Genomic DNA, 288,358 nt, shown 5'->3' with positions numbered 1-288,358 from the left:
TGTTGAAATCCTTCAACAAATTAACAAAGTAATAAAGTCAGTAGGCAAGAATGAATTATTTTTCTCCATGAAGTATCTATTATAATACAAAATGCAACTTTTCTTCTTCCTGACACTTCCATTAAGAACCTTTATCAACGTACTTTTCAAAGAAACTCTCATTAAAAAAAAAAAAAAAAACTTACTCTTAATCTCATAGCTTCATAAAAATACTTTTCTATGAAAAGGCTTCTTCAACACACCATCAAATTATAACACCTAAATGATAAAATAATTTATTAAGATACTCATAATAAAAAAATTATAATATAAAGCTTCATTAATTTACCTAATCAATCTTTGAACATGTCAATCACCTAGTGCCTCAATTGCACTACTAAAACTACTACTCTCCAAAAACTAACTTACTATAAATATCACTTCAAACAACAAAGATCCTCAAATCAAATTGTCAACTCATGAGGGTCACAATTATGTACTAAGCAAGAACAACTACAAGAACTTCCTAAAATGGGGACATTACACAGGGTTTGAGAAAACTTTCAAGTATTTTCCTTGTAGTTATGACTTGCATCTACTCTAACTACTCTTATTTTGCTAAGTTGTGACCATCATATAAGAAACTGAGAATTTCATTTTTTTGATGCATCTAGTGGCTTTATTTACAAAAAGCATTGTTAAATACTATTTGGATATTGAACCTTGAAACCACTGAGAGGAGTTTACAGTTATGGATCTTCATATCCATTATTTGTATGTCCTCTCTATAGTTGTGGCTATAATGTTTATGTGAGAACCCTTGAATGACAATGCGAAAACTCTAATTCTTGAATTTTGAGCTCAACCATTTCTTTAAGAAGTATGTTATGTATTACTATTCTAAGACAAATGATGTGCTCATTAGTATAGACACCTAAATCTGATTACACAATTAATAAATCTATTTTTTCTCTTCTAAGGCATTATTGCTTAAATATTTAACATTTAATTATTGTTTTTTCAATCCCTCTAGTTAATTAATCTAATTAACAAACTATTGTCAAATTAATAAATCAACATGACAACCCATATTCTGATTAGAAATTAAATCACTCTTCCTCTATAAAATTAAATCACTCTTCCTCTATAAAATTAAATTATTACATAAAATATATTTAATTTTATTCTAAAAATCTCCTTGATTAAATAAATACCCTTTAATCAATCTTATCCCTATCCAAACCCCTAACCCAATCCTAACCTCTAAGTTCATACTCAACCCAACCCATTCACTCATACCAAACCTACTTAATCAATTAATCAAACATAGTTAATTAAATGAATCACTTTTATTCTCCTACAAATTTGACTTACACCCTAATCATCTCCTAATATAAGCATAATCAAACCTTAAATATTTTCACAACTTTGAGTATGAGGATTAATAAATCATAACCCAAACCCAAATCAACTCTTGTCACATTCTCTCACTCCCCAACCAAATTGTATTAAAGCCTTCCTTAAATTCTCTTACATCTTTCTTAAATAGTCCATCGATCTCTTACACATTTTCCCCCTTCACATCCCCCAAAATGGTCATATTCTCTCCAAAATCATAATCCCCACTCAAACTCTCTTTGTGTGACACTTGTCACAAGACTATGCATTTGAGAAAGAACAATCCATGTGCTTTCATTTCCTTACATATTATCCACTCTTAAATATTTTCAAGCTTGCATCTTGACCATCTACTTCCACTTCCCTTTGTCTATAAATTGAATCCTCCTCCCTTCACAAATCATCCACAATCAATTGCAAAGTTATAATACTAATTTGAGAGCTTTAAAACTACCAAATTACTATTATAATGCTAAATTTCCTCCATAGATATATAGCTTGAATCACTCATCCATTTTTTGTTGAATCAAATCCCTCATCCATTGAAACATAGAGAAACGCTATTGAGTACACATTCCTCCCTTTGGGTACATATTCATCTTGGAGCTACTTGAAGTAGTGAGATTTGCATTCCTTTATTCATTTTAGTTTCATTTTGAAGGTTTTTTTATAAGTGCAACGTTATCTTGTCTTGTTAAATATTTGGCTTGCTTAATATTCCATTACACCATTTTGTTTCTTATAATTAGAATTACCTTTCACCAATTTTATTTCCTATTGATTTTTCTTTTTTTTGAATAATTTAAATCATTTTGTCTTTGCATGGAAGACTACCATTGTAGTTATGACTATCCATTATTTTGATATTTCTCATTGTTTGTTTGTATCTTGGTACAAGGGCACCCATGGAAGGAAAAAAAAGCATGAAGTCACATTGAAGTTTTTTTCTTATTTGGTTTAGTTGTGTGAGCAATATGTCCTATTTGTAATTGGCATTTCCATTTTGACATGTTTTTAAGCCAACATGTACAAATGACCAAAGATGGACATTAGGTGTCATTTTGGGTTATTTTTGATGTTTTTGTGTCCTCTAGAGGGTATTAGTCATGTTGGAAATGAGTCCCATCTATTCATCTCAAAATATTGTCATTTTGACAACTTTTCTTGCAATGTTGCATTTTGCAACTTTGCAATATTTTTGTAAATTATTGCAACATGGAAGTCAAAGAGTCAAATCATTAGACAACCATGGAAAGTGAACGGTCATATTTTTTTAAGGTATTTGAGTTCAATTGGTTTCATTTGAGAGTCAATATGTGTAAGTGGTAATGTAAGTTTTGGATTGGATGAATGAAGAAGTACAATTTGTATGCAATTTTGTTGTTGTAATACCTTACACATGCATGCATGGATTGCTTGCAGTACAAAACTGATTGGGATAGGTAGATACATTTTTTATATTTCTTTTGAAATAAATTTGTAGTGTATATTTTCTTGGAGTTGTGAGAAAATTGAGATTTTGGTACCAAATGGTTTGGTTCTACATCGTTACCTAGGGTTTCATAAGAATTGGAGTAACTCAATATTCCACTATTGGTTTTTAACAACCTTTAGGAAAAATAATACTATGGAAATGTAATTTAATATTTAGGAAGTCATTTCTGTGTACCTACATGGAGGTAAGATAAAATTGATGCCCTAGAGGGTACTTGTAGTACAATTTCAATGTGCACATGGTAGGAAATAATTATAACTTGTAGAATATGTTGAGTGGGGAACTAAAATCATGGATTTAAGATGTTGATGGAATCCTCTAAATGTTCCAAGCGTTAGTTTTGATGATCTTTATTTACAACTAGGAGTTGTTTCATAAATTGGGGCTAATTAGGCCTATTAGGTCGTTAGCACTTATCAATTTTAGAATAGTTGCATTGTGAGTCAGGAATTGACATTTTGGGGTTGGGTATAAGTCTCAAAAGAGTATCTATAATGCTTATTTATTTTACATGTCCTTTGAAAAAGTTAGGAGTTAAGCGAGAAAATAGTGTTGATAGGGCTACTAGGAATTAGAAAACCTAAAGAAGTAAGTATGGTCTATTGAGTAGGGGAATAAAATATAATTATGGGAATATATTGAGTTAGAAGATTTAACACGACTTATATGCTTTCAAGGCCTCAAGCTTAGTTGAACATGTTTTGGAGGGTTGAACCCAAATAGCCTAGTTAAAGGCACTAAAGAAGCAAGGTGTAAAATGGCATTTTGAACTTGGTTTGGCCATTTGATTCAAATCTTTTGTGAGTATGGTTAAGGTTGATGGAAGAAGGAAGCAAGCCAGTTCAAAAGAAGAAGGAATCAAGCATGTTCAAAAGTACCTTATATTGATTTGTTGACCCTATGTTGTAATTCCTTGAGTTGAAGAATCCCTTAAGGAAGGTACCATGAGATAGTCTTTGCATCATATCACCTATCTTTTTTCCTTTTTAAAATGTTGTACATTTCAATCTATAACTAAAAACATGTTCTTGTTGAAAATCAAGACCCATGTTGTAAAAGCCTTGTTGTGGTACGATCCATGTTATTGATGAAATTTCTGCATATATGACATTTTTTCCTCATACCTATATTTTAAACTTTTTTTTAGTAATATAAATTTTATAAGTTGTTAGACTTTTCAAATTAAATTATCTAACCTTTTTAGCAACATTTCATTTGCAAGAATTTGTTGAATAAACTCCTATTGTTGTAAAATAAAAACCATTAATGTAGCAATTGAAACTCATTAGAAACCAAGAATGTTTTCTTCACTTCATTGGTAGCATTACTCATTTTGTTTCTTACATGCCATGAAAATTATTGTCACTTCTATTTAAAATGAGGCCTAATACTTTATTAATTCATGTTGAAGATCTATTGTTTCTCTACATACTTCATACTGCATATTTATTATGTTCTTTCTGCCCATTGTATCATATTTTTTGTTGTTATCTATTATGTTTCCTTTAAAAAATTAGAATGATCCATTTGCATCTTGATGCCATTGTACAACTTTAGCAATATTGCTATATCCAAGTCAATGGCTTTGTGATGAGTTCATAAACAAGAAACTCTCTTTAGCATTTCTCTATCATTATTATTGTATTTATGAGAAATCCTCTCTTTACGAGAGTGAGATACAAATATTTCTTTTATATAAGTAGTAGCTCATGTATAGCTATGCTATACACTAGTTTTTTTTCTCTTTTTAGCATCTTGTCCTCATTGTACATGATTCTTCTATTCTTATAGATCTACTAATTGGTGTTGATCATTGCACATTTTTTCTCTGATTCTCATTCAATTTGAAATATTGCATCATGAATGTTTGATATTTTATTATCTGTTGTTACCAAGTTCCATGTAATATTTACTCTAGCATTCATACTATTTACATTTTTGTTGAATGTATCTGAAACCTTGAGTCGTGATTAGAGTAGTAGTTTCTATTTTTCAATTTTGATTGTCTTCACTTGTGATTATATTTCTTATAATATTAATTTTGTTGAGTCACTATGAATGTTGATAATGTTCTCTCATTGAATGTTTTGATTTGGTATCTCAAATCATATTTCTTCAATACACATTATCCTTTTTGCTTGACATTCTTGATATAGTGTAAGTTGTCTTTAATCCTTAAATAGTGCATTCTCCATATATTTTGTTTCTTTATGCTAACAATCATATTCCTCCCTTGATTTTGTGCATTATATGCCTCAAATTGGTGTTATCAATGCCTTCATAACTCTAAGTATACACCTTAACAACATTGTCTCAGTATTGTTGCAACCTACATTGTTAGCTACTATTTCTACAAAAATAATACCCCTAATTTTGGTAGAAATATTACTATCCATGAAATCATTCCTGTAACATGTCATTTTGATATGATTCTATACATTTTCTTGTCTCAGATTGGTGTTATCGGTGCCTTCATAAGTCTAAGTGTACACCTTAACATCATTGTCTTAGTATTGTTGCAACCTACATTGTTAGCTTCTATTTCTACAAAAATAATACCCCTAATTTTTCTAGCAATATTACTATCCATGAAATTATTTTTGAGCATGTCATTTTGATGTGATTCTATAAATGATTCTATCCATGAAACTCCCTTTGTAACTCAAACTATCCTTGAACTTGGATCATTTATTATAAACTAGGAAAACTATTCCTGACAATAGTTACAAAAAACTTGAAACTAACCTACCCCATCCCAACCTACTCTAACCAACATAAAATTCAGTCAAACAAAACCATTTACAGTCTACAAAAAAAATTTTCCTCTTGCCCTCGAAGCACAATACCTTGCATGCTTGTGGGCATCTAAGGAGATACAAAATTAAAAAACACATTTGACAAGTTGATGCATCATTTGTTTATAGAGGTAGAAAAAATCACTTGCCTTATTAAATGGAACAATAACATTTTGATTCAAAAGAGGATAAGTGATTTTAATATACTCTTGTTTTTTTGTTGTTGCATACTTGATTTCATGCTTATCTATCTGAGCTTTCTTGGACTCCATCCGAGCTATATACCTAATAGGGAAGCCTCTTGTAAGGAAAAACCCAAGGCTTTCCCTTATGGAATCCTTATGATCTACCACATTATATTCTAGTTGGTTGGAAATGACCACCTCTTGTAGCTGACTTGGTGGGAAAATGGTAACCTCCTATAAGTTTTCATATTGTTCAAGATCATCCTTATTAAATAATTTTGGTGTGACATTCAAATTAAAATAGAAAGTCTATAGGTCTTCCATAAAATCATCCTCCTCAATTCCTTTCTCACTTCTTGGAATTAAAGGATTAATTTCAGGATTAATGTAACATTCTTCAAATTCTAATGATACATAGGGAACATTTTGCAACCATACAAGGAATAAGACCAATAAGATCAACACCCTTGCATTATTTTCTTTAACAAAATAGGGAAATTCATTAAACAAATCCAATGTAATTGCTTGCTCAACACTTTCTTTCCTATCCTTCTAAATAATTTCTTGTATTTCTTTGGTCTCCATATACCACATGGTTGTAGAAACCAAGAGAATTATTTTCACCTTATTCTCTTTTAATTATTTTTCATGAAACTAATAATTTGCTACTAACACTTTATGAAAATCCTCCTCCAACTTCAGCTTTTGTGCTTCCAACACTTTTCAAAAATTTTGCCTTTGAGATTCCATCTCATTTGTAGGGCTTGCCTCATGTCACCTATGTTGTTCAACCAAATACTTCTTATGATATTTCTCATGACGATCCAACACTTCTTCTTGATGAATATGGGATTGATAGACAAACTCCTCTTACTTCATGTCGCACTTTTATTTCCTATCAAAACACCTCATATGTTATTGGAAACTTGACCAAAAGTCATGCATGCTTATATTATTAGCATGTTGAAATGGTTTTGTAAACATGCATGCCGATTTAGAATGAACTAGATTTCTTGGGCCAACTAATGCATATTGGAAGGTTTCCATGAATTTTGAGTGTGGGTGGGTGTTGAGCATGAGATGGTTGTTGGATATTTGTTGTAATAAGGCTACTTGCTTGAACAAAAGTCATGTATGCTCATGTTATCAACATGTTGAAAAAAAAAATTTGAACATGCATACTGATTTAGAATGAAATGGGTTTCTTGGGACAATTGAGGTATATTTGAAGGCTTTCATGAATCTTGAGTAGGGTAGGTGGGTGTTGAGCTTGAGATGGTTGTTGGATATTTGTTGTAATAAGGCTACTTTGGATGAAATCAATAGTAAAGCTATTTGGGTATGGCTGGAAAAAAGATGCATAAGGAACACCTTCATGGACAGGAGGATGATAATCTATTTAAATTCCTTAATCTTCTAAAGACCAATAGAATTTTCTTAGAGTTGCCAAATATGCATAGATGAATCTCAAAGGTCTGAAATTTGTTGATAGCCTATTAGAACCAACAAGTAAACATGATTATTTTGACTTTTTTTGTATAAACCTATCCCATCAGGCATGCCAAAAATTGTTACCTCTCAAAAGTATACCCTATGCCAAATGAGAGAACTTATTCTTCTGGAGAAACATGGAAACACTCTAGGCTAGTGGGTTTCCAAAAAATGGAATGAATATTTATATTCTAGGACATTCTTATAAGATACTTCACCTAAAGTCTCAAAAATTTATGAGGGAAATGGAGAGAAAGATAATAGAATTGAAATTTAAAACCTATGGTGATGCACCAAAACAATCAAACTTATGATATTCAAGAAAACTATAACACTTAAACACCAAAATAACAATACTAAACCCACACAACTTGACATTATCATGCTTGCAAATCAATATTTCATAAAAAGGTTATAACTCCTATTTTATCTATAAAGGAAAAGGAATTTTCACAATAAAAGCCTATGACATCCACTTGACACATTCTATAACCTACACATTACAGTTATCACAAATAAGGTATGAAATAATGAGACAAAACTAAAGGAAAATATGACTTTTCACTAACAATTTGATCAATCACATTTGTAAATGACATGAACATGATGAATACTACCAAAAAATGATCTCCAAGGTCATCTTTGTATATATCATATAAAGTGAGCCACAAAATAATGTAAAAAAAGCAAAGTACATCACAATTCATAAAGGGAACTAATTCCAAAAATGATGTCTTTACAATACTTATGCTTTTTCAAAATGAGTTGCAACATCATAGGGGATCAATCTTATGGTTGAATTCAACTAAAATCCTTATTTTTAAGCTATAAAAAGCTCTAAAATTGGTATACAATTAGGAAAAATCATTCCACCTCCTCTCCAACCATAAAGGCTCTTAAATTTTAAAAAAGCCTTTCAAATTGGTGAAAAGTCTCCTAAATCTCCTCCATATGTTTGAAAAGTAAATCAAACCTCCCCCACAAACTTGATTAAGACATTAATTCTCTTCTTTACCAAGTTATTCCAATAATAATACATCAAGAGTATAGAGCGAGAAAAATTAAAACACGAAGATGTATAAGGAGTCAGAGAAGAATATGATGCCCATCTTTACCACACTTCTCAATTAACAAACATAGAATTAAATTACAAAGATCCCCATATGATGTAGAAGTTCTAGCTTTCCTAATATGTATCACATAGTATCATAACACTAAAAACATGGGGATCTAGAGATTAGGCATATGGGTTGGACATGGGGGATGGGAAATGAGCCTCATGCTTAATTATATAATCAATAGAGAACCTCAAGTAGATGAACAAAAGGTCCTCATAGAGATGGGTGAACTTCCAAATTTAACAATGGAAGATTGAGACATCCCAAAGAATTTTCTTTTTTTTATAACTTCTAGGTCATAAAGTGGAGCCCAAATTTCCTATATTGAGATATGAAGCAAGTGAAGATGGGAGTGAATCCACATCCCACCTTTATAATAATACACTAAAGAATTTCTTGAGTTCATCGAAGACCTGAATTCAAGCATGAGGGTTAGAAGTAGGGGAGAGGAAATGGGAAGTAGGGATCCCTCACACATAAATATCTATTGGACAAACCGCCAACATTCCCCTTTAGGATATGTGACATGGCTTAACCACCTCCTATGTTCTATAAGTCTAGTGGTTGTATCGAGCATTAATAGGTTGATCTTTTGCCACAATGGCAACTCTATCTTCTAACAAGTGGTATTAGAACTTGATCATAGGTTTGAATCTCCTCAGGTAATGCTAGGGGGGATTGTTGGACTAACTGCCAACATTCCCCTTCGAGATTCATGACATGGCTTAATTGCCTCCTATGTTCTATAAGTCTAGTGGTTGTATCAGGCATTAATAGGTCGATCTTTTGGTGCAATGAAAACTCTAGCTTGTAACAATACTTTGAGTAGAATACTCACAAAGAATCTGTAGAAGATCATAATCTTCACCAAAAAAATTAAACAATATAATAACAAGCCAACCCACATAAAAAATGCTACATTATTCCTAGCAATCTACTTAGTCGCACATGGCGCAACCAAGAAGAGAGTTCCCCTCTATATTGAAAAAATTTCTACCTATAAAAAAGGATTTTTATTAAGTTGGTAAAGATCATGGAATAGAGGGTCCAATTCTTAAACAGTTGGAACAAAGGGAGAACAAAATTGCTCCACTTGTATAGTACAGAGAAAAATCATAGCTAGATACATGTTAAGGGATTGTTGAAAAGAGTGTCCCCAAACAACTCCTTATTACCCTATCTAGATGAAATTAAAATTATCTAGGTATTTAGTATGCCAATGAATACAAATTTACAACATAGAACAATCTAGAAGTCCATAAAAATTGAGATGTTATTAAATCATGTCTAGATGGGATCAACCATATACAAAGCCAACTAAATCCAACAATTTAGACTTGGAAGGAAATTGAATGCCTTTGAAATAGTAGGTTGAGGTTAATGACTCATAGAGTCATAGGCCAATGAAGTTAACATTATTTCCCGACTCAAAAATTATTTAGGAATACATTGTGACCAAGGTAAGAAAATATGAGCCATGAACCATTTGCAACACAGAAGAAAAAATCTCAAGTAAAAAGGAGTCTCAAGCTCCATATATCAAGAATAAAAAATATAAATTACATCCACCAAGACCTTAAATCATATACACATTATCACATTTTATTAAATAAACTAAGGATAACCATCCCCATATGATAGTGTAGAGCCTGGTGGTGAGGTGTAACAAGGAAACACTAAACAAAGTGGGATAGAGCCCTCAAGAATGATGACTCTAAAAGATGGAGAAAGTGCTTTGACTAACATCTCGACTATCCTAAGGGGATGAGATAAAGGATCTGAAAACATCTTCAAAGAAAATTATAAAAAAAAGTTTAAAAAACTCAATAACCCTAACCATAGAAACCGAGAATAAGTGTAATCCATGTTAATCTAGATATCAATTTGACATAAATCACAAAAGAAACATATCCCAACTAGAAAGCATGATGAACCAAAATTAATGTAGTAGAAATTAAAAATGATTACTTCTGGAAACTACTTCCTCATTAACCACCAATATTAAAGAGAGAATATACACAATCAATCATTTATAAGATATTCATACTTAAATGAAGATGACCATTCACTACTCCATTTGGTCAAAAAAAATTAATACAAATGGGTGTTAATCACATCCATAAAAGATCTCTCACTATGAAGCCAAGCAAGAGCAAATAACTACAACTTCCCCATATAATGATAGAAAACCAAACTCAGCTTAGCATAAATGAATTATCACTAAAATCAAACTTGTAAACTGAGAAGAGAAAATGATACTGAAATATCAAATATTAACATATAAGATAGTATTAGAGATTCCATATAAAAGTTACTGAAAAAGTTTTTAAAGATGATAATAACATCTAAGAGATACAATTTTAACGAGAGTAAAATAGTAAAAAGCAAAAAACCAACAACTAATCTTCACTACTCTTCATTAGAAGATGATTTGACCTCCACTTCGCTATTGTCCACATGGTCAGGAAGGAGGAACCATGCAATCCCATGCCATTAAGGGGGGTTGCGGATATTCGCTAAAATTCAAAATGCATAGGTTAGTGTTGTTGTTATTCAAGATTAGACCTAGCTTGAACACCAAGAAAGCCTTAAAGAGGTTGTTGCATAGATCTAGAATTGACCTCTTATCCTCACCATCATGGAGAATGGTGAAATAAGACATTACTATCTTCACATTGGATTTGGGCCTTTCATCCAGCAGGGAGAATTCATTTCCCACAATTTTCCTTACTATCCTCACAATCAAACTATGAGCGAAGTAATCATACAACTTCACTCTCAATCTCCTTTCTAAAATCCTTCCCTAAAATTGCAATAAGTGCTTACTTGTCTTCTTTCTTATGTTAGTATCCATTTTCCAAAGTGAGCATATTAAGATTGAGAAGGGCTATAAAAATAAAAATAAACCAGAAAAGTGTTTGAGTTGTCCAAATTAACTCAAGAATGAGAGGGTACAACACCTTGTTGAGATAATCGATTAATGATGATAATACTGTCGAAGAGAAGGATTGCACAAATCTTCGTACCACATGGAAAGAGAGTAATAAATAATAATTCCCAAAAGAAAAGAAGACACCTCAAATTAATAATTATGAATCATTATAATAAAAGGACAATAAAGCACAATGTGAAGTGGTTCTAACTAGGGGGTTAAGAAAATGTTTAGGAATCAGAGGCTAATGTTAAGAGAATTTCAAGCAAAAGGGCACCATCAGCCCCTTGACTAGCTAGGGAGTCCACTTGAGTATTGCCTTCTCTATAAATGTGGATGTTTTTATGTGTTGAGAAGGTCTAAATAACATAGAGCTCTTGCTAATCAAGATTTAAGGGACCACGATTAGATGTAGATTTTTTCCATAGGGCATTTAAAATGATTTGAGAGTCCCCTTCTATATTCAAGTTTTCAATGTTTAGGAATCTATATGCTTTTAAACCTTCTATAAGAGCTTCTATTTCAGCAACATTATTAGTGGAGGGAATGATAGGTTTAGCACCACAACCACAAACTTTACCATTCCAATCATGTATGATGAAGTTGATCCCAATAGTCCTAGGATTACCCTTGGATGCTCCATGAAAGTTAAGTTTAAACCATGAAGGAGGGGGACGAGTCTAGATGCAATTTTGTCAATTTGATTTGGTGGAGGAACTACCTTTCCCCACACATAGAGTAATGAGCCCAAACCATTCTTTTTTTCATGAGAGCAACCCAATCTGAAAAATTACCTTCATAATTATTAATGGAGTGAAGTTTATTGTTAATATTTTCCACAATAGTAGTTGTACGTGGGGGAAACACATATTCATGAGACCTTGTTGTAGAGTGCAATCAAAATAACAACAAACTAAGGTAGACCCAAGAAATAACTACTAAATAATGCCTCTATGAACATTTCATGTTTCCCTAACTACAACTACTAAAATCACTCTTAGACCAACATCTTAGTGATAGTTCTAGAATGGGATTATGCTATTAGTGCAGATCTATGGAAGTATATATGAGATCTACATGAAATGCAAAATATATCAAGATAAGAATATGAAAATGCTAAAAAATGTATATGCATGAGACTAAACAATGCTAAATAATACTAAAAATGTAAAATGATACTAAAATCTCTAAAATAATGATGCTAAATAGATTATCAAAATGAGAGTTCTAATATTCCTATAGTAAGGATGTATAAAACTTGGGGTCCTTTTGCTCTTGATTTACCCTTCTATTTATAGGATTTCAGAAGGGGGTTGGGGCAAAGATTTGGGGTTTGTATCCCCCTCACCTATGCTTGTCTCAATTCTAGAGGGTTGCTTTTCCATTTCCTTCCCATGGGGAGTGGTGTAGATCTAGCAAACAAGGACCAAAAGGTGTAGGCATTAGCAAACAAGAAAGAACTATAAGCTTTGCCCTCATTATCACCAACACTAAGTGTTGGAGCAAGGCCCGATCAATAACTTTTGCTAAGGGGTGAGCCAATAGGAACCGAGATTCACATGGCTTGCTAGGCATACAAGTGAAACTGAAAATATTTCACAAAACCCCAAGAGGAATAGTCCAACAAAATTAGTTTGTGAGGATAAATAGGAATTTTTAATTCATTTAAATTCCCAAAAGGGTGGATTTTAGTTGATTTATTAAATGTTGCATTTCTTTTCAACCTATTGTCTTTATCTTTTGTCTTTTTAATTTTATATTTTATATTTTATGAATTAAATTTCCTCTTTGAAAGTGATTTTGGCCTTTTTGAATTTGACCAAGGGTTTAGGTAATTAATTAATTAAGCACTCAAATGGCTTGACATTGTAATTGATTTGAAAGTTTGTTATTTTCCTTATTTATTTGATTTTGTCTTTAATTTTTGTTATTTAGGTCTTTGCCAATTTTAGGGTGTCTACACTAGCCTCAATCTTGTTACAAAAAGATGAAATGCTCATTTCAGTGTCATGAAAGATTCTTCAATTGCGTTCTTTTTAAATTCCCCAAATTAAGATTGACAGTGTAGATCTCCATAGAGCACCATAAGTATTATTCTTGGACTTTTTAGGCCAAGTTTGAGATGACTAGAGAGGTTAAAAGGTAAGGTTAAATGAAAGTGCATCTTATTATAGAGCCATGTCTAGGATTGTTGAGCATAAGGACATTGAAGGCACAAGTAATCCACTGATTCCTCATCATTATTACATAAGACACATCAAGAGGGTTTTTCAAACCTAATTTTCTTGAACCAATATGTTGTTAGGAATCTATTTTGGGATGCAACCCAAAGGCACATTTTGACCTCAGGAAGATAGGATTTATCTAAACAAAGATCTAAAGGGAGCTCTAAGGGTGCTCACTGCATTTGAGAGGATATAGCCTTATACCCATCTTTGACACTATAAGCGCCAAATTTAGCAACTGTCTATATCAATGGATCATATAAGGATTTAGGAAATATTTTCCTATCCTTGGAAGTTGTGACTACGAGGGTTCTATCCTCAGGGGAGATGGGGACATTTTCCCATGATTTCTAGCTCCAATTAATTACATAGTCATTGTTAGATATGTTAATATAATAACTAGAATGTGGCTTCCATGTTGCTCACATGGAGTTGACAATGTTGATGGGTATAATTGACTTGAGGGGCAAAGAGGAGGGGGTAGCCTCTCCATGAATCCTGTGAAAATAGAGTTGAGTGGCCATTCCCAATTACCATGTTAGATGTTGGGTAGTGATATGTTTTTTGTCTAACATAAAATTTCAAACTCTATATCCTTTGAGTGGGGAATTTATTCTAAAGATAATGAGCGGATCTTGAGGGGAGAGTTATTCATGAAATATTATTTGAGCCCATCTTCTAAAAGACCCTTTGAACAACCTCCAAACTATTTCAGCACCGAAGACTTTTCTCTACCATAGTAACTTTTTAATTCCAAGACCCCCATTTGAGATAGGTTTACATACATTGTCCCACTTGATAAGGGCCAACTTTTTTTTGGTGGGAAACCCTTTACCAAAAAAATGTTTTGGCCTTCTTCTCCATCTCTATGTTGGCTTTGGAAGATACTAGAAGGCACGACATTTGATAGGAGGGAAGGGTCAAAAGGATAGATATGATCATGGTTAGATGACTTGCATTATATAGCCATCTAGTTTTCTAGTTGTCTATATTGTTGTCCAAGTTCAAGATAATATGAGGATAGACCTAACTTGACTTAGTACCTTTATCCAAGGGAATTCCAAGGCATTTGCATGGGAATGCCCCCTTTTAAAACCTAGGATGTTGCAAATCCTATCTTCAAGATGAGGGTCCAAGTTAATGAAAAAGACTTCAGATTTATCAACATTAATGATCTGACCTGAGGCTGTCATATAATTGTCAAGGGAATTCTTAAGAGAGGTTTCTTCATTTATATAATAATAAGCAGGCATAATGGTATCATTAGAAAACTATTGGTGGGTTATATTCAATACTCCATCACTAATTCTAATGCCATGTAAAGTGCCCTGATCTTGAGAGGCACTAATAAGTCTACCAAATGGCTCTGCCATAATTTTAAAAAAAGAATGGGAGGATATGGTCTCCTTGCCTAAGACTTCTAGACACATTAAAGAAACCTTTAGGGGTCTCATTAATGAGGATAGACATCTTAGGGGATGAGATATAACTAAATATTAGATGAATTTATTATCTAGAAAAACCAAAAGCCTCCACACATTTACATAAAAATCTCTAATCCACCTTGTCATATGCTTTTTAGATGTCTACCTTAACTAACATGCAAGGAGTTCTATTGGATTAAACCAAGTGAATGATGATAATCTCATCCATGATGGATCTACTAGGGATAAAACATGTTTTTTCCTTAGAGATAATGAGAGGGAGTATAGGTTTCAACCTATTAGATAGGGATTTAGTGATGATCTTATAGATTGTGTTTCACAAAGCTATAGGCCTAAAATCTCCAAAGTGTAATGCTTCATTATTTTTAGGGATGAGGGTAAGGGAAGTGTGATTGATTTCTCTTCGAACATTTCCCTAATTTTTTATGCCCTCAATGGCTTGCCAGAGCTCATCACCCAGGAAATGTCAACACTTTTGGAGGAACCCATCCTAGAAGCCATTGGGACTAGGGGCCTTATCTGGTTGCATCTGAAAAGAGCCATCTTTATTTCTTCTTTGGTGAATTTCTTGTTTAGAATATCATTGTGTTCATTAGTTACCAATCAAGAAATGTTGTTCAATAGGATTGATTGGGATGGTAGATCAAAGAAGTTCCAATTGTTAAGAACTTCCTTAAAGTAGTTAGGTCTTAGAGGCAATAGCTTCAGGTTCTTCCACCATAATGCCCTTGGAATTTATAATTTTAGGGATTCTATTTATAGATTGTCTCATCTTGGAGTCATTATGGAAGTACTTGGTGTTTCTACCCTCTAAGAGCCACAATTGTCTAGATTTTTGCTTCCATATTTTTTCTTTTCTTTCGAGAGTAGATCATTTTGCTTGCTTAGGAGTTCTTTTCCCCTAAAATAAAGATCATTTTCCATGGCTTTAATCAATATTTCTTCATTTAATTCCATAATATCTAGGTTCACTTTAATATGTTCTTCAAACATGTTGTTGAAAGAAAGTTTGTTCCACTCTTTGATTTTCAGTTTTAGGTGTTTTAATTTTGATACAAAACATAACATCTTAGAGCCCTGGAAAGAAGCCTCATTCCACCAATTCTTTGGGAGGGATGGCAAGTTCTTATCTTGAAACCTCATGTTCTCACACTTTAAAGAAGTTCTACTTGGTCTAGCTTCTTTAGAGATGTCAAGCTTGATGGGGAAGTGACCTAAGCTTTATAGAGGCTTAATCTTTTTAGAAAAATAATGATTCAAAAAGGTTATATCCCCATTGAACATGAATCTATCCAATCTTTCAGATATGAGGTCTAATTCAAACCTCTTGTTATTACATGTGTATGCCCCATTAGTGGTGTGGATATCTAAGGAGTTACACGACAAGATTCATTGATTGAAATCTTGAGATGTTTGATTTAGGATCTTAATGCCTCCTATCTTTTCATCCAAATTGGAGATGGGATTGAAATCTCCCCTAAAATAACATTAATGTCTTGGTGTGCCATAAGAAAATTGGATATCTTTCTCCATATGTCAAGCTTCCCAAAGGATGAGATGGGACCATAGATGCTGATAAGAACAAAGGAGAGAGAGGAGGAGAATCTTTTCACCCAACCACTCAACTAGCTTGGGTGACTTTCAATAGGGGTGAAGTGAACCAATTTTGGGTTTTGTAAAGAAATAAGACTTCTAGAGGAAGATTTAACTAGATGATGCCAAACCTTCCATATGCCCATTTTCTTCTCAAGTTTGGCTACTTCTCCTACTTAAAATTTTGATTCTTGGATAAGGATTATGTTTGAAGTTAGGGTTTTGAGGCAACCCTTCAGCAAATGTTTCTTGCAAGGGGCATTACATCCCCTAAACTTCTAGGATATAATCTTCATTGAGAGGGTGGAAATTCCTTCCACTTCTCATTCTTAAAAACATACAATGATTTTGGCTTGGTTCCTTGCCTCACCATCTTGTTTCATAAGATTTGATTTAGATTATCTACCTCTTTTCTTAATAATTTTGTCACAATTAGGAGATTTATCCCCTTGAAAATTGCCAGCTGACCCTAGAAATAGATAACGACATAGATAGATTGACTCAATGTACTCCATTCACATATCCAAATTTGAGGGTAGTTCCACATCTAGATAACAAGGGTTGAAGTTGGATTCTGACTGAGGAGAGCACAAAATGTCAAACTAATTGACCATTTGACTACTATTGAGTATATCATAGGTTGATTCTAGTTCCATTGGATATTTTTCAATGTCATTCTACATTTGATGGTTTTGTCAACTACGGGCTATGTAATAAGCATGCAAGATTCAAATTCCTACCATTGTAGAAGGTCCTATTGAACTTCTTTGTGAGTATATGTGAATCCCCCCATTAAATCATTAACTTGCATCAGTCTAGTTTGTAATGAATTAATGATGTCTCTAGCCTCCTCTTTGGTGGTAGTAGCTAAGTTTTTAATATTAGGGCTAGGAGGAGTCTGGGGGGGTTGATCAGTGTGTTGGTTTTTTGAAACGCTATAGGTTTCAAATTACCCCGATGAGAACAAGACACATCTAGGGGCAGCTAACTCCCATCTTCAACATGCTATTTCATACATCGGGCCAACTATAAGGCTAGACCCTTCTTCTACTTTAGGCTCTGCAAAACCTAGGTGGGTGAACCTCATATTCACTCATATAGTACTAGTGCAAATACATATTTTTGAACCTATTAAGCAGATTTAACCCTTATTTCTCCTAATGACTCCTACAATAACATAGATCTACATTAGCTAAATGCAAGATAATGAAATTCATAAGCTGAGTGGGGGCATTCTATTGTAGCTCTTCAACATGAAAGGGAAAAGCATTTGATTAATGACATTGTGTTTAGCAAAGCCCTAGGTATGAGCAATCGAACTAAATGATCTTGCAACTGATTAGTGCCTTATCTATTGGCAATTACATGAATTACAACCATACATATTTTGGAAATCTTTGACATAACTACTACATCAAGATCCCTGATCTATCTTTCACCTTGTGAATAGACATCTGCATCAAAATGAATCTCATACTCAAACTATCCCATCATGAAATCTGCAAACCCTATGACAAATATCAAGCAATTACATGGCTCTTTGTTCCATCAGCAAGATACTTCAATCACATACATTCTTACACAAAATGCAACCTAATTTATGCTCTTGGTTCATAAATTAGAAGAAATTATAGATCCATGAATAGGAGACAAGATTCAAAATGAATGTAAACCCTTTGTTGTGTTTTATTTATTTTCCTTGAAAACAAATAGCTGAAAGATGTATAGAAATGATTCACAAAATGCCTAACAAATGAGAACTATCTACATAAAACTTAGATGCTGCTCAATAAAAGAGAAATTGTTGAAGGAAATGGTATCACAATAGTGAGATATTTTCTTAGAAAATTGGAACCTCCAACAATGAGAAAAAAAAATGATATAGAGGAAAGAATTCCCAGATCTACTCTATGTTTGACATTTGCCCACTTGAAAAACTTCCTCAAGAAGTGAAAAGAATCTCTCTAATCTCTTTCTGCAACTACATTTCAAATCCTTAACCATTTTGCCTCCCAAAAGCATAAAATTATTTCAGATACTTGATGGAACAATAACTTCTTTTTGATGCCAGATTTGGAATCAAGGCAAAGGTAAAAAATCGGTTAAAGATGACCTCTTGAAGCCAAGAATTTTTTTTAGAAAGAATTTTCTCCACATTCAAGCTTCAACAAGCTTTTATATTTGCCTCCTAATCAATTTTGATGCTTAATGGTGAAATCTGCCCATTCTACTGAGAATGCCCCAAAAATCACAAATTCTCTTATAGATTGAATTGGTGAATAGCCATGCAAAATCTGACCTTATAATTGGAAAATTTATCTCCTCCCAGTTCCAATGATATATTGGAGTCCATATTTCGGTGAAAAACCTCCCCAGTTATGCCCCTTTGAGAAAAGTAGGCTTCCCTTTGCAGTTTTGCATTAAAATGCAAAAATATTTGAAAATTTTTAAAATTTCTATAGTAATAACTATAGAAAATCATTTTAATAGCTTTCATTTTTCTCTATGGATGAGGGTACATTTTGATATGAATAAAATATTAAAATATGATATTTCATTGAAAAAACCTCTATTCCTCATCGGGCCCACTGGGTGCCACCCAGGCTACCACATGGCAACCCTTGATAGGTTGGCCTGTGCCACATCACCTCCACCTTAGACCCACCAAACATATCACTTGACACATGGCACCTTCTCATTCACTCAACATCTGCCACCTATTCACCCACAATGCTCCACGTGTCACATCTGCAGTAGCTCTAACTTGCACAACTAGCAACACGTGTCAACCTTTGACTGCCCAAATTGGCTTTGTCACTATCTGGGCCCACTGCCAGCTCATTGCCACATGTTGGCTTTTGATTTAGTCGCCATGTCGCTATGTTAATGATCGAGCAACTTCATCTTGGTGACATGGTGACCATTGTCAGATCCGCCACATGTCACAATTTGGTGCCTCTATGAGATTTGCTCACCAAATTGCTGTCACTTTACACTTCGCTGAAATTCTACTTTTCTGGGAGGTCGCCATGTCACTTTACACTTCGCTGAAATTCTACTTTTCTGGGAGGTCGCCATGTCACTACTGGTGAGATCCTCCCATCTTTTGGTGGTGACATAGTGAGCACCAGAAACCTTAACTTTGTTGACAACTCCCTTGCTCTAATTTCCGTGCTTGCTAAAATTTATCATCGGTCATCTCCAATTGTCTTCAATGTCTTTGGTGAGGCCCACCACATAGGTATATCCAAATGTGGTTGCGCTCTAGACATATCAAATGGTGAGTGATTCTTTATAAAAACATCTTAAAATACCATCACAGGGCCGATGTGGGATAAACAAAACAATTAATCATTCCAAATGCAATTCACCTTTTCCTGTCACGCATGGAGAGAAGTGACTTTCATGTCATGGCTCTATTCTAGATCAATCAACATCTTCAAATGCATATAAATCTCTTAAAATTGTTGGCCTGTAATCCCTCTAAAGGCATCGCTTGGAGCTGAGGTTGCCGTGAAAGAGACAACCCTGAGTGGTGAAGGTAAATAGGATGTGCCATGCTCTGTTTTGATCAATCCTACTATGGCTTTGTCCTCTTGCATGAAGCTCCTTGCCTCCTGTGGCTTCAACATTAAATTGACTCCTTTGCTTCCAAATCCTCCTTCAATGTGCGGCTTTGTCTATCGTGACCTACTCTTTGTTTGCATGAGTATCTCCTTTTCAAACACCTCCTTCTCATTCACAAATCTTTGTCTTGCACTGTGGCTTTATATCATGTTGCCTTCTCCTGCACGGACATTCCTTGATGCCACAGTTTTGTGTCTTGCATGGGTTGCCTCCCCTGGTGAATCTATGAATTCCCATTCCAACACCTTCCAATCTTTCTTTTAGTGCCTGGCCTAAGGGAAAACATATTCTTCCCCTTTTCCCCTTCATGACAGGGATCTCTATTTATTGGTTGTTTTTGATGTGGGCAAAGTTTTGGATCAGAGGTTGCTGAGAGAATATGAGGGTAAAGCTTTTTGAGTGGTTTTTACACGACATAGAATATTGGTGCCAATGACATTTACATTCAAATCCTTGTTGCTGCTTGTGTAGGTTCTCCTTTGTTCTTCAATGTGAGGGCTCCTCCCCACTTACTTCCCCTTATTACTGAAAATGCTCCTTTTCAACATACAATGGCTTCTTCTTGTAGAATGGTGGCTTCTTCCTTTGAATTTATGATTATCTAAATGTTATATGATCTTTAGTATGAAGCAAACATGAGAGATATGTCTTGATATTTTGAAAACTGTATGGAGCCCTGCATGGACTTTACAATCTATCTGTTGTGCCATAATTGCTTTAATGGCTCATCCGGAAGTAGACAGTCCCTTAAATTGTGATTGTGGTGAGTGATATGCATTAAACCTAAAAATCAGATTTACTTACCTTGAAGTTGAAGGGCTTACTTAATGTTGTATTTTTTTACATCTATTTGAGGCAATCTTCTACGATCTAGTGACAATCAAGGGTATCAATCAATGGCTAGAATGTATACAAGGTTAGCAACCATGCCCAACAGGGGTAATCATTGAATTCTGATTTGTCAATAAAAATTCATGCATGGTTATATGATCTATGTTTTCGAACATAACCAAATCATGGGTGGTCAATAGAAGCTCGACTATTTAAAGTGTCTATGTATATTAAAAAATAAATCTTGACACTTGTATTTAATGCATCAACACCATTACAAAGAGCAACTATGTAGCTACAATTCACACCATAAAGAGCATGGGTGTTGCTACCCAACACTTGATTTCCTTGAAAGTATTCTACTCTCACTTTGTTAATCAGTAACTTTATAAGGTTCATAATGATTAAAATCATTAAAATCATTACTTCTAAAACCAATGCCTCATCAATATGTTGAGTCTACACCTTCATAATCTCATGACATTCAGAACATGGAGGTTTTATATTGTTTCTTTGATTATATGCACCTTTCTCTTATTCAATTGTGCATAACTTTTCACTTTTAGAACATTCTTTATTCACCTCAAAATCTGTCAATCCTGGTAGAATTAGTCGGGCCCCAAAGTGGGTCTAGCTATAAAAAAATTCATTTTCAAACAACTAAATTGCCAAACTAATCCATTGACCATGTGATACAGATAAAAATCAAAATCGATACAGATAACTATCAATTAAAACTCATTTTATCACTTTCTTGCAACTTGTCAACTTTGTGCTAGGAGGTCACTTGACTGGCTTTAAAAACTGACCCAAACACCTGACCAGGCTTTGAAATCTAACATACTAATTCTTTTTTTCGCATAATTACACCTTGTCAAATCTCGTCTCACAATGAATTCTCAGTCAAAAGATATTGACTCTCAAAGTTTCCCTCTCAGAACTAATTGCAAGAAAACAAGTTAGAAAACCATAAAATGCTTTCGGTTTTGGCTTCAAAAATTGGCTAAACTGACATTTGGGGAAACAAAAACCAGGGCATTGGATCACTGTCATGAGGAAAACATAAATCTCAGATTAGGGCTCATGAAAAATAAAAAGAAGCAATTGGCGAGTGGTCAAAGTGGGCTACTCAAATCTGCAGTCTGGAAACATTGACAAAAATTTTTTTTTTTGCAAATGGAATTGACCTAAGAAAGTGTGCAAATGGATTTGTCAAGATTTGAAAATTGGCAAACTCAAAGCATTTTCAGAGTAAAACATAGTGCTAAAATCCATTCAATCTCATCTATCATAGATTTTGAGATATGACATCACCAATAGGGGTTCTAACAAGTCTGCACTTCTTGACACTAGTAGAAAGTTACAAGTTGCATTTAGAATCGTGTTCAAAAACTGATCAAATAGATTCCTCATAAGATCAAAATTGAAACATAGCAAGTCTTTGACCTCTAAAATGCAATGCAAAAGGAATTTTTTCATTTCAATCAACTGGGTCAAAGTTATAACAAGTCAAACAGGGCTTCCCAGAATTTAGAATAATTCACATTAGCATGACATTAATAAGTGGCCAACTTTGAGGGATTCAAAAATTAGACAAACGGACTCAAAATTTGAAACATAGGCTCTTTGGTATGGACACTAAACACTCTCAAAGCGGCAAGTTATGAAACATTTTTGGGTGCTAGATATTCAATTACGAACACAAGCTCCTGTCGTTGTTTGAAACTTAGGCAAAAATGCAAATTTTGACAATTGTTGAAAACGAGACTTTGCAAAATGGCTTGGAATGGCAAAATAGCATTGTGGATCACATGCATATGTCAAATGAAAGGTGTCAACCCACTCAAACACCATCTAGGCCTCAAACTGACAATCAGGTACATATGCATAAAAAGCATCCATAGGGCACTGATTCTTCAAAATTTTCAATATGTGATTGAAAATTGACCATGCAATTTTCAATCCCAACACAGTGGAGGGGGAATTAATTGCTCTAGTCCAAAAGTGACAACTCATACTGAAGGGTCTAATGTTGGGTGTTAGAAGATATGGCTATATCACTACCATTAGCATTAATAAAGGGGGAGAAGAGGAAGTGTATTTCTCTAGGTTATTGTTGGAAATAATGACAGAGTGTAGCATTAGAGTAGGGGATTGGTGAGAGGTTGAATATGTTGCCTAATGTAGGAATAAAGAGGCCAAGAAATGCAGTTTGGGGAATGTAAGACCCCCTCTATTATTGAAGTTGATCATGGGGGCTTGGGGATGGTGAGGGGGAGCAGAAAGGTCTAAATTAAGAGTTTACACAATATCTTACAAAGAGGTGAATTCCTCCATAAAAGAAACACTGCTATCATCAATGTCACTATGATAGGGCTTCGAACAAATGGAGAAAGAAGTGTTCTCATTAAAAATTGTTAACTTTGATAATTTAAAGTAGGGATTAATTAGGATAAGAATCTTGTACTCCTCTTGTCGGAAGCTAGGGTTTTCAAGTAAAGCAATCTCCTAAACTCTGTAGGACATCTTTGCTAAGAAGGGACAAAGGAAGAGAGCCTAGATTAAACAAAACAACCTTCCTTTGTAGGACACAATAATGGGGACTAAAATTGGGGTCTAATTACAAGAAGAGGAAGGGAGAACCCTTGAAATAGATGTTGCCTTCTTCAATTATAAAACTCTTTAACTTGTTTGAATAACATTGGATGCAATTAAAGTCACAATCATTGTAGGAAACACTTACTTGACCAAAGGAAGTTGTGACACACCAATCCAATATTTTTGAGTGATCTCTCCCATTCCAATGTGCTAGAAGCTTGTAAGAACTAGATAAAGTTGGAGCATCAAAACCAATGTTTGGAGTAACATTCACTAATTCCTTATTGGGGATGATGGGGTTTTAGGAAGGCTCCAAATTACTTGCCTTCATAAATTACTATTTTTGTGCCCTATTCTTCCAAGAGGTACTTTCCTCCAGTTGCAAAGAAAAGGGTTAAGGATGAGATGTGAATGAACCAAATGTTGGAAGAATGAATGCTAATGATATTCCTATGGGGGAGTATTGTAGAAACATGATTAGATCATTATCATGTTGATATATTACATTCATTGATGTCAACATAGTAGTTTTCTATGGTATCTGATAGAAGAATAGTGGTAAAGATTAAGGTGGTATAGACAAATCGTTGAGTATTTTCACTAGCGAGGTTAATGGGAGATACTACTAAGTGTCTAGTATATGCAGCTAACCTTAGCCACAAAAAATATTAAGTTTAGAAGAAGTTATGCAAGCTTTGGTGAAGACTTTACATAGATAGAGTTTATAGAAGCATGTTCTAGTAAACTTGTTATATCTCTTAGTAGAGTTGTTATTTTGAGAAACAAAGTTAAAGGTGTGTAGAAGACATGCTGGAGATGACATGGCTAAGCTCACTTACCATAATATTGCACATATAAAAATTTATTCACGTTGCAAGGTGATAGATTAATGTTATTGCTAAGTAAAATGTGTTCTTAATGAGGTCCTTTAATAATTAATTGAGAAGTGTAATAGTTGACTCATGGTAATTATTTTATGGACTCGATATAAAGGAAGGACATTTTCCTTTGATATAGAAGAAAGTAAGAAGAGAAAAAAGAGGAGAAAATATATGAATGCTAAGTAATCAAGTTGATATGTGAAGATAAGCAGAGCAGAGTGAAGTTGGAGAAAACTTCATTGCTAAGGTTTTATTTGGATTCGAGGTTTGTGACCTAGTCCAAAAGGTTAGAAAATGATTGGTTTGGTTGACAGGACAGAGGAAAGAGGATAAAGCACAATAAAAAATAAAATCTACAAAGAATAATTGAGAGATCAGTTGAACAGTAAAGTTTAGTAGTTTTGCCCCAGAAGCTATCTGGACAGTGGGTCCTTCTGCCCTCTACAACTCCTATCAAGGTTGGCACAACTCTTAATAGGGTTGAAATCTTCTAACGAGGATTCAAAGTCTCCTAATATGTACTAAATGTGTTTATAGACTTCTAACAGGGTCTGTCCTCGAACAAGATATATATATATGTGTGTGTGTGTGTGTGTGTGTGTGTGTGTGTGTGTGTGTGTGTGTGTATGTATATATATGTATATATATGTATATATGTATGTATGTATATATATGTATATATGTATGTGTGTATATATATATATATATGTATGTGTGTGTGTATATATATATATATATATATATATATATATGGGCATCATTCCCATTAGGGTTTTCCCTTTGATTAAGGGTTTCCCTAGTTAACAAATCTAGTGTAATTGTGTATGTGAATTTTGTTATGGTTGTTGTTTAATTTGGTTGCATGGTTAAGACTAATTAAAGTTGATAAAAATTTTAGTTAGATAATTCCCCCCCACCCCGCTTAGTTATCATGGTCCTTGAAGATAAAGTTTAACAAATTTGGGAGATCCATGGCTAGCATATTCAGAAAGCATAGTCTAAAGTTTGATGGAACAAATTATGACTAGTGGAAGGAAAAGATGAAGACACATCTATTGTGTACAGGTCTAGGATATTGGATCTTGACAATATCATAAAAGACAATTGTTGCTGAAGATGAGCTGGAATCTTGTACTGAGGAATAGAGAGAACTTTTTATGTGCAACATGAAAGCTAGAGAAGCACTATTTTATGCACTTCTTGAAGCAGAATACAACCAGGTATAAACACTTGTACTTCTCATAAGATTTGGAAAGCTTTGGAAAATAGCTTTGAAGGTGATGTGCATTCTATGAAAATGAGGCTACAAAACTGGATTTGTGCATTTCAAGATGCTAAAAAGATGGAAGAGGAATCTATAAGAACATATGTATGCAAAATATTACAAATTGCTGCAAGTCTCAGATCTCAAGGAGGAACCAAGGAAGATGATGAAGTGATCTAGAAGATATTGAAGAGTTTAACACTACCATTTAAGCAAGTAGCTCAAATGATATAGTTGTTAATCCCTTGTGCCAAAGATTTCACCAAGCAAACATTACTTGGGGGACTAGAAGAAAAGGTATACATATAACATCATGAAAGTTTTCCTTTAATAGATGACAAGGACATGGTATGTAGACTAAAGAAAGAATTGTATGGCTTAAAACAAGCACCCAGAACCTAGTATGCAAGGTTGGACAAGCATTTGACAAAACTTGGATTTAGCAAAGGTATGGTAGATTGTAATCTATACTTGAAAGAAATAGGTGATGGATTGTTGATTTTTTTAATATTTGTTGATGATATCATATTTGGAGGAGATGATAGTGAAAGTGACAAGTTTGTAGAAGAAATGAAGAAGGAATTTGAAATGAGCATGATAGGGGAAATGAAATACTTCCTAAGATTGCAAATTGTGTAGGATAAAGAAGGAATCTTTATTTCTCAGAGTATGTATTTGAAATATCTATTGAAAAGGTTTTCTTTGGAAACATGTAAACTAGTTGGAACACCTATGATAACTAGACACAAGTTATCTACAAAGGCTGAGACACCTACTATTGAGTAGAAGAAGTACAAATCTATGATTGGAAGATTGCAATATCTGACTCAGACAAGGCTAGATATACCAAATGCAATTAGAATTGTTGTAAGATTTCAAGTTGACCCCAGAGAAGCACATTATGCAACAATTAAGAGGATATTTAGATATCTGAAGGGAACATTAGAGCTCAGATAATGGTATGATAGATATAATGATTTCACTTTATATGCTTATACTAATGCTGATTGGGTAGGCAGTATGGATGATAGAAAGAGTACCAATGGTGGAGCATTCTTTCTTGGAGAAAGATTGGTTTCTTGGTTAAGGAAGAAGTACGATTGTATCTCACAAAGTACAAAAGAGGTAGGATATGTTACAACAACAAACAACTATAACCAAGTTGTTTGGATGAAGCAAATGCTAAAGGATACAAGGATAGCATTCAGTAAACCTATTTTCATACATTATGATAACACAAGCATGGTGAATATGTTTAAGAATCTAGTGTTGCATTCTAAGAATAAACACATTTCTATCAAATATCACATGTTGAGACAGAAATTTGTAGAAAAGGAAATCAGATTGGAGTATATAAGCACCAAAGAGTAGATTGTAGATATTTTGACTAAGCCTCTTCTGAAAAAGACTTTTGAGTATTTGCAAGGTATGCTAGGGGTTATGCCCCTACCTATATCAAAATAGATGGTGCAAGAGTGCATCAATCCAATGGTACAGAACACTATTGTTTGTTTGGACTGAATGTTGATGCTTCCTATATGGGGGAGTATCTATGATGGACAGAGTCATCTAGGACTCTTGATGGATTTTTTTTTGTATAGTGTCTTGGACACTTGAGTAGTCAGAAATAGTTATTGCAAAGATTGACAAGATGCAATGATAGATGGTTGTTTAAACCTTTGTCATTGATGTGAATGGGGGAGAGATTATAACATGAAAAACAATTTTGTTACATGGGAGAAGTGTGTGACCAATTGATATCAATAATAAAGTTAAGAAAACATAGAAGCCAGTATGATTGATGAAGAGGATTTGAAAAGAAAGGATAACAATCTTTAACAGTTGGTATTTTTGGAACTACATGTTTTTTTATCTATGTTGCCATCAATGCCAAAGGGGAGATTGTTGGAAGCATGAATATTGATGATATTCCTATGGCAGAGTATTGTAGAAACATGATTAGATCATTATCATGGTGATATGTGACATTCATGATTGTGTTTGTCATTGATGTCAACATAGCAATTTTTTGTGGTATTTGATAGAAGAAGAACGATAAAGATTAAGTTTGTACAGATAGATCATTGAATATTTTCACTAGCGAAGTTAATGGAAGATACTACTAAGTGTCTAGTAGATGCAACTAACCTTGGGCACAAAAAATATTAAGTTTGGAACAAGTTATGCAAGCTTTGGTGAAGATTGTTCAGACATAGAGTTTACAAAAGCATGTTCTAGTAAACTTGTTATATCTCTTAGTAGAATTGTTATTTTGAGAAGCAAGATTAAAGGCATGTAGAACACATGCTGGAGGTAATGTAGCTAAGCTCGTTCATAATAATATTGCACATAAAGAAAATTATTCAAGTTACAAGGCGACAGATTAATGTTATCACTAAGTAAAATGCGTTCGTAATGAGGTCCTATAATAATTAATTGAGAAGGTATAATAGTTGACTTAAAGGAATTGTTTTATGGACTCAATATAAAGGAAGGACATTTTCCTTTGATATAGAAGCAAGTAAGAAGAGTGAAAAGAGGAGAAAAGATATGAACAATAGTAATCAGGTTGATATGTGAAGATAAGTAGAGCAAAGCGAAGTTGGAGATAACTTCATTGCCAAGGTTTCTGACCTAGTCTATAAGGTTTGGCAATGATTACTCTGGTTGATAGGACAGAGGAAAGAGGATAAGGCACTGTACAAACACTTATTTTGCAAGGAATAGTTGAGAGATCAGTTGGACAATGAAGTTTAATGGTCTTTCCCCAGAAGCTATTTGGACAATGGGTCTTTTTGTCTTCTACAACTTTTAATAGGGTTGGAATCTTCTAACAATGATTCAAATCTCCTAATAAAGACTCTTATGTACTAAATGTGTTTATAGACTCCTAATAGGGTCCATCCTCTAACAATATATATATATATATATATATATATATATATATATATATATATATATATATATATATCTTTGTGGGCATCATTCCTATCGTCTCTTGATTTAACAGATTTAAAGATAACCAAGAAACTAGACCAATACATCTAAGGCTAGAAAATTCCTATAATGGATGCACTTGACTGTTGATCTTGGGTCAACTATAAGGCATAATTCCTTCTTCTTCAGGCTCTACAAGACCTAGATGAGTGGACCTCAAATTCTTTATATGGTACCAGTGTAAAAGCGTACAATTGAATCTAGATAACAAATAAAATTCCTTAATCATCTATGTTTATGCAAGCATTCATGGGTGAAATAGCTAATGGTAGAGCACATGAACCTGATAAAACAAGTGAGGGAAACTCTTTAAACTCTTAAACATAAAGGGAAAGATATTAAATTGATAATTTGGATCTCATTATAACTCGGGTATGCAACAACAGAGAACATGCAATCTCTAAGCTGACCAATCCCTTATTGATTGGGCATCAACTAAACTTTAACATACACATGGACACCTGAAGTATACTTGTATATCCAGACATTTGATCTATCTATCTGACTTACAAATAGACATCAATCTTCATAATAACTCTCATACTTGTGGTAAAAATCCTCCTAGTGTAACCTACAACCTTGTCAATGTAAACACACATTTACATGGATAATTGTTCCACTAGCAAATTTATCCAGGCATACAACCTTAAAGGATTGAAAATGAGTTCAAGATCTTCGTTCTCAAACACAAAAGATTGTAGATAACAAAGGAAGGAGATGAGAATTCAGAATGAAACTAAAGAAAATGAAGTTCTTGTATTAATTTCATTGAAAACAATGCATTATCTGTATGTACAAATTCTAAAAATAACACCAAAGAATGACTTTATATCTTAAAATGCTTCAAAAGAAATACACTACTACAGTTCATAACAGAGGAATATTGAGGATGGTATCACAATATTCAAAAAATTCTCTAACTCTAGAACCATTTGGTCTCATAATCATGAGAAAAATGTCAAAAAATTGGAACCCTTACAATGAGCAGAGAAAAAGAATATATAGAAGAGAAGGTATTTCAAGAATTCCCTATCTAAAATTGACATGTGTCCCAATGAAAAACTCTTCACTATGATGTTGTTGAAACTAAACTTCTTCATCTGCCTACAATTAAAACCATAAATGATATAGAAATGTTTGATATTTTCCTCAAAACAATCAGCAAAATATCTTTTGAAAAAATATCAGAATACATATCACATCTGTGTTGGAGCTTTAAAATCTGATTTTGGCATGTCACTTTTGTTTTTGCCATGAAATTCAACTGTATAGCTAGCAAAAACATGATTACTTCCAATTGTATTTAAAACAATCAAATCATCCTGAAAGTTAACAATGAAATCAAATCTGATGAAATCATGGCTATATCTAATCTCACTTCAAACTGGAAACATAAATCTATAATTTTCACTGAGGATGCTCCGAAATTATAAAACCTTCTGCAACTGCTTCTAGTTAATACCTATACAAAATATGACTACATAAATGGATAGCTCATTTCTTCTTGGTTCCAACGGTATGCTACACTATATGTTTCAGATAGAAATCATGTCTTGGAGATCGATTCAAAATTTTGGCCCCAAGTCACGAACAAAGCAATAAATCTGAAAAAATTAAAATATCATATAGTCAAAACTATTTAACATCTTAAAAGCAATAAAATCTTTTCAATTTTGAAATTCATGCATTTAAAAACATTTTTGAATTTTGAATTTTATATTCATTTTCAAATCTCCTTGCCACTTGTCCACTTCTTATTTGCTATTTTACCCAGGTGGGCCCCACATCTCTCATCTACATTTGGAAATTTTGAATTTTATGCATTTTAGTAACATCCACGCCAAACTCCCCCTTCTACAATATTACGACAACAACTTCATTTGTCGTAGCATCGCAAAGCTCTTAAATTCGACATCCAATCTCATGAAACTGTCATAGGATCGTAACCCTTATTTTTAACCTCCCCAACCACATGATAAAATCCACCTTGTAAGATCATAGGCTTTAAATTTTTGATTGACAACCTCACGGCTTGGGTCCGTTGTAGTATTGTATCACTTTACATTGAGCCTCACGACCTTCCCATGAGCGCTCCACATGTGCCATGTGGTACTTCCCTTTTGACATTGAAGGTCAAAACTTTTCGATTAGTGGTAGGTAACTATCCCACTCTGCGGGTGCCTGGGCGCTCACACAAATTTCCACAGTGTCCATAAGGATGGAATCTTAAGTTATTCTTTTCCTTGTGTGTTTGGAGTTCTGTCTGCTTCCACCTTTCCAATGTGTGACAAATCAAACTCAAAAAATTGTGGATCTGCACACTCCTCCAAGTGATCTTCTTGTGTTACAACTTTGCCTTGCCTCCTTGCAAGTTACCCTCATCGTGTGGAGCTGTTTGTAGCCCTTGCAAATCACGTGGATTTTCACTGTTAAGCAGCCATGGATGATCTCTGCTTGTGGATCTGCACACTCCGGCCCATGCCATGGCCTTCCAATCTTCCTCATTCACATGGATTGTAGTCACCATATATAGAACTCCTCCCCTCTTTTTGATGTGGGGTGTTGTTCAATAGTGGGTGCTCTAGCACCTTTATTCTTCAAAGCTATAGGAGTCCGTTCTCACTATGGGTGTTTTTTAACATTCTTTGCGCTGCTTTATCATGAGCTGCGAACTCCTCATTGGACGTAGACCCTTTGAATAAATCTTTGCCTCCTTCCTCTCTGGATGTTGAAGCTCTTCTTTAGCGTGGGGGAAAACTCTGAAATTTCTCTTGTACCCTGTGTGGATCTGATCTCATGCCTAATGCCTTTGGATGCATAATGACGATGAAGAAAAATGGAAAGGAAATGTTTTACTTTCAAATGCCTGCAAATCTCCAACTCTATAATGTCCCAATCCAACTACAACACTTGAAGACTAAAATATTTTAAAAGCTACACCATCAAATACCACATGGATGGAGGCGTCATAGATATATTGTGTTGATTGTACTCACTCCTCTGAGCAAAACCACATGGACAAATAAAAATCGGACAGATTGGCAGGAGAGCCTAATTATAAAGGCCCCCAAACCCCTTTCTTATAATCATTAGGATAATCATATTTTTATAACTTCCCAAGTTCAGAAAAATGTCGTTGTATTTTGGGTGCTAGTCTAAAAATAAAAATCATTTAATCCATGTGCAATTTTATCAATATGATGTACTCCGTCAGACCCCAAAGTGGGTCTGACTAATTTTTTTTTTTGTTTCCAAACAACTGATATTGTAAACTGATCCATTGATCATCTGGCAATGATTAAAAATAAATTTGACCATTGATTGATCATTAAAAACTTGTTTACCCTATTTGTACAAATTGATATTAGCTGGCAGGAAGGCTTGTAGGCTGGCTTTAAAAACTGACCCGAACAGATAATGGGGCTCTGAAAGCTGATATGTTGATACTTTGTTTCGCATTCATGCATCCTATTAGATCTTGTCTCATGAAGATCATCTAGTCAAAAGATATTGATGTTCGAAGTTGCCCAGTCAAAATTGCCTACAAATAAATATGTCAGAAAACTATAAAGTGCATTTGGTTTTGGCTTGGAAAACTGAGCAAATGAATGCTTGAAAGTTTGAAATCTGGGGGAATAGTTAACTACCATGAGGAGAAAATAATCCTTTGATTTGGGCTCATGATGAATCACAGGATGCATTTGGTGAGTATGCAAAGTGAGCTACTCATAATTGTAGGACTGAAAAATTAGTAGAAAATTGTTTTTTGCAAATGAAATGGCCCTAGGAAAGTGTGCAGATGGATTCATCAAAGTTTATAAACTAGCACACTTGAAGTATTTTCAGAGTAGGATGTAGGGGTACAAACCAATTAATCTACACAATCACGGATTTAAAGTTATAACTTCTTGAATAGGGGTACCGACCAATCTGCATTTTATGACACCAGTAAAAAGTTATAACTTGCATTTGAAATCACATTTGAAAACTGATTAAATGGATTTTTCATAAGCTCAAATCAGGAACATAGCAAGTCTCTGACCCCTAGAATATGATGCAAAATAAATTTTCTTATTTGGGTCAACTAGTCAAAGGTTATAACTTGTCAAACAAGGCTATCTAGAAATATGAACAATATACAAATTTACAACAGAGAACTAACCAACTTTGAGACATTCAAAACCTAGTCAAAACATGTTGAAATGACTTGAAACTTGGAACATAGGTTCTTTCGTATGCATAATAAACATCCTCAAAGTGGCAAGTCATGAATCTTAACCAAATACCAGATATTCAAATGCAAACATGCCCTCATATCACTTTTTGACACTTGGGCAAAAAATGCAGAACTGAAGACTACTCAAAATAGAACTTTGCATAATGACTTAGAATGTCAGATTATCATCATAGAATACATGGATAGGCTGAATGAAGGGTGTTAGAAACATAAAACACCTTTTAGACCTTAATATGAAAGACAGGTACATATGCACAAGAATAGTAGGGCTAGTTGTTGGTAGCCGAGAACAATCTCATGAGAGTAGGCTTAGCCGAACCCCACGAGACGAGAAAAAGAAAGTATGCCCTAGCATGTAGGGGTGGATGTAGCTAATATAAATAGTTTAGTTTTTGTGCAATAAAATAATAAGCCCTTCCCTTCCCTTAAAATAAAAGCATTCATAGGGGCTCAAAGTGACTCAAAATTTGGAATGGTCACTCAAAACGAGAATGCAATTTTGAGTGCCATCAATTCCCACCAAAGTTTTTCCTCTGATCAAGGGTTTCCCTAGTTAACAAATCTCGTGTAATTGTGTATGTGCATCTTGTTATGGTTTCTGTTTACTTTGGTTGCATGGTTAAGATTAATCAAGGTTGATAAATGTTTTAATTAGATAGTTGATTTTGCCCCCACCCCCACCTCTCAGTTATCATGGTGGACTATTATTTCTAACACCAAACCCCTTCCACTTTACATGGAATAGCATGGTTGAGGGGGATAGAATAGGCTACGGGTTTCATTTGAATTTTTTTGGCATGATCTCACTGCTCTCTTCTAGACAATAACGAAGAGCTTTGCTTCCTATGGGCCATTGCCATTCTGTGAATCACACTTCTAGCATTCTTGAAGAGAAACTTCTTCCTGGTTTTTCCTATAACCTAGAACCAAGGGTTTTGATCTTGGAAAAAGAAGAATTGCAAGATGCGGAGAACATGAAAATCTTCATTCTCCATATAAGGAGAGGAGACACTATGAAGGGATGAAGGGAAGGGAATGCCAAATGACATAGTGAAAAGGTAGGAGAATTTACATACAAAGTTCGCTAAGGAAAGTTTACATTGCTAATATTGTTATCTTTAACTATCTTGACATCTTTGCAACATTTGATTTCTTAGAATTTTTTGAGAAACCCCTGCTATTGTAAAATTAAAAAAATGTTAATGTATAGATTGAAACTCATTAGAAACCATAGATATTTTCTTCACTTCCTTGGTAGTAGTACTACTTTTGTTTCTTACATGCCATGAAAATGATTATCACTTCTATTTGAAGCAAGATCTGCTACTCTATTACTTTATGTATTTGATTTATTGTGTTCTTACTACTCATTATGTCCTCTACATACTTCATGCCGAAGATTTATTATGTTTTTTCTGCCCATTGTGTCATATGTTTTGCTATTAGCAATTATGTTTCCTTCTAGAAATTAGAATGATCAATTTGGATCATGATGTCATTGTATATATTTTAGTAATAATAATATATCCTTGTCAATTGCTTTGTGATGAGTTCATAAACAAGTAACTCTTTATAGCATTTCTCCATTATTATTATTACAGTTATGAACAATCCTCTCTTTAAGATAGAGGAATACAAATATGTGCTTTATATAAGTAGTAGCTCATGTATATTTATGCAACAAGATTTTTTTCCCCTCTTTTCAACATGTTGTGTTCATTGTACATGATTCTTCTATTCTTATAGATACACTAATTTCTTTAATCATTGTACAAATTTTCTTTAATTGTCACTCAATTTGAATGATTGCATCATGAATGATTAGGCTTGTATTATCTCTTGTTATCAAGTTCTATGTAATCTGTACTTCAACATTCATACTAATTACATCTTTGTTGAATATATTTGAAATCTTGATTCATGCTTAGAATAGTAGATTCCATTTTTCAATGCTGATTGCATCTACTTGTGATTATATTTCTTATAATGTTGATTTTGTTGAGTCACATTAAATGTTGATAATGTTGTCTTTTTGATGCAAGAACATCTTGGGGTAGTTGGCAATCCTATATGTTGAAGCGACTTTTGATCTTGGACTTGGAGATGCTAGGTCACTTAGTGGTGGTTCTCGGTTAGAAGACGTGGCTTCATCGATGAACTCAATGACTTAATGGATTGGATGATCTTGATAGTTCTTGGGAAGGTGTTCTTCTCGCTGGAAGTTGTGCTTAGCAAACGTGCAACTTGGTGAATGAATTCACTTGGTATGCTTGGTGTATACTCAACATACTCGAGTGATGTTATTGTTGCTTGGTGTTCTAGTTCACCAACTAGGTGTTCTTGATTGTTTGACTAGCCAAATTGTGCATTTATTTTGTGTTGTATTTGATTGTGAAGTGGATCGATCATGGTATGTGCACGGACCTATTTTCAGACTTGACTCTTTCTCCTAGGTGTATTTAATCATGGTTGTAAGCCAACATAAGGCATATTGTTTTATTCTTGAGTTCTACAATTTTCTATTTGTAATAGATCGACTTGCAGGCAAGTTTTAAAGAAGGGTTTGGGGTAGTCTTGTATTAGGAAGGGAGTCAAGGTGGTAGGTAGTAAGTTAGCTAGAGAGGAATAGATGGGAGGAGAAAATTTTAGTAGAGCTAGTAGCTAAGTGTAGGCTTAGGAAACAAGAAGGTTTCTTAGTGGTTTTTGAGCACAAGTTTAGATTCTTCTTGAGGTTTCTACCAGATTTTTGTGGTATTATAGATTTGGGCTAGCTGGGTTTTTTTTTTGGATATTGTGAGATCTTACAGAACTATTGTATAATTTCCTTTTATACTAGTCATAACCAAGAATGCCCTATAGCCTGACACATTGCATGTAATTGGTTATTGAAGAATATAAAAGTTCAATTCATATCAAATCTTGTATTGTGTTGTGCTTCCATTGAGATTATTTAGCAGCTTGGTTGGATAGTCTATTTTCAAACCCTCCAATCTATTGGGTACTGCATTAGGCTGTATCATAGTGAAGGATTCATCTGGTTGGTGATTGTAAGAGTGTGGTTGTAGATATTTCATGCAATTCTTATTGCAGATCCATCTTCTTGGACTCTTAAAATTTTTCCTTGTTGTTTGTGCGATGTGGAAGGTTGCAATCTGACTTGCAAACAATTTAGGTTTGTTATAGGGTGCTTGAGTAGGATTTTTTGTAGAGGATTTTTTTAAGATCTTGGAAGATGCCTCCAAGAAGATTGGACCCTAGGGCAATCACAAATCTCCATGATGTATTGGAGACTAAGATTTCAAAAAAGGTTAGATCAAATTTCAAATCTGAGATGTAATTGATGAAGAATGATATGGCCACTGAGATCATGCGGGCTATAGCTGGTGGACCAAGGAACATGGGTAGAAAAGATGGTTATGAGGAAGCTACTGGAGACTTTGAGGCTATTGGATCTAGTGATGACAATAGAGATAATCTGTTGGATAGATCTGTGGAAGACAAAACTGGTCAATTAGATAGATCTGGAGCTTGGTTGAAATTGAAGCACAAGATGAAGGTTTCTAATTTCTTAGGTACATTGAACCCAAAGAACCTAATTGATTGGATTGATGAGTTGGAGTTGGAAGACTACTTTTAGTTAGAGGATATGTTGGATTCACTCAGAGTGAGGTTGTCATAGACTAAGTCAAAGGGACATGTTGCTTTATGGTGGATAGGATTGCAAAGGGATAGGGAAGAGGAAGGTGAAATGAAGATCACTCAGGGAGATTGATGGTGACAAAATTGAAGGCTAAATTCATTCCTGTTGATTATGAAAATGAGTTGTTTAAGAGGTTGTAGAATTTGAATGAGGACATGATCATGAAGGATTATACTAGGGAATTTTATAAGTTAACGATTTGATCTAGACATATAGAGCTTTCTAAGGAAAAGGTGGCTAGGTATATTAATGGTTTGAGATTAAATATTCAGAATGAGATTGGCATGTTGAAGATTGATTTGGTTGAGGATTCTTATTAGTAAGCTCTGAAGGTAGAAGATAAGTTAAAGAGAGGACATCTGATTCTTTGTTGAGGGAAGTAGAAGCAAGAACACTCGGTGAAGGATAAACCAATTACTAAGGATGAACTGAAAATTATTGAACTAACAAGAACATGTAGGGGTGGATCTAAGGGTACTTGTTATAATGGTGGTGAAGAAGGACATCAATATTTTGAATGTCTCTGTCCTTATAGAAGGTCAGTGATAGAAGAATTATTGTGGCAAATGAGAATAAGAACTCAGTGAATGAGTTTGAGGTAGAAGAGACCTTGTTGGTCAACAAGTATTGCTTGGTAAGAAGGTGTTGGAACCTTGTTAAAGGAGGAATTTGTTCAGGACTCAATACAAGTTTGGAGGGAACTATTGGAATGTGATTATGGATAGTGGAAGTACTGATAACCTAGTTGCTAAGGAGATGGTTTAGAAGCTTGGTTTGAAGAGGGTGAGACATCCTTGCTCTTGGATCAAATGGTTGCAAGATGAACATGCTTTAGAAGTGAGGGAGCAATGTCTTGTTAATTTTAAAAGTGGGTAGTATGTGTATCAAGTATTGTGTGATTTTGCAGACATGAGTTCTTGTCACATATTATTTTGAAGACCTTAGCAGTATGATTGTAAGGTTGTACATGATTGTTTCAAGAACATTATGGTAAAATAATGAATGTCTTATTAAATAGAGATGGTAAATGATACACATACACACACAAAAGGATGTTTCTATAACAAACAAAGAGAGAGAAACAAAAACATTCTGAAGAGAGAAAAAGAAAGCTTCCATAGTGAACAAAGAGAGAATATAGAGCATAGAAGAAAAGTGACCATTAGAAATAGAAGTAAATATACGGAAGAGAGAAACAAAATTAGAGAGATTAACTCTAATACCCTCCCTTAATGGTCAATCTAACATAAAAACAAAAATTTGCAGGAAAATCCACTTTGTAAGTTTTGTAATAGTGGTTTGTGGTAGCATAGACTGCAATAGGACAAGTATCAGTACCCATAACAAGCACCTCAAGGTGATTGTACTCGAAGATCATCATCATTCTTTGCTTCCAAGTGTAGTGGTTATTTCCATTGAATAGTTGATTGCCTTCTAAGAAAAGATTGGTGAGAGACGTCATGACACATTTTTAAAGCAAAAAATGTGAATATTTGAATAGGGACAAACTTTGAGGCATATTGATGAAAAACAAAAATCAATGAAAGGACACCCAAAAGAGAGCTCAAAAAACCCAAAAAGAGTATGAAATTATATTATGAATCTGTTGACTTGAAAACCAAGGCATGAAAAATGATGCGCAAAGAAAAAAAGGAGTCCAACCTAGTTGAGTTCTGTAAAAACCCATCAAGAATCTACAAAATATTTTTCAAAATGACATATAATTTGAGTATTGTAGGAAACTCTAACCATTTTTTCAAAACCCCCCAAAAATGGCAAATTTGACTATAAAAAGTGGTGGAAAATGAAACTATTGGACAAAAACCATAGATAGGGTTTAAAACACCCTAGATGCCACCCTTTGCAAAAGATGCATAGAAAGAAACATGTCAAAAATGCCTAAAATGAAGGCCATGGAATCACAAAAAAAACAGGTTCACAAAAAAATTTAAATTCACAAAAAAAATTAAATTCCTGCAAAAAAAATGAACACACCTAGGCAAAGATTTTGAAATCTATGAGTCTAAAAATTTCATGAAGAAATTATAGATAATCAAAACCTTTTTCAAAAAATAAATTAGAAAATTTTAATAATGAATTTATCTTTTGAAAAGAAATAGCTTTGATACCATATTATTGTAAAATAATGAATAAGTTGTTAAATATAGATAATAAATGATCTGTGTGTGTGTGTGTGTGCGAGCGCGTGCATGTGTGTGTGTGTGTGTGCGCGCGCGCGCGCACGTGCATGCATGTAAGGGGCCCACAATGTTCCCCACCACCAGCACTTGTCCTTGTGATCCGGTGCCCTACTATTCTAAGGTAACCAAGTTATACACACACACACACACACACACACACACACACACAAAAGAATGTTTCTATAACGAACAAAGAGAGATAAATGAAACATTCTAAATAGAGAAAGAGAAGGTTTCCATATTGAACAAAGAGAATATGAAAACATAGAAGAAAAGTACAAAAGAGAGAGAGAAACAAAATTATAGAGATTTAAATCTAATAAAGAATATATTTACCATTGAGAGGGGTTGCTGGAAGTTTTCCCTGACTCCTTTGTAGGATGCAAAACTTGATAGAAGGAGCTTGATTTTCGGTAGACGAGTTTAGTTGAAGGATTCTCAAATGGGTAGAGAATAGGGTGGAAAAAAAACTTGTGGTACATTAAGGAAAGATGTGAAGTTTTTAGTTGAAGCGGAATTGCATAAGTGGATTAGAGGCAAGTGTGTACAAGTTGAGTACTTAGAAGACATGTATGTGAAGAATTAGTTTAGGGTTTATGTGTTGAATACTAAAAGATGCAAGTCCAACTACTACAAACATCTTTTCACACTTAGGGTATCTAATGTAGCAGCATTCTAGGGTAGTTGGCAATCTTGTATGTTAAAGTGGATTTTGAGCTTGGAGTTGGTGAACTCAGTTGAAAGTTGGTGATGCTCGATCACTTAGTGGTGGTTCTTGGTTACAAGATGTTGCTTCACTAATTGAATGGACTCAGTGATCTTGATGGTGCTTGGTTGGTGTTTTGCTCAATGAAACTCGTGCTCGGTGAATGTGTAGCTTGGTGGATGCATTTACTTGATATGCTCAGTGTATACTCAATGTACCTAGTTGTTGTTGCTACTGCTTGGTGGTCTGGTTCACCGACTATGTGTTCTTGATTGTTTGACCAACCAACTTGTGCATTTAACTTGTTTTTAATTTGATTGTGATGTGGACCAATTGTGGGATGTGCGAGGACCTATTTTTGGACTTGGATCTTTCTCCTAGGTGTATTTAGTGATGGTTATAAGCTGGCTTGAGGCATATTGTATTTATCTTGAGTTCTAGAATTTTCTATTTGTAGTAGGATGACTTGTGGTCATGCAAGTATAAAAGAAGGGTTTGAGGTAGTGTTGTAGCAGGAAGGGAATCAAGGTGGTAGGTAGTGAGTCAAGTAGAGAGGAATAGATGGGGGAGTGAAGTTTAGAAGAGCTAGTATCTAAGTGTGGGCTTAGAAAACAAGAAAGTTGCTTGGTGTCTTGCAAGCACAAGTTTAGATTCTTCTTGGGGTTTCTACTAGATTATTATGGTGTTACAAATCTAGAATAGCTAGGGTTTGTTTGGATCTCATGAGATCTTGTAGGACTAGTGTAATTTCCTTTTGTATTGGCCATAATCAGAAATTCCTTATAGCCTAACACATTGCATGTAATTAGTTATTGATGAATAAGAAGTTGAATTCCTGTCAAATCTTGTGTTGTGTCGTGCTTTTGTTGAGATATTTAACATCTTGATTGGGTAGTCTATTTTCAAAACCTCCAACCTAGTGGATGCTATGTCACTTATTATATGCTTTGATTTGATGTTTCACATCATATTCCTCAATACACAATTCTGTTTCACTTGACATTCTTCATATAGTGTTAGTTGTCTTTAATTCTTAAATAATGCAGTCTCCATATGTTTTGTTTATTTATAACATTATGATGAAAAAATAATTTCTCCCTTGAATTATGTGTGTTATGGTGTAGAGGTTAGAGTAGTGGACCTTATTTACCAACTAAGTTTTCCAATTTGGCTTAGAAACCCATACCTTTCCCAAAGGTGCATAAATGGCTTTACAAGACTCCACCCAAACAAGACTCTTCACCAAACTAATGATAGATTTGAAGTGTTGCATGTATATAAGGATGGATTAAGGTGGTTTTGAGGTTTCTAGACTTATCTTCCACTCACAATAGCAAAAAGACTCAAAACTAGCTTAATGAGGCCTAAAAACAAGCATTTAACACTTTTTGTCTTCAAACACAAAACTTTTCCAAAGGATGGAACAAATAAATGGTATATTTGAATACCCTTTTTTCCCTAACACAACATACTACAAGATCTCCATAGACTCTTTTGGACCAAGTATGATTGGCATCACTATGTGACCCCAAAATGCACCAAAATAGGGTGATTGTACAAAGCAACACCTAGTTACTTGTCCCCAAAAGACTAAAAGCTTTCATTAGTGTCTTAATATGTTACCAAACTCCTAATTACAAGAGGAATTAGACCCAAACTCCCTGGAACATCAAAACTCCCAAAATGATGCCTTTAAACCCTTGATTTGAGGGTTTCTCCAATCGCCCTTCTCCACACACTTCCATACCCACTTGGTGGTTGATTCACCATTAGTAAACCAATATAAGATCATCCAAACCATAAAAATGCCATGCTATGAAGCCCGATCTCTCATTGCTGCTCCCTAGTCACCAAATTCCTTAAGGAACACACTATTCCAGCTAGTGATCACTTACCTCTTCAAAATCTCTATAAACATAACCATTAGTAATTATGATACATGGTTAGTCTCCCTTATCCCATGGGTCCTAGGCCTTTGGGTCCATGGAAAGGTTACTAAGTACAAAAAATTACAAAATGAAGAACAAAATCTAAATTACTTAGACTATGGCGTTGCCTAAGAGGGTATAGTCATGCCCAAATGACTCAAACCACTCCAACATGAAAATAGAATCTTCTAATAACTTGCTTCAACTTTCAAAACATTACTCCAATTGATTACATGAAGGATATATTGTAGATTCAAAGTATTGAATGGATCCCAGTCATAGTCACTAATTTTCACCAGTCCCTAACACATGAAATCAAACCTGAAAATAACACACAAGGCATTCAATAATAAAATGAATGATTGAAGATTTCTTGCTACTTTATCTCAGGTTTGAAAAAAAAAACCATAGGTATTGAACCTTTCAACAGTACAAAAACAATGGATTATAAAATTAAGACTTGTATTTCATTGAATGACTATTGTTGTCCATACACTCCAGACATCCAAATCTATTGTACATGACTTCAAAATGGTTACATATAACTTCATGTTAACTTCCCCAACCATCCTCAACTGGTTAGAGGGATTGGTTGGATGTTTAAACATTAAAATACTAGTTTCCCCCCTAAATGGTTAACTAGTTTTAGTATAAATATTTAAACTTTTAAACTTTAAAAATGCTTAAAACCTTATGAAATTGGAAACCTTATTACTTAATCACTTAATGCTTAGACTCCTTCCTACCCAAAAGAAACCTTGGACACTATTGGTCCATATTACATCCAAATGTTGACTTTTAAAACATATAAACAAAATCTATTTATTTGAATGTCATTGCATGGCATTAAAACATCAAAGGTGTCAATATACAATAATTTATTGGATTTACATTGTTTAAGATCCCTTTAACTTCTTTGATCCTTTGATCTTCATTAGGTGAATTGAATGTCTTCATAGTCTTCTTGTGTACTTTAAATGGCTTCATGATTTGGTTGTTGATCCTTGGTGCTCCTGCACCATAATCCTCACCTGCAAGAAAACTCTTGTCCCAAGAGTTGTGGAGCTTGAAGGATGTCTTCAAAGTAGTCTTGTTTATTCCATTTGCATTCATACACCAATTATCAAAAGAAAAAAATAAGTTGGCTTACTGTCCTTGGGAAGGATAGTGAGAAGGTTGTAAGGCCTCCATCTTCCTTGATTCCTTGCATGGATTAGACCTTTGGTCCAATATCTCTATCCCTTTGCCAATCTATGGCTACTTGATAGGACACTTGACTATTCCAACTTGTACAAAGGATAAGTCCCAAAGATCTCCACTTCTAGGACTATCATGGATACCTTTGGACTATACTTTTCCTTCACTATACCAGCCAATATCATATTGAACTTGCTTTGCTATCTCCTACCCAAAACACATAAGTATAGGTGCTTCTTGACCCCTCACTAAAGGCTGCAACTCAAACTTCTTGCCTTCATGGCGAACCAAATACTTATTAGTGAATGCATCATGGATTACCTTCCTTGACCATTGCCAAGACCTACCTAATATCAGATGTCCACAACTCATATCAAGAACATCACATAACATCTTATCTCTATACTTGCCAACTAAAAACTCAATCAAGACTTGAGTACTAACCAACAAACTCTAATTCATATTGACCCATGTAGCATAATATGGATTAGGATGCACAAATGTTTGCAAATTCAACTTTTTAACAACCTCATTAGACACTACATTGTGACTTGCACCTAAATCTATGATAAGTCTACGAACTTTACCTTGGATCAAACAATTAGACCAGACTATGCTTGGATGATATGGTGTTTGACTATTTCGTATGAATAGGTATTCTCCCTCCTTTGGTAATGCCAAGATAGCTTCTTGTTTGTCTTCTTTGATTGTTTCTTCTTCAACCAAATACACTTTTCTTTCCTTGCCTTTGTCTTCAATCCACTTGGGTCACCTAAAAGATTGATGACCTACTTCATTACAATGGAAGCACCTGCCTATGAACACTCCATTGCCTCTTTCTCCACTCCTTCCACCTCTATATCCACCTCTTGTATTAGATGAACAAGTCTTGTCCTTATGTTTATAATGCTAATTCAAAAAATCAGTATTTTCTCTTCCTCTCATGGAAGATCCACCTTTATTGCTGCCTTGTCTCTCTTGTCTCCTTTTGATCTTTTCCTCAGTTTTGATGGCTAGCTTATAGCATTCCTCAATATACCTAGGGGTATCAAGACTAATTTCATCTTGTATGTTGAACCTCAGTCCCCCCATGTACCTTGCAATTTTCTCATCCATATCCTCATCATGACTTACTCTTATGTCAAGTTTATGAAACTCCTCAATATATCTTTGCACCTTCATGTCTTTTCAGACTTTGCATCTTCTTATACAACTGAACTCTATAATCATTTGGTAAAAAAATTTCCTTCATCCTATCCATCATAGCAATGCATGTCCTTTCAACTTGGACTTTGCTATCTTCAACTTCTGATTCTCTTCCACATCTTTACATTCAAAGAAATTTTCCATTGCACTAAACCAATCTATCAATTCCTCATCATCCATCTTTCCTCCAAACATAGGCAAATCAGCTCGTGCCCTTATATTACCACTCTTGATGACTTTAGCAAACTTAACCATCTTTAGTTCATCAGAATCTAACTCTTCTTCCTCTTGGAGTTCCTCTTCTTCTTCTTCTTCTTCTTCATCAACTTCTTCATCCTGTCTAATGCTCTTTTCCCTTTTCTCTAAGGCCACTATTGTCTCCATCATGATCTTCATCTCCTTGTCCTTCTCAACTTTCTCCTTCTTCTCTTGCTCAAGGGTTGTCTTAAGCTTTTTGTTATCAACCAATTGTTCTTTCACAATCCTGGCCAACTCCATGTTGGTAATTCTAGTAGGCAATCTCCATCCTCTCCTTCAACCATGGTTCCAAATCGACTTGGTACAAGAATAAACTCAAGGCTACTCCTTAAAGGACGATTCAACTTCAAGGGCTTATCTAAGGATTCAAGAAACCAAACCTCTCAACACCAATAAAAAACCTTCACAAGACCTTTCCCTAAGCTTTGACACCACTTGGTGCAGAGGTTAGAGTAGTGGACCTTATTTACTAACTAAGTTTTCCAATTTGGCTTAGAAACCCACACTTTTCCCAAAGGTGCATAAATGACTTTATAAGACTCCACCTAACCAAGATTCTTCACAATGCAAACTAATGACAGATTTCAAGTTTTTCAAGTCTATAAGGATGCATTAAGGTGGTTTTGAGGTTTGTAGACTTATCTTCTGCCCACAATAGCAAAAAGACTCCAAACTGGCCTAATGAGGCCTAAAAATCAACATTTAGCCCTTTTTGTCTTCAAACAAAAACTTTTCCAAAGGATGGAACAAATAAATGGTACATTTGGATACCCTTTTTCCCTTAACACAACATACTACAAGATCTCCATAAACTCTTTTGGACCAAGTATGGTTGTCCTCACTATGTGACCCCAAATAGGGTGATTTAACAAAGCAACACCTAGTGACTTGTACCCCCAAGACTCCAAGCTTTCAAAAGTGTCTCAGTATGTTATCAAACCCCTAATTCCAAGAGGAATTAGACCCGAACCCCTTGGAACATTAAAAGCTCCAAAATGATGTCTTTAAAGCCTTGATTTGAGGGTTTCTCCAATCTCCCTTCTCCACACACTTCCAGACCTACTTGGTGGTTGATTCACCATTAGTAAACCAATATAAGATCATCCAAATCATAAAAATTCCATGATATGAAGTTTAATCTCTCATTGTTGCTCCCTAGCCACCAAATTCCTTAAGGAACACAATGTTCCAGCCAGTGATCACTTACCTCTTCAAAATCTCTGTAAATGGTTAGTCTCCATCATTCCATGGGTCCTAGGCCTTTGGGTCCATGGAAAGGTTATTAAATACAAAAAACTACAGAATGAAGAACAAAATCTGAACTACTTAGTCTATGGGACTACCTAAGAGGGTACAATCATGCCCAAATGACTATTGGTGAAACCTACAATTATTAGCTTCTCTTTCTATAAAAATAATACCTATGATTTTGGTAGCAAAATTACTATTTCTGAAATTGTTCCTATAGCAATTTATCTTGCTATTATTCTATTTATGTTCTTGTTTCTCAATGGAATGTTGCGCTCAAACCCTTATGAGAGTCACATTTACATCCATGTGACATTAATAGGTGTTGTCACTTCACATGAAAAAAACTAGTTAGAGATAAATCATTATCTGTTCATTTTGAGTTATGTATGCATGTATGGGGAAGATGTGTGAATTAGCTTCATTCATTGCTTAGATTGGTTGGGTCTAACTTTTGTTATTACACTTTTAGGACACACAGCAACAAACAAGTAGAGACACAAGGCAACGGGGATACAACATCCAAAACTTATATACACCTGCCAGTCATTCCAACCATGACTGGCCCCCTTTTCATATGCTCTTCTTTTCCTTTTACATGCGTATATACATATTTTGAATTCAAAAGACAGTGAATTTCTTATAGCTAGTTTCAAAACTTGTGTGGAGCATTTATACAATACTTTGATGAATAAAATTGCATTTTTTAGGAAAAAGCTTGTAAAAATTAATTTTACATTATGTTATTTCTTTATTAAATGTAATGATTATGATTTACATGAATTTCAAAGTATTTAATCTTGAAAGCACATAATGTAAAAATGCACATTTTGATTGGCATTTCTATGTCTCTACCTGAATTGAGGCAAGAATGAAATTTAGGTAAGACAAATAATGTTGTCAGCGTCAATATTGACTTCACCTGATCTTGCATCCATAAGCAAGTTTACTCTTTTCTTAGTTAATAACTTCTTTCAAGACTGCTCTAACAATCTTTTCATTTCATCACTAGTAATAAAAGAAAATATCTTGGAAATAAAAGCTTCCCCAATTCTCTTATCTTCTTCTACAAAAAATAACCCTTTTTCTTCCAAATTTGCACGAGATGTTTAGGGATCTCATCTTTCATTTCAAATACGGTTTTACTAAATTTAATCAAATGATTTATCACTCCTTGCTCTAATCATCTTATTTTTTCCTTACTGAAAACTTGCTAATGCTTTATAGATTCAACAATAATACCTTGATTAACTACTTTGTCAAGTATCTTTTCTACTTTGTCTTGATTTTCCTCAATACTCATGTAATGTTCCATTCCTAGTTGCATGTTTCTTAGTACCCAAACCCAAAAGTATGCTTCAAAAAACCATGAAACACAATCAAATAATGTATGTACAATATGAGATGTGTTGGTTGTACCGTGTTGTTTAGGTTAACCATATGGTGGGATCAAGGTGACTAATTGACTGTATTGTGAACGGTGTACTGCTTGACCATAGGGTGGAGCTATCGTGTATGATGAGGAGAGAATAAGTTTGACGTACAACTTGAGAAGTATGTATGTACGGTAGTCAAGGTTGAGATGTTGAGGGCAAGCATTGCTTAAGAGTATGGTGAAATTGGATTGTCATGTAGTGAGATCGTATGGTGGATGTCATACAACTACTCAAGGTGCCAGTTTGCCAATTTCTTCTATGCCAATGAATAGAAAAAAATCTTGTAAATCAACAATATTAAATATGTATATACCCCAAATCGCTAAAACAAGATGGATGCTAATAGAATTGATGAAGTTTCACCAAACAATATTTATAATTGCAAACAAAGATGGTGCACAGATTTGCCAGATCTGAGCAAGTAACAAAGAGATGGAATAGGATGAGGGTTGAATCCCACTGAAACTAGAATAGCCAAGAAGGGAGGATCTTTCACTTCCAAAATAGCGAATAATAGAGAATCCCAATTGGAATTCACATTACAAATGAAACATAATCCAAATCCCATCCAACTACTACCTACATATCATGCTTAAATACCCTTCGAAGGAACTCTCGATGGTTTACAAAGATAGCCAACGAAAACACCTAGAAAATAATTAAAAATAAAAATGGGTCAGAGATATACTAAATCAACTGGCTCATAAGTAATGCTTTGATTATTTATTTATTTTATGACAGTAACATTATGGTCTTCACGTCTAAAAATTTGCTTGCCCTTAAGAAAATGCAATGGTTGATGCTGAAGAATGTGTTCACCTTCCCAAGTCGGGTATTGTAACAACGAGTGTTTCCAACATACCGAGTATTCCTTCAACGTACAATGCGACAGTCTTCTCTCATACATCAATGATCTTGACCGGTTCCAACATGAGCTCTCCTCCTTCATTGAGTGGCGAAAGATCTATGGTTACTCTAATGTTCTATCCCACGACTTTCTTTAGGCAGAAGACATGAAAGATGTGAAAGACGTAATGGATGCAACTCTCTTATGGAAGTTTGAGCACGATTGGAGCTTGAGATAGACCAAGTCTCCCACTTTGAAACTTCTCTCGATTCGATATCTGTTGGCATAGATCGTTTATTGATTATGTTGCCTTTGTAATTTTTCCTTCAAGAATCTCAAAATGTCTCACCCTTCCTAAGGCCAGGCCCTTGCCCTAGTTGTGTGGCTATCACCCAAGACCATTGTTGTGAGGTTTTCACACCATCGCCCCAAAATTTAGGGGACCCTTTTTTTTCAATTGCCTTAGCAATTTTTCGGTCCAGAGGTTTCAAATTTGAGGATTTCATGCCTTGGACACCTTCAAGGCAAGTGGGGAGAGGGTTAGATTTATTTTCACCCAGTTTCAACTTGATTTTCTAGAGCCACCAATTTCATCCTTAGGACGAACAAATTTTAAAGAACAACTCTAGGCAGGATAAAATTGTAAATTTTGTACTTAGACATTTTCTTTTGAAAATTTAGATATAATTGTGTAAATTTGGATAATTTTTAAAAATGAAAATTTTGTTAAATTTGGTCTTTTGGAAAACCTTGATTATTTTTTGTGAAAAAGATTAATTTTTGTGATGGTGAAATAAAATTACAAAATCGATTTTTTGGCTCTAGAAGAAATTTTATTTTATTTTTGTCAAAAAAAAATTTAGTGGCATAGCAAAATTGATTTGGATAAAAATTGCAAAAAATTGGCTTTAATAGATTAAAATTGCCTTGAAAACTTTTTGCCTTTAATGAAATTGGTAATTTAATATTGAAAAATGGCTTTTGGTTAACCAAAATCTAATTTTAATGATGTATTAATTACTAAATCCTCATTAAATGAAAATATTTAACATCTCCAAGGGACCATTTATTTTCCTTTTGCAATTTTGGTCCAATTGGCAATTTAAATGTTAATTTTCATCATGGAAAAATTAATTTTAGCTAAGCATTTAATTATGGGTCATAATTTTGCATTAATTATTTTTTTTTCTTGCTCCCAAGGTCCAAGTCGGCTAGCTTGGAGAGAGTAAGAAAGTTGGGTATAAGAGGAAGCCTCTCTCCCATTTCTTCCTCACTTCTCACTTCTTCTCAAGGCATTGGTGATTTTGCAAGAGCAGATCTGCACTCTTCTTGTTTGGCGAATTTTGTGGAGGGAAAAATTTGTGGGAGCCAACATTTGTGGAAGATAAAATTCTAATTTTTTCAAGAGGCTGCAATTTTTTCCCTAGGTTGAGTAATTTTATTTGGAGGTGAATTGCATGATAAATTTCTGATTTGCAACGGATTTGAAGTTCTTAAGGTCAAGTCCTAATTCCAAAAAGTTGCTGTAAGATTATTGGTTAAGGTGAATTTTCATCATCTAGAGTTGCAAGGGGTCCTTAAGCTGACATCCTTCTTTCGTTCTAGTCTTAGGATTGCTTCCTTTGGTTCTACTTGCCTTCTGGTCCACCAGTCTACCATCCCATAATAGGGTGACGAGCATGGAGGATGTTAGTGCAAGTAAGAATCCCAAGTGGACTAGACTAAGAAAGACAAAGAGGATATGATGCCCAAAATGCCCTCCTTCTCGAAAATGAAGAGAATAACCAACACCAATATTGGTACAGTGGACATGATACGGATGAAGGGAAGACTAAAGGAAGGGCAATCCCCCTTGGTTATTGGTAAAGGTAATTTCAAATCATTTAGAGTTGAAAGGGGTCCTTAAGTAGATTTCCTTCTTTCGTTATACTCTAAGGATTGCTTCCCTTGGTTCTACTTGTCTTCCGGTCCACCACTCTACCATCCCGTAATAGGGGAACGAGCATGGAGGATGTTAGTACAAGTAAGAACCCCAAGCAGACAAACACTAAGAAAGACAAAGAGGATATGATGCCCAAAACACCCTTCTTCTTGAGAATGAGGTGAATAATCGATACCAATGGCGGTACAATAAAAAGGATATACAAAAGGCAATTGCACATCATGACCCAGGCATCGACACTTCCATTACGACCATGATGAGCGACAATGGAGTAGCCCTTGATTTTGAAGACATCAAAGAAGAGGATATCAATGAGATAAGACTTGGATCGAGATTGGATGAGCTAGAAAAGGTTGCTATCAAGAAAAAGCATTTGGGCACCCTTTCCTCTCTCAATGCTTTTATTGGATTTGAGAAAGAATATGAGAAGGATCATGAAAGGATACTAGAAGCAGCAAGTGGCATGGCGAAGTCAGCAGAACTCAGGGTGAAGCACACACCTTGTCCTCCTATGGAATAAGTTAACGAAAGGCTAGCTAAGTTCATTGCCTTAGCTAAGAAGATGAAAGAAAAGGGCATATTTATATTAAAAGATCATTTGATGTAAACCCAAGTGGCAATTTTCTTTTCTCCTAGAATAGGACAAGTGTCTATTTCTGATTGGCCACCATTTTGGTGCCTTCTCATTGGTTGCCACTTTTTTCATTGGTCCATTGATGAGGTGGCGACTTCTCATTGGCCAATGGGGTGGCAACCTTAATTAAGATTTTGAGGATCTAATCTGGATCGTTGATCTTGTTTTGATCTCCACCGTCCGTTGTATTTCTGGCCTCTATAAAAGGCCATTTTCTCTCATTTGTAAAGTGGTTGGAGAAATTGTTCCGAAGATAATACCAAAATTGCTCTCTTCTTCATTGTTGCGATTTGCATGTTGATTAAGAACATTGGGTATTATTGCATGTTTTCTACTTCCACATAGTTAGATTTCTTTTCAAATTGTTTAAATTGTTTAAGTGAGGTTGAAGTAGATGGATAGTTGTATGGTAGCATTGGTAAATGTTTGATAGGGATCAATACTAGACCACTAGCATCCTAGCGGTTGGTTGGGAAGCTTTGTGTGGCAAACTAGTTTATTATTCCTTTGAATCATTGCACCTGTGGAAGTGAGGCCGCTGGTCAGCTCTCATTAGGTTCTATCCTCATCCATTTGCTAACCTTCCATTCATAGGAGTAGGAGTAGAATAGTGAGTAGCTAGGTAGTCAAAGCTTAGAGAGGGAAGTTAGAAGGAGTGAGTTAAGTATTAGAATACATCCATTCACCTTCCATCACCTCTGCTTTCCCATCAACATTATCATTGGTAGACACATCCTCCATCATCGCCACCATCAACATTATCTGCCTCCGCACATTTCACAAACCGAGTCACCATCACCTTCATCCCACCAAAGTCCAAGTCATCCTCGAAAGAATAGCATAAGGCCGCCTTCGTGATTATCAGCAAATCACATCAATAAAACTGAGCGAGTATCCAACAGTGTAAGGAACATTGGAGCTATTGCTTATGTCTTCATAGGTAATAAATTTTCAAGAGAGGAGTTGCATGTTTGATATCCCATATTGAATATTCAAATCCTAATATGTTATGTAAGTGATACAAAACTTGCATCAACAACAATGTAGATAAATGAAAGAAGTTTACACCTGTACAGTGCTTTGAAGGGTGTCATCCTAATAAACATGTGATAAGTTTTATTGTAACAATATTCCCCTAGATGCATCCATTTGACCCATGCTCGTTGTTGTGCTGAAATGTAGTTCTAAAGGTAGCCTTCCAACCACTTGTTCACAATCTATATCTATTTGTCTGTCTAAGGGTGGTAGTTAGTACTTGGAAACAATTCTATTCATGCCAACCAAAACAATTATATCCAAAAAATATTGAAAAAATGATTATCCCTATCACTAACAATGTTTCAGGGTAACCGATGCAGATGGAAAACTTTTCTAAAAAATAAGTCGGCTACTTGTGCAGCTTGAAAATCTAAGGAGATGGCGAAGAAGTGTGCTTACTTCGTCAATCTCTCAACCACCACAAAGGTACACTCATTTCCATTTACCTTAGGAAGTCAAGTGATGAATTCCATAGAGCTACTTTCCCACTTTTTCTCTGGTATCGACAAGGGTTGCAATAGCTTAGTAGGTAAGGTGTGTTTGAATTTGTTTTGCTGCAAACTGCACATTCCAACATGTGCTACAAAACATCATCTTTAAGTTCTTTCAATGAGAACCTTTTCCTGAGCTGTCTATAGGTTCTGAGAAACCTTGGATGTCTAGCCAAGTGTGAGGCATGTATTTCCTTCAAGACTTTTTGCTTCAGTTTGGATTCAGGCACTAGGTAAATCTAATCTTTATAGTAAACGATGACATCCATCACCTTGTTTTAGTCATTCTAAATTTTGTTGTCTATTAGCTTACATGAAAATGTGTTTTTAGAATATTCCACCAATAAATGTGCTTTCTAGTCAGTTGAAATCTGAGACAGTAAGCAGATGGCAAGATTTCTTGACAAAGCATCTGCAACCACATTGTTCTTTCGCTTCACATATTCAATGTAGAAATCAAAATCTTGAACCTTACACATTTTTGTTTCCTCTTGTTCAGTTCTCATTGCTTCAGAAAATATCTCAAACTATTTTGATCAGTACGGATGACAAACTTGGCAACCACCACATATTGTTGGAACTTGGTTCAGGGCATGTACAATGGCCAACATCTCTTTATCATAAATGGAATATAGATGCTCAACTTGTGTAAGCTTTCAACTCTCATAGGCTATAGGGTGTCTTTCATGCATCAATATTGTGCCAATTCCCTCTCAGGGTGCGTAACACTCTAGAATGAATGGTTGAGTTAAGTCGAGTAAGGCAAGAATTGGGTAAATGCTCGTTGCTTCTTTTAACTTATCAAAAGTGTGTTGTTCCTTTTCATTCCATTGGAAGAAACCTTTCTTAGTGAGTTTTGTTAATAGTGCAATGAGTTGAGAGAATCATTTTACAAAACTTTGGTAATAACTGCATAGCCCAAAAAACCCTCGTAACTCAGAGAGCAGTTTTGGTGGGGGCCGATCAAGGATAGTTTGAATCTTTTCCTAGTGGACTTGTACTCCATACTTATTGACAACATGCCCTAGGTATAATATTTCTATCATTCCAAATTCACACTTGGATTGCTTGGCGAACAAGGACTGAGCCTCCATGATCCCTAGGACTTCATCTAAATGTCTTAGGTGTTCTTCCAAGGTTTTGTTGTAAATAAGGGTATCATCAAAGAACACCAAAAAGTACTTATGCAATTGTTTGTTGAAGATGTGATTCATTCAAGATTGAAAAGTAGCTAGTGCATTCTTTAATCCAAACGACATGACCAAGAACTTAGAATGTTCGTAGTGACAATGAAAAACCACCTTCTCCACATCTTCCCACATATGGATTTGATAGTATCCAGAATGGATATCTATTTTAGAAAAATAAACCACACCATGCAACTCATCTAACAATTTATCGATCCTAGGAATAGGGTATCTATTTTTTATTATCTTCTTATTCAACACACAGTAATCCACACATATGCACAATGTCCCATTCTTTTTTACCAATACCATTGATGATGCACAAGGGCTAGAGCTGGGACAAATCCATCCTTTCTCGAGAAACTCCTGAATCGTCTTCTCAATCTCATCTTTGAATTTTTGGGATGGTGGCATGGCATGGTGATAACTGGTTTGGTGCAAGCTTCCAACTTGATGGTATGCTCAAAACCATGATGGGGAGGTATGCTAGGAGAAATGTCTATAAAAAATTTATCATGGGTACTCAAGATACCCTAAATATCATCATCCTGATGGGGTGTCCGTTGTCCTTTTATTGGTTCTGCTGAAACAAAGCAATGTGTAGCCCATGCAATGTCATTCCAAAAAATGGCCTCCATCCGTTGTGCTAAAACTTCCTTCGGTTCTTCATTGACCATCCCATGGAGAACAACCTTCTTTCCATCGACAACAAAAGTGAGGTCCATCTGCTAGAAACTATGTGTATTCATCTACTGAATCCATCCACTGTATGCCCAAAATAACCTCCATATCATCTAGGTCTACTATAAAGAAATCCTGTCATGGTGTGATTAGCCATGGTGATACTCAGTTGGGGAACAAGGTAAGTGTAGGTTAAAAGTGTTCCTCGGGTGACCTTGACCTAGAACCCTGTGTGTGTCTCTATAGTTAGACCTCTTCTTTTCACCAAAGATGATTTTATGAAGTTTAGAGTGGCTCGGCTATCGAGCATCACAATGACCATCTTCCCTTGAAGTGTTCCCCATACTCAGAATACTATACATCTCGAGCTCCCAACCAGGGGGATGGTTCCTCCACACCGTACCAATTTGGCCATCTTCTCTGTATAGTTCAAATTAACCATTTTGGATTCCTCTTGGGGGTGACCATCCTTTGTGGGTAGATTCTCCTGATCGTCCTCATCATCATAAATGACCTCAATGTAGTGTATTTTCCTTTTACTAAGACATTTGTGCCCACGAATCCTTACAATTGAACAATAATTTCTTTATTTGGAGCTCTTGTCTGGTAGCTTTGTCCAATGAAGGCTTCTTTGGTAGAGGTTTGTTATCTTTGTCTCTTGGAAATACTGGCCGTTTGGAGTGGGAGTAACCTGGAGAAGATGATGTCAACGATGATGCCATGCTTCACACCTTATTTATAGCCTCTAAAAGGGTGACAAGATTAAAACCTTTTACCCAACCCCTCAATGGTTATGTCAGTTTGTCCATGAAAAGCACTATCTATCTCCTTTAAAAATTGTATGTAACCAAAACAAAGAATTTCTTAAATTTCATGATGTATTGGTCGATCAATACAATTTGCCTCAATTGTGTCGAAACTTTAAAATTAAGTTTTGGATCTTTACCATCAAACTAGTCTATCAATCTTTCAGTGAATTGTGTATTTACTTGTTCATGCCCCAACATAATGGTGTCATGATGCCACCATTCATGTGCCACTCCCTCCAAGTGGAGTGTTGCAAATTTCATTGCTTCTTCTTCTAGCATTGGATTAAGTTGTAAGTATCAACCTTCATTACCTAAGCTTGGGCAAATATGGATCTGAAATAGTCAAGTGGTGATAGATTTACTTTTTTTTAACTTTCTTCTGAGATCATTGTTAAAATATCCTTAGTTTTCAACTCTAGAATATCACATTCTGAATTCTGCGTAATCTTTATAGTATATATCCTCCTCCAAGTTTGCATTCTTCCAGTCTTCTTTCAACTATTTTTGAACTTCCTCAAAGGTTAGTTGCTTTCCTCGGTGTTGTAGCTTCCAAACATTTATTAACAACCTTAGTTTGCCCATCTAATTGAGGATGGTATGAAGACATATGAGCCAATTGAGTACCCAAACATGAGAATAAATCTTTCCAAAAGTGACTAGTAAAGATAGGATCATGATCACTAACAATAACCTTAGGTGTACGATGTAGCTTTTAGATATTCTCCAAGAAAACTTTTGCCACTATACTTGTTGTAAAAGGATATGATAATGCAATGAAATGTGCATATTTAGTGAGGTGATCAATTACTACCATGATGATATTATGACCTTTAGATTTGGGAAGCCCTGTGATGAAGTCCATGGATACCTCTTCCCAATGTTGGCTAGGAATAGATATAGGTTGCAAGAGACCTAGTATCTTAATTGTTTCCCCCTTATTTCTTTGACAAACCAAACATTTAGCCACAAATTTTTTAACATCACCTTTTAGCCCTTCCCAAAAAAATCTTGCTTGACTTGATGATATGTCTTAAAAAATCTTGAATGATCAACAATTGGGGACTCATGTAGTTCTTTGATAATCATGTGTTTAAGAGTGGAATTCTCGTAGAGATACCAGCACGCTTTATACCAAAGAATATCCCTCTTTAAAAAAAACTTATCTGAACTACTAGGGTCACTTCTTATCTACTAGATGAGATTACTTGTTGCAACATCATTTTGCCACTCTTCTTTGGCTTCTACCACCCAATTTCTTGTAATATTGAAAGGGCACACAATAAGGCTTCATCTTTTTCATTCTTCCTGGAAAGTGCATTGGCCACAATATTTTCCTTCCCTTTCTTGTATACAATTTCAAATTCATATCCCAACATCTTAGTGACCCATTTTTGTTGCTCTTCTAACAATAGTCTTTGTTCCAAAAAATATTTTAGGCTATCATGATCTATCTTAACCTTGAAGTGTCAACCCATTAAATAAGGCCTCCATTTTTTAACTGCATGAAGGATTGCTAGCATTTCCTTCTCATAAATAGGTTTGAGTTGATTTTTACCTTTTAATTGATGACTCTCAAAAGCAATTGGTCAACCTTCTTGCATGAGAACTGCTTCTATCCCATTTCTAGAAGCATCACAGTCTACAATGAATTCCTTGGTGAAGTATGGAGTGGCAAGCATTCAAGTTGTACACATAGCCTTCTTTAATTGCTCAACTGATACATTAGCGGATTCATTCCAATCAAAAGAATCCTTCTTGAATAGAGTGGTAAGGGGTGCTACTATACAACCATAATTCTTCACAAATCTTCTATAGTATCTTGTCAATCCCAAGAAACCTCTCAGCTTCTTAATAGATTTTGGAATAGGCCATTCCATGATAGCCTTAATTTTGTTAGGGTCCACCTTTACTCCATGTAAAACTATGTGTCCCGAATACTCCACCTCTTTAAGACCAAAAGCACACTTGGATGGCTTAGCATAGAGTTGATGATCTTTGAGTGATTGTAATGCTTGATCTACATGTTGCAAATGTTCTTCCCAAGTCTTGCTAATATATCATCAAAAAACACTAACACAAAATTTCTCAAGAACTTCCTAAAAATGGAATTCATCAAACTTTGGAATGTAGATGGTGCAATGGTAAGACCGAATGGTATCACCAAAAATTCATAATGACCCTCATGAGTTCAAAATGCTGTCTTACCAATATCTTCCTCCATTTGAATTTGGTGATAACCCGATCTAAGATCTAACTTGGTAAAATACATAGCTCCATTTAATTCATCTAGAAGATCATCGATGACTAGAATAGGAAACTTATCTTTAATGGTGTACTTGTTGAGCACTCTATAATCTGGACACATGCGCCAAGTTTCATCCTTCTTATGCACCATCACAACAGGTGAGGAGTAAGAACTTTGGCTATGCCTGATAATTCATGTCTCTAGCATTTCCTCAACAATTTTTTCTATATCACTTTTTTGTATGTGTGGGTAACTATAAGGCCTGATGTTTGGTGGCTGGCTACCTGGAACTAGTTGTATGGCATGGTCATGATCCCTCTTAGGAGGAAGTCCTTTAGGCATATCTCCAAGAATCACTGAGTGACGATCAATTATTGCTTGTAAATCTAGATGAGTAAGAGCATTAGATTGAGAGACTTCTAATGAACATAGTTGGGCCACAAATCCATCCGCACCTTTCTTAAGAAACTTTTGCATTTGATGAGAGCTTACCATCTATGGGGATTTTGCCTTCAATCCCCTTAGCTCCACTACCTTTCCTTTTGATTGAAATCACATGAATAGTTCTTGGAAGTTCATCTCAATTGTTCCCAATGTAGTAAGCCATTGTACTCCCAAAACAATATCCACTGCACCCATGGATATCACATACATTGGGGTATCAAGTTGATAATCTCCATGGATAATTTGGTGCTATGACACTTCCTTGAACAACTAACTATGCCCCCATCTGCAATCAAAACCTGAAACTCTAAGGCTAGATATATAAAACAATTTAGAAGAGTTATCAACTTTTTGTTGATGAAATTATGAGTACTACCTGAGTCAATCAACACTATTACTTTCTTCTTCTTTAAGAAATCCACTACCTTGAGAGTTTGTGGTCCAATGAAACTTGAAAGTGCATGACAAAAAATGAATAGTTGACAATCATGTAATTCCTCACCTCCCTCCCTATCCTCCTCTAATATGGGATCATCCTCTTCTTCCTCACTTAGACCTTCAATATATAAATTTCTTTTCACTACATTTAAGTCCTCGACTATATTTGCTATCATAATTGAAACACAACCCTTTTGCTCTTTTCTCCTCAATTTGTTGTGGAGTCAACTTCATAGGTTGAAGAAGAGAAGGTGTTGAATATCCTTTTTCTCTTGTCACATTAGCCCTTTGCTTTCTAGGAATAAAGAACTCCTCCTCTACCCTGCATGCCAATATAAAAGACTCATTTATTGAGCTAGGACAAAACATGCATACCTCATGTTGAATGTGATCCTTAAGACCACCCAAGAATAAATCATTCAAGTTCTCCTCTATAATTGTATCCACTCTTAAGGATAGATTTTAGAATTTTTGAATATAATCCTTAACTAATCCTATTTGTTGAAGCTTAGCAAGTTGGCTAAAGAAGTTTTTTGTCACACTATTGCTATATTGTGCTTGGAGTTCTTCTATAAAAATTGACCATGATACAGTGAGACCCTTTTTCCTCCTATGAGTACAAAGCCAACGGTACCAAATGAATTGATCTAGTTCTAGATATAAGGAAGCCATCATGACCTTTTGTCCATATGGGATTTGATGTACTACAAAAAAATTCTCTATTTGATTTATCCATGTTAGAGGATCCTTGCCATCAAATTTGCGCATATCCACCTTTGAAAAAAAATTCCTAGATCCCATAGGGTTAATAAAATTTGTGTCATTATTAGTCAACTTGAAGGTTTCACCTTGATTACTTAAGAGCTCCTTCTTTGTTTCATTCATATAGGTGCTTAACATCTTCGTATATCTGATATATCTCCTCGTAGGTCACACGTATCCCTCTTACCCTCTTCCTTGTACTTACTAATTTCTTCACTGGGATTACTATCCTTTGCTGCTTCCCAATCTTGATCAGAGGATTTCCCCAATGAGGTAGCATTCTTTTTGCCTCTTGTTGAAGGCCCCATTATGATGGAAAACAATATTTTTGAAATAAATCACACAAATGAAATATAAATTCCTTGATTTATTTATTTATTTTTTATTGTAAATAAGGCCAAGATACCCTTACTTAGAAAAAATTCCAAAAAAATTAGCAAATTTGCAACCTTGAGAGAATTTTCCTAATTTTGCAATATCTTGCTTTAAAAAAAAAAATTTCTCCAAGCTTTGAAATTTAGGCTCCTCTACTTTGTATTCAAAAACCCAATACAACTTATACTCCAATTCGGCAGGATGTGAGAGATATGAAGATCTCAATAAATTGTGTAGAATTAGTAATTCTACAATAATTTTCTCAAATTTGCTCCAATTCCTCTAAATTTTAGACTACAGCTTCTTTAATATGGTCTTCAAAAACCGTTTAAAAATCCTTGAAAAATTCACTAAAATCTTAAAGTTGTGCTCTTCCCAAAATCGTCCCAATGTTGAGAAAAAAATCTTGCCTCTATGGTGCCAAGATCACGCTCTGATACCACTTGTAATGAAATAGCTTGCACAATAGAAGAAATAATATAACATATTATATAAATACTTTATAATAACTAAGAGTAATAGGCCACTTCAAGGGGGCAACCTCCAAATATCTCCAATGAGAACATACTTCATAATATGATGTTGAAATAAGACTCACAACCTCCTATATATACCTAATTATGCTTAAGTTGAATGGACACAACCCTACATAACACCTAGGCTGGCCTACCTACCTAAATAATAATACAATAATGATAACATGACTTAATTAAGGATTAAGATAGCCACAAGTTGACTATTCATAACCCTATATACACCAATATTAAGAGCGTAGCACTATCCATAAGTTGACAGGATCTTTGGTTTTGATACCATTGTAATGTTCATTACTTGGTTGCACATTTCTTGGTACTCGAAGCTAGAAGTAAGCTTCAAAAATTATGAAACAAAATAAAATGATGTCTGTATGGTATGAGATGTGTTTGTTGTACGGTGATGTTTAGGTTGACCCTATGGTGGGATTAGGGAGACTACTTGACTGTATGGTGAAGGGTGTACTGCTTAGTAGTAGGGTGGAGCTATCCTATACAGTGAGGAGAGAATAAGTTTGTCGTACACTTGAGAAGGATGTTCGTATGGTAGTCAAGACTGAGACGTTAGATGGAGGCACTGCTTGAGAGTATGATGAGACTGGATTGTTGTGTAGTGAGACCATACGGTGGATGTCGTACAACTACTTAGGGTGTTAGTTTGTCAATTCCTCCTATGCTAATGAATAGACGAAAATATTGTAAATCAGTGATATTAAATATGAATATACCCCAAATCGCTAGAACAAGATGGATGCCAATAGAATTGATGAAGTTTCACTGAACAATATTTATAATTGCAAACAAAGATGGTGCGAGAATTTGCTAGATCCGAGCAAGTAATAAAAAGATGGAATAGGGTGAGGGTTGAATCCCATCGAAACTGGAATTGCCAAGTAGGGAAGATCTTTCACTTTTGAAATAACAAATAACAGAGAATCCCAACTAAAATTCGCAGTACAAAGAAAACATAATCCAGATTGTATCCAACTACTACTTACATGTCGTGCTTAAATAACCTTTGGAGGGACTCCCAAGGGTTTACAAATATAGCTAACCACAACACATACAAAAATAATTAAAAATAAAAATGGGTTTGAGATATACTGAATCAATCAGCCCATAAACAATGCATTGATTATTTATTTATTTTATAATGGGAATATTACAACTCGTGTTCATCACTAATTACATTTGCAATTGTAGCACCTTTTGTCCTGATTGCATTCTTTGACTAATCTAATTCAGTGCATGATTCATCATCTTCCTTTCCTCTCTTCAATTGTGGACTGGTCCTCTTCTGTTATGTTCTTCTCATCGGGTTTGGCTATCCTCTTGACCTTAGGTCTAGATGTGCTCAATGCACTCAATGTGTATAAGATGTCCTTGTAGCTCTCGGCAAGGAAATTGGTGGAGATGATGATGTCTCCTTGTCCATATTAATAGGTATTGATGCCTCAACTTTATCCTTCTCACCCCGCTTTCTCCTCACCTCTGTCATTTCTTCTTTTGTAATTCCTACCTTTTATGCATCAACATCTACAATATTTCTTATTGTCTAGTTCCTTTCCTTCCTAGTGAATGGATTCTGAATGTCAAAATACTTTTCCATGTAAGTACCAAACCTTTTAGGATTTAGACAAATTGGACTTTTCAACATTTTCTTCCACATATTGCACTACTAACTTAGGGATCACTTCATATCCCATCAACTTAATCCACATCTATCTAGAAATGACTACCTCTATGTAGCACTAATCAATCTCAACCACAAAATATACAAAATATGCATATTTCTCCACTGTACTATGCACCATTCTCTCTTACATGTATCTTCTTTTGAAACGTCTTGAAATGTCCAGAGATTAAGGCATCAACGCCACCTTTCTTATGACTTTGGTACATATTAGAAATCTATAAGCCATAGCAATATCCTTCTGCGTGGATACATTCATTGCTCCAAGAAAGAAATTCATCAGATAAAAAAATACATGCATAATTAAGGATCCATAATTGAAGATTTCTGACTTATCTTTCTTGATCTTCTCCAACTTTTCAAGTAACTATTTCTTCATTATCTCACATATATCAAATTGTACATCCTCCATTAACATCTTGTAAGAAAATGAATGATAATAGCTAAAATGGAATTCATTATGTTGCTGTGGTATACTTTATCATCCAATCACATATAAATGAACTTGAAATTCGATTGAATAATGTCATTTACTGTCATAGCTTAATTGCTCCACAAGATTCCACTTAGTAGACTTCAACGTTGGTTCCTCTCTAGTAGAATTGAATCTGGTTATCCTATGAATACTGGTTGATCTCCCAACCAAAAAAACTGGTCATGAGTTCTCAAGATTTTCTTTATCCACTTTGGGTCATTGAAGGTTACCACGTCTTTGAAATGAGCTAGGTTAATCTAGTTGACCTATTGAAACTCATCTTTCAACACACCACTAGTGCATAGGGATATTTACCAATCATGAATATCATAATCTTCAAGCTCTTCTATCTTACAATGAATATATGACCTCACATCCTCAATGTGCAACACCCAGTCTGACACAGAAAATGCACCTTTGGGATCATCCTTCATGGATTTGTATGGGTGCAATTTAAACTCATTTATAGGCTTCTCTAGATAATTAAAAATTTGTAGTGTATCCATGATAATACCAATGAAATCAACAAAGAAAATACCTCTTGATTGGAACTAAGGTTTTCTCACAAAATCTAATAATAGCTCAAATCTCTACTCAAATCTCCTTCAATCCTTATTATCTCTTGATCTCTAGATTGAAATGTGTAAAATGATGTCTCCAAATGCCCTTTTACCTTGAAATCTAGTCCAGTTCATTCAATAAATGTCATTCATACTCAAAACGCTGATAAAACTAGTGAACTGTGAATCTACTCATGGTTCTCAAAATGATCATGAAATCATCTAAAGTTTTGATCATGGCCTTTACTAACTACGTCTTCCATCACAGTCAATATTGATTTGATTTGTGAGTTATCACAAGATTTTCTGCTAGAAACTCCCCTTTAGGACTATAACTTAATTTATTGATGAAGAAGGATCAACACAGTAGCCAATGTGATCTTTGCAAAAGCACCAGTCTATTCCTTTCTCATCAAAGCCTTATTCATTACCTTTATAAATTCATTTACATCAATTGATTTGTCTTTAGTGTTATTCCTTGTTTTATTCTTGTCCACAAAACCATTCATTCTCGTTTTATCATTATTAAATATGTAATCCTTAGCTATATGTCCTTAATTATTGCATTTGTAACAAACAACATTTTGACTTACATAACTTTGATTAGTTCTCAACCTGTAGGTTTACCTCCACTTGCATTAGATCTATCATAAAATCTTGTTATAGATCTGCATTCTTTAGATCTATGTCCATATTGCCAACATGTGAAATAATATTTGGAAAAGTGTAGAAGTTGAATTGCTCCACCATTCTTTCACCCTATGACAAAATTTGTTGCATGTGAAATGTAATGCTCCCATCTTTAGTAGGTTCCTGCAATTGGCTTGGTTAGTTCACCATCGCAACCCTCGCGAGATGACAGTGGAATTTGAGGGTTTCGGTTGTGGGGTTATAGGCTTTTCAACAACCTATCGTGTGTTTTGGCTCTATTTGAGGGACTTATTATTTATAGTAAGTCAAAATCTTGGTTTCGATGTATTCAGTTGAGTTAGAGGAGTAGAATGATGCTCTCAGTATTTATTTTGGGCTTCTAGTTTGGGCTCCAATAATCTTGGAGGGAGCATGTAAGTACCCCCATCAGGTTCATCCATCATCTTTCTTCATTAGCATCACTCTAGTGTTGCCAAATTTTGATTATGATGCTTCTTTAGTTGTTTTCGCAAGATGGGTGAATTATTATTGTGATTCATCTAAATAAGATGAGGTTGCTATTTTTGTTGGTGTTGTGTGTTGATCACCTCAATATCATAGCTTGTTGGAACTGGGATGAAATTTTTTAAATCGTGGACACAAGAAATAGTGGCCTTGTGCATCAGAATATTATGTTATGGTGGAAAAGGTTATTTTTGGAACCAATAGCAATTAATAAATTATATTATAATAACAGTTTATTATATTTTAATGTTGTGTGGAGGAAGCTTCTTAAGAGAAGTTCATTTGGAAAACTTGTGCCATTTGGGAATTATAAATATAAGGCCATTTGATGGGAAAGGCATCCAATCATTTGATTATCTTATTTTTCTTGGTTGTCTTTGTGACACTTCTGAAGTTCTGAATTTTTGTGCCCTTGTTGAAGTATAAGGGTTTGGGATCTACAACTGTAGTATTGTAGATTTAATTCTAAGATTGCTAGGCAAATTGTGCTGAGGTATATGATTTGTCATTCCTCTTTAACTGTTGCTACTATTTCTAAGGAGAGGGTTTTAGTTGACTAAATTTTGTGGAGTTTGAGAGATTCCGCATACCTGCATTTCATATCAGAGACCCACAGGAGTTTTACAGGCAACCGTTCCTCTTATTGGCAGCATTTGACATTTATATGAATTGCATTGGTCATTCCAAGGCTCCATGTGCTTTACCTAGCAAATCATATTTGGGCTGCCAGTCAGTTAATTGGGCCTTCGGTTGGTCATTAAAGGCTGCAAATCAGATTCAAAGGCCATGTTTTTTTGCATATCTGCAAATATATAACATTCTGCAGACTGCAATTTGGTCATTGAGGATTGTTCACACTATTGGTTGCAATATCGCCATTAGGGTTAATAAATCTGCTCCTGCATACAAGTTCAAGTTTATATTAAGATTTGAATGTTATTTTTTACTTTCTAAAATACATATTTAAATAATGGAACTACTCCATCTGAAGCTGCTTTCATTCTATGTTCTATTTATTTCCAGTGTTGCATATTACTTGTGTTCAAGTTCTCGAAGTCATATATATGGTAATTCAAACACAAAAAAGGGAAAAACATCAAAATTGTAAAAACAGTTATTTGAATTCCATCAGCATTACAGTTGGAGACTAGACTGGGTTATTACATGAAACACGTGATTAGATCTCTATCCATATTCTTGCCTCAAAGGTGTTTCATTAGATTGTTAATCTGATCTACATTTTCATCAACAGTTTCAGAACATTCTCCTTGTTTATATCCCAAACCATACTTTTCACTGGGTGCCCTTTGATTTACAATTTGTTCATCAAGCTTTGCAGTGCTAGATCTAAACTTCTCGAGTTTCTCTTGCTTCAACTAGATCTCTCCTTAATATCTCATTTACTCTTTCCAATTCATGTTCATTGTGCTTAGCCTCTCCAACAAAAATTGTGTGTGTCTGATCTTACTGTTCAACTTGTAACATTCTTCGGTTTTAGCTTGTAGGGTTTTCTCAACTTTCTTCTTTGCTTCCATATCTAAAGTCATCTTCATTGCCATAGATTTCATCTCATTCTTCAGATCATCTTTTTCTTTCACAACCTTCTTGTAGTCCTTAGATCTTCTTTCATTAGTAGGTGCAACACTATTGTCCTTATGTAATAGCTGATCAACAAGATTTATCCTCGTCTCCAGATTGCGTCAAGTACTCTTTCAGGTTCTCAATGAACTTTTTTGCTTCTTTGAACTTTTCTTCCAAGGAAACAATACAATCATTAGCTTTGTCAAGATGATTTACTGAATTCAGGAGCTGAAATTGAATACTGCTAAGAGCTTCTACCAGAATCCTCCTCAAGTTATTAAAATTCTTCCAAGGGAGCAAGCGTTGATACCAAATTTTTGGATTAGGAAGCACCAAGAGAGGTGGGAGGGTGAATTGATGCAACAATATTCACAAACTTCTTTGATCCAACCCACAACTTAACACTGAAAGTAATGCAATTAAACCAAACAATATACACAACATGAACATCATAACACCATGATTCGTAATCAAGAAAAACCCAATTAAGGGGAAAACCTTGATGGAGATGACACCCACAAATAAATGACTACTGCAGTGATAAGCGCCCAATTAAAGGCATAAGTACAAAAAGGGGAATGCACATTCATTCAAGCCTCGGGCCTAGAGTGCACTGCTCAATTACACAATTCAAGTTACATAAGGCATATAGCCAATCGCATAACCAAAATAGACTTACAATCCTATACCAAACTAACTGGTAGCATCAACAATTCTTATACAATTCCAATGAAGCTCTGAAAATAAATATGCACATTGAACATAACCTCTGATCACCACATTTGCATTATTATCTTCTTCTATATTTATCATCTATATCTTCATCCTTTGCAACCAAAAACCGATCTTATATATAAGATCATAACCCGGAACCTCTAACTTTTTTAGCCAAAACAAAGTAATAAAATGTGTAGAAGTCTCTGTGACAAAACAAGATCAAAACTCATTCAAATCTTTTTAACCAACACAAGTGTCCTCTAATGTCAGCTCTATCATAAACAATCACCAAACCATTTATCAAAACTAATTTACCAAGTGTAAACTTATCAGTTATACCGAACGGTCCTATTTTGTCCAAAAATTATCGACCCAATATTCAATAGTGAATATCTCATACATATGATAAGTTCAGGAGTTGCAATGATCAGATTAGACATAATGGTATGTCTAAATGCATGCCCTACAATCACATCCTCTAACTCTCCAAAATTCGTCCAAACCAAACTGATCTATCTGATTTTCCCATGCTCTGCCTCTGGTACTTAGATAAATATAAGCATCAAATCCTTTGGTAATCAATCTTAACTGCAAATGATCAAGAGTAAATGAAGTAGTTGTCATCAATGACAAGATACCATGCATATCCTGTCACTCTCGTCAACAACGTTTTCAATCCTTCAATGTAGTTGGGAAGCAAGGCCAACAATTTAGGGATCTATTCTTTTGATTATTTTCTTGGCCCAGGGGTACTTTCTAAAATGCCTCTTTGAAGCCCTACCATTGCCAACGTGACCTCTGTACTTTTTGCCATCCCTGCAGAAGGAAGAACCTTTGTTCTCGCTCAAGGGAGATCTACTCTTACAAGGAAAAATGAGGGCTGAGTATTGATGAGAGAAAATAGGGGAGGAAAAATCCACGGGGATATCATTAGAATGAGTTGCCTGGGAAGGGTTGAGAATGGGTACATTATTAGGAAAGGAGGTGGAGAGTTGGCAGAATAGAGACTGGAAAGATCAAAACCCAAACCACCATGAGGAGCATGCTTTGACTTGAAGATGGGGATGCTCAAGCATCGATAACAAGGGATGTTAAAATGCCTGAGAAAACTGGGCAGCTACCCATCTGTGCCTAGTTCACTGGAAAGCCATGGAGATGGATTGGCATGAGCCGAAACCCCTCTGATTTCCATAAGTCGCATGCCATTTTCAACTATTGCAGGCAGGAATGGTCCTCGTCACAAGTTATCCCAACGAACATTTTTTTAAGGTATTGTGTTGAATGTTTGAAGATTATGAGGATTTTGCAGATTTTTATGATTTTCATTTTTTAAAAGCACGCTACAACAGTCTATATTAATGCTGCATTGCTTTGTACAGAAACTATAGTGTCATGCTGTACTAGATAAATTTCAAATTGTTTTCTAGGGTTATTACAGGTGCTGAGAGTCATACATCAGAAATTAAGCTAGGTTTGCAACCTTTATACAGGGAAATACATTTCTCAAGCCCCAGCCATACATTATGATGCAGTTTCAATCCATTCCGTGTATGGAACACAGTTTATAGAAACTGAAATATGCAGATTCAGCTGCAGTTATTATATTGAAATTTCTGTAACTATTTTTAGATTTAGTACAGCTCCACTTCAACACAGTAACATAACAGACCTGCAAATAGGTGTTTCAAGTGCAAGCTCTGATGAGTTTCATCTCTGCAAGAAGAGAAGAGGTGTTTTTTCTAGATTATGCATTAATGACAGAGCTGGACTTATTCAACACAAAAAACTCAGAGCCTAATTTATATTCATAAATGTAACATGAGTATTTAACACTTATTTATTTGTTATGGCAATCAATGATATTAAATTTATACCGGTGAATGCCTCTATAGTAGTGTATTATTGACCAATATGTAAAATTATGTCTTTGATCAATATAGTTTGTAGTGTCTAGTGGTGATTTGAACAACCATCACAAAGCACATTCAAGTTTCGTACCACAAACTATTTCATGAAATGCCTGTGTACTCCGTAGTTAAGCTTTGGGTTTAGCCATGGAGGAAACTCCATAGTTAAGCACGCTCAGGCTGGAGTAGTACTAGGATGGGTGACCTCCCGGGAAGTCCTGGTGCTTCACCCCTATGAGCATCACCTAGATCCAATGAGTGCTAAGTGTTCCATTTATTCTCATGAGAGATGGATTCATGTTGAATCACTACTCATGAAACATGGGTCAATGAGTTTGACTCGAAAAATCACACAATTAAATCCTGATAGCAATATCAAAATGCCTGTGTACTCAAACTTGTAAAATTTGCAAATTATTGGTCAATTTTTTTGAATAAGTTTCTTACAAGTTTGGAATAGTTGTCTAATTATTATGGACTATGACTTCAATAATCATGCTAGATCATTTTCAGAATATTGACCTGGTTTTTAAGTTATGTTTATCCAAACACAATTGAGCAATAATCACACTAGAATGTCTTCAATATTTTGAGAAAAGATTTGAAGATGGAACAAATATTTGTATGATAGCTTCAAAAGGAGATATACTCCAACTTTCAGCATGGTTTATAACCTGCGTTGTTAAGGAAAAAACGTTATTTGTGGTCAGCAACTACATCCATTGAGCATTCTACAAAATCCAATCAATATAATTATAATCTGTAAATACTTACTTTTAAGTTATCATTCAAGTCATATATTGTTGAACCTTCCAAGGAAATGAGAGGCCTCCATGGAAATTTCAAGTAAGTTCTGTTTCGATAAGATTTTGGACAAGCAAGGTTAATCAATTTGTTTAAGAAACTAAATGAAATGAACCTTCATCAGACTGTCCAAAATGAAACTAAGAAAATTGATTTTAGTATTATGACAGAAAATAAATATGCAGCTTACTAAACATCAGCTGTTTATTAATAAGAGAGATAAAATAAATTAAAACAATAAAAATAAAATCAAGTACATTTCTACAACCTGTGACATGATTTGCAAGTTGTTTTGCAATTTGATTTTGAGTCATTTAACTTCTGAATGCAAGAACGACTTCCCCAAATGCTACTACATGGACCCAAATATGAAAAAGTGGCTTCAAAACACATAAAAGTGGATTAAAACCCCAATTTTCTGGGTGTTTTTAACAAAAACGTGATTCATAAGAGACATGAAATGAATTCAATTTTTGCTTCCAAATGCAAAAACGTGAGCCAATATGTATTGCAAATGATTAATGATGCCAAAACGCCTCTTTTCTTTGCAAAAACATGATTTAAATCACTCTAAATGGATTTATTTGAAGATTTTTCCAAAAACATGCCTTTGAAAGGAGTTTGAAAAAATGGTTTTTAGCAAGATACATCCATTTTCAATGTTGGAAAATCCATGGCTAAGAAAAGACGACCCTAGTAGAGAAGATCTCATGCAAAACCATCACGTAAATCTCACAATGAGCAAAATTGGGTTCTTGGAGGCCAAATGCATGCATTTCTTCAAAATCGGACTTTTTGGAGGTCAAGACACATTTTAAAACACGCTTTTAGTTAAAATCGGACTTTTTTGGGTGCATAGCATGTTTCAACATCTTTTAATAAGGCAAATTAGACCTTTTTGAAGCAATGACATGTTTTAAAATGTGCAAGTGATCAAAATCTCACCTTTTGGAGGGCAATGCACATTTTAAGTTACATCACACATTTTGGATGCAAAGACATAAAAACTTACCTTTTGATGCAATGACATCAAAAAGGTCCACTTTTCATGGCCTTTTGATGTAATGACATCAAAAAGGTCCACTTATGATTCCAAATTGAACTTTATATGTAGTGACATATAAAATGTTCATTTTTGATGGATTTTACATGTAATTGCATATAAAATGTCCACTTTTGATAACTTAAATATGCAGAGACATGAAAAAAGTCCACTTTTGATGGATTAATATTTTTAAGTTGAAAATTATATACAATGACATGTAAGAAATCCACTTTTGATGGATTTTACATGTAATGACATATAAAATGTCCACTTTTGATGACTTTAAGTGATTAAATAAGCACGTGTCAATTCAAATTCATTAAAATATTACTTAAGTGGGATATAAATTATATTTACATATCATATTAATTATATAACATATAAATACCATTTAAAAAGTAATATTTATTAGAGCATTTGATTTAAATGCTACAAATTAAATTGAGCTATATAGTTAATATAGTCACTTAAGTGAAAAATTAAAAAATAACTCAACTTAAAAATATAACATAAAGTGCACTATAGTTACTTTAAGTGAAAAATTAAAAAATAAAGTAACTTAAAAACATAACATAAAGTGAATTTAAGTTGTATTTTTCAAAAAGTGAATGTCAAATTAGAAATATAACATAATATTTTTAATTCATGTTGTTGCATGAAAAAAATCCACTTTTGAGGCACTAAAACGACCATATCTCTTGACTGACAACTTTGATTACGCTCTAGGTTAGACCAAATCGAAGGAAAAATTGAAAACAAAGAAAAGGACGATGAAGGCCTCAAAAATCAAGCCAAGGCTCGACCGAAAGCAAAACAAAAAAGCTTAGACGAAAACCTTCAGTAAAATGATTTGATATACGAATTGAAATTGATTGATCGATCTACATTAAACAATTGAATATCAAATTCAAACTTAGAGATATGCGAAACTAGTTTGAAAAACTTTCGTGCTGTTACCAACATTTTGTGGTGACAAAATGCGGGACAATATTGACCTAAAGGGGGATTTTATTATTTTGTTAATAATTTTGTATTGTGTTATTTAAATTAATAATTGAATAGATATTGATATGTTGGTTATTAGTTATTAATAATTGGGTATCATGATAAGTTATGAATTATTAATATGAAATGTAAGTATTAATGAATATATATATATATGCTAATATTTATTAGTTTTGGATTTTCTTATGCTGTGTATTGTTATTGTGATTACTCAATGTCAATCTCATTCTCCTATTTTATGAATGACTTGGGAATGTTATCATTTTATGGCCTTAAGGTGTTGTGATTATGAGGAACATTCTCACTACTAAGCCTTTTTATAACTAATGAATCATTCTAAGTTTATTAACTCAATATTCAATGCTCACTTAAAATTAGGGTTCTGATGATATATTAGATTGGAATCACTCACATACATACATACACACACACACACACACACACACACACACACACACATATATATGAGGTAGAGATATCATATAATTATTTAATTACATTTATTATATTGTGTCATATTACTATATATCTACTAAATATCCAATAATTTAATTATTTATAATAGTTGGGTTCTGATCCGAGAGGGATCATGACAAACATCTTCTCAGTTGGTGAAAGATCACAATCTGGAGGATTTCTTCGTGGTTTCGTACATGAATCACAATGAGCTTATTTATGAAGTTTCATATTCAATTTTCTAGAAAGTATTGTGCATTAGGCTTGGGGAGGTCAACTGAAGGGAAATTTTGAGGAATTGTTCACTATTTGTATCTTTTTTGGTTGGACATATGATCCATGTACATGTTTGTACCATTCTTGCATATGGTGTTGAGTTTCTAGAGCTTCCAAGGTGGCATTGACATTGATTGTTTAGCATGTTAGTGGTGTAACATACTAATTTTCCTAAACAAATTTTAATCTTGAATCAACTAATTTTCCTAATTCATATCACATGAGATTTATTTCCATCAACTGTTGAAAACTGTATTCAATATATTCAGCTGAAAATAAGTAACAGATATTCTTAAAATGAAATATCTGAAAATACAAAATGAGAAAATTATGTACTGCAATCATTTAACTACTTCTAAATATCTAGATGTTCTTGAAATGAAATATCTATCTAATTAAAATTGAGATATTTGCGAACATTTAACTTCTTCTAATTAAGTAACAGTTGTTTGTAAAGTAATTGACTTTCATCTTGAAATGAAACAACTAAACATTCAGAGGGTTAAAGAACATACAGTATAATTCAAGAAACTTCTTCTACTTGTTGTCCAAGCTCCGGCATTGGTGAGAGGAGAAGCATTAACATAGGCTTAACCTTCCAACCGCGGACCATTACTTATCCCCACTTATTCTAATTTAATAGAACGGCCCTCCCTACCTCAAGATCGGGCTTGGGATGTTCATAAGTCCAACCATCAGAGTATTCAGGTGGGTTGAAGTCCCAACAGTTATTTGCCAAAATAGCTGAAGTGTCTGGACATTCAACAAAGATCACTTGCTCGACAAATCTACCTAATTCCACCCTGGCCAAGGATTTCAAAATGTGGGTCGACAAACCCGATCTCCACCACCTCGACTTGACAACACCTTACATAAGTGGAACATGCATGAGCTTTTTGTAGTTTTTAATTTATTAATCATATCTGATGCCATTCTTTTTCTGTGCAGACTCTCTCTACACCTCCTCACCTTTTCAAGCTATCATGTCGATGATTCCCGGGGGCTCATGAGTCATAACCATTTTACACCTCTTCACTTGTAATGGCATTTCGCCAGTGAATTCCTTGGTGTATATATATTTACCAGACAAAGATGCTTGTATTAAATTCTAATCATGTTATTATTCAAGGTTCTATGGCATATTCAAAGGTTGATACTTTAAACTAAAATAGAGATTATTAATGAGATGTTGGACAGAATAGTTGAACCAAAAGAAATATTCGATTTTTCAGACTCAAGGAAATAGACAGCTTCACAACATATATTAATTTGGAATAATTATAATCTACTCAAGTTCAATCGGATTCCAATAGATAGTTCAGACTTACAGCCGGCTCAAAATTATGAAGGAGAACATACATATATCGATGGTTTATTCAGACAAGACATGTGAAAATATATTAAAAACATTTGGAAAAATCCTTACGTGACTGTAAAAACTGGCCCTGAACTCTTCTACGACAAGGAGAAAAGACTCATTCCTTGCTTTGGCCACAGACAAGGAGACGTGAGAGCAGTAAGAAAAGAATGAGGTAAAAATATGAAAGTTTGCAGTTTTCCTCCTTACATTGTGAGCCATGAGCCACCGAAACTGTGTAAAAAGATGAATGAATCCGAGCACTCGGGAGGCTCTATTATAAAGATTATCTTGGCTCATTGGCTTCCAATAGTTACAAGATTATATTCGAAAGTCATTCAAATCGACTTAAAAGAAAAGAAAGGAGGGAAAGAAAGAAAGGAAGAAAGAGGAGTTTTTAAAAGTTATAATTATTTTATTATTATTATATTTTCTCATCTATGCTTATATGTACGTAATGATAGGGTGGCATCATTGGATTATTATTTATAATGTAATGGTGTCATCTTATTATTATTTACATATGATCATATTTGAGAATGTAAAATAATAAGTAAATAATAGTAATATTTGATAATACTTTAAAGGTAAGAATTTATGTTTATTTTACATTATTTATTATAATGTTCCACTTATAGCTCATGTGCTTCCACCATGAAATATGTTGCCAAGTCCTAGTAACCTTGCCAAGATAGTTTTAGGTCAAAACTGTTGATTCCGATGACTGAACTATTCGATCATCCCCTTTCGATGACCTCGTTTAGCAATGCTTCCCCTCTCTCTTTAGTCTTCTTCCTATAATCATTCAAAACAACATTCTCGCCAAGACATCAATTCAAGATTTATAAATTGCTAATTCAAAATCATCAAGCGACCGCAAAATAACTAACACATGCTCATCATATATATACAACGGCTATAATTAACTTACTTTCACATGATCATGAATAGATTAACTCACTTTCATATGATAATTAAATCAATACAACGGTTATAATTAACTAACTCAATTTCACACAATCATGAAGGAATAAACAATGGCTATAATTAACTAACTCGCTTTCACATGATCAAAAAAAATTAAATACAACGGCTATAACTAACTCACTTTCACACGATCAGGAAGAAATAATTTGATTCAACAGCTATAATCAGTTTAAAACTTTAGGGTAAAATTTGGGATGTAACAAGTGATACCTAGGTTGCTATTGCATTTTTTTTATTCTATCAACAAAGGAAATTATGTCTAGTTCACGTGTCCATTTTTGGGAGCTTGTTGGACCTGGTTGCAAGTATAGTTATTTGTCAAAGGCAATCAATTTTCCTAGGACTGTTTGAAATGGCTTTGTACTGCAATTTTATGATATGGGAAGCATAAATGTTATGATGAATTTAAGTGTTCTTTAAGTAGCATTTGATTCTTGCATTCATTTCCTGCCTAGTTATAGAAAAGAGTTAGATGAAGTTAGGAGAGATCATTATAGGTGCAGGCTGAAAATGCAAAGTATGATGATCATCAAAAATAAGTCCTTGGCATAAGTGATCAAGTCATATAGAGAATACAACGGAAGTTCACCACAGTCACAGTTATCACCTACAGGTCAAAGAATAGTCACAGGAGATACCAGTGCAAGCTCCTAAAAAGTTAACTTATGTTTTCGTATAGGTTGACCAAAGTTTCTTTTTGGTTTTGCTGTTCTTGTTTCTAAGTTTTGTAAAGTGCCAACTTTGGTCACATTGTGGTTTTAAGTTAGAAAGTTGATTTTATCTGGGAAAGTTAGAATTTAAGGATCAAATCTTGTATAAGTTAGAGTTAGTTATGAAAATATGTTTGTAACTTCCCAATGCTAACTTTTTTTAGTTCCTAACCTAGAGTTAGTTACAAAGAAATGATCTATAAATACTATGAAAAGATCATGCAAAGGGACTTTCGGACTTGATGAATTTTGGAGCATCCATAAGGTGAAGATGTATTGCTTCACTTGATGAATGTAAAGTGATTTTGAAGGAGGTTTCAGCCATTATTGCTCAGTCATGTGTTAATCATTTGTATTTATCATATGAGAATACAACACTTATTTTGAAAATTTCTCTTCATTTCATAAAGGAAGATTGCCACATAAAATCTGATTTATAAAGCAAGCATCTTTCTTAGTATTCTTGGAATATGCAAGTGATGCGGAATCAGATTTAATCATTAACTCTCTAAGTGCGTAGTCAATTAGAACTAATGATGAAATCTTAAGAGTTCTCACTTGAATTCTTGGAATGTGTTTGTATGTTCATTGTCAACTATGCACATAATAATTCTTTTTAAGCAAATTTTAACTCAAAAATCAAAATCATATCATACAAGGGAGCTGCCCCTCTAAAAACAGAGAACGGTCACATACCAAAGACCTATCCAATTGTTGCGAAGCAATTTGTCATATACATTCTATTGGGCTTATATATAGTATTCTAAAATTTGACAAATCTGTTTACCAACAAATATATAGCATTAAAGTGATAGTACTTGATCAATTTGTCCACCACGACATATATACAATTCTCGCCCTTCATTTTGGGTAGACCTATGATAGAATCCTTTGATACGTTCTCTTGGTTATAATCAAGAATAGGCAAATGCTGCAACAAATCTATTAGGAAAGTGTAATGTCCCCATTTTCTCTAGCATAAGAGTTTGCGGGATTAGCCTATTATTGTGATCATCATAGGCTAATTATTGTGGATAGAAGGTTTTCTAAGGTAGAGACATGGCTATGAGAGGGTCTTGTCTTCTTCACAATTCAGTATGTTCCAGTTTGGTTTTTGTTTGACTTAGATCAAACTTCATTTGGGCTTAGTTTCATGCATCTGCTATTTATGGCAAGTTTGTGGATGATTGAGATAGACCCTTCCTATTTTAGGAAAGTGCATTTGGTCGCATGGGGAAATAATAGGTGTGACTCCTGTTTCAGACAACATACTTCAAAGATAAGTGTTTTGGGAGTTATTATTATTTTAGTGGCCAAATTATTATTAAATCATTAAATGGCTTATTATAAAGTTATAATTTAACTTTATAATTTCACTAAAGTTGAGGGTTGAGTCATCATTGGAAGGGGGCCATTTATTTAATTAGTTGTAAACCTAAGCCAAGTATTAAATATAAAAGGGCAAGGAGTTGTTATATTTAAAAGTTGAAACCTCTCAAGTGAAAAGCGTCTTCATGAAGCCATGTGCTAGAAAAGTAATTTATTAAAAGAATCTAATAGAAGCTTCTAATTAATGATGTGTCGACGAAGCCAAGTGGATTATAAAAGGTGGCTTCGTGAAGCAAATGATTTATCAAATTGTTTAATTTCTTTGTTGCTTTCTTGTGAGAGTTTTTCGGATTTGTGAATTCAATTCCCTTGCTGAGGTATAAGGGTTTGAAGCTAGATTGTACATTTAATCCATAGCTGAGGTAATGTGGATTAAATTCTGAGAAGTAATATTGTCTTCCTGAAGCTGTGATTACTGTGGTTGGAAGATCTTGTTTGCTGAGAAGTGTGAAAGTCTGGAGTATCAAATTCTCTACTGTTCTGAGTCCTGACTGTATCTGGGAGTTTATCAATGCCAAAGGATTTGATGTGAATGCCTGATCAGAGTGTTGTCACTATCTTCTGTACAGATGTGAGTAACTTATGTAAAACAGAGGGGATTTCATCTGCAATTAGGCAGCATTTGAAGGATTGTCTTCTGTCTGATTATTGGCCAACTGGGCGATCATTTCTTATATATTTAAAAGCCATTTTTTAGCTGTTATTCTGAGCAGCTGTGGAGCTGGTTAGCTGGAAAGGCCTTGGTGATTAATGTTACTGTTCAGGCGTTGATGATCTAGGCTGCAACAACACCAACTGTGGTAATTTGTGAGGTGCTGCATTTAAGGCAAAAGTATAGGGCTGTAGCTGTTAATTCAGGACTGCCAATACAAATCATGTTCTATTATAGTCATTTTCAGTTTATGCGATTGTCATCTATTATGATAGCAATCAGATTCGCATTGAATAAATGTGGCTTATATTTATTAGGTTACATTTGCATTGCTATTGTAATTTGTTCTTGGCACATAGTTGGAATTAATTAATTGCAACCAGTTTGAATTCAGCTGTGAGATGATCAGATTTTCCTATTTTACCCCATGTATTTTAATTTCATGTTCAATAGCTAAAGTCTCAGTAAACAAGTAAAGGAAATTATAAGTAGAGACTACTCAATTAATATTTCAGTAGTATTAAGATGGCTAGTCAAGTGCTTGATGAAATGTCAAACAACTAAATAATAGGGAAATTAGCGTTTGTCTAAGCCATAACCAACAAAGGTTATTACAGAAAGTATGCTTTGATTTGTTCCATTTGAAAAATTACACATGATTGAATGTGACTGAGGACATCATTTTTCAATCCCTTCTAAGTAAGTCTCTCTCACCCATTGAGTTCTCAGATAACCCTAACAGCATGCTATAGGCATATTTATGAGTGGGCCTTAAGATATTCTCTTCCAACATCGAGTTAAGTATCAAATAAGTTTTGTCCTTATGATAATTACCATTGATTCTCTCACTTTCTTTCTCATTTTTATCTCTTGGAGATCTCTTCTCCCATTTTGTCATCACCAACATATAATGATGAAACCATTTCAAATAACACAAATATGCCAACTTCCGTTGTAGCAAATATACCCATGAACACAAACTAATGATATTCTCAGAAATATCATACCTAACAACATAAATTTTAATTTGAGTAATTGAACACATGAATGAGTAAATAAAATCAATTGATTCTTATAATGGTCAATACCTTAGTTGCCACTTAGCTTCAATAAATCTTTTGTCTCCTTTCAACCCCTGCACAAAGATATTTAACCTTATTGGTATAAGAACTTTCATATCTACTATCTACACACATATATTGTTGTCAACTTAAAGGATAAAGAAAATAATAATAATAGCTGGGAATAGACGATTAAAGTGATATTGTGAATTTAGGGGCAAAGATAGAGTACCCAACTCATGAACTATAATTAAGAAAGAATGGTTATGCAATTTTTGTTCACTGAAGGTATAGGGACCAATTCCTCATGTTCAAAGGAATGTCTCAGAGTATAACAGGTCCAAAACCTTATGTGGTTTGACTCCACACCTTGTGGCGTCAGTCCTATGCAATACTAATGGTGGACCTTTTGTATAAATATGTGTATGTTATTATAGACATGGATACATATCTATACATCTATACGTAGTATATACATATGTCTATATATACTGGGTTATATTGATTTTAAAATACGAAGGAAACTGTTATCTCACTGAGGGAAATTTTGGTAGACTGCCATTCATTTTGAGTAAGACTGCAACTATAGGAAAGGTGAGTTTCTAATGAGACAACATGAAAGTATTCTTGGGCTTTTTGGGGGAAGAAGAAGCCCAATCGCCATACGATAGAAATAATTCATATAGAATAAAAAATAATAGATTGAAAGAGAATACACAATCTATCACAATCAAAAAAACCTTTCAAATACACACACATATATTTCCACTAATGGGTGCTATTGAGATCATGTGAGAATTAGCTTGTCAGGGTATACCTGTGTTAATTAAAGTAATTTCTTTGGTTAAAGTTGTATATTAAAACTGTTGAGTAGTTATGTTTGAATTTCTCTCTTTGCTACACCACAGTGTTAAAGGAAATCCATTTATACATGGTTACTGGTTGAGAATGAGGTAAAAATGCAATCATGCTAGTAACATCATGATAACCTCGGCTATGGTTCCCTAGATCATTCATGATGGATCAGGCTTCCCTTATTGAGTAGCAGGGGAAGTTTATTGCTTCAAGATAAGGTGGAAGTCATTCCAATGATATTCTCTCTCCTTCTGATTTGTGAAGGAAATCTTTCAAAAAATAAGATTCATAATTAAAGACTTCATCACATTGCAGATATGTACTACTAATTAATCATGAACCAAAACTACAGTGGTAAAGGGCTAGGTTCTTGTTGAAATTCATCAATATATGCAATGTAAATGTTGGTTATTATTGAAATGAAAACTTTGTAGTTGTTAAATAACTCATTGGGATCATGTATGTAGTTACATTAGCAACTAATCCATTATTGTTTATTCAACAAGATGAAAAATTGTTAATGGTGCTTGGTGAAGTATATGATTAGTTTGAAAATTATATGCTTAACCTTCATTATGCCAATAAATAGTATTATTGTATTCTAATATTGATTCTTTATTTTCATTGGAGATGGTGTTCAACTTTAATATAACTTGATTTATATATTGATGGAGTATTATGGCACATGTATGGTACCATGATGGTTTGTGTAGTCTCAAACGATTAAATTTGGGCAGCCCAAAATAGAGTGATTAATCAAACCAAAAATAGTCCTAGGCAGTAAAGATTCTTCCTGAAGATTGAATCTGAATTTCTTCTAGCATTGGTTGCTCAATAGAAAATACTGTGTCCCCAGACAAAGAAATTGCCCCCATATCCTAGGATCTTTAACATTAGTCCTATCCTTCATCATATAAATGCAAAGAAATGTAATGTCCCATTTTTGAGACATTAGAAATATTGAAGTCTTATTATATCTAATGTTAAAATCGACTAGGAGAGCATAGACTCAAATTATTAATATGGTCAATTTAATGTTATAAAGAGGGCAAAAGGTGAAGGAGGAATAAGACGAAATGGCAAAGGGAAGTTAAAGAGTCACAAGGGAATAGGATGAAAGCCAAAGGGGGATCGAAGAGTCTTAGTTTGTGTTTTAAAAAGGGAAAGAGGCTCATTCCTGGGCAGGCTTGATTTATGATTCAGTTCAGTTTTCTCTCTTGTGAGAGTTTTTTAAAAAGCTTCAGCTTTCAGCTAGTATGAGAACGTAGCCCCTCGTGCCGGCAAACAGTGGACGCAAACTCATTGTCCATGGAGACGTCACATCAGGTGTCTCACTTGTGCTTACAAGTTTCTTAAGTTTTCCAATTTGACTGTTAAGCTGTATTTAGGATTGGATGTTGGTTATTGTATTGCTGTTGTATAATGCAATAACGTGTTTGAAGGAATGTAATATGAGTTTACTGGTTTAATTCTATTCATATGTAATGTACTTTCATATGCTAGCATTTTGAATGTTATTTTGAGAAAGAACAACTTAGTATCTATTGGAGATTTTTTGCTGGTCTTATTGTATTTTGTAATACATCTACAATGTTTAGTTCTAAATATATTGAAAAAAGAGAAATCTAGTAAATATCCGATTCAGGATATTTCAATGGTATCAGAGCTAGTTTTCCTACCAACCTATGAGATTGTTTAAAGACGAATGTATAAACTTCGCTATCAGAATTATCAATGTTTTTGCATTCAGAATATTGGTATGAAATAGAAGTTATTTTATTCAATATCAGGGCACAAGAAGGTAGAGACTTTGCTTACAGGTTGTGGCTCATATGACCATTGATGCATGCCATTGGTTACCCATCTCAATGGACTTCAATGTTCTTCGAGAGAAGGATAGATGGGAACACAAAGATTGGAATTACAGTGCTTATTGAGAGCAGACTCGGAATAGACCAGCGCCCGGATGTTCTAAAAGACAATAATCCTTACCAAGGAAATTAATGTGAGTGCAATGAGGGGGAAGGAATATACAGTCATCCAGTTCTGATTGTAGGTATAAAGAATCTTCCTATCATTGTGGTTTGCGGGTTATAGAGAAAAAGCATCCCTAGCGTTTGGATAGACTACCGGTAGAAGGGAATGGAGTTGTTATTCTTTATGCATATCAAAGAGTACTGAGTTGAAGGCCTCATATGAAGACATTACTATTGGAATCAGGTTGTTGGTGGTGTCTCGAGGATGGAGTTTATGAAACTATGTTCCAGTTGAATCGCATGTGAGTGGGTTAAGTATGTATAACATGGAGTTTCGAAATCAAGAAGAATGGTGATAGCTAAACACAACGATCTGTCTCGTGCTTGTCATCGAAGGTACTACCAGTTGTTGTCAATGTACAGGCAGTAGGAGCAAGTAGATTAGAATGCACACGGCAAGAAGACTCAGATTATATAGTCAAGTTGAAGTGGTAGCTCAGTCATTGGATGCCAGGCAGTTTGGGTGATTACAGACCCAATGTGATCAACCTCAGCTTTAAATTCAGTGGAATAAGAGTGGAACGCAAAATGGAGGAAGTGAGTGCGTGTTTCGTTTAAGGTAGCATTGAGTTCTTCTCATAGCTCCAATGCAAGCGTGGTAATCTCCAGTAGTAGCCCGTCCCTCCACATAGTCTGCGTCCTCCATGGTATATCAAATATCGAGGGTCAAAGATTAGTATGGTATCTGTCTGAAGAAGTGCCAACGCAGGCTGGGTGAACAACAGGGAGCAAGGGTCATTTCCTAACCGCAGAATCAACACTATGGGTCTACAAACACCTTTCCAAGTTCCTTCTAATTGGTTTTTGAAAAAAAATAAAATAATGGTGACAAGTTGAAGTAAGATAATAATGGTAGTACAAAGAGCATCTCAGGAGTTGTCGGCTAGCAAGGAGCGTTGACGTATAGTTACCAATGAACCTTTGTTGCTGAAAGAGTCGTAACTCCAAGGCTGGCGTTGGCATTATGGAAGGGAAGCTTATACATGTGTCTCATTGCTTTTTGTTTATGCAATTGCCTTGCCTTCTCATTGTGTTTTTTAAACAATAAGTGTCATTAGTGTGTATCAAGTAGATTCTCTAAGAGATGAGAAGAAGATGATGCATTTGTCAAATGAATAAAGAAGTAATAAGATAGTTGACATCTTTTATTTTAAGTCTAGCAGGAAACGACAAGTGAATAGATGTGCAAAAGTTGATTGCACTGCACCCACTCAGAGTCCCAGTTTGTTGTGTTTCGGAATGCTTTAATAAATCCGCTACCATTATAAAGAAATTGCAAGTATATGTATCGACATTAAGCTAACTCTTATAATCAGAAGGCTGCAAGAGAATAGAAGTGATAGGTGTCATTGGGTGCATGAGATTGGATGGCAGGCAAAAGATCATTCATTATGTGGAAATAAAAGAATACATGGCATCATTGTAGATACCTCCACACTAGTTGGTGACGGATAGGAGGTAATAGTAGGAAAAATACATTGGAGTTAAGGGTGATTGTAGGGATGTCAAAAGAGTAGGACAGTAGTTCATGGTGTAGAAACATAGGTCTCCATTCATCCAAACTACGGCTACCTGAAATTGGTGGATGTCGGAGTAGTGAGACCTCAGGTTAATGCCATCACTCTGGGCAGTCAATATCTAGCACGGGAAGGAGTGTAATGAGACATTGACAGATCCAGAATAGAGTACATTAAGGAGCGCACCAGTTCACTAAGCAGCTGTCATATATAGGTTCCCCCATTTCATTTTTATGTCTGTGTTTTATAATACCAAGGGGTAGTGTTTTGAAACATAAATGAAGTGTGTGAACTCATTCAATACTCATTTCTTTATAATCGGAGATATTCAAAGCATTGTTTATGCCTGCTATGTTTAAAGACTAATATAAATACAGTATCGATATTCTCTGAACTTGTCACATTGTATGCAAATGTCATAATCATATGGTTATATACTCTAGAGTTGAACCATTAATAGCAGCATTAGAACTTAATATTAGGGTTACATACCAATCGTTCACAAAATACCTCAAGTCAAAATTTAATTCTTTTGATCATATTAAGACCACATCATTACATCAGTTGCATGCCAGTGGAATCTAGATGCTCTAGGAAGATAGCAGGAAAATCAAGAAGTTCTTCTTAAGTGTGTTTCTGAAAATTGGGTTTTTGCCATCATAAACCTATTACTGCATGTGTTATTTACAAGTGCCTTCTTCATTGGCATAGGTTTGAGGCAGAAAGGACAACTATGTTTGATCAATTGATTCAAACTGCTTCTATCAGAAAAATAGCGCATCAAGAAATATGTAGCCTAACTGAAAAGGAAGAGAATATATTACTATCAATTTTCAAGATTTTGTGTATGTATGTTTGGTGTGAAGTCATCTTGAGGGATACCAATTCTTATTGATATTGTCAATCGATAATGAAATCAAGATAGTTTGACTATTGGAGAAAGCAATTCAGGGGCAGAATATAGCCGTTTGTCAGACTTACAGTAATAGGATAACAAACTTCAACAATGGGAAAAGATTTGGATAAAATCAAAAGGGGTATTATGAAGCCATGAGAGCAATTAGCCCAGAATTCTGAATCCAATATAAGAGTAGAAATAATCAACATTTACAGAGAGTATAAAAAACTTCTTAACCGAGTTCAAAATGACTTATTGTTCAGCGATTACTTGGAGCTTCATCTAGAGCAACAAAATAAAATGGATATGGCAAAAAGAAAGTATTTGGAATTGGCTCAGGATCTCCTTACAAAAAACCGGGACACAAATGTGTATGCAAAATTTCAAGCAGGTCAAAATCTTCTAATAGACGATCTTGAAAAAGAACTATCAACCACCATTGATTTACAACCTTCTCATGATTCCGTAATTGATGTTACGCAGGGTGTAAGTTTCTATGTTGGTGAATGGGAGGTTAGCCTTGACGAGCAGATTGATAAAGACAGTTGCACACAAGGTAATAGCATATTGGAATTTTTGTGTGATGAACCATATATTTCCAACGTCCATTACAAAAATTTAGAGGAACAATCCAAGATGACACTACAAGACGATAAGTTGTATCAACATGATAATGAAATGCATGCATTTAGAAACCAGCTGAAGGTTAACGAAGAAATGGTTGTGGCATCTTTGGTACGTTATGATAGCACTCACAAGATGGTTGAGGATCTCTACAGAAAGGTTCAAAAGGGAGTGGAAAAAGAATCGCTTGTTTTTTATTTGTGAGTGATTAAAACAGTCCTTGAAACTATGAAATCAAAATATTTGTATTGGCTTTCCGACAAGGATAACCTTCTTAAGGTTGCTGAAACACATGTTGATCAGCTGAATAAAGAAAGGAATGAGATTAAGGAGCTCAATAGAGAGCTTAAGGAAACATAAGAGGCATTAAATGATGCTCAGATTTCCCTTCAGGAAGCAGAAAATCAGATTAGGATCACGAATCACTCTCAGGAACAAGAGGATAAAGAGAGGCTAGAATTTTTCCTAGAGGTAATTGATGAACTTGATAGCATTCAACAGATGTATGCTTTGGATAGTTGCCCCAAGCAATCAAGTTCCAAAACTTCAGAACACATTCAGCTTATAGACAACCCTTTGTTTGAGGTAGATGTTGTTTGGATTTCTGATAACCCACTTTTTAAGGTAGAGGAGAGAGTTCCTCTTGGATTTCAGGAAGAGGATGATCTTGACTTAAGAGATTCGGATCAAGCTACAATTCTTAACAATTCTTAAAAGTGAAACCTGGTCACAAGATGGGAGTGGTGAAGAGACTACTGCTGCCCCTCTTTCGTATAGTCTTTACATGGTTCTAAATTCTATCTTACATATAGGCTGTGTTAGTACCCGATATGGTCACAGTTTTTTAAACTTTCAGTTTCAGAGGTTGAAACTCTTTGAACTACTTCGAACTGAAGTTCGAAGTAGTTCAAAGTAGTTCGACAGTTCAAAGCAGTTCAAAATGGTCCAATAGTCCAAATTGTTCATTCAGCAGGTTTAGTTCAACAAGTTCAGAATCTCATCATTTAGGTCCAGGTTCTGCCAATTCAATAGTTTTGAGAAACTACAAAAGTACAGGTCAAGATAGAGATCAGCTCAGTGGTTCAAAAAAGTTCATCTTGCAAGCTCATTGGTTGACAAAAGTTGAAGTGCAGATTCTAGTTCCCACTATGAGTTCAATTCTGATGTTTGAAGACCCAACGTTTGTAGGTTCACATAAGCAGATTCAGAGTTCACATTGCTGAGTTTGAAACATGGTCCAATACTTTAGTATGCAATTTTGAACACTTCCAATTCAAGACAGAAAACTTGAAGTTCAAATAGAGCTTTGTGATAAAATCTCAGAGTTGGATGATACATGTTGAACAAAGCATGGTGATCGTGTGTGTAATAAAAAGGGCTTTTCCTCCTAATCATTATTGGACCATAATCTTGAAACCAACTGGTGATTAATATATATTAGAGGATGGAAAGTGACATTTATGTTTGCCTCTCAATAGAAGACATTGAACATGCTGAAGCTGAGACTATGGTTGAAGGAACATTGGATGGCTTTACGTTTGATTCTAATGATGAGGGAGACACACAAATTTTTGAAATGCTCTTTCCTCATAAAAACCAAATCATATCATTTGTCACCATGAGGTTTGGATAAGCCCGAAACACCATGCAAGAATACAACCTGCAAACACGGATTCTCTGATGACAAAAAAAAGTCATATTTCAGAGGTCATAAATCCCAAATTAACCGTTGGATCTGGCTGAATTTTAGATATTTCTTGGAAAACCTAGTCGTCTAAATCTTCACCAAAGTGTTTTGTCATATTACATGTGGATCAAAAGTTACAGGCTCTTGACTGCACCACTATCGGATCAGAAATAACAGTCATGAATTGCAGATGGAAGAAAATAGTCATATTTCGAGGGCCATATCTCTCAATCTGACCGTTGGATCATGCTGAATTTAAGATATTTGTTGGAAAACCTAGTTATCTAAATCCTTTCCAAATATTTTTATGAGATTTGGTATGGATCAAAAGTTATAGGTTTCTGTTTACACCTCTATCGGATCAGCAATTAACAATTACAGAATGCAAACAACCAGATTGGGTCTCAGTGCGAGCGGCATAACTTCCAATCGAACCTTTGGATTTGGCTCAATTTCAGATATGTTTCTAAGAAGCAAGTTACGCATGATCTAACAAAAGCATTTTTCAAACTCATTCCTGGTTAATGAGTTACGACTGATTGAGTGGGACACTGTCAAAACTGTCCATGGCAGTTATAAAATCATGACAGAGCATCATCACCAGCAAGTGCCACCTGTCAGCATGAGTATGTCATAGGGGCCACGAATTTGCAAAGATATAAAACTGAATGTTATATCCAAGGAAATGTAATCCAAAGATGAAAAATCATTAATTGACACCTGTCAATTAGTTATGTACACTTGTCCAAAGCAGATATAGCCACATGAAGATGTTGGAACTTTGGTTAATAATCTTTGGAGACTCTCATATAGGGAAATATTTTAAAACTGAAAGGTCATCGAAATAACTTTGAAAAGGATTATTATTGATGAGAATAAACTTTAATAAAGTTTATGAAAGTAAGCTAATGAGGGAAAATGAAAAACTTCCTAGGAATGTGTAAAGAAACAGCTGGCAAGAAGCAGTTACAGGAGCTGAAAGGGCGATTCATGCAGAATTCTATTTAATTGAGAAGGTAAGATACAAAGGGGGTTCCACTTCTTTTCTGAACTGAAGACTTTGAGCTGTAGGACAGAAGGGCTGATGGAAAGTTTCATTTTCTGTATTTGCTGAGAGAGAAAGAGCAGTGCTTGGTTTTAATTTCTGAACTTTGTGTTGGAAAATAAGGAATATTCTGATTTTTGAATGTGGCCGGGGGAAGGGAATTCAAGTTTCCTTTTTTAATTGATGATTTAGATGCATAATGTAATCAAAACTTTGTTGTTTCTACATTTTTAGAGGAGGGAGACTCGGGAGATAATTGCATATTGGAGCTTTGAATATGGACAATTTTCCCTCCACTAATCGTCATCTTTGTATGACATTCAGTTTTCTCTAAATGCATTTATATCATGAATTCCTGAATATATTCGATTTCAAAGTGTTCTAAAAGCTCTATTTCTTTACTTTCTCAGATTTCATTCTATTTGTAACACTGCATGCAAATGAACTTTGTGTCATTTGTTAATACTTTCTTGTAGTCTTTTAGGTTCCCACATCTACATTGTATTTACAGGTAGATGTTTGATATCCTTTCGTGCTTTCTAGTAAAAGCACCCACATTTAATTCATTGAATATCTTGTACGGGGAGCTGTACTCGATAAAATTCAGAGGAAGGTTAGCAGGCCATGATAACCTCTCCAAATGTTGGTGTTAGTTTGTCCTTTCACTTGGGCATTCAGGGTCATATTTGCACGCATCTCTTCAAGGGACAATCTGTTCACTAATAGATTTTTGGCGACTCCGCTGGGGAATCGAACTAAAGATTTAAGTGCCTAACTTTTATTTCCTCAATTTTATGATTATCTCCACATGCAGGAGATTGGCAGCTCTATGGAGAAAGAATACCCAGCAGCCTTCATTATATATGAAGAAATCTTGAAAGATTGGATTCCAGCAAAGGATGGAGATAGCTCTAAAATCTTCATTTTTATCCCACCTTTCAAAGATAATCCCATTAGGGAGGTTACTCAAGAACTTGCAAAACAAGTGAGCTGGTTAAAGTTTTTTTATGGTGCAATTCTCATCCAGAAGAAACCTCAAGTGCAAGATCTAGAAGAAGAAAGAGATGCATGTGAAAAAGAAGAAGTAGCTGAAAGTCAAGAAAATGATGAATATCTAGACACCTTTCAGCCACATATGATTCCCATCTCCACACCATGTCTAGTAAATTCTGAAAAGGAGGTAAATATTTTGGATTACCCATCTTCATTTTCCTTTGGAGAAAATTTTAAATACATTCAAAAAGAGGAAGACGTCTCTTTTCAGTCTGTTCCTATGAATATAGAGATTTGTGCAAAATCCTTGCCATACCATGAGGACAACTCATCTTTTGATACCCAAGGAGAGAGTAATAAATCTGATTTCCCTCTTATGTGCCATAGCATAAATATGGAAGATGTGATAGCAGTAAGGAATCAATCCCAAGATGCTGATGGTGAGATTGTTTGGGGCAGCCTGAATGCATTATACTTACCTTCTGAATATACTGAAAATGTTAAAATTAAAGACAACCCTCTCTTTGTACCCTATGATCTTCTGTATAACAAGAAAGAGCAAGGAGGAGGTTGTCTAGTAAATTCTAGCAGTATAGACATATCTCAACAAAGTGAGGAAGCTACAGCCATAGTTCATCCTGAAGACAACCAGAAATGGGTAGATAAAGGCATTCAGGCTGAAAGTAAAAAACATGGCTGCAGTGATAACAAGGATAAAGAAAGGGTGACAGTGAAAGAAGAAGATTCCTTGGTAACACCATCTTACTTCAATCCTCACAATCCTTCTGTTTTCACTGATCATGCTGATACTCAGGGAAACATGAATAAAGGTACTCTTGAATCTTTCGTTTCTCTATATTTTGAAAGTTTCAGATTTGAAAGTGATGATAGTCATCTCATTTCAGACGTTCTTGTGTGTAAAAGATTTGACAACAACATGCTGCTAGAATATCAATCTTTTACTGTTAATGAAATTGATGAAAGTGATCTTTCTTTAGAGATTTTCCCTTGTAAGAAGGTTCAGAATAACATGCAGTCCAAGATTGAATCTTGTACTTTTATGGAAGATAAAGTTGATCTCTCGTGTTTAAAAATCTATAATCAGCACATGGAAGGATCCAGAATGCCAAAAGGCACTTTTTCCAATGAAGATGAGGAAATTATAGGCAGATTTCTATCATCACTCCAGCCAGATTATTCCTTTGATGACCACTCAGGTATTGATTCGAATCAGATTAAGAATGAAGCATTCATTGACCAATTTTCTTTTCATTCCTCTATGCATGGTTTTTCTGATTTGGGTTGTGGAAGTAGTGCTAGAAACTATGATAGCACCTTGGGAAAGATAAAAGATATTATGCATTACATGCTTGATGACAGTCTGATTCTTGAAAAAGCTGAAGAGAACATATACTTGGGAATTAATTCTATAATGGATGAGGTGTTCCTTTGCCTGCAAGTTGATCATGATATTAACAACCATATGGAAGAGCTTGGAATGAAATCTGGCCTGTCCTATGTTGAAGATCAATCCTTGGATGAAAAAGAATGCTATGATGAGTTGTGGCTGTTTGGGAAGGAATGGTTGGCCAACATCTTGATATGTGCTTTCAGCTTGCGGTTTAGCATTGAAGAAGTCGCCTATAGGTACTGGTTTAGAGCTGCTGAAATGAGACATGACTTGCTGCTCCGGAAAGGATGTTACTTCTCCCAACCGGTAAATGGTTTCACATGATTCATTTTCTTTCTTCCAGTTCTCATGGTAGGTTCTTTCCTACCTTTGTATATATTTTGTAAATAAGTTTTTGTTGTGCATAGTGTAACTTGAATAATGCGCAAGCCTCGTGCTTGCTGGTAGTATAGTTGTTGTTTGTTAGAGTTTTGGTTTGCTGGTTTTGCCCTGCTCCCCTCCGCCCTCTCTGCAAGTAGCTCCCGATCTTCTCTTCTGGTTGACTCTATTTGCCCAATGTTACGGCACTATTCTTTTCCCAAAGATTACTGGAGTTCTCTGATTTTGTATCAAAATCAGTCCCATAGTTAGAGCCCCTTTTAGTATCCAATATGGTCACAGTTTTTTAAACTTTCAATTTCAGAGGTTGAACCTCTTTGAACCACTTCGAACTGAAGTTCGAAGTAGTTCAAAGTATTGTGATATGAATACCAGGATTTAACTGTGTGAGTTTGAGTCAAACTCGATGACCCATGTTTCATGAGTAGTGATTCAACATGAATCCATCTCTCATGAGAATAAATGGAACACTTAGCACTCATTGGATCTAGGTGATGCTCACAGGGGTGAAGCACCGAGACTTCTCGAGAGGTCACCCATCCTAGTACTACTCCAGCCTGAGCGCGCTTAACTACAGAGTTTCCTCCATAGTTAAACCCAAAGCTTGCAACCCCATTTGCAAAACCTTCACCAAGTGTTGTGCCTTATGAACCATTCATTAGAAAGCCCCTTAAGCTCATCAATTGATAAGTAGGAGATAATTTCCACAGCTAGTCAAATTGTGATATGAATATCAGGATTTAACTGTGTGAGTTTGAGTCAAACTCGATGACCCATGTTTCATGAGTAGTGATTCAACATGAATCCATCTCTCATGAGAATAAATGGAACACTTAGCACTCATTGGATCTAGGTGATGCTCACAAGGGTGAAGCACCGAGACTTCCCGGGAGGTCACCCATCCCAGTACTACTCCAGCCTGAGCGCGCTTAACTACAGAGTTTCCTCCATAGTTAAACCCAAAGCTTGCAACCCCATTTGCAAAACCTTCACCAAGTGTTGTGCCTTATGAACCATTCATTAGAAAGCCCCTTAAGCTCATCAATTGATAAGTAGGAGATAATTTCCACAGCTAGTCAAATTGTGATATGAATATCAGGATTTAACTGTGTGAGTTTGAGTCCTACTTATCAATTGATGAGCTTAAGGGGCTTTCTAATGAATGGTTCATAAGGCACAACACTTGGTGAAGGTTTTGCAAATGGGGTTGCAAGCTTTGGGTTTAACTATGGAGGAAACTCTGTAGTTAAGCGCGCTCAGGCTGGAGTACTACTGGGATGGGTGACCTCCCGGGAAGTCCCGGTGCTTCACCCCTGTGAGCATCACCTAGATCCAATGAGTGCTAAGTGTTCCATTTATTCTCATGAGAGATGGATTCATGTTGAATCACTACTCATGAAACATGGGTCATCGAGTTTGACTCAAACTCACACAGTTAAATCCTGATATTCATATCACAATTTGACTAGCTGTGGAAATTATCTCCTACTTATCAATTGATGAGCTTAAGGGGCTTTCTAATGAATGGTTCATAAGGCACAACATTTGGTGAAGGTTTTGCAAATGGGGTTGCAAGCTTTGGGTTTAACTATGGAGGAAACTCTGTAGTTAAGCGCGCTCAGGCTGGAGTAGTACTGGGATGGGTGACCTCCTGGGAAGTCCCAGTGCTTCACCCCTGTGAGCATCACCTAGATCCAATGAGTGCTAAGTGTTCCATTTATTCTCATGAGAGATGGATTCATGTTGAATCACTACTCATGAAACATGGGTCATCGAGTTTGACTCAAACTCACACAGTTAAATCCTGATATTCATATCACAATTTGACTAGCTGTGGAAATTATCTCCTACTTATCAATAGTTCAAAGTAGTTCGACAGTTCAAAGCAGTTCAAAATGGTCCAATAGTCCAAATTGTTCATTCAACAGGTTTAGTTCAACAAGTTCAGAATCTCATCATTTAGGTCCAGGTTCTGCCAGTTCAATAGTTTCGAGAAACTACAAAAGTACAGGTCAAGATAGAGATCAGCTCAGAGGTTCAGAAAAGTTCATCTTGCAAGCTCACTAGTTGACAAAAGTTGAAGTGCAGATTCTAGTTCCCAATATGAGTTCAATTCTGATGTTTGAAGACTCAACGTTTGCAGGTTCACATAAGCAGATTCAGAGTTCACATTGCTGAGTTTGAAACATGGTCCAATACTTTAGTATGCAATTTTGAACACTTCCAATTCAAGACAGAAAACTTGAAGTTCAGATAGAGCTTTGTGATAAAATCTCGGAGTTGGATGATACATGTTGAACAAAGCATTGTCATCATGTGTGTAATAAAAAGGGCTTTTCCTCCTAATCATTATTGGACCACAATCTTGAAACCAATTGGTGATTAATATATATTAGAGGATTGAAAGTGACATTTATGTTTGCCTCTCAATAGAAGACATTGAACATGCTGAAGCTGAGACTATGGTTGAAGGAACATTGGATGGATTTATGTTTGATTCTGATGATGAGGGAGACACACAAATTTTTGAAATGCTCTTTCCTCATAAAACCAAATCATATCATTTGTCACCATGAGGTTTGGATAAGCCCGAAACACCATGCAAGAATACAACCTGCAAACACGGATTCTCTGATGACAAAAAAAGTCATATTTCAGAGGTCATAAATCCCAAATTAACTGTTGGATCTGGCTGAATTTTAGATATTTCTTGGAAAACCTAGTCATCTAAATCTTCACCAAAGTGTTTTGTCATATTACATGTGGATCAAAAGTTACAGGTTCTTGACTGCACCACTATCGGATCAGAAATAACAGTCATGAATTGCAGATGGACGAAAATAGTCATATTTCGAGGGCCATATCTCTCAATCCGACCGTTGGATCATGTTGAATTTAAGATATTTGTTGGAAAACCTAGTTATCTAAATCTTTTCCAAATATTTTTATGAGATATGGTATGGATCAAAAGTTATAGGTTTCTGTTTACACCTCTATTGGATCAGCAATTAACAATTACAGAATGCAAAAAACCAGATTGGGTCTCAGTGCGGGGGGCATAACTTCCAATTGAACCTTTGGATTTGGCTCAATTTCAGATATGTTTCTAAGAAGCAAGTTACACATGATCTAACAAAAGCATTTTTCAAACTCATTCCTAGTTAATGAGTTATGACTGATTGAGTGGGACACTGTCAAAACTGTCAATGGCAGTTATAAAATCATGACAGAATATCATCACCAGCAAGTGCCACCTGTCAGCATGAGTATGTCATAGGGGCCACGAATTTGCAAAGATATAAAACTGAATGTTATATCCAAGGAAATGTAATCCAAAGATGAAAATCATTAATTGACACCTGTCAATTAGTTATGTACACTTGTCCAAAGCAGATACAGCCACATGAAGATGTTGGAACTTTGGTTAATAATCTTTGGAGACTCTCATATAGGGAAATATTGTAAAACTAAAAGGTCACCGAAATAACTTTGAAAATGATTATTATTGATGAGAACAAACTTTAATAAAGTTTATGAAAGTAAGCTGATGAGGGAAAATGAAAAACTTCTTGGGAATGTGTAAAGAAACACCTGGCAAGAAGCAGTTACAGGAGTTGAAAGGGCGATTCATGCAGAATTCTATTTAATTGAGAAGGTAAGATATAGAGGGGGTTCCACTTCTTTTCTGAACTGAAGACTTTGAGCTGCAGACGGAAGGGCTGATGGGAAGTTTTATTTTCTGTATTTGCTGAGAGAGAAAGAGCAGTGCTTGGTTTTAATTTCTGAACTTTGTGTTGGAAAATAAGGAATATTCTGATTTTTGAATGTGTCCGGGGGAAGGGAATTCAAGTTTCCTTTTTAATTGATGATTTAGATGCATAATGTAATGAAAACTTTGTTGTTTTTGCATTTTTAGAGGAGGGAGATTCGGGAGATAGTTGCATATTGGAGCTCTGAATATGGACAATTTTCTCTCCACTGATTGTCATCTTTGTATGACATTCAGTTTTCTCTAAATGCATTTATGTCATGAATTCCTAAATATATTTGATTTCAAAGTGTTCTAAAAGCTCTGTTTATTTACTTTCTTAGATTCCATTCTATTTGTAACACTGCATGCAAATGAACTTTGTGTCATTTATTAATACTTTCTTGTAGTCTTTTAGGTTCCCGCATCTACATTGTATTTACAGGTAGATGTTTGATATCCTTTCGTGCTTTCTGCTAAAAGTACCCACATTTAATTCATTGAATATCTTGTACAGGGAGCTGTACCCAATAAAATTCAGAGGAAGGTTATCAACCCATGATAACCTCTGCAAATGTTGGTGTTAGTTTGTCCTTTCACTTGGGCATTCAGGGTCATATTTGCACGCATCTCTTCAAGGGACAATCTGTTCACTAACAGGCTGGATGGATTTTTTATTTTAGCAGTTAAACAGGTCCTGGTGGAGGATTGAGGAGAGTTGTGTGTTGATCATAGGGAATGCTTTTTCTACTTCATTCTTATTCATAGTACCTATGTACCTGGAGGGTCTCCAGATTAATGACAACAGTATGGTATTTGATGCACCCAAGGTGTTAGTTTTAGGTTTTGAGTGGCTCATTTCTTACATCATACATTTAGGCCGGGTTTTCACCATCCACTAGGTTATGCATAGTTCATTGATATATCTCTATCTTATCATATTGGTTGGTTATGACAACAAGGTCTGGGATCCAGGTGTTGATCATATGTACCTATGGCTTGTTGAGAACTTGGTTGTAATCCTATTCAGTTTGAGGTTGGATGTAGTGATGAAAAAAATTGTGCAGCTTACAAGTGCAGCATTTTTTTATAGAGTTATATGGGATCCAAGGATCTGGTTGATAGATGATTTGCAAAGTGGCACCTTGCTTCGCAGTATGGCCGGATTTGTTTTCAGTTTGGGCTACAAAGCTACTTGCAAATTCGTATGGGATCCTAGTACTGATGGCTTGAGGACAAGAAATTTTGAGGGGAGATTTTTAATGTCCCATTTTTGGGACATTAGAAATATTGAAGTCTTATTATATCTAATGTTAAAATTGACTGGGAAAGCGTAGACTCAAATTATTCAAAAGATCAATTTAATGTTATAAAAAAGGCAAAAGGTTAAAGAGGAATAAGACGAAATGTCAGAGGGAAGTTGAAGAGTCGCAAAGGAATAGGACAAAAGCCAAAGGGGAGCCGAAGAGTCTTAGTTCGTGTTTTAAGAAGGGTAAGAGGCTCATTCCTGGGCAGGCTTGATTTATGAGTCAGTTCAGTTTTTCCTCTTGTGAGATTTTTTTTGGAAAGCTTCAGCTTTCAACTAGTATGAGGATGTAGCCCCTCATGCCGACAGACAACGGATGCAAACCCATTGTCTTTGGAGACGTCACATTAGGTGTCTCGCTTGTGCTTACAAGTTTTTTTCTTAAGTTTTCCAATTTGACTATTAAGTTGTATTTAGGATTGGATGTTGGTTATTGTGTTGCTGTTGTGTAATGCAATAACATGTTTAAAGGAATGTAATGTGAGTTTACTGGTTTAATTCTATTCGTATGTAATGTACTTTCATATGCTAACATTTTGAATGTTATTTTGAGAAAGAACGACTAAGTATCTATTGGAGATTTTGCTGGTCCTATTGTATTTTGTAATACATCTACAATGTTTAGTTCTGAATATATTGAAAAAAGAGAAATCTAGTAAATATCCGATTTGGGATATTTCAAGAAATTTCAGAGTGTGCGCTCTTTTCCGTACAAGTCTTGTTGATTATCAATAACAATATGACTGGAAAGAATTTTCAGATTGTTTAGAATAGAGTCCATTATGACAAACCTGTTCAATGCTAGAAAGCAACAAGGATGGATCCTCAAAAAATGGGACCAGCAACTGCAAATTCCGTTGATACAAATCCCTTCCTGCACATCTTAAGAAGTGCATCCCCTTCAAAAGAATATATCACAAAAAGTAAAATAGCAGTAAACTAGAGTTCTATTTTTTATGCAAAAAGGTTATAAATTTGTAAATGATTAAATGCTTCTCTTCATTAAAAGTTACAGATGATAATTTCTTGAAAAATGTTGGACTGTGGTGTTCCTTCATTTTTTTCCAATATAACAACAGTATATGATTTTTTTTTAACAATATTCTTGAAAAGATTAGCCATTCTATGCCCACTAAGGTACAAGGATCATAATCATTGAAGTCAAACAAGAATGAATGTTTGAGTAGTTCAAATTTTTATTGAATCTAAATAGTTTAGTCTATCCCATAATGTACAAGGCTATATTGACTACCTAATCTCATCGGAGATTCCCATCAAAGTATATTTTCCAGAAGCATACTGGGACTTATTTAACTTATCATAACCATAATCTTATTTAACATCTACATTGTCAAGATTGTTAGCAGATTTCATAGTCTCATTCTAAAGGACCTCTGTCACGATGAACAAGGTATGACAGGGACTAAAAAGTATGGGCTTCTTTCCTTGCAACAGACATGATGGCACCAGATTCTGAGAACTGACAACATTTTGCAGATTTAAGAACAATGAACCATTATCTATTTCTACGACTAGAATCAACATAGAACAACTAAAAAACACTTAGGAGGCCTAAATTGGATTAGAAACATTTCCTTAAGTAGAGAAGACACTTGTATAACCTTGAGCTGTACCATCACTCCATACATGAGACAAAAAATAGACCAGTTCTTGAAGCATAGGTGACTCATGTATTACCTTTAGCTGTGTAATCACTGTATGAATAAGACACAAAATAGAAGGTTGATTATGTAGAGAATTACACCTCAGAAAGGATGAGAAGATTTTGTATTTCCCTGGGTAAGATAATTATGTTTAATTTGAGCTGCACTTTATCATGTCCGATTCACACAAGACTACTATAACATTATGGTCAAAAAATTCAAATGTAGAAAGCAAGAACAGAATTATCCTCCGTCAAAAGATTAAATTGGACCGCATCATGTCTCCATTTGTCTTTTTAATAACCCTTACAAGACTGGACCGGACAGTATCATGGGCCTTTCAGACTGGATTTGATTCATTTGAACATAAGTTGCTGAATTAGAATTGGGTACAGTTAGGCCTACGTGGTTACAGCATGCCAGTACCATACAAAAATGTATTAAAATTATAAATATACATATTTGCAACCTAAAAAGAGGAACATACTTCAGAATACCACATATTGTGCACTGAACAATAAGAATTGTGTCAGTAAGTTAATTTTTTTCTCTTGGGCAAAGGTACGTGAATATATACATTGAAAATTATAAATTAAAAGAATCATGATACTCATAATTTCCAATAAATAGAATATTTAAATACCTCATTCATAATTTGCAAAAATGAAAATACTCAAGTCTTAATTATAAATATTGGTAAATCGTAAACAAAACATATTTTATACACACACACACACACACTAAGGGAGCATTATATATTGGAAAATATTAAATATATCATACAGTTAAATATTTATATGATTTATTCACATACATTGCCGATCGAAGTTTGGCCTGGAGAGAGCCTATTCCACGCCCAGATGATCATGTGGAGCATCAATCACGAACAAAAAACAGTACTGACTGGATTTAAGTGTGATACCCAAATGGATTTTGCAGAGAATTCCAGAAATGCTTCACAAGTTCTCAAGTGTTTCCTACCCCTGCTGTAACCAATGAAATATCTGTTGCTGCTTCCCAAACTATAGAAAAGTTAAAATCTTCATAATCACCTTTCTGCCAGACAGGGTTCTTTGTAGCAAACTGAAGTCATACCTGCAAATTGTAGTTGGCAAGGAATGAACTAAATACGTTATATTTAACTAACTAATAAATAATTATGTTCTGTAATTATGTGTTAGTCCCTAACCAGATGTCAGTACTTAACAACAGTAGCCTTAACTAACATCAGTTTACTACATATGTTTATTCATAGTCGGGGACCACTCTTATGATATCTTGTGCTTATTGCATATCTGTAATGTTGCCGAACAGAAATAAATGTATTTAATTATTTTTGTGTAACGGGCCGATTGTTCAATTTAACTCGGACCCAAATTTAATTTTGTCATAGTAGTTTGTCTCACCGTCGGCTAATCTTTGTACACCCTCGGAAAGCTTTTCCCGATGGGTATTTAAGCACGGCTCGTAGTAATCAATAGGTATGTTTTTGGATCATATTTTCTCTGTATTGCGGATTCCTGTTGGAGTTCAGAATTTGTTCACCATTTCGGACGTGAAAGACCTTCCCTATTTGGCTCGCTCGGTTTCGGTGGGACTCAGCCCTCACCCTATTCCATTGGTGTTCATCTCTCTATATTTGCCAAATCGGAGTATTATCTTCTGGTGGAAATCAATATTCGCATTCGACTCTCTTTCCTATTGTGTAGCTTAATCAATATTCTGTGTATGTACATTCAACATTGTGTTCCTATCATTGTGTGTGTGTTCTGCTCCACTCTCCATCCGTCCTGACTTCCCTCATCTTCCATCCATCCGTACGTCTCTGAAATCTCCATTAAGTCACCGTATAGCTTCCTACTCTAACCGTACGGCTGATCTAAGCCATTGTACGGCTTACCTTGCTTCTGAAACACACCCCATACGGACTGCTCACTATACGCCCAGCTCAAACCAAGACCGTACGATCTGCTAGGACACCATACGGATTGCCACCATCATCGTATGGCAGTTGTGTTGCCACCGTACGAACCTACCTTCCTTCACCGTACAGCTACTAAGTCATTCACCGCCTTCTTCAACACAACCCTACATTAATCTCCACTGTACGAACTTGCTAAGGATTGCTCTGTACGGCTCAAGACATACCATACGCCATCTATAATCAGCCGTATGGCCAGTCTTTTGCCCTCCTACACGCTTAACATCCATATTCAGGTGATCTTCCGTGAAATTTCAACATTTTTGAATACAAAGAGACATAGGAACATTAAAGTGGTATCAGAGCAATCGATCCTGCCAGCCTGTGATCGGTAAATGCGAGTTTATAGCCGGAAGCGAAGAAGGACACATTCTGTTGATCGAATGGCTGAAGAACAGGAACGGGAACGGGAACCGACAGGTGCTGAACTCATTGCACTTCTGAGGGATCTTGCATGGAACCAGGCACAGATCACTAATACTCAACGGCTTATGGAAGAAACTCTCAAAAAGTTGGCGGAAAACAAAATTTCTGGAGAACCGAATGGACATAGCGCAAATTCGATGGCAGACAGATCACACCCTCACACTGCACACTCTCGACCATCCATGCCAACTTTCCCACCACGGATTGAGACACATCACGGAGAGAGACTTCCAACCTTCGAGGAAATGGGAGGATTGGCGGAATGCAAATCTTGAAGAAGACATCTCCTACAAGGATTACGTAGATCTAAGAATGAGATACGCAGGAGGTGGAAACAGAGGAGGATATTTTAACGATGACTTAAGGAGAAAATTGAGTAAGGTGAACTTGTCTCCATTTGATGGTTCAAGCTCCATTTCAGCGCAGGCATGGGTAATGAAAGTCGATACCTACTTCCAGCTAAATCCTATGCCCGAAGAAGCGATTAAATTCGCCACGTTACACTTGGAGGGCGTTGCGCATGAATGGTGGCATCACAGCACTATCACTCTTGGGCATGATCAAATAAAGACTTATGTTGAGTTCACGGAGAGACTGATTGAACGATTTGATGGGAAAGACCCCGAGCTCAATTTCAAAGATCTGGCACAGTTGAGGCAAACGGGATCAATAGATCAGTTCATTGCAGAGTTTCAGAGATTTTCTGTGTTGGTGACAGACATTTCTGAATGAAGGCGGGTCATTCTCTTTATGGATGGACTGGCAGAACCACTGAAAGGTTGGGTGAAAGGATTCAACCTGTCAACCTTGACGGAAGCAATCAGTAAGGCATGAAGCATGGCGTCATCATCAACATCATCCTCATCCTCTTGGATTCATTCACATCTAAAACCGCCGACATTCCCAAGGGACAAACCTCCACCCAAGAAGCCATCACTGGATGAAGCATCCCGACAAGAACTCCCAAGAAAGAAGTTATGTTTTAATTGCAAGGGGCCTTGGAACCTGGCCACCGATGTCTCGGGAAAGGGAAAATTCATTACATCGAAGTGATGTCCGATGAAGAAGATGAGCAGGATCGAGAGGAAATGCCAGTAGAAGACATCCAACCTAGCGATGACATTGACATGGCCAACTTCAACCATACGGAGAGGATTGGCGCTTTAATAAAATGTGGAGGATCCATTGCCTTGGCTGGCAGTCCGAGGTGCACAATTTTCCGTGTGCGAGGTACCCGTCAGGGACAAAGGATCACAGTGATGCTGGATAGCGGGGCTACATTGAATTTCATAAATTCATCTTTAGTATAGCGAAGAAATCTTCCGATGGAAGCACACATGGGCTTTCAAGTCAAAGTTGCCAGAGGGACTTTCCTGCCCTGCACACACCTAGTTCCTCAGCTAAGCATCACGATGGCAAATCACACAGTGACAGAGGACATTTTCATAGTGGATCTGGCTGACATGGAGGTCATCCTCGGCATACAGTGGATGGAGACACTTGATGAATACACTCAGAGTTTCTAGCGAATGGACTTCACTTTCGTGGCTGATGGGAAGAAGGTGGTCCTCTGAGGGATGGCAAATGAAGGACTGAAGGAAGTGTCTATGCATCGGATGGAGGCAATCTTACGGCATGATGAGGTTGCGTGGGTTGCACAATGTTTCATCTCGGAGGAACCTATTAAGGGGCACCGAACACCTCCACAGGATAAAGAGCTTCAGGATGTTTTAAGTAAGCATGAAAGGGTTTTCATAGATATTCCTCCTGGCATAGCACCACATCAAGCATTTGAACATACAATAGAGTTGGAACCAGGAGTGAAACCTGTTATAACCACACCGTACCACCACCTGAAGAAGTTCAAAGATGAAATCGAACGGACAATCCAAGAGTTACTTGATAAGGGATGGATCCGTCCCAATTCTAGCCCGTTCGCATCATTAGTGACGTTGGTCAAGAAGAAGGACGGAACGTTGCATATGTGTGTGGACTATCGTGCACTGAACAAGAGAACAATAAAGAACAGGTACCCTATTTCGAGGATAGATGAGCTGCTGGATGAACTATATGGTGCGGTCTATTTCTCAAAAATAGATCTCCATTCCGGATACCATCAGATCCAAATGAGGGAAGAGGATGTGGATTAAACGGCCTTCCGTTGCCATTATAGACACTATGAGTTCCTGGTCATGCCGTTCGGGCTGACCAACGCGCCTGCTACATTCCAGTCATGCATGAACCGCATCTTTAACAAGCAGTTGTGTAAGTATTTGTTGGTGTTCTTTGATGATCTTCTCATTTATAGCAGGACATGGGAGGAACACCTGAAACATTTGAACGAGGTTCTAAGTATCATGGAAGAACAATCCTTGTTCGCCAAACAATTCAAATGTGAGTTCGGAATGACGGAGATATTGTACTTGGGGCATGTTGTCAGTCAATATGGGGTTCAAGTGCATCAGAAGAAGATCTAGGCTATCCTTGATTGGCCTCCCCCGAAATCACTCACGGATCTGCGAGGGTTCTTCGGATTGTACAGCTACTACAGGAGATTTGTCAAGGGTTTTTCTCAGCTTAGCGCACCTTTAATAGATCTAACGAAGAAAGGGGCTTTCCAGTGGAATGAAGAAGCGCAACTCACATTTGATAGGTTAAAAGAGGCCATGAGCACTTGTCCAGTGTTGGCATTGCCCAACTTCACCCGACCATTCATTTTGGAATGCAACGCATCAGGGGAAGGCAGTGGAGCAGTTTTGATGCAGGACAGACACCCCATCGCCTATGAGAGCAGGAAGCTTACACCAACCGAGTGCCTGTATCCCATCTATGATAAGGAAATGTTGGCCATTGTTCACGCACTGACCAAGTTTCGGCAGTACCTAGTTGGTGCCAAGTTTGTTGTCCGTACGGATCACAACAATTTGAAATATTTCTTGGAGCAGCGGGATCTGAACGAACGGCAAAAAAAATGGGTAAGCAAGGTTCAATCTTTTGATTTTGATATTGAATATGTGAAGGGGAAAAACAATGTTGTTGCAAATGCCTTGTCCCGAAGACCCACCATCTGCTCACTAGAGCAGATCTCAGCCGATTGGAAGGCACAATTGCTGGTGGAATATTCCAAGAATACTTTCGCCTGTGAGATAATGGATGATCACAACCACGATGATTGTTATAAGGTGGTGAATGATATCATTTATTATAAGGATCGGATCTACCTAGTGCCTAAATCAAAGTTGAAGAAAAAGATCCTGAAGCACGTGCACGACTCCCCTCTAGCTGGTCATCCTAGCTTCCAAAAAACTTACAGAAGTATGCGAGAGAGATTCTCATGGAAGGGATTGAAAGGGGATGTATTGCAGCATGTCAGAGCATGCACTGTTTGCCAATAGAACAAATCCGAACACACTCTTCTTGCTGGACTGCTACAGCCTCTGCCAATTCCCGAACATAAGTGGGAAAGTATATCAATGCATTTCATAACAGGTCTTCCCAAGGTGAACGAACGGGATTGCATCTTCGTGGTAGTTGACTGATTGACAAAGTACGCTCACTTCTTCGCCATCCCTTCGGACCTTCAGGCTGCACAGATCGCCAATCTATTTTTCAGAGAAGGCTTCTGCCTACACGGGTTACCCCGAAACATCGTCAACGACCGGGATAGATGCTTCATCAGTATCTTCTGGACAGAACTGTTTTGGATGGCAGGAACTGAACTATCACCGAGCACAAGTTACCACCCACAGACAGATGGCCAAACTGAAATTGTGAACAAATGGCTCGAAGGTTATCTACGGAACTATGTCTCGGCTCAACAATGCGCGTGGGTGAAATGGATCCACCTCAGAGAATACTACTACAATACCACTTATCACATGTCTATCGGAATGATGTCGTTCAAGGCTCTGTACGAGCACGAACCACTCTCCTTCCTCGATACAGTGTTGAGCGACAGTCGCGCTCCAAAGGCGAAGGATTGGCTTTAGGAAGGACAAGACATTCTGAAGAGTTTGAAAGAAAACCTGCAGCAAGCACAAAATTGACAAAAGGTATATGCCGACAAACATCGATTAGAGAGGAGTTTTGAAGTGGGAGATTTGGTCTCTCTCCGAATACAGCCTTATCGACAGTCCTCACTGAAGGGAACAGGGAAGGAGAAACTAAAGCCCCGGTTTTATGGTCCCTACCGTGTGATCCGTCACATTGGTGAGGTAGTGTACGAACTGGAGCTTCCCGAAGGTAGTCACATTCATAATGTCTTCCACGTTTCTTGTCTGAAGAAGGCTATCGGGCAAAACATCTCCGTCACTACAGATCTTCCACCACTCAATGAGGAGGGGAAACTCATCTTGGAACCTGCTGAGATTCTCGAAGTACGCAAAAAAGTCTTGCGTAACTGAACGGTGAGAGAATACCTGGTACGTTGGCGACATCTATCGTTGGACGATGCAACGTGGGAAGGCGAACACATCCTTCAAAATCCGGCACTGCATTTGCTTGAGGACAAGCAAATTTCAGGACGAGAGGACTGTAATGTTCCTAAACAAAAATAAATGTATTTAATTATTTTTGTGAAACGGGCCGATTGTTTAATTTAACTCGGACCCAAATTTAATTTTGTCATAGTAGTTTGTGTCACCGTCGGCTAATCTTTGTACACCCTCGGAAAGCTTTTCCCGATGGGTATTTAAGAACGGCTTGTAGTAGTCGATAGGTATGTTTTTGGATCATATTTTCTCTGTATTGCGGATTCCTGTTGGAGTTCGGAATTTGTTCGCCATTTCGGAAGTGAAAGACCTTCCCTATTTGGCTCACTTAGTTTCGGTGGGACTCAGCCCTCACCCTATTCCGTTGGTGTTCATCTCTCTGTATCTGCCAAATCGAAGTATTATCTTCTGGTGGAAATCAATATTCGCATTCGACTCTCTTTCTTGTTGTGTAGCTTAATCAATATTCTGTGTATGTACATGCAACATTGTGTTCCTATCATTGTGTGTGTGTTCTGCTCCACTCTCCATCCGTCCTGACTTCCCTCATCTTCCATCCATCCGTACGTCTCTGAAATCTCCATTAAGTCACCGTACAACTTCCTACTCTAACCGTACGGCTGATCTAAGCCACCGTACGGCTTACCTCGCTTCTGAAACACACCCCGTACAGACTGCTCATCGTACACCCAGCTCATACCAAGACCGTACGGTCTGCTAGGACACCGTACGAACCTACCTTCCTTCACCATATGGCTACTAAGTCATTCACCGCCTTCTTCAACACAACCTTACATCAATCTCCACCATACGGACTTGCTAAGGATTGCTCTATACGGCTCAAGACATATCATACGCCATCTGTAATCAGCCGTACGGCCAGTCTTCTGCCCTCCTGCGTGCTTAACATCCATATTCAGGTGATCTTCCATGAAATTTTAACATTTTTGAATACAAAGAGACATAGGAACATTAAAATATCTGACAAATGATAATGAAGTTATACATCTTCTGAATATGTTGCAAGCAAATTTTAATATTATGAAAGGTAGTTTTATTACTTTCATTTACTTTGTAAATATGTCAAAGCACAATACATGAATAAACATTTTGTATTTTACCAACTCTAACTCTAGCATAATATGACCCACATATGAGAATCATGACAATCTAATGGGACTAACCGTTCACGAACTAGTACAGGCCAATGAAGAAGAAGAGGATCAGCTTACTCAAGACCTAGTAAACCTATCAACAAAGAAGTTGATCTTCTATTGCATAGACTGACAAGGTTGATCATGCATCACTGCATGATCCATCAAGACCTTTGGAAAGAGAGATTGAAAGAAGAAAAGGCAAAAAATATTGCACTCCTACGAGGAAAGGCACAAGTAGGAATAGGAAGAACATGACACCAATACAAGAGGTATCTATAAGAATTAATGCTTGTGGAACAATACAAAAATATGAGATGAATTCTAAGTGGTCACGAAGCAACATTAGGATCAGTGAGAGGATCTCTTCAACTTGGAGAACAAGGAGAGTGATGAAGCCAATTGAAAAGAATTGCCAAATAAACTTAAAGCCCAAACCCACCAAGAAGTAAGAACCAAAGCATCAATTAGAGTCATAGTCAGGAAGGTAGATATTCACTAAAGAACGTACGCAAAGTAGTTGGAGTAAATCACCCGACACCTATTACTCCCTTATGAAATACAAGAAGACTGTGATGGCTAAGTAAACAATTTGTCCATATGGTCAACATCAGGTAAGGAGGATGAAAAGCAATCTTGAAATTAACTAAGATATTCAAGAATAACATATGCCTCATTAGGAGGATGCTCATCTTGGAGAAGCAAAAGACCCCTGGACAAAGGGAGTGCAAGAATGAATTTGAAGATATACAAAGTGATAGGGATGCTGAAGGTGAACATGTAAAGGACTCATACATGGCGAAGAGTGCAAGTCAAGAATTGCAACATAGAGATCAAGATAGCCCACCTAGGTCCAATGCACAATGACAAAATAGACAAGGAAAATGGGGACTCCCCTGACGAGTCCAAATGTGGAAAGGGAGAGGCTCCCAATTTCATAGGGAATGGATATGAAGATTTTGTGAGACAATACATGACGTGCAAGACCATCTAGAAAGAAAGCAGCCAAAAAGACAAAGACTATTTGTTGAGCATTTCCAGCAATGCTATCGGGCATATCAATAGAGCTAGTTCATGAAACTTGATGAATAATCTATAGCCTCATGATATGCATTGAAGAAAATGTTCAAGGCAAAATTCAAACTAGTGCAAGATGACAATGAGACATGGTAGAGATCGATACACCATACAAGGAAAACACAAGAAAGTACAAGCTTACAATTGTAGGCCCAAGGAATTGATAGTAAAGTTGGAGAACCAACCAACCAATGGGCTAAAGAAGTGATGGTTCATGAGGGGACCGATTGTTTACCATATGGTAAATAGATTAATGCATACAAACTATGAACAAGAACAACAGTACTCCTTTTATTATTCGCATATGCCAAAGAGATTACATAATGCTTATCATGAAAAGTACAATGATCTCGAAGGGTGCATATATACTTCTCGCCGAACTTTCTCGAAGGGGTCCGTCGGCTACATGACAATGCTAATCTACCCGTCAGCTACACAATGTTTACCGACGACATCAAGCCATCGGCTACACAATATCTACCAACGACATCATCCCCCCAAAAGAAAAGTCGTCTCCTGGCGACTTCAGAACTAACAAAATAGGACACAAAACTATACAATATAAAAAGAATATATACTAGAGAGGAGGTTGCACATGAAAATGAGGCCATCAAGATTGTCCCTATTAGACTCTTCTTCCTTCTTTAAAGCATTTTTCTTGCTACTTTGACAAGCACTCTCTGTTGCAGGAGTCTCAGGTAAAACCCTAACTTTAGAGTTCGTGGTAACTGGTTCATCGATTAATATCGAACCACAGCTGTTTGGAGTTACTGGTATTTTGTTCACTGCTTGTGAAATGATGTTCTCAGTTCTTCGCCTCTTCTCTAATATGTCTCCAAGAGTCCTATGGCCTTTGGATTGTCCAAACACTTGTCAATTCTTGGATCAAGCCTCATAAATAGATCAATGCATACAGATAATAAACAATAACAGCAGTACTCCTTTTATTATTTGCATATGCCAAAGACATTACACAATGTTTCTGATGATGAGTACAATGATCTCAGAGGGTGCATATATACTTCCCGCCGAACCTTCCTGAAGGGGTCCATTGGCTACATGACAATGCTAATCTACCCGTCAACTACACAATGTTTACCAACGACATCAACCCGTCGGCTACACAATATCTACTGACGACACCGATTCCCTTGCTGTGCAAAAAGATGAAAGCGATGTCTTCATCCTCATATGTTAATGCCTACAATCAAGAGATGAATATAAAGAGCGAAAACAAAACATCCCCTAAACAGAAGATGAAGATGAACGATGACAAAAGCACTAATGATATTAGTGACAAATAATCAAAGAAAGAAAATAATGAAATAGCTTAAGGCCAAGAAAGAAAATTTAAAAGAAACTAAAGAGCTATGGCACTCTGATTGTAAAGTAGGTTACAACAAAATTAATTACCCCATAAAATTGTTCTACAACATCTATCAAGTAATGGGGCATTCTATCAAGGAATGCTTGTAAAATTTGAAAACAAGAAGCACGCAAGTACTCAACCTAGGGGTGTAATGTCTCATTTTTAGTAACAACAATAAATAAATAGTTAAATTATTATGCTATCTAAAGTAAATTAAAGGAAACTAATATTTAATTAATTATAATTTAAGATAAAATGACTTTTGGTCTAAAAAATTATAAATAAAATCATTTTTCTAAAAGTTTCCTAAGGTGGTTGCAAGTATTTAATTCTAGAAAATTTATTAAATTATTACAAAAGGAGGTTTTGGAAAAGAGTGGAGGATATTAGATAATTTCATAGAAGCATATTGAACCTACTCCTTTCTTCAGTCTAGGACAAAAAAACTTGGGGGAGCAATTAATTGGAGAAAAACCTAATTCAACCTTTTAGGATGAATTCACATCAGCTTCCACAACTATACTTCATCAACAAAATTTGTAAAGCCTTCTTTGAAGGAAAATTTACAAAATCTATGTGAAAAGGGTTTTTCTTTAGAAATAAAGGTACAGTTACAATTTTCAGAATAAAGACTATTGGAAGAATAGAACATATTAAACTATTGAAGAATGAAACTATAGAGCTTGACAGCGAGCACAAATGTGTGAAGAGGATATTTTCTGCGAGAAGAGTAAAGCAGGTGCGAAGGTGGCAATAATATGAAGATGAAGCACTAGGATCAAATAATTTGCACATGCAGTTGGATTCTGCAAGAACTGTTGATTTTCATAAAGGTCTATCAAGACCGAAAGCTATCAAGGGTTTGATAGTCGTGCAATTTGATGGGATGCCTAGGGTCTCAGATGAGGATTTCGTTGCTTCTCTGATCTCCAATCCTTTGTTTATGGATCCTTTTTTCATCAAGGGTTATAGAAACAAGTGAATCTTTTCCCCATTTTACCAGATCCACCTTCGCGGAATTCTTCCCTTCCAGGTGCTGCCCATCATGAGAGAAAAGTATACTCTCTAGGGGCCTCTGAAGTGTCAAATACATGAGCCAATGGAATTCTAATTCATATATTGAGGAAGCTTCAAGTGAACTTGGGAACAGATCTCTCATTCGATGTTTGAGCAAGAGGTCTCCAATCGACCAGTTTGTTGAGTGGATGAACACAACTTGGAGCAACCTTTCCAATCCTAACATTGAGATTCTTGATTTTGGTGTTTTCCCTTATTTGCTTCTTTGGATAATTGCAACTTTGTAAAGTTGAATAACCCTTGGTTATATGGCCAATCAAGTATCTTCTTTGCTATTTTTCCTCCCTTCTTTGATCCTAAGAGTGCAAAGATCACCTTTGTACCCATGTGGATTAGACTATCATCTTCCTTTGAATATTTGTGTGCCTTGATGGAGCCTAAAAATTTTATGTCTTCATTTGTGAGATTATGATGGGGATATGCTTCCTGTCTTGACACAACTACAACATTGTTTAGATTTGCGGTCTTCACTAGATAGCCTTGTGGAGGAAGGGAATTACAGCAAAGCATTTCAAATCTTAGCAGAATATTTACAACTATTGGATCATTATACAGAACTTTCTGCCGTACAAGAGATGAACCGTGGAATAGAGGTCTAGCTGACGAGGACATTAGAGAAACTCAATACATTGCTGCTAGAAGTTTGTCAGAAGTTAAATCCTAAAAACTACAGTGTGGTGGCTGATGCCTATGCATTGATTGATGGCATTCCCGAATTTGCAAAACAATTACAGAATACTTTTACACAAATAGTGCTTATGGAAACACAAACTTTTCTGAAGAATTTTTTTATTTCAGGGGGTTGTATTCTCGGACTGTTGAAGAGAAGAGCAGACTCACGTACAATGATCTCTGCTTTCAACTCCCAAAAACAAAGTTCAGGCTCTGCTTGCTAAAGGCATTGGAAGTATTATTTGATATGATTTGTTCCTATTATGCGATGATGAGAAGATACTGGCCTTTGTGAATCATCAATTTTGATAGATAAAGCATTAGTTGCAATTCATGATGGAAAGATTCACCATGTTGTGAGCATCATTCATGATGCAGCTGCTAAGGTTCCCTTCTTTTGGGCTAAAGATTCAAAGTCACATTATGGTAGCCACAATGAAAATTTACAGAAGAATTGTGGTAGGAAACTCAAGAATTTAAATCAACCACTTCACATGCTGATCGACCCCATGATTTTCTTGCAAGTGACCAGCAGAAGCCTATTACAGATGAAGGCCAACTTCATAAAGAAATTAGGGAAGAACGCTTAGATTGCTTTCCTGTATCTGTGCAACTGATAATGGAAGCACTCACTTCACGCAAATGCTTAGAGTGTTTTTCATATGAACGCTTGGAGTTATTAGGTGTTTCGTTTACGAAATATGCCATTAGTCAGCATCTTTTCAGGACATATGAAAATGAGTACGAAGGAGAGTTATCAAAATGTAGAGCTGAGGTAGTTTGTAACACAATTCTTCATCGTTTGGCAATATATCAGAAGTTGCAAGGATACATTTAAGATGAACCATTTCATTAGCGTAAATGGGTTGCTCCCAGTTTCCTGTGCAGAAGCATTGTTCCTTATTCATGTAACCCAAATGATCCACGCAGTCTCCCGTTGGGGAAAGTTTGTGACAAGGGACATCGATGGATGTACTCAAAAACAATATTAGATGTTGAGGAGGCATCGCGTGGACCAACAAGTGCAAAGCATTCACATGTTGAATATCGACATGATGATAGGTGGTTCAGGAAACAAAAGCGGATATCAAAACCTGCGTGGACACGACCATGAGGAAAAAGCAAGCATGTGATACCAGTTTTGATTTAGGGTCTTCAGACAGATATGTTGCATGAACGATACCAAATCCCTAGCAATGGCAGGATATATTCACAACATACAAGATGTCGTGAATTGTACAAAGTCCTCTGCTAGTAGCATGCGATGGTTGGAGATTTTAGCACCCTTCCTTCGCGGGGCTTCCTAAACAATGAAGTTACATTGCTTATCATTTCTCTTAGTATTTTATATCTAACGTTAGTTTATATTTTGTCGTTGCAGGCTCGTGAGCATATGTAGGAGGAGAAGATACCTCACCAAGATGACACCAATACACAAGGATGCGAATTATTCAACATGGAAAAGTCTAGAAAATACGAACAGTAGCCTATGGAAGGATCTTTCATTGATGGAGTTGGCTTCATTGGAGAATCCAAGTTCTTCAACTTCTTCATTTAGCGAGAAGGACCATTCTCTTGCAGATTCTCTTCAATATTTTCTAAAAGCGTGACCCAAGGGCAGATTTTCATGGATATAGCATCCCCATCCTTTATAAAATCCTATCAATGTGCGAATTCAGACCACAAATAAGTTAAAGATTTCCTGGCAAAAGAGGGTGTAAAGGAAATGAATACGTAATGAAATTCAAGGGAATGGAAAGAACAGGAGGCAAACAAAACATGCTGTCAATATCCAAACTGCCTGTATCCAGTTCCGACTGATTTTTTGTTGACAGGCAGAGTCGGTAATCATCAAAATATTACAAGTCATGCTAAACTCGATGTTGTGAAAATAACAAAAAAGGGAGAGTGATTTCTGGCAAATATATGATAGTATGGTTGAATATCGCAGAACTTGGCTTGTTAATTATTGTTAAATCAAAGTTGCAAGTATAAGCCACCAGTTGTATTTTAATTAAAATCATTTAACATTGGTGGTTATTTGTTAATAAGGGTTGTGATCGTTGGATCAGAAACTGATACCCCTTATATGTTTACAAATATGTGTAAATCCAAACAAAAGATCATTCATTATTGCTTTTAAAAAGAGACAATTACTCTGTGTTCAGGCATACATTCTAAAATCTGCACAGAGGCTTTCTTGTAAACAAATCTTTTGTTAGCATTGCTGAAGCTTTTATATCTTCCTAAAAGGAAAGGCTGGAGATTTGAACAAAGCAAGGAGTGCAATTTTTTGAGTATTGTTTCCAGAAATTGTATGGATCTAGTCGTGTTGGATTGAGCATCAAGATTTTGAGTGTCTTCATCACGATTGGTTCAGTAGTAAATCAGTAAGAAATTTTATTTGTCTTAGAGTTGAATTATACACTATTTTTCCTATATAGTTGAGTTGCTCATTTGTTTCTAACTTATTAATTTGATAGGTACATTAAATTGTTCACTGCTATTCAGATTAGATCAATACAAATAGTATAGGATATCATCTTGTCCTCATTATTTGTATCTATTATGCCCGTGTGAAGGTTAAATCATAATAGACTGATTTGAATATATTAAAGTGTGATAATTTGTGGCATCAAATTAACTAAGTTATTAATAAATATCAGACCAACAATACTGTAAGGTTGTTGTAAGGAATGTTTGTTTGACTCTATCGCCCAACTAGAATTTGTCACTGATCATTAATTTGCTCATTTAAGTTTAAATTCAAATGCTGGCATTTCTCCATCTTTTTCTTTAAAAGGATTTGATTTTGTTTAATAATTTGTCTTAACCTTTTCTTCTTTCAGCAAACATTCAAAATAATAAAAGTAATCAAATTTATAAGATAAATAAATGTTTCCTCGATGCTTGCCAATTGGGGAGTTCATTTGCTTGCTGTAATCTACTATAAATCATCTTGGAATTAAGTTTTGCTATCCAGGATTTAGGTAAACAAGCCTTGGTCCAGCGGAACCAAAAGTGCAAAGGATTGGAGTCAATCCTATTAAGTTGGCCAAAATTAGTTAGATAAGCAGCATCGAGCAGACAAGGCTCGTAGGTTTCTAACCTGTGATTTAAATAACCAACAGATTGGTGACTCTACTGGGGATAATCCCAAGTAAGGTTTACTTACTCCAAGACCAGTTTAGAGTTTCATTTAGGCATAAGCCTTGAGGTGAGATCTCTAATTTTGTTTTCTTTCAATCAAACGTAAATACATTAGAAAGTTTTCTTTTATTTCCATTTGCTATTTATAATTTTCAGATTCCAATATTCAGATTTATAATCAATATTGGGATAAAATTTACAAATCTTTTCTGAAAGTTTTAAGCTGTGCTCAAAAGTCTTAAAATTTTGGCTTAAATATTCATTTTATATATTTCACATAAACATTAATCAGCAACTAAAAAGAGATTTCTTTTCTTATTTTCAGCAAATTGCTTTTCAAGTTATTGGCATAAACTCTACTGGATAAAGAACCTAAAACTTTATTTCTTTATGTTGAAAAGAAATTGGCGACTCTACAATATATTTTGATCAGCATTTGTTTAATTTTGGAAGTGTATGTGGGGTAGAAGATCAGTAAATCCCCAACCTAAAAGACTTCAACAATTAACTTTTAATAAAAAACCAAGAAATAATAAAGGAAAAAATCAAAAGGCAAACATGTTTTACACAGGGCATAGAAATTTTCAGGAAATAGCCAACAAACAATCTGAAGTATGTGAGTTGAGTCATAATAGCCCGGAAAAAGAAGAAGAAAATCCATTCTTTCACATTCCTAGAATTGATGAAGAGCCCCATGTAAAATAACCCGTATAGAGGATGATGATGAACAAGAACAAATAATGCAATGGGACATGATAATAAAGAAAATGGCTGAAACTATGAATGGTAATAGCGCAATATTGGCAAAAACATTAAAAATGCAGCCGGATGATATCATAGCAAAAATAGGAATATCAAAAGACCTTATTACTTCCCCGCCTAAAGATTGTAATGAACAAAGATTAGATAGATGGAGAAAAAAAAATCAGATCAAAATACCCTGTCCAAGTACAACCCACCTCACAGAAAGAATTTGGAAGCACAATATGCCACTAGTCATGATAATCCGCTCTTTGAGAACAGAAGAGAGAGAAATCAAGATAATAATTTTAATAGACATAATAATCAGCGAGCATGGAACAATGGACAACACAATAATAGAGGAATTCAGCAAAATGGTGGGAATACTAGGCAGCCTTATGGGATGAATCAAAACAGCCATAATCAAAATATCCAAAGACATGTAATGCAGAATCAAGGCAATAGAAATCAAATGATAAGACAACCTAGGGCAATTGAACGCTATAGGCAACTTGATTTCAATGGGATTCAAGGATATCTGAATCCTATATCAAATGACTTAAGGAATGCCATCCCAAAATTTTCAGGAAATGGAACTGAATCAGCTGAAAGACATGTTATTAACCTAAAAAATGTGATTGAAGATTTTGAAGAAGATCATGAAGTTGTTTGTTCAATCATTAACCGAAGATGCCGCCGAATGGTATAGAAGTTTGCCTAATGGGTCCATTTCTAGATAGTGTAATTTTACAAATCAATTTATTGAGCAATTCGGAGATCACACTGATACATCTTTCGCATCACATGAACTAACAAGCATTAAAAAGAACTCAAATGAATCAATATTACAATTCAACAAAAGGTTTAATAAAGTCCTCAACAAAATTCCAAGGGAAACTAGGCCGGTGGATTCATTCTTGATTGATTTTTACTTAAGTGCCTTTGATAGCAAAACTCACTATGAAATAAGAACTAATAGACCTTCTTTGCTGCCCCAAGTTTTCAAAGTTGCCATGACTATTGAAAATGCTAGGAAGGCAGCGGGAAGAGTTAATAAGAGGGATGATCCAAAACTGTATAATCCAAAAAATCCTAAGAAGGACGAACTTAAAGAAATAATGGACATGTTAAAGGAGATAAAAGTCAAATAGAGTAGAAATGAGAGGCCACCCTTTAATAGAAATGATAGAGTAAGATTGCATGATATGCCTTATTGTTGAAAATAGACTAGAAAGAACATAAATAAAACTACCAGCATATATCCAGGGAAAAACCCTCTTCACTGAGGGAAACAACCTAGCCTCAAAAGTGATACCTTTATTGATTTGAAAACTTTTATTACAAAGTTCAGAACTTCTGACGTCTGATTACAAACAAAATAACTCTTGTATATATATCTGAATATCATCAGAAATACACTCAAACATGTAATACTAACAGTGTCAAATCAACAGACAACAACAACTGATGTAAGTCGATCATTCTATATAAAAGAATGTTGAAGACTGATTGAAAACTCTGTTTGGCTTCCCTGAGAATAGACGTTATAGCTGGTCCCTAAGCCCGCTTCAATATACGCTAATTTGCTTCATAGACTGTTAACGCCTAGAAAATATTCTTGAATAAAACCGACTCAAGAAAATCATACAGCTCATCGAGCTTTGCTGTTATGAGAATAGAAAGACGAGAGACGCAAAATATCATTAAAGCTAAAGCCGACGGTTGACGTCCTTGAGGTTTTATTAATTGCCAACTCTTAATAGAATTACATACAAGGAAATAATGATGCCAAATGTCATCCATGGTAACTGCCGATAATAACAATCTTTATTAATAAAATATCAATATGAAACCAGCAGGAAAATGGCTGCAAAAAGATGTGCGGGTCCCAAAATGACTTGGAAATTTGCCATGTAATATGTATCCTGAAAACATATTAAAACACAAATGAATTTCTCTATACAAATATTAAATCAATATATAATATTGAATAATCATTTAATAGTAATATACAAAATTACATATAAAGCTAAAATATTCAACACTCCCTCTTAGCTTATATGGAATTTGTGAACTAAATAAACAACACAGAGATCCAATTTGATTAAAGTCATGGAATATCTCACATACGAAATCATTTATTCATAACTGAATTTGATCAACTTGACAAATTTGTAAGACTCACAGCTAATCCTTCATTCACGGACTCTCTCAACATGAATAGTTATGGAATCTCTCAACATAACTTACAACTCTTATCACAGAATTACTCAGCACGGTAATATCATGGACTCACTCTCCATGATATTCACTATCGCATAGTGAAAGAGTTTTAATAGCTGATCTTACAATATTTATTAGATCACACACCAAAAATAATGATAATAGATAAATCTAAATAAACTAGACTCAGTTCCATTTAAGTCTTAAGATTTACCATTCCTAGTTTATCTCTGAAAAAATGAAATTTCACCTTAGACAGAGGCTTGGTAAAAATATCAGCAGTCTGATCTTCAGTGCTGATATACTTCAGCTCCACAGCCTTTCGAAGAACCATGTGCCTTAAATAATGATACTAAATCTCTATATGCTTTGACTTGTCACGAAAAACTGGATTTATAGAGATTTTTATGCAGCTCTGGTTATCACAGAAAATTGTAGTAGGTTCAGAGGATTTTCCAAATAATCCACTTATGAGTTTTCGAAGCCAAATAGCTTCACGAGCTGCTGAGCAGGCTGCCACATATTCAGCTTCAGCAGTACTTTGAGCTACACATTTTCGCTTCCTGCTGCACCAAGCAATCATGCCTGAACCAAGACTGAAACAAAAACCTGAAGTACTGTTTCTATCCACAATACAACCAACCCAATTTGAATCTGAGAACCCATGAAGTTGTAGGTCATTAGAACAAGAGAAACTCACTCCATACTGTAAAGTCCCTTTGACATATCTCAGAATGTGCTTCGCTGTAGTAAAATGATATTTCCGAGGTTCACTCATAAATTGACTCAAAGTATTGACAACAAAACAAATATCAGGTCTTGTATTGACGAGATACATGAGAGAACCAATTAGTTGTCTATAAATGGTACAATCAATTAATTCTGAATCAGCTGCATTTACTTGAATTCTCTTCAAATTAGATTCCATAGGAGTCATATTTGGCTTGCAGTCAAGCATACCAAATCTCTTAAGAATATCAGGAGCATATTTACCTTGACTGATAATGATTTCATTAGATTGTTGCCAAATTTCTAGACCAAGAAAATAATGCATTAAACCTAGATCTTTCATTTCAAATTCAGAAGATAAATCCTTTTTAGATTTGACTATCATTTCATTATCTCCTGTGATAAATAGATCATCAACATAAAGAACAAGAATCGACATGAGAGCTTTATACCTTTTCAGATAAATGTTTGGATCAGCCTCATTCTTTGAAAAACCCAAACTCAAAAGATAACCATCAATGCGCTCATACCAGGCTCGGGGTGCTTGCTTAAGACCATACAATGCCTTATGAAGTTTGCATACATAAGATTCTTTGTTATGTATAATAAATCCATCAGGCTGTTCTACATAAACTTCTTCATTAATAAAACCATTGAGAAAAGCCGTTTTAACATCCATATGGTGAATTTCCCATTTTTTACTTGCAGCAATAGCAATAATGGTTCTGATAGATGTGTACCTTGCTACAGGAGCAAAAATTTCATCATAATCTATACCTTCTTTTTGACTAAAGCCTCTGGCTACAAATTTGGCTTTGAATTTGTCCACACTCCCATCTACAGCATGTTTTGTTTTGAATAACCATTTAGAGGAAATGACTGATTTATCTTTAGGACGAGGAACAACCTCCCAAACCTTATTTTTTAGAATAGACTCATATTCTTCTAACATGGCATCCTTCCAAACTTGCTGACTTAAAGCCGATTCAACACATGAAGGTTCAGAGTCAATAAGATTACACATTAAAGCAGAATAATTATCAAAAATTTGAGGTCATTTACTTTCCCTAAAAGTTCCTTTAGGAGCTGAAAAATTTTCAGCTTCTTGCATAATATTCCTTGCCCACAAAGGTCTCTTCTTCGCTTTCAAATGACCACTATGTTCAGCTTCAGACATATCTTGAATCCTAGGAGAAGAAGGAGAATCCTCCCTCTCAGAGAAGATTTCCAAATTAGAAGGATCAAAAGAAGAATTTTCAGGAATCAAAGGAACATCCAAATCAATATCAAGAGAAGAATCAGCAGATTTGGAGCAATCGAAATTTTCTTCAAAAGAAACATCTCTACTAAGCTCAATAGATTTTTGCCCTGGAATGTAAATCCTATAAGCTTTTGCAGATTCACTATAACCAACAAAAATTCGCTTTTTACTTGAAGGATCTAATTTTGATCTCTTATCTTTTGGAATATGAATATAAACTGATGAACCAAAAACTTTCAAATGACTTACATTAGGTTTAGTACCGGTGAAAGCTTCTTCTAGAGTCATATTATCAAGAATACGATGAGGGCTTCTATTTTGAACATAAACTGTTGTATTGTAGGTCTCTACCCAAAGAAAAATCTGCAAGTTTTTGTCATGAATCATAGCTTTAGCAGCCTCAACAATAGATCTGTTTTTTCTTTCAGCAACTCCATTTTGCTGAGGATTATAGGGGACACAAAACTCCCTCTTGATTCCTGCTTCAACACAAAAAGACTGAAAAGAACCTGAAATAAATTCACCGCCATTATCAAATCTGAGAGTCTTGATTTTCTTTTTAGATAAGTTCTCAACTGAGGCTTTAAATTCCTTGAACTTGGATAGAACTTCATCAGATTCTTTGTTTTTAAGAAAATAGATCCATGTTTTACGAGAACAATCATCAATGAAAGTAACATAGTACCAAAAACCACTTAAAGAAGCTGATGACATTGGTCCACATAAATCTGAATGGATCAACTCTAAAACATGCATAGATCTATTTTCACTTGAATGAAAAGGACTTTTCGAAAAATTTCCCAGGGAACAACCTTTGCAAATTCCATCAAAAGAGGAGTTGAGAGAAGGAAGACCTACAACAAACTTCCCTAAAGAAGAAAGAGATTTGAAATTAAGGTGACCAAATCTCTTGTGCCATAATAAGTTGATATTGGAAGTAGAATGATTTAGAACATGAACTTGATTGGTTGCAAGCTTATAAAGACTCCCATGACGTTCACCAATAATTTGAGCAGAATTAAAATCAGAATTTTTCTTCCAAGCCATTACACTTCCATTAGAAAAAGCAATATTAAGACCATTATCTTCCAAAGCTAATATGGAAATTAAATTCCTCTTGATACCAGGAACAAATAAAACATCACTTAGATGAAGAGGAATACCAGATTTTAATTTTAATAATGTGTTACCTGCTCCTTTAACAGAATAGGATGCATCATCACCAATAATCACTTGAAGATGAGGATCTGATTCAATCAGATTTGAGATATGATGCTTGAACCCGGAGATGTGACGAGATGCACCACTATCTATTAACCAAGTATTATGATCAGCTTACACATGACTAGACAAGGCTGATATAAGAACAAGACCTTCTGAATGATCATAAGAATCCTTTGAGGGAGAAGAAACTTTTGAATCAGATATAGACACATCATGAAAATTTAGTTTCACAATGCAATGCTTAGCAAAATGACCAAGTTTTTCACACCTAAAACATTTAATCTTGGAGAAATCTTTCTTTCTTTTAAATTCAGAAGATGAGGAAAGATTTTTATCTTCAAACCTTTTGAAAAATTTCTTCCTTCCTCTTTTCTTAGAAGTTTGAGAAGTAAGCACTTGGTCTTCTATTTGATTAGATTTACGAGAACTCACTCTAGCCTCCAGACGACATTCCTCTTGAATACAATCAGTTCTCAGCCTTTCAAAGGTTGGGAAATCACTTCTGCTACTAATTCCTTGAATGAAAGATTCCCAAGAATGAGGGAGACCATTCATTGTGAGCATAACAAGTTCTTTGTCATTAACAGATTCTCCAATAGAGCTTAACTGATCTTTAAGTTCGGAAATCTTCAAGAAGAAAGAGACAATAGAGTCACCTTTGCACATTTTGATGTGAAGAAGCTGCATGCGAAGTGCCAGAGTTCTGCTAGTATTGTTCATCTCATACACACTATGAAGTGAATCAAACATTTCTTTGCCAGATTTCAGCTTGGAAACAGTAGGAACTAAATGATCCTTCATGGAGTCAATAATAATTCTTTTGGCCAGAATCATGTTCTTCTTCCAAGTTGCCTTTTCTTTAGGATTAGAGGGTTCTAAAACTTCAGACTCCACAAAAGAAAGATCATTTTCTTCTAGAACTAGCAAGATTCTGGATTTTCATGAGATGAAATTTGAAGCCCCTTCCAAACAATCTTCTACCTTCAATCTAGGCACCATGATTGCAAATGAAATGAAATCTAGTCCAATCTTAGAAATTATAAACCTGGCTCTGATACCATGTTGAAAATAGACTAGAAAGAACATAAATAAAACTACCAGCATATATCCTGGGAAAAACCCTCTTCACTGAGGGAAACAACCTAGCCTCAAAAGTGATACCTTTATTGATTTGAAAACTTTTATTACAAAGTTCAGAACTTCTGACGTCTGATTACAAACAAAATAACTCTTGTATATATATCTGAATATCATCAAAAATACACTCAAACATGTAATACTAACAGTCACTTACAGTCTCAAATCAACAGACAACAACAACTGATGTAAGTCGATCATTCTATATAAAAGAATGCTGAAGACTGATTGAAAACTCTGTTTGGCTTCCCTGAGAATAGACGTTACAGCTGGTCCCTTAGCCCGCTTCAATATACACTAATTTGCTTCACAAACTGTTAACACCCAAAAAATATTCTTGAATAAAACCGACTCAAGAAAATCATACAGCTCATCGAGCTTTGCTGTTATGAGAATAGAAAGACGAGAGATGCAAAAGATCATTAGAGCTGAAGCCGACGGTTGACGTCCTTGAGGTTATATTAATCACCAACTCTTAATAGAATTACATACAAGGAAATAATGATGCCAAATTTCATCCATGGTAACTGCCGATAATAACAATCTTTATTAATAAAATATCAATATGAAACCAGCAGGAAAATGGCTGCAGAAAGACGTGCGGGTCCCAAAATGACTTGGAAATTTGCCATGTAATATGTATCCTGAAAACATATTAAAACACAAACGAATTTCTCTATACAAATATTAAATCAATATATAATATTGAATAATCATTTAATAGTAATATACAAAATTACATATAAAGCTAAAATATTCAACACTTACAACACGAACTGGAAAGATGGAAAACTAGAAAGATCGAATCATACTAAAGATACACCTGATCCTTTGAAGAAAGTGAATATTGTTGATGATGGCCCATGGTGTGATGCTTGCAAGTTGCCCCACGATCCTAATCATTGTATTGTTGCGCAAGCTATTTTTGAAGAAGAAAATCAGGAAAGCAAAGAAAAACCAGTAGTCAACACAATAACATCTGAACCACTATGGGGAAGAGATGAAGACGACTTTGCGGATGAAGACCAAAATGCTGATTGTTATTACAGGGGCTCTAACCAGCAGCGATGCACTCAATAAGTCTTTTCAAATGAAGAAGATAATCCTACTTTTCGCAGATTAACACCAGAAGAAAGAAGACCCTATACTATTGCAGCAGGAGAGCACGCTAAGCATACATACCCAAGAAGGAATAAAGATAATAATGCTGATCAAGGTAGTCCTGCTGGTATATTTGCGAGGAATCAGCAGCAAACTGAAGCATCTAAAAAGCTTAGTAATCAAACCCAAACTAAACAAAAGGAAGGTAATCAACCTTATAGGGTGACCAAGCAACCAGTCATGCAAACTAGTGGTAAGAAAATGTCTCATTGTCATAGTTTTATGAGTCATGCTCTATCTCGGTTAAAAATTGTTGTGCCGCTAATGGAAATGATGAAATTTTCTAATTACAGGGACAAGACTTTGAAGATATTGTCTAGTGTGCAAGATATAAACAATAAGGATAATGTTAAAAATAATGAAGAAACACCTATTGTGTATTTAGGAACAACATTAAATAAAAGGTCAAATCAAGTAGACCCGTTCTATTTAACACTATTGATAAACAATAAATTGGTAAAAAATTGTATGATTGATTCTGGCATAGCAGTCAATATTATGGCTGCTGATGTAATGAAGGAAATAGGTCTTAAAGTTGATACTCCTTTTGGAAAGTGTTATGCCATGGATAATAGATCTGTACCTGTAGTTGGAATCATTAAAAATGTTGAATTTTGTTTTCCATCATTTTTACATATATCATACAGAATTGACATTACAGTAGTTGAAATATCAGCAACTTATGGTATGTTGTTATCTAGGCAATGGTCAAATTTGGTTGGAGGTCATCTGTAGTTAGATCTGTCTTACACTACCATACCTGTGGGAGGAAAGGAAATCCGAATTGAAAGGGAACCCCAGTCATACTATTTGGTTGAAGATTACATTCCGGACCCCAAGGTTAACTTTTGCCATTCAGACATGGACAACTTCCAGGTAAGCATAACTAAACCTACTTCTAAGATTGTGGATCCGATTTCAATTTATGTAAAAGAAAATTGTAATGATATTTGGCAAATATTTTTTGATGACGCGTGTAGTAAGGGAATGGGGCTGGCATTGTTTTTGTTTCACCGTCAGGTAAAACTTTTAAATTTCCTTTCTTACTAAATTTTGAGTGTACTAATAACATTGTTGAATATGAGGCATTAATCATTGGTCTTGGTATCGCTAAAGCATATAGGATTAAAATGCTTGCTGTTTTAGGAGATACGGATTTAATTGTTTAATAGATTAGGCATAAATTTTCAACTAGGAACCCAAGAATAAAACAATACCAAAATTATGTATGGGACTTACTAGAATTTTTTGATGCCTTTTCGATTAAATGGGTTGATAGATCAATTAATTACCTAGCTGATATAATGGCTAACTTAGCTATCAGGCAAATAGATATCCCATTCAATGAAGTTATTCAAGTTGAAATGAAAAATAGACCTCTGATACCAGACAATGTTCAAAACTGGCAAGTTTTTGAGGATGATAAGGATATCATTAAATTTTTGACTTGCTAGGAAGATTATGAAGATCAATTCATTGATTGGAATGCGTGCGTAGAAGAAAAGGACGGTAAGGAAACATTGTTTGGAAAGGAAATAATTCAATTAAAAACCAATAAAATACCAATGGGTCTAGTTTCTTTAGAACAATTTTTCGATGAAAAGGAGAGTCCAAAAAACAGAAAATCTACTCAGATCCAAAATGAAATTGCGAAAAAAAATTCAGGAAGTGAAAGTTCTCCCAAAAGGGTTTACATAGGGAAGAAATTGTCATAAAAAATAAGGGCTGACCTAATTGCTTTATTAAGAAAGTATAGGCACGTCTTTGCTTGGAGTTATGATGAGCTTAAAGCATATGAGGATTTGTTTCAGCATGAAATACATTTGAAATCTAATGCCAAACCATTTAGACAAAGACAGCATCCTATAAATCCAACCTTAGCACCAAAAATGAAAGACGAACTCATCAAATTAAGAGATGCTGAAATATAAAACCTATAAGGCACTCCACGTGGGTTTCGAATTTAGTCCCACTAAGAAAGAAGAATGGAGATATACGACTATGTATAGATTTCAAAAACTAGAATATATCTTCCCTTAAGGACAACTATGCATTGCCTAACATGGAGATTTTATTACAAAAGGTAACCAGTAATGAATTACTATCTATGATGGATGAATTCTCAAGTTATAATCAACTCAAAGTTAAAGAATCCGAACAATATAAGACTGCTTTTACGACACCTTGGGGTACCTATGTCTATGCTAGGATGCCTTTTGGGTTAACAAATACGAGGGCTACCTTTCAAAGGGCAATGGATGTTGCTTTCGATGGATTGATTGACTTAATCATAGTTGTCTACCAAGATGACTTTACCTACTTATTCGAAGAAAGCAAAAGACAATTGTAAGCACTTAGAGAAGATTTTTGTAAGAGCCCTTGAATTTGGAATCTCTTTGAATCCTAAAAAATGTCAATTCAGGGTAACTAAAGGAAAATTGTTAGGTCATATTGTCTCTAAAGAAGGCGTAAGGATTGATCCTAACAAGGTAACAGCTATCGATAGTATCAAATACCCAAAACCTAAGTTGCTGGTTCGTGGTTCGGTTCCGGGTTCGGGTTCGAGAACCGGTTCGCTGGTTCGACGAAATTTTGGAAAGGGGTTTGAGTTCGTTTAGATTCGTTTGGATTCGTTTGGGTTCGTTAGTACAAATACATGTAAAAATTATAAATATATATATATATATATATATACATTTTTATGAAGCATGAGTTAAAATTAGAATGTAGCATAGTACCATAAACACATTTAAAACTTTAAAACAGCATAAACAATAACATATCAATGTATCATGGTGAGCATACCATCATATAGTAACATAATTCAATCAACTTCAACATCAAAGATGAAAGATTCAAAACATTTAAAATATCAAGTTCAAGTGTCATTGTTTCACGTTCAATATTTAACAGTAACTAATAGAATGAAAATCTATTAAAATTCTGAATTTCTAGTTCTAAGTTCTTCATTCTTCATCTTCATCTTCTTCATATTCATCTTCTTCTTCATCTTCTTCTTCATCTCCTCCTTCTTCGCCTACGCTATTACTTGCACGAAGGCCAATGGGATCAGCAGCAGAATCAACAATGGTATTGGCATCAAAGTTATCAAAATCATCAATTGTAAGCACAGCAGTGGAAGCATCCAAGTCCGCAATCTCTGCATCTACATCCCACTTCTTTGTCTCCCCTTCTTTGTATTCTTGACTCTTGTGTGAAAGAAGGCGCAAGTTGTTATGCACAAATACCAGGTTCTCGGCTTTTTTTTATTGCAACCTATTGCGCTTCACCGAGTGGATGAAAGAATAGGTGCTCCAATTTCTTTCTGATGCAGAAGAACTAGCAACCTATAAAGACAACATAGGGTAGGCAATTAAAAAGGAATTAATTCAATCTTATTAAAAAATTCTTTTGAAGATAAAGTGAGCTAATTTTAAAAAAAATAAAACTTACTTGTGATATAACTTTGATTGCAAGGGGCTGCAATGTTCGAAATTTTTGGCCATGGAGGTACCACCAACCATGAGCATGCTTCTTGAACCGATGACGAAGAGCATCATTACTTAGACCTGTAGCATTGACAAATTCTATGAACTCATCCATGATTACATCTCTTGTATCATCATCAGGAAATATTCTTCTAAATGCTGCCTGGTACCCGTCAGACACTTCCATATCTCTGTATGGTGGCAACCTTCCTGGTAGACCACAATATTGTGAGCTATAGTATTTGGGGGTCAAGGCATAGGCAAGCAAATGTAATGGAGTGGTCATTTTGTTCCATCTTTCATCAATAATTTTTTGCACTTGTTTGAAAAAGGTCTGTTGCGGATCTTGCTCCTGCTCATTTATAACTTGCCTGATCTTCTCAATCATTGAGTCTATGCCATCATAGATCTCTCCAAGGCAAGGCCTATCCATGTCAGTGTACCTAAGCATGCTCATAATGGGCTCGGTGATCTTAAGGAGATATTCCACACGTTCCCACCATGAGTCAGCCAATAGCCTATCCTTTATTTTGTTTGACCTTTCAGTGTTCTTTTGCTTCCATACACCCTAATTGTTGCTGATTACCATACCTTGAAGTGCATCTTTCACTTGCACAAGTCGTCTTAAGACGATTATATGTGATGCAAAACGGGTCTCAGCAACCTGTGACATAAATTAGAGCAAAAAACAACTATTAGATACATATTTTAGAAAACTAAGAAAAGTATACGCATTGGCAATTGCACAAGTAAAATATGAAAAATCAGAAATTGTCAAATTTTAAAAATTAAATTACTAATTTGAGTTCAAGTTCATTTACCTTCAATAGCTCCAATTTTGAGTAGTTCCTGAAAAGAGATTGAGTCATGTGGTGGTTTGTGACAAACATTTGTATGTCCTCAGCCTCTTCATACACTGTATTGATCCACTCAATTTGGTTCCCAATCTTTTGTAGCATAAGATTGAGTGAATGGACTGCACAAGGTGTCCAAAAGATATGTGGATATCGTGATTCAACCAACAAACCTGCTGCTCTACAATTCTTTGCGTTGTCCGTTATGACTTGGACAACGTTTCTTGCACCCACTTGTTCAATGGCCTCAATTAAGATATCAACAATAAATGGCCCATCTTTTACTTTGCCCTCACAATCCACCGCTTTCAGAAACATTGCCCCTTTAGGGGACACCGCAAGGACATTGATCAAGGGACAGTTCCTAGAATCCTTCCAACCATCTAAAACAATTGTCACCCTTGTCTCAACCCATGAGTCCCTTATGGGCTTCAATTGATTTTCAACCCGTTGGACCTCATCATCCAACAAGGTGGTGCGCACTTTCTCATAACCGGGGCCACAATACCCTTTTGGAGCTTCATTGGCACCCCTCAACATGTCCTTCTAAAACGGAGAGCGGACAACATTAAAAGATAACCCATTTGCATAGAGGCATCTTCCCACCTTAATGTCAGCAATATCCCGAGCCTTGTTTTGAAAAGAAGTTTCTATTGGCCCCTTTCTTTTGTGTACAATGGGGACAGATTCAGTGTCAGTGTCCATTGTAGTATTGAAGAAGGGATGGTCTTGTACAATAACATCTGAGGGGGGCTGCATTCCCTTAGCTTTTTTACTTTTATTGCTACTACTACCGAGTTCTATTGCCCTGTGTCCTTCTCTCTCTTCTGCTGCCTCATGCTCTTCAATATATTTTAACACGGTGTGATTTGGTATAGGGACACCATTTTTGCTAGGGCATTTCTTGACTCCTCTTCCAGTATAACCACATAGATGGCCTACCACATGATAATAAGAACTATTTCTTTCTACATCACATCCTCGACATCTCCAACGGAATGCACCACCTCCTGGAATGGGTTTTATAATGTCTACATACTTCCATAGAGGAGAATCAGAGTTGGTTTCCATTCTTTGTTCGGTGTTGCCTATTGATGAAGAGGTAGATGACATTACTTTCGAACCTTCCCTATGGCAATAAATTACTAATTAGATATATGTTCATAATCTATATGCAAGAAAATGACGAATTTTGAAATAATGGAAAAGATTCAAGAACTTAGAACATATGAAGATTGAAAGAGAAATGAAAAAAAAATGGAAAAACTAGAACAAAACAATAGTAAATGGAATAAGATCTTACCTCTTGGTCCTTTTCCAGCTATTGGAAGTTTGCAAATGTGTATAAATGATGCACAAACACTTCAAGAACACCAACAAGTCAATCTTCAAACTCCTCCTTGCACAACCGGATGCTTGCTCAAAAACTTATGTGCTCTCCTTCAAGGCAAAACAACCTATTTAGAAACAACAAATGACTATGAGAGAGCAAAAAACCAATTCATAACACCTTTTTAAGGTACATGGAGCCCAAAAATTATTAAAAAATGCAAATAAATAACTTTAATTTCGCGTCCGTGGGCAGGTTCTTCGCTGGGTTCGAACCTAGTTCAATTTTCCCAAACTGGTCCGCCCGGGTTCGAACCAGGATTCGAAAATCAAACCCTGGGCGAACCGTGGTCGAACCGGACCCGAATCTCGAACCGGTTCGAACCAGTTCGAGGTCCGGAGGGGGGGGAGGGGTACCCGTGTAACTTAGCCCAAAACAACTAAGGGAATCCAATCTTTCTTTGGGCAAATCAATTTCGTGAGGAGATTTGTTTCTAATTTTGCTGAAATAGTTAAAACTATCACTAAGATGCTTAAGAAGGGTGTGAAAATTGCTTGGGATAGTGAGGCTGTAGGGGCATTCTCTAAGATAAAGCAAGCTATAAAAGAAGCCCCAGTTTTGAAATCTCCTAACTTTAAGAAGCCGTTCCAGTTATTTTCATTTGCTTCTTACCATACCATAGCCGCAATTATGCTACAAAAGAATGATGAAGGATATAAACAACCAATTGCGTTCTTTAGCAAGAGTTTGCAAGTTGCTGAATTAAATTATGATATAAATGAAAAATAGGCTTATGCCCTTGTTAAAGCGGTAAAATCCTTTCAACCTTACTTAGTAGGGGCTGAAGTTATTGCCTATGTGCCAAATGTTGTCATTAAGGACATATTTAGAGAATCTGAAACTATTAGGAGACGATGTCGTTGGATAAATCAAATCCAAGAATTCAATATAGATATTCAGATTACAAAATTAGTTAGAGGGCAGGGATTAGCAAAGCTTATGGCAGAGTCAAATTTGGAAGCCGCACAAGTTAACTAGATTGACGACGAACACACTAAAGTTAGTATTGGGAGGTGCCATTGGTACACAGATATGGTGTATTATTTGCAGCATACTAAATGTAGAGATGAACTGAATGAAAATCAGAAAAGAACTATTAAGTTACAAGCTGTGAAATATGTCTTAATTCAGGGAGATTTGTATTGGAAAAATCAGGATGGGATTCTATTGTTTTGTTTAGATATGGTGCAATCAGAGGTTATTCTCAAGAAAATGAATGAAGGGGTTTGCGGGGGTCATTTCTCAGCAAGGACTACAACACATAAGATATTGCGAGCAGATTACTATTGGCCTTAGCTTTTCAAGGATTGCCATGCCTATATTCGAAAGTGTGAAGCTTGTCAGAAATTCTCCGATAAGTTGAAGTATAATGGCGCGCTCCCATTAAGGACGTTACAGGCAGAAGAACCTTTCCAGATGTGGGGAATTGATTTTATAGGAGAGATTAGTGAGAAGTCAAGTGGTGGACATAGTTGGATTTTAGTGACCACCGATTACTTTACCAAATGGGTGGAAGCTATACCTACTCCACAATCAACAAGTAAAGTGGTTATTAAGTTTCTTATGGAGAATATCTTGACTAGATTTGGAGTTTCATAAAAAATCATAGCAGATAATGGTATAGGTCTAATGATTTTGTTGAGTTTTGCAGGAAGTATGGCACTACAGTTTTGTATTCGTCTCCATATCATCCCCAGGGTAATGGACAAGCCGAATCTAGCAACAAAAATATCTTGAAGATCATCAGGAGAATGTTGGATAACAACAAGCGCGCCTGGGATTCAAAGCTAAATCTGGCATTATGGGCTAACAGGATTACGGTAAAGAAGTCAACAGGTTTCTCTCCTTTCAATTTAGTTTATGGCAAAGAGGCCAAACTTCCCTTGAATAACTTATTACTTGTTTACAAATTTGTTACCGAAGAACAATTAGAAGATGTCAATTTTATGGAAAATAGGTTGAATGCATTAATAGAGTTAGACGAGGTAAGAAGGATATCACAGGAGCAAAATATGAATAAGCAGCAACAGGTCAAGTTCCTTCACAACAAGAAATCTTCTAAGCGATCTTTTAAGGCTGGCGATTGGGTCTTGAAATGGAACGCTAAAGATCAAGACAAAGGTAAGCATGGCAAGTTTGAAGCCCTATGGCTTGGACAATTTATTATTTCTGATAAAGCGTGAGAACAATCTTATTTTTTGCAGGATACAGATGGTCATATTCAAGATTTTCTGGTCCATGGACAATACCTCAAGCCATTTTTTAAATAAGCTTGAAAGGGAAGTTATTATGCTTTTCTTTATTTTTTCCTCATTTTCATTGTCCCCCCTTTCTTTTATTTTTATTTTGTTTGTTTGTTTAGATTTTTATATATAAGTTTCCAAACTGACTTCTCTTAATGGCAGGTATGCTCCTCCAGAGGCAACTGAGATCTCGCTATACCCACAAGGGGTATACATCCCCAGCAAGAGCCACTAATGGAGCCTGAAAATTTTATGTCTTCATTTGTGAGATTATGATGGGGATATGCTTCCTGTCTTGACACAACTACAACATTGTTTAGATTTCCGGTCTTCACTAGATAGCCTTGTGGAGGAAGGGAATTACAGCAGAGCATTTCAAATCTTAGCAGAATATTTACAACTATTGGATCATTATACAAAACTTTCTACCGTACAAGAGATGAACTGTGGAATAGAGGCCTAGTTGACGAGGACATTAGAGAAACTCAATACATTGCTGCTAGAAGTTTTTCAGAAGTTAAATCTTGAAAACTACAGTATGGTGGCTCATCCCTATGCATTGATTGATGGCATTCCCGAATTTGCAAAAAAATTACAAAATGCTTTTACACAAATAGTGCTTATGGAAACACAAACTTTTCTGAAGAATTTTTGTATCTCAGGGGGTTGGATTCTAGGACTATTGAAGACAAGAGTAGACTCACATACAATGATCTCTGCTTTCAACTCCCAAAAACAAAGTTCAGGCTCTGCTTGCTAAAGGCATTGGAAGTATTATTTGATATGATCTGTTCCTATTATGCGATGATGAGAAGATACTGACCTTTGTGAATCATCAATTTTGATAGATAAAGCATTAGTTGCAATTCATGATGGAAAGATTTACCATGTTGTGAGCATCATTCATGATGCAGCTGCTAATGTTCCCTTCTTTTGGGCTAAAGATTCAAAGTCACATTATGGTAGCCACAGTGAAAATTTACAGAAGAATTGTGGTAGGAAACTCAAAAATTTGAATCAACCACTTCACATGCTGATCGACCCCATGATTTTCTTGCAAGGGACCAGCAGAAGCCTATTACAGATGAAGACCAACTTCATAAAGAAATTAGGGAAGAACGCTTAGATTGCTTTCCTATATCTGTGCAACTGATAATGGAAGCACTCGCTTCACGCAAATGCTTAGAGTGTTTTTCATATGAACGCCTGGAGTTATTAGGTGTTTCATTTATGAAATATGCCATTAGCATCTTTTCAGGACATATGAAAATGAGTATGAAGGAGAGTTATTAGAACGTAGAGCTGAGGCAGTTTGTAACACAATTCTTCATTGTTTGGCAATATATCAGAAGTTGCAAGGATAGATTTAAGATGAAACATTTCATTGGTATAAATGGGTTGCTCCTAGTTTCCTGTGCAGAAGCATTGTTCCTTGTTCATGTAACCCAAATGATCTACGCAGTCTCCCGTTGGGGAAAGTTTGTGACAAGGGACATCGATGGATGTACTCAAAAACAATATCAAATGTTGAGGAGGCATTGTGTGGACCAACAGGTGCAAAGCATTCGCATGTTGAATATCCACGGCATGACAAGTGGTTCAGGAAACAAAAGTGGATATCAAAACCTGCGTGGACATGACCATGAGGAAAAAGCAAGCATGTGATACCGGCTTTGATTTAGGGTCTTCAGACAGATATGTTACATGAACGATACCAAATCCCTAGGAACGGCAAGATATATTCACAACGTACAAGATGCCGTGAATTGTAAAAAGTCCTACGCTAGTAGCATGCGGTGGTTGGAGATTTCAACACCCTTCCTTCACAGGGCTTCCTGAACAATGAAGTTACATTGCTTATCATTTCTCTTAGTATTTTATATCTAACATTAGTTTATATTTTGTTGTTGTAGGCTTGTGAGCATATGCAGGAGGAGAAGATACCTTGCCAAGATGACACCAATACACAAGGATGCAAATTATTCAACATAACAAAGCCTGGAAAATACGAACAGTAGCTTACAGAAGGATCTATCATTGATGGAGTTGGCTTCATTGGAGAATCCAAGTTCTTCAACTTCTTCATTTAGCGAGAAGGACCATTCTCTTGCAGATTCTCTTCAATATTTTCTAAAAGCGTGACCCAAGGGCAGATTTTCATGGATATAGCATCCCTCATCCTTCAAAAATTTGTATCAATGTGCGAATTCAGACCACAGATAAGTTAAAGATTTCCTGGCAAAAGAGGGTGTAAAGGAAATGAATATGTAATGAAATTCAAGGGAATGGAAAGAACAGGAGGCAAACAAAACACGATGTCAATATCCTGACTGCCCGTATCCAGTTTCGATTGATTTTTTGTTGATAGGCAGAGTCGGTAATCATCAAAATATTACAAGTCATGCTAAACTCAATGTTGTGTAAATAACAAAAAAGGGAGAGTGATTTCTGGCAAATATATGATAGTATGGTTGAATATCGCAAAACTTGGCTTGTTAATTATTGTTAAATCAAAGTTGCAAGTATAAGCCGCCAGTTGTATTTTAATTAAAATCATTTGACATTGGTGGTTATTTGTTAATAAGGGGTGTGATCTTTGGATCAGAAACTGATACCCCTTATATGTTTATAAATGTGTAAATCCAAACAAAAGATCATTCATTATTGCTTTTAAAAAGAGACAATTACTCTGTGTTCAGGGATACATTCGAAAATCTGCACAGAGGCTTTCCTGTAAAAAAATCTTTTGTTAGCATTACTGAAGCTTTTATATCTTCCTAAAAGGAAAGGATGGAGATTTGAACAAAGCAAGGAGTGCAATTTTTTGAGTTCCAGAAATTGTATGGATCTAGTCGTGTTGGATTGAGCATCAAGATTTTGAGTGTCTTCATCACGATTGGTTCAGTAGTAAATCAGTAAGAAATTTTATTTGTCTTAGAGTTGAATTATACACTACTTGTCCTATATAGTTGAGTTGCTCATTTGTTTCTAACTTATTAATTTGATAGGTACATTAACTTGTTCACTGCTATTCAGATTAGATCAATACAAATAGCATAGGATATCATCTTGTCCTCATTATTTGTATCTATTATGCCCGTGTGAAGGTTAAATCATAATAGACTGATCTGAATATATTAAAGTGTGATAATTTGCGGCATCAAATTAACTAAGTAATTAATAAATATCAGACCAACAATACTGTAAGGTTGTTGTAAGGAATGTTTGTTTGACTCTATCGCCCAACTAGAATTTGTCACTGATCATTAATTTGCTCATTTAAGTTTAAATTCAAATGCTGGCATTTGTCCATCTTTTTCTTTAAAAGGATTTGATTTCGTTTAATAATTTGTCTTAACCTTTTCTTCCTTCAGCAAGCATTCAAAATAATAAAAATAATCGAATTTAGAAGATAAATAAATGTTTCCCCGATGCTTGCCAATTGGGGAGTTCATTTGATTGCTATAATTGGCTATAAATCATCTTGGAATTAAGTTTTGCTATCCAGGATTTAGGTAAACAGGCCTTGGTCCAATGGAACCAAAAGCACAGAGGATTGGAGTCAATCCTATTAAGTTAGCCAAAATCAGTTAGAAACCCAGCATCGAGCAAGCAAGGCTCGTAGGTTTCTAACCTATGATTTTGATAACCAACATGCCGAACTCCTTAAAAACATGGTCAAGTAAATTTGTTCTTTTGTGAAGAAAAATACAGCTGCCTTCCACATCAAATACACTAGGGCTTGTGCCATCATTGATATCTCCAAACTAATGCACACATTTGATCATGATTCATTCTACTCACGGCACTTGGATTCAATTCCTTAACTATGAAAGTCTCCCCTTTAGGTGTTTCCAAAGGAATAAGATTAGACACAAGGTTGCTAGTTGCTCTTCTCCGGGGGCTTCAATGCTAGGAGAGTCATCTTGAGGAAATGGATCAAGAAGTTAAGTAATCCTGATTCCGATTTTATTTGGCAAAACTATGGTAAGTTTATGGTTGCTCAAAAGGACCCATTGTTGACTCCTCTAGAGGGCCCAGCTATGGTCTCCTCCTGTATTGAGAAGGCCTCCTCTTTTCCCATTATTGCCCCCACAGATCCTCCTCCTGGAGTGATTGAAGACACTCCTTATCTTGCCCAACCTTTTGAGGTGGCTCAAAATAATTCTGAATTTGAAGGTTCTTTTTGCTTCATTGATGATCTAGATGTGTATTATTCTGATATTTTGGATCTTGATGATGTGGTTTTGCCAGTAAATTGCTTGATAACCCAAACTGCCACTGCTGCTTCCAAACTAAACTTGCCTAAAAGGGAGGGATGTAAATCAGAAGTGGAGAAGCTTTGTTCTGAAGGCAGAGATGTTGTTGATGATGGCACATAGTGCACCATGGATGCCCTCTTCACAAGAACATGAGTAAGTAGTTAGCTAAAAGGGCTAAATGAGTTTGTTTTTTGCAAGTACCTGTTTCATTTGTTTCTGTATTGTCTCTCAAATTGGCCTTCTTTCATTTCAAAGCTCCTCATAGGATCCCCATGTCAGTTTGGCATTTCTTTTTGAGCTCCCCATTCCTGAGTATGAAGCAGGTTTTTATTATTTTATTTAATGGTAGTGGCCCTCAATCACAGATTTTACTGATTATAAAAACTATGGTGTTGGGCAAATTAATATTTAAATGATGGCTTTTTTATGGAATGAGCAATTGCACTTCTGAAGATCAAATAAATTAAGGATTGGATATTTTATTGAAGTAAGGCATTCATAAGGTAGAAACAATAATGTTACAATGTAGTTGGGCAACTGATAGAATAAAGATGGTCAGTTAGATATTATACGTTTTATGAAATATATGCAAGCAACTTTCCAAGGTCTAATTCGGCTGCCAAGGTTTATATTTCATATTGAAGCCATCCTATTTATTTGACATTTTATTATTTCATTGAGTCAAACATCAGTTGAACATTTAGACAAATATTTCATTCTGGAGGTTTTAGAATTTCAATAGCATTGAGCAGTGTAATGGGACTCGCCGAGTCACATCAAGACTCTGCGAGTCTGAGGCAAAGTCATGGTTTCCGAGGCAATCTGCCTCTGGACTCAGACTCAGCCGAGTCCTAGCAAAGTCCTTTTAGACTCTCTGAATCCTGAGGCATGGACTCTCGTCGGCAGCCAAGTAGGAAAAAGGTAAAAAAATAAAAAAACACTTTGTTTAATGTGGACTTTTTTGGTCCTTATAACATGTTATTGACCTAAAAAGGTCATTCCACCATTTGCTTGTACTCACAAGAGAGAGAAAAGAGTTAGAGAAGAATATTGGGGTTTTGAAAGAGAAATCAGCAAACCGGTTGCCTCTCCCGTATTGATTGCTAATGGTTTGTGCATCTTTGTAGCTTGCATTAAAGCATTAAGAGGAGCTTAAGAGAGCATTTGGAGGAGGTTTCTACAAATTTGCATTTCCATTGTTTGTGCAAATTTGAAGAGGTAAGCTACAAGTTGCATTTCTTTGTGTTGTTTTGTACTATGTTTTAAACTTTTACATTTGTATTTTTTAGTATTTTTACTTCTCATTTTGTTTAAATTTGTTTGGTCTCTACTCTCTACTACTAGTCTACTACTATCTACTATTTTTTACTTCTCATTTTGTTTACATTCATATGCAGTAAGCTAGCAACAAACACATTGAATTTTGACATAATGTCTCAGGGTGAGGGAACTAGAACTAGGCCTCCATTTAACTCTAATGCAGACCCAAGTGCAATAGCAAGGGATAGGGCTTGGAAACATGCCATCCCGGGGCACAAAAAAAGAGTTGTTACATGTTGGCATTGTGGTGTACTATATAATGGGGGAAGAATAAATATATTGAAGTATCACCTAACACATATACCTAGACGTGATGCTAAAAAATGCAAAGATGTATCCCAAGATGTTATGTGAGACATGCAAACTCTTCTAGAGGAAAAAATGGAGAAAAGAGAATTGAAAAAGAAGCAACATGAAGAAATGGCACAACTAATTGGAGCCCAACAGGGATCTTCTAGTTTTCACTCTCCATTATCCGCTACTCCACCTACGGATGCCACTGTTTCTACGAGTGTGACCATTGGGCCTCGCATTCATAAGCAAAGATTGACACTTGATTCCATGTTTGCTCCATGCACGGCTCTAGGTGCACAACCATTGCTTGAGGGCATGGGTTGGAACAAGGATAAACATGATTATGCAAAATTAGCACTTGGAGACTTCTTTATCTGCAACAACATTTCATTCAATACAGCAAGGTACTTATTTATTTAAATTTAAATTTATATCTTCTCTTGTTTTCAAAGTTTCAACTTTCAACTTTCAGGAGACAATAATATGCTTATTTTGTTTATTTTAATTTGGATTTTGTTTTCAAATTTATTTATAATAATAACTTTAAATTTTATTCTATTTGTTGTAGGTCCCCTTATTGGCAAATTGGAATCGATGCTATTGCTATTTGTGGTCTGGGGTTCAAAGCCCCTAGTGCTGAAGAGCTAGGCCCTATTTTGAACCAAAGGGTGGCTGATGTAGAAGTTGAAATCATGGAGCAGCGTGAGGTGTAGAAGAGGAAGGGTTGCAACATCATGACTAATGGTTGGACTAATAGAAGGAGTAGAACACTCCTCAACATTCGTGTCTCCTCATCAGGTAAACCGTAATTGTACTTAGGTTCTTAGACATTAAAAATTTAGAAGTAGAACTTGTACTTAAGTGATTAAGTTTATAAATTATGAATTTATAAATTATGATTCATCATTAATCATTAAACTAATTTGTTTCTTTTTCTTCAGGTGCCACAATTTTTTTGAAATCAATTGATGCCTCAGGAAAAACAAAAAATGTTGAATATCTTTGTGGAATAATGGATGAAGTGATAAAGGACGTGGGTGAGGAGAATGTGGTGCAAATAGTTACAAATAATGCAGCAAATTATGTTGTTGCAGGAAAACTTCTTATGGAGAGACACCCTCACTTATTTTGGACCCCTTGTGCTGCTCATTGCATTGACCTCATGTTAGAGAATTTTGGTAAAATCCCTTGGATAAAAACAATTATAGAGCGAGGAAGGAGTGTATGCAAATTCATAGATAATCATACATGAGTCCTCAACCTCATGAGGAAACACAATGGGAAAAAAGAGTTGTCTTGTCTAGGGGTCACTAAATTTGCAACTAATTTTTTCGCATTGAAATCTTTACTTGATTCAAACGGAGCTTTGAAACGCATGTTTGTTAGTGAGGAGTGGATTGCATCATCATATGCAAAGACCACTGTGGGGATTGCTGCAACTGATTATGTTTTTGATGAGGCTTCTTTTTAGACACTGATTGCTGATATTGTGATAGTAATTTTCTTTTTTGTCCTCATTTCAACTTTATTTTGTTTATGAAATTATGTTATAAATTATTTTTCATTTTTTAAAGAAAAACTTAAAGTTGATTATTTCTTTTCCAACTTTCATAATGATTGCAGTTTGTAAAGCCGCTTGTTGTTCTCCTACGAACTGCTGATGGAGAGAAGCCCTCAATGGGCTACATTTATGAGGGCATGGATAGGGTGAAAGAGGCTATTCGCTCTTTTTTTGCAGAGAGTCAAGATAGGTACAGGCCTATATGAGATGTCATTGATAGACATTGGCACAATCTACTTCACAGGCCTATACATGCAGCAGCCTACTTTCTCAATCTAGCATACCAATTCAACCCACATTTCAAGACTGATGATGAGGTGTGGAGCAGCCTCTACAATGTTATAGAGAGAATGTCACCTGATTTAGTAGTTGGAACAGATATAGTCTGTGAGATTGAGTTGTTTAAGAAAACTCAAGGGGACTTATTTGCATGAGATTTGTGCAAGAAAAGTAGGACAAAATTGATGCCTAGTAAATACTAAAAATCTTTGATTCTACATCCTAATTTCTAATAGTAATTCTATTATGGTATTACCATTTTAATTTGATAAATTCGAAGTTATTGATATGATTCAAAATAAAATTATTTTAGATGCATGGTGGGAGATGTTTGGCACAAAGGTGCCAAATTTACAAAGGATTGCGATTCGCATCTTAAGCCAATCATCTAGTGCATCAGGATGCGAACGTAATTGGAGCCAATTTGAGCACATACACTCAAAGAAGCGCAATGGGTTGGCAGTGAAAAAATTAAATGATCTGTCTTTGTTCACTACAACCTTCGCCTCCACCATAAATAGATCCTTGGCACCGATACATCACTGATTGTATTAGAGAATGTTAATTCTCATGCAAAGTGGAACACAGAGATGGCTGATCTTGTCTTTAGTGATGAAGATGTGGAGTGGGTAGATCAGGTGAATCGAGAGGCTGAGGTAGTAGCAATGGCAGTTGAGGAGGCTAGAGCACGAGGAGACAGAGTGCAGGACCCTGAAGCTAGGAGTGATGGATCCCAATCTGATGACAAGGATTATGCGGGTGTGGATGAGGATGAGGATGAGGTTCAGGCTCAGCCTCAGAAATAGAGAGAGAGGATTGCTCTAGAGTCTTCCATGACTTATCTTAGGCGCACTCGTAGGAGAACATAGACTACTATGAGCCTTACTCTTCTAGTTGTTATCTTGATATATGTTATGAACTTTTGAATTTGATACCATGGATTTTGTAATTCATGAATATTGTAGACATTTGAGTCTTTGACACTGGAGTGACACTATCTTTATTACTTTATAGTTTATAACTTTATATTGTGCTATTCAGTTTTTTTCCTTTAGAAATTCGCTTTTATACTTATGTGATCTATGCAAAATTGTGTATGTGTATTAAGTAGCCTCTATTTATCTCAATTACTATGTATTTGATGTGAATTCACTAAAAAATGCATGAAACAATCTTAAAATCCTTAAAAATCTTTGAATTTCATGAGTTTTTCAATTTTTCGAGTCCTTGCCAAGTCCAGTCGCCGAGTCTGAGTCCAAGTCGAATTTTGACTTTCCGAGTCAGAGGTGAGTCCGAGTCCCATAACTATGACATTGAGTGATTGGATATAGTTATCCATTGGGCATTAACTCTTTATGCTAGCCACTAGAAATACTTGCAATGCATCTGCTTGGGTAAAATATTTCCAATGTTGAATTGATTTCCTACTTGAGGCATTAAAAATAATATAGGTTGGGTGATAACTTTGAAGCTAGGTGATGTTAGGAATTAATATTGACGTGGGAAAGGAGCCAAAGGTTGGGCAATATATATTGAAATAATCATGCCGAGCCCTTTACGTCATAGGTGGAATAGCTGATACATCGGGAAAAGAGGTTCTCTACATCACAAGTCAATGTAATCAATCCCTTTTGAGTATTGCTTATTCAACAATCGCAGTAAATAAGAAGGATAATGGTAGGAGTTTAAATCATTCACATGTTGTCCATGATGGAAGATGTGAAGCTCGTTGCAGCCATCTGAACCAAATAAGGGAGTATGTTCAGATATAAACAACTTTAGATTCTAGTCACCTCACTCGATGAATGTCTAAACCCCAATTGCAGACATTGTAGGGTGTTGTCCTGGACTCCTGCATTTTGTCACCACAAAATGGAGGTAATAATACAAAGCTAACTAAGTTTTGCATCTCTCTGAGATAGTTCATTATTTAACTAGCCAAGATTGATCAAACGATCATTCCCAACTCATATAATGAATCTTTTTACTAAAGGCAATTGTCAAGTCTTCATTTTTTAGTTTGTTAGCCTATACATTGATTTTTGAGGCCTTCAATGTCCTTTTTCACATTTTTTAGTGCTTGTTTAGTTGGTTTTAGTCTTTTTGTTTCCTTCAATTTGGTATATCTTAGGGCTTAATCAAACCTATTAATCAACAAATATAACCATTTAAGTACCGAAAAAGTGGACTCTCCAAGCTCAGCTGCATATTTAAAAACAATAATGTTATAATTTAATGTTGTATTGCACGTTTTGAAAAATATATCTTAAAGTCACAACAATGATAAGAGAAGCAATTTTGGTATTATCTTAAGCAACAATTTTCCTCAACACTTTAACTATTGGAAGTAGAAACCATGCAATAACACCAAGTGCTCTTAATCACCATGCAAGTCACAACAATGATAAAGAAGCAATTTTGGTAGTATCTAAGCAACAATTTTCTTCAACCCTTTACAAATGAAAGCAAATGACCTTATATAGGGGCCAAAATTACAACCAATGGTAGAGATTAAGAGGCAAAATCAATGATCCAGATCAAATCCCAAAAACCCTAATTAGGGTTGCCACCCCACTAGCCAATGAGAAGATGCCACCTCATCAATGGACCAATGAAAAAAGAAAAGTGGCAACCAATGAGAAGGCACTAAAATGGCAGCCAATCAAAATCAGACACCTATCCTACCCAAAAGAAAGGAGAATTTTCCACTTGGGCTTACATCAAATGATCTTCTAATATAATTCCTCACTTTTCTTTCATCCTTTTAGCCAAGGCAATGAGCTTGGCTAGCCTATCGTTGACTTCCTTCATGGGAGGGCAAGGCGTGCACTTTATCTTGAGCTCAATTGAATTCATCATGTTGTTTGTTGCTTGCAGTGTCTTCTCATGATCCTTCTCATATTCTTCCGCATATCCGATAAAGGAAATGAGGGAGGCAAGGGTGACCAAATGCTTTTTTTTGATGGAAAACTTCCCCAACTCATCCAAACTCTGTCTCATTGACATTCTCCTCTTTGATATATTAAAAATCAAGTGCAACCCCAACATCTCTCATCACGGTTGAAATGGAAGTGTCAATGCCTAGGTTGTGTTGTGCAATCTCATTCTGTATCTCATCAAGTATTCTCAATCTGATAGTCAAGGAAAGAAACCAAGACTCCATTGTACTCATTCCTCCTCCATCTACCAACTTGGTTCTCTCCAAATATCTCTCCGATAGCTCGATAAATGCCTATAGCTTGGAAAGTCCTTGATTAGAAGGAAATCCTTCCATTCCCCTTCAAATGTTCTGAATTTGTCCCTCGTAGCCACCAATGACCTAAATGTCGAGATAACGGAAGTCATGAAATTTCACCCATCTTGAATTATATCATCAATCAAATCTTTGATTTTGCACAATTGAGCCGATATCTCTTCTATGTTGCTCCTATTGTCTTGCGGAAAGGCTGCCTGATGCAACTGTTGGATAGGCTAGCAATCTCTCTAATACTTGTTTTCGGCCTCCAACTTTGTAATCCTCTCATTTGCATTCCTCAACCTTTCTCTAATTGAAACCATGCCTTCCTCGAAATCTCCTCACACTCCATCTCATTCGTGACTCTTCCCAAGTTATGCTCTACTATCTCATACTCCTGGGCTACAATCTCATCCACTGCCTTGCTAACCTTTGGTATAGCAATCTGAACTTTGTGATGACCCTCATCATCTCTCTTGGTTACTTTTGCCACTGTTTTTGCAATTTGTTTATGTTCCTCACTCTCTTCCTTTTCCACTAACCCTTGAATATCTTCAACTGTTCGGACAGTCATCACCTCGCCTCTTGGCATAAGCATTTTCCTTAACCATAGTGAGGCAGTGCATCTCCCCAAATCTAGATTCGGTTCGACTAGCAAAGCATCACCAACAGCCTCAAGTGCTTGGCTTATTTCTTCAATACCAATTAGCCTATCCTCTTCTTCACTAGTGACTATCATATCATCTCCATGTTGGTTCTTCAAGAGGGTAGATTACTCAGTACTGTCACTGTATCCGCTTGATTCCGAATCAGAGCTCACCTCTATGGCGACCCCTTGTGCACTTGTATTATCCCCTTGGCTTCTAGCCTCAATTATGCTCTCCCTTGACAGTGTTGCATTCCGTATCTTTCCTAGAGGTTCCTGATGTTCTTTACTTTTCTTAACCTCCAAATTTCTCTTGTTGCCCTTAACTACTCTTGGTTGTTGGCTACTACCTTCACCTTTCTATCCGATTGGCTCCACTGGACCTTCTTCCTCTGGTTTCATCCTCTCATAAGTAAGGCGTACCCTTCGATTTTGTAATTGCCTTAACTTCTCATTGTACCATGACTCAGTGTGTAGATCAACTGTCCTTGTAACTGCCTCTAAGGAAGGATCTTGATGATCATCCCAATCCACTGGACCCAATTCAGTTCCATCCACTGTATCATAATCTTCTCTCAACACATCTTCATCCTCTTCTAGTTGATCGGGAATATCAAGGCCTCTCCACCTGATTTCTCTCATCATGCCCATTAACAATCTTAAGAAAGCTAGCTTCCTCACATGAAAGTCATCCTGTGCATTGGCCCAAAAATCTTCTATAGTAGGAATATGTTTGAATGTGTTTTCATGAGATGCCTTGAAAAGGCCATTAGGATCGAATCATTGTCTTTCTCTATACCATCCTATAAATGATATTGCTCTAACTCTTTCTCTGAAGCTGCAAAGGCGATAGGATTGGGGCAAGTATCATTGCCTATTCCAAATGAGAAGGTAATCCCTGTCTCATCCTTAAGTTTCATCATCTTGTCATAATGCTTAAGTTGCCTAGCCAACTTCAAAACTATCTTGTCGGGTGGGTACTTTGGAAGTCTCTTGGGACAAACTATACTCCCTACTACTCTGATATATGTGAATTGCGAAAATTGGATGAACCAACTCCCATACTTCTTAACTTTTACTTCTGCTTCCGTTGAGAGCCTTCTAGTAGGTGTCCCTTGTAATATCCTAACCGTCTTCATGGCAAAGCCATCATAAAACATCTTATAATCTTTGGTGTTGTGCAAATGAAGCTATGGATAGCACTCATGTACCAAAAATTGCCCTAGCCCATTGCCAATCACTCCTAAGGCCTTAAGCCCAAGATTTTTATATAGACTTGCAATCAGATAGAAAAGATAGGAGCCCATGTAGAATTACCTTTGATTTTGCACTGTCCTAAGTTGCAACTCTAAATTTTCACTTATAATCCTAGCCCAATCAAATCTCCTCTTTCCATTTTCAATTTCATTAATAAAGTAATACATCTAGTTCTCGAATTGTGTACCTTGAGCCACACCCATGATCTGGCTGAGAAGCACAATAAGGTCACCATACTCCCACTTGAAATCTAACTTGGTGAGCTTTGATGACTTGGTGACTCCCTTCTTGCCTTCGTGTAACCAATTCTACTTTACATGAATGAAGTAGGCCTCCTAATTACCCTGAAAGTACTTGGTTGTTTGATCCATTGTTACCACCGTCATGCCTCTATTTTGGGGAATATTGAATACTTCTTCGACCACTTGTCTGCTAATGTTAGCCAACACTCTCTTCCCCTCACCAAAAATGATGGACTTGGTAACAATATCAAATTGGGATGCACGTTCCATTACCAATTCCGGACAAGGCAAGGTAAGAGGGAAATCTACTGCGTGTACAATTTCGCTCTTGTAGATCTTCTTTGCAATGGGGGATTGTCCTTCTTCAATCTATCCTTCAACTGTACCATGTTCATCATGCCGATATTGGTATCACTTATTTGCCTCACTTTCGAGAAGAAGATGGTCTTAGGCATCATGCCTTCCTTGTCCTTTTTGGTATTCATTCCCTTTGGGTTTTTGCTTGCGCTAACAACTACCATCCTAAAGACTTATTTCTACCCCTTCATTCTAAATGATATGGACTACACTTATCAATCTCCAACTTTCTATATATCAATGGAGTCTAGCTTATTTTTGTCTCTCCAACTCCTATCTCTACTCTTATCAATCTTCAAACTTCAATTCTAGGAGTGAGACTACCACTTATTTCTGCCTCTTTGTTACCTTAGGATGGACTACACTTATCAATCTCCAAACTTCAATCCTAGGGTGGTCTAGCTTATTTCTGCCTCTCCAAGTGTCCTATCATAGAATCTACACTTATATCTACCAACTTTAGCCTATCAATGGAAATGATGAAGCGGTGGATGAAAAGTGCAACTAGATAAAGGAAACAAACCAAGCAAGAACAAGGAATAGAATCCGCCTTTAAAACCAGTCTTCACTTCTAAAAATGAATGAGAATTTTACCTTAAATCTGCCTTTACCAATAACCAAGTCTCTTCATATTCAGATCACATCTTAGAAATTTCAATCCTCCTCCAAAATATGATGCCCTAGCAAATGAATTGCTTGCAAAATCTACTCATGCCACTGAATTTTGATTTTCTTGCCAAAATCAAACAAATTGAATGGAATCGCTGCCCTAAGGCAGAAAAATCTGCTCTAAATCATAATTTTGGTTCCCCAAATTCACCCAAAATTGTCAAAATTCAGACCTTAAATCGCTTTGCCTCTTCACTAAATAAAATAGCATAGCTGGAAGAAGAAACCGCTGCCAAGGAGGGAAAAAATCAGACTCCAAAAATCACCTTGCAAAAATCAAAACTGCTCCTTCAAATCGCCCTAGGGTAGAAATTGCCCAACCAGGGAGAAAAAATTGCTGCCAAGCAATGGAAAATCAAACCCCAAAAATCGCCTTAGGTCAGAAATTCACTCCCTTAGAAGAAAATCACTCCAACTTGCAATAGGTGGAAAGAATGAATGAGCAAATAAGAGGGGGGGAAGCCCCTCTTATACCAAACTTTTGCCTCTCCAAGTGAACCGACCTACCTGGAGGGAAAACAAAATCAAGTTAAGTCCCTTAATTAATGGCCCAGATTTAAATGCAACATTAAAATTACTTAGCCCTATAGTGAAATTGGTCCATTTAATTACCAGTTTGATCCGAATTTGCAAAATAGAAACAAGGTAAGCCTAGGAGATGTCAAAATTTTTATTTAACAATGCTTTGGTAATTAAAATATCATTAAAATCAAATTTAACAAACCAAAATCGATTTTCAATTCCAAATTACCAATTTCCTTTAACATTTCTAAAATCCCCTAAGCAAAATTTCAACCAAATTAATGCAATTTTGCAATTTAGTTCAATTTCAATCTTGCAATGCAATTTCAATTTTTTAACAAAATAAATCCTTTTCCTAGCAGCCAATATTCAAACTCCAATTTCAATTTCACTATCAAAAATTTCATTTTCACCAAAAAAACTCAAGATTTTCCAAAACAACTAAATCTAACAAATTTATAGCGAAAATGCTCAAGCTTATACAATTATTTCAAATTTTCAAAAAAAATCCATCTAAGTCCAAAATTTGCAAATTTATCCTACTAGATATTGTTTTAACCATTGAAAAAATGTTGTCATTAACTTTTGTTTGGCATAAGGACAAAATACATGTTCCAAAAAAATCAAGTTTTGCACCGGGTGAAAAATAAACCAAATCAAACCCCTCCTGGCCCGAAGGCATCCAAGGTGTGAAATTATCAATTCAAAACCTCTGGCCAACCCCACATTCTTCTAAGGCAACACAAAAAAATTTCCAACACCACTTAAATTGTCAAGGCTTACCCGAAAAAGGGGGTCCCTGGACGATGTTGTGAAAACCTCACAGCAATACTTTTCTTGTAGTGTTAGCAGCGAAGCACCTCTCCCAAAAGTAACAAAAGTTGAAAAATGAGTGTTTATGAGAGTTGTTCACATAGGACAAAGAGAAGATATGATGATGTAAATGTGGAGAAGATTTTAAACGATCATCCATGTGGAAAGGAGCAGATAATGCAATAGTTTATGCAATTACAACAGCAGCTGATTGCTGCCATCGGACATATGCCACAAAATACGAATTCTCTCAAGGTGAACTAGAATTATACACATGATCTTGCATGTGCATACTAATAAATAGCTAATTGACACAAATAAAGGACGAAACAAGGAGAACAAATGACTCAGAACTTAATTTCTCATCTTTCTCAAGTACAGCTTTGTTTTGGATATGAGACATTTATGCAATAGGTTTGTATGGCCCTAGAATATGTGTGTCTGATCCTTATGGACTATTGCTCGCAACAAAGAACCATTGAGAACCCAATAGATGTTAGGCAGTCATGCTCTCAATAGGCAACAGCATTGGGATTGAAGGAGGGGTTCAAAAGGTTCCAAAAACTGCTGATAAACAACAATTGTGAATTGAAGGAAGCTGCCACGGTTCAGGAAGACCTAAAACTAATTATTTTGCAGATCATGTGCATGTGGGGTAACTGTCACATGGGTTCTCTCTTCACTTTTCCCCAATCCACTACCCAAGGATTGCTTGATCAATCCAAGTTTTTGCTTTGTCTGTGTGCCTTTAGGGTATTTTGGAAGTGTTTTATACAAGGTCATGTGGACCATGGTAGGAGTACAATAGGGTTTGAATTGAAGTCTTACAACACTTGAATGCGCAATTAGGGATTAGAAAAATGTAAAAGCCCCTAATTTGCACAAAACTGATAATGACATCAACATGAGGTCAGTAGGGTCTAGGATGGGTTAGGATAATGTTTTTACCATAGTTAAGGTCTTTGGTCAAGTTTGGGGAGTATTGGAACTCATTTGACTAAGTTGTGCAAAATTTACCAAAAAGATGTAAAAGTTGCATTGTGCAACTTTGCAACTTTAAAAAGTTGCTCGAACAACATTGTCAAAATGTTGCAAATCGATCACAAGGAGCCCTAAGGGGGAATAACTACCCAACCACCCTGCATAAGGCATGTCCTGACCAAGAAGAAGGGTTGGACACCCATTGTATGGAGAGAAGTTCTAAACATTGGAGTTTTTGAAGTGGTTTTTGGCATATTTTGAGTTCTTTTCATGACAGTGATTAGTTAGAGGATTAAAGTTGATACTGTAATACCTAGTGTGAGTAGTTTAGATGTTTTCCTAACTCTGTGTGGCATTAGATAGACATTTTGTGCACATTTTCTTTCTTTTTGTAAGCATTCTTGTTTTTGCACTATTGTCAGTTTTGTCCTATCCAGGTTGTTGGCAAAGATGGGGTTCTAATTCACTTTCCCACCATCCATTCTGAACAACCTTTTGGGAATAGTGAGTAGACTCCATGTATATTCATTGTAGATGAGCTTGGGCCCTCAAATGCAGGGAAGCTATTTTTTAAGTCTTGCCCTAGACGAGCCTATGGTGAGTTTGGCTAGGGAAGACCAAAGTGCAAACAACATAACTTGCAAAGGTGGATAGCTAGGGAAATAATTCCTTTTGAAGATTGAAGATAGGAATCTTGCCAATGTATGGTGAAGAAGGTGTGGTCATACCAATCCATTTCATAGCCTTACACTTTCCAACTTGCAGAGCAGCCAATTAGAGCCTAAAAACCCTTAAATTCACTCAAATTGAGTTAGGGCACTATATGGAAGGTGGTGACCCCAAGACCCCATAATCCTTGAGGGGTTGTCTTATGATCCAAGAATCCTAAGAAAATTTATAGGGTTTCTTTGGAAGGATTAGGAGAAAATCCCTATTTTCTCAGAGTAGGAGACCTAATTAGGGCTAGTAGCCTTGTAAGCCTATTGTGAAGAATTGATGAAATCAGATGAGAAGTTGAAACAAGTGAGACTCCTAACACCCCTAGTTGGTTGATTTGAAATGTTTGGGGAACACCTCCACACCTCTACAAGGCTAAGTACAAGATTTGGAGGTTAAGAGCCTTTATGAAGATTTAAAGGCTATGGTGATTGGAGCAAGAATGCATCATGTTTTGGCTTGATTGATGAATCTTTCTTGGTAGTTGGGTTGGCTAGAGAAACCAAGGGATCCTTAGACAATAAAGGTCCTATAGGTGACAAGTGGTGTGGTGAAGACACCCTAGAAGTCTTCCAAGAAGACTAAGAGCATGAACCTGTGATTGGATCATTGAACCTCCCTATCAAATTGGTATCAGAGCCTCAAAAGATTAGGCTTGTAGATAAATGTTTTAGACTGCGGAATCAATGGGAGAACCTACAATGGTGACATGCAGAGTTAGCAAAGAAGGTTACTAAGCAAGAGGAAGAAAACAGATTGCTCAAAAATAGATTAGCCCAACTAGAAGAAAAGTTGGATCAAGTAGAAGAAACTACTCAAGAAGTCACGGGCAAGGGTTGAAGGAAAGAAGAAAGAGGTGGCTATAGAGGATTAAGAACCTACACCTGATCCTATCCTTACAAAGGAACCATTCTTAAAGGCATTGAAATCCATGAGTGGAAAGGCACTGGAGGGAATACCACTATTCAATGGGAAGATGGAGGCAGATCTAGTCGTGGACTGGATAGAAGGAATGGAAAACCATTTTGAGCGTGATGGAATCACAGAGGCACAACAGGTGAGGGTAGAAAATTCAATGCTGAGAGGCTCTACATTGACAAGGTGGAAGTTCATCCAGGCAGAGAGAGACAAGGTAAGAAACCAATTTCCACTTGGAAGGGAATGGTTCAGAAAGTGAGATAGGCATACATGCCAGAGGATTATGAAATCCAATTGCATCAGAAGAGACAAAGTCTTAGGCAGAGGGATCTTGATGTGAATTTCTATACTGAGAAATTCCAAAAGCTTTGCATGAGGTTAAATGTAGCTGCAGATAAAAGTCTTTAGGTGGCTAGATCCCTGAATGGGTTGAAATGGAGTATACAAGAAGAGATGACTCTTCTCAATCCCAAAACAGTATATTAATGCTATCAATTGGCTATCAAGATTGAAGACAAGAATAGAAGGAAACATGATCAAACTTCCAAGGGAAGAGGAAGAGGAATAGACCAAAGAGGTCATAGAGGTGGATACCAAGGTAGAGGAACTAAATCAAGAAGTCAAGGAGAGTCTAAATCTGCAGAGCATGAGAATGAAACTACTTCTAGAGGAGGCCATGGAAGAGGTAGAGGAACTCAAGGGGGGTCTAACGGAGGAAGAGGTTGATAAGTAGGAGATAATTTCCACAGCAAGTCAAATTATGATATTGCTATCAAGGTTTAACTGTGTGATTTTTGAGTCAAACTCATTGACCCATGTTTCATGAGTAGTGATTCAACATGAATCCATCTCTCATGAGAATAAATGGAGCACTTGGCACTCATTGGATCTAGGTGATGCTCATAGGGGTGAAGCACCGGGATTTCTTGCGAGGTCACCCATCCCAGTACTACTCCAGCCTGAGCGTGCTTAACTACGAAATTTCCTCCATGGTTAAACCCAAAGCTTGCAACCCCATTTGCAAAACCTTCACCAAGTGTTGTGCCTTATGAACCATTCATTAGAAAGCCCCTTAAGCTCATCAATTGATAAGTAGGGGATAATTTCCACAGCAAGTCAAATTGTGATATTGCTATCAGGATTTAACTGTGTGATTTTTGAGTCAAACTCATTGACCCAAGTTTCATGAGTAGTGATTCAACATGAATCCATCTCTCATGAGAATTTTTGAGTCAAACTCATTGGCCCATGTTTCATGAGCAGTGATTCAACATGAATCCATCTCTCATGAGAATTATTGAGTCAAACTCATTGACCCATGTTTCATGAGTCAAACTCATTTACTAATAGCAATATCACAATTTGACTTGCTGTGAAAATTATCTCCTACTTATCAATTGATGAGCTTAAGGGGCTTTCTAAATAACGGTTCATAAGGCACAACACTTGGTGAAGGTTTTGCAAATGGGGTTGCAAGCTTTGGATTTAACCATGGAGGAAACTCCGTACTTAAGCACGCTCAGGCTAGAGTAGTACTAGGATGGGTGACCTCTCAAGAAGTCTCGGTGCTTCACCCTTGTGAGCATTACCTAGATCCAATGAGTGCCAAGTGTTCCATTTACTGATAGCAATATCACAAATTGACTTGCTATGGAAATTATCTCCTACTTATCAATTGATGAGCTTACGGAATTTTCTAATGAATGGTTCATAAGGCACAACACTTGGTGAAGGTTTAACCATGGAGGAAACTCCGTAGTTAAGTGCACTCAGGCTGGAGTAGTACTAAGATGGGTGACCTCCCGGGAAGTCCCAATGCGCATCACCTAGATCCAATGAGTGCCAAGTGTTCCATTTATCCTCATGAGAGATGGATTCATGTTGAATCACTACTCACGAAACATGGGTCAATGAGTTTGACTCAAAAATGACAGTTAAATTCTGATAGCAATATCACAAGAGGAAGAGGTGCAGGCAGAAGCAACTCATACTTTGCTAGCATGAAGTGCTATAGCTGTGGACAGATGGGACACCCTACCTATAGGTGCACTGAGAAGGCACCTTCTTCAAACACTAAGAAGGGAGTAGCATATGTTCAAGAGGACACATCAAGTGTCAAGTCACCAAAGATTAGCCATATTGAATCAGAGATGGGAGAGAACTTAATGTTTAGAAGAGTTATAATTAAGCAACCAATCAAAGAGGAGCCAAAGCAGAGGAGAGCCTTCTTCAGGATAAGATGTAAGATACTTGGTAAGGTATGTAAGGTTACTGTGGATTCAAGTTCCACAGATAACATAATCTCAGAGGAAGTAGTAAAGAAGCTTAAGTTGGAGAAGATACCCCATATTAATCCATACAAGGTGACAAGGTTGAATAAGGGGCAAAGTGCACTTGTGAATGAACAGACATGGGTAGAGTTCTCCATTAGAGGATATAAAGACAAGTTGATTTGCGATGTGTTGCCTTTGGATACATGTCATCTCCTATTGGGCAAACCATGGCAATATGACAGAGAAGCCATCTACAATGGGAAGGAGAACACCATTTCTTTCGAGGATCAAGGACCTTCAAAATTTTAATGTCCCCATTTTTGTCAATATCAGAGTTTTAGGGATTAGCCTATTATTGTGATCTTCGTAGGCTAATTATTGTGGATAGAGGATTTTCTGAGGCAGTGGCTTGGCTTGGGAGGGTCTTATCTTCTCCACAATTCAGTAAGCTACAGGTTGGTCTTTGTTTGGCTCAGATTGGACTTCATTTGGTCTTAGTGTGTGTACTTACTATTTGTGGTAAGTTGGTGTTGATCGAGATGGACCCTTTCTATTTTTGGAAAGGGTATTTGGTCACATGGAGAAATAATTAGTATGACTCTTATTTCGGACAGCATATTTAAATGATGTGTATTTTGGGAGTTATTGTATTTTTAGTGGCCAAATTATTATTAAATAATAAAATGGCTTATTATAAAGTTATAATTTAACTTTATAATTTCACTTAAGTTGAAGGTTGAGTTATCTTTGGAAAGAGTCATTTATTAATTAGTTAGGCCAAGTCAAGTGAAAGAATCTAGGAGAAGCTTTTAATTAATGTTGTGTGGTGAAGCTTCTTAAGTGAAGTTACATTTTGGCAACAAAAGGGAATCTGGAGGTTATAAATACAAGCCCATTTGTTGAGAAAAACATACTTGGATATTTATTTGCTTTTGTTTCCTTTGTGGCTTTTTCTGAGTTTTCTAAATTGGGTGTCCTTGCTGAACTATATGGGTTATTCTAATAATTTCTATTGCAAATTGTGCTAAGGCAAACAATTTGTCTATTTTCCTCCTACTGTTCATATTGTGTCTAAGGAGAGGATTTTCCCTAAGATTTATTGAAGGAAATGGAGAATTTCTGAGAGCTGTGATTCAAATTGGGAGTCATAATTTGGTTTGCCAAAGTCTGGTGCTTCCACATAAGCAGTGGCTTATTTTTGGAGAGCTGCATTTCATCTTGGACAGGCCTGTTATACATTTCCAGAGGTCTGCATGGGTAATTTCCAGATCTGGTGTCTACATTAAAAGCCCCTACAAATCATTACCAAAGCTGTGATTTGGACTGGGAGCCTGCTGTCAACTCATTTTTTCTCTGCTATTTCATTTAAGGCTCACGATTTGATCTCCAAGTCTGCAATACACATTCCATGTTGTACCACATTATTGTTTGGCAAATATATTAAGAACTGGTGGTAAATTCACGTTGACTAGGCATTGTTTTTGCACTGAAGGAGGCTGTGAATTGTCCTAGCCCTGCAACTTCCCAATTTGGAGTTCTGTGTTTCCATATCAGCTATGTCAAAGACATCCAAATTACAATCAGGTTCAATTGGATTTAGATTTTGCAAACATTGTTAATTCAATTTTGGCAAGTAAAATTTTGGAAATTTCTGGGAGTTCTTTATCTATCTGAATAGGGCCAATTTTTTGTGAATTGTATCTTCCCTAGAGTTTGTTTGGTAAAATAATAAACAGCTGAAGATTATCTTGTCAATCCATCTGATTTGCTAAATTGGCATTGGTGGCTTAATTTTCATTTACCATTCTATCTCAGCCAAAGATTTGTTCTACATGTTTGCAAGATAAATTTAGAGTGTGATAAGAAGTTCAGTATTTCATTGTTATGTTCATGAAGGATAGATTGCAATTCAATCATAAAGACTATTTAGAAATTTGCCAGACTTTAATTATTTGAGTGCTTGCCAAGTGTTTGATTAAACGACAAATGTCTAAATGGTAAAGGGAATTAGTGCTTATCTAAGCTATAACTAGATAGGGGTTATTACAAAAATACAGTCATTAATAGAGGAAGAGGAAACATAGTCAAAGACCCCTAGTGTCTTATTAAGTAGTGGCAAGGAGTTTGTTAATACTCTTCAACAAGGAGGTGAAGGATATGCTATAATGGTGCAACCTAAAGAAAGAGGAAAGACTATGCAGGCACCAACACCTCCACACCTCTGCAAGGCTAAGTACAAGATTTGGAGGTTAAGAGCCTTTATGAAGGTTTAAGGGCTATGATGATTGGAGAGAGAATGCATCAAGTTCTGGCTTGATTGATGAATCTTTCTTGGTAGTTGGGTTGGCTAGAGAGACCATGGGATACTTAGACAATAAAGGTCCTATAGGTGACAAGTGGTATGGTGAAGACACCCTAGAAGTCTTCCAAGAAGACTAAGAGCATGAACCTGTGTTTGGTTCATCCAACCTACCTATCAAAATACTTATAATTACATCAAATAACCTCTTGTTATCCTATTAAATGATTCTGGAAGACAAACCAAATGCAGCTAATACAAGTTAACTCTCCAATACAAATAACAGGAACAACGAACAGCAATGAAGAAATGATTTATGAATAGGTACTTTGGGGAATTAAGGATTCAAACACTAAGACAGCCAACCAACATTCAACAGAACATTTTATTGAATATTCACTGCCAACAAGGACAGGCATTAGAAAGTGTCAAAGCCAATTCTATACATTCTTTAATTTCAATTTTCCCCTGCTCTGGAAACAAGGCTTTTCCACCCATCATTTCTCTCCCTCCAGTGGTCTTTTTTTTTGCACAAAAAGCCCAACCCCTCTCCAGCCTCATCAGGTCTGTTCCTCTTGATAGTTGCCAGCACCCGCCTCCTGACCAGTTCAACCCCCATCATTGCCAGCAAGGAAGAGAAACAATAAACCAGCCACAAAGTGAAGACAAAGACATGCTTAACAAAGTAAAACAGAACCAAAAATTTAAAATAAAAAATGTGAGGAAACAATGCCCCTGCACTATTAAAGCACACTAAAATAACTATTATCTTAGTTTGAAACATTCATGTTGATGGTTGCCAAGGCCCACAAGTCTGAGCCAAGAAGAACACTAAGCAATGAAGATTTATGTTTTTTACATCATTTCCTCTATCATTTTAACTGTTGCAAGAGTCAAGACTTTCAATATTTACTAGTGTAAAAACTATTCGTATATATTATGTAAAAATTAAGTAAATCTTGTCAGAGATAATTATAACTACACGTGATGTAAGGATCAATGCAATTAGTAATGAGTTGTAGGGGTCAAAGATTCAATTAAAAACTAGACCAAATATTAAAAATATATAAAGAACCCTAATTTTGTACAAGATATATGTTTGAAGGATGTATCCTATTTAAGAATATTATTAATATGGTTCTCCCTAGATACAAGCAGATGATACATCAGAAGAGCCTAGTCAAATGTTAGTGAAAACAAATCAAAAATCATATTGAGATATCAATGAAGTAGAATCATAAGAAGCCATATATCTTGGCATGACGATTTCAGAGCTATTATCTATCCCTCAAGGATAAATGCAAATAATACCTCAAGCAATGAAGCCATGGAAATAAGAATGCAACAAAATTGAAACCATAACTAATAAATACCATTAAATGTGATCGTTGGGTCAACAAAGCAACAATCCTCTGCATAAATTGATGTTGTAAATTCTCCTGCCATTGTGAAATGTTTCATTAGAACTCTATGTCAATCTGAGAAAGTTAGTATTAACATAAGTATGATAATAAAAATAGATTTAAAATTACCATCTACGGCTAGCATCTTTGGAAAATTACATCTAATGCAATAGACGATTATAATGAAACATTAAAACATTCATCGGTAATGATGAGACACCATACAAGCAATATAAGCTTTCATAAACTGAGAAATTAGTCACAAGAAAGACCAAAAAGAGTTGATATAATTCTAAAGTTTTAAATTTAGCATAAATATAAAATCATCACTTCAACATGTTTTGAATTGAAGAAACTCTCTAAGGTTGCATGTTGCCAAACAAGTACTAATCAGTGCCTCAACAGTACTATACCACATCTCATGTGACTCATATGGCTTTCTTACCCAATTGACCTTACATAGAAAGAAAGAATAAATAAATTATATTTACATCTATTGATGATGAAAAGTAGTCCACAATATGCTGCAGAGGGTTCTAAGCAAGCTGGAACTCCTACTCAATTTGTATAGATTTTGGCATACAACCTTCAAGTTTTCAAAGTTCACAACAAGGTCCGCAACTCTTTCATTGGCTTCTTGACACAACCAACAATGGGACTCCCACATAGGATCAGAAACTGTTCACACAAGTTGAATTGGACAGACTCAAAGGCTCTTAAGTCCCTCCTACAACACTTTACCAAAATCACTGTCCCAACTTGCATGCTTGCAACCACACTTAACCCTGCCATTTGAGGTTTAGACACAACAACCCTTCTACTGTTGTGTGGGCACAAGATTGCTTATTTTCCTGTTCTTTTGGATCAAAACAAAAATGTGTCCACCATCAGATCCTACCCAACAGTACTGTGTATGGTAATTGCTTCACACTAGGCCTAATTTTGTTACTAGCCCTATCCAGCACGTATTTTGACCTTTTCTCACAAAAGCTTGACCATGGAACAAAACCAAGCACCATTCTAGACACCCTTTTCAGAGTTGTTGAACATAAGTCAAAACCAAGTTTTGACTCTATTGTCAGTAAATTCTATATGGTAGCCGATGGGTAGAATAGTATCTGAAAGGATGCATGATGGTTGAGTCACCCCTTCGGGAAAGTATATGTACACCATCTGAAAGGGACTTTGGATCATCATGGGAATCATTGTGATAAGCATATTGCATATATGAATAAAGTATCTATTCTATGTTATATCTTGCTATACAACATGCGATAGGTATCCTTTTACCCTGTACAGTAAACATTTGGCGTTGTTGCTAGTCGAACCTAGAATGAAGGAAAGGTTATGAAGATTAATGCCAAATTTTCTTAACAAGGATAGAAATAAGATAAAAGATAAGGATAAAATATGCACAGCACAAGAAGTTTTAATTTTAGCACAACAGGCAAAGAGTAGACAGAAGCTTCAGCAGATTGCCAACGGACACCGTGGGGTGAAGGAGCACATACGGAGGGAGTGCATTCACCTAGCAGACTGAGGAGTGTCGAGGAATTGCTAAAAGAAACTCGATAGCGATTGAATTTGGTGGAAGAGACAAGGGAAAAGTTCCTTAACTTGTATATGTCAAGGGTGGAGCATCCAAACAGAAGGGAAGCAACTTGCACGGCTCGAAGTGCCGAAGGAGCACGAGCGTAGAGTGAACTCTTCGTTACCGATACACCCAAGGAACAGATACAAGTAGAGAATCGAACAACTTCGCTTGAGGAAGATTTTCTTTCACCAGGCAATGCGGTTGTTGGAAGTAGGGTACTTGTTCGAAGCAACACGATTGCTCAGAACAACGCGGGTACTCAGAATAGCACAGGTACACAGTAACTACCACAGAATCAAAAGAAAGTAGCAATGGCAGGACCAAAGAAGAAATTGCCGAAGTTTAATGGTGATGGAACGATAGATCCAATTAGACACTGCAAGACATGTAAAACAATATGGACGGCAAATGGTGTAACGGATGAGAATGATTGGGTCCGGTAGTTTCCAGTGACCCTGTGGGGTGTAGCAATTGATTGGTTTGCAGATGCCGACCCTCAAAAATTGACTACATGGGAAAATGTCAAGGAGTTCATAGGAGAGTTCCAACTGCTACAGGATGATAACAAAATCGTAGCAGAAATATATAGCACAAAGCAGGGAAAGAACAAAACAATCCATGCCTATGCAAGACGGCTGAAAGAGTTGGTGGGGAAGATAGAGAGCCAACCGACTGACGGATTGACGAAACGATGGTTTGTTGAGGGGCTATGAACGGCTCTGAAGAAAAAAATGAAGATTGTACCTCCACCGTCATACACAGATACATATAATCGGGCGATGGATCTGGAGAGTGAACAGAAAACAAGCAAGAAGAACATCACAAATCGTCGGATTCAGACGATTCATTGTCCGAAAGTAGCAGTAGTGATGAAGAATCAAGAAAGAAAGTTCAAACATTACTCAAGGTTGTGCTACGGATGATGAAAGAATTTGAAATTTTGAAAAAGAATCCTAACTCAGTGAACGGGGAATTGTGGTGTACAAACTGTAAGAAGGAAGGCCACACAAAGGACTCCTACCCAAAAAAACAATTCTGTGATATCTGCCAAGTTGCGGGACATTCCATAAAAGAATGCCCATTTAATATGAAGTCAAAAGGACACCAGCAAGTGTTACTGACGCAAGAAGTGTCCACCAGAAATAACATGAACAACGATGCAACCTCAGAAGGATATCACAATAACAACCGGCGTGGAAGGGGTGGTAATAATAATAACAATGGAGGTCGGAGTCGGATACAGTACGACATGAATGGACGGCCAATGATACAGTGTCGTATGTGCAACCTCTGGGGACACTTCGCCAGAGATTGTACCACAAAGGAGACACCGCAAGTGTTATGTAGATGGTGTGGTTCGGAAGACCAGGAAGATTCGAAATGCCCGAAGCAGGGGGTAAATTTCTTAAGCATTGAAGCATGTGATGAGAAGATACTAGCCATTACACGTGATCAAGTTAAGAAGGCAAAGTACCTTGACATAGAGGAAGAAAATGAGAGGTTGCAGCAAGAACGAACAAAATTGGAAAGATAGTTGAAAACTGGAAAGTTGCAAGTAAAAAACACTGTCGATACCTCGAAGAAGAACCTAGCTAAACAAAACATGATAAGGCAGGTAACGCAAATAGAAGTCCCTATAAAATTAAATGACCTTACAATGCCTCAGTTACGGACAGGAATTCTGAATATGACACCACTTCCGAAAGCAATGGAGGAAATAGGAAAGGACAGTAGTGGAACAATTGCAATAGACCCAATGCTACTGGCATTCATGATGGGAAGGCATCTGGCAGTAGTTGAGATGGGTATCCTGGGAATAGTACTTACAGATACAATTGTGGACGGAGGGTTGGATGTAAATGTGTTACTAGAGAATATATGGAAAAAGTTGGGACAACCTATGTTGTGGCCACTTACATTTCAATTACTTACTGTAGATCATCACGAAATCGAACCATTGGGGACCCTGATTGCATAGCCAGTAACCATCAGAACGCAACCATTTTTATTAGATTTTGTGGTCATTCCACTAAAAAGAAAAGGGTATGACACTATCCTTGGACGAGGTTGGTTGGTACAAGCAAAAGTGAAACATGACTGGAAACGAAATACCCTATCCATGGAACGCGAAGGCAGAAGATTCATAATTGATCTGCACACAGATGGTAGGTGAAGAGGCAGCGTCGTCAAACTCCGAAAGTGAAGGTGAAGGTGATGATGAAGGAAAGAAGAGAATGGAACTTGACAAAGGAGTATTGAGATTAGAAGGAGGGTTGAATGATCATGACCTAGACTCGGTGAACAGCCTACTCCACTAGTAGATGAAGGATTACGAGCTATTCCCAAGCTGTAACATATGGTGTGTCAAAGAAGGAAAAGAAGGGAACAAATTTCTGAAGGAGTATAGTGAAATAAAAGGAGAAGCGCATGTGGATGAGACACCGGTCCATATGTTTAGTGAGGACAAACCTATAAAGTATGAAGAGCCTACTGTGAAAACAATGAACTTGGGAGATGAGGCTAATCTGAAAAATATATTCTTGTAGGAGATGATTGGAATCCAATTCTAAAGGAAGCAATGTTCAAAATATTTATGGAGTACAAGGACGTCTTTGCCTGGACGTATAAAGATTTAAAAGGAGTGCCACTAGAATTATGTGTCAACCAAATACTGTTGATAGGTATAGTACCTATACAGAAGCAGTCGTATCGGATGAACAAAAATTATACCGCACAGGTTAAGAAGCAAATCAATCGGATGTTGGAAGCAAGAATTGTTTTCAAAGTACAAATGAGTGAGTGGGTATCACTGATCATGATATCTTTGAAAAAGGACACCATGCAGATAAGAATATGCGTAGACTTTCAGTGCCTAAATGCAATAACAATCAAAGATCCGTTTCCAATACCATTCACAGATAGCATTCTGGAGGAAGTTGTGGGGCATGAGATTTATTCATTCATGGATGGGTTCTCGGAGTACAACCAGATATCCATCGCCGACGAGGACAGATTACATTCATAGTGGAAGATGGAGTATACACCTACAACAGGATGTCGTTCGGACTGTGCAATGCTCTGTCAACAATCCAGAGAATTATCCTACACATATTTGATAAAATGTCTGTCGGAAGTTCTAAAGCATTTCTAGATGATTGGTCAATTTTTAGCACAAAAGATAAACGCATAATGGTGCTCGGAGAATGCATGGAGAGGTGCAGATGAGCGAGATTGGCACTAAATCTGAAGAAGTGCAGATTCATGGTACCACAAGGGAAGCTGCTAGGACACATAGTCTGCAAAGCAAGGCTGAAGACAGATCCGGACAAGGTTTGCATAATTTTGAATATGCCATTGACGGACGTATTTGAAGTAAAATCATTTCTTGGACACATTGGATATTACTAGAGGTTTCTCAAAAACTTTGTGAGGATTTCCTACCCACTGGACAAACTCACCTGCAAGAGTGAATCTTATAAATGGAAAGTGGAACAGAATGAAGCCTTCGATGGATTGAAAGCGAGGTTGGCCACAGCACCGATCCTAGCCTATCTGAACTAGGATAAGGAATTTCATGTTCATGTGGATGCATCGAATTATGTGATTGGAGCAACACTGGCACAGACAAGTGACCACAAATTGGACCATCCGGTGTATTTTGCAAGTAGATTATTATCTAAGGTGGAGAAAAACTACAATATGACAAAGCGAGAGGCACTAGGGATGTACACAATACCAAAATTCGAACATTATTTGTTGGCGACACCATTTGTATTCTATGTAGATCATCAGGCACTGTTATATTTGGTAAATAAGTTGATTATTCAAGGAAGAATAAGTCGATGGTTATTACTATTGCAGGAGTTCACATTCAAGATTGTGGTGCGGCCAGGGAAAAGTCATGTAAGCATAAACCACTTGACAAGGATAAAAATTGGAGAGCCACTGGAGGGAGTCAATGATGATTTTCCTGACGTGCAATTATTTCAGGTTGCAGTACTACCATCCTAGTACGCACGTATCGAGGAGTATCTATCGACGGGACAATTTCCTAGAGAGATGTCGAATGCGAGAAGGAAACTGGTGCTAAGGAGCCAGACATTTCAGTTGATCAACACAGGCTACTGTACAAAATGGGGCCTGACCAAATTCTAAGGCAATGCGTTCTAGAGAAGGAAATCCTAAAGGTATTAAAGGAAGCACATGAGGGACCAGCAGGAGGACACATGGGGCCAGACACAACTGCGCAGAAGATACTTCTGGTAGGGTTATGGTGGCCAACCATACACAATGATGCCAGAGAGTTGGTTGTTGCATGCGACACATGTCAGCAAGCTAGAAAACCATTGAAGAGGGACTTCATGCCTCTAAATCCTTCGCATACGCAAGAACTTTTTGAAAGATGGGGATTGGACTTTGTCAGACCCCCCAAGGTAAGGAAAACCAAAAAGTGCAGATATATCGTGGTAGCGATGGAATACCTAACTAAGTGTGTGGAGGCACGCGCATTACGAGACAACTCTGCAGTGAGCACAGCTAAATTTATTTATGAGAAAATCATCACTAGATATAGGATTCCACTGCAACTGACAAGCGACCACAGAGGACACTTTGTCAATCATGTCATCCGACTGCTCACTGCCAAGTTCAAAATTTATCATTCACTATCGAGCTTGTACTACCTGAGAGCTAATGGACAAGTAGAAGCCACGAACAAGATCTTGGTCAGGGTGATTTATAAATCTTGTGCAGTTGAGGGAGAAAATTGGGAAGAAAAGCTACCATCAGCATTATGGGTGTACCGCACTTCATATAAAGTAACTACCGGACACACTCTGTTCCAGCTGTGTATGGACAGGAGGTAGTGGTACCGAGTTTGAGGATAGCAATCGAGAACAAACTGGGCGACATGGAAAGCCTAAGAGAGAGATTGTACAACTTGAATAAACTAGATGAGTGATGACTGTAGGCACAATGGGCCACAGAAGTTACACAAAATAGGTGAAAGGCATGGCATGCTAAGCATTTAAAATTAAATAAGTTTCAACTGGGCTAGTTAGTTTTGAAGTATAATGGGCAGAATGAGATCAGGCCAGAAAGGTTCAAAGTTAAATGGATCGGACCATACAAGATAGGAGAAGTTGGCGATAATGGAGCAATCAAGTTATGGATGCTAGACGAGAAGGAAGTACCCGATGCAGTGAACGAGTTGAAGTTAAAAGTCTATCATGAAAGAAATGTTCCTCCACCGACGAACAACTGAGAGAGAATAACAATAATAAATAATGTATATATATAAGATAAGTAAATGTAGATAAAATATAAAGTTGAGCATATTTTCTGAGTACGGACCCGGAAGTATTAAAGTAATAAAAAATAGGATTATTAAATTAAAGGACCGTACAGCCTTTGAGACCTATAAAGTGGCACAAAGAGGAGAAAATTGGAACCGTACGGAAATTGGGAAGGAACAGGAATCATGCACACAAATAGCCACCATATGGCCGTACAGAAAAGGGAGCCTAGAAGTGTGATGTACGGCCCATATGGAATAGAAAAGAGGGAGACACTTAAACACCGTACAGCAATTTGGGAGCACTAACGTACAGCCCATACCAAAGACAAAGAGAGACATTGCAAGGCACCATATGGCACTAAAAAGCAAAAAGATGCAATGTCCCCCACTAGACTAAGTCAAGTAATAGGGATAACTATTAATGTCTCTTTCTTCTTATAGCAATAAAAATGAAATAATGGGTGTCACACCAATCGTTGATTTCTAATTTGATATAGTTTACGCTAGAGGATATAGAACTTGATAGCAAGATGGTATATTACTAATGATACAGTGAGAATGTTTTGGTGATATATTGAATATAGTTAATACGTTTATGGAATTAAGCTATTTGCTTTCAAAATGACTTGGACTTATCAGATATGGTAATTTGGGTATTCCAATTTCAAGGATGTGGAAATTATTGTTGTTTTGAATTGTTGTGGGAGTGTTTGCAAATTAGAGGGCCACGACTCATGTCATGTGTAGTGCAAATGGGATTAAGATATATGATATGCATTCATTCACAAATATGTAATCTTTGGTCGCATATATTTGCAACATTTAAATTGTTAAGTCGCCAGTTCTTCTTCCCAATGAGCAAATTCAGTCAATCCCAATTCTGGTGGACTTTGTCCTTCCTCTCCTCCCAAAAATCATCACTTTATTGCGAATGTAGTCGATTCCTTGAATATCGATTTGCTTTAATGTTTCAACTGTAATCGCACGTGTCCTTGAATACGAGTGTTACTCTGTCTGCAATATGTATGTCCTCTTGCGTATAGTGGTTGATGACGCTGAATCTGGATGGGGCATGTATTATTCAAGTGAAATATTGTTGTCTGATTCTCCTCCTTAGTTCTCAATCGCCGATTGGTCTTATTCAGGTGACTCTGTCCCAAATTGCTGACTGTATCTTCTTCTTCCTTCCTTTATATAATCGTATGTATCTCCCCCCCAATCCTCTGATCGCTCCTTCCTCTTATATGCCGTGAGGAGGACACGAATGGTTGCACCTGTTTCAGACGCCTTTTCATGATGCTTGGCGATCATTGGTTATTTATCGAGAATATGTGATTTATTTCGACCATTGACTATGATTGATATTATCAGTCCTACATATATATATATATATATGCAATAGTTGTCATTTTTAATAATTATATTATAATTACAAAGATCATTAGTTTATTACTATCTTCATTTTAATTTATATATACAATTATATTATAATTGAAATGATCATTTATTATTATTTTAATTATTTTTTAATTTATTATTATTTTAATAATGATATTATTTTATTATATTCATCATATTATTATATTGATTCAAAAAATATTATATTATATGTTACTAATTTTATTATGTTTATAACATATAATAATAAGTTATATTATAAAATTTTATTCTATTATTACTTTATTTATCATTAAATCTTATAAATATAATTATATTAACATATTTAATTATAATTGTCAAACAAGGTAAGTATATTATTATTTTCTAATAATACATGATATTATATTATAATAGTATATCATATTATTATATTGATAATAACTTATTGTTGTTATTATTATCATAGAATCTTATTGAGAATGGCGATATCAATATAAGAATATGACAATACAAGAATATATCATATTATTATATTAATATATTATTTATTCCTATCATATCCTCTTATTTTATTAAATTGACTCCTTATTTTATTCTTTATTATTAAATTCTAAGGGGCAAAATAGGGGACATGACAAAAGAAAGGCATACCGTACAACCATCTAGTGCAAAGGATACTGTATAGACTTCGAGAATACATTCAAGAGAACAGACACCATACAGTCAAGCAAAAGGTCGGAGTACATACGGCCATATAGAGGAATAAACAATTTTACACCATACAGCTGGGAAAGTTGCAGGAAGAGGCCCATAAGTGCAGCATACGGTCATACGGCTAGATTGTTTGGAGGTTGGTTGGCTGTACACCAAAGGAAAAAGAAGAGAGACCATACGACAAACTCGTACGAACTCCGGCGGCAGAAGAACCATACCGTATGGTCCGTACAGAAGCAATAGCCAGAGTGGGGAGACTATACGATATTAGGAAGACCATACGATAGCAAGGAGACCGCACAATCATACAGTGTGGAAGAAGCATGGATATGTAACATCAGCAAATTAAGAACTCAGAACCATTATACGGAAAGAGCCTGGAGAGCTTAGAATAGAACAGGGAATGGAGACAAGTAGCCATTCTTTATGGCAGGAGCCTAGAGAAGAAAAAGCCATACGACCATCAACAAACACGTCTTGGTTTTATCGTACGCAGTATGCCAAGAGGATTAGAAGAGGAGAGTTACCATACAATGAACGGATCTTGTGTTGTCTGAAATACTTCAAATTTTAGGAGAAATCACCATCCATACAATCTCAGAAGGAGAAAAGACTGCAATTGTATAGCAGATAGAGCAGGGAAAGAAGAAGCCGTACGTAAGCACTAGGAAATTGTACGAAGGAGTCCACCAACTAACCTAACGAAATTGGGTTATAATTCGAGCAAAATAAAGGCGACAGTATGCATTCAGCTGGCAAGAGAGCTTGGAAAAAGAAATTGGATGAAGATTCAGCAATGAACAGGAATGTAAAAACCTTGCCATCCGGGGTCCATGTAGCAGGAGGAACCATTATAGGACCAAGAAAAAAGAAAGTGAAGCAACCAACACAATCAACTGCGACAGATATTCCCACAATGCAAAATATTGCATTTGAAGGATTGAATGGAGCAGAATGCTAGAAGTGGTGGCAGGAGGCACCTGATAACCATCCAGCAAAGGCCAGCATTCGGAAGGCACAAGTCAAATGGGTGATACAAATGCCTATGTTCTGTATCATAGATTATGAAGGGTTTCTATGCATCATGATAGAAACGAATAATGAGTCCTCTCAAACCAGTACGTTTGCTTACCTTGGTTGCAACTTGGTGGTATCATTCAAATTCGCCGACTTCACACGGGTATTCAGGATACCTAGCCATGCACAAAGGGAAAGGAAAATAGAGAGCAAACCTAAAAAGATGAGCCAAGAAGTAAAAATATAATTGATACAGCTCGTGTGTGGGGACTTGGCACAGGCGGAACAGGAAGCTCTCACGAACACATCAAGGGATAGACGGTTGAAGAAATCCAATGTGTAAGAAGGTCACTAGCACTATCTGATGGATGTCATGAAGATTCACCTCACAGGCTCTAGCCGCGCCTTAGACATTTCCTTCCCACAGGTGGCGATGATGAACGGGATTTTGCACGGTAGGGTGTATGACTGGGCTGCATTGTTGGCCGAACAGATGTATGAATTCATGACATTATAGCACAAAACATTATACATGCAGCATTATGCCATCAACCTATTCTTGGAGGCAACAACGTGAATGATTCCCAATGATGCACTGGAGGCCAAACCCAGACCACTCACACCAAGCGAACCCCCGATCATGCAGTGGAGGCATCTTGATACACTTAGCACAAAGACCACAATAGGACATAAATGACTGAGACCAGACAAAGGAAATACAGACAGTGGTCGGGAGGAGACTTCTTCGAAGGAAAGTGGGACCGATGGGGAGGAGGAAGATGACGCGTAGGTAGAGGTAATTATAGCTACACCATTGAGATTCCCACGGCCTGCACTTTTAGCTACGACACACTTGGCTCTCGTAGGTATACATGGCATTCCGGGTTTTGGTCAGCTCAAGCAGCCAGTAGTGATGACACCAGCTTCAGTTGCAATACACCCTACCACGGAAGTACGAGCAAAGACACAAGCTATTTCTTAGGCATTAGCAGAGGCACATCCGAAACCAACGAAGACAGCTGCTCCGGAGGTAACAATGGGGCTTGCTCGTGAGGCTTTACCAAAGGTTGGGGATGAAGTACTTGTACCTGATACAGAGATGGACATTGAGGTAGGAGCAATGGAGATACTGATGGGTAAGGGTTTGAGGACGTCGAGTGTCCACTTGGATGTAGTAGGTTCAAATGCAGTGGTTACGGTGGATACGGCATTGTTAGCATCACCTTAGCGAGACAGAGAGTAGAACCTAGAAGTTGAGCACATACCTAAGTACGCGGTTCCACCATACCCCAGCACCTTGAGTGGTGTACCTGCAAATAGCTACGTGAGAAGTAATTCTGGAGGAAAACCTCTTGCAAGTATAGGAGGTGGAGCGGACAGGATGAGGGACTACTGCATAGCGTTGTTGAGCAGATGGCGGAAGCAATAGAGAGGGCTATGGGTGTGCAACAGGAGCATCCAGTAGCGCCGAAAGCAGTGATGAGAGAGACATTCTTCGCTGATATAGCAGCTCTAGCAACTCGGGCTCGCCAAGTAGTGGCCTCTGCAGAGATTCAAGCTTTGAACTCAGTAGTAAAGGAGCTAGAGGAAGTAGTATCTTTCATGAGATTAGATGCCCGGCTACCTTTACAGTTTGTTTCGAGGAATGAGGATGGCCGAGTGTGAAGACTGCGGAGATGTGACAAGATTGGGCCACGATGAGAAGTCCTGGTATGGAGAGCCAAGTAGAGGCTTTGACTCAGGAGATAGTGGAGATATACAGGGGGGCATATTACACCCTTCGGAGGATCCAAGCAGATCAAGTAGCAGCTAAGAGGGCTCGGGAGGAGTCAACTGCTAGGCTAGCCATGGAGAGGGCAGCCTTGTTAGATAGATAGAGTCAGCTACAAAAATTGGCAGCGGAGAAGGAACAAATAGCAGCAGAGAAAGAGAGAGTAGCAGATGAGAAGGAGAAAGAGCTGGGAGAGATTGCAGGGATGATGCAGTTAGCTTTGGAGCTTCAGATGGAGGCAAAAGTGGAATTGAAAGTTCAAAAGGAGCAAGTCTACAAGCTACCGACGAAGCTGAATGAACTGAGGGCGCAAATGGCCACTACGCCAAGGACATATCCCTCTGCTTAGTATCAATACATTGATGTAATTAGTTGTTTATTTTGAGTTTTGTTGTTTTGTCGTCTGGAGACAACTTTACTTTTTGTGAGGGATGATGTTGTTGGTAAATTCTATATGGTAGCTGACGAGTAGAATAGTATCCAAAAGGACGCATGACGGTTGAGTCATCCCTTTGGGAAAGTATATGTACACCGTCCGGAAGGAATTGGATCATCATGGAAATCATTGTAATAAGCATATTGCGTATATGAATAAAGTATTTGTTCTATGTTATATCTTGCTATACTGCATCCAATAAGTATCCATTTACCCTGTACAGTAAACAGACTCACAAACCTAATGAGGGAACAAATCCTGGTTACCCAGACCTAATAAGGGTATTAGGCCTCCATTTGTGAAGCACCCCTACCCCAAAGCACCAACACAACACAATCGATACTTGGATCGTCTTTGCCATGTCTCCAATATAAAGATTCCACCATTACATAGTGTCCAACCCCTTCAATTTTGAGTTTACAACTCAATTTGCACCCTCTTCCATAATCTTTTAGCCTCTCATATTGAGATACCAAGTCCAAATTCATTGCCACAATGTGCCATTGATAGGGACCATTCTGAAAACTTAAAAATATTAAAATATATTCTCAGATCTAACATTCATCCAAAAATTGGAATTTTTAAACAATGGAAAGTTGGGTCTTTAGGGTTTCAGACCAATTTTAATTTTGTGAATATCTTGTTCCAAACCTTATGAAATTTCACCAAACCAATTGCAAATGAAAGGTCATTCACAGTCCTATCCAACCATATGCAATAATTAGCCCTACCAATCCGTACAACTCTGTACTATTCACAAAAAGTTATAGAAACCAGGTGAAATAAGAACAATCTATATTAACTGAATCAAAATTACATGGTATTCTCATGCCTCAAGCCAAAGAGGCATTTATAAAGATTTACCAACTGTATTAATCACTTCCAACAAGCCATTTCAACTAACTAGCCGTTGGGACACATTTTGTCAAAAGTTGCACAATGCTTGCAAAAGTTGCATTGCAACTCTTACAATTTTGACTCCAACCCATCTTCGATTGCCCAAATTACACTGCAACTATACCAATTGTTAAGGTTGTAGCTTCAGTCGGATTGATTCGATCTAATATACATTATTGTTATTGGTAAATAATCATTTCCTCTATATACTTATCCATGTTAAAAAATACAAATTATTGTATATAATATATATATTGTTATACATATTATTATTTTTATTAATATATTATTATTAATTAAATGACGAGTAAACCATGGAGACATGTCTCCTCTCATACTTATATGAGATTCAAATCTGCATTTGGAACACAATTATAACAATGGAAATATGAGTACATTTGCAGCAATCTTGATAATTTAACACCAATCATTCCCCTTAACATGGAAAAACACCAAAGTTATCACTTACTATATATTTTGGGTATTTGACCCACTTTGTCCAATTTGGCCTTTACAAGACAATTCAAGACCTTATAGCGTTTTGGGCCTTACAATTTTAGAAAATGCCTTCTAATGGTTTATAGGACCTTATTACATCCTTGACTCAATTAAAAAAAACAAAATATAATGATAAGTCCCTTGACTTGTGGGTGCTCCTACACCACAATACTATACACATCTGAAGTTCTCAATAGAACTTGAAAATAGATTCAATTGCAGAAGTTAAGTATGTGATAGAAAGACCCTAGATTTTGTAAAATAATTCAAAATAATGCAATATGCACCAAAACAATATACCAAGAGGGGTATCCCCGAAGTTGAACTTGAACAATAAAAGCCAAGTACAAGTACATATAACTCTACAAGAGAAAGATCCTTAATGTGAAATGGAATTGATATGTAATTGAGAGAAAAGAGCCATGTGATATTGCATGTCTATACGAAAGCACTGGTTGAACAGCTATCATCGTTGTCTTTATCACCTGGAAAGAGCCAAAGGAAAATATGATAATGTTTATAGGGAAATAACAATGGAACATCCACATAGGAAATCCTATGTGGAAGTCAAATGCTCAAGCTTAGAAATCTACTCACATGCATTGTCGATGAATTTCTAGTGGCAAAGAAAAATTTAGTAACGTGTGCCTTCCTCTTGGGGCAGCAAACAAGGTGAAAGCTCTTAACATCAAAATGATGTGTGTCCAGTCCACCTAGAATGAGACTAATAAACATTTTGAGAGCAGTATACCTTATCAAATTGTTTGTGTCCTTCCATGAACAAAGAAAAGACATAACAATAGAAGATTAGAAAATTGTAAAACAAATTAAGATTTTACTGCCAGATTCTAATGTGAAGTGCTCTTCGTTACCACAGTTAACTATAAGTACAAGTATGGGAAATGGTTTAGGATGGATAATGCTGAGCACATGTAAGCTACACCAAAACTAAACTTGCAAAATCACTTTGCTATAATGTCACTCAGTGAAGCTTCACTAAAATGAGATCCTCAATTAGTTTAACTTGCAGGCAAGCATGACGCTCCAATGAACTGCAATAATCCTTAGTCTATCTCAAATGTTGTTAATTATACTATGGTGAACAAATCCATTAGTACATGTTGTATTTTGGCAATGATGTATATAACTATAAAAGGTGATAGCTACAAAAAAGATTATCTTCACCTCCTTTTTCTCAATGACCTCTCCTAATCAGGTTTCCAAGCAGTCACTTTGACTCCCTTCTTTTGAGCACACCTATTTATGAGGGCCCGCAAGAGTTACATGCAGCACCAGCTTGCCACCTCCAGTAATTCCCAGAGATGACGTATGGCCTCCTCTCGGCTTGTGTCTTATCCTTCAGTCCTAAAATCTTCTCCGTGGTGGTGGACAGCTAGTGTGTGGTTGGTTGTCGTTCTGGCCTCCTATTGTTGTTCTTTGCTTTTTGTTCTTTTGCCCAGACACCATTTGGTGCTCTTGCTGTTGGCTGGTCTCTTTTGTTGTACCTTGGTAGTCCCTTAGATCCTCGTAGTCTCTTGTTGGACATTAATTAAATTATCTTATCCTAGCTTATCCTCCTTGCTAAGAGAAAGTTGCATTCAACTTCTACATAAAGTTTTACACTTTTGGATGTTGAGAGGGGGAGCTCAAAATCAGCATATGTTAGCCCCAATTGATAATGTTGTTAATATATGTGAAGGAGTCATATCAATTATTATGTTTTCATTGCTGTCAAGCCTTAGTTGGTTAGACATTATGCTAATTCAATAGAGTGCCATATCATTTGATTGATGAAGAGGATTTGAAGAAAGTATGATGAGCTGAGAGTGTTGACAAATGTATGGTATTCAATGGACACTTGAATGGGTTACACTCTGACAGTATATTACTGGTTTGATTGCTTTGCAATCATGTAATGTTTGTGATTAAGTATTGAAGACCATGTATGTTCAAGTTACACCGAGCAAGACAATTTGTGAAGATCAAGCAAAGGCAGCACTAAGTGGAAGTGTGATTGTGGAGATCAAAAGGAAAGAGACTGAGTGAAGCAAAGAACTAAACAAGCAAGGTAGTGTTAAAGCCTAACCAATCATTTCACTATTACTTTCTTACCGCTGTAGTAGATAATATCTCTTAACCGAGTGGATCTAACAAGTCTTTGAAATCCTATATGGTAGCATTCTTTTGGATGTTTTGTAAGTCCTTTAGAGCAAGCCACTCTTTATAAATGTCAAAGAGTAATAAGGTCTAGATGATTTTTAGTGAAAACCCTCTAACAAGGTCACACTAAAAATGTGCATGTAACCTTTAACAAGGTTGGCTCCTAACAGAGCTCACTTCAAAAAAGTGAAATTATTTGGGTTGCCAATTTCCAAGTGGGTTTTCCCTGTACAGGGTTTCCACATTAAATACTTGTGTCAAATGTGTGAATGCTTATAGTGTTGCAAGTTTATTACATGTTAAACTATTTGTTGCTATAACTTGGTATAAGCTAAGTAATTACTCTAATACTCAGTATAGTCAGGAATAGTAAAATAACTATGTGATACAAAAAGTTTATAAGTTTGATTTAAGAAGTTTGATGTGGTTATCGAGTTATTGATCTGAAATTTAAAATAGAGTGGATTGGTACTAAAGTGTTCTTAAGGCATGTAAGATAATATAACTGATTCACCTTCCCTGTCAGTTATCTACCAATTGGTATCAGAGTTGAGTGCTTCAAGGAATAAGTTTGAAGGGACTTGAGAAAAAGATGTTAAGATATATAAGAGAGAGGCACCAAAGCTGAACAAGGAGAATTTTTCTTCATGGTAAAACAGGATGAGACTATATCTATATGGGATTGGAGGCAATGCTACACATTGGCTAGACAATCAATATATTGCTCCTACCCCTACTATGACAATAGAAAAGATGAACTAGAAGAAAGAACATAACAGTCTGATGATTGAGATTGCATCTTCCCTGAATGATGTCGAGTTTGATGATGTCAAAAACTGTACTACTACTAAAGAAATGTGGGACAAGCTTTCACTTGTGCATGGTGGGGATTAGAATGTATTTAAAGGTAAAGCAAAAAGTCTAAGAGGTAAATATGATGACATGAGGATGAAAAAAGATGAGAATATAGTCTCGTATGTGAATTGAATCAAAGAAGTGGTGAGTGCTATCAAAGGTGCAGGAGGTGTCATCAGCAATGAAGAAGGTGTCAGTAAAGTTCTCATAACTCTCTTACCTATTTATGCTATAAGAGTATCTGCAATTCAGGAATTCAAAGCTATGCCTAGTAGTGATCTTATTCTTGATGGTTTAGTTGGTCATTTGACTGAATTTGAATTAAGTAACTTTGATAATAGTGTGCCTAATATTGGGAATGCTTTCAAGACCTCACTAACCATTGGTAGTTCAAAGAAAGAAAAGAGCATCAAGAATGAGAGCAAATCAGAATCGGAGGATGACATGGATGAGATTGAAGCATTGCTTGCAAAGAGGTTATCAAGAGGTAAAGATAAATTCAAAGGTAAATTACCTCTAATATGTTTTAAATGTAATGAAGTAGGTCATATTTCTCCTAGATGCCCTCACAAGAACAAAAGTGACAAAAATGATAAGAAAGAGCACAAATATAGAAAGAACAAGGACTACAAGGAAAAAAGGAAGAAATCATGCTATATTGCTGAGGAGGAGCACACCGAGTCAGGCACTGAAGATGAGAAAGAGAGTTGAAGTGGTATATGTTGTAGTTAAAGAAGATCCTAATGAGGAAAGGTATGAGAAAGGGAAAGCTCTTATTTCTCAAGTTAGTAAGAATAACACATGGATTATTGATAGTGGATGTTCACATCACATGACTAGAGATATTAGTAATTTTGATAAACTTGAGGAATATGATGGTGGTTCTCTTAAATTAGGGAATGATGTTCCATGTCCAATGAAAAGTAAAGGTTCGTTGATGCTAAATGATAAAATCGGATGTAATGATTCATATTGGGTTCAAGGACTAAAATGTAATCTATTGAGTGTTGCTCAATTGAATAATACAGGTCACAAAATGGAATTTCAAAATAGAAAAGTAAAGACCTATGATGATGATGAAAATCTTATCGACACTAGAGAACAAACTAGAGGTAATTTTTTTTACCTAGATCCTACAATTGATACATGTTTGTAAAAGTTGAAGATGTGTGCTTGTAGCACAAGAGGCTATGTCATGTTAATTTTGAGAATATGGTCAAGGTTAGTAGAAAGAAAAGAGTTAAGGATTACCAAATCTGCATAAACCTCTCCAAACTCTCTGCCAAAATGTGGTGAATGACACTCCAAACTCTCTGCCACCAATAAGAGACATAAGCCATCAAATAGACTTGATCCCAGGAGCAACCTTGCCCAACAAGCCTTCTTACAAGATGATCCCATCAAAAAATGAGAAGATAGCCAAACAAGTCTAGGAACTACTTGATAAGGGCCTAATTAGGAAGAGTTTAAGTCCATGTGCAATACCCACTATTCTTGGTCCAAAGAAAGATGGAAAATGAAGGTTGTCTACAGATCTGAGGGCAATAAACATGATTACTATAAGGTACAGATTTCCAATACCAAGGATAGAAGACCTTATGGATTGCCTTGGGGGATCATGTTATTTCTCAAAGATAAATTTGAAATTAGGTGATCACCATATAAGGATCAGACAAGGCGATGAATGGAAGACTGCCTTTAAAATAAATGAAGGCTTATATGAATGGCTTGTAATGCATTTTGGTTTGAGCAATGCCCCAAGCACCTTTATGAGGTTAATGAATGCGGTGATGGTTGAGTTAATTCGTAAGTTTGCTATTTTGTATCTTGATGATATTCTTGTAAGTTGCATCAAGAAAGCTTATGATCAATTTGGAAAAATGAGAGTTTCTAAAAACTGAACTGGTGTGTCTAGGATTTATCATTACAAAGGGATGTTTAAAAATGGGATCACTAAGGTTGAAGCCATTCTAAGCTGGCCTACCCCTAGATCTGTGGAAAACGTAAGAAGCTTTCATGGTCTTGCCACTTTCTATAGAAATTTTAGTAGAGGGTTTTGTTGTATTGTTGCTCCTATTTTGAATGCCATTAAAGGGGGTGTAAAATGCAGATTTTCTTTGACTACACAAGCAAATGAAAGTTTCCAAATGTTGAAAAAGTTTGCAGAATTACCTACTCTAATCCTTCTTGACTTTAACAATGTGTTTACAATAGAGTGATGCAAATAAGTATGCCATAGGAGCAGTTCTTAGCCAAGAAGGCCATCCCATCACTTTCTTCTCTAAAAATTTGAATGATGCAAAATAGATCTACTCAACCAATGATTTAAAGCTTTCTACTATGGTACAAGCCCTAAAGAAGTGTCTCACAAGCAAATGAAAGCTTCCAAATGTTGAAGAAGGTTTCAGAACTACCTACTCTAATCCTTCTTGACTTTAACAATGTGTTTACAGTAGAGTGATGCAAATAAGTATGCCATAGGAGCAATTCTTAGCCAAGAAGGCCATCCCATCGCCTTCTTTGCTGAAAATTTGAATGATGCAAAATAGAGGTACTCAACCAATGATTTAAAGCTTTCTGCTATGGTAGAAAGCCCTAAAGAAGTGGAGACACTATATATTACCAAAATAACTCAATGTAAAAAGACGAACATGCCCTAAGCTTCTTAAATGGTTAAGAGAAACTCAATTAAAGACATCTCAAATGGGTTGAGCACTTGCAAGCATACACCTTCACAATAAAGAATAAGAAAGGGATTACAAATAAGGTTGCAAATGCACTAAGTAGGAGAATGCTTACTATTCAAGAGATCAAATTACAGAGCATAGGAGTGGAAGCTCTTAAGGATCTTTACAAGGATGATCCTGATTTTCAAAAAGCATATCAAGTTTGTGTGAATTTTTCTCACTCTTTTCATGTAGAATATTTTGATTATGTCTTGCAGGAAGGACTCTTGTTCAAGGGGAATCAATTGTGTGTTTCCAAATGTTCTATGAGGGAGAACATTATTAGAGAGAAGTACAATGGAGCTCTTGGTGGACACTTTGGTCTGGATAAGACCTTGGAGAAGGTTAACAAGCACTATTATTAGCACAAGTTGCAAATGGATGTTAGGAACTTTGTAGTAGGTTGTCAAATCTGTCAAAGAGCTAAGGGTGTATCCTCTAATGTAAGGTTGTATCAACCATTTCCCGTACCTGCTAGGCCTTGGGAGAGTGAGAGCATGGATTTCGTACTTTGTCTTCCAAGGACATCTAGAAGATTTGATAGCATTTTTATTATAGTTGACACATTTAGCAAAAGGGCCCACATTGTGCCTTGCAAATGTACTAATGATGTATCTCATGTAGCAGGATTGTTCTTCCAGGAGTTTGTCAGAATACATGGTTTTCCCTTATCCATTGTCACTAACAAGGACTCAAGTTTGTTGGACATTTGCACACATGTTGTCTTTTTCAACTGTCTACCATCCTCAAACAGAGGGTCAGATAGAGGTGGTTCACTAGACGATTTGTTGAGACTCCTAACCAAGGAACATGGTATGGTTAGGACTATTGGAGTTCTTTCTGGTAAAGAACATATTAGGTAGATTTAAACCTAATACCAAGAAACAAAGACCAGGGACAAGCCTAAGGATGAGTTAAATCCTATATTCAGGAAGGCAAAATCTTAGCTCTGGGCCAATTAACAGAGTCAATAGGACTCACTTCACTTTAGGCTCTGCTAAGCCAAGGTGGGCAAGCCTAAGGGATTTATCTCATTAATTTGGTATTTTTTCTATGCAAGACTGTCCCCTATAGCAGAAATGGTCAATATTCTTCTACAATCTGCTGACAAACTTCTTGATTACAGTAGCTGACTACAACCAAGGAAAGAAAAAGCAAACAAGCCATGACCCATATTTTTACCTCTTTAACACATAAAATGGGAAATTGATATTGTTGTCGTGTAAATGTCCTGTAGTTATATGGATGTTCCAGTATGCCTTCAAACTTTGGGATGGGCCAGTGTCTTATCCATTGGGCTATAAAGTCAATGATTAGCAATTTAGACCTTTTTAATCAACTTGTGATTAAGAGAGTCAATATTAAACTTTTAGTTTCATTTTGATTCTCATCCTTTTCATAAACCCTAAACCTTATCAATTATAGAAAGCAATTACCTGATTCTTTAAATCAGCAGCAATCAATAAGAGATATACAACCATTTAGATTGCATTAAACTGAAGAGAAAAACTTATCTACTTAGTCTCAAGGCTATAGATATATGAAAAAGAGAAAAAAACTTCAAAGATAATGATAATCAAGGATAAATCCTTCTGTTTAATTTCAATATTGCTAATGAAACTCAAATTACAACACAGGGATAAAAACACTTTTCCCGAATGTTTTCCTTTTTGTATTCAAATATGCATATAACTGAACTCATTCAAGTAACTACATAACACTTTGGACGAACTGTAAAATAATAACATCACATATATGAAAATTCTACAGACAACCGACCTCTACTTCTCATCTTGGGAATCCATAAATAGGATTGCAACAAGCTACGGATGAGAGGACACATGTCAAAATTTTAATGGAAACAAAAACTTTTGGAAGGTGTACATAATAAATACATAGATCATTCTTCCAAAATATCGATCAAAAAGATAAGTAGCTGAGGAAGCAAAAAAACATTAATGTTGAATCTTTGATCTTTTCTTCTCCTTGTACTTTATCTACCTCGCATGCAAAAATCTCAGCTACCTCCTGCCGGCAAAGCCTTTATTTCACCCACTGCTTCCCAAACATAAATTTCTCTTTTGGTGGGCCAGTCGGTATTCTTTACCTCTTGTAGATCTTGAATGGCCTTGGTCCACTTGGCATCCATAATTGCTTTAGATTCAACAATAAACTTATTCAAATTTATTTTTGCCTTGAAAAGAGAATCAACCAAAGTATGGAAAGGGGAATCAGAGGTACCTTCAAAAACTGCTACTGTAGTCTCTCGGGTCAAAATGTCATCAAAAGAAGTTGACAATTCATGCCAATCCCTCACTATATTGGTGGCACTTGTATATGAGCAATGTTAGTATGCTAATAGAAACCAAATTTAAATAAAGCTTCTACAAACTAAACAAAATTCATAAACTTCAAGATAAACTAAGATGAGCTCTCAATTGAGAATATGAGCTATTAATGGGCTCTCTCAATGAGAAGCTCTCTTGTTGAGTAGCTTTGTCTAAATAGATAGGATGTATGCTCAAGCTTTATGCTTCAAAAAGGGCTTCAAATGGAGTTGGAATTTGGGTGTGAGTGTATGGTTTTGATGTAAAATGGCTTCTCAAAATGGCATTATGACTTTACTTCATGGATTGTGTTAAAATGACTTGGGAGAGGATTCCTTAAATAGGCAAAGGGCTTGAGGGATCAAGGGCTAGGATGCAAGGATGTAAAAAAGCTTATAGAAGGCTCAGATTGCATGAGAGGAGAGCACATGGATTGTGCTTCCTTACAGCCAATCAAAGAGTGACACATGTCACATGGTGAGAGGATGGAGGAAAGGGGAAGGATGAGTCAACAAAGGAGGCTCAAGGGATAAAACCTTCATAAAGACCCTCATAATGGCTTGTAAGAGCAATAAAAAGGCTTGGAAGAGTCATTTATGGCCTAGTGGGCTTCATAAAGTTTTATGGTTGAGATATTTTGAGGGAGATGAGAGAAATTTCGACTTGGGCTTGATTAGGAAGGTTTTAAGCTTGCTTAGGCTTGTGCAAATGATTAGAGGATGGATTGGGATGGTTTAGGATTAGCTTAGGGATAGGCAAGTGGATGACATTTAATGAGGGTGGGTGAAGGAGGAGATATTTGTTAACTTTGGCTTGGGTTAGTAAGTTTTAACCCATGTTTAGGGAATGTGACAAGGTTAGGAGGGGATTAGGATTAGGTTTAAAGACATCTTCTAGAAGAGTCTAGATTTTAGATGAGGATAAAGACTTTCCAGAATAGTCTAGAATTTCCTAGGATGAGGATAAATTAGATTTTTAGGAAATAAATAAAGTTTTATTTATTTCAAGGGTTTGGGTTGAGGAGATATTTATTAAAACTTTTTTTAATAAACATGAGGATTAATATTTAATTTTAATTAAATATTTTGAGTTGGGGTTAGGGGTAGGAAATGATGAGATTAGCCTTTAATCGAAATTAAAGAAGGATTAGAAGATTTTGGAAGAGGTTATTGGTCATAAGGAAATTGGCCAAGTTTTGGGCAAAAAATAAATTTTTTATTTATTTTAGGATTTTTGGTCAATTTATTAATTAAATAATTAATAAATAAGGAAATAATGTTTAAATAAGATTTAAACATTTTTGGGAGGGATTCCTTAATTAAATATTTTTAATTAAGATAAAGGGATTTAATGGCATAAAAATTAATTAATTAATTAAATAATTAATTAATTAATAAATGATGATGTCATCAGAACTTTTTCAGAAAATAAAAATACTTTATTTTCTAGAGGTTTTTAGGTGTCTACATTTTGCCCCTCTTTGATGTGATGCCGCAAGTGGCATGGCATCAAAGATAAGAAAATAAGATGCCCAAGGCTAGAGCAGAAGAGGAGAGAATGGACTGTGAGTTGCCCCCTCAAGAAGGTAGTGAGGAGAGAAAGTGAGGCTCGATGGCTTCTTGAAAAGTACAAGAATCCGAGATGAGCAAGGAGACTCAGATTGGCAAAGAGAAGGGGCTGAATTAGCTCAAACTCTCACTATGGGAGAATGATAAAGGAGAATCAGATGCACAAGAGGAAGCAAGCTTAAGACCTTAGGGAAGGTGGAGGATGAAGGAGCAAAGCGCTATAAAAAGGAATCTAGGATAGGGAGATGGATGAGGGGATTATAAAGCCGATGCAACAGGATTTCAAAGAGTCAGATTAGTGGAAGATGGGTTTCGGAGATCCCTAGGACTAGGATTGTGGATCTCAAAAGATGAGGCTTGGTGGATTGATTTGGATTGGTGGATCCCTAAGACTAAGATTGTGGATCCCTAAAGCTAAGAGTGATGAGTGATTCAAAGAGATACTGATGCATAAGCTGGGGTAGGAGTGATGGATGCTGGATACGGATGGGGGATAATGGAGATGAAGGAAAACCATTGAAGCTTTTTGAGCGGGGGGATACTTCAAAGAGAAGTACCACCATGTAGTTGAGCACTAGATTTGCTATAGGACTGTTGCTTAATTGCCAAGGTTACCAAGAACATCAAGGCCTTTTCACCAACCGTCCAAGGGATTGACAAACTAACTCAAAACAAACACGCAAGGATTGCCCCAACATCACACATGAATCCTAGAGGAAGCAGCGTGGAAACGACATTGGAGAACCCACAAGCAGAAAAGAAAAACAAACGAAAGACCTGATCAAGACCTTACGCTCTAATTGCCCCATTCGCAGCATACCATGATATGGAAGATCATGGCAACCTTGAGGAGGGAACAAGGAGATTGCTTGGAAAAGATACTTCAAGACCCAAAAGGGAAGATCCCAAATCAAAAGAAAGTGAAAATCCAAAAGAGAACCGTTTGCCAACGAGATGGGTAAGACGAGGTACTAACGGACCAAGATCAGACATGAGGAAAGCTATATCCTGCAAGGACCTATTGGAGAGCACCTAAGCTGGTGGATTTGGATGAGTCATGCGTCTGGCAAGCTGAACTAAGAAAGATAACACTTTGGTGATAGGAAATCTAGCTAAAGGATGCATTGGAATATCTAACCAAAGTGTGCGATGTGTGCAAGATGTTGACCAAGGACGAACTGACACGAACGCTGGATAGATACAATGGTACTAAGCTAAAGAGGATGTACAAGCTGATGGACCAAAATATGTTACAAATGTACAAGTTTTTTCATGTTTTGGTTTTTGTGAGATGGAAATGTTTGTGAAGGATGGGATGTCTATAATAGGTGATAGGTGGATAGGTAGATGGTTTGCGAAAAGATTAAGTGAAAATGGGGTTTTGTGTGTGCACGTGATAGTATACAAGCTAGGATACAAGATTATTTATAGGCTGGAATATGGTACAAACCTTGGACAAGATTCGGATAGACAAGGTATGGTACAAGATTTACAAGGTATAATACAAGCTTTGGTACAAGATTTACAAGCTGTACAGGAGGTATTTACAAGCTTCATCAGATTTTGGATATTTGGTTGGAACACCAAGGGAACAAGCAAGTGTGTCTTATGGGATGGTGGGTAAATGGATGAGGGATAGGATAGTGATAGATAATGGATTAGTCTTTAGTACACAAGGCGCCTGAATTACCAGGTTTTCACCAAGGTACCTATCCAAGGTGCTTGAATTGCCAAGTTTTCACCATTGGACGCTTATTTCTCTTTACTATTTTTTTCTTTTGTATTTTTCAAAAGCCTGGTATACCAAGGATCTTCAAGCATAGAACTTCTTGAGATGAATGATGTTAGTAGGATCATTCAAGAGTTCTCCTTCTAGTGTAGATAGCTGATAAGCTCCAGAGCCAAAGGAAGCAGTGATAACATAAGGACCAAGCCATGTAGGTTCAAACTTGCCTTTCTTTTCTCGATCTACTTGGACTTTCATGTTTTCTTTGAGGACCATGTCACCTGGCTGAAAGTGTCGTGGAAGCACCTTCTTGTTGAAATTTCTTTTGACACGAGTTTGATAGACTGTGAGATGATCATAGGCTTGTTGCCACTTCTCATCTAAGAGATCTAGCTGGGTGAGTCGAGCTACTCTATATTCTTCATCTGATATTTGCCCTTACAAAGATATGCGCAAAGAGGGAAGTTCAACCTCTATAGGTAGTACCGCTTCGGCACCATAGACTAGGGAGTATGGAGTTGTGCCTGTGGATGTACGAAAGGAAGTTCGATAGGCCCATAGGGCTGGATTTATTTGTAGGTGCCAATCACGGCCGGAATCATTGACAACTTTCTTTAGAATTTTGAGGAGGGTTTTGTTAGTTGCCTCTGCCTGGCCGTTACCTTGTGGGAAATATGGGCTAGAAAAGCGGTGATGGATGCGGAGGGAAGTGCATAATTCTTCCATGTTGAGATTTTCAAAGTTACCTCCGTGGTCGGTGAAGATGGTGGATGGGATGCCGAAGCGGCAAACAATGTGGTACAAGATGAACTTGGAGACCTGAACTCCTGTAGCTGAGACTAGGGGGACTGCTTCCACCCATTTAGTGAAATAGTTTGTAGCTGTTATTATCCATTTATGTCCATCAGATGAGGGGTGTGATAGTTCCAACTAGATAAAGGCCCCAACAAGCGAAAGGCCAAGGTGGTGCAATAGGTTGTAGATCCTGTGCCGGAGCATGCACAAGATTTGCATGCTGCTGACATAGGAGACACTTTCTGACAAAGTCACAGGAGTCTTCTTCAATGGTAGGCCAATAGTAGCCTGCTCTAAGGATTTGTCGCGCTAGGACAATACCACTCGTGTGGGCACCGCAAAGTCTAGAGTGTACTTCCTTTAACACCATCGCGGCCTCATTTTGGTCTAAACATCGAGAGAGAGTATCGTGATAACCCCGACGATATAGGGTATTGGCTATGATAACATAGCGGGATGATTTTCGGATGAGGTTCTGGCGTTGGGTACGTGTGAGGTGAGGGGATATGATACCATCGTTAAGGTAAGCGTGAATCTCATGGTACCAAGGGGATTGGGGACCAACCAAGATACAAACACGGTTTGAATCCTCATTCGCATAGGCGGGTGTGAGGAGCTGCTCCACTAAAAACTCATACTGTGTAGCTGCTTGGGGAATTTCCAAGAGCGAGCCTATAGTAGCCATAGCATCTGCTGCTTTGTTCTGTATTCGAGGCACTTGTGTAAACTGAAGCTTTGTAAAATGTTGGGTTAGCTGATCAACCAGCTCTTTGTAGGGTAATAGCTTTTCATCTTTGGTTTGATATTCATTTAGGGCTTGCTTGATGATGAGCTGAGAATCGCCAAAGATTTGTAGCTCAACAATGTTCCATTCTGCAGCTATCTTTAATCCTGCTATGAGGGCCTCATATTCAGCTATATTGTTGGTGCTAGGGAATTGTAGCTTGAAGGCTTTTGGAATGTAATCTCCTTGAGGTGTGACCAACAATATTCCTGCCCCTGATCCATGAGATGTGTATGAGCCATCAAAATAAAGTTTCCATGGGGGTTGTTCTTCAATTAGACAGATATGCTCATCTGGAAATTCTGTGATCAATGGATAAGCATCTATTAGAGGTGCATCAGCTAGGTGATCTGCTATAGCTTGCCCTTTGATTGCCTTTCTATCCACATACTGGATGTCAAATTCACTAAGGAGCATAACCCATTTGGCCAAACGGCCTTTAAGTGTTGTTCTAGAGAGCATATACTTGAGAGGGTCAATCTTGGAGACTAGTTGGATGGTATGACTTAGTATGTAATGGCGAAGCTTTTGAGTTGAGAAAACAACTGCCAAACAAGCTTTTTCCATAGGAGTGTAATTGAGTTCATAACCAACTAGGGTTCTACTGATGTAGTAGATGGCTCTTTCTCTGTTGTAGTCATCAAGCTGTGCTAGAAGTGCCCCTAGAGCAGTAGGTGTTGCTGATATGTACAAAATCAGGGGACGACCAGGAACTGGTGGAACCAAGATAGGGGGATTGATGAGATACTGCTTGAGATGGTCGAAGCTGCGCTGACATAAAGGATCCCACTTGAAGTTCTCATCCTTCTTCAGTAAATGTGAAAATGGTGTACACTTATCTGCAAGCTGGGAGATGAAGCGCCGAACAGATTGGAGCTTTCCTTGAAGAGAGCGAAGCTGTCGTAGTGTCTGGGGAGGAGGCATGTCTAATATAGCCTTGACCTTCTTGGGGTCGATCTCTATACCTCGTTTAGAAACTATGAAACCTAGAAGCTTGCCAGATGTGACCCCAAAGACACATTTCTTGGGATTCAGCATGAGATGATATTTGGCTAACCTATCAAAGACTTTCTCCAGGTCAGCAAGATGATCCATGAAGGTATGAGACTTGACCAAGATATCATCCACATAATCCTCCAAAATGCTATGGATGAGATCATGAAAAATGGCTGTCATAGCTCTTTGATAGGTAGCCCCAGCATTCTTTAGGCCAAAAGGCATCATGTTGTAGCAAAAGGTTCCCCAAGGGTAGTGAAAGCTGTCTTATGCTGATCCTCTTCTGCAATCTTGATTTGATTATACCCAGAAAATCCATCCATGAGGGACAAAATTTCATGTCCAGCTGTAAGATCTACAATCATATCTATGTTGGGCAAGGGAAAATCATCTTTTGGACAAGCTTTGTTAAGATCTCTAAAATCAGTGCAGATTCTGATGTCACCGGAAGGTTTAGTGACAGGGACCATGTTGGAGATCCACTCTGAGTAGTCGATAGGTCGGATAACCTTAGCAGCTAACATTCTTTCTAATTCAGCTTTGACCAATAATGCCACCTTGGGGTGCATTTTTCTAAGCTTTTGTCTGACGGGCTTGATCTTTGGATCAACTGCAAGATGATGAACTACAAGCTTTGGATCAAGTCCTGGCATGTCCTGATATGACCATGCAAATCGGCCAATGTTCTCTCTTAAGACCTCAAAGAGGAGGTCAGCTTGGTCTTGTGATAGGGATGCAGCAATGTGAACAAGTCTAGGGATCTCTGATGAACCAATGTTGACTTCTCGAGAATTATCTTGAGGAGGCAATGCTAAATCCTCATGTTCTTCTAGATTTTCTTGCTGAGGGTTCTCTTCGTTGCCTTAGCTAGTCTAAGATTCACCTTAGTTCCAATTTTGGGTGTATTGGAACTAGGTTGGGGATTTTCTCCAAAATACCCCTTGGGATCTAGCTTGTAGATATAGGCAGAATCTGGCTTTGTTTTCTTGTGAGGAGTTTGAGCTCCCATGAATCTTAGAAGTGCCTCCTCTGATGTGAACTCATCGATGTGTATGACACTTGGTTGGTCCCAATCTATGAGTTGTGGATGGGCGAGTGGTAGGTCAATGAGGTGGATGGATAGTTCTTGGAGAACAGAGTCTCCGAGGGAGATTTGGTCTAGGATATCGTCGTAGGCTCTCTTTTCAACTTCCTCAGGAATGTCTTTGATTTCGACAAGGTTGCGGTGAATGTTTAAAAAAGCGTGACCGTTCTCATTGGTGCCCCCAATTGTGGGTATGCCAAAGCCAAGACCTGACTTCGATTCCCACTTGTGTGCGTCGATGGGGCACTGCATGCCTCTTTCTTCTGGTCCTAGACCACCACCTTGATAGTTCCATTTGTCAGTGATGAGCTTATGTTCTTGGGGATACTTTCGGCTGAAGTGATCAAGGCGTGCTTGATTTCTTTGAGGTGCATCCTTATGTAACCATTTGTTGATATCTGGAGTGAGCTCCTCATGAAGAGGGATTTTTGAGGATACAAAGGTTGTTGGGCCAAACTGTTTGTATCGAGGAGGTGGAACCTCCTTAGCTTTGTGATATGTCGGTCGTCCATGGGCATGTGGATCAAGTGGGAGTGCCCCGACAGCAAATGCATCTGACAGACTATACTCTCCACAACCTTTGTTATTGATCTTCACGGTAGACAAGGTAGAGGCGAGGATGGTTTCTGGGTCATTATAAGTGTGGGATGAGCTGGCGATGGATGTGCCGATATCAATTCCAAGGCAATGGTTTGTATATGAAGCTTCAACTGCATTGCAGTAAGCAAAGGGTTCTGGATCGGCATGGATAGTTACCTCAGTGCCTTGATGCGGAAATTTGATGCACTGATGGTAAGTGGATGGAACGGCTTTCATGGCATGAATCCATGGGCGACCGAGGAGGATGTTAAATGGTAGGTTTAGATCAATAACATGGCAGAGTGTCTCTTGGATGACTGGCCCAACCTTGATTGGCAGCAAAATAGTTCCTTCTGTGGTTCTTTCCAAGTTGTCATAAGCTTTGATGGTGATAACCTCACTGATGATATCTGCTTCAATATACCCAGCTTGTATTATTAATTTTAGGGTGCAAATATTCAAGGCTGATCCATTATCTATCATTACTCTTTTTACAGCAAAGTTGGATACCATGATGGCTATGCGAAGCGGAAGGGTGTGATCTAGCTCGACCACGAGTATGTCGGTGGGTTTCAACAATAGGGCACATGAGGATGAGAGGTGTCCAACAAGATTACGAAAATCAGTAGCATTGATATCAGAAGGGACACGAGATTCTATGAGAGCACTGTCAAGGATGTTCTTGTACACAGGACTAGTGCGAAGAAGGTCTAAAATGGAGATTTGGGCTGGCATGTTCCCAAGGTGTTCCAAGATATTGTACTGGCTTTTTGATGGAGCTGATGGTGTTGGTGTAACAGGTCGGCCTGCGATGTTAAATCGCGCTCTTCGAGTGGTGACTGCACACTCATTGTTTGGTCCTTGGATATTGATAACATTGACGGAAGGCTCTTTCTCGGATATACAACCTATAAGGCTACCATAGTCTATATAGGATGAAGTGTGGTCATTGTTCTTGCCATGCTGTTGGTTTGGCTGACGGTTGTTGGTGGTGTTGTTGTTGTTGGTTTGGATAGGTGCTTTTCCAGGATTTTGGTTGTGGTGTGGAGGAAAAGCATTTTGATAGATCTGTAAGCCTGCATTGGGAGAGGTTTGGGCACCAACAGTGATTTCCTACCGATCAATGAGGTCCTGCACATAGTCTTTCAGTTTCATGCATCTGAGGGTAGTGTGAGCTTTTACCCTATGAAATTTGCAGTACTCATTATCTTTGTACCATGCAGCTTTGGATTGGCTTGGGTCAATTTGCTGGGTAGGAGGAAATTTGATGAGGTTTTCTTTGACTAATTTCTCAAAAATGACATCCAATGGCTCACCAAAGGGTGTATAGTTTCTAGGTGTAGGTTGGAATCTAGGCTTTTGTCCTGCAGCTACATTGATGGCATTAGCTTGATTGCTAGACCCTTGGAAGTTGGGTCTTGGATTGTGGTTTTGATAGCTTTGGTTATTCTGTTGTTGGTAGTTGATAGCTTGTTGATTTTTTGGTTGATATGGTGGGTTGGACTGGTTGTGAGAAGGACCAACAATATTCACATGTCTGGTGTCAGTGACGCCATCTGTTGCAACGTGCTTGTTTTTGTTCCAATACCTAGACTTGTCATTGGAATGTGATTGATTTTGGTTGGCTTCCTTGTAAAGCTTGACCACACCATCTTTAATGAGTCCTTGCTCAAGGATCATTCCTTTCTCTTTGATATCTTTGTAGGTTTGCAAACAGTTCATGGTCATGTGGTGAGCCAAGCTAGGATGGGCATTATCAATAAACATTTTCACCACATGGCGTTCTGGCAAGGTGCAGGATATGCGGGTGGTAAGGGTTTGCCATCTTTGCAGGTATTCGGCAAGGCTTTCTCCACCTTTTTGCTTGGTGTGGACAAGATCAACTATTGATAGCTCTGTTTCAACAAGATGGGCATATTGGGCTACAAATGCCTCAGATAATTCAGCAAAGTTTTTAATTGTGCCATAGGGGATTCTATAAAACCATACAAGAGCTGGTCCAGCTAAGCTTTTGGGAAAAAGGCGCAAGAGGAAGACATCATTGTATGCTACGTCCTGGCAGTGCATGTAAAATTCTTTGATATGTGTGACAGGGTCTCCTTTTCCTCTGAATTTGTCAAATTTGGGTACCTCAAAGTGTTTGGGAAATGGTGTCATGGTAATGGCTCTGTCAAATGGGTAAGGACACACATTCTCAAACTTGAATGTCTTCGGATCATTCCCTTCTTGGATGGCTTTCAGAGCTATCTTCATTTGCTCCCATTCTGAATTGATAGGTGATGGTTGGGGTGCCCCCAATGTAGGAGTGCCTTGAGGTAGGTATGTGCTGGATGGGGCCACTGAATATGGATGGCTATGAGGGATTTGCTGATAGGGATTGTACATTGTTTGGGCAGCTGCATGGTGGATGACAGGTTGCTGAGGGGGAGGTGGCGCATATTGCTGCATGTGCTGCGAGGCTTGCTGTTGATATGGGATTTGAGGTTGGGATTGAGGAACATAAGCTGGCTGTGGGATAAATGGATTGCTTTGTGGAGGTAAGGTATAAGATGGTTGAGAGGCTTGGGGAAAGGATCGGGGGGCTTGTGGGGTTTGACCAATATATGTGGGTTGTGCCCCCATTTGGGATGGTATCTGCAAATAATTGGTGGTTGGCTGGGGTGGTGGATTACCTCCTAGAAGTGGCATTGAAAAGTAGTTGGTAATTTGAGGTAATGGATTAGTTGGTGGTGGAGGTGGTGGGAATTGAAAGCTTGGGAATGGAACTGATGGGGTTTGATAGCTTTGTGGTTGGATTTGGAAGCTTGGTAGAGTGGTGGCAGGGGCTGGGGTCACTTGGGAGTTTGGTAGAAAATTGGTAGTAGCTTGTGGGATTTGATAGCTTTGTGGAGTGAGGGTAGTAGCTTGTAGATTTGTGGCTAATGGTATTGAGCTCCCAAGACCTAATGGAAATGATGGGATTGTGCTTTGGGCTGTAGTGAACAAGCTGGGGGTGATGAAAGGTTGATTACTTGGCCCCATGGGTGGCATCCCTGTTGTATATTGCTGAGGTTGGCCAAAGATGCTAGCACTGATTTGTGAGATGGGTGGATTTGGAAGGCTGGGTTGGGGAGCAGCAGCAGCAATAGTGAAGAGGGTGAACGGTGAGCTGTTTTGGGTAAAGGGGGTTTGGAGCGGAGAGGTATGAACCAAGGATGGAGTGGTGGTGGATGGGTTGGCTTGCGGCATGGAGATTTCAACTTGGGTGGATGATGGTATGTTTGGGTCTGTTGGATCATATGGATTGGCTAGACGCTCTTCTTTTGGCATATATTGAGGATAATTTGGATCATAAGAGCCTATGGGTGGTGGTAGCTGCCCAAACAATGGGTGAGATGGATCTGATAATGGAGGGGGTCTTCCAAAGTCAAAGGTTCCTACATTTTCCCTTCGAAAATTAGCCATGATTGTCTCTTTGTTCTTGTCTATAATGGCATTTACCAATACTGCATTTCCTAGTTGGTTCATGAAAGCTTCAATGTCAGTACATGATGGCATAGCTTTCTCTGGGCTGAAGGATGGCTGAGTGCTCAAGGGGGGTGAGGTTGTTCGATCCAAATGATAGGGCTCCATTGTTTCTTTCTTCTTGGCTAAGCGAGTGACGGGTGGCATGAAAAATGCTCCTAGGGATGAGATGCAATAATGCTGATGGATGCAAAAGGGGGAAGGCTTCTCTATGCAAATGATTTCCTAGGTTAAGCCAAAGCTATATGACAAAACCGAAGGAGGATTGGGTTGGAAATTCTAACTTCAAAGATATGTTGCCAAAGCACGAAAGGTCTGCTTTCCTATGTGCAAGCTTGGTGGTGATTGTGTCAACTTAAGGATAGACTGATGATCCTTTAGGAAGAACACAAGATTGACCACTTGTGGATCCCAACCTTTAGCTCAAGGTGATGAGGGATAACAAGTGACAAAGCTGGATTACCCTAGACAAAGCTCTGTCAAAGGGATAACTTTCGTGAGATTGATGGATTTGGAAGTTTTTAGGAGTGGCAAACTTTTGGCAAAAGTGACAACAATTTTGAAGGCTTGGATGTGAGGTTTTGATTGCTGGCTAGATGGTTTGATTCTAAATGAGATGGATGAGCTAATAATGCTTAAGGGGATAACCTAAGATGGATGGCTTTTCTACAAAGATGACTCTAAAGTGAAGCTAATCCAAGAAGATGTGGAGAAACAAGGGTGTCTAATTATAGAAATCATGCCTAGTTGGTAAGGCATAAGCAGGATTAACTCCTGGATGTTGGCTAAATTTGATGGTGCGCTCTAACCAGGCCTCTTGAAGTGCTTCGTCGGTAGCTTTGTCCTCTGCTTTGTGGAGTTTGGCAATTCGTGGGCTTGGTGTTATTTCTTTTCTCTTGGCTGAAAGTTCTTGGTATGCTAGAGATGGTTTGAGTTTAACTTTGTGGAACTTCTGTTTGGGTTTAGGTTACTCTGACATCAATTTCTGAATCTGCTTGGCTTTGAGAGATCTTGGTTGTTTTGCTTCAACTCGTTCAACTTCTGGAATAGGCAGTGACTACGCTAAGTATGCCCTAAGCTAGGATTGACCAAGTTTGGCAAACATTCATTCAACAAATAAAAGATCAAGCAATAGATAGAAACAACCAGATAGAAGTTTTTGATTCTCAGAAAGTGATACTTGCGCCAAGGAGTGTGTATGTTCTACAAATGTTTCGATCAGTCACCTCAAACATATTAACATCCTAGATGGTTGTCTACAAGGTTGACAGTTGGTTTAGCTAAGGAGTCCTCGATATACCCAAGGTACGTGAGGCCCAAATCCGTAGATGAGACCAAAAAGATGTCACACAGCCGAGAGGAGCGGTAACCCACTTCTCCTCTTTCACTTTTCAAGGGTATAAAGTTCCTTGAGGCTTAGCCCGAGTGACAAAATCTTGATCCCAAGAGAGGTGTCTTTCGATTCATCTCCCAATTCTTATACTCCGCCAGAACGCTGGAGTTGAGGTTGTCCAAGGGGTGATGAAATCCCCAAGCAGGCCTCCTAAAAAGAAACAAGGTTTTGGATCCTAATCTTATGCACCCAAGATGGCCTCGAAAGACGACAAGGGGAGAGAAGACTTGGATGACCTTGGGCTAAAAAACACGCTTGTTCTTTTACCAACTGACTCTTATGTGTGCTAATCTAGACTTTGCAAGCACTCATGTTTAAGAGACAATGTTCAATTCCAACTTGAAGCGCCAACAAAAGTAAATCGATCGAAGAATGCAAACAATAAGAAGAGTTAGGGTCAACAAAAGCAAACTCGCGCGCCCAGAGGCCCTCCACGTCAAGTATCGATTAATTTTCTTTAAGGCATTCAAGATTGAGTGTGAGTTTGTTTTAAGCCCAAAACAAAAGTGTGTGAGATTCGATTTCAAGCGCGCGCCCGGAGGCTCTCCACGTCAGTTGTTGTTCAATTTTAGTGCCCAAACTTGAAGTGTGATCGATTTAATCTAGAGTTTTGATCATTTAAGAATTTTGATAAAGTTAAAGCAAACATTCAAAGACCAAGTGAGTGAGTTAGATTGTGGAACATTTAACACCTTTTTCAAGTAGACCCATCCCCATAAATGGCGCTGAGATTGCAACCAATGGTTAATATTTGATGGGTGATTAGAAAAGAGGTGAGTCCAAGGAACTACTCCAATTGATTTTTGCAAATTTGTATTTTAACTTAACAAGGTTTTTAAATGTCCAAAAATCAAACTTTACCTAGATTGCATATGGAAAAGAGATTTGTTTTGTTCAATTTTTAGAAGCTCCAAATGAAGTGTTTGATATTGCAATGGTTAATTGATCCTTAGAATTCAAGATTGGATTTGTTGTTTTAATCATGCATTCAAGGAAAATTTGATTTTAATCCATGGCATTCAAGAGTGATTTTAGCAACATGCATTCAAAGAAAAGTGGTTAAACATTCAAGTGTTTTCTTTTGAGCATTCAAGATTGAGATTTTGTGTGTTGTTTTAAGAACTTTGAAGTGCTTTGTTTTAACCTTAGATCATTCAAGATTGTTTTGGACTCAAAAGTGAAAATGACTCTTTGGACTTTGGTTTTCATTCAAGATTTTGTGTTCTAATTTGCATATTTTAAGCCCAAAAATGATATTCTTAGATTGTTTTGATGCATGAAAAACCTAAGAAACATTCAAGATTTTGCAACAAGACATTTGTTTGGAACAAATAACAAAGCTTTTAGGACAATTTTTGGCAATCATTTAGGATCCTTAGTTTTCATGAGATTTTTAAAAGAACTTTAAAATATTTGCAAATGAGGTTCATTTTATCCTTGATTGATGCTTTGAATTTGACTTAGATTTTAGTGTGCACTTAGTGTTGATTTTGAACCTTTTGAAATGGAAACTTGAAGTTCTTTTTAAATTCCCAAAAATGAAGTGTTCCTAACTTTGCATGAATGCATCTAAAACCTTGATGTTGCAAGGATGCAAATGATTGGATTGGTTTAGTTTCACTTGTTAAAAAATTTTTTCTTTTTTGTAAATTTTTAATTTTTTAATAGATTTAAGTATGATTTGGGGATTCATTTTAAGCACTAAAAAGAAGTGTGTATGATTTTGCTTCCTTAAAAAAAAAATGGCCAAGATCTCCCACAACAAGAAGAAGTAGATGGAATAAAAAAAATATAGACAAGAAGAGGAAGAAGAATTCCAAGTGCTTTGTCCACCTATAAGCTTGAAAAATCTGCAAATACTATGAGAGACTATGAGTTCCTTTGTCTTCTTCATGCTCATGTGGACCTACAAAACCAATTTATACAATCCTACCAATCACAAAAACAAGAAAAATTAGCCAAAATCAGCAAATGACATACAAAACTTGACTAAAAAAGCTAATGAAGATGACCCATGCGGGTCCCACCAGGCGTGCCAAAATGTATATGAGCAATGTTAGTATGCTAATAAAAACCAAATTTAAATAAAGCTTCTACAAACTAAACAAAATTCATAAACTTCAAGATAGACTAAGATGAGCTCTCAATTGAGAATATGAGCCATTAATGGGCTCTCTCAATGAGAAGCTCTCTTGTTGAGTAGCTTTGTCTAAATAGATAGGATGTATGCTCAAGCTTTATGCTTCAAAAAGGGCTTCAAATAGAGTTGGAATTTGGGTGTGAGTGTATGGTTTTGATGTAAAATGGCTTCTCAAAATGGCATTATGACTTTACTTCATGGATTGTGTTAAAATGACTTGAGAGAGGATTCCTTAAATAGGCAAAGGGCTTGAGGGATCAAGGGCTAGGATGCAAGAATGTGAAAAAGCTTATAGAAGGCTCAGATTGCATGAGAGGAGAGCACATGGATTGTGCTTCCTTACAGCCAATCAAAGAGTGACACATGTCACATGGTGAGAGGATGGAGGAAAGGGGAAGGATGAGTCAACAAAGGAGGCTCAAGGGATAAAACCTTCATAAAGACCCTCATAATGGCTTGTAAGAGAATAAAAAGGCTTGGAAGAGTCATTTATGGCCTAGTGGGCTTCATAAAGTTTTATGGTTGAGATATTTTGAGAGAGATGAGAGAAATTTCGACTTGGGCTTGATTAGGAAGGTTTTAAGCTTGCTTAGGCTTGTGCAAACGATTAGAGGATGGATTGGGATGGTTTAGGATTAGCTTAGGGATAGGCAAGTGGATGACATTTAATGAGGGTGGGTGAAGGAGGAGATATTTGTTAACTTTGGCTTGGGTTAGTAAGTTTTAACCCATGTTTATGGAATGTGACAAGGTTAGGAGGGGATTAGGATTAGGTTTAAAGACATCTTCTAGAAGAGTCTAGATTTTAGATGAGGATAAAGACTTTCTAGAATAGTCTAGAATTTCCTAGGATGAGGATAAATTAGATTTTTAAGAAATAAATAAAGTTTTATTTATTTCAAGGGTTTGGGTTGAGGAGATATTTATTAAAACTTTTTTAATAAACATGAGGATTAATATTTAATTTTAATTAAATATTTTGAGTTGGGGTTAGGGGTAGGAAATGATGAGATTAGCCTTTAATCGAAATTAAAAAAGGATTAGAAGATTTTGGAAGAGGTTATTGGTCATAAGGAAATTGGCCAAGTTTTGGGCAAAAAATAAATTTTTTATTTATTTTAGGATTTTTGGTCAATTTATTAATTAAATAATTAATAAATAAGGAAATAATGTTTAAATAAGATTTAAACATTTTTGGGAGGGATTCCTTAATTAAATATTTTTAATTAAGATAAAGGGATTTAATGGCATAAAAATTAATTAATTAATTAAATAATTAATTAATTAATAAATGATGATGTCATCAGGACTTTTTCAGAAAATAAAAATACTTTATTTTCTAAAGGTTTTTAGGTGTCTACAGCACTAAGTATCGATGGTATACAAGGTTCTACTCCATCAGACAAAATTTTTAATTTACCTTGTATAACCTATAATTTACCAGTAAAGAAGCCACTTGATTCTTTTACCATCTCTAGGCCCTCCTTCACAATGAAGATTTTATCAGGCAATTCTAGCTTTTTAGCCATCAATACAATTAATCCATCCAAAAATTGAATGTAGGGCGCCCATAGACCAAAAGTGGGTGTTAACCATGAGAGTGCTCCATTACAAAACTGCTCAACACTTTGTAAAGCAACAAATGAATTATGAGCCTGTTGTGATATATTCTTTAGAACATCAACCCTGTGGCTCATCATGCTTTTAAGGATCTTTATCCTTACATCTCCTCCCTACTGGATTGATTGAGTGTCAATGCTCATTCTCCTTGGTTGTGAAGACTCATCCTCTGTATCCTCAATTTGAACTAAAGCCTCAGCAGTGTCCTTGACTGGCATTAAAGTTCCTTGTCCTTCTTCTCCCTGAACTGGAGCCATTCTCTGCTCTGCCTGTGCTAGTTTCTCTTTGAGAGATGCAATTTCATCCTCAAGTTCCTGGACTTAAGCCTCAAGCTCAGCAATTCTTTCCTTATAGACATGACTGCTCCTGAGCTCATTTTCATATAGCTTCCTAACATCAATATAGTCATGTATGGACTAGGCTAATCTTGTTTCCATTTCCTCTACCTTTGCTTCATTCATAAATGAAAAATGTTTTAATGCCTTAGAGATCTCAGTGCCAGAAGTGCCCTGTAGAGTCCATATTATCATGTTGCCTTGTTTTGTGCTTTGCACATCCATTAATTTAGGTTTGTTAGAAGCAGGGGCCATACTCCAGACTACTAGGGATTTGGTATCAATGTTGAAACCAGTCCCTCTCTTCAATCCCTCAGCACCAATTGCCTCATAGGAGATGGCATTTTTCTGTCTTCTAATTTGATCAAGAATAAAAGCTTGCTCCAAGTCCCAACCAGGCACCAACAACATACTACTTCTCTGAACTAAATCCCTAGCCTCCTCTAAAGTCATTACTTCACTTTCAAGATCATAGGCCTACAACTTCTCAATCAATTTCATCCTCTGCTCCTCTGATTCATCAGGTTTCATCTTGAGGACAAGCTCACTTTGTTTAATTTTATATAAAAAACTTTTGAATTCATCGGGTGTGATGAATTCATCATCCTCCAAGAACTGTTGTGCTTGGATGATCCCATCATCCAGTCTAGCTGCTGCCAACTCCAGATCTGTCAAAGTATTTTCTGTTGCATTAGCCCTAGTCTGGAGGTAGTTCTGTCTCATGTCAGCAAAATACTAACTGCTCCCTGGGAAAATTTGCAAAGTTCTTTGCCTGACTTGGGAGGGATTTGCACAATTTTCTGCCTTTTGTGTCCTTTTGCCATCCAAGATGCCTGGGGTGCATCCTCCTCCTCTACCTCAAGGGTCACATCAGGTTTTGGGCTATCAGGGCACACTCTTTCCTCTTCCCTCATTGGACCTTCTGGCAATTTGGCCATTATCTCTACATGGTCCATGACCATCTTTCTGATTCTCTGGGGGTAAGGGATATCCATGTAAAAACTTGGAAATTGGGGATCAATTCTTTTCAATTCCCTTTCCACCCTCAGAACATCATCAAGCTTTGCAAGCTTGTCAGCTGCCTTCCCTTCTGCTACTATGTTTGGGATGATGTCTTCATGGGGCAGCTCCTTGGAATTGGGCAATACATAGTTTCTCATCTCTTTCAATGTTGCCCTCATCCATCCCTCAAAGTCATACATTCTATAAGGGCATGTGCATAAATTATAGTGGTGTAGGAAAGAATGAACAAAATCTAAGGCCTCTTTGCCAATGGTAAAATCACCAATTTTAAAACATCTACACAAAAATGTTCCCCTGTGGACCTTAGGGCCTAGATACTCTCTATTAACCATGAACAACTGCCAAATAAATTCAATTATTCCTAATCTAGGAGGAATGAACTTTGGTAAGATATGGGGTGGCTAGGGACAACCATAGACTCTCATCAGAGAAAAGGTAGGAAACAAGAAAATATCCCCCCAATTACAATCTAATATTTTTCCTTCAGGCAACAAGGCTGGTCTCAGAAGACCTTTCAAAATTTCAGGGGCTCTTAAGTACCCCGGGTCTAATATTTTCATTATAACAACACTAAAATTATTGAAAAAGGACACAGAATCAAAAAAATGATAAGTGTTATCCCATACCCGTGTCCACAGCTGCACTGGCAAATCTCCATTCAAATCAAAAGTTTGATCAATAAAATCAAAGCTGATATATCCTACGTTTTTGTAAAGAATCAAATGCATCAGCAGGGAGTAGTAGGGGAAAGTGAATTCTCTCACACCTCCAGTCCGGGCTCTGGCAATGTTGTCCTTCATTATATCCAGAATATAACTAAAATAGTCATATTCACAGGCATGGTAGGCATCTTGCACATCCCTAGCAATTATGTACTCTGCTCCCCAGACCTAATCAGACCCATCCTTTCCTACTACTTTGTGGACACCATATATAGTCTTGACAAAATAGCTTTTGAATTTGTCTAAGGGCATCTTTTTCTGAATTTTCTTTGGGTAATCACCCACTTCTTTAAATCACTGGGAATATGTTGCAGCAATGAAGCTCCTATGAAAGCATTGGGGTTTGCCTCAAATCTCCTCTACAAGTCCTTCAAATCTACAAGCTGACCCGTTGCTCCAATTAATCCAAAGGCCTCAATGAAAGATTTTCAGTCCAAAGTACATAGAACAATTACATCCTTTTTGTGAAAAGACTTGGTGGTCGGGTTGTAACATTTGAACAAGGCCTTCATCAAGTCTACATCCACAAAGACCTCCAGGAAGATTAATTTGGCAAAGTTCTTCTTCCATGGATTACAAACCTTCTTCTCCCTATTGCAATAGAAGAAGTAGAAAAGTTCAGAGCTAGTAACATTAGGGCACTTGGCATCTCTACACCTAGCATATGGATCAAAGAAGGCATGATCATCCGCAGAGTTTGCATTTGTAGATCTTGGGAACAGTTTCATCCACTCTTCTGGAAACCGGCTAGGCTTCTTCTGTCTGGTTTTAACTCCCTTCGAGGTTGAAGTTTCTGAGATTGCCATTTCTGAGGCTTGGATTTCTTCCACTTCCTGGTTTAACATTTTTGAAATATGTAGCTGAATTACCTGAAATTGGAAATGTTCTGTCTCTTACAAGTTCTAGAAACAACAATTCAGAACACACAGAAAACACAGGAAAAGCTCAAATTCTTTCTCTTGGCAAATGGTGAACTGTGATTATAAGAAAAGAAGATCTTATAAGTTGATATGCGCAGGCTAACGTCTATGTTGCATTTATTTTAACATGCTTGAAAAACGATCTCAATCCTTTCTGTCAACTTCATGGAATGTCACCATTAATTTCCAACTATGCACTTTTTGTACTTCATTCAAATTTGATTGGTTGAGAAGCCCACATTTCATTTCTCGTCATTGTGTTTTTTGTCAAGATTAGATTCTACGATATTACGATAAGGTGACTGAAAAGACCTTTCATAACATCGCACCATTGTATTGATGGCCCTCCGATCTTACGATGACCTTTTTAAATTCATATCGGCCAATCGAAAATGGTGGCAAAACCCCTTACGATCCTATGATACCCATTGTTGTCGCAGCATCGACAACTGACTATCCTTTTCCATGATCTTACGACAAGCAGTTTCGGAACATCACAAATAATCTTCTTTTACCCTATGATCATACGATCGCAGTTAAGCTCATCTCTTCATAACATCGCAGAGGACCCTGTTTGCTCCTACGATATTACGGCAACCTTAAAACCTTTATCTCTAGCATCGACGGCTTATAACTTTTCATGTGCGATCTTACGATCAACCCCTAGTTGTGGCATTATAGGACCTCCTTTAATAGCCCTGAGATCTTACAATGAAAGATTCATCGTAAGATCGGAGACCTAAAGTTACTATTTAACTTAAATCTTTCTTGGTCCCACAAATGTTGACAACGAACACAACTAGCACTCATACACTGGCTCTATCCAATCAAGCAACGGACACCTGTCTCGTCAGCTCATCACCTGTTTACCTTTATAATCTTTACGATCTTACGATGACAGGGTATCGTGTCATTGCAACATCACCTTTATCCCTTATACGATCACACAACCAAACTATTGTCGTAGTATCTTAGCCCTCAAAACCAAACTTCCCGACCATACGAGAAGTATCGTGAGATTGTAGACCTCCCGTTTTCACCTTACGATCTAACGATAAACACTTTAGTGTAGGATTGCAACCGCCCCGATTCTCTACTCCTGGTGCCACGATGAACCCTTTATCGCAATATCAGAGAAGACAACAATGCGGACAAAATAAAACATTATACAATCATACAACACGAAGGACATCGTATGATCAAGGAACATCAAAACTTTACCCACAATAACACGATACAACGTTAATCGTGAGATCGGAAAAGGCCCTCATGCTTGCTTATGATATTTCGCTAACCCTCCATCTTAACATCGTAGGACACAATGTACTTAGGATAATGAAACCCGCTCACTTATATGGCCTAGGGTTAGGGAATAGAAATTTATTGAGATTAAGCAAATTTTCATTAGGTTTAAAACTGTAACTAGGAAAAAATATAATGATAACCCTACCAAAACAATTCAAACTTTTACCACAAAATTTAGAAATTTATCATCAGTGGAAAAAGGAGCTACTAGGGACTTGGTTATTAGTCAAGCAGATTTTGTCTGCAACGACTCTATCAATGGAAGTATAGGGAAGAGCCCTTTTGAAGTGGTATATAGCTACCATCCTAGGGGATTCTTAGAGCTCATTTGCAGGGAATTAAAAGGAGAAGTGCCCAAGGTGAAGATTTTGCTACTGCCTCAAGGAAGTGGATGAACAAGTGAGAAGAACATTGGGGGAGAACACCTTGAAATACAAGAGCAAAGTTAATCAAAAAAGGAGAGATGTCCAATTCAAAGAAGGGGATTTTTTCATGTCTTTCCTCAAGAAAGAAAGCTTACCTAAGGGACAGCCCACTAAATTGCTTATGAAGAAGATAGGATCTTGCAAGATAATTCATAAATTCGGGCCTAATGCCACTGAAATTGAATTGCCCACAAGATAGGGAATTTCTCCCATCTTCAATGTTTCCAACTTTTCCCTCACAGGCCACCACAAGGTACAAACAAAGAAGATCAATTTGGAGAAAGTAGAAGATGATGCAGAATGGGTCAAGGACCTTCCACCCATCAAGCCAGCTCATTTGGAGAGCATTTTTGATACTGATGCAAGAGCATCCTAGGGTAGATCAGATATTTGGAGAGCATTTTTGATACTTGGGGCTTGGAACCCCAAGTGTAGATCAGAATGCTCTAGTAAAGAAAGGACCCTAGAGGGATGCCTAGGAGCAAAGATGAGAGAGGACTCAACCTTGGAAGGGTTGGAGTGAATAGGACCAAGTTTGGTGTCTAAGAACAAAACTAGGAATACAATTCCTAAGGATTCTTGTAGAATACCCATCCACTCTACATCAAACTCATCTCCAATAACTCCTTTATTGCTTTCTCAATCTCATCCCTGTATTTCTTTGAATGTCAATATGGAGTCGTGATCACATGTTTTTCTCCCTTTTCGAGTTCTATCACATTCTCAATACCTCTCTCAAAAGGGAATCCATGTGGAATGCTATCAAACACTTTATTGTGCTTGGGTATGACATCCTGAACATATGAGTAATAATTCTTAATCTGCTGCTCTGAAATTATAGGCATAATAAGGCACGCTACTGTCTAATCCTCCTCATTGAGCTTAAATAATCACTCCATCCTCCTAGGTGAGACCATACTATCTGATAAGCCCCTGAGTGCCACTTTCCTACCCTGGGGTTTACACCGTAGCTCCATTTCATCCAAATTAAAAGTGAACTGAACTAGTTGTATACGGTGTGAACGCGTATTCATAAAACCTTAGTGTAGGATGCAAATGGACTAATGACGAATTAAATTAAACCCAAGATATCATCATTAGAATGTAATCTCTACGAGCCTCTCATATTTCCCTAACTACAACTGCTAAAATAGCTCTCAAACCAGCATCTTAGTGACAGTTCTAGAATGGGAGAATGCTGGAAAAATGAATATGCAATGAACTAACAAGTGATAAATGATGCTAAATAACACAAAATAATGCTAAAATGCTATGAAAATACTACAATAAGAATGCTAGATGATGAATCAAAATGTACCTGTAGTGCAAATGCCTAAAACTTGGGTCCTTTTGCTCTTGAATTCGCTTTCTATTTATAGGATTTTAGAAGGGGTTAGGGTAAGAATTTGGATTTTACATTTTCACTTGGTGGGTGGGAGTGAAATTGAAAAGGAGTTCAAAAGTCTTGATTGGAGGCTCCATGTGATTTTCATGTCAACAAAAATGTCTCATGAGAGACAAGAAAAGGATCTCAAAAGTCATGATTTGTGGCTAGATAAGGCTTTATTTCAACAAAAATGTCTCATGAGAGACAAGAGAAAGAGCCCAAAAGTCACGATTTGTGGCTAAATATGACTTTTATTTTCAACAAAATATATGACTTTTATTTTCAACAAAAATGTCTCATGCAAGACAAGAGAAGGAGCCCAAAAGTCATGATTTGTGGCTAAATATGACTTTTATTTTCAACAAAAATGTCTCATAAGAGACAAAAGGAGGAGCCCAAAAGTCACGATTTGTGGCTAAATATGACTTTTATTTTCAACAAAAATGTCTCATGAGGGGCAAAAGGAGGAGCCCAAAAGTCATGATTTGTGGCTAAATATGACTTTTATTTTCAACAAAAATGTCTCATGAGAGACAAAAGGAGAAGCCCAAAAAGTCATGATTTATGGCTAAATTTGGATTTCTTTTAATTCTTTATATAAAAAGAAGTTTTTTATTTTGTGAGAATAAATGGATTTATTGATTTAATAAAAGTTCCATTTATTCTCAAACATTTGTCTTTTCCCTCTCTTTTTTTTTTTGAATTTCATTTTATGATTTTGAATTGCTTCTCTCCTCTTTTGAAGTTGATTTAGGTCTTATTAATTTGATCGACGATTTTTTTGTTTAATTTGCACTGATTGATCAGAATTGCATGATTGATGTTTTTGCCAATTTTTGGGTGTCTACAAATGCCCCTCTTTGAGCTAATATGCGAAGCATATTAGTTCAAAGACTATCTTGATTTTTTGATTTTAGGTCAAATGCTGATGATTGGATGTCTGTTCGTTGATGTCTGATTGTTGACGATTTGATGATTTGATTGTCGCTAACTTGATGTTTTGATTGCCATTGATTTGGTGATTGGATTGTCGTTGATTTGATGATTTGATTGTCGTTGATTTGATGATTTGATTGTGATGTAGATTTGGTGTTGCAATAGTTTTGTTTGGATGCCTTGGTTTTGGTAGGCTTGATGTTTGAAAATTTTTGGCAGGGTAGGACGTTTTTGATGTTTCAGAAAATTTTGATGCTCCAACTTGAATGCCCCTGGTTTGATATGGATATACTACCCCTCAGAAATGAAATTAGAAAAATGTATGTGCGAAATAGGGATGTTCCAATTTGATTTTTGAAAATGTTGATGAGAACTGTTGGTAGGGAAGGTCGAGTCACAAAGTGATGGGTAGAATCAATCAAGTAATGTTGATACATAGAAAAAGTGCCCCCCTCAAGATACAGAGTAAGGAAAACTAACATGTCCATCTCAGGATACAGAGTAGGACAAATAGCTAGTTCAAGATAGAACCATTAGCTAGATAGCTAGATGTTGAGATTTGATTGATGTAGGATGATCACTTGTGATGAAAAATTGATGTTAGTGTTCAACGGTCGATTGGTCGAGATGAGGTGAGTGCCCCCAGTGATAAGGGATCTTCAGATCAGGCACAAATAGATGATGTACGTGTTGTGACACAAGGTTGATTTGTGGAGCTTCATTTTATTGGCATAGCATGTATGTCATTTATGATGAGGACCCTTTTGTGGTGAGACCTTCTGATGCTGATGATTCAATGTTTTTGATATATGAGACATTTGAGCTTTTTTGATATTCAGACTTGTGCACTTGAGATATCATGGACTTATGTATGCATATGATGGTCTGACGTGATGATTACAGTAGCAGTGGATGCAGATGTGTATATATATGTGAATGATTAATGTAGATGGATCATGAGGTAGAATAGATGGTATGTTACTGATGATGTAATGAAAATGTGAGTTGGTAATATGACATGACATGAAATGTGGTAAGATAGAATGTGAAAATGAAAGGAGATGGAGAATGGGAAAAGATGATGCAGCGAATCAGAGGAGATGAAATGTGGTGAAACAAGATTATTTGAGATGTGAAAGCTGCATAAGGCACCAGATGATGTTGGGCAATTTGATAACGACTAGAATGGTTTGAGATGTGAAAGCCATATAATGCAATGAGTGAAATGAGAAGGTGAATGCATGAAGTGTAATGCTAGTGTGGATATTGTGAAGAGACAAAATCTATGAGAGTGGAGTGCTAGGAGCTTGTCATGATGTTGATGTTGATGTTATTGTCCACTTTTTGATAACCAGTCATGAAGTTGTGAACTAACATTCATGAATTGTATCCTGATTTATGTGCCAACCATTTGTGTGCAAAGGAACCCAAGATGAATATGCAGACTAAATGAATGCAACTGACTGTCACTTTTTTTTTTTTTAAAAGAGATGCAAACTAATTGTCATCATAGAGCATGTAATAAAACAAAAATGACAAAGTACAACCACCACTAGCTCAGCTGTAGTGATATGAATACTGTATCACATCGAGAAGTACCAGCAAAGATGAACAATGTACAATAAAACATGGCAACCATTAAGAACCAGAAGCTATAGCCGTAGAATAATAAAAAACAAGCACACAAACAGTCACATGTTAGTGAAAAGATCTCACCTAAAATATCACATAAAATTGGTCGAGGTACACATGGTGCTCCATACGAGAGGAGGCACTAATAAGTGGACACCAACAATGTGTGAAACCAAAGGATCGCTGAAGCTAAAGAGTGAAAACCAAAAAAAAATATCATAACTTTATCCCAGTACCTCTAGTCAAGTACATCATTGAGGTACTAAAAGCACATGATATCATAAGAATCATTATTTGCAGACCAGGCGTGCTTCTAGTTGTGCAAAATAATATCAAGTTTGTTCAATTTTGCCAAGGAGCAACTGATGTTGGTTGTATTGCATTGTCATGTGTATTTTTGGTATTTTTGAAATATATTTGGATGTTTTTGTAGTTTTATCAAATATTTAAATATTTTTGGGATTTTTGGTAGATATTTGAATGTTTTTGTATTTTTGTGAATATTTAAATGTTTTTGGGATTTTTGGCAGATATTTGAATGTTTTTGTGTTTTTGTGATAAATATTAGAATGGTTTGACTCTGGTAAAAATGGGAACAATACAATCCGTAGAGTGAGGATAACCGCAATTGGTAGGTGAGAACGCCTGTGTATATTAAAAACCATTATAGATAAGAATAAAGCCAATGTGGGGATGTTTTTCTAGGTGTGTGACGAAACAGACATTCTCGAGGCTTATGAAAAAGGTGTTTGGGCCAAAAAAGTCATTTGAGGGGCCGAAAAAGGCATTTTGGGCCTAAAAAGGCACTTTGGGGTCCAAAAGGACACATTGGGCTTTGAAAAAGGCATTTGAGGGGCCTAAAAAGGCACTGTGGTCCTAAAAAGGCGCTACAGGGGTCCAAAAAGGATGTATGGGCCTTGAAAAAGGCACTAGAGGGGCCTAAAAAAGGCGCTTGGGCCTAAACAGGCGCTTTGGGGTCCAAAAGGACACTTTGGGCCTTGAAAAAGGCATTTGAGGGGCCTAAAAAGGTGCTAGAGGAATCTAAAAAGGACGCATGGGCCTTGAAAGGCGCTTTGGGGTCCAAAAGGATGCTTTGGGCCTTGAAAAAGGCGCTATAGGGGCCTAAAAAGGCATTTTGTACCTTGAAAAAGGTCTTTGAGGGGCCTAAAAAGGCGTTGTGGCCTAAAAAAGCACTTTGGGGTCCAAAAAGACAATTTGGGCCTTGAAAAAGGCGCTATAGGGGCCTAAAAGGCGCTTGTACCTTGAAAAAGGTATTTGAGGGGCCGAAAAAGGCGCTTTGGCCTAAAAAGGCACTTGAGGGGCCTAAAAAGGATAGTGGGGCCTTAAAAAAGTATTTAAGGCCTAAAAAGGCACTAAAAGGGGGGAGCCAAGCTCTCACGCTTATGCTTACTTATTCTATACCCCCAACTGTATGAGGATGAAAGAGTTCGACAGATATCTGGGCTTTCAAGATAGCACTGACATATTTGTTGAAGGAGGCGAGACTAATCGTGGCCACTACAACTTAAATAAGACTAATGATTCGTGGGGAATTGTTGCTCTAAGTAGGGAAACAAAGCACCTCTTGCACTATCCGAGTTGTGCTAGATTTTCCAAAGTGCTACGAAATGTTTCAGGACATTACCAGGCTTCTTCTTAATATTAACGAGGTGAGTGGGGTTCAAATATTTGATGTCCTATTGTATAGCCAAATTGAGAAATTGACAAGAATTTTGGAGTGTTATTGATAAGAATTGCCCCCGTTTTGAATGCTTTGGGCGAGTGGTGAACTTTTTTGCTGTTTTTAGATGAATTTTCAATTTTTTCAATTTTTTTTTGATATTTTTGGACAATTTTTGAATTTTTTTGATATTTTTGGGCAATTTTTGAATCTTTTTTATATTTTTGGACAATTTTTGAATTTTTTTGATATTTTTGGACAATTTTTGAATTTTTTTGATATTTTTGGATAATTTTTGAATTTTTTTGATATTTTTGGGACAGTTTTTGAATTTTTTTGATATTTTTGGACAATTTTTGAATTTTTTTGATATTTTTTGGATGAGTTTTGGGTTAGGGGGGTGAAACGGAGGATATGAGCAAGATTTGTTGGAATACGAGGGTAACCAGGACCACGTGAGGTACCATCACAATCTGAAAGTTGGTAAGTATCAGTCCCAAAGAATTCTATGATAAGGTAAGGACCGATCCAGTTGGCCTCCCATTTTCCTTTCTTTTCCTTTGCTACTTGGTTCTTAGGATTTTCTCTAAGCACTAGGTCACCAATCTGAAAGACACGAAGTTTGACCTTTTTGTTATAATGCCTTGATAATCTATTCTGATACACTTTAAGATGTTCATGCACTGTATGCTGATGTTCTTCCAACAACTCTAGCTGTTCCAGACGGGCCACTCTGTAATCTTCATCTGATAGGATGTCTTGAAGAGTAACTCTCAAGGATGGGATCTCAACCTCCAAAGCGAGAATAGCTTCACAATCGTAAACCAAAGAGAAGGGTGTTGCACCTGTAGGCGTCCTAACCAAAGAAACGTGAATCGGAATCGGCAAGGCCGAATCGAATTGTGAATCAGCGATGAATCGGCAAATTTGAAAAAACCCTTTAAATTTAAAGATTTTAACAATTTAAAACTTATTTCATGCACCCTTTATTGAATATAACTTAAGCACACTATAACATCATCAAATAGAAGTTAAAACTTAACATACATAAACATGGAACATAAAATCCATCACATACATAACTATGTTATCTAAAATGTAAATTGTAGGCTAGCTGAAGTAAATAGAAATCAAATGATCATAATGATTTAAATCATAGAATGTATGTAAGATGATCCATAAGACATCAAATCATAAATTTATGTAAGAATCTAAGATGAAGATCCATGAAAGTTTGAAACATATGTCTATCAATGATTCAGTATCAATATCTGTAAACAAAATATAAAAACAAGGCTCCAGCTCAAGCCTCAGGCTCATAGTCATCATCATCCTCAACATCATCCTCAAGCTCGGCTACAGCCTCAGCCTCAGCCTCTGAGTATCCAGTCTGCCTAGTAGCAAGGCGTCTAATGTAGGTCCTAGAGGACTGTCGAGCCATATCTCCCGCATATAAGATGGGCTCACGAATGTCGCTAGGGCCTGTGTCTGTGCGTGCACGTGTGCGTCTACCAATGCCTAAAGAATGTGCTCTAGCTGCCTCAGCCTCTATATCCACCTGGTCAATCCACGCACGGTCTTCCTCAGTGAAGATTGGATCTACAACCTCTATGAGCCACTCTGATTCTGGATCAATCTCCTCCAGAATGATCGGAGAGGAGTCAGTGCCCAAAATCTGTCTGATCCTAAGACGGAGGTTGTAATGAACGAAGACAAGATCATTCAACCTCTGCACTGTCAACCTGTTTCTCCTCTTCGAGTGGATGTGCTCGAACATGAACCAACTGCGCTCAGATCCAGAAGCGCTGCTTGGCTGACTCAGAATACGAATGGCAATTTTTTGAAGTTTTGGGGTTGTGGCCCCAAACATTTGCCACCATCTATCTGAAATAAGGGAAAATAAAAATAATTAGTCTCATTTACAAATTACAAATTACAAGTTAACTCTAAAATTACATAATCAACTTTAAGTTTAGAATCTAGATTCATGAACATTGAATATATTATTTAATTTTTACCTGGCTGTATTGTTTCCCGAGCATCTATGGCTACCCTGCTAGAGAAAAGTGGCCCTTCTTTATTATTGAACTTATCAAGCTCAATAATTGCAGCACCGCTATCCTCATCAGTACTCAACCTCTGGATCACTGTATATAATCCGGTGAGAACCTCCTCATCCGCCTTGAAGTCAGGACGGAAACGAAATGCCGAATTCAAAAAGTAAGTTGCTGCATGGATGGGTCTGTGGAGCTGATTCTGCCATCTCCTATCAATGATGTCCCAAATAGGGGCATACTTCTCCTACACTCCTGCATACTGAGCTCTAATGGCCTCCTTGGCCCTATCCATGCCCTCATATATGTAGCCCATAGAGGGCTTCTCCCCATCAGCAGTTCGTAGGAGAGATACAAGGGGCTCAGTGGCCTACATATAAAGTAAAACAAAAATTTGAGTCAAAACTTAAACATAGAATAATTCAATAATATAACTTAAGGTAAAACCGTAAAACTAAATCATTAAACAATTAGCATAGTAAACTGTAAAATATTAAATGTTAAATTGCAATAAAATTACCTTAAGGATTTCTCTAGCAGGTTTCCAAAAACCATCATCATCAAATATGCAATCCACCACACCTATCCCTGCAATGGTCGTAGCATAGGAAGATGAAATCCACTCCCGCCCAACAAACATGCTCCTCAAATCATCCCTTGATGTCAACAAGGACTGCAAGGTGATGAAATTCGAGGCAAACCTTGTGATCCCTGGATGAGCTAACTCTTTGTCTCCTGTGTACTTCCTCATTGTGCTAAGGACAAATGAATGATTATAAATAAACTTGCATATGTTTTTTGCCCTTTCCACACATGACTTGACCCACTCAAGTTTGCCAATTTCCTCCAACATGAGGTCAAGGCAGTGTGTTGCACAAGGGGACCAAAATATGGTGGGGTGCCTCTCCATCAAAAGTTTGCCTACAACAATTTTAAGATAATTAGAAATTCAAATTTCAAACATGTTAGAACTTAGGAAACTTAGAAATTCTAAGTTAGAATTAGAAAAAGTTCAAAATTCAAATAAATTTATTTTCAAAACTTAAAAAGTTAAAAGTTTACCTGCAGCAACATAACTTGCTGCATTATCCGTCACCACTTGCACCACATGTTGTTCCCCCACCTCTGCTATAACTTCCTCAATAACCTCACATAAGTATGTGGCGTTTTTTACATGAGCAGAAGCATCAATGGATTTGAGGAACATGGTATATCCTACAAGTAACAAAACAACGAATTATAATTACTATTAGCAATCAACAAATCAAAATTTGAAATAGTCAATCACGATTCAAAATTATGTATGTAGGAAAGTAGAATGATCAATCACCTCCACAGGATACAAAAAAATTGAGGAGTGTTCTTCCCCTCCTATCTGTCCAACCATCAGTCATGATGGTGCAACCCTTTGCGATCCACTCCTTTCGGTTGTCCTCAAGCTCATGCCTCATATCCTCAACCATTTCCTCCAGGAGGTATCCACTCAACTCAGCCTCAGTTGGGGCTTTAAACTCCGGACCACAAATGGTAACTACATCTATCATGTTCTGCCAATAAGGAGTCCTGTCACAAATAGATAATGATATTGATTAGAAATTTAGATGTCAAAAACTAAAATCATAAAACAAGTAGATATAATTAAAGTTTTACTTTTACTTTTAACTTTAACTTTGAAGATAACAAAGAAAAAAGAATCAATTACCTGGCTGCAATAAATGGAATGTTGCAAAAGTACCAAAATTTGCAAATCTCTTTTCTGGCAGCATCATGAATCTCCTTGTTCAAACCCATGCCCTCAAGCGTGGGTTGGGAGCTAGGAGTAGTGCGGGGCACAAAGTAACTATCCATTCTGTTTTTCCACACTCTAGGCCGCAATAGGTTGGTGTTGGACTCTGTCTCAGTATGAGACCGACTACCACTAACACTCACATGAGCACTAGCACTAGGATGAAAAGGAGGCCTAGAAGAACCCTCTCCAACACAACCTACGGATGCGGAAGCTGATGCAGATGCACTTGCAGATGTAGATGCGGTTGCGGATGTGGGAGCACTGGAGCCAATACCTCTTAACCCTTCAAGTTGCATTTTCTTAGTCAACTTGTCTTGTTCAATTTTTTCTAATGCCACTAAACAAGAGCGTTTTGCCTCAGCGGTTTGATGAGTGCAAACTGTGACATCATGGCCAGGTATGCCAGCAATGTGGTATTTCAATCTATAGATACCTCCCGAATTTATTTTTTCTTTGCAAAATATACATTTTGTTTGATATTTGGTTCTCCCAGGAAACTCTTCATTATATTTCCAGCATTCATCTTTTTTACCCATTGTGGAAATTGGAAAATGAAAGCAAAGGGCTGCTGCAATAAAAAAATTCATGTAAAAAATCAAAGTTTGCAACTAATAAACAAAAACTACAAAACAACAAACCCTAGTTTGCAATTTAGTAAAAATAAAAAACATTCAAGATTTGCAAATGAACACTAAAAAAATTTAACAAAAAATGCATACTACACTAACATGCAAAAAAAAAACCAACACTTACCTCTTGCAAATGAGTTGAGGAGTGTTGATATTGACTCCTTAATGCTCCCAATGCAATTTATGGCCTCCCCAGATGGACTTATGATCTCTTTGGTGCTCTTCCTTCTTGCCGGTTGGAAACCTATGGATTCTCTTTTCTCTTCTTCTCTCTCACTCTTCCTCTCTTCTACTCATACTAAGCAAATAGAAGGCTCTTTAGGGTTATAACAAAGAGGAAAGTCAACTTAGAAAGCAAATAAAACATGTGTTTTTTTTTTAAAATTGAACTTTCTATCCTTGCTGCCGCGGTCGATTTCTGGAGATTCACGATGGCAATTTTGGCGATTTTTGCCATGAATCGCCGATTTTGGCGATTCAGGCGATTCACAGGAAAAAATTGCCACCAGCGATTTCCGATTCCAAAAAAATCGGGAGCCATGAATCTTATCGCGATTTCGGCGATTTCGGCTATTTCATGGCGATTTTTGGAACTATGGTCCTAACACTCGTCCTATAGGCCCAAAGGGTGGGGTTCAACTGTAAATGCCAATCCCTACCAGTATCATTGACAGTTCTTTTGAGGATGTTGATGATGGTTTTGTTGGTAGCCTCTGCTTGGCCATTGCCTTGGGGATAATAAATTGACGAAGAATGGTGTATAATGTGAAATTTTTCACATAATTCATCAATTATTTGGTTTTTGAAATACAAGGCATTATCTGTGAGAATTGCATGAGGTATGCCAAACCGACAAATGATATGGTTGAGAATAAAAGAGATCTGTTTTCTCGTAGAGTCGGCAAGTGGCACGCTTCGACCCACTTAGTGAAATATTCAGTGGCGGTAATAATCCATTTATGCCCACCGGAGGATGGTGGATGGATGGCTCTAATCAAGTCAAAACCCCATCGATAAAAGGGCCATGGCATGGCCAAAGGATTTAGCTCTTGGGCTGGTGCATGAACAAGGTTACCATGGATTTGACATTTTTTGCAGGTTTTGACAAAATCAATAGAATCCTTTTCCATGGTTGGCCAAAAATAGCCCATTCTAAGAATCTTCTTTGCTAATATGAAACCAGTGTGACCTGCAAATCCCTGCATGGACTTCTTGCAGAGCGACTCTAGACTCATCCTTTTCAAGACACCTAAATAAAGTACCGTCAAGACCTTTCCTATACTGCATATCAGCCACCAAGGTGTAGCACAAGGCTTGGCGAATGAAATTTCATTTTTGGTTACGTGAGAGGTCAGATGGAATGATGTTATCACAGAGGTAAGTGATAATGGGACTGTACCAAAGGGAATCAGGGGTGTTTAGATGGCAAACGATAAAGGAATCGGGTTGAGTAAACGCAGGTTGAACCACCTCTTCCACTAGGAACTCATACCACTCGTGTTGTTCCGGGAGCTTAAGTAAGGAGGCCAAGGTGGCCATAGCATCTGCTGCTCTGTTCCTTTCTCTGGGAATTTGTTCAAAAGTAATGTGAACAAAACATGCCTTGAGTGTATCGACTATATGTTTATAAGGCAACAAATTTTCATCTTTTGTCTGATAAGTATCAGTAACTTGATTGATGATTAACTAGGAGTCTCCATAAACTTATAGGGCTGTCAATTTCCATTCCAAAGCCAGCTTGAGACCCAAGACCAAAGCTTCATATTCGGCCATGTTGTTGGTGCAAGGGAAGAGCAGTTTGTAAGATTTAGAGATGGTAACACCAAGTGGCATGATGAACAAAATGCCGGCGCCTAACCCATGGTGTGTGTAGGAACCATCAAAATAAAATTTCCATGTTATTGGCTCTGTCTGAAGGATGTGCATATCAGGGAAGTCAACTAAGATAGGATTGGAACTTTCTATAGGCGCATCTGCCAATTGATCAGCAATGGCCTGTCCTTTTATTGCCTTCCTATCTACATACTCAATATCAAATTCACTTAGGATCATCACCCATTTGGCCAGTCTACCCGTTAATGTTGTCTTGCTGAGAAGGTATTTGAGAGGATCAATGTTGGAGATAAGCTTGACCTTGTGTGTTAGAAGATAATGACGTAGTTTTTGGGAAGCAAAAACTATGGCTAGGCAAGCCTTTTCAATGAAAGAGTAATTTAGTTCATAGTTGACCAAGGTGCGACTGATGTAGTAAATGGCTCGTTCTTTTCTTTGGTCATTTTCTTGTGCCAGGAGGGCTCCAATTGACTTATCGGTTACAGAAATATGCAATAGTAATAGTTTGTGTGATACTGGAGGTACCAACACAGGTGGATTCATCAAATAAGTTTTACGTATGTCAAAAGCCTTCTGACATTGATCATCCCACTTAAAATGTATGTCTTTATGTAGCAAGTGTTTGAAAGGTATACACTTTTTTGCCAACTGAGAAATGAACCGGCGAACTGATTGAAGCCTGCCTTGAAGAGAGCATAACTGATTCATGTTCTTTGGAGATTGCATACTAATTATGGCTTGTACCTTCTCGGGGTCAACTTCTATCCCTTTGGCCAAGACAATGTATCCTAGGAGCTTGCCTGATTTGATGCCAAAAGCACATTTCTCGAGATTAAGCCTGACCTTGAATGCTTCGAGGCAGGTGAATATTTTGGCCAGTATGGGAAGATGTTCTTCTCGACTATGGGATTTGGCAAGAATGTCATCCACATAATCTTCCATGAAGATATGCATCATATCATGAAAGATAGTGGTCATGGCCCGTTGATGGGTAGCCCCAGCGTTCTTTAACCCAAAAGGCATTACATTCCAACAAAATGTGCCCCATGCACAAGTAAAAGTTGTTTTCTCTTGATCTTCTAGTGCTATTCTAATTTGATTGTAACTAGAAAACCCATCCATGAGTGAAAACATGGAATGACCTGCGGTGAGATTGACAATGGTGTCGATGTTAGGAAGGGGAAAGTCATCTTTAGGACATGCTTTGTTTAAATCCCGAAAGTCGATACAGATGCGTATGCTGCCATTCTTCTTTGATATGGGGACAATGTTGGAGATCCATGATGCATATGCTAGAGGTCGGATGAAATTGATACTGATTAATTTTCCAATTCTTCTTTCACTAACAAGGCTATATGAGGATGCATCTTTTTGAGTTTTTGTTTCATTGGCTTGACCTCTTGCGAGATGTTAAGATGGTGGAGGATTAAGGTCGAGTCTAAGCTGGGCATGTCCACATAAGACCATGCGAAGTTTATGTCTTTCTTTGAAGAACTCGATAAATGCCTTCCTTTCTTCTGGGCTCAAGGACTGTGCCAAATAAAAGACCTTTGGTTCTTGTTCTATGCCGAGGTTGACCGGTTCTATTGGCTCAATCAAAATAGAAGATCGCTCCTCAGAATGTTCAGGTAAGGTATCAATTACTCCATACGCGGGTGCCACAGTTGGTTTTTCACCTTGAGATACGTCACTTCTGTTTGTTTCCATTTTTTTATCCAGATTAGCCACAACTTGGTAGTGGTCAATAAGGTTGTGGGATGCTTGCCCTGCTTTAGTGTGATTGAGGTGATTGATACCCAACCCGACTATATTCTCTTCTTTTGTTCTTCGTTGACCAGATGGTTCAACCGCATTAAGGTAGATGAAAAATTCACGGTCAGTGTCAAAATGAGGGAGGTGATGAGGCTCGGTTGTATCCCAGTTAATGAGTTTGGGATGGACTAGGGAAAGCGATTCGTAGTATGGGAAAGGTTCAACGGGGCTTAAAGACATAACTTCATTAGATGGCTCATACGCTGTATCCACCAGATCTATGACATGGACTTCTTCTAGAGTGTCAGGGAAAGTAGAGCTTGCGAGAGGCTCATAGTAATCATTTTCAACTTCTACTGGAAAGAAGTCAAGGAATAGAGTTTGAAAGTGAAACCCTTCAATGTGTTCATCATCTTCTAAGCCATCCTGATATATTCTGTTTCTTGGTGAAGTGGATCTTGAACTATGAGTTGTTCTTTGATAGCCAAACTATCAGGGGTGGGTACGTGGACAACATCACATTCTTTGTCATGGAGAGATTCTTCAGAGAGTGACTCAAATTCCCATTCAGCAGAATCATCATCGTCTTCGTTATTGGAGGCATTTATGGGTAGTTTCCCCATGGAATGTGAACTTGAGAGGGACAAATTTGCATTTAGGAGATCAGTTGTTGCTGGGGTATAACTGTCCTTTTGCTTGGGTACCCACACCAAGGTAGAAAAGGAAGAATCATTATGCTTTGGGCGAGCTTCGGAAGAGGTTTGCACCTTGTCTTGTCCATTATACCCTACCCCTGCTTTAGATTTATTTGACCTGAATTGTGCCATCAAAGGTTCGATGATTACTTTCCCTTTTCCTAAGGGACCATCTCCTGTGTATCCCATCTTTTCCATTAAGTCAAAGCCTTTCCCATGCAAGTGGGAGGAGATGTCAATGTTCTGTTGACTAATGTCTTCCACTGGGTTTGGAGGTGTGCCACTTGCTTTGATAAAATGCGCATGATATGGTTTCGTGGACGTCAGTTTTCCATGAGACCTCGGAGAAAGTGGGGGATCAAATAGGGAGACTGAGTACTCACCTAGCCCTTTACGGTGCAACTTACACTTTCTATCAAATTCTTTCATTAGTTTATCCATTTCTTCATAGTGTAGTTGTTTATGATCTTTTGATGATGATGGCGGTAGAGGAGCGGAATGACCCAAACAAACCACTTTCTCTTTACCCTTAGTTGATGTTGATATGTGGCTACTCATTTGGTTAGTGGAGTGTGAAGTGTCTGCAACTATGGATTGTCTGCTACCATCTATCCTTGTATTAGCCTCTTCTTTGTTATGAGGGACAAGTGAGTTACAATATTGGGCAAAGTGTTGATCTCCAGGTATGGTTATCTCTTGACCCATGTATGGAAATTTGAGGCACTAGTGGTAGGTAGAGGGAACGGCTTGCATGTCATGGATCCATGGTCTTCCCAACAGAATGTTGTAAGCTAATTGCAGGTCTAAGACTTGACAGACAGTTTCTTTCATGACCGGCCCTACTCTAATTGGTAATATGACCATGCCTTTGGAGGATCTTTCTTCATCATCATAAGCCTAGATGGTAGTCTTTTTTCTTGGGTCAACAACATCCTCTGCATACCCAAGGGCTTTCACTAAACTGAGAGTGCAAATATTGAGACCAGCCCCACCATCAACAAATGCTCTCTTAACTCAGTTCCTATGGATGAATACTTCTATGTACAAAGGAGAATTTTGTGGCTATATGATAGACATGTCATCTTGGGCAGAAAAAGACACGCAATGAGGAGCAACTAGATTGCTGACCATGTTTTGGAATCTATTCACATCTAAATCATTTGGCACTAAAGCTTTGGTGAGTATCTCTTTATGTTCGGGGAGATTTGCAATAGTTCAAAAATGGAGATGTGGGTTGGAGTCTTGAATAATTGGTTAACCAAGTTATACTTGGGCATGGAGGAACTTATAGTTGCTTGCTCAGGATTTGTCACTGGTCCTAGTAGGATAATTTTGGAGGCTTGGCCCCGGGTGATGGCATTTGAGGACTGTTTTTTATTTTTATCTTTAATTATGATGACATTTACAATGTCATCAAATCCAGAAATCATGCCAATGGTATTACCATAGTGGTGCGCATAATTAACCTTGGTTTGTGGAGGTACGTTTTGATTGGCCTTGGAGGACTCTCCCTTCTCATGACTCATGAAGGGGTTCTTGAAGGCTGTATGGTCTTCATTATTACTAAGATTGTTTAAATCAATGGTTCCATCATTTATCAATTTTTGGATAACCCCCTTAGGGGCAAAACAATTGTTTGTCAAATGCCCCCGATTGCAATGATAGGCACAAATGTGTTTGTCATTCCACCATTTTGGTTTGACTTGAGGTTCATATGGCTTAGCCTCCGGTAACACGATGAGGTCATCGTCCAAGAGTGTTTGTAAAGCACTCTCCTAGGACACCCCTATGGGTGTATAATCCTTAGGTATATCAGAAGACTGATATCTTCGTGGTGGAGGACCTTGATTGTAAGCCACTTGTTGGTTAGACATAGAGGGAGTCTTTGTGTTACGTCGGTAAAACGGGGGCAGCCACTATTTAGTTGAGGTGTGACACTGGGACTCGGTCGATTTAAAGGGGGTTGAGTTTGAGTTTTGACATGATTGACTTCAACTACCCCATCATTTGTGATGTTTTTATTAATGTTTCTCCACCACAATTTCTGCTTATCAGTGGACCGATCAGAGGAATTGTGCGTTTGTGTGGAATTGTGCAAAAAACCTTTACCATCTTTAGATAATTTAATTATGTCATTGTTTACCAAGGTTTCTTCCACTTTAGCCACATTTTCTAAAGTGGTTTTAAAATCTTTAGGCCCTTGGAGTTGGAGCGAATAATTCATTGATTTTGAGAGACTGTTGATGAAGATATCTGTCTTCTCCTTATCTAATATGTCTCTATGATATTTAGCAAACATGTGCCTCCATCGTTGTAGGAAGGTCTTGAATGATTCACCTAAGAGTTGTTTTGTGTTACATAGATCAATCATTGTAACCTCTCTTTCAATGTTGTGAGAATATTGGGTGATAAAAATGGAGGCCAATTGATCAAAGCTTTTGATATTGGAGGGTAGTTTGGAGAACCACTCCATGGCTTGTCCTCCGAGGCTCCTAGGAAATAGGCGCATTAAGTATGTTGTGTCATGGACAAATTCCATGCTTAGCATATAGAATTGCCTCAGGTGATCTTGTGGATCCGTCGTGCCAAAATATTTGTCATACTTTGGTATCTGCACATTTGGAGGAAAAGGTGCAAAGGTAATGTTTTTATTGAATGGCAAGGGACACACCTTTTCAAGGCTAAACTCTGCGGGTTGTGTTTTTCCTCTTTTCAACTTTTCCATTTCTAGTTGTAAGTCTTGCAATTTTTGTGTGACTATGTCTAAAGGTGACTCTTCTTCATCTCGTTTTAGGTTGGTCACATCAAAAATCGAATGGCAATTTTGCACCTTGTTGTGCTAATGTGAGTATGTATCGTTCTTTGTGTTTTCCAGAATCTTGTCCATGATATCAACAAGTTCAGGATTTTGCTAAAAATCTTCAATTTTAGTTTCGATACTTCCGTCATCCCATGCATCAGATGAACCCATTGCGACTAAGGATTCCAAATTTCGATCAAACAAGGGTGACTCGTAAGTAACCGTGTTCGGCGAGCAATCTGTTGTTGTAGTAGATTTGAGGAGGTTTAGAGGTTCTGTGCGTTTGATGGTTCTACTTGCTATCCTAGCACTCACTCATATGGGCGACTATTTTGGTTTTGTTGGGACACTTGTTTTGTGTGGTGGCATGAAAGGTAAATTGGATTCTTTTAGTGTCTAGGCATTCTTCAAAAGGTAAAAGTTTTTGTTGACCATAATTTGTTTGTAGCAACAAGCTAAATTGGACAAGGTATTTACCAATGTTGATAAAATAAGGTTCACATTCGCGAAGTCAGGTATGGATGTGTGTTTCCAAATGTTCCTAGCTTGATGTGCAAAGTGAGGTAATGGTAACTATTGGGTTGATGATGATATAGTTTCGCTTGTTTTCAAAAGATGTTTTCGGGCAAACACATAAATTTTTCAGACTTTGTAAAATACCAGCACGGAAAAGGGTATCTAAATTTATTGTTTGTTTGCAAGTGTCATGTTTGTAGATAGCCTTCATTTCATGTTTTTGCTCAGATGCATTACAAGAATGGTCAGATGCACTATTTCATTACTTAGATGCATCGCAGGGATGGTTAGATGTGTTGTTTCAAGGCTCAAATGTGTCGTTCTATGGGCATATGCGTCATGATAGAGATCAAAAGCATTACAGGAATGTTCAAAAGCACTGTTTTATGCAGTGTAAGTTCAAAAATGTCTTGGTTTTGAACTTGATTTCTCGATACCGGTTTGAGGTTTGTCCTTCTCGAAGGTTTATGATCCGCACTAGTGTTTGTTATTAAGTTTTAAAACACTTCCAAGCACAATAGTAGTAGAACCAATGCAAGATATAAAAACTGCAGACACCTAGAAAATGGAAGAAAATGGCTTCCTGATAAGGTTATCTAAAGGCTGGTGACTAGTGGGTCTTAGTGTTCCAACTATGTTCAGATTTACCTCTCCTATGACAGAGAGCTTCCCACCAATGCCAGGGAGGTTTGGCGCAATCCTTTGTGGGACTACTAGAGGAAGGCTATTTTTCGAACACAAGTGGCTTGCATTCAATTAGGAATACAAGATTGGGAGCAATCCCTCTCACTGGCCCTACTAAGGCAACTCGGGAGGTAGCCCTTCTATGGTTAGATAATCTTACCTAGTGAAAAGCAAGAAATGGAAGTCACAAATAGGTGTAGGAATCTGATCACCCAAGAAGAGTGAGAGCATGTCTCTACTGTTTTGGTTCCCCAAACACGATAGACACAAAAAATTAATTACTAGCCCTTATACTACTGAAGATAGAGGGGGGCTCCTAATTAGACTATGTGTGGGTTCTTTTCCTTGTTCAACTGTAACCGATCTTTACAGAAGGTTAGGCATTCTGATCAACTCCAAAAAGTTGAGAGCATAGGCCTACTTCTTTATCAAATCAGTGAGATTGAACTTCTTATTAAACTATGTTTGAAAATTTGAGAAATGTCACACTTTTAATTGACAAGAGCCGTGGTCCACCTACCTGATTCGAAGCTAGCAAGGACTAGGCGCATTTTTGAGAGACTTCATTCCTATCGCACATTTCTAGTAGCCTTGTGGTTGTGATTTTTGATAGATCTAATCTTTGTGAGCTTGGAAGCACCTTTGAAAGTTTTCTGATCTCAGTATGAAGCTTCTCACATGCTATAGAACCTGCAAAAGATCAGATTCAAGTACACTACAAAACAAGAGATTCAAGGATCCAATATGCATGCAAATGGAGATTTAAACTAATCTAAATGATAACCATGCAGAACAATGCAAGAAAGGAAATGTAATAACAATGCAATACTAATCTATGAAAACAAATATGGATCTAAGCTAATATGAAAATGCAAGAAAGAAAACTCATGATGGAAGCCAGGGATGCACGAGAGAAGAAGACAAGAAGATAGAAGTTCTCCACAAAAAGCTTTAGTATTAAACCCCTTCTTCAAAAATCACTCTCCAAACCTGCAACATAAAAATAGCATAATAATGGATCTAAAAGAAGAAGAATAGATTAGCAAGAAACTTGAAGAACAAAGAGGCTTTAATACGAAGCCCCACGGTGGGCGCCAATTTGTACACGGTGTGAACGCATATTCATGAAATCTTAGTGTAGGATGCAAATGAACTAATGATGAATTAAACTAAACCCAAGATATCATCATTAGAATGTAATCTCTACGAGAGTCTCATGTTTCCCTAACTACAACTGCTAAAATAGCTCTTAGACCAGCATTTTAGTGACAGATCTAGAATGAGAGAATGCTGAAAAAATGAATATGCAATGAACTAACAAGTGATAAATGATGCTAAATAACAAAAAATAATGCTAAAATGCTATGAAAATGCTACAATAAGAATGCTAGATGATGAATCAAAATGTGCCTACAGTGCAAATGCCTAAGACTTGGGTCCTTTTGCTCTTGAATTCGCCTTCTATTTATAGGATTTTAGAAGGGGTTAGGGTAAGAATTTGGGTTTTACCTTTTCACTTGGTGGGTGGGAATGAAATTGAAAAGGAGTTCAAAAGTTTTGATTGGAGGCTCCATGTGATTTTCATATCAACAAAAATGTCTCATGAGAGACAAGAAAAGGATCTCAAAAGTCATGATTTGTGGCTAGATAAGGCTTTATTTCAACAAAAATGTCTCATGAGAGACAAGAGAAGGAGCCCAAAAGTCATGATTTGTGACTAAATATGACTTTTATTTTCAACAAAGTATATGACTTCTATTTTCAACAAAAAAATCTCATGCAAGACAAGAGAAGGAGCCCAAAAGTCACGATTTGTGGCTAAATATGACTTTTATTTTCAACAAAAATGTCTCATGAGAGACAAAAGGAGGAGCCCAAAAGTCACAATTTGTGGATAAATATGACTTTTATTTTCAACAAAAATGTCTCATGAGAGACAAAAGGAGGAGCCCAAAAGTCACGATTTGTAGCTAAATATGACTTTTATTTTCAACAAAAATGTCTCATGAGAGACAAAAGGAGGAACCCAAAAAGTCATGATTTATGGCTAAATTTGGATTTCTTTTAATTATTTATATAAAAGGAGGTTTTTCATTTTGTGAGAATAAATGGATTTATTGATTTAATAAAATTTCCATTTATTCTCAAACATTTGTCTTTTCCCTCTCTTTTTTTTTTTTGAATTTCATTTTATGATTTTGAATTGCTTCTCTCCTCTTTTGAAGTTGATTTAGGTCTTATTAAATTGATCGATAATTTTTTGTTTAATTTGCGCTGATTGATCAGAATTGTGTGATTTATGTTTTTGCCAATTTTTGGGTGTCTACACTAGTAACTTCATCCAAGTCATGCCATGAATAACATCATAATCTCCCATATCCACTACATAAAAATTCCCCACCATGTCATAATCACCCATCTACATGTGAAGATTGGTAATCATGCATGTACTCTATAGGTTATGCCCACTAGCCACAATAACTCTAAAGCCCTCACACTCCTCTGTCAAAAGACTATTCTTCTTAACTAGACTCTTAGAGATAAAATTAAGTGTAGCCCATGTGTCAAATTATAAGTAAAATAATACAAAGTCACTTTTAAGGAGTTAAATGGAATAATAATTTAAATTTTGGAAAGTTCCAAGAGAAGTTATGAAAAGAGTTGAGGAGAAGAGAGGGGAGTCTAAAGCTTGATAATAAAGGGTTGTACCTATGGCCAAATTTCCACCAATGGGATGAAGATTCCAAAGGTTTCCTAACAAACAAAAACTCAAAATGTTGAAGCTGAGGATGAAAACACTTTGTTTTCAACAAAGTGGTTCCATCCAGGGACCAATAGTGAGTGTAAGAATTGGTGTTTGGGGAATGAAACCCTTGGGTTTTTGGGGGACAATGTTACTTGGAAAACTGCCTTTGTCTTGAAAAGATTCAGTTGGTGAGTTCAGATACAAAAACACATAAAATATATACCCATTGGAAGAAAAAGAGAAAAGTTGCTAGGATAGGGCCCCCTTTCTCTAGTCTAGCTACCTTGCCCTTAGAATAACCATCATCAGGATAAGATAACAACAACTGAAGGAGGAAAAATAACTTGTGGAGCTGGTGTTCAATGCCCTAACCAAACCTTATAGGAGGATGTGTGATTGCTCTGTTTTGGAACTAATATGTTGTCATTGATGTCAAAGCAAGATTGTTGTTGACGCAAAACTAAGATGAATGTTATAATGCTTGTAAGTTGTAAGAAATGAGCATTGCTACAATGAAACATTTTGCAACTGAGAAACACAAATACATTGATCATAATCAAGAAATTGTATATTGGAATAGATGCAAGAAGTTTATTATACTACTAAGCATGATATAGAGAAACATAATATCCATTTTTTAAGTGAATTTATCGAAGTCTGCTGGATGAGTTATTCCAGCACTGATTTTGCATGGAAGAAATGGATATTTAATAATATTAATAGTTATAAGGCCGACCTAATTGAGAAGTCAATACTATTGGAGAAACTTGTCAATAAGTTTAAAGGATCATGAACAAAACTTGGCATGCATTTTCAAAGGTTTCCTAGCTGTGCCAGTCAAGATTTCAAACCTGCTACTACTCAGGAAATTCTATCAGCCTGAAACAACATTTTTCAATAGAAGTCGGTCTTTAATGCTCAAAAATGTCCCCAGGGAAAAAAGGCATTTCATAAGGTTTAATTATTTATATTCTTTCGTGAAACTGAAGCCTTGTTATGCTGATGATTTCTCATTGAATACTATTTCAATTTACTTTGGGTTTTGTAATGTCACCATCTAGGAACATCATTAATTTAATCAATGATTCCCAATTAATTCTTAGAATTGTACTTTCTCCATATTCCATGGGTTTATAATTTTATTATATCTTCATTTGCGTATTATTTCATACTCCATAATTGATATTTATTTCTTAACCTTTGTAACCAAGTGTATTTGGTTTTCCCTCTTATGTTGTCAGAAACCCATATTAACATATGGCTGATGTAAATATAGATATTATTTTATAAATGTATTTATTTTTCTTTTAATAAATAAATGTGACCATTAATCATCCATACGATATCATATTGATTTATTATCAATGTTTAATAATAGAAAAATATTTATAATAATAATGTTTAATATATTAGAAGTAAAATAATAATAATCAGATCTAATTTAATAACAAAATAATTATTATATCACTTACAAAATACTCACCAACAAAATAAAAATAATTATGAGTGAAGAGTCGCGACCCGTGACCATGGAGCATATAAATTAAGAAGAGCATTGAATTAGTCAAAGGAACAAGGAGAAATATTAAAAAGGGGTAACTGTCAAACGTAGAGAGTATCAAAGAGTTTTAAAAGAATTTTAATTGCGTGCTCACATAATTGCAAGAACACATGCACATTGGAGAATAACACTTGTAAGCAATCACCTGGAATCCAAGTAATAACATCTCTGCAACAAATTCTAAAATAACACAAACTCCATCCACACGAATGATATTGGAGCAGAGGGTATAGCCATCAGACCTTACCTCTAAGGCTCGCCAAGGGAGGAATCAAATACATTATCATTGAAGTCCGATACACCGGGTTACATGGAAGAAGGTGTGGTCTACATCACCAACACATTCACTTAGAATGATCCATATCACATGATAAGATGAGTTGCATCGATAGTTAGTAAGGGGAAGACAAGGGTCTCATACATGCAAGGATATAACAAGATTGTGGTGTCAGTATAAAGAGTCGGCTAACTTAAATAAAAGGCATATTCATTGCTTACATCATTCATAGATAGTTATTGTTTACCGCATAGGTTAATTAAGAATTGCACACAGACAATGAACACGAACACGAACAACAGAAATCTTCTTATTATTATTCGCATATGCCAGAACATTACGTTATGCTTCAATGATAAGATCTGATGATAAGATGAATACAATGCTTCCCAAAGGGGTTATAAATACTTTCCGAAGAACTTTCCTGAAGGAGTCCGTCGGCCACATACATGTCGTTACATAAAAACCTTTCCGAAGGGATCCGTCGGCTGATACACAATTCCCTTTCCGAAGGGACCTGTTGACTGATACACAATTTCCTTTCCAAAGGGACCCGTCGGCTGATACACAATTTCCTTTCTGAAGGGACCCGTCGACTGATACACAATTTCTACCGACGACATCATCCCCCCCAAAAAGAAAAGTCATCTCCTAACGACTACAGAACAAAACTCAAACAACTAATACAACAATATCACTTTCACATTCATCCCATTGCATCTATAGCCTTTGCTAACACAATACTGACTCCTCAAGCTGACCTTGATAGCCACCTGTGCTGCTTTCTCTGCTTCCAACTCCTCTGTACCCTAAGCCAAGTGTCGCTGCACTGCCTCCAACTGGATGATCAGCTCTTCCCGAGCTCTTTACGCATTCACCAAGATAGCCTCACGGCCAACACCTACTCTCAGTGCCTCTGGTACACAGACACTCCATGCCTGCAGCAGCTCCAAGTCTTCTCAACTGGTCAGACTCCCACGACTGATATCCGCAACGACTGGGGGTCCAAGGGGCAACGCCCCCAGCGAGGTCGAGGGGCAGCACCCTCGCGGGATCCTGGGGCAGTGCCCCGGGTGTGCTCCCTATCGCAGTATAGGGCCAGGTCTATCGCCACCAAGACCAAATTAACATTCTGAAACCCACACAAAACTACACGGAACACACCATTTCTGTCATTTTCTGCCGATTCTACACTCTTTCTGGCAATCGCTGATGCTACCCCTTCCCTTTGGTATCCTCCGTTACTCATTGTAAGCATGCTTGATTTGTCGACTTTTTTTTTTTCCTTTTGTTTTTCTTTTAGAAAACCTCCTGCCACCCTCTGCCATGTTATGCCAATTCCTTATGCAATAACCTGGAATGCCATTCTGAATGCAATAATAGGTAGAAGTCGTACGCCAAATCCGTATGCTATATTTATCATTTATGCAAAACCCGTACACCATATTATACTGAAAATCCGTATATTGGCTGCTTCAGAAAATCCGTACGGTGACCATGTTGGAAAATCCGTACAATGGTTGTTTAAAATATCCTCACTGAGCAAATAACATATATATGGGGAAATCTGTACGGCAAGATTTTCAACGAAGCCGTACGGTAACTCAACCTCCAAAATCCGTACGGTGACTAGCTCCCGGAATCTGTACAATGACTAGCTCTCAAATTTGTGCGCAACCTTACAAAGAAATTCTAAATCCGTACGATGCCTATCTGACTGCATCTGGGAATTCCGTACAGCTACACTGCATTTGAAAAGTCCGTATGGTGACAGGGACTCAAAAGTTGTACGGTGATTGCATAAAACTCGTACATAGCCTTCCTGCTAAACACCGTACAGTAGCCTTTTAAAATCCGTACATTGCATCTTCAGTAGAAAATCCGTATGGTGAGCAATTACAAGCCGTACAATGACTTTAGAAAAGCCGTACGGTTACTTGAGACATCCGTCCCTTTTTTTTTTTCTTTTTCTTTTTTCTTTTTTCCACTTTTCTTCTTTTTTTTTTTTTTTTTAATTTTTAACAGCAAAGTTAATTTTCCCTTCGCCCGTCGGCATCGTCGATCTGCAATGACGAAGGGGTCGCCCGAAGGCCATTCTCTGATGCAGAAGTCTTCCGGCCGTGGTATACCTTCAGCTTCGAGCCATTCACCGCCTGAGGCACTTCCTGTCCATCCAAAGTCCATAATTCTATTGCTCCATTGTCCCCTACATCCCGGATCTGATACGGCCTGACCCACTTAACTTTGAACTTTCCTGGTTTGATCTCATTCCACTGTCCGAGTTGAAACCTGCTACGCCTGTTCTGTGTCATCTCCATATCGCCCAGTTTGTTCTCGAAGTTCACTACCATGGACTCCGTCAGTTGGCCCCTTCTGTCCGTCTATAACACATTCACTCTGTACTGCTACAACTTTTATTGAACCCTTCCTCTTTGTTGCCTGTGCAGACCGTATCATGTGCCTTCCTTGCTGCCGGTACCTTTCTGCTATATCTGTGGTTCGACGTAATACTTTCTTCCTACACAGTCGTATAGTAGAATCTTTCCTTCTTTTGGGTTCGTACTGTATGTTCTGTCCTTTAGCTTCAGTCATACCCGCGTTTCCTTCTTCGGCTTCTCTGTATTGCTTCAAACATTCATTTCCTCCTTCGGCTTCTCCATGTTCCTTCAGACATTCATTTCCTCCATCAGCTTCTCTGTGTTCCTTTGGACATTTATTTCCTCCTTCGGCTTCTCCATGTTCCTTCAGACATTCATTTCTTCCATTGGCTTCTCTGTGTTCCTTCGGACATTCATTTCCTTCTTCTTTCTTACCTTCGTCGATCTTTAGCATATTACAACTTGGAAAGAGCTCGTAATCCTCTATCTACCAGTGGTAAAGACCATTTACTGAATCCAAATCGTCATCTCCTTCCAATCGTAGGACTCCCTCCTGATCAAGTTCCATACTCTGCCTCCTCTCATCATCTTCTCCTTCAGAATTTGAAGATAGAGCTTCTTCTCCAACCATTTGAGTGTGTAGATCGATGACATACTTGCAGCCTTTTCTTTCAAGTGATAAAGTATTTTTCTTCCAATCGTGTTTTGCCTTGGCTTGTATCAACCACCCCCGGCCCAGAATTGCATCATATCCTCTCCGCTTCAGTGGGATCACGACAAAGTCCAACAGGAATGGTTGTGTTCCAATCGTCACTGGTTGCGCTGTGAGTATTCCCAATGGCTTGATTCCATGTTGATCGGCTGTTAACAACTGGAAGGTAGGTGGCCACAATGTTGGCTGTCCCAACTTTTTCCAGGTATCCTCTGGCAACACATTGACACCAGACCCTCCGTCCACGATCGTATCCGTTAGCACAGTCCCGAGAATGCCCATTTCAACAACCGCCGCATAGCGTCCGAATGAAAGAGCTAACAGCATTGGGTCTTCTGCACTTGCGTCACTTTCCTTCTCCTTTTTGTCCGCTGCACTTGCTCCACTTTCTTGCTTCCTTCCATCTTCTCCTGGTAGTTGGGCAGCGGGAACGATGTTTGTGAGTGTCGATCGGAGCTGAGGCATAGTGAGCAACAGATCACTTATCCTGACGAGTATCTCGGCTTGCAATATTTGTCGTACAATGTTCTGTTCTACGCAGTTCCGTACGGAGGTACTCGTCGTGTCCTTCAGGTGTGTCGTTTCTGCCTGTGTTGCTTTTTGGATCTCTGCCTGTGCTTCCTCCAGTCTCTTCTTTTCTTCTGCTACGTCGGGGTACACTTTCGCTTGCTGTCGTGTGATTGCCAGAACTTCTTCCTCGTCCGTCCTGACGGTAATCAAGTTACTCTGGACTTTGGACACCTAGCATCTTCATGATCACCAAGTCCACACCATCTGCATAACAACTTCGGTGTGTTCGCCGTTGTACACTCTCGGGCGAAGTGACTCCATAGATTGCATGCGCAACATTGAACAATCGATCAACCATTCGCATCATATTGAATTTGACTCCTTTCGCCTGTATTGTTGTTGTTTTGACCGTGCCGGTTGTTTCTGTATCTGCCCGATGCGGCACCTTCCGTACTGGTGTTCCCATTCCCTCCTGACGGAGATGCCTCCTATGTCAGGAACACTTGCTGCGGTGTTTTTGTTTTCAAATTGAAAGGGCATTCTTTTACCGAGTGTCCCATAATCTGGCAAATCTCACAAAATTGATCTTTCGGGCATGATCCCTTCGTATGGCCTTCTTTCTTACACTCTGTGCACCATAGGTCGTTGCCCTTAGTCTCCTTGTTCATGTTTTTGAACTCCCTCATCATCCAAAGCATGTCCTTCTGAAGAGTACAGACTTTCTTGCTACTGCCTTCATTGTCGCTGCTATCTTCCCCTGAAGGCTCGTCATCATCTGAATCGGATGAGCTGGTCTTCTTCTTCTTTGTCTTCTGTTCACTTTCGAGATTCAACGCCTGATTGTATGCTTTAGTATATGTCGATGGTGGCACGATGATCATCTTTTTCCACAGCTTCAGGTGAAGGCCTTCAATGAACCATCTTTTCTGAAGCCCATCTGCCAGCTTATTCTCCATTTTACTGATTAAGTCTTTCAACCTCCTGGCGAAGACCCGTACTGTTTCATTCTTCTTTTGTTTGGTATTGAATACTTCCACTACAATTTCATTATCGTCGCGCAGAAGTTGAAATTCTGTGATGAACTCTTTCTTCATGTTATCCCAACTGTTTAACTTTTGTGGATCAGTATCAATAAACTAATCAATCGCAACACCCCGTAGGGTAGCGGGAAATTGTCGGATCCATTTGTTTGTATTTGTTATGCCATTTGCTCTCCAGATTGTTTCACATATTTTACAATGTCGAATGGGATTAGCTGTTTCATTACCATCAAATTTAGCAAACTTTTCCTTCAGACCTGCCATTATCACTGTATGTTGAGGCTTTTGTTGTGTACCTGCGTTGTTTTGCATTCCCGCACTATTTTGAGCACCCGCGTTGTTCTGAGCTCCCGCGTTGTTTTGAACACCCACGCTATTCTGCACACCCGCGTTGTTCCAGACACCCGCGCTGTTCTACACACCCACGCTATTCCACACACCCGCGCTGTTGCCAACACCCACGCTATTTTCGACTTCCACTATTTTCAACACCCGCACTATTTTCGACTTCCGCGCTGTTTGGTGAAGAAGAGGGTTCATCAACCGAAGTTGTTCGTTCCGGAAGTATATCTCGGACGAAGAGGTCACTCTACGCTCGTGCTCCTTCGGCACTTCAAGCCATGCGAGTCGATCTCCTTCCATCAGGATTCTCTTCCCGTGGCGTATGCAAGTTCAGAAACTCCTCCCTCGCTTCTTCCACCAAAACGAGCCGCCGTCGAGTCTCCTTCAACAATCCTTCCGCGCTCTTGTTTCTGTCGGCAATATTCTGAAATCTCCTTCGACGCTCTGTCTGTTGAGCCAAAATTAAATTTTCTTGCGCAATGCGTATGTCATCTTTTTCCTTCAGCTTACTATTATCTTTGTTCAACTGATTCGGCATTTAATTCATATCCACCTGCCTGCATACCAGGTCCATCGGGCAACGGCGCCAAATGTTTACCGCATAAGTTAATTAAGAATTGCACACAGACAATGAATACGAACACGAACAGCAGAAATCTTCTTATTATTATTCGCATATGCCAGAACAGTTATCTATTTATAAGATGCAAATGCTGAAGTAATAAATATTCATTTTAAGTTTCCTTATTCTAACGAGATAATGTGTGTGCCTATATATATATATATATATATATATATATGATCCAAACAATGTTTGGTAGAGGGCATTCTTATGAATCTCATAGTATGATCCAAACTATGTTTGGTGGAGGGCATTTCTTACAAATGTCATAGCATGATCCAAGCACGTCTCGATGAAGGACATTCATCATGAATGTCATAGAATGATTCACGTATAAACTTGGTGGAAAATGATCCAAGTATAACTTGGTGGAGGGCATTCGTAACGAATGTCATATATGATCTAGGTATAGCCTGGTGGAGGGTATTCATTATGGGTACCATAATTTGATCTAGGTATAACCTGATGGAGGGCATTCTATATGAATCTCATAATATGATCTAAGGAAACTTGGTGTAGAATATTCGAATGTTAATCATTCCAATTAGGATAAGTTGTTAAAATAAGAAATATCTAGATAGATTTATTATGATCTCTATAATTATTATGTGTCCCAATCTAGGTTTTATACTAGGGACATTACATATGTCTTTATTTCCTTTAAAGATCACTTTTTATATTTGTAAGAATTTGGCTTAGGCCAGAATTCACTCAAGAACTAAAGAACTCAACACAAGCACACAGTAGACCAAAATAGACAGAGTATGATCAGAATGACGATATTCATTCAATAACTGGATGAGAGTACACTAGGAGTGCCTGAATATAAAGGCCTCAGAAGAGCTTCTAGAATGCATAGAAGTCAGCATCATGATATGTCATACAACCAGGCACATGTCCACCAGATATGGGTTATCCTCCATTGAGCACGAGATTAAGTACGATGATGTGAGGATAAGCCTACAATGGTGTAGCACGCAAATCAGTGGTGTAGACAACATGTGCTAAATAAGGAGTGCAAATAACTATGTTGTCATCATGACAACTCAGTGAATGATGCATACTCCTGTGTTGTAGACACCATGTGCATAATTAGAGATGCATAACTCAATGAGAGTACACAAACTCCTAAGTGTCTCACCTAAAATAATAATTAAATAATGCAAAATAATTAAATAATGCATTAACCTAAGTAAAACTTAAGTAAGTGTAATAAGTAAATGCTTATTTACACCAACAATATTGTAATATCTCCTATTAGGAACACCCATATAATGGCTGTTCCACCTTGATAGAATATAAAATATGATTTATTCCCTTTCTGATGTCCTCCATATGATGAGTTCCCAATATATATCATTTATCTAATTTTTCCATATAATTGTATTCTCTTTCATCATATAATCTCCTATTGATCCTATATTCTTAATGTATATAATTAGTATTGATTTCTCATTTCATTCTCTTCCTCGATCAATGTATAGGTATTCTTTTTGTATATTCACACACTCCTATAATGACGAGCATTTACTTCATCGCTCAATTGACTATCTTTCAAAGATTCTAATTTGTTAGGTGTAATATAAGGTGTCATGTTATTTAGTTTTACCAGATCAAGACTTTAAGACTGAGTTCGTAAACTTCCCTAGCAAACTTGATGATGAATGTAATTGTCATTTAAAATGTTTTAGTGTGTGCCTTTCACTCATGTGATTTCTCTCCACATATATACTATGTATATGATGGCTATATGGGGGATCAACCCTTATTCCTGCATATTGTGATGATGCCTTCTAAAACGTATATCAATGATGTCATTTTTTGAACATTCGTTGCCTATGCCTTTTTGATCAAAACCATTTTTCTTTGTGTTGTGACTCTATTCGCAATAATAGTACTACTTGGGAAAGTATTAACTCCCTCAGCCTGATTCCTTTTTGCTCATCACATTTATCAAAGTTTTCCTTTATTCTTCAATGCTCATGATCCATAATTTCTAATTACTTACTCCGGTTCATGTTGAGTCTGGTATGGTAGTGACGTCTCAAAATAGTAGCAACTGGTATTTTTATTTTGTTCCTTCAATATCATTCCTAGTGTACTCCATTTATCCCTGATTGTTTTGTTAAAAACCCTAGCCGGCTCCAAATTTGATAAATGAATGCACAAGCTCTTATTTGCAATATTTAGTTGGTCTCCAAATGATTTTGAATTTTCCCAGGTTGATAAGAGATAACAATTACAATGATGTTATAAATTCAGAGTGGAACTAGAAAGAGATTCTTTGCAATGGATATGAAAATCACACAGCAGAAATATATGATTTAATAATGGCAGTAGGGTGTAGGTAATTTGCCAATTCATTAGATAAAACAAAGAGCAATTGCATACATATAATCTTAATAGAATTCCAACTGGCAATCTGAACCTGAATTGGGTTGTTGTGGTAATGGCCACCCCTCTTTGTATTTGTTTGCAGCTAAGACGTGGATGCACAATCATTTCCAAGAGTAATGGTGACGTCTCCAAAAGCACTCCAATCAGCTATCATCTGCAATAACTTACTCCCATGCCCTCCCACGGCTATGATCTGCTGAAACTCATGACCATTCTACCAACTGCAGGCCCAAAACAAGAAGCATTAGCTTTTCCTGCTGCCACAGCTCAAACACTAAGGAATTAAGGCTGAGTTGTTTTCATAATGATGTCCTCTTCACCCTTTCAGGAAACACTTTTGACTTCTACCCACACCTGCCATTACAATGAAATTCGCAGTTTCCAGATGTCAATACGACCAGCAACACAATGTAGACTTACAGCAGTAAATCACTTCCAAGATCTCCAATACAGGCTCTAAACAGCAACAACGAGAATCTCCACACTTTCAGAATCAGTAACAAAATCTCCAAGCCACAAGAATACAATAAGGAGACTCGGCAAATTGTTTATAACAGCACAATTTGCAATAAAATTACCAGAACAATCTCCCAGACACATGAAACACGGATAGGAGATTTAGATAGTGAAATCACTATACATCAGCAGTGACTTCAAACATCAGAACTTCGAAGACCCTTATACTTTAGCAAGGTCTCACAATTCAGATTCAAGAAAAGCCACAAAGGCACAAAAAGAAAAATATATAATCAAGTGTGCTTTTTCCCAATGAAAAGAGCTCTCGTTTATAAGCTTTTCATTGGCAAAAATTTCCATAGAATTCCACTTCAAAAAACGTAGAAGTTTCCCAAAAGAACTCAAAACTAAAGAATTTCCAACTTACTTTTTAGAAATATTTCTTTAAGTCATTATTTATAATAGTATAAACATTATTATAATAATACAACTCAATGAATAAATAAATAAGAGCTCATGTAACTATTAACCTGATCAACCGCAGGTGACGACCAACTGCCAAGCCATCCACTACACTACTAAAAATAGCAACTACCCATAATAGACTTACTAAAAATAGTAAGTAATCAACCAAGACCCCCAAAAAAACCTGTCAACTCATGAGGGTCACTATGATGCGCTAACTCAATCAACTGCACAGACTGGCCAAAAATGGAGACACTACAGTCTCTTATCTGTGATTATCTGTATCTGAGAGATTGGTATTATTGTTTTGAGTATTGTTACAATTTGTTGCTAAGGTATATACTATGATGGCTATATGGGGGATCAAACCTTATTCCTGCATATTGTGATGACACCTTCTAAAATGTATATCAATGATGTCATTTTTTGAACATTCACTGCGTATGCCATTTTGATCAAAACCTTTTTTCTTTGTTTTGTGACTCTATTCGCAATAATAGTACCACCTGGGAAAATATTAACTCCCTTGACCTAATTCCTTTTTGCTCATCACATTTATCAAATTTTTCCTTTATTCGTCAATGCTCATGATCCATAATTTCTAACTACTACCTCCAGTTCATGTTCAGTTTGGTATGGTAGTGACATCTCAGAACAGTAGTGACTGGTATTTTTATTTTGTTCCTTCAATATCATTCCTGGTGTACTCCTCCATTTATCCCTGATTGTTTCCTTTGTAACTCCCTTGAATAAAGGTGTTTCATTCTTGCTTGATGTGTTAGCTCAAGCGCTGGTTAAGTATCTGAAATATGTGAGTGTTTGCTATGACTTCTCGATATGATTTTTAGTGCATTAGACAGAAGATTATATTCCTGTTCCTTTTATTTACACGATACAACTTATATATTTTAGGCATCATCTATGGTTCTCCCATAAAATATATAAATTCTTCCTATCTCTATATTTTCCAAAATGCAACTTGGGATGTATTAGCCTAACTTGTCTGGACGTGGATCTCTCTCGCATGAGTTTAGTAAGCTCGTCTCTATTGGCTCTCCTTTCTTCTTTTCATATTGTATTTTTCTTCTTTCCGCTTCTTGACCTCTACATAGATTCTCTTCCTACATTTATCTATACTCCTATTCGCTAGTTAGCATGACTGTATACTAAGCGCTTTATTGGTCTAGGTGTCTTCTGTAATCTTCCCTCCATCTCCACATAGTCATTCTCGACATTATAACATCTGTTATGATCGCCAATCATTATGATCTTCATTTTTATGCATTCATCAAATTTAAATGATAAGCCTTCACCAAAGCTCTGTAGTAGCAATCAATTTTACTTAATGTCTGATCCACTATTTTGTTTCATTTCATCTCCTACTTGTCCTTTTCCCCTTTCAAGTGTCGAAATTTTCCTTTAACATATGCGCAGGGCTGAAAAGTCACAACTGTCTATTTAGTCGCTTGGACAATATAAGTTTATATTTGGTTCTGATCCACTATTTTATTTCATTGCATCTCCTACTTGTCCTTTTCCCCTTTCAGGTGTTGAAGTTTTCCTCTAACATATGCACAGGGCTGAAAAGTCGTGACTGTCTATTTAGTTGCTTGGACAATGTAAGTTTATATTTGGTCATGTTAATGTTTTATAGCTTTAGTTGGATAAACCTATGTATAATTATATATGAGATATAATATGTTTATTATATATAAGGTTATATATATTTGTTATTATAATAATTATATAACTAATGAACAGACATGTCCCTTGAAGGGACATGTCTCTTCATAGTCTTTTTCTCAATATAAATGGAGAGAGATTGTTGTATTTGAAAAAATATAGAAATCACAAACAATGTTATTTCATCTATAACAATCATTAGCATTTCAACATGGTATCAGAGCAGGTTCCTTTCCTTGACTATTTTTATGATGCTAATAATCTTGAGATATCTCTTCTCTATTATCTATTAATGTCAGGCCTAAGTTCTGCGCATGTGAGAAGATTGAGAATAGGTGTTAAAGCTTGAAGTTGTGAAGACGATTCCTTCTTCCAACAGATCAAGCATCTTTCTTTGCTTGGTCAAATATTGGAATAAGTGTGTAGTGTTAAACGGGATGCTGGTGACTATTTTGGAAAGACATGATAATCCTAAAGAAGTCTTAAGTTTCAGTTGGTTGTTTGCAGAGTCAGCTGACATAAATTCATAAACATCTAAGGAATGCTTGAATTAATGAATGTGAGAGCATGCTGGCTCAAGACTGTAGGAGATCTGGCCTGAGACTGTGTTATAAATGTGATGGTATCTTTGGATCGATAAGGGAGCTTGTTGATCACTGTGGACTTGGAACCCTGAGTGAAGGATTCAAAGCATTGGATAAGGACACTGTCATGTGGCAGGTTGTAGTCTGTTGACTTCGATCAAGACTTCTTCCATAACCTTGTCTAGAATGAGTTCAAGTTTGTTGTGATAACCACTTCTGATTGTAAAAGAAAATTGTTGCAGTGAGATAAATCTATTGTGTTTGTAAACACGTGGTTGCTTATGATGTGTGGATGCTCAAGTTTTGCTTAAAGTGTAGCCTGTGTAGGACTTGGTAACAGCAGATTGTTAATTTGAATACAGATGTGTCTAGGCTATTCCCATAAGTTGGATATCGAGAGTCAATTGTATAGTAGTCTACCAGAGAACAAGAGAATCATAAAATTATACAGCCATAACAATAATTCAAAGCCCAGTCAACAGTCTGCAGTAAAGAGCTTGTGTTGAGAATTAAAGATTCATCTTTTCCATCAGCAATTACTCCAACTGATCTACATCAAGGACGTGGTAATAGCCAGAGCTTTAGTACAATTGATATAACAAAGATCAAAATTTCATATGCAAATCATTATTCATTCCATTCAATTAAAGAGGAACATGTATATACCGAAGTCAGAGTGCTGAACAAAGAATTTGTTGGAGATTAAAGAAAGCCATATGTGGTACAGAAATCATACATTTGGATAAGACCATTATATCTCTATAATCGGTGACATTCATATTTAATATTGTCAAGCAAATATAACCGTCATTTGCCGAAGATCATTATTGAGTGAGTTATATGCGAAAGCTCATCGATTCTCCATTAGATGAATTGTTAACTCAGTCATTGAGACAAAGGGAAAACTCATGTCAAGAGGAAGAAGATGACAAGAATGCAACTCATCTTCTGATGAATGATCACAAGACTCGCTTGTCAATCCCTCTGTCCAAGACTCACTCATCAATCCTTTTGTCTTAGACTTGCTCATCAATCCCTCTGTGAAGACTCGCTTGTAAAGTAGAAGGGTAACCTATGAATGTAACATCATGAGTTGACCAAAGCAATATAATATATATATATATATATATATATATGGAGGAGATACAAATGAAAGGTTCATAATCTATGTTACCCGAAAACGCGTTTCCACCTCTAAGACACAGGTTTTGGAAATGGGGACGGTTTCGAGGACGGGGGGACGGCAGGAAACGTTTCCAAGCCGTCCCCACCTAGATAGGAAAATCAGAAAGGCGTCCTCAAAACACAGGAAACGGTCAACGAGTTTTGGAAACTTGTTGACTGTCCGGAGGACTGCATTTTTGTTTCCTAGAGGTTTCCGGGACTTCTAAAACAGTTTTCGATTTTTACCACAAAAATTAAATAAGCCACCTGCGGACCCCGCAACTTCAAATATATTAAAAAATAAAACTTTTTATGTTTTTTATATAGACTTAGGTTTGTTAATATAATAATAACTCAATGTTTTCATTTCCTATTTTAATGTTTTATTAAATATAATCATAACCTTGCGTCCATTATTATATGTAATCATAACCTTGCGTCCATTAATAATAATAATAACTATATACTTCTGTTGTTACATGATCCATTATCTCCACAGATATCATACAGATCTCTTTATCTTTTATAGTTTAATTTATATTACAGATCTAGTTTAATTTAAAAGTTTAATTGTTTAAGTCTTAACTTTTCAATGTTTTCATTTTGTTGAAAGTTGATGTTTTTCATTGTCTCGTTTGATTCATTTCATGACTTACTAATGGTATTGTAAGTACTTAGATGATGATTGAAAGTGATTATTTGAATTTTCTTAGATAATTGAAAATGATGCTATTTAGAATTTTGATTTTCTATGACGACTCAATTAGATGTTGAGTGCTATGCCCTATGATCATTGATGAATCAATATTTGATGAATGGAATTGATAATTTTTAACTATGTTGCTATGATGAATGTAGAATTGATGAATATTTTTGAAAATTCATATATATATATTTATAGCCGTCCCCTGCCGTCCCCTATTCCTACAAAAAAAAAAACCGCCCCGGAAACCCGTTTCCCTGTCCCCCCATCCCCTCGTCTTGGAATCTTGGGGTAACATAGTTCATAATGCAACAATGATGAAATAAGATGGATGATCAAACCAAAGTAGGGAAGAACGATAGCAAATCTATGAAGGGAGAAAGCAACTATCATTAGGAGTTGCTAAGTAAGCACATAAACATAAAGGAGTCATTGATAAGCTTTTAATATAGTTCATCTCTAGAAGCTCGTGTATCGACAGCAAGATATTTCTCAGAGAACCATTGACGGGGAAGTCAAAGCCTAGTCCATAGAAATATAAGTCATACATGCAGCTTAAATCTCATAGAAGACCACTTTCAAATATATCAAAATTTCTATAGAACAGTCAGCCTAAACACTCTAGACATCTGCAACCCGAACTTTGAAGCCTATGATACGCACACAAGAGTTGAGAATTTTGAGTATTCATGTGGATGTATTAATGTGAAAATGAAATCATACATCAGCAGTAAAACAATATGTTATCATCCTCAAATTGACTAGCCATTAGTATATGTGATACATTATATCTGGCGAACTATATCATGCGGGGATGAATCCCGCCTCTAAGTTGGGTGTAGCTTGTAAGATCACTCTTAACAACCACAAGGTGTCTGGATTGTATAGTGAACGATCTGCCATTTATAAAGTCTCACTCCATAGATGTAATGTCCCCTTTTTAGCATTCATAGCATGATGTTGTCGTTAGCCTATTTCCCTACGGGAGCCTATTTCCCCACAGTCCCGTAGGCTAACGAGGACATTAAAGGGACTTAGAGGCCATTTGGCCCAGATAGTTTCAGTTGCAGGTCTTTCTGAGGGGTTTTGAGGCAACTTTGGGCATACTTACTATTTATAGTAAGTCATCTTGGGCATGGGCGGAATCCAGTGGCAACGGTATGTCGATGGTAATTGTTTAAAATCGACAAGAAGACTTGTTTATCACTGATAAGATTTGTTATGCATTGATAAAGCTATTTTATAAAGTTAAATATTTATATTTAACTTTATTAATGCATAGACTATAGTTTGTGGAAAATATTTAAATTAAAAGAGTCCCTTTTATTTTATAACACATTGGAGACATAAGTTACATAAAGGGAGTTATGTTTTATCCCACATTGAGAAAAAAAAGGATGGAGCCCTTGTGAGAACACTATAAAAAAAATGGAAGAGCTTCTTTTAAGTATGCTTGGAAATATCAAAGAAATTGGGAGGTTTTCTGGAGATTATGTCTCAATAGTTTAAAGGATGAAATCCCTTCAAGCTGGAAATCTTGACGCCATTGAAAGATATGGTCTTGAGATTCAACATGGTAGCAGTCCGAAAAAGCTGATACGAAAAAACAGTCTGAAAAAGTAGAACCGAAAAAGCAGGCGGAAAAAGCAGTCCGTAAAAGCAGTTCAAAAAGCAGATCCAAAAAAGCAATTCGAAAAAGCAAAGCAGAAGGGGCAGCATTGAAGAAAAATTATTACAGCCATCTACAACCAAGTTCCTTTATTAGTATTGCTTTCTTAGGTGTTATAAGTTTCAGCTGTAAGTGTGCATTATACCAGCATTATCATTTTGTAATCCATGTAAATGCCAAAAGTCTTGGCCATATTTCATGAGCATTGTATTAGAGATTTCATTGCAAATTAAGAAGATAATAGTTGCTGGTGTCATTTAAGCAATTCAATATCATTATTTATCAGCTAGTTAGTTTGCATACCAACTGTTTGTAAAAATGTCAGTTGGTTGTAGGTGTTCATTTCTCATGCTTAGATCATATATATGCACTGAATATTGTCAAAATTAATAGTACACTCACGTTAGGTCATTGTGTAGTCCATTTGGAGTTTTCTAGCACAAGATTCTCATTAATGCAAATTTTTAAAAGAGTTATTTAAAGCCAGCTGAAATACTATATCAGTCATACGTCCCTTGCATGTGAATTGTTTGATGAAATTCCTTGAGCTTTCATCAGCATTTTTTGAGAGCAGATTTGAGGAGGGTCATTACAACAAACTATATGGAAGTCAGCAGCCAATATGGGATTTGACGGTAAGAGATATCAAACATTATGATATGTTTGAATGCTATGAGTATAGAGGAGTATGGTGAATATGGGGTAAGGTCACAAACAATGAAGGAGAATCATAACCAGTGTGTTTCGGGTGCATGAAGTTTGATAGGAGCCTATCATTTTTATCTATGATCCAGTAAAATGAAATCTCCGACTTCTCTATTTTGGGAAAAATTCTTCCTCAAACACTTGCAATGAATTTTTTGTTTTGTTTTGAGTGATAAATGATTTGGTAATCAATCCTCGAATCATTTTCAACTTGCAAAATATGGGCTGAGCCTAATTCTGGAACATAATTAATTTAAGAAGGCCTAAGTAGTCTCGTGTGTGCATTTCTAAGGTGTGTTGAAATCTCCTACTATGGAAGTCTTCTATCACTACAGAATTTACTATTGTTAAATCAATAGTCCAAGTCTCTTTCTAAATCCATACAAGAGATTCTTCTACATTTCTTTGATGAAAGGAAATGATTATATGAAATAAATTGACTCATATGAAGGATGTTCATGACATTTGAGAAAAATAAATGGAAAAGAAGGTTGGTACTTTACACATGTTACCAAATATTGTGGAGAACACAATCTTCTGACAGTGGCCCCAAGAAGTTTTGATCTAGAATTCATTAGTCATATGATGATCATGTTGGATAAAGTGAGACCTTCGAATCAAATGCCTTTGATGATTGAGATTATGAAGTAACCTTCCATGTCAAGAGGGAATATGACAGTTCGGTAGAGGCAATCTTGGACAAAGAGAGGAAGTAGATAGATATTATGCTTCAATCAAACTTTTGATGATTTTGGTCGTATTGATTTAGAGGAAGTAGACTCTATCGAGATGGACTCTCCAGTGACTAGAAACTATAGTAGTTAAAGGACTATGATTCATGGGATAAAGTTTCATGTATGTAAGGCCTTATGCTATCAGGATACCTACTGAACTAGGGAAGCATGACATGACTTGCTGCTAGGGGGTTAGAAGAATGATAATAGATCCAAAGGGAGTTTGACACTTCATCAAAGAGAACATTTTACTAAGAGGTTAAAAAAGTTTATATTAGACTCATAGCAAGTTTTGACACTTCATTAATAACCTTGACTAGGAGGTCAAAAGGTCAACATTTCTTCATGAAAAAGAATTTCCTAGTGCAATCCCTTATATTACAGTCTATGAGAGATAAGTTTGAGGTGAAAACCTTATTCTTTGATATGTTTCATGGTGGATGTCTTGACAACACCACATGATAGTATCCATGGTGACTTCATGTGTATGGGAAACCCTCATGTGTTCATCATGAGGAAGTGACGACTTCCAAATGATTATCACTTGTACTTGCAAAAGTTACTGGAAGGTGATGACCTTTGATTAACATATATCATGATATACATTTTGAGTAAATGTTGAAATAGATCATGAAAGTCTTTATCTTGTAAATCAACAACTAAGTGTTAGATGTTATTAAATTGACTATCTATAAGTTGTTTGTATAGGTATATGATAGATATTTTGTGAATATATTGCCTTGATATTCTGATAGGCCAATACTCATGTTACTTAATATGATATCAAAAGAATATTTGGTGAATATCATGTGTTGATATTCTGATAGGCCAATACCCATATGATATAATATAATGGAAGTCTTCTGATTAAAGATTTCCTTGATGTGATTTTCTAATATTACCAATGGTGTAATATTTGTCATATGTTTATCCTTCCTAGCTAAGAGGGAGTGTTAATGTTTTATAGCTTTAGTTCGATAAACCTATGGATAATTATTTATGAGATATAATATGTTTATTATATATAAGTCTCTCTCTCTCTCTCTCTCTCTCTCTCTCTCTCTCTCTCTCTCTCTCTATATATATATATATATATAATGAATAGACATATCCCTTGAAGGGACATGTCTCTTCACATGTCTCTACATAGGCTTATTCTCAATATAAATGGAGAGAGATAGTTGTACTTGAAAAAATATAGAAATCACAAACAATGTTATTTCATCCATAGCAATCATTACCATTTTAATAGTTCCAGTTTGATTTATGCATATTTATGTTTAAAATTATAAAATGCAAGGTTTTTATATTATTATATTTAGATAAGCAATTTAAATATATTACTCAATATACGTATTATCATATTAATATATATCAGTACATTAATGATATCTTACATTATTATAATAATAGATTTGATATATTTGAATATTGATATATTAATTCATTATTAATTTTTTTTTACTACTATTATATATTTAATAATTACTAAAATCTTATCTAAAAAATGAAGATATGACAATCTTCCCTTCCTCAAATTGCTTGTCCTCAAGCAATGCGAACTGTCATGACATTCTATTAAGCGACTTTGGAATCCAATGATCCTATTGATGGAACTCTAAAATTTTGGAGAATTTTAGTCCTAAGCACCGTGGCAAAGAGAGGATTTTTTTAGATCTTACCCACTACTTATATTCAAAAAATATGCTTCAAAGCATTAAAAGTCATGAGTAGGGCAGTTATAAGTGGTTCACGGAGAATTAAAGAAAGAACAAAAAGACAAACAACAACAATCCATTAATGGCAAGAAGGACAATACAATGGTTTGAGAGATAGTGCAGTTGGAACAAATTAATCATGTACAACAAACAGATTTATATAAACATAGAATGATTGGATTCCAAATTACAGAAATCAGTGACAGTTACATAAAGATTTAACAGCATACACCTCATAAAGCTACTCCAATAAGGAAGACTAATACAATGCAAGCAGAAAGGGATAATGATAGCGAGCAGTAATCAACAGATATGCTTAAACAATGATTATTCATATATTGCTTGATATGTTTCAAGAAGAGCCTGCAAATATAAGAACGTGATATAGTGATCAGAATGGGAACTTTTTGTGTTGTTAAGAACAGTTCAGTTCTCCATAGACTCCTAATTCAGAGAAATTAAATAGTAGTGGGATAAATGATATCTTAGCATCCACAGCTGACAGTTATATAGCAACACATATTTCTGCTACCTACAGAATGCTTCTCCTAATCCAGAAATGAATGTAAATCTGACACACAACAGATGGTAAATGATGCACATATGGAGGTTGCCAAATACAGATCTATGTTGAAGCAAAAGGAGGAAGATTGTCCCAAGTATAGACTGCTGTATGCATCCCCATTTTCTAAGGAGATATTGCTCAATCTGAGACCTTTATGAGTAAGCTCCAAAGTGAAATAATATTCAGACATCTTATCAGACAGTTTGGATGCAATTATCATCTTTGCACATTTGTATTTTGTACACAACCAAACTGGCTGAGAATTTTTAACTTCAGAGAATAAATATTAATTACTATGAAGATGTCTGGTGTGATTATAGTGGTTATAGTGTTTCTGAGTATGGAATCATGCCTGAATTAGGACCGATTGTTACCACCATAATTATAAAGGATAAGTGCTTCGAGCAGGATGGTAAACATATACATATCCAACTTACAGTACCAAGTGTGGAAGATTTTTTAATATGCACAGGGCCGGCTGGAATCAACATTGAGGTTGGAAGTGGACAGTCTGAGGAAAACTCAGGCACTCAAATTTGGAGTCTTGTACATATGGGTGTCATCGCTGGAAAAGCATATTAGATACAATACTGGAATTGGTCCCCATGTTGTTATGCAAATACTCCAGAATTCATGCTTGACGTTGAAAGCAAACCTGAACAGAGTCGAGTCATTTTATTCCATAATTGTAATGCTTGTTCGAATGCCAACTTCTAATATTTTTTGTGTTTATTTGCAGGAGTATACATAAAAGAACGATGAATTTCAGTGTTTGAATGTTAATTGAGGATTAAATATTATGATGCCTAGACAAGGTGATTATTGGCATTCAAATGGAGAATGACATAGTTGCTATTGTGTGACGTGCATGGGCTTTGCATTAGAACTCCATGTGTTGTGCAATTGACTCAGGATGATATAATTGCGTAAATAAGGGGATTCAAGTTGAGCCACTGTAAGCCTGATTGGGAGGAATGGTATATGATCCACAATCATAAAGAGCATGGAATCATCGCTGCAATGAGGAAAGTCTGGAGTGATGGAACACAGTTGTCGTGCAGGTCTTTGAAGCGGAAATTCAAAATGAAGCATTGATCAAATTACCCAATTTATCTTTGGGAGAAAGTTTATTGGCATCAATATATTCATCTAAGTTCATATCCTATCATTATACAAAGTTTGTATTTAGAATAAACTTCCAAAATATTCAAAGGGAATTAAAGTTAGTTTGTAGTTATGAAGCGTTGCATCATTTTGAAAAGATTAGATGCCGAATGGGTGTGTCTATTCACGCAAACACCTTTTCATTGTTTATAAATATCAGATGTTTTAGGGAATTAAAGTTAGTTTGTAGTTATGAAGCGTTGCATCATTTTGAAAAGATTAGATGCCGAATGGGTGTGTCTATTCACGCAAACACCTTTTCATTGTTTATAAATATCAGATGTAAAATCAAACAAAGAACAATATTCATATTTGTATTTTAAAATTTCACCCATCCTACGCTCAATGGTATATGTTTATTCTTTTATTGATAAAGAAATGATTTTTTGAACTAAGTCTATGGATGGTGAATTATCGAATGAATTCTTGTGCGATTTGGAGTCGAACTGTATAATTTTAAAGTTTTATTAAGTTGTGTTCTTTATAAATATTTTATTTATTTTCTATAAATATTTTAATAATTGGATAAGTGGACTGGGTCATTATTGCATTTTAAATTTAATAAACATAAAAATTATGAAATATTTAATTATTTTCGTATTTATGTCAAGTTTGCCTCTGCAGGAGTTAAAGTGCATCCTAGACTATGAAATATTTAATTATTTTCGTATTTATGTCAAGTTTGCCTCTGCAGGAGTTAAAGTGCATCCTAGACTAGTTTTAAATTGCATTTTTATAATTGATCTGTCATGTCTGAATTATTAAAATTGGTTATAGTTTAAAATATATTGAACTTTATAAAGTTGTATGTTTCAACTTATAATATTGACTCTGATTGCCCATTTAATTAAGCACTGGTCTTTTACTCTTGATTCATAATCCATATGCTGGCCACTATTTCATTTCTTTCCATTGAAGAATTAATACATTCATTTGTTACAATCATCTGTAATAATCACTTTTATTTAAAAAACATTCATACAATTATTTACTTTTATTCTTAATTTGTAATTTGCAATCTTAAAGCTTTCTATAATTCTTGTCGTTTTGAAAGCTTTCATCGCATTCATGTTCTAATTAATCTACTTTAAGCATCTTGGATCTAAGTGTTTCGTCCAGGATCAAGTACACCAGCCTCAGTTTTGCAGAGCCAGAAGTGCAGGGGATTTAGATCGCATCGATCAATCTTGTCAAGTTGGCCTTAACCAGTTGGATATCCCAGGATCGAGCAAGCAAGGCTCGTAGGATTCCAATCCGTGGTTTTGGGAACCAACACCTACAATCATAAGTTCTACTTGAGGTTATAACTATCATATATAAATTTATCAATTTGAGAATTATAACATTTCATTTTAGGTACTAAGAGGAATTCAATAAGCAAAACTTATCTTGATATGTTAAAGCACTTCCATGCTCCTTACTATGTGTTGTCTTGTTCCGCAATGAGTTCTAACTTCTAACAAGTACCTTATAATTTCTTGGACCGAGTTTATTTCATCTAAGATTTTATGGATACCCTTTCAATATGCATTTGTAATCCTTAGGGGGGACTTTATCCCTCCTTAGATCTCTATGGGTACCCTTAGGATTATCCATCCTTGGGAAAGACTTTATCTCACCCCAAGACTCTATGGATATAGCTATAGGGTTATCCATCTTGCAATCCTTCGGAGGGATTTTATTTCGTCCAAGACCTCTAAAGGTATAATATCTGCTTCATAGTTGTAATGTCCCCACTACTAGAGCTATCTTGGGACAAGTAATACCTGCAAAATAATTGTTAGAATCACAAGAAAATAATAAAACTAACTATATTTTTCTACCCTCTAATTTAACCCCAATCTTAAGGACATCTCCAAATCGGGCTTCCATGCTCATAGTTACTGCATCATCTTGTCGGGAGTGCACCCTTAAGATTCTTCTTGGATGGGACATCCTCTATCCAAGGCCAATCACATATGCATATGTTGGCATCATCAGAATATTCTAGCACATCAATCTTAGATATGTCGGTCAGATGGAGATTATATCAATCTCACATACCAACATTATAGAGATGATCAAATCTCAAGCATGTTGGTCAGATGGAGATTATTAATCTCACGTACTAACATTATAGAGACCATATAGACATATCAGTTAGATAGAGATTATCACCCCTCATACTACCACTATTAGCATTTGAGCCAAGCTCTCCCAATAAAAATATTATTTTGATTTCTTGTAACAAATATCAATTAATTCTATATGTCTAATGAACATGATTTCATTATTCTAAATTTAATATTGTCAACATATTATTCTTAAATATATGTTCAAATATATCCTTAAATAATGTGAAAGGGAAATTATATAATAAACATTTAATAAATCTAACTTTTCTAATTAATAAAAATCATTAATTGTAACATCACATACCTCAAGTCTGTGACCTATAATTTATTTCGGGTTCATTGGCCCTTTCTTTGTATTTGGTGGTCCCCACCTTATATATGCTTTTAAAGATGGGCTTAAATCTTTGATGGTAATATTATTATGTCAATTGTATCTCCCTTGTCATCGTAGTCTCCTATTCCCTCCAAGCACGTGGAAGCTTACCTTATGACTGAATTTCCTTACCTGAATGCCTTTTCATTTATCTATCGTGTGTTCTTCCTATATGTTTTATTTCATCTTGATAAATCCCTTATGCCTTGCACGATGCAGTATATGTACTACTTATAATTTGGGTCATGTCTTTTGACACATTTATTTGTTATTATTTATTAACAAACTTGTTTAATAGTTAATTCAGTTGTTTAGGAAATAGTTATTTAGGCAAATTGTAATATATATATATAGTTATTAAATGATTAATATACTTTTTAAGGAATTATTTGACTTTATTTATCAAATAATTAAAGGATATCGACTATTTGAATTTTATTATCAGAGGAGGATATTATAGTAGTGGGGTGCCCTAGTAGTTCTCCCATAATCATTGTAGGGTATGCTACTAGCAATTCTCTCTTGATTTTGATAGGGTACCCTCAACAATTCTCCCTCAACTACTTCTACAGTAGAGTGCCCTTAGCAATTCTCACACATTTACAACAAAGTAAGGTTCTCTTAAAGTGGTTCTCCCTTAACTGTCATTACAACAGGGTGCCCTTCACAATTCTCCCTTACTTGCAGCCTAGGTGTCTTCTACAATGGGGTTCCCCAGCGGTTCTCCCTTAATCAAAGAGCAGTAGGGTGCCCTTATCACGACTCTCCCTAACATGCTACTATAATAGAGTGCCCTAGCTATTCTCCCTTGATTGCAGACTTGGAAAGGTCATAACAATAGGATGCCCTTGGCAATTCTCCTTTAATTGCCACTCTTTCCCTTATTTATTTTATATTTTAATAATTGAAGTAAATTTATGAAGTATATACACGTATACATTACTGAATTTGTTGGCATGGCTATAGTGAATCTATTCGATCTCCACTTCTTTTTCAACTCTATGAAAAGTATCACTATCTTGTGCTTATCCATTATTCTTGTGTCTTTAGTTTCAAAGGAACCCTTCATTACTCCTTGTCTTGTTGTATACCCTGCAGGTTGGCAAGATTATGCTCTGATATCACTGTACTGTCCCCATATAGGAACATCATTAATTTACTCAATGATTCCCAATTAATTCTTAGAATTGTACTTTCTACATAGTCCATGAGTTAATAATTTTTTTATATCTTCATTTACATATTATTTGATACTTCATATTTGATATTTTATTTCTTAACCTTCATAACCGAGTGTATTTGATTTCCCTCTTATGTCTTTATTTCCTTTAAAGATCACTCTTTATATTGTAATGTCTACCATAATGGTTGTTCCACCTTGATAGAACATAAAATATGATTCATTCCCTTTCTCATGTCTTCCATATAATGAGTATTCAATATATATCATTTATCTAATTTTTCCATATAATTGTATTCCCTTTCATCATATAGTCTCCTATTGATCCCACATTCCTAACCTATATAATTAGAATTGATTTCACATTTCATTCTCTTCCTCAGTCAATGTATGGATATTCTTGTGTATATATACACACTCCCATAGTGACGAGCATTTCCTTCATCGCTCTATTGACTGTTCTTCAAAGATTCTAATTTGTCAGGTGTAGTATAAGGTCTCATGTTATTTGGTTTACCATATCAAGACTTTAGGACTGAGCTGGTAAACTTCCCTAGCTGGCTTGATGACGAATGTAATTGCCATTTAAAATGTATTAGTGTGTGCCTTTTAGTTCTATAATTTCTCTTCACATATATACTATGTCTGTGATGGCTATATGGGGGATCAACCCTGTATCCTACATATATTAATGACGCCTTCTAAAATGTATATCAATGATGTAGTTTGAACATTCATTACCTATGCCGTTTTGATCAAAATCATTTTTCTTTGTGCTATGACTCTATTCATGATAATAGCGTTAGAGTAAATTATTTATTACTCTAGGTGCTTTAGCTCTCGTAGGTGCATATAATTAATATTTTATATTAATTATATTGTGCAAACCTAGCTTTCTTTCCTTTAGGGTTTCGTTCACCTTAAAAGGTTGAACTTTTGTATTTTGTTTTCATAACTTAGAATACATTTTTTGCTCTCACATTTCTGAGAACTTCTAAGCTCTGCTTTTTCCATTTTCTAGCTTCTCTTCATTGCAGGATATTTGCATGCAGGTGTTCTTGAGGGTCTGTGAAGTTGGATTTCTCAACTTCTACATGGTATCAGAGCCTCCCTATTGCTTCCTCGTCTGAAGATTCTCAAAGCCACGATTTGCAATCAAAAACCCCAGCTTTTTCGGAGTTTTTTTCTTCAAAAGGGTGAAGGGCGAATTTTCGGGGCACTTTGGGCTCAAACGGACGCCGCCATTGGATCCAAAAGGCCGTTTGCAGTCAAAATACATAAAAAACTCGTTATTTTTGCATTTATTGCAAAAATAAATTTTTAAAAACGCAAGGCCGCCCAGCGGCCCCGCTCACGCACCACCTGCGCTCAGCCACAGCAGGCCGCGCCACTCCTGTGACGTCCAACTATGGCCACCGCTGGCGGGCCACCGAACGACCACCGCTGCCAACGACACAGCAGCCGTGCCACCTCCCGGGCGCAACCATCACCAGCGGCGCTGCCGCCTCAACCATTACCGGCGCTGACGTCATTCTGCGGCGCTCTTACGTCATTCTCTGGCGACGTACAACGCTAGCGTCACTTTCTCGGGCATATTACGTCACTTTTCAGGGCAATTTGCTGATGTCATTTTCTAACGTGATGGTGTCATTTCCCGGCAGATGACGTCAACTTTACGGCTGCTGATGTCATCAATCCGGCTGCTGACATCTTCAATCCGGCGAGGGCCTCATGACGGTCATACGGCCGTCAAATTTAAGCTAGTGTCTGTAATTTTCCAGAGAGTTGTTTTTTAGACCGTCAATCGATTTTTTGCTCATAACTTGAGCATACGGACATTTTTTTGCGATCCGAAAGAAGCACCGGAAAGCTGACTCAGAGACGGAGACAATGGTGCTGATTTCATTTGATTCCGAGTTTGTTTGAGCTTCCAAATTTGGCGTTGAAGTAGAGGCTTCTGTTTTCATCTTCTCTGCATCTGAATTCCAGGTTCTTTTCTCAGTTTTTGTGTTTTTCCATAGTTGTTGCTTTGGTTTTGGAGGATATTTTTTCTTCGTTGTGGGGGGGAGCATTTTCTATTCTGTAATTTGCTTCAGAATCAGATCCTTCTACTTCCGTCTTTTCTTTCTCTCAATGTCGGATCCTTCTGTGATTTGGCTCACGCTGCACAACTATCACAACTGGAAAACACAGATGACCAGGCTTCTCATGTCAAGAGGCTTATGGTCCTGCCTCGATGCGAACCAGCCAGCTCTTACGCGCCCTTATGAGGTTCTTCAGCACAGAAACAAAATAGATGAAGCCATGGGACTAATTGCACTGAATATCTCTGATAGTCTACTGTTTCATTTGGATGGTTTGACCACTCCACGGGCTTATTGGCTCAAATTTCAGACTTTGTTTGGCCAAGTGAATGAGTTCCGGGGACTTCAACTTGATGCAGAGTTGACTTCTTTGACACCTGACAGCTTTGCCACCATTGAGGACTTCTTGATGAAGTTCAAATCTTTGCGCACAGTTTTGTAGGGATGTGGTAGAAACAAAACAAATGATGGGTGTATTTTTCTGATACTCTCAAAGTTGCGAAGACAGTATTAGATCTTTTCTTCTACTTTCTACTCCACTATGGATGCCTTGGGTAACAGACATCAAATGCCCTCTTTTGAGATTTTTTGTGACAGGTTAACTCGTGAGCAATCCAAGCTCACTCAGATGGATTCACTTACAAGTTCACCATCACAGGCATTACTTGCCAAAGATACACAAGAGTAGAAGCCGAAGCAGATATCTGATTCCTCTTCTCAGCACTCTACTGATCCATCCTCTTATTCTAAGAAGAAGGAGAAAAAGAAGACTGAGACTCCTTCTTGTTCCTATTGTCAGAAAGGAGCTCATAATGAGGCACATTGTTTTTAGAAGAGATTTGATGGCTATGACAAACAGATTGCAGATTTGCAAGCCCTTCTTCAAAAGAGCTCTATTTCATCCCCATCCTCTTCTACCTCGCAAGGGTCTGCTTTTCAGTCTTCTTCCACCTCTTCAACATCTTCACTAGATTTTGGACAGGGTCATGCATTACGGGCTTCCATTGCCTTCCCTTCCCAGGTCCCTTCGATACTGGATTCCGGTGCTTCTCACCATATGGCATCTTCTCAAGAGGTCTTCTCCTCTATTGAGGCTTCTCCGATTCCTCATATTCTCATGGGGAATAACTCTACTCTAACAGTTTGTATCAAATTATCTCATGGGGAATAATTCTCTCAATGTATCAAATTACACACAGTGGATCGGGGAAGACAGTTGAGTTCACTGCAAATTTAGTCTACATTCGGGATAGTGCAACAAGAGGCCTTATTGCTTCAGGGATAGTTGATCATACCACCCATCTCTACACCTTCTCGCACTTTCGTCCACCATCTCCATCATCGGAGCATACTTCTCCTCTTTGGCGAGAGCATCATGTGGTGCAGTCAGGACACGTGAACCTTTGTATTGTTCCTCAGATCACCACACCTCATTGCGTTCAAGTCTTTTCTTCTTCAACTCTGCCGGACTCTCCAACTCCACTCATCGAGCCTTCAGGAGCACTTGTTGCGGATTCCATAGAGGACGTTCATCTCCTCTTTCATGACAGTGTCAGCACACCTGCTTTGGGGATTCCTTTTCAAGATCCTTATGTCTACTCCTTTGAGCATCAGTTAGGCCTTCCTGTCATTCAGTGGTTTCCTTGTTCTGTGCCCTTGTTTCTTCTGCATTGGAGTTCCATTGGTTCATTTATTTCTACAAGGACTTCATCATTCTGGGGGGGCTTTGCTGTCTCATCTCTCTCTCATGGGGGGGTTGTTTATGGTTTTGAGAGTCTCTTGAGCCATAAAATTTCTATTATTTTTTTCAGCATGTTTGTTCTATCTCTTTTTGGAGAGGGGTTTTTCCCACTAGGTTTTCTCCTTCGTCTCCGGTTCACAGAAATTTCCTTGTATTGAATACCTGATCAGGCCTTGTTGTCGAGACCCATTTTCCTGCTTTCATAGCTTTGCTAGGTTAGCTTCATCCTAAGCTTAGCTTAAGGGGGGGTGTTAGAGTAAATTATTTATTACTCTAGGTGCTTTAGCTCTCTTAGGTGCATATAATTAATATTTTATATTATTTATATTGTGCAAACCTAGCTTTTTTTCCTTTAGGGTTTCGTTCACCTTAAAAGGTTGAACTTTTATATTTTGTTTTCATAACTTAGAATACATTTTTTGCTCTCACATTTCTGAGAACTTCTAAGCTCTGCTTTTTCCGTTTTTTGGCTTCTCTTCATTGCAGGATATTTGCATGCAGGTGTTCTTGAGGGTCTGTGAAGTTGGATTTCTCAACTTCTACAAATAGTACCAATTGGAAAATATTGACTCCCTCAGCCTGATTCCTTTTTCTCATCACATTTGTCAAAGTTTTCCTTTATTCTTTAATGCTCATGATCTATAATTTCCAATTACTACCTCTGGTTAATGTTGAGATTGGTATGGTAGTGACATCTCAGAATAGTAGCAACTGGTATTTTTATTCTGTTCCTTCAATATCATTCCTGGTGTAATACTTCATTTATCCCTGACTGTTTCCTCTATATCTCCCCCTGAATAAAGGTGTTTTATACTTGCTTGACATCTTATCTCAAGCGCTGGTTAAGTATATGAAAACTGTAGGTGTTTGCTATGACTTCTCCATATGATTTTTAGCACACTAGACAGAAAATTATACTCCTGTTCCTTCTATTTATGCAATACAACTTAGATATTTTAGACATCATCTGTGGTTCTCCCATAAGATATATAAATTCTCCCTATCTCTATATTTTCAAAAATGCAACCTGGGATGTATTAGCCTAACATATCTGATGTGAATCTTTGCCGCATGAGTTCAGTAAGCTCGTCTCTATTGGCTTTCCTTTCTTCTTTTCCATGTTGTATTTTTCTCCTTTTTGCTTCTTGACCTCTATGTAGATTCTCTTCCTACATTTCTCTATACTCCTATTCACTACTTAGCATGACTGTATACTAAACGCTTAGTTGGGTCTACCCATTTTCTGTAATCTTCCTTCCATCTCCACACAGTCATTCTCAACATTATAATATATGTTATGTTCACGAATTATTATGATCTTCACTTTTGATGTGTTCATCAAATTTAAATGATAAGCCTTCACCAAAGCTCTGTCATAGCAATCGATTCTGCTTAATGTCTGATCCACCATTTTGTTTCATTTCATCTCCTACTTGTCCTTTTCCCCTTTCAAGAGTCGAAGTTTCCTCTAATAAATGCACGGGACTGAAAAGTCGTGACTGTCTATTTAGTCGCTTGGACAATATATTTGGTCCAATTTGATTAATATATATTTATATTTAAAATTATAATATGCAACATATTTATATTATTATATTTAGATAGGCAATTTAAATATATTACTCAATATATATATATAGATATTATCATATTAATATATATCAGTACATTAAAGATATCTTACATTATAATAATAGATTTGATACATTTGTTTATATTTGAATTATGATAGTTTAATATATTTTTAATTTTATTTTTACTATTATTATATGTTTAATAAATAATCATATTTAATTATTACTAAAATCTTATCTAAAAATGAGGACTGATTTTGCATGGGAGAAATAGATATTTAATAATATTAATAGTTATAAAGCGGACCTAATTGAGAAGTCAATAAAATTGGAGAACCTTGTTTATAAGTTTAAAGAATCGTCAACAAAATTCGGCATGCATGTTCAAAGGTTTCCTAGCTGTGCCAGTCAAGATTTTAGACCTGCTACTACTCAGAACATTCTATCAGCCTGAAACAATATTTTTAATAGAAATCAGTCCTTAATGCTCACAAATGACTCCAGGCAAAAAGGAATTTCTAAGGTTTAATGATATATATTATTTCATGAAACTGAAGCCTTGTTAAGCTGATGATTCATCATTGAATAGTAATACTATTTCAGTTTGCTTGGGGTTTTAAAAATGTCTATCGAACTTAATGAAAGAGATTAAAACACCATTGCATGTTCATGTTGATTACCCTTGCACAAATTTCCAGTGGCTCAATAACATTAGTTGAAAAATTGAACCCATCATTGAAAAATTTATAGCAGAAAATTATGACAGCAAAAGTGACTTTATATGCTCTCTATTTGGTCTCGTATTGTTATTTCAATAACTGAAATTCAGAAACAAAATGTATTCTTACATCCTTTCTCCTAGATTTTCCCTCAATGCTTCCTGTGATTTATGACTTGGACAACAGGCAAAACATCTTCAAGGATGACAGCAATTTATTATAATGGGGCAAGAAACAAAATAGATCAGGGATGAAAACATGATATTAGGACTAAAAATATCTGCCAGGTTGACTAATGATTATGAAAAAACAAACATGAAGGATCTAACCCTTCAGAAGTTTGCAAGGGTTCAACGCCTTGCAGTTATGATTTGAATGTAGAAATAAATCAGTTCTGAAAGTTGCAGACTCAAGATGCCCAATCAGACAGTCAGAGGTGGAGAAGGATGCAGCATAGCAGGCTGCCTTTGGGCTAGCCAAACAAATGTGATGATGGAAACATAAAATGATAGGGATACTGCTGCCAAAGGATACTCCTTTCATGTAAAAGGGCATGAATTAGTGAAAGGTGGGAGAAATTATATAGAGCTAATTCTAATTTGGCCTTCATAGTTATATCTAAATGACTGAAATAGACAATTAGCATTATGTTGTCAAGCTTTTGCTCCTTAACTCCAAAGGTAGCAGTAGTACAGGAGCTTTAATCACATCAGTTATCCAAATAATAAAAGAAAAGACTAACCTGTTAGAAAATAGGACCTCTTATAATCTGATTCAAGAACAGCTATTAGATCATCCACATCAGCAACTGAAACATCACTTGGGTTCGCAGAATCTGAGACAAATTCACTTCAGAAAGGTAGTCATATACTGTTAGTTTCTTAAAATATATATTCAAAATGACCAAACAGAACCATCCAAGATAAAATGATCTGAAAGCTACCAAAGACTCAAAATATTTAAGACATTAAAAAGTAAGAACGATGGGAGCTCTTAACAATTGTGCAGTATTTTCTTTGTTATCTTGATCTCTGGTTCGGTCTTCAATAGCTCCTCTTAGAGGGAGAGGGCATCCCCCTTCTCATTCGTCCGGAGATACAATGTTTAGATCTGTTAGAAAATTGGGGTTCCAGTCTTGCATTTACATAAGGTTACTATTTATGGTAAGATTACAGTTGAGCAGGGATTTTTCCTAAACATCCCCCAGAGATTCAAATGAGCTAGATAAAGATGCCAGTATATTTTTTTGCAAGTTCATGTCTAGATTTGGAGATATTTAAGTTTCAGTTTTTAAAGTTGGTAAAGAAAATTTTCAAATACAACTTTGAAGGCCTTAGGTTCCTAAATGGCTCAAATGTGTGTGTAACCAGTGTAGTGGGATATTGCTTGATAGAGTACATCATGAGCTTTCGGGTAGATTGATATGTATCTTTCGTTCCGACGATTGCTTGAGGGCAAGCAATCTTGTGGAGGGCGGACTATAATGTCACCATTTTTGCCACCATCAAAGCTTGAGGGATTAGCCTATTATTGTGATTCTCGTAGGCTAATTGTTGTGGATAGAGCATCTTCAAAAGCAGAGACTTGGCTATGAGAGGGTTTTGTCTTTTTCACAATTCAGTACATTCCAATTTGGTCTTCGTTTAACTCAGATTGGACTTCATTTGAGCTTAGTTTCATGCACCTTTTATTTATGTCAAGTCGAGTGATGATTGAGAGGGGCCCTTTCTATTTTTGGAAAGTGCATTTGGTCACATGGGAAATAATAGGAGCGACTCATGTTTCAAACATGTTGGTAAACAAATTTGACACTTGAAAGAGGCCCAACGGAGTGTATGTGGCAAACTGTTCACAACAATTGGATAGGCCCTTGATATGCGGCCTTCCTCTGCGTTTAGAGGGGCAGCTCCCTCGTATGATATAGTTTTGAAGTTTTTCAGATAAAGATGAAATTGAACTTTAAAAGATGAGAAAGCTCATGATGACGAATGCACCACACGACTTCACAACTTTCTTGAATTGGCATAAACAGGTAATAAATCAAAATCAAGAACTATGCTCGAAAAATAATCTTTACCACTACATCGATCCACATTTCATGAACACTTAAACAATACTATGAAAACATTCACTGTAAGGAGAATCAATAGTTTTACGTTTAAACAATTTAGCTTTCAGAAGAAGAACTCAAATTTAATTTCTATTATTTTCTTGCACCAAGAACATAATAGAGATTTTCAATTCAAAAGACAAAATCTGTACATACTTTCCAAAAATTGTCTTTTCATCAAAATTTTAACATGGGTCTTCTCAATTCCCAAAAACCAAAGCCAAAATGATTCCTTATATAGACATGGAGGTTAAGAACTACTCCTTCGTGGTTAATAAATGATTCCGAAATACGTAATTTAGGAGAGGTTAATTAATCTTACTAAAATTAACCTATACAAGGAAAACTCTAAAAACATTTTGCTTTAATATTCTCCTTCTACCGCCGTGTCATTTGTAGAATGTTTTTTGTCATGATCATTGGTCGTGCTTTGTTCTTTGGTCATGCTTTGTTCTTTGTAGTAGGTTTCATAGCGTAAGTAAGCTCACCTTCTCAATGCCACTGAGTAGTCTTTGGAATAATTTCATTGCATCCTTGTTTATCTTTCTTTTTTTTCTGTGAAGCTTCGATCTCTCTTTTTTGTTGTGTCACAGGTTCTTCCAGCCACCTGGGTTTCATTTCATATCGATGTTGCTCTATGGTCGGTGATTATTTTGTTTCGTTTCACTTTTGGGGACTGCTATAATTCAGTACCATTTGTCATGATCCTTCATCTTCATAATTGTATATCAGCTACTGGCAAATTTGATGCTTAGTTAGGCAGGGGGCTTTGTTTATATGTAAATATTTCTTTATTGTAAGGGTTTTTGAGTTGATGGGCACCCCGCCTAATTTTCTTTTGCTTATTTTCAGATCAGGTAGGGGTTGTGGTGTAAGGTCCCAACCAAGTAAGGACTAGAAGGATCATTAATTTGTCTACAATATAATTTGATTAGAAGTAAATATTAATTTTGTCATTAGAGAATATTATATGGCTTATGCAATAACATGATTAGGGAGGATCCTTATGTGACTTGCTATAATTAGTATTGTTTAAATAAGATTGACTTATCATTTGTAAACATCTGAATATTAGGTGCAAATCTGTATGTGATACATTGTATAGTAGAATCTTGCTTATTTAATCAATGTGCAAAGTTAGACTCAACTTATGATTAACTATAGATTTTGTTCATACAATTGACACTGATTACAAATAGAAATGGTTGGACCTCTTTACATATGATATGATTGTTTAGATAGTTTATGAGACTAGTAGCATTAGAACTAATTCACACTATGATGTGTTGTCTAATTTATGTTAACATCTTGATTAGCTAATGTGAGTTACCTTATGGATAAATACCTTATATTGTTCATCTTATCTCATCATGATAATTAGATAGTATTAATAATTGAAATTATGGCCAATTGAATTGAATAGATATTGTGTTGTAGTGAATACATTCTACATAAGGTGACTGTGAAAATGGAAATCAAGTTTGGGTTATGTGATTATTGTTTTGAAGTAAATTATGCATCATTTAATTTTAAATAAAGAAGTACAGAAATGAATAGAATATAGATAACACAATCAATACCAGTGATACTTGTTATGTTATTCTAAGAGATGTTATGATTTGAATCCTATAATTAGTGAGAGTAAATACTTATGCTTGATGAATTTGATTAATGTATGTGTAAGGTGTAAGGTGTTTTGATACATATGCTATGAATTACTAATGTGGTTATTATTCTTGAAAAAATTGTAATTAGAGCAGTTAAAGTAGAAAGAATGATACTTATTTGTAAATGAATTCCATATGCAAATGATTTTGAAGAAATGATGTTGGAATATGATATTGATCTATGGTTAATTCAGGTATATGTATTAATGTTTATAGTCTTATATTTATATGTTTGAGTTACTGATGTTAAATCTGAATTTGTGCAGCGGATGATTATGAAGGCCTAATTGGATGATTATGAAGACCTTTGAGAAAACTATGCCAACTCTTGTACAACAATCAAAGTCAACCTCAATGCAAACTTTTTGTAAAATCGGATATGAACTAAAGTTTGAATTTAGAGGGGTTAAAATGGATCCTAAAGTGCATTCTGGGTTCAAATAACCTAAACCACTTATACTACCTAAGGTTGGGGGTTAGTTGAGGGTCAAATCATGGTTAAAACTTACATTATGACACCTCAAAAGGGCCCCACTTCAAATGTGACGAAAATGAATAGTGGAAAACAATGGGTTATGACACATTGATAAGAGAGCCATGTGCCTTAATTAAAAGGGAGGAAGACTTTGGAGGATGGACCATTCACCATTGTTGGAGATGAAAAGGGGAAGTTATATACAAAATAAGGGGAGGGAGAAGGGGAGAGATGATGGTAGAACCAGTATGAGGAGAAGAAGATCAAGGGGAACTTGAGAGAGAGATGAGTCTTTCTATCCCTTTTCTTTTGTAGTATTTCTCTTTGAGTTGGATTCATGTAAGTTTGAAATGTGTAGAAGGTGTAGTTTAAAATATTGTTATTGTATTAGGAACTCACTCATACGATAACATCTATGATCCTTAGATGCAATGAGTTCTTGCTCGGGGGTATGGCTAGGGCACAAGAGGCCTCATGATGCCATTAATTGGTAGGGTGGAAAATGAGCATTGTTTGAGTATTTGTAGTTTTCTTTATTGTATCTTGCAAAGAAATGTAAATAAAACTTATAAAAGCTAAGTCTTGTTATTTGTTTTAAGCTTGTGTATATGACTCTATGCAAAAGAGAAGTTTGCGATCTTACATTTGTGATGTATGAAAGGTTTCCCATTTGAATATATGAAAACAAGAGAAAAAAAAAAAGGTAGTTCTATATCTTATTAAGATTTGTATTTGAAAGACTTTAAAATGGAAATCTAAATCTAATGCTCTTTCGAGTTGAAATAAATTAATTAATCAAAGTTTTGTTTCCTTATAGTGCAGATCTGAAATTTGTAGTAGAAAATAGTTATCTAAATCATGCATTCCTTTAAAAAGAATCTATGTTTTATTCTGGGTAAGAAAATATGGGCATGACACGTGGGTTATTGCATATATCCACCCCTTATTTCTGACAGGGTTGTATGAATGATGCCTATCTGTTTTTATGATGGGATCTTTGTAGCTAGGGACACAATCTGGCTGATATGCAGATTTATCTACTTTGTATATATGGGTAACAAATGGAGTTTTTCTTCACTGGTTCTTTTCTCCAGGAGCCCTTTTGAACCAATTTTATTATTACTATAAATATAAACTTTTCGCCAAAAAAAAAAAAACTTAAGCTAGAATTACCAAGAATGCATATGCATCTAATCACTAGTCTTCTAGCTATGAACTCTATCTATACAGACATGATCGACTTATTCTTGAAAGCCCTATAAGCATCAAGGATGGCCACCATTGAATCATAATTAGGGATGAACACATTTTCCATCCTGAGTTTAGCCGTAAAGTATTTATCCTAGATCCCTTCTAACTCTTGTTGATAGGCTGAAATGTTGCAATCCTCCAAAGTGACTAAAACTAGACTGAGCTTCCTCATAGTTTCAGCATCTAACACTCAATTCTCCATTTCTAAATGAATTTTGATATTGAAGGAATTTAGAAGAAATTGGCAATCAATGTGTTGAAGATCATTCACTGCTGCTCCACCTGTGATAATAAAGACTAGTTCATCCGCAACTTTCATTTTCAACTGTTCACATGAAGTTATCAGCTTTTCAAATTCAGCAATCCCTTTGCTTATAGTTATCATCTTCCAGTTAATACTTTTACCCCAGATATGTGTTTGATTTTCACTTGGATCAGCAATAATCTTCTCGAGAATCAAAGTGTTTACATCTAACTTGGACATTTCTTGTAGTTCATCAGCTACTTTTTGCCAGGCGACTTTCTGCTCTTTGTTGCTTTCTAGCTCTTTAGACATCTCTTGTATCTATACAATGGCTTTTCCATATATTTCCTTTACCCCAATTATGAGTTTTGAAGCATCTTCTATCATTCTGTTTATCCAAGCTTCGATCACCATACTATGTGACTTGTATTTGTTTACTTTTTCAACGACGACATGATCAAGGATACCATCAGGGCTTGCTAAAGCTGGTGAAGTAGCTATTGCCTTCCCCTTAGAAGAATTCCTAACCGAATTGATGTAAGACACCAACATCCGAACCTATTCCTTGAGTTGCTCCTTTGATCTCTTCTCCTTCTTTGTTCTTTGTAGTATTTGGGCAGCAGAAAATTCAAAATTTTGAAAATCTCCTTCTGCACTAGATGGATCAAGATCAACCCTATTTAGAATGAAATCTAACTCAGAAGCTTCATCAACATTCTTCTCTATTATGGGCCTTGCTATTTCTACACATAGATTGCCCTAAGTTTTATCAATGGCCAACCTAGACATCAACTTAGTCTTCTTCACTTTAGGAGGCTTTTGAAGAAAACTAGAGACTACATCAAATGGAGGCGAGATCATCCGAACAACTTTGTTCTTCTTTTGGAGACTGGTTTGCAGTCATGTATGTGTAGTAGCTTGAAGTGAAACTTGCATGTTGCCTCTTGTATTTTCAGCGATCATCATCAAATCTTCTGAACTAGATAATTGATTTTCTATCTGTGTGATGTCTATTAATGATATCTCAGGAGAGAGAGATTCGAAGGAGAAATTACTACGTCATGTGAGCATGTAACTGGAATGTGTTGTTCAACAGCTTGAGGGGTTCTTTGAACCTTCTCATTGGGTCTATTTCCTTCTTGATTCACCCTATTAGATTTACCCTTCGGTTTTGTTTTCCTCTTGATTGTGAACCTAGCTAGCCGATTCAAATCTTCATCTTCATCTAGATGTCATGTCCCCTCTTTTAGCTCAGTCTAGCAGAGACATGTGAGTCAGCTTATTATGGGGTCTTATAGGCTGACAGGGTTGGATAGAGACCCAGTATGGTTATTCAGTGTTGGGGACTTGATGTTCTAGCAGTTATTGATCAATTGGGAGATGTTCCTTGTTTTTAGGAGGCAGTTCCTACTTTTTAGGAGGTATGATCTTGCCCAGGGTTGGGTCTCCATGAGATTACTCTTTGGGCTCAGTTTTAGAGGGATAGGGCTTGTTTCCCAAATTTTAGGAGAATCCCTAGATTTTAGGGATGAGACTGCCAGTGGATTCTTGATTTCCAACTTCAGTCACAGACAAGTGACTAGATGATTTTATGGTTTGTGATGTCAGTTGGGCATTTTGTGGCTAATTGGGTTATCTTTTTAATATTTCCTAAGTTAGCATTTAATAATTAAATAAGGCTAAGTTATTAGCCATTTTGGAGTAATAAGGGGTTTTTTGGCCTCATCTGGTTGTGCATCCTATGGTGTGATAGCTCATTGAAAGGTCTCGAAATTCTCTAAATCTTTCTCTTTGGTCTCAGGGCAATTCAGTGAATAGATTTCTGTCTATGAGGAAAAAGGTCATTTTCTAGTAATATGACCACTTTAAAATAAGAAATTATAACACTTTCACTACCCCAACACCACTTGGAGACACTTAGGGTTCGATTTGCAATTGAGATAGTTTATAAAGAGATAGAAGTTTCATTCTAAGATCATCTTTTGCATATTTGACAACTTGTTTATGAATTTTCTCTGAATGGGCGATTTCTAGTTTGGGACACAAACCCTAGGTTAGTGATTGGTTGGGACGTAGCCCTCAACAATCTTTGGCACCGAATCTCTTAAGCATTGTGCGTGGTGATTAAGGACAGAGGCATCAATTCTCATTGGGGTTTCAGCGTGGCATATCATCTTTCCAGTTGGGACGTGGTTCATTGCAGCCTGTGGGACGCCATTTGCAGCAAATACACCACATGGTGTATAGAGTATTGCTTGTATTCACCTCCAAATGTATGCTGGATTCGAGAACAATCTTCACCTTCCAGTTTGACATCAAATTTGTATGTGAGCTTTGGAAAATGCATTGGATTTATTGCTTGGCTCTATAATTCAGACAAATCTACCTGGTACGGTTTGCAATAATTCTGATTTTTACTGAATACCTTATTTATTTCAGTCTTGTTTCATGGTTGTTGTTCCCTATTCCTTTCTATGTTATAAAACCATAAAAAACAAACAAACCTTTCTGCACTTCTCTCTAGTTCTGCAAGAAAACAAAAATAAACAGGATAACAGATTTAAAAATATAAAATTACAGCAAATCAACAGAAGAGATCCATCAGGGATCTTTCACTAGATCACTTGTATCCAGTTGCTGCATTTTCTCACTAGAAGTCACCTCCAGTGCCATTCGAGATAATTCACCTTGATTACTTCTCCTCCCTTCACTTTGAAGTTCATTAGTCACTTTTTCTGCTCTGATTCTATTGACCCATTCCCTTGTTCTTTTAAGGACATAGGCAGTTCTTTCCTTCAAGCTTTTTAACTCCTGAAACGACCAATTTTCTCATAGTAGAAGGGATCGACCAATGAACCTGTTGTCAATCAGGATTGCCCCTTTAGCAAGATGAAATATCTAGTTATCCTGTTGAAATATGGAAACTCTCTTAGGTGGTGGGTTGTCCTAAAATGAGAGATGAATCTACGAGAGCTAGGTTGGTTACTAAATAATGATCACCTAAAAAACTTAATTGTATGTGGAAAAGAGATAAGAAGAGAATGAAAATAATGGATGCTAAACCTAAATGAGGTGATACACCAATGATTTGTATGCAACTTCAATTAAATCAACACAAATTAGCCACAATATGAATGATTCACAATACTCAGACAAGCATGCAATTACAAAAGCACTTCTATGCAAGGACCCAGAATCTTTTGTTTTGAAAGGAAGACCTAAGCTTTACCAATTTTCTGCAAAAGAAAAAGGACACAAACAAAGACCTGCAATTACAAGTATCAAGATTCTAACATGCAATAAGGAGTATAGCTTGAATGAAGGACGAACACAGTATATTGCAAAAAATAATCAATGAGAAGGAACCGCTAAATTTGTATAATCAATGCTGGAAAAATCTCTGCTACAAAGTGCTCCTACAATCAACTCAAAAATTTGCAATGCGCAAAAAATTTGAGTGAGAAAGAAGAGACCTCATAATGAGGCGAATGTACAATAAATAGAGCCTAAAGCCCTAACTCAAATCTCAGAAATATGCATAAAAAAATGAGTCAAAACTAATCCAAACTGTAAAGACACCTCTGAATACTATTCTCAACCACCTGTCCAACTGATAGCCAACTGAAAAGACTGCCTTTATCTCCTCAAAATCATGCACAAAACCCTAGGTCGGATTTCAATGTCAAGCTAAAAATATAACATGTCAATCTCATCAATAACCATGCAAAAATGCATAGAAAAGGCTCCCAAAATAAACTACAACTAAAACTAGTCATAACTGCTCAAAAACATGCCACGTGCACTCCAAACTGTGCCTTGACTAATTACGCATGTAGACAAGTCCAAGAAGACTCTAAAAATGCCAAAAATAGCTCCATAATCGACTCCAAAGTCATGAGTCTGAACTGTGAGTCCAAAAATAGCCACTAAACTCCTTAGGCATTAAAACATGCAAATTCCCTCTTGACAAACACTTAGTCTAATTTTAGCTCAACCTCTTAACATTATTTATTATTTATTGCATTTATTAGTCATTGTTATTAAATAGTTGATTAACAATTTATCAACTAATAATAACAATTTTTAAAATTCTTTACAAATGCAGTAATAATAAAATATATTATTAACCAAAACAAATAATATGGATTTTGTTATTAAATCCTATACCATTAGTCTTAATTAATAATCTATCATCTCCTCATGCGTTGTTATGGAACCGAAATTTTATAAAAAACAAGAAAGGAATGTTAAAAGGTAACAAAAAGTCATTTTTTTGGCATTCGAATGCTATTTGGAAATGCATGAAGAAAGAAAGAGGCTGTGAAGCCCTAGCCGTAATGAAGGCAATCTGAATTTTTTGCTTTGCTATCTAGTCTTGGACACCATTTTATTGCTCTGCTTCATCATGTTGGATAAACGTCTATTGGCTTTTTTCCATTTATTATTGTCGTGGCTGCTAGTTATTTCGTGGCTGCTCTATCTCCATGCCGTGAGGGTATTTCACTTTGCTGTATCAGTATTTGCTCTTTCTCCTTGCGGGTTTGTTTGCTGGTTGTCGTGACTATGCTCTGTTGGGAAATGGTTGATCTTTGGCTACCACCAGCTTCTCCTACCTATTGTTTAATGCGTGAGTGGTGGAATCTTCATGCTGGGTTGTTTCTTGCCATAAGTTTCTTTTACTATATAGGGTTTGTTTATCATGAATGTTGGGTTTCTTCACTTTCTATTAAACCTTGCATCTTCTGCTATGAGTTCTTGGATGCCATTCTCCATGACTTTTTCTCTGTGTTGTGAGCTCCTGTTGTAGGTTATTTGTTGGAGTTACTCCATTTCTGGGTCATTCTTCTGTGATCTTTTAAATCTGACTCAACCCTTACATTGTTAGTTAAATTGCCATCAGATGAACTTTTTTTTACATCCAAATCTAATGAAAGAAGTGGAAAGGGTTCATTTATGTTCAAAAAAGCTAATTTTATATGACCAATATCTACATGTGCAAAACCCATTCTGCGACTAACAGATTTAACCACACCAAGATATATGCTTCCAACTTGCACATTTGTTCCTTTTGGTTCCAATAATATTTCAATAGGTTTTCCATCTTCAAGAATTGCAATTCTTTGAATGGTGCATACTGAAGAATTAACAATTACTTCAGTTACAACATCCTTGTTAAGAACAATCCCAACACCTCCTTTTTTTTCATGTGGTTTAATCAATTGAGCTCCATAATCTGATTTCAACTCTCTCCCTAATCCTTCCTTAAATTCTACAATAGTGGCACATCCATCAATTCCAGTTTCTACTACTAAATTTTGGGACTTACTTCCCTTGTCTTTTCTAATGGTTTTAATTCCACTTATTTCAATCCCTAGTGTTAAATTTTGGGACTCACTTTCCTCCTTAAGCAGAATAAAACTAGATGGAAGCCAAGACTCTTCTATAGGTTGATACAATATTTTCTTTCCATCTAGATTCTTACATTGTTTATCGGGATCCATCCCTTTAAAAACTCCTTTTGGCAGCAATTCTGAATTGACTCGATCATGTTCTATTTGAACATGGGTATTAATGACTGGGCTTAGAGGTTCTTTGGGACACATTACAAATATTTCCTGAAATGGTTCCAACTATGGCACTAATCAATTGATCACTAACTTGTTGAGAATTAACCGCAGTATATTTAGTAGATATGTCATCTACATTTGATGACTGAAGAACTACAAAACCATTAGGTTTGTCAAGAACTCTAGTATCTTCCCACGAAGCTCCCAAAGACAGAACTCGAATATTTCTACACCTTGTATCGCACCATCTATCTTGAACCTCAATAGTTTTATTTGAAGTTTGACCTGCTCAGGGCACCTTCAAACACAATGACAGTCCAGGTCTCCATTTAATATCATTGGAAGATATTTTGCTTCTTTGCACGAAATAGTTGTACTCAATAACTATACCAGGGGCAACCTTCTCTAGCTTCTCATGTAGCTTATGTTGCTTAGTTAGTTGATTCCACATAGCTGCCTCTGTAATCATGATACTTTCAGTTCTGCAATTTTGTTTAAAACAAAAGATTTCAAGCCTCAAAGTCCCTTAAGGTTTAACTTATTTGATCTGTGTATGTATATAAAAGCAAAAGGTTTCATGTACAGAAGATCATGTCCCTTTAATACTTTTGTCTTCAATTGTTCTCAAGAGCTTCATGATTTGACTGAAAGGTTTTATACTTGTAACTGATGTACATCCCTTTAGCAAACTCCTTAAATCTTCAATCGGCTGCTTTGGTTCAACCATAAGGTCTAATACTTGTAACATATGTATGCCCCCTCAATAGTCTCCCCAAGATCTTCGCCCGTACATGACTTAGTTGAAAGGTTTCGTGCGTGTATCTTATGCATGATCCTTCAATAACCTCAAACTTCATATTTGTATCTGCACATGAAACAAACTTATTAGCATAAAACCTGCTTTGCTTTCGGATATTTCTCTTGCCTTTGTATCTTTTAATGCATTTATCTGAATAATCATGTTGTAAGAACACTAAGTAGTGCAGAGATATTTGGAATGGTTCCCATTGCCCAGTTCATATGAACTAACCCCCTTCTTTACACTTTGTAGGTCTATTCAAAGATGGAGATGTGGGCTCAAATCTTCTTCAAAATTCAGATCAACAACCCTTCCATTCAGGCAATGGAGGCTTTTCCTCTTATTTCTCTAGTATTTTTCTGTTTATGCAATGTGTTTATAACTTTATTCAAATAGTGTATTAGGAGCTACCACAACTTGTGTGGTATTTGAATGCATTGTATCAAGTTTTGTCTAAAATTTGAACATTTTGTACCTTATAAAACAATTATGAAATTATTTCAATAAAAGTGTGCTATTTTGGTACTTGTATGTAATTTGAATTAAAATGATCAATTTCTCATGTTTATTGATTTCTATACTTCACATTCTGCATCCAAACCATTTTGTAATATGCATGATCAACAACCTAACACACATAGCATAGTATATAAGCAATTTTAACATAGCAATTTAGGAGGTAGGCTAAATTGATAACAAAACCTTTATCATCATTTATACCTATCACGTCAATATCGACCTTGAAGTCTATCACTTGCCTTACAATAAGCCGCATCCAATCTCTCTTCTTGACTTCGAAATCACTTTCACAGTCTTCCCAAAAATCTTCTAGAGTTGGAAAGTGACCAAGGCCAAGAGTTAGCTTTAACTCATTAATTGCATAGCCTTTATTATCATAAGGGAAACACATGGTATAAGGATGTAGATTAATTTTGGCAATGGATCTCTCTATGTTCCTTACATCTTATGCAATATCACAGTTGTAATGTCTAATGCTGATAGGGAAAGGTATTTCGTCTGTCCTCCTATTCTTGTAAAGCTTATTAGTTTGACTGATCTGTCTGCACATTTCTATCAAGACCAATTTATCAACGAAAAATCTAGGTAGCATAAGGGGATACCCATCATAAGCGGCTAACCTGATATAAGTGAGCTTCAGGAACTGTATGAAGACACTTCCATATTTTTGTATTGTCATCGCTACTTCTGGTGAAATTCTAAGTCCCATGTTTCCTTAAGTTCTCTTACAGTAGACATTGTGAATGCGTCATTCACTCTCCTGAAATGGTGTAGGCTACTGTCATATTGTATCTAAGGAAGATTGTTGTAAATGATAGCCGCAATATCCTATATACCTTGTCGGTTAAGCCCAAGCCAACTTTTAGTGCTTGCAATAGCATAGAAAAGGTAAGAAGTCATGTAGAAATAATCATTTGTTTGGAGTTCTATGAGTTGCCTATGCAATGAGTCACTGATAATTCCAACCCAATCAAAGTGTCGCTTCCCTTTGCAAACCATGTTAATAAATAGGAACATCCAACCCTCAAACTCATGCGAATCTCGAAATCCCATTATCCTACTCAACAGAGTTACCATATTCGCTACATCTTCCTTTAATGATGATCTGTGGATGGACTTGACTAGTTGAGATTTCCCTTTCCTTGGTTACGAGAGCCATGATCTAGCAATGGTGTTTAAACACTGAGTTTGCTTTGCCACATAGTACTCCTTCGCTGTTCTTAAATCTATGTTGGCATATTGCGCTGTAATAGGCAATCGGAAAGTAGTCGCAATAGAAACAGGATCCAAACGGACAATCACTTTATTATTTTATCTAATGAATTCCCTAGTATTTGGATGATAAGCTTTCATGCATTCCAACACTAGATCAGGACACTGTGCTGAGATGGGGTGGCCTACGGCTTGAGCTATCCGGCTTTCTGATATTTTTCTGGCTAAAGGGATCCTATCCACGCTCTCAAGAGATGACCAAAAATCTTGCAAGCTAATGCTTTCTAAGATGGTATCACCAATGTTGGGAAGTGTACTTTTCAAAATGTAAGCATAATCGGGCCTTTGATATTTATATTTCATGATCTACAAGCTGATCTTTCCTCCAATTTCTTCAAATGCCTTTGGAATTCTACACTTTCTATGACTAATTTATAAGTTGTATCAACATTTCGCCATCACTTCACCAGTAAAGATGACTTCCCAAGGAACCTTTCTACTTTGATCTTTCTGGTAGGCTAAGCTTTCAAAACAATCTCCCTTCTATGCATAAGGGATGACCCATTGCAGAGCTTTCTTTTTTATTCTTACTGTGCCTGCTTATACTTTCTCAAGCTCTATTCCTCATTCCAAACTCATTCTTCTGATTAGATTTTATAAAGCAATAGCTCGGGTTTATCTGGGTTTGCAATTTGCCCTGTCATATTTTTACCTCATATGATTGTCAAACATGTCAATTGTCTTCATCTATTCCTCTTAATTGCACACACTACATGAACAACTCATCAAGTAGTTGAAGATATGGTTCTCCTGCGATGCCAAACTTCAAAGCAAATTTTATTTATGTGGACCACCAAAATCTGGTTTATACCATGTATCCGACTTCCTTCACCAAACATTCAATGTGCCGCAAGAGAGGAATCTCGAAGTCTTTTTTTATATGTCTTTGTTGTTTGTAACAGGATAATGGTTCAAATTCTCTATTCATCCCTCCAATGCTTTCGGGTATTTTGTCAAACAAATAATGTGCAATGTCCATGTTTTCATGCTCCAGGTTGGCGTCATTCTATCAAACAACTCACATGCCTTGTCTTAGTTTGGAGGCTAACATGCTCTGTTGATATCTATGTGGACAGAAGGATGCTCAACATGGATTGTGAAAATCTAGAAGGTTAATATCTGTTAGACCAATGATGCTTTATGATGCAGAAGCATCTTGGGTGTAAGAACAATCTTGCACCACCCAAAAATATTTTTATTTCAGTCTTTTCTATTTTAATAAGGACTAATAAACAGGGTGTTTACTATAAATGGGAACTTGTTATTTTTAGTAAGTTTTTCATATGAGCTCAGAATGTTCTCATTTTCAACAGTAAGGTTCATTTTAGAGTCGTAAGCCTACCATAAAAATCTCATTGCTCAAGCATAAGTATCGGAGAAGTTATTGCGGATTTTCAGTAGAAAAATTTGCAGAAAAATCTTCACACTCACTATTGGAGGCCTTAGAGTGCCTAGATGAGGTTTGAAAACTCGATAAAATGACACTAGTGCATTTTCAAGCCTGTAAATCAAAAGCTAGCATTTTCAAAATGTGGTTATAATAGCCAATCAGAGCAACGGTTCGTGAGTTATGGCTTTTCAAAGTTGGGCTACCCTAAATATCTAAAATAATTGTCAAAGATGTATTTGGCCGACTCTATATGTGTTGTTAGGATCTGTCGGCCCTAGGTATTAAGTTTCATTGTCTAGAACCTTCTCGGGCGGCATAAAATTGCCTATTTAAGAAAGGCCCAAACATTGTCTAGGACAGCTCTGGGTGATAGTTTGCAGCTTGTCTTGCAAATTATTGTAATGAAAGCGCCTTGTGGGTTAGCATATTGTACTTGTGAATTCTGTAATACCGCATTTGTGGCATAAATAAGAAGTCCACATTTTGTTCTCACATTTGCTGTTGTTTCTTTGTTTTATGTTATGAGTTTATGGTATTAAGGGGAGCACCCATCATCACTTTATGCCTACGCATTCCTTCCAAACTACTCTTTGCTAAGAGGCATTGTTTGTGGTGTATGATTCTTCTGATCTTCAAGTGCGCAGGCTAGGGAGGTCGGAGTTGTCTTCTTCTACAACTTCAAAATCTCCACATTGACTGCCATTGAGTGGGCCTTTTATCATACAGCTTATGTGCTTCGCATATGACCTTTGCCCGCGGATTGGAATGTGAAGAGAAGCTAGTGAAACCGAATTACGTGCCTTGACTATGGTTTTCAATTCATACACCTTAGCTATATTGACCTCCTTTGCTTGCGGGCTAGAGACTTGGATGGATAGCTGGTCTGACAGTCCATGTGCTTTGCCTATGATTGGGTTGATCAATAAACATTTTGTCAAACAATTCTCGTGCCTTTCTTTTGTATCAGATCAATGTGCCAAAAACTCCAAACTCTCCTCACTGACCACTCTGAATCTTTCTCTCCTCGCGCAATGAATTCAAATGATTGGGTTATGAGATAATGTGGGATGCAGATTGAAGCTTTATCATCTGTATCATCACAATGTTCAAACTCTCATGTTCATTATCTTGTATCACATAAAAATTTCAAATCTTTGAGCGCCACATGCCATGGGTGAAGCACTAGATTCGAGGTTGAATTGATTTGTGATGATTCACCTTTTAACTCACATCCTTTATTAAGTTGATCAAAGAGGTTAATAACTGCTTTTAGAACACGTGATTTGAAATTCAATTTTAACCCTTTTTTAGAGAGGTTAATAGTTAAGGATTGGGAAGAAAATATGTGTTTTGGAAACTTATCTTAACCTTTTAGGTGGAGAGGTTAAGATTTTAAGATGAAACACATGTTTTGGAGCCCAAACCTTAACCTTTGAGATGAAGTCAATGGTTAATGGTTTATTTGAAAATACGTATTTTAGAGTGTTTCATTAACTTTTGATAACTTGACCCTCAGGAAGCGGACTTTGAAAATTCAAAAGGCGGAATGGAGATGATTTAAAACTTGAGAATAAGTGACCATTTCAATGCTCAAACAGAGGTTTGTCCAAGGAACAACTATAGTTCAATATGATGAAGAATTTCTTTTTTTTTAATTCGAAGCAATTTCGATATTCAGGTAACAAGACAGCATATTTAAAGGATAAGTATTTTCGGAGTTGTTACTATTTTAGTAGCCAAATTATTATGAAATCATTAAATGGCTTATTATAAAGTTATAATTTAACTTTATAATATCACTTAAGGTTGAGGGTTGAGTCATAATTCGAAGGGACCATTTATTAATTAATTATAAGCCTAAGTCAAGTATTAAATATAAAAGTGCAAGGAGTTTTATATTTAAAAGTTGAAGCCTCTTAAGTGAAAAGCGTCTTCATGGAGCCATGTGCTAGAAAAGATTATTTGATAAAAGAATTTAATGAAGCTTCTAATTAATGGTGTGTCGGTGAAGCCAAGTGCATTATAAAAGGTTGCTTCGTGAAGCAAATAGATCATCCAGTCATCTTTTGTTTTTGTTATTTTTTGGTGAGGGTTTTGACTGAGTTTGGTATATTCAATCCATTGCTGAAGTATAATGGATTTGGACTGAGATTTTGGTGTCTTCTCATACTGTTGCTACTGTTGCTCAGAAGACTATTTGTTTGTGTCTTCCAATTCTGTGATTGCTACGGTTAGGAAGACACTTGCTACTGCTGAAGCTATTATTTGTTTGCATTAGAAATCTGAAGTTTATCATTAGTGGTTTGGGACATCAAGCATCTGTGTTTTCAGTGTGCATTTCATCTTGGCATTTGGAGCTGAGCGATCTGCATTACAAGTGCCAATTTAATCTTGCATTTAACGGATTCGGTGTTGCAGTTTTGGGTGTTACATATCTCAGGTTTATGGACTTCAATTATATCTACACTTTGGTGTTCAATCTTCCTGCATTGTGGCATCACTTTTCACAAATTCATTTAAGACTTGGCAGCGTTTCCAAAACTATCCAGACGCTCTTATATGGTCTTCTATAAATGCTTTCAAGCACATATTTCTATATGTTTCTTGCCAACGTCCAGGCTGTGACATGCTATGCCTTGAAATGTTCCGCTACAACCTATACTTATCATAATACTTTGTTCTGTGTGAAAGTACCATGGAACATATTCTTGAAACACGCACAGAAATTGGTACCAGCGTTCAGCTTATTCATCTGACTCCTCCGGTAAGATTTAGGATATGGATCTCCCTTTGATATTTTCAGTGCCGACAATATCTGAAAGTTATGCTCATAGTATCACTGTAAAGCCTTTACATCTGTGTCATGGATGCCTTGATGGTTGTAAATGTATTTGAATGTTGTTGATTGATATGGTAACTTTTCTTATTATGTATTGTTGTACAAATGTTTTATACTTGATAATCTTATTGAACTTCATCAAATCATGCTAGATGCTGCAAGCATTGTACTGTCTTTCGTTGGTGTATGCTCTTTAAGTTCAAAATATTTCTAGCAAGCTCTCCCTTGTATATCTAATAGGGTGAATGACAATATTTTCCATCAGCCAATCTCCAACATGACTTCATAAGAGGAAGCCCTAAAAATTTGTAAAAACTTGGGCCCCACCAGTGGGTCCGGCTGAAAACAATTCATTTTTGAATAACTAACTTCCTAGTAATGCTCTGACTGATCTCCTTATATGGATTGGATTTGAATTTGATCGTTGGCTGATCATTGAAAACTCATTTTTCACCTTCCCTTAAATCTGTCCGTTTTGTGCTGAAAGGCCTCAAGACCGGCTTAAAAACTGACCAAAACAAATAACCAGGCCCTGACACATTGTACGCCTGATCTATGATCAACAATGATGTTTCCTGCAAACTTTCACCTCGTGACGACCTCTAGACCAAAACTTATTAACTGTTGAAGTTGCCCTTAAAATTTTATCCTGCAAGTGATGTCAGAAAACAATAAATTGCATTTGGATCCGACTTCAAAAACATGTCAAATGGACACTTGGGAGACTGAAACCTGGGGTATAGCATCACTATGATATGGAGAATATATGGCTACAATTTCAACTCATGACAAATAACTAGGTAAATTTGGCAAGCATGCAAAGTTGGCTTCCAAAACTTGCAGAACTGGGTACACTAGTAAGACAGTTTTTTGCATATGGAATGGACCTAGGAAAGTGTGCAAACGGATTCATCAAGACTTGAAAATTGGCACACTTGGAGTATTTTCAGTGTAGAAAATAGGGGTACAATCAATTTAGCTCCATCTGTCACAGGTTCAAAGTTATGATCTCACAAATAGGCCTCCTGATCGTTCTGCAAATCTGATCATTAGTAAAACTCAAAAAATTGCAGACGGAATCACGTTTGAAAACAAGCCAAATGGATTCGTCAAGAGCTCAAATCTGGAACATAGAATGGCTTTGACCCCTAGAATGCAGTAGAGAAAAAATTTCTTCCATGGGGTCAACTGGGTCAAAGTTATAATTATTTAAACAGGGCTACCGGGTAATTGTTGTGATTGACAACTGGGCAGTTTAAAGTTTTCACAAATGGAATTGGCTTGGGAAACATATCAGATGGATTCATCAGGGCTTCAAATTGCACATGGTAGATGTCATTTACGAGTCATGACTACAATGCAGTGACATGATCATTTCTCCAAAATACTCAGTGGGCCACAAAATATTCACTGTCAAACAAGACTCCCCGGATTAATGCACAAAGTGAAAAAACATGACAACAATTAACACCCAACTTTGGGAAACTCAAAACCTTATTAAAACATGTTGAAACAACTTTCAAACTGGAACATAGGCTCTCTGATATGCATACTAAACATCCCCAAAGTGGCGAGTTATGACACTAAACCGGGTGCAAAATATTCAAATGCAAAGTGAGTTTCCAAACATTGTTTGACACGGGCAAAAATGTAGGATTTGACAAGTGCATAAAAACACATCTCACCGAATGACTCAAAACTTCAAACAAACAACCTAAGATGTATGTACATGCTAAATGCAAGGTGTAGATTACTTGAAACACATCATTGACCCAAAATGACAGTCGGGCACATATGCATAAAAATCATTTATAGGGGCTAACTTTTGCAAAGTTCTCAAATATGGTACTCAAAACTCTTGCAGATTTTTGAGTCCCAACAGAGGTGAAGCATCGAAACTTTCAACAGGTCACTCTTTTGAGTACTACTCCAACTCAAGCATGCTTAACAAAAGTGTTTCCCCCGAGATTAATCCCACTTTGAATGCAACCCTAAGGCTCACTTTTCTTGCAACCTCATTTGCTAGGAAACCTTGGAGGACACTCTTAAGTGTGCTTTAGCTAGAGTACTACAAAGATGGGTGACCTCCCGAGAAGTCCTCATGTTTCCCCTCTATGAGCATCACCTAGATACAATAAGTGCTAAGTGTTCTATTCATTCTCATGAGAGATGGGTTCTTATGAACCACTACTCATAAAACATGGGTCAATGAGTTTGAATAAAAAACTAAGTTGCCCTACCGAACCAGCCTAGGTACAAACTAGTACCTAGTCGGTCCTAGTCCTATTAACCAGCTAGTCTGAGCAATGTTCAAAATCCAAGGACCCAATTCAAACTAAAAGGCTGGAAAAGAGAACTCGGGCAAACCATGCCCAAATAGATCAAATCCGAGTGAACTCGGAATGAATTTCGACGAACCAGGGTTTGTGGACAATGGACATCAATTAGTGACTTTTTTTGGCAAATTTAATAAAGTTTTGACATCCTTAAACCTAAAAGATGAAAATGAAAGGCTTATGTTGGCTTCTAATTCTCATTTTTAATCCATTAGTTGAAGTTCAAACAGTAATACGTGAACTTTCTGTTATGATTTAATTTTTATTTTTTGTATCTTTGATGTTGTACTTGAAATATATGATGGCATGATAACAATTCACTATGCTATGATTACAAGTTTTAAAGTTTATAGAATTTTTGTTGTTTAAATCATATCATTTAAGGATACCATGTGACATTCTAATTTTAACTCATGCTTCTAGGCTTTGTAAATATATATATATATATATATATATATATATATATATATATATATAAAATTTTTACTGGTTTTGTATGAACGAATCCAAATGAGAAATTTTGTCGTACCGGCAAACAGGTTCTTCAAATCCAAACTTGAATCTATAACTTAAATAAAAAACTACAGAGTTGAATCCTGAAAGCAATATTACAATTTGATTTGCTGAGGAAAATATTTCCTACTCATTAATTTTTAACATCATTTTCAAACCCAATTTCATTCATTCTCATTACCTAGATGCAGCAAGTGTTAAGTGTTCCATTCATTTTCATGGGAGATGGTTGTGTGAACGACTACTCATGAAACATAGGTCAATGAATTTGACTCAATTGAATCTTAACAACAAAATCACAATTTGACTTTATAAGGAAAATATCTCGACTTATTAATTTTTTAAAACACTTTCAAACTGAATTATATTCCCAGAATTCATTCAAAAACTCAAACAAATTGTATCATAGATATGAAACAAACAATGCATGGGTGTTCGACATTTAGATATACACAGTTGAAAGCAATATATATATATATATATATATATATATATATATATATATATATATATATATATATATATATATATATATCTAATATTTCAAATTTTAATACAAACATAAAGATATATCAAAAATCCAACATGCCTGCTGTCTTTTCTGTTGAAGATTCTCAGGATTTCTGTAGCCCCGCCCACAGCAAATTTTAAGAAAGGGTTTACCTCTTTCTTTTTCTCTGCGCAAACTGCAATGGGCATTGCAACATTTGTTCTAATAAGCTGCCTTCTTCTAACCCCAATAAATCTCAATTGTCTCTGCATATGTATAATTCTTTAGAGTATGAGTCATGCGCATAGGAATAATTATCAATATAAGTCACCAAAAGAATGAAAATTTATGCGCTTAGAGGTCTTACAGATAAACTGGATGTTAAAGGTGACACTAAAGGTGTGCCTGTGTGGTGTACAGGCAAAGCTACAACACTCGTCATTGTGAATCCCTCAGATTGAATGCGTGAGCGACGATATTTGATTGGAGTCAAAAGTACGTGGGACGATAGATTCATAGGTAGCTGGACAAGACAACTTAGAAGGAAAAGAATATATTATGCTTAAAAATATGTGGACAAGACAAGAGGAATTTTTTTGTTATTGAGTAAAGCTTAAAAATAAGAAAAGGCTAGAGAAGGGGAGAAAAACTTTAAAATAAGAAGAGGGTAGAGAAGGGAGAAAAGAGCACTAAATATATTATATAATAATAAAAATAAAATAGAAAGCAAAAATGTTAATTGTTTTTATATCAACTTAGATGTGAAATTGGAAGATAGGTGATATCTAAAGAAGGGTGGGCAAATAGACAATGTTGTTAATGCACTCAAGAAGTGTTGAAGATGGAATAGCATTACATCATAGAATGTTGGATTTCCAAGGATATAAAAGAATGTTAGATCTACAAGGATATTCAATTACACTGAGAGTACCATAAATAATTTATAACAAAAGTAACTGATTTCATGATGAAGATACATAGTAAAAGATTTAAAATATTGAAAGGGAAAAAAATTAAGGGTGTTACAAGGGTTCTTCCCACCAATGTACTATTGTAGAATGTCTCTTGATATTAATTAATTAAATCCGTAGTTTTAATCTATCTATCATTTTATTGCTTTCATTTTTATAGCTTATTTCAATATTTAAATGAGTTGTTAAAACATATAAGATATCAATAAACCATGTAGCCCCAGCACTTGACCCATGTCCAAGAACAAATTATTATCTTAAGTCCTATGAGCACCATGGGTATCCAAAGTCTTGATTTCAACCCCAAAATTCAACCAACCTCTAGACATCCAAATCATTACTTATCAAAGATTAGGGTTGGTCAATTCATTTTTTGTTCAAAAGCTTACAAGGGCCAATGTAACCCCAACACTTGATGACTATAATGATCACAAATTGACTTAATGACTTCCCACATATCAACAAGTCGGGGTACATAATAATTTGTTCTACAATGAAAGAACACATTTTCATATCCTACCTTTAAAGTTTGATATCAAAAGTGTGCTAATTGAGCTTGATGATCATATGCGTTGGTGATTAGAGCTAGGTTGTTCAATGTTCAAGGTTTAAAGCTAAGTGAAATAATAACGACTCATCACCAAACCCCAACCCTTGATGGAAGGGATTTCTAACACATCTAAAAGTTTAAATTGACTAATCAAACAACCTTGTGATATAATTATTGAGATCTTCTTATTGATTTGATGAAGCTATAATATTATATTTATTTTCATAGGAACTAAAGATAATGGTGTATTGACTTGTTTGATATATAAATTAGAATTCTTATTTTCCTCACTTGACAAGTGTGGTCCTTGGTAGGAGATACTATGTCAAAAGAGTAAGAATTGAAGAGTGTGTCAATGAAGTATAACTTCCTCTTATATATGCTAGCTTTAAGGATAATGTCAAGTAGAGATTACTTTAGTGGCGAATCTTCGCCATTTGGTGATCTCGTCTCATGGGTCGAACGTCATTTGGTGAATAGCACATGCAACGTAGGCCAACCGCATCGCTAGATATTGATCAGATTTGGGTTCAACACCCGTGGTAGTTGCCCATTAGTTATCACATGATTGGTCAAAAATATTAGTCCAATCACCAATGCAATATACATTTTGGATACATTTATTTTAAACATTTCACCAGGTTTTGCATGTTTGTTTCTTATTGGCCCACATTATTTCGCCATTACTACAACCAAATAATTTTCCCTCAAGTTGGGCATCGCCTACCATTTTCTAGACACGTGTCAACCACCAACCCCGTTTAGCCAAGTGTTTCATACTACGGGCTTGCATAGGAAGGTGCACTTTGCCTACATTTGACATTTCATCTTGTTAATCCCGCATAATTCACCAACCTAGATTGGACTATAAGATATTATTATTCTACACAATTTGCTATTTTCTGGTCTGGAGACTGGCATTTCTTATTGCCGCCAAAGTTTCAAAGTGTTGAGTGCATTACCCATTAACTCGTGGTAACCCTGGTTTTCGTAAAAGGCAAGTAATTTTTAATTATTTTTTATGTCGATAGTGATACTACCATACTGGTATAGTGGTACTAGTTATTTTTAAGTTTTACCACTAGTGACTGGACATCTCAGATGCTAAGATAGCCAGAGCCTATAGGTTTGCGAATTATATTGGGTAGTACCGTAGACTGTAGTATCGTAGTAGTAGTACCATTTTTTGGAGAATGAATCATATTATTGTTATTATATGCAGTCTAAGTAGTCTACTGTCACTATTCATAAGTCTTTGAGTCGTCACTATTTGAGTCTTTTGTTCAGCAACTAAGTTGATTTATTTTTTGCATCCTTTATCGGTTTGCAATGTCAAACAAGAGGGGTAACAGGGGTTCTGGTAGGATCCTTGAAAGCCAAGAGAGGCCACCATTACCAAAACACAGAAGCATAGCAGCATATTTTGGTGGTGGAAATGTTGGCAGCCTACAATATTCACAAGTTAGATTGCTAGTGCTTTTTGAAAAAGGAGATTTATCACAAGTTGGAGACTCGGACCATATTAAAGTTCAAGTTGGTGAACCTAATAGCTTAGTCGAGAACAAAGTTGAACACAATTTGGAGGCACTTCCCCTAAGGATGGAGTTAGAAACTGATATTATAGAGTTGGAGTTAGTCCTGGACCAGTTGGGTGAGAAAACCAAAACTGATTCCATAAATCGTGTTCATGCTTAAAAGAGGAAAAGAAAATTGGAATCAAAGAAAGATCGATCTCCCTGGGATCTGTCCAAAAGGAATTTTTAGTTAGAATGGGTGGAAAAGTGTTGGTTCATTGAACCATTGCCCAATCCAATTGATGGTAAGCCTCCTGTAGAATGCAGATGTAAGATTTACATAGAGATAACAAAGAAGGAGAAGAGGTTGCAGCTTAAAATTGATACCACAGAAAAGCATGTGGGTAAAGTTTAAAAAAAGGAAACTATAGATGGAGTTGAAAAATTCATGCTAACTTGAAAAACAAAGGACAACTATCTGCATATCAGGAATGCCAAAATATATGAGTTACACCAGAAAATATGGGAGAAGCGTTCTGCAGTAAAAGGTTCCATCGAAGATTTCATTGGAAAAGCAATGGAAGTGCAAAAAATGGGAAAAGTAGTTCAATTAAGTGTGTTCTTTTATATGTTGAGTAGAGGATGTCCTACGATAGACTACCCTTCAATTACTGCCTTATTGCACTTTTTCAAACTTTGAAACTATCCGAACAGTCACTAGTCAGTAAATAGCAGGTGGGAATGGGCTAGATGTTTTGCACAGGTTGAAAAAGAAGATATGAAGGAAAAAATATAAAAATCAAATTTCATTACACTGTCTCTAGATGAAGTTACAACAATTGACAATACTTCCTAGGTGTACATGCATGTTTATACTGTAAACAATCTTTGTCGTCAACCCTTTCTACTATATGTTGCTAAATTGAATTGAAGTGCGACAACTGAAAATTTATATAATTTATTAAAGAGTACTCTAATTGAATGTGGAGGTTTGGATAAAATGGAGATTGCTAAAAAGATGGTGTGTGTTGGAGCGGATGGAGCTTCAGTTATGCAAGGTCATAAAGGCGGTCTTTACAAAAAGATCAAGAATGATTTGGCACCCTATGCTATTCTCATTCATTGCATGGCCCATCGAATGAATCTAGCTTTTGGAATTGTCAACAATTTTGGTTGTGTAAGTAAAGTGGAATCTCTAATCAAAGAGATTTACCAATACTTTTGTTGAAGTCCAAAATGAGTTTGAGAATTTCAACACTTTGCTCAAGGACTTACTGATGGGAAGAAGCTTCTTAAAGATAATGATACCAGATGGCTCTCTTCGGATGGACCAGTGCATCGAGTAATCTCAGAATATCCTTCATTGCTTAGACTAATCCACTCTATGTGAGACAAATTCCCTTGGCTATATTCAGGTCTAACTAATGTTAAGATACTCTTAACTTTAGCAGCTATTCTCCCCATGCTACAAGACATGAGAAATATTATTAAAAAGGTTCAACAAAGAGCTATGTACATTATAGAATATAATAAGCTGTGTAAAATGACATGTAATAGCTTGGATACTCTGTATCAATTACTACCATTAGATGAATCAAAGTTTGCAAAGTGGATAGAAAGCACAGATTTGAACAATCCTTGAAACTTTTTACATATTGGTGCAAACGATGAGGTTTATGCCAGGGTACGTGGAGTTGACATACCAATGCAGTACTATGCCCGCATCAACCCTAACTCCAATCCCAATGAAGCAGGAAATGAAGTTGAATCAAAACTAGAGAAGGTACTTTCATGTGTTACAAGTGAAGACTTCAAGAAGATCAAAGACTTTGTGCTTGACTCTATCAAGTGAGTTTGCTACAATATTTTGTTAGAAATTAGATTTAGATTCCCCCTAGAGGAATTGCTCGAAGCAATGTCAATTTTTTTTCCACAATATTGGTCTCTAAACCGTCTGACTGATTTTCAAAGATGGATGATGACTTTGATTCAACATTTTTGCAAACCTAAAGTAATCAATGGAGTAACTATAAATGGAATTTTAGATGAATCTCAACTGAGAGATCAATCATATTCTTTTGCAAACATAATGAGGGAGCAATATGATCTTATGGAGAACCCAAATGAAGAGGGAGTGGTAACAAAGCTTTGGAAAAACCTTGGTGAGAGCAATCAGTTGAGAGAGTCAATACCAGAATATTTTAAGCTTACCAATTTATGTTTGACAATGATATTAGGTTTAGTGGAGGATGAGAGAGTTTTTAGTACTTTGGGCTTCCTGAAGTCAAAGGTTAGAAACAAATTAGACAAAAATCTAGATAATTGTTTGAGGCTCTATAATTCTAGGTATGAGGTAGAAAGTTACCCTTATGACAGGGCTCTTAGCATTTGGAGAAACCAATGTCAAAGAAGAGGGATTACCAACATTTCATACCCAATTCATAGTGGCAGTGGCGGTGGTGGTGGTAGTGGAAGTGGCAGTGGAAGTGGCAGTGGCAGTGGCAATGGCGGTGGTAGTGGTGGTGGCAGTGGTTCATGTCCTGATATTGGAAGCAATGAAGATGATGTTGACCTTGGCATGCATAGTGTTGCTGATAGTGAATTTAAAGAAGACACAGTGGACAATGAAATGTTATATGCAATAAATGAGGAGGATTCTAATGATAGTGATGTTGAGCTGGTCTAGGTGGATTAGCAACTATAACAACTTCTCAACCTCAAGTTCTAACTTCTACGTGAGTCAAGTAGTAGGCTAGTAGTAGTAGCTCTGATCTGAGACTCTATCTACTAATTAATTATGTTTGTAGAAGTCAATTTATAGCCTTCATTCACTGTCCTTTTATAAATTTATAGATGCTTTAAAAAAATTCTTGAATATGTTGATGTTACAAACTCACATGTTGAGACTTTCATTGATTGTATTCTTTCAACATGTTGAGATTTTCATTGATTCTTATTTCTTTTAGAAATTATAACATAATGCATTTAACAGAATAAGCTCTATTTTAAAAAAATTGTATTATAATTTATGATTATAAATCAGCCTGTAACATAATATATTTAACAGTTACAAACAATTACAACCCTTTGCAAATGACTCGATGTCAAATTGAAATGACCATTGACCCTGAATTCCCTTTTGCAAATACAAGGGAGCAACAATAGTTGTAGGTTAGTTTGCAATTGTATATATAATTAGATTATTACTACATAATACATTATGTGTATACAACATAGTTCCAAGAATCATGGTGATTCACATGATTCGATGATTCGATTCACGATTTGATTCGAGCTTGCTAATTCCAATCCGATTTCGATTCTTGTTACTTTGGTACTATACAATTGCATTGCCAATTTTTCACATTGCCAATTGTATAATTTTTTCAAGTAGAAGGACTAGGGAAATTTTTTCCATTTGCTCTATGTAGTAATAGTATGTCAATTCCTGGCTGCCCAGCCCAACTATCCTAATATGTTCGCTCTTGATTTCAGTAACAATTAACATTAAACAAAGTTGAAATTAAATCCAAAATTTGAAATTAAAAAGCAACAAGTAACAAAACGATTATAGTACTATCACTTACTAAGTTGTTACTTCTTAGTGCTATCAACTGTGAGTCATGATTGCCAATGATAGCAACAGTAACAGCTTCAGTTTGAGAAGATGACCTAGCTTCAAAGAATTTATTTAAGGTGCTCCATTCTGCATCATTTGGATGCTCCATTTGTTTGAGGTTGTAGCTAAATAGTTGTAACCTTGTCAACAATAAATACTTCTGAGAGATATTTTTACATGAATTGAGGAATTTATCTATAACTTCATTCATTGTTGATAGTGGTTTGATGCAACTTGCAATTCTTTCTGAAGTGGTTTCCTCAGGCAAGTTGCCTAAATCACAATTCATGTTATCCTGCAAACTTTTCATGTAATTTTCTTTTCCAATGAATCTGCCATTTGAGTCAACTAGATTTGGTAATCTAGTAGTCGGCAAGTTCAGTATGATGTTATTCATCTTCATCAATTCTTTGGAAGCAAATTTGAGAGCTTCACCTATTTCTGTTACTTATTCACAATGGTGATTGACTTCAATTGTCTTTACAGAGGCATTCAAGTAATTGTTTATTCCATGATTTTCCAAATCCCTGTCAGTGAATCTCTTTACTTTATTCAAAATTTGGTTAGAAAGATTTTTTAAGGAATTGATGAAGATTTGTTTTTTACCCACAATATCACTTTTTACATTTTCATAGACAAGTCTGATATTGCTATTTAAATCAAGCCATTCAAACAAACTATCACTGTTCTTCATTATTTTGTCCCAAATTTCTTGTTTGATAAGCTTAACCATGTTTATTATAGTATCCTTCACATGATGGTCTTCAAAAGAGGTCGTTCTATTTTCTGCCATTACATTCTCCATCTTTTTCTTCATTTCAGACATCTCTTTCTCACTCTTTTTTTGTATTTCCTCTAGTTGCCCTTGCCAAGTAGTTGCTCTCTTCCTCTCATCCTCCAATTTCTTCTTCAAATCTTGGATTGTATTTTTAGTAGTTACCTCTTTTTTTCCTTCTCATCCTCGAGTTCCCTTTTCAAATAATGGATTGTCTTTGCAGTGGACTCCTCCTTTTTCTTCGCATTATCCAATTCTTTCTTCAAATCATGGAGTCTTTGAGTAGACTCCTCTTTCTTTGTGTTGTCCAATTCCTTTCTCAAATTGAGGATCTTCTTTGCAGCTGACTCCTCTTTTTTCTTTGCATTCTCAAATTCCCTCCTCATGTGGTGGATTGTGTTAGTACTTGTAGTAGCACTAGACTCCGTTTTCTTCGCATTCTACAATTCCTTCTTCAAATTACTGATAGTTTTTGCAGTTGACTCCTCTTTTTGTTTCATATTCTCCAATTGCTTATTCAAATTGTTGATTGGTTTTGCACTAGACTCCTCTTTTTTCTTCTCATTCCCCAATTCCTTTTGCAAATTAAAAACCATATTTGCCCTAGACACTGAATGTTTTTTTTCATTCTCCAATTCAGTGTTCAAAATATTATTTTCCTTGACAACATAGTCGAGGTCAATTTTTAATTTATTGTTGACATGTGCACTACTTTCTACAAATTTGAACAACTGTGTAGTAGAGGCTTGTTCATGCTAAAGTCTTTTTTGGCACTCATCCAATTCTTTAGTCAATTTTTGCACTTGTTCATTCATCTTTTCTTGTTGGACAATTGCCTTTGTAGGAGAAGATTTCTTTATCCTATTTTGCAATTCTTTGAACCTATTGTCTATTGTTTTCTCCTTCACCTTCACATTATCAAGGTCTACCTATAACTTTTCTATTTGCTTTGTAAGCCTTTTGTTTTCTCTCTCCACTTTCAAAAGTGTAGAGTAGACCATTTTGTTTCTCTCTTTTGATATATTAATTTTGTCAATATTTTTTACTTTTGACAAATTCATTTGAACACTAGTAACTTGTATATCGTTAGGATTTATTACATTTTGTGGTGGATTATTATCTCTACCCAGGGGCATAACAACCATGAAGTTCATCATTTCATTGTTTGGATCATATGTTGAAAATATTCTATTAGTAGATCCATGACATTCAGCAACTGCATCATTTTTCAAAGTCTTCATAATTTGCCTATTTCTTTCACTTGTCTATTCAAACTTTGATGCAAACTCATTCAAACTAAAATTTGGGTTTGTTGACATGATTGAGTGTTTGAAAGGTGAATTATCAGTTGTATCATTGTGTGCTCCTCCAATTCCAGTTAAACTTACTCCACCTATAATTGTATTTTGAGGATTACCAATAGACTGAAGATGGCCCATTCCAAATCCTAGTGTTTTAGGACTATTTTCTAGGTTTTGTACAAAAGCTACTGGTGCATACATTGGTGAAGTAACTGCTAACATTGCTGGTGATATAATTGTCATAATTTTTTGCTTTTCTGCACAAGGTTCATCCATGCTATTGCCAGTGCCAGTTCCAGTGGGATTAACTACAACTAGATTTAAAGATTTAACAAATAATGTTTTGGGATGACCTTTAGAAGTAGAGATATAATGTTTTTTCCCCTTTCTAGATGAATCATCTTCAATCTTAGAGAGTCCAATGATTGGATTACATCCTCTTTTGGGTTGGTCTAGTACTGGAACTGGATTCCAAATCCTTTCACCACTTGCACCAATAGACCCTATACATGCATAACCTATTTTTTGTATCATAGTTTCCCCTTTACTATACATTTGTTTAACATAATCACTTATTTGAAGTGTAACAATATCTCTACCTTTGGTTGAGCCAGAATCTTGAATACCTTGAATGTCAGCATCAAACTTGAGGTCCTTCTGCCTTTCATTATCACTGTCACCGCCAAAATCATATAGTATAGTTGGATGCTCTTTATTCCAATAATTGCTAAAAAGTTCATCCTCAATTTCATCAAAACTAGCTGATGTCATTGGTTCATCCAAATTTTGACTCATTTTCCAAAAATCATTCATATTGGTTTGACATCACATTTCAACTGCACATGCCTCTTTAATTTCTTTCGGCATAGACCTCTTAAAAGGTTTACATGCTTTCTTGTACAAATTTAAGTATGTCAGAGGCTCTAATTTGTGCAATGTCATAATTTTAGATGACAATTCTTGCATTGAAATATTATTCTTTGTTGCATGTTTCTCCGTCTCTTTCTTAACCTCATCTCATGAATCCTTGTTTTTAAACTTTTCTATCAATGGCATCTCCTGATGTTGATATTTGGTTGTAGAGTTTGCATTGGCAATAAGTCTTATTTTTATTATGTTTAGTGGATCATAATTCTAGTGATTGACAAAATCAAAGCCAAAAAAAGTTACCAATTCATTTGCCACTTTGAAAGCTTTTCTCTCAAATGTGAGCCCTCCAATTGTGAAAGGCAAGGAAGGAAATATTTGTTTCTTTTGTTGTCCACTAAAAAGTTCATCTGCGCTCTCCATCTGATGTACATATTTCAGTGCAAAAACCCTTTCTGTAACATGCATTGGAAGTTTGTAGGGTTCAACCACTGAACCGTAAAACCTTAAGACAGTGTACTCTTCCATGAAGAACCAGTCAACCAATTGAATCTGATTTCCCAGTTGAATGCAATCTTTAGAAGACACAGGAAATCTAGGCATCAAAGTGCCTATGATTTTTTAGTAAATAGGTGTCAAAAAGAAGTCTACAAAATGGTTGTAGTTTTTATTTGCAACAGTCATCCTCATCTTATGTGTTCACTCATATATTGGACTTGGAGTCTCTGATTTCTTCTAGGTTCTCTCATCAAACTTATAGACCTCAATATCGAGCTTGTTGTTCTCTGTCTCAAATATTGGGCGATGCTTTGCTAAAAGAAGGTAGCACAAGTAACTTGTGAACCTAAATGTCTTCGTCTTGCCTATAGTTGTAATTTGTATAATCATCAGTAATTGTTGTTGCATAGATTCAATAATGTGCTAAAAATAATAATATCTTACATCTACCTACTCAACTAACTGACCTCGATAATGGATATTATAAATCATTTCAAGAACACTGGCCCCCACTTCCTTGTTACTATCCAATCCTAGACAAGATTATAACAAAGAAATAGTATTCTAAACTCATGGCACAAAAATATCATACTGATAAGGAGGCTTATGGTCTATGTCTAATGTAACACTAGTAGAACTAGAGGACTCTAAGTTTATTATACTCTTTCTAGTTTGTCATAAGCCTGTACTAGTTCATCCAAGTCAATGCGCTCGTTAGAGCTTTCTGGTTTAAACCCTAGCCCTATGTCTAACAGAGTAAAAAATTCACTCTCAGTTATGTATATGAGAAAATATGGTAGCAAGTAACACTAATCTATTAAAAAACAAAAGCATTAACTAGCATAAAAATCATAACATATGAGATAGACAAAGTGAAACCCTCAAATGAGAATTTGAGCCATGGAATGGCTCTCCCAATGAGGATGGTCACTTGATTCAGGGATGAGTCTATTATGTAGATTTGGGATATATGCTCAAGTTTCAAAATAGATTCAATGGATTTGGGATTTTTGGTGTGGATGATGGCTTTGATATGGATTTGGCTTCTCAAAATGGCATTATGAGTTTACTTGATGGATTGTGATTTCAAAAGGGCATGGTAACTTTAGCTTAAGGATTTGTGATGAAATGGCTTGGGAGGGGATCCAATTTATAGGCAAGAGGCTTGAGGGTTTGAGGGCTAAGATGCAAGGATGGGGAAAAGCTCATGGAGGGCTCAAATTGCATGAGAGGAGAGCACATGGATTATGCTTCCTTCCAGCCAATCAGGGAGTGACACATGTCATAGGGTGAGTGGATGGAGGAAAGGGCAAGGATGAATCAACAAATGAGGCTCAAGGCCTTAAAGACCCTCATAAATCTTGTGTTTTACCCTTAAAGGCCTACCAAGGGAACAAGCAGGTGTTTTATGGGATGGTGGGTGAATGGATGAGGGATAGGATAGTGATAGATAATGGATTAGTCTTAGTACACAAGGTGCCTAAATTACCAGATTTTCACCAAGGTACCTATCCAAGGTGCTTGAATTGCCAAGTTTTCACCATTGGACGCTTATTTCTCTTTACTATTTTTTTGTATTTTCCAAAAGCTGGGTATACCAAGGATTGTCAAGCATAGAACTTCTTGAGATGAATGATGTTAGTAGGATCATTCAAGAGTTCTCCTTCTGGTGTAGATAGCTGATAGGCTCTAGATCCAAAGGATGCAGTGACAACATAAGGACCAAGCCAGGTAGGTTCAAACTTGCCTTTCTTTTCTCAATCTGCTTGGACTTTCATGTTTTCTTTGAGGACCATGTTGCCTGGTTGAAAGTGTCGTGGGAGCATCTTCTTGTTGAAATTCCTTTTGAGACGAGTTTGATAGACTATGAGATGATCATAGGCTTGTTGTTGCTTCTCGTCTAAGAGATCTAGCTGGGTGAGTCTGGCTACTCTCTATTCTTCATTTGATATTTGCCCTCTCAAAGATATGCGCAAGGAGGGAAGTTCAACTTCTATGGGTAGTACCGCTTCGGCACCATAGACTAGGGAGTATGGAGTTGTTCTTGTGGATGTACAAAAGGAGGTTCAATAGGCCCATAGGGCTAGATTTATTTGTAGGTGCCAATCGCGGCCAAAATCATTGAAAACTTTCTTTAGGATTTTGAGGAGGGTTTTGTTAGTTGCCTCTGCCTGGCCGTTACCTTGTGGGAAATATGGGCTAGAAAAGTGGTGATGGATGTGGAGGGAAGTGCACAATTCTTCCATGTTAAGATTTTCAAAGTTACCTCCATGGTTGGTGAAGATGGTGGATGGGATGCTGAAGCGGCAAACAATGTGGTAAAAGATGAACTTAGAGACCTAAACTCATGTAGCTGAGACTAGGGGGATTGCTTCCACCCACTTAGTGAAATAGTCTGTAGCTGTTATTATCCATTTATGTCCATCAGATGAGAGAGGTGTGATAGTTCCAACTAGATCAAGGCCCCAACAAGCGAAAGGCCAAGGTGGTGCAATAGGCTGTAGATCCTATGCTAGAGCGTGCACAAGATTTGCGTACTGCTGACATGGGAGACACTTTCTGAAAAAGTCATAGGAGTCTTCTTTGATGGTAGGCCAATAGTAGCTTGCTCTAAGGATTTTTCACGCTATGACAATACCACTCGTGTGGGCACCGCAAAGTCTAGAGTGTACTTCTTTCAACACCATTGCAGCCTCATTTTCATCTAAACATCAAGAGAGAGTATCATGATAACCCCGACAATATAGGGTATTAGCTATGATAACATAGCGGGATGATTTTTGGATGAGGTTTTGGCGTTGGGTACGTGTGAGGTGAGGGGAGATGATACCATCTTTAAGGTAAGCGTGAATCTCATGGTACCAAGGGGATTGGGGACCAACCAAGATACAAACACTATTTGAATCCTCATTCGCATAGGCGAAGCCGATAGTAGCCATAGCGTTTGCTGCTTTGTTCTACATTCGAGGCACTTGTGTAAACTGAAGCTTTGTAAAATGCTGGGTTAGCTGATCAACTAACTCTTTGTAGGGTAATAGCTTTTCATCTTTGGTTTGATATTCATTTAGGGCTTGCTTGATGATGAGCTGAGAATCACCAAAGATTTGTAACTCAGTGATTTTCCATTCTGCAGCTATCTTTAATCCTGCTATGATAGCCTCATATTCAACTATATTTTTGGTGCTAGGGAATTGTAGCTTGAAGGCTTTTGGAATGTAATCTCCTTGAGGTGTGACCAAAAATATTCCTGCCCCTGATCCACGAGATGTGTATGAGCCATCAAAATAAAGTTTCCATGGGGGTTGTTCTTCAATTAGACAGATATGCTCATCTGAAAATTCTGTGATCAAAGGATATGCATCTATTAGAGGTGCATCAGCTAGGTGATCTGCTATAGCTTGCCATTTGATTACCTTTCTATCCACATACTAGATGTCAAATTTGCTAAGGAGCATAACCCATTTGGCCAAATGGCCAGTAAGTGTTGTTCTGGAGAGCATATACTTGAGAGGGTTGATCTTGGAGACTAGCTGGATGGTATGACTTGGCATGTAGTGGCGAAGCTTTTAAGTTGAGAAGACAACTGCTAAACAAGCTTTTTCCATAGGAGTATAATTGAGTTCATAACCAACTAGGGTTCTACTGATGTAGTAGATGGCTCTTTCTCTACCATAGTCATCGAGTTGTGCTAGAAGTTCCCCTAGAGCAGTAGGCGTTGCTGATATGTATAAGATCAAGGGATGACCAGGAACTGGTGGAACCAAGATAAGGGGATTGGCGAGATACTGCTTGAGCTAATTGAATCTGTGTTGACATAAAGGATCCCACTTGAAGTTTTCATCTTTCTTTAGTAAATGTGTAAATGGCGTACACTTATCTGCAAGCTGGGAGATGAAGTGCCAGATGAATTGAAGCTTTCCTTGAAGAGTGCGAAGCTGCTGCAGTGTTTGGGGAGGAGGCATGTCTAAGATAGCCTTGACCTTCTTGGGGTCGATCTCTATACCTCATTTAGAAACTATAAATCCTAGAAGCTTGCTAGATGTGACCCCAAAGACACATTTCTTGGGATTCAGCATGAGATGATATTTGGCTAACCTATCAAAGACTTTCTCTAGGTCAGCAAGATGATCCATGAAGGTGTGAGATTTAACCAAGATATCATCCACACAATCTTCCAAAATGCTATGGATAAGATCATGGAAAATTGTTGTCATAGCTCTTTGATATGTAGCCCCAGCATTCTTTAGGCCAAAAGGCATCATGTTGTAACAAAAGGTTCCCCAAGGGGTAGTGAATGTTGTCTTATGCTGATCCTCTTTTGCAATCTTATTTGATTATACCTGGAAAATCCATCCATGAGGGACAAAATTTCATATCCAACTGTAAGGTCTACAATCATATCTATGTTGGGTAAGGGAAAATCATCTTTTGGACAAGCTTTGTTAAGATCTCTGAAATCAGTGCAGATTCTAATGTCATCGGAAGGTTTAGTGATAGGGACCATGTTGGAGATCCACTCTGAGTAGTCAATAAGTTGGATAACCTTAGTAGCTAACATTCTTTCTAACTCAGCTTTGACCAGTAAAGCCACCTTGGGGTGCATTTTTCTAAGCTTTTATCTGATGGGCTTGATCTTTGGATTGACTGCAAGATGGTGAACTACAAGCTTTTGATCAAGCCCTGGCATGTCCTGATATGACCATGCAAATCAGCCAATGCTCTCTCGTAAGACCTCAAAGAGGAGATCAGCTTGGTCTTGCGATAGGGATGCAGCAATGTGAACAAGTTTGGGGATCTCTGAAGAATGGATGTTGAATTTTCTAGTATCCTCAATTAGAATAGAAGACACCTCTAGTCGATTATCTTGAGGAGGCAATGCTAAATCCTCATGTTTTTCTTGTGGCTCTGGATTTTCTTGCTGAGGGGTTCTCTTCGCTACCTTAGCTAGTCCCGGATTCACCTTAGTTCCAGTTTTGGGTGTATCGGAACTAGGTTAGGGATTTTCTCCAAAATACCCCTTGGGATCTAGCTTATAGATATAAGCAGAATCTGGCTTTGTTTTCTTGTGAGGACTTTCGACTCCCATGAATCTTAGAAGCACTTCCTCTTATGTGAACTCATCAATGTGTATGACGCTTGGTTGGTCCCAATCTATGAAATTTGGATGGGCAAGTGGTAGGTCAATGAAATGGATAGATAGTTCTTGGAGAACAGAGTCTCTGAGGAGGATTTGGTTTGGGATATCGTTGTAGGCTCTCTTTTCAACTTCCTCAAGAATGTCTTCGATTTTGACAAGGTCGCGGTGAATGTTTGAAAAAGTGTGACCATTCTCATTGGTGCCCCCAGTTGTGGGTATGCCAAAGCCAAGACTTGACTTCGATTCCCGCTTGTGTGCATCAATGGGGCACTACATGCCTCTTTCTTCTAGTCCTAGACCACCACCTTGATAGTTCGATTTGTCAGTGATGAGCTTATGTTCTTGGGGATATTCTGGCTGAAGTGATCAAGGCATGCTTGATTTCTTGCAGGTGCATCCTTATCTAACCAATTGTTGATATCTGGAGTGAGCTCCTCATGAAGAGGGATTTTCGAGGATACAAAGGTTGTTGGGCCAAACTGTTTGTATCGAGGAGGTGGAATCTCCTTAGCTTTGTGATATGTCGATCGTCCATGGGCGTGTAGATCAAGCGGGAGTGCCCCGACAAGAAATGCATCTGACAGACTATACTCTCCATAGCCTTTGCTATTGATCTTCATGGTAGATAGGGTGGAGGCGAGGATGGTTTTTGGATCATTACAAGTGTGGGATGAACTGGCGATGGATGTTGCGATATCAATTCTAGGGCAATGGTTTGTATATGAAGCTTCAACCGCATTGCAGTAAGCAAAGGGTTCTGGATCGACTTGGATGGTTACCTCAGTGCCCTGATGTGGAAATTTGATGCACTGATGGTAAGTGGATGGAATGACTTTCATGGCATGAATCCATGGGCGACCGAGGAGGATGTTAAATGGTAGGTTTAGATAATAACATGGCAGAGTGTTTCTTGGATGACTAGCCCAACCTTGATTGGCAGCAAAATAGTTCCTTCTTTGGTTCTTTCCAAGTTTTCATAAGCTTTGATGGTGATAACCTCACTAATGATATCTGCCTTAGTATACCCATCTTGTTTTATGAATTTTAGGGTGCAAATATTCAAGGCTGATCCATTATCTATCATTACTCTTTTTACAGCAAAATTGGATACCATGATGGCTATGCTAAGCGGAAGGGTGTGATCTAGCTTGACCACAGGTATGTCGGTGGGTTTGAATGACAGGGCACATGAGGAGGATAGGTGTCCAACGAGATTACAAAAATTAGTAGTGTTGATATCTGAAGGGACACGGGATTCTATGAGAGCACTGTCAAGGATGTTTTTGTACATAGGACTAGTGCGGAGAAGGTCTAAAATGGAGATTCGGGCTGGCATGTTCCCGAGGTGTTCCAAGATATTGTATTGGCTTTTGGATGGAGCTTATGATACTATTGGGGTTGATAGTGTTGATGGGACTGATGGGGCTACGAAGTTCAATCACACTCTTCTAGTGGTGACTGCACACTCATTGTTTGGGCCTTGGATATTGATAACATTGACAGAAGGCTCTTTTTCAGATATACAACTGATGAGGCTGCCATAGTCTATGTAGGATGAAGTGTGGTCATTGTCCTTCCCATGCTGTTGGTTTGGCTGGCGATTGTTGATGTTGTTGTTGTTGGTTTGGATAGGTGCTTTTCCAAGATTTTGGTTGTTTTGAGGAGGAAAAGCATTTTGATAGATCTGCAAGCCTGCATTGGGAGAGGTTTGTGCTCCAACTATGATTTCTTTTCAATCAATGAGGTCTTGCACATAATCTTTTAGCTTCATGCATCTGAGGGTGGTGTGCCCTTTCACCCTATGAAACTTGCAATACTCATTGTCTCTATACCATGTAGCTTTTTATTGGCCTAGGTCGATTTGCTGGGTAGGAGGAAATTTGATGAAGTTTTCCTTGACTAATTTCTCAAAAATGACATCTAATGGCTCACCAAGGGGTGTATAGTTTCGAGGTGTAGGTTGGAACTTGGGCTTTGCTCCTGCAACTACATTGATGGCATTAGCTTGATTGTTAGACCCTTGAAAGTTGGGCTTTGGATTGTGGCTTTGAAAGCTTTGTTGATTCTGCTATTGGTTGTTGATAGCTTGTTGAATGTTTGGTTAATAAGGTGGGTTGGACTGATTTTGGGAAGGACCAACAATATTCACATGTCTGGTGTCAGTGACCCCATCTATTGCAACGTGCTTGTTTTTGTTCCAATACCTAGACTTGTCATTTGAATGTGTTTGATTTTGGTTGGCTTCTTTGTAAATCTTGACCACACCATCTTTAATGAGTCCTTGCTCAAGGATCATTCCTTTCTCTTTGATATCTTTGTAGGTCTGCAAACAGTTCATGGTCATGTGGTGAGCCAAGCTAGGATGGGCATTATCAATAAATATTTTCACCAAATGGCGCTCTGGCAAGGTGCAAGATATGCAGGTGGTAAGGGTTTGCCATCTTTGCAGATATTCAAGAAGGCTTTCTCCACCTTTTTGCTTAGTGTGGACAAGATCAACTACTGATAGTTCTGTTTCGACAATATGGGCATATTGGGCTACAAATGCCTCAGACAATTCAACAAAGTTTTTAATTGTGCCATATGGGATTCTATAAAACCATTCAAGAGATGGTCCGACCAAGCTTTTGGGAAAGAGACGCAAGAGGAAGACGTCACCGTATGCCACTTCTTGGCAGTGCATGTAAAATTCTTTGATATGTGTGACAGGGTCTCCTTTTCCTCTGAATTTGTCAAACTTGGATATCTCAAAGTGTTTGGGAAATGGTGTCATGGTAATGGCTCTATCAAATGGGTAAGGACACACATTCTCAAACTTTAAGATTTTTGAATCATTTCCCTCCTAGATGTTCTTCAAAGTTGTCTTCATGGCTTCCCATTTTGAATTAATAGGTGATGGTTGGGGTACCCCCAATGTAGGAGTGCCCTGAGGTAGGTATGTGCTAGATGGGGTAATGGAATATGGATGGCTTTGGGGTATGGGCTAGTAGGGATTGTACATGGCTTGGGCAATTGAATAGTGGATGATGGGTTGCTGAGGTGGAGGTGGCACATATTGTTGCATGTGTTGCGAGGCTTGCTATTGATATTGGATTTGAGGTTGGGATTGAGGAACATAAGTTGGCTATGGGATAAATGGATTGCTTTGTGGAGGTAAGGGATAAGATGGTTGTGAAGCTTGGGGAAAGGATCGGGATGCTTGTGGAACTTTACTTTGGATTTGAGGAGTTTGACCAATATATGTGGGTTGTGCCCCCATTTGGGAAGGTATCTGCATGGAAAAAGAGGCCAAGTAAATGGTGGTTGGTGGTGGTGGATTTCCTCCTAGAAGTGGCATAGAAAAATAGTTAGTAATAGGAGGTAATGGATTAGTTGGTGGTGGAGGTGGTGGGAATTGAAAGCTTGGAAATGGAACTGATGGGGTTTGATAGCTTGGTGGCTGAATTTGAAAGCTTGGTAGAGTGGTGGCAGGAGCTTGCATCACTTAAGAGCTTGGTAGAACATTGGTAGTAGCTTGTGGATTTGTAACTAATGGCACTAAGCTCCAAGGACCTAGTGAAAATGATGGAATTGTGCTCTGAGCTGAGGTAAACAAGCTGGGGGTGATGAAAGGTTGATTACTTGGCCCCATGGGTGGCATCCCGGTTGTATATTGCTGAGGTTTGCCAAAGATGCTAGCACTGATTTGGGAGATAGGTGGATTTGGAAGCCTGGGTTGGAGAGCAATAGTAGCAATAGTGAAGGGAGTGAATAATGAGATGTTTTGGGCAAAGGAGGTTTGGGATGGAGTGGTATGGACCAATGGTGGAGTGGTGGTGGTTGGATTGTCTTGCGAAAGGGAGATTTCAACTTGAGTTGAGGCTCGTATGTTTGGGTCTGTTGGATCATATGGGGTGGGTTGAGGCTCTTCTTTTGGTATATACAAAGGATGACTTGGATCATAAGAGCCTATGGGTGGTAGTTGCCCAAACAACAGGTGAGATGGATCTGATAAGGGAGGAGGTCTTCTAAAGTCGAAGGCTCTTATATTGTCCCTTTGAAAGTTAGCCATGATTGTTTCTTTGTTCTTGTCTATAATGGCGTTCACCATTATTACATTTCCTAGTTGATTCATGAAAGCTTCAATGTCAGTAGGTGATGGTATAGCTTTCTCTGGGTTGAAGGATGGTTGAGTGCTCAAGGGGAGCGATGTTGTTTGATTCAAATTATAGGGCTCCATTGTTTCCTTCTTCTTCTTGGCTAAGCGAGTGACGGGTGGCATGAAAATGCAGAACGTTTCCTAGGGATGAGATGCAACAATGCTCATGGATGCAAAAGGGGAAGGCTTTTCTATGCAAAAGATTTCCTAGGTTGAGGCAAAGCTATATGACAAAACCTAAGGAGGATTTGGGTTGAGGATTCTAATTTCAAAGATATGTTGCCAAATCATGAAAGGTCTACTTTCCTATGTGCAAGCTTGGTGGTGATTATGTCAACTTAAGGATAGACTAATGATCCTTTAGGAAAAACACGATATTTACCACTTGTGGATCCCAACTGTTAACTCAAGGTGATGAGGGATAACAAGTGACAAGGCTAGATTACCCTAGACAAAGCTCTGTCAAAGAGATAACCTTGGTGAGGTTGGTGGATTTGCAAGATGGTAGGAATGGCAGACTTTTGGCAAGGTGACAACAATTTTGAAGGCTTGGATGTGAAGTTTAAGCTTTTGGGATGCTAGCTAGGTTTGAGGGCATTGGTTTGGTTCTAAGGAAAAGATCTAAATGAGATGACAAACTAAAATTCTTAAGGGGATGACTAAGGATGGCTGGCTTACCTACAAAGATAACTCTAATGCAAAAGTGAAGCTTATGCAAGAAGATGTGGAGAAACAAGGGGGTCTAATCATAGAAATCATGCCTAGTTGGTAAAGCATAAGCAGAGTTAACTCCTAGATGTTTGCTAAATTTGATAGTGTGATCTAACTAGGCATCTTGAAGGGCTTCGTCGGCAGCTTTGTCTTCTGCTTTGTGGAGTTTGGCAATTCGAGGGCTTGGTGTTACTTCCTTTCTCTTGGCTGAAATTTCTTAGTATGCCTGAGATGGCTTGAGTTTGGCTTTGTGAAACTTTTGTTTGGGTTTGGGTTGTTTTAACATAAATTCTTGAATCTGCTTGGCTTTGAGAGGTCTTGGTTGTTTTACTTCGACTTGTTCAACTTCTGGAACAGGCAGTGACTATGCTAAGTATGCCCTAAGCTAGGATTGACCAAGTTTGGCAAACATTCATTCAATAAGTAAAAAAATCAAGCAATAGATAGGAATAACTAGATAGAAGTTTTTGATTCTTAGAATGTGATACTTGTGCCAAGGAGTGTGTATGTTTTACAAATGTTTCGATCAGTCACTTCAAACACATTAACGCCCTAGATGGTTA

At 36.7% G+C, this 288,358-nt stretch overlaps 4 protein-coding genes across 5 annotated transcripts; all 4 read right to left on the bottom strand.

Moving 5' to 3' along the window:
* Positions 1-67,874: 67,874 nt before the first annotated feature.
* LOC149564228 (uncharacterized) lies at positions 67,875-268,247 on the bottom strand. 2 transcript variants are annotated; one of them, XM_089827299.1, is made up of 8 exons: positions 268,082-268,247; positions 267,814-267,980; positions 246,985-247,091; positions 151,255-151,320; positions 94,517-94,599; positions 77,255-77,301; positions 68,260-68,338; positions 67,875-68,159 (listed from the first exon to the last, which is right to left on the bottom strand). In XM_089827299.1, exons 1-8 carry the CDS (start codon positions 268,229-268,231, stop codon positions 68,067-68,069), a joined length of 792 nt encoding a protein of 263 aa, XP_089683425.1. In that variant the 5' UTR covers positions 268,232-268,247; the 3' UTR covers positions 67,875-68,066. The 2 variants fall into 2 exon arrangements, with proteins under 2 accessions (XP_089683425.1, XP_089683426.1); XM_089827300.1 differs by lacking the exons at positions 67,875-68,159; positions 68,260-68,338 and adding an exon at positions 72,976-73,223 and having other exon boundaries at positions 268,082-268,246.
* Positions 200,692-201,806, bottom strand: LOC149564231 (uncharacterized). The gene is made up of 2 exons (XM_089824124.1): positions 201,529-201,806; positions 200,692-201,394 (listed from the first exon to the last, which is right to left on the bottom strand). The coding sequence occupies exon 2, from the start codon at positions 201,378-201,380 to the stop codon at positions 200,814-200,816; it is 567 nt and encodes a 188-aa protein (XP_089680250.1). The 5' UTR covers positions 201,381-201,394; positions 201,529-201,806; the 3' UTR covers positions 200,692-200,813.
* Positions 201,798-202,890, bottom strand: LOC149564230 (uncharacterized). The gene is made up of 3 exons (XM_089824123.1): positions 202,627-202,890; positions 202,085-202,485; positions 201,798-201,934 (listed from the first exon to the last, which is right to left on the bottom strand). The coding sequence occupies exons 1-3, from the start codon at positions 202,769-202,771 to the stop codon at positions 201,812-201,814; spliced, it is 669 nt and encodes a 222-aa protein (XP_089680249.1). The 5' UTR covers positions 202,772-202,890; the 3' UTR covers positions 201,798-201,811.
* Positions 202,799-204,105, bottom strand: LOC149564229 (uncharacterized). The gene is made up of 2 exons (XM_089824122.1): positions 203,267-204,105; positions 202,799-203,127 (listed from the first exon to the last, which is right to left on the bottom strand). Exons 1-2 carry the CDS (start codon positions 203,938-203,940, stop codon positions 202,887-202,889), a joined length of 915 nt encoding a protein of 304 aa, XP_089680248.1. The 5' UTR covers positions 203,941-204,105; the 3' UTR covers positions 202,799-202,886.
* Positions 268,248-288,358: the final 20,111 nt, after the last annotated feature.

Source organism: Cupressus sempervirens, chromosome 4 (assembly GCF_028749045.1).
Source record: "Cupressus sempervirens isolate cs-2001-9-10 chromosome 4, ASM2874904v1, whole genome shotgun sequence".
In the NCBI taxonomy this organism is placed as follows: Eukaryota; Viridiplantae; Streptophyta; class Pinopsida; order Cupressales; family Cupressaceae; genus Cupressus; species Cupressus sempervirens.
Note: the sequence above shows the minus strand (reverse complement) of the source record. Positions and strands in the feature narration are given on the sequence as shown.

What these genes read in the sequence shown, in the direction of transcription:
- LOC149564231 (XM_089824124.1), bottom strand. Translation starts at nt 201,380, where the DNA reads ATGTTTGGGGCCACAACCCCAAAACTTCAAAAAATTGCCATTCGTATT.
- LOC149564230 (XM_089824123.1), bottom strand. Translation starts at nt 202,771, where the DNA reads ATGTTCCTCAAATCCATTGATGCTTCTGCTCATGTAAAAAACGCCACA. An exon ending in AGCAAGTTATGTTGCTGCAG is followed by an intron (nt 202,486 to 202,626) that starts GTAAACTTTTAA and finishes AAATTGTTGTAG; the next exon opens with GCAAACTTTTGATGGAGAGG. An exon ending in CTGCTAGAGAAATCCTTAAG is followed by an intron (nt 201,935 to 202,084) that starts GTAATTTTATTG and finishes CTTTATATGTAG; the next exon opens with GCCACTGAGCCCCTTGTATC.
- LOC149564229 (XM_089824122.1), bottom strand. Translation starts at nt 203,940, where the DNA reads ATGAATTTTTTTATTGCAGCAGCCCTTTGCTTTCATTTTCCAATTTCC. An exon ending in ATTCCATTTATTGCAGCCAG is followed by an intron (nt 203,128 to 203,266) that starts GTAATTGATTCT and finishes TATTTGTGACAG; the next exon opens with GACTCCTTATTGGCAGAACA.
- LOC149564228 (XM_089827299.1), bottom strand. Translation starts at nt 268,231, where the DNA reads ATGAATCTATCGTCCCACGTACTTTTGACTCCAATCAAATATCGTCGC. An exon ending in GAGGTCCTATTTTCTAACAG is followed by an intron (nt 151,321 to 246,984) that starts GTTAGTCTTTTC and finishes TCACAATGGCAG; the next exon opens with GAGAATTTACAACATCAATT. An exon ending in GAAGCTAAGTGGCAACTAAG is followed by an intron (nt 68,339 to 77,254) that starts GTATTGACCATT and finishes TTATCGAAACAG; the next exon opens with AACTTACTTGAAATTTCCAT.